The sequence below is a fragment of the Drosophila rhopaloa genome, unplaced genomic scaffold (genome assembly GCF_018152115.1).
Source record: "Drosophila rhopaloa isolate 14029-0021.01 unplaced genomic scaffold, ASM1815211v1 contig_150, whole genome shotgun sequence".
Classification (NCBI taxonomy): domain Eukaryota; kingdom Metazoa; phylum Arthropoda; class Insecta; order Diptera; family Drosophilidae; genus Drosophila; species Drosophila rhopaloa.
Genome location: NW_025335029.1, coordinates 1,790,449 through 2,078,806, shown reverse-complemented (window position 1 = coordinate 2,078,806; position 288,358 = coordinate 1,790,449). Strand labels below are relative to the sequence as shown.

Genomic DNA, 288,358 nt, shown 5'->3' with positions numbered 1-288,358 from the left:
TTGGGGAAGAAAAGTAGTAAGGCGATTGATGTTTGGCCCATCGATTCCATTAGCAATGCAAAACTATGGCAAACATTTTCAATGTCATGGGTCTTCAATCTTTTCCCCATTCAGGAAGTGGTGTTCAATATGCCAAAGTCAACCTTTCCATCAGCCAGCCTCCAATCACCATTGAATAAAATGAATAACTGCGACAACTTGATCCCCAATAAGTGTTTAATGCATTCGAAAATGGAGTGGGGCAGGAAACAGTCGATAAAATAAAAAATACAGGTATAATTGAGTTTAATTTATACCATTCCGGCATTTATTTTATATTCGGACTGATCTCGAATTCACCGGATTGAGCAGCCGTCCTTAAGTTTGATGATAAAATAATCAAAATAAAAGGTTAAAGGGTCTAGGCTATATCATCTAATAATAATATTCAAGTTTCAGGAAGTCATTTTATCAATTAACTTATTTTTTAGGTCAGTGGATGTAGTTATGTAGTTATTGTATTCTTCTACATATATGATATAATTTTTACCGCAAACTAACTATAAAAGTTTGTTATATTTTGTTACTTGATGTTATTTTCACAGTAAAATTTATATATACTCTTTATTGTTTTCCCAAATGTATATTTATAAAAAAAAGTCCACTTTATCTGTAACTCTAGAACATCTGTACTGTTTGTCCAACCCAGTTTAGTTTTGTAGTTATATGGAATTATTAATCATATTATATGTAAATCTCTACAATGACCGTTACTCATATATGAGATATGTATATTTCCTTTAAAGATATTTTTAATGTACTCTTTTCATTTAAATGCTCTTACGCACGACCTTGAAGGCAACTTGGCATAGAACTCACGTATTTGGGCGATCATAAAGTGTCTTCATATATCAAGGCAACAATAGCAAACAAAATCCCCAACCTTCAGATCCAATCATTGATCAGCATCAAAGTATCGGACGTAATAAGAGACTGAGTATCCGAGTGGCGCATTTAAATATTTATCCCGCCAACGTCAGATGAAATGTAATGCCCCCGTTCGATACTTAGTTGTTGTTTACTTGACCGCTCATGAAATGAGATTTTATGCGTAATTTGATTTATTTAACATACCCCGACGGAACATTGCGATTATAGAACTATAATTTCGCATTGTGCCATGTGCCAGATCGGAACTGAGACATGAGTGGCCTTGCATTTGCATAAGTTGCACTGAGGGTCTCTCGCCGGGAGTTTCAAAAATACATTTTAAAATCCATTTTGCATAGCAATCCCTGATCCGATTTCTGCCATCAATGCCAGATGATATGCAGATGATTTGGGGACATCTGAATTGTCTGGTGACTGATTAAACTTTCCTTTTTTTCACCCTTATCAAAACAAGTATCATTTAGCTTCAGAATAATAATACCCAACTAATATCCACTTGCCATTGTGTTTTACTCAAAGATCAGGTTTCTGATTTGGGTCGAGTACCTTTGACTATGCCAGAAATTCAAATTTCCTAAAAGTTGTGCTGCTCTTGTGTTAGTTTGCTTTTTTTATAGCCCTTTTGTCCTAATTTTATACCTCACAAGCAATCTGAAGTCACAACGTCAGTGGATTCTGCGCGTTGTAGTTCTTGAATTTTGGCTTGGGTGCTAAAATACTCTAGGAAGTAACAATAAGAGTTAGTAAAGCTCTAAGACTCCAGCACATTTAAACAAGAAAGGAAAGCTAACTTCGGGCGGAGCCGAAGTTGATATACCCTTGCAGAATACTCTGTAAATTATATTCTCCAAAATTATTCATATGATGCATTCTTAATACTCATAAAAAATCCGAACTTCCTAACTTTAACAACAACAAAGTTATGGCATTTCCAATCGTTCAGTTATATGGCAGCTATAGGATATAGTCGGCCGATCCTTATGAAATTTGGTAGGTCGGATTGATTGGCCAAAAATAAAATCCATAGAAAATCCCAACTTCCTAACTTTACAAACACCAAAGTTATGGCATTTCCAATCGTTCAGTTATATGGCAGCTATAGGATAAGTCGGCCGATCCTTAGAAATGGTAGGTCGGATTGATTGGCCAAAAATAAAATCCATAGAAAATCCCAACTTCCTAACTTTACAAACACCAAAGTTATGGCATTTCCGATCAATCAGTTATATGGCAGCTATAGGATATAGTCGGCCGATCCTTATGAAATTTGGTAGGTCGGATTGATTGGCCAAATATAAAACCCATAGAAAATCCCAACTTTCTAACTTTACAAACACCAAAGTTATGGCATTTCCGATCAATCAGTTATATGGCAGCTATAGGATATAGTCGGCCGATCCCGGCCGTTCCGACTTATATACTGCGTGCAAAGGAAAGAAGGGTGTGTGCAAAGTTTCAATCCGATAGCTTTAAAACTGAGAGACTAGTTTGCGTAGAAACAGACAGACGGACAGACGGACAGACGGACAGACGGACATGGCTATATCAACTCAGGAGGTGATCCTGATCAAGAATATATATACTTTATAGGGTCGGAGATGTCTCCTTCACTGCGTTGCACACTTTTGACCAAAATTATAATACCCTCTGCAAGGGTATAAAAATCCTATTTCCTAAAAGATAATATTTTAAGAAGGTGTTTAATAAATGTATTTTTAATATTTTGCTTCTTTTGATTTTAAATGATATAGGAACATTATAAATACATTAATTTGACGAACAAAATAAAGAATATACTTATTTATTAAAAAAACTGTACCAAATTTTCAAATAAATAATTAAAAATTTTTATACCCTTGCAGAGGGTATTATAATTTCAGTCAAAAGTTTGCAACGCAGTGAAGGAGACATTTCCGACCCTATAAAGTATATATATTCTTGATCAGGATCACCTCCTGAGTTGATATAGCCATGTCCGTCTGTCCGTCTGTCCGTCCGTCTGTCCGTCCGTCTGTCCGTCTGTCCGTCTGTCCGTCCGTTTCTACGCAAACTAGTCCCTCAGTTTTAAAGCTATCTGCTTGAAACTTTCCCAAAAGTTGTCTTTCTATTGCAGGTAGTATATAAGTCGGAACGAGCCGGATCGGGCCACTATATCATATAGCTGCCATATAACTGAACGATCGGAAATGCCATAACTTTGGTGTTTTTTAAGTTTGGAAGTTGGGATTTTCTATGGGTCTTATTTTTGGCTAATCAATCCGACCTACCAAATTTCATAAGATCGGACGACTATATCCTATAGCCGCCATATAACTGATTGATCGGAAATGCAATAGCTTTGGTGTTTGTAAAGTAAGGAAATTGGGATTTTCTATGGGTTTTATTTTTGGCCAATCAATCCGACCTACCAAATTTCATAAGGATCGGCCGACTATATCTTATAGCTGCCATATAACTGAACGATTGGAAATGACATAACTTTGGTGTTTTTAAAGTTGGGAAGTTGGGACTATTTATGAGTATTAAGAATGCATCATATGAATAATTTTGGAGAATATAATTTATAGAATATTCTGCAAGGGTATATCAACTTCGGCTCCGCCCGAAGTTAGCTTTCCTTTCTTGTTTTTGTTTTAATTTTGGTCGTAATTATTTATGCCTTGTTAGAGCATTTGTATATCCCCCTTTGGCCTTCTCCTTTTGGTTTTTCATCATATATGTATGTAAGTACATTATAAATACATTAATATGACGAACAAATTAAAAAATATATTAATTTATTAAAAAAAATTGTACAGTATTTTCAAATAAATAATTTTAAAACATTTTTTTTTAATTTTAGTCTTAATTATGCCTTGTTAGAGCATTTGTATATTCCCCATTTGGCCTTCTCCCTTTGGCTTTTCATCAGCAGCCCGTGTTTTTATGGCCAGCTCTTAGCTTTGACCTTGAATCCCCAAATAAAAAGGGGATTAGGGGCAGTGTGTTGGCCCAGTCCGAGGTCCCTCGCCTAAATGCGTTTCTCGTAAAATTCCCTCCACAAAATTCCCGACGCAATTTCAAATCTAGGGAGGAAAGGAGGGCAAGCGGGCGGAACACTTCGTTGCTGTAATTGTGTAAATAGCAAAACGCTCTAGGTTATTGGCTTGTGTGGGTTTCCGAGGGGTTGGAGCGCGTGTGTTTTGTTGTTTTTCCGTGCGGTTATTTGCTTTGGCACCCCACAACCCGAAAAGAAGCCCCAAAAGAAGGTGGAGTTTGGGCGAATGTTTGCGCGCGGCGCCCATGTTTGCTTAATATTTGTAAAATTAACTGGAATCGCCGCAAGGAGCCGCCGACGGGACTGGCCACTTGGTGTGGAATTCTTATTAACTGGACTCCCGACTGCCATCTGGGATTAAGTGGTTCCTACCTACTCTCAATTTAAGTCAGTTCATTCCTAGTGAAGGCCTTAAAAGTAATCCTAAAAGAAATTATTTCTTACGGTTGGACAAATAAATACAAATAAATAAATAAGACCTAGTCGAGTTTAAGTATGTAATAAAAAATATATAAAATACAAGATATGTGTGCTATCCACATGTATACAATATAATACAGAATAATTTATACCAAGTAGTTCTTTTGTCTTTAATAAATTATTTTTCTGTTCATAGTGTATTTCAGTCATGTGAATTTTAAAATAAATACAATTTCACTGCAATTATTTTTATAATTTGTAATTTTTTGTATTTAAAACTTTAAGAAAGGACCTTATAAACAGTTGTTTCTGTGAGAAAAATGTTTTAAGAATTAATAAATAATCTATAAAATAAAATCCAAAATAAAACTTTAAAATTCTTATACTAACACTAACACTTCGTTGGCTGTTTTACGTTGGTATACTTTACTTGGTTATTCTATTCTGGTAGTTAAATATAATAAAAATGTGGATATTCTATAAACTCAACGGAATTCAACAACGTTTTTCCCATTCCCCAAAATAATGTCAGTGGATGGCAGAGGACCAATTCATAACCGAGGCTTTTACTACGCCATTGTCAAGGGTTCGGAATGCGGCGCAAGGTATTGTTGAATGAGCGTGGGAGTCGAGCCTGCCGAGAACCCAAGAACCCACAAATCGAACGGGGGCCGAGTTTAGGTCTCGAATTCCCGAATGTGCGCCACGTGTAAATAAGCAATCAAGCAAGTCGAGCACCAGCGCCCACTTATCCTCCGCCCACGGGCCACGTGGCAGATAACGGGACAGGAAGGGGATTGGGGAGCGGGAAGCGGGGATCGGGGATGGAGATAAGGATGGTCCCGAATCCAGGGTTCGGGGACTGCCTGGCAGAGCGTCCCCAGCTGAAGCCACCAGGCGTGCAATGTTATTGTCAAGGACATTTCAATACAACACACGCGTCGTCGTCCTCGCTGTCCTCGAACCCCCGAAAACCCTCTTCCCAATACGTTTGCTAAGCTTTGGGCTCCCTCGTATCCTTGCTTCTGCTCTCCCAGGATGCTGCGGCATTGCCTTTGACCTTTCTGAAGGAGATTTCCAGAGCACTCGATGTGGTTGGCTCTGTTGATTGCACAAGGATACAGGAGATATCTGAATGGGGATAAATGTATAAATAACTCGAGTTGTCCCAAGATTCGGGTTCTTAATACATTTAGCAAATGTAGTTAAATGTATTTAACTATGTTTAAATAAATATAATACGACCTTTTTCAACCTTTATTTCATGTTGAAACGGATACTTATGTTCGAATTGGTAAAAACATTTTCCATTGAAAATAAAAGAATTAAATCCTGAAATTTATTAGTGTTTTAATTTCAAATAATTTAAACTTTTTTGATTCAAATATAGCTTTTTTTCACTAACTAAGTTATATAGTATATTTGCATCAGCCCCGTTTTATTTACTTTCCAATATACATATATCTATTCCTAAATTAATTTCAATTATCGGTGTAAGAGAATCTTTCTTTCATTCTTTTGTATTCATCGCACCCAAATGACATTCTTTTCTGGGACTTGTTATAAATTAGAATTTTCGGTTTCCTCCTCAAAGTAATTTAATTCAGAGGAAAATTACCATTCGGTTGACACTGTTGAGCAAACACGTTTGAAAAGGCAAAGGAATCGGAATATCAGGGGGATTCCTAATTCTGTTTGCACTACCCAGCAGGCATGCAAACTAAACAAATCGAGGGAAGTGTCTCCAAATAAATCTGCTTAAAATCAGAAATCACTTAGCCACCACACACGCGCCCCGGGAAATAAATGTGTGTGTATATAAAAAGGAGCGCGTGTCGGTAATCAAGTGCGAAGCAGAATAAGATGAAAAACCGGAGGAAAGATGGAAATAAGGGAGCGAGGGCATGGAAAGTAAATGGAAAAGTTGGCCAAGGCGGGAGGACCTTTGACCCCGTGGGCAGGCGCGTGCAACACTTGTCAGCATGACCTTGGCAGCTGTCAATGCCATTCAGGCTCCACTCGAGCTCCACCCCCTCCCCCGATCCTTTCTGTGTAATTTGCGCGCTTAGCATATTTTTAGGCGCTGCAAAGTTTTTGGCACATTTATTGTGTTTACCATGCCTCCGCTCCTTGATTTTACGACCATCCCCAATGGAACCCATCAAAAGCTGCTCGTTAATGCGGGCAACAAGGGGTTAAAAGGTGGCCTGCTGTCGATGGCAGGCAAGTTTAGGGCTCAAGTGGGTTTGATTCTCGAACAACTTTTCGAGAGGGTGCTAAAAACAGCCAGAGATTTTTTAATAAATATGACCCAAGTAAACATATGATGAATAATATTCTTTTTTATTTAACATATCTTTAAATTTCTATGAATTTTTTGTTTGAATTCTTCAGAATTTTTTGATTCTTGGAACCCACATTTGAGATAATTTTCGGTTTTTCCAACAGATAAAGACAAAATAAAAATACAAAGCGTCGTACTTAAAAATAAATTTAAAAAAATGCTTTACTATTTTGTTTTATGAAAGATAATAGTTTTTTTGTTATTTAAAAAGAAACATTCTAAATTAACCTATACTTCATATTTAAGTTTTTTACTTTTAGTTCCGTTTCAAAAATTATTGAATGTTTTGAGGCATACAATTATTTAAGCACTTTACCTTCGGAACTGGGAACAATTTGTACCATGCAATTTTGTATCAAATAAATCTCATTATTTTCCATTTTCTTGCAAATGAATGGCTCCGATCTGAAAAACCGCATGATATTTTAAGGTCGACTAAATGTGTTTCATACTTTTAATTAAGTCCCTGTGAATCAGTTTATAAGGAAAGCAAATTACTCATACGCCACCGATGGCGCTCTCTCTCTCTCTCTCTGTCTTTCGTTCTCTGTCTGGCTATCCTCTGTCCCGCTTTCCTGGCAATTTGTGTTTGTAATTTCAATTATGGTTTACACGAGTGCCCTTGTTGTTGCTGCCGTCGGTGACGCTGTTACCCCTCCTCCTCTTCCGTCAATATTAAGTATACGCCCGAGTTCGTTCGCCAGCTGCATTTGGCATTGGCGCCCGCTCTCTCTCTCTCTCTCCCACCCACTCTCCCAGCCGGCTGCTATCAGCTCTGCCGACGTCGACGCCGACTGCAGGCCGTCAACTGCAGTTCAAGTTCAATGTCAAGCGCATTTTGCTGTTGTGTTTATATTTTCAAGTGTATTTCGCCGCCGTCGTATTTGCCTTTGTATTCCCATCCGTGTGTTTGCCGAACTCAATCTTCTTCTTTTCCAGCTATAAGCGTACATTATTGTTTATTCTTTTACGATGTATTTCACCATTGTTGTTATTTAACCTTTTCAGATGGAAACCAATTTGATTTATCTGCAAGTTGGTATTTACAGCAAAATTCGGTGAATTTTTAAAATATTTTATTATCCACATTTAAGAAAGTCTAATTATATCTGTTCGTCGAAATCTGTAGTCATAGAGTCCGTAGAGTTTTTCAGGGTAATGACTTTAATATTTAAGATTTATTAAAGCCAAAAGCATTTTTGGAGAACCATTATTTAATTTTAATAGTATTCTTATAATAATTATAATATAATTCTGTAGTTATAAAACAAGTTCTAGAATGAAAGTACCATTAGTAACACATAAAATCCAAAAATTATTCTTTCTTTTTAATTTTCAAAGGTTTTATTGCCTCAAAATGTTATCAACTATAAGGCTGGCTCTCGTTGTAAAGTTTCAAACTATCAGGGTGTGAAGATTAACAAGATAGTATTTAATTGACTTCAACGAGCCATGAAAAGTGAATGAACTCTGGGACTTAAACTGCTAATAGCTTTAGTTGTGGTTTCATATTTCTGACCATTAAACTGTGGCTGCCCACATACGCAACTATAAAGTGTATCTATTATATTACCCCCTTTTCCGGATCGATTCTACCCACTCTAATCTAAGAACCTTTCGCAACGAAATATATACTGTCGCCAGGCTGGGGAATACATAAATCGCCACATTTACGGACCCAGAGCCCAGTCAAAGCAAACACGAACAAAAATCCCCTGGCAAGTTCACAGGCAGGCCCCTCAAGGACAACTCGCGCATAATTCCAAATAAAATGTATAACCATTAGGGGCGATCCGTGGGGGAGGAGAAGGGGGTGGTGCTGAGCACGCGGCACATAAATGAAATTTATTATATGCTGCGCAAAATTTTCTATACATTTGCCATCGAAATTCGTTGGCGGGAATTTTTGCTGCCTTCTTTCTTTCACTGTTGTTGCTGTTGTTGCTATTCGCTATTTAGTCTATTTATTTGGTGCGAGTGTGTCGCCGTCCCTGTCACACGCAGGCTGCTCCTATTGCCCCCCGCCCCCCACGGGAATATAACAGCAAAGGCTTAGAGCCAAAAAAAGGCGTAAAAACAGTAAAAGTGCGTAGATTAGGGCTAACTAAATGAACCTTGGAATACCCTGGATGTTTGCAGAATGCTTTATTTTTTTTTTTTTGAATTATTCTTAAAAAAAACACCCACAAAACTCTGAAAGTTCTTTGACTATAAAACATTTTTTAATTTAATTTTATTTTGAATTAATTTAAACAACATTTTTTTGCTGGCATACAAAAAACAATAATCAGAAATTAAACTTAAGCGAATAAAAAGGATCCAAAGTATTTATATTCTTTTGTTATTTGGGAGATTATATTAATTTTGGTGTGTATGGAAATGAATGGAGTACCTCAGGTAGGGCCCTATATACCCAACATTATGGTATAGAATGAATATCAGCACTCGGCAATAATAGCCGAAAAATGCCTAAAACCAAAGGCCCATGCTGACGACAATGGTTGTAGAAAGAGACGGAGATGGGTTGGGGGTGAGCGAGTGGGGGATAGGGATAGCAATCACATGCGTACGCACGCGTACAGTTCGTCGGGCAGAGAGGGGGTGGTGCGTGGATGGTGGTGGTCGGGGGGCGGAAGGGGGCGGAGCTCCCCACACGCACCGGCCAAACGCGTTGCGTGAGTTTTTTATTTCAGCGCGTGCTCTCATCAGGCGTCGCCCTCTCTCTTTCCCACTCCCTTCGAAGCCGCCGTCTCTTTCCCCCCATTCAATCATCTGCTAGAACTTTTGCTAATTTCGTCTAATCAGCTAACCTTGAATATTTGTTTTATTCCCCGCCACCATCCCGCGGGTGTATTTATTCTCGTTTCATTCTTCTTTTTTTGCCCACGTTGGAATTTGCCCTCTGCCGCTGCTTCTTCTACGCGCGAGTTGTTATTGCCGTTGTTGTTTGTGCCTCAATTTATTTGAGGCTTGTTTTATTTCAAGGTGAAATATGCGCAAATAAAAATTGCCGAAAAATATCGAAAGAAAATTGCCAAAAATATAAGGATAAGGGCAACGAAATGGATACACCCTATAATTTTTTGATTACGAATAGCCGTATACTAATTTTAACAATTGAAAGCGTGGACACGGGAATGATCTATAATATTAAAAATTAATATTTAATCATTTTTTTTCTGGCAATTAAGTGTTCTAATTTTTTGTTAAACGTTTGCATATAATTTTGAAAACCTCTTACTACAGCTTTTTTCAATTGATAGTTTTTAATTTAATTAAAATATTGATTGTTGTCCTAAAATTTTAATTATTTTAAGTGATTTTGATATTTATAAATATTTTTTTGTTGGGTGTTTTCTTTAACAATTTTCCAAATAATCCTTTTTATATCAACATTATATACAATATTATAAAATAAATATTTTTTGTTAAAACTGTAAAATATAATTATTTGGCAATCTGTTTTCCAATGCTTGAAAATAATTTGAATGAAATATATTTAAAAGTACCAATGATCTTCAATGATCATTTGTAGCTTAATTTGTCCTGCACAACCTTAAAACTCTTGCCAAATGAACTTATTTCCACATAAGAAAGCCAAATAAAGTATCAACCATTTGAATGTCAAATCAGTGACCAAGAAGAGCTTCCATTGATTGATTCCCTAGTAACCCAACCCCCGAAAGTGCAGTGCACTGCTGCATTTCCTGCTTGTCACTTGTCGCCTGTCACTCATTACTCATACGCCACCGTGCCCACACTAAGTTAATTTGTTGCGCTCTTCAAGTTTCTTTTTCTGATTCCAATTCCGCCTGTGACCCGCCACCTCCCCCTTTCCCACCTCATCTCACTTGGCTTTGACATTGACTTTGAAGATAACGAAGTGTGTGTGTGTACAAGTGGCTCTCTCTCCTGCACACTTAAAATTAGAATACCCTCACACGTTTTAGCTGCTCTTATCGGTGTTTTTCTGAGTGGTGGGCGGTGGGCGGTGCTGGGGGGTGGGATGAGTATGAGTATGAGTATGAGTGTCTGCCTATCGCTGGCATCGACTATTGTTATCTACACGCGGCACTCACGCTGCCCAGACGCTTTAACCAGTTAGGGCCACCCCGTCCGCTACAACAAAGTTGATTTGATTATTTCGGCAAATTCATTTCGCGACTCTTATCGGCTCAAGGTCACGGGCAAAATTTCAAAACACACACACACAGACACGCCCAAAACCAACAAAAGCTTAGGACAGACAGGCGCGACATTGAAAATAATCGCTATTCTCGGGGCGAAAGAAGAAGCGGCAACCGCAAAGAGTCGAATGTGAGTGCGATAGGCTTTGGGCGTCTATGAATGTGGGGATGTGCGATCGGCAGATGGGGAGGGGCGGAAACGATGAGTAAATAACCAAGGGTTACTTAGAATGGGTGCTACTATTATAAACGTCTACAGTCAAAGAAAAAAAAGAGTACTTCGGTGATTTCAAATTGAGGGGAATGCTTAAATGATCGAACGTCACTTAAGTGCCTTCTGAAAATTTTATGTTAATATATTTTACCCTGTGCAAATAAGCTGCATAAAACCAGTATGAAAGATATATAACAACTTTAGGATATATAGTCATCAGATTTTGAATAAAAATCAACTTGGGTTTCGGTTTTTTTATGAAACCCCTGGTAGATAATTGTCAAATGTTGGAGTGTCATACCCCATTGAGTTCGTTATAACACATCCAATCAATCGGCATAATTAGCTGAAAAATCTAACTTTTTGTAGTTTTCTACCCAGGAGCAGCTGGAAATATTGCTGTCCAAAGCATACAGCTGGTCAAAAGCTTAGAACAAGAAAAGTACTGTCAACAGTACTTTTAATAACCAGAGAGTGTTCCATTTTCCATTTGCTTTTTAAAACCTCCCAAAGTCAAATAAAAACACATGCGATTCTTTTTCATAATTTTTGTTGATATATTTTAAATACTTATTTTCAATATTTTATTCACATATTCCATTCTGGGGGGTTTTTCATTGTGGTTCCATTTAAAACAAACTGTAATATTATGTTATTTCACAAATACAAATTTCTGCTGTTAATTTTTTTTATTTTTATGGAGATTTAATCAATTGTCAAAACATTTTTTCGTTTTCTTGCATACTTCCGCACTTTCTCGCTGTCTCAATTTTCACATTTTTTGTTTTTTACCATTTTTGCCAAATTCTCATGTTTAAAAACTCTTTTTTGCCGCAATTTGTCTTGTGACTTTCCTTGAAAATATATTCATGTGTGTATATATATATTAATAGATATTATTTATACGGTATTTCATATGCCTCAGCTGGAGTTGCCTCAAAGTTGCATTATTCATTTCAATGTTTTAGTTGCTATTACGTTACGTTAAACTCTTACGGCTGTTTACGGATACGTTTTACATATACTTTTACGTTACGTTACGCTTAATTGTCGCAATTTCATTGTTTCAGTTGTCGCTGCCGTCGTTCGGTTGGATTTCCCTATCAGAATCCATCACCATTATCATCATCGTGACCACCATAAACACCCATCTTACTCATCGCCCAATGCTGAGATAGTTTTTACATAAAATATTCACTTTTAGTTACACAATTACAATATTTGGTTGTGGTTTTTTCTGGCTAAAAGTTACGGACAATGTTACATACACCTACATACATACACACAGACACCAAAATCGTTTCATCTACGTACATATGCTTGTGTGTATATATAGAGTCAATTATTGAAGTGTGATATCTTTGTTAATTTTCGTGGTTTTTGGTGGAACCAACGCTTCCTTACGCTGCATAAATTTTAAAAGAATATAATATTTCTTGTAGATTTTCGCTCCTCTTCGAATTTCCTCCGCCAACGTTGAGGATTCTTTTGTTTTACACATTTTCCTTGTGGCTCATTTATACACATAAAATTGTTGTTGATTTAATTCTAATATAAATACTTTAGATATAATTTTGTGAATATTTTTTACAGCACGGTAGTCAAAAAGAAAAATAAACCAACTGAAACAATAAATCTTACCACTCCAAAACAAAGTAACCAAAAACTGAAAATAGGAAAATGGTTGAACTGAAAAAGAAAATTGAAATGAAAAAACTTAAGAGGTTTTTTTTTGAAATTTTTAAACAAATTTTTTATTGATTTGACAATACAAATTTCTGCGCCAGTGTAATTTTTTGTTTGTTTTTTGTTTTTTTTTTTTTTTTTGCATCTTTGTTTTTTGTTGTTGGTTTGTCTAAGCATAAAAATCGTAATTAATTAATCATAATAATTAATAATCATAATAGTACATCATAATTAAAATGTAATTAATATAATAGTTTTGTTGCTACCGCAAGTTTTCTCTTTTTGTTTTTCTGTAATATAAATGTATACTTTACGTTTAAATAATATATCATAATTTCTGTTTGTTTTTTTTTGTATTTTTTGCTTGGTTTTCTAAGACGCCAATCAATCATTGAATCTTTTAAGCATAGGTTTCTTCATTAATAATTATGTGTATTTATATGTACTTTAAATATGTTTTTGTGTTTAATTTAACATTTAACTATGTACACAACAGATATATTTAACGTTGGGTTTTTCTGCTTCATCATCGTCTTACTGCTTTCTGCTAAAACTTTAAGCATTTTGTTTGATTTTCATTCATTTCGTGTTTATTTTAATTGTATTTTTTGTGGTAGTTTTAAAATTAGAAAACAATATTTATTCCACTTGATTCTTTAGCATAGAAAAGAGATTTGTGCCAAAGGAGAAATGAGGAACGCGGATAGTTGACAGATAGGCAGACAGAAAGATCGATAGAAGGGTGGAAAACTATAACAAATTCATAATATTAGTTAAATTCATAAAAAATGAATCGTTATCAACTTAATCGTAGTTAAAATTTGTTGCAAACTGCACTTCAATTCTGCTTGGAGATCGCACAATAAAAAATTTCACACACATTGTTTTGTTTTTTTTTAGGTATTTAAAAATTTAATAATAATAATTTGCAGTTTTTTCAAAAAACATCCAAAAAAAGCAAAGTAGTTTTGCTCCACCTACAACTAAAGCGCTAAACATAGTTACTCATAAACGTAATTAATATGTACAACAAGAGCTTAAAACTTATAAAACAATTAGGGGTCGATAGACGGGTGGCGTGAGGGGTGTTGGGGGGTTTGGGGGGTGTATGGGGGGCTTGTGGGTAGCAGCTGAAGAAAAGTCAATGCAAAATCAGAGCGCTGCCTTGTTTTTGTTTGCCTGCTTGCTACTTTAAAGTTTAACTGCTAAAATATATTTATGTTTTTTTCTGGTTTTCTTTTTTTTTCTTTTGTAATACCATTCAAGCTTGGGTTTTTTTCTTGTTTTGTTTGTTTTAAATTAATAACTTGTAGTTGTTTTGTTTGTTGTTGCTTTAAATATTAGTTTTTTTGTTGTTGTTTTAAATTGCATGCATGTTGGTTTTGCTTTGAAACTTTGTACACGGCTCAATTAAAAGGTAAAATAATTTAATTCAACTCCCGCCGATCCCAGTGATCCTGCTTCCTTCGCTGAACTGCCACTCCCAGTCTCTGTCTCTCGCACTTCTCCTTGTCCTTCTCCTTCTCCTGCTCCTTGTGTAACCACCCTTACGCCTCCAGCTTGACCTTGTGCACGGCGGTGGTCAGTCCGGGATTGGGTGATCCCGATCCCGATACCGATCCCGATCTCACACTCGCCGGCGGACTGCTGCTGGGCGCAGGACTCGCCGCCGCCGATGGCGGACCATTCGAGGCGGTCACCGTGACATCGGCGGACAGTGTGGGATACCGCTGAACGGCATTGGCGGCGGCCACCAGAGCGTGCAGCTTGCTGGGCGGCGGCGTCGGCGATTTCTTGGACAGATTGAGCGGCTGCGCCGAGTCGGCAATGTCCACCTGGAGTTCCAGCATCGGTGCGACGGCACCCGATCCCGAACTGGAGCTCGCCGGGGCACTGGTCCCGTTGCTCGTCGAGTGCGGCGACTGGAAATACTGGCAGCTGCCGGCCGAACTGGAGCTGCAGTTGGAGGATGTGGAGGAGGAGGACGAACTGGAGCTGGAGCTGGAGCTCGAGCTGGAGCTGGAGCCATTGCTGTGCGGCGAGACGGACTGCTGGCGCTGCTGGCAGGTGGTGGTGATCACCGAGCTGCTGCCCCATCGCTGTTGATTCTGGCCCACCGGCGGCGGTGTGGAACTGCTGCTGGGACTGCGGTTGCCCACACCGTTGGTGGTGCTGCTGGCCGCCGTGCTGTTCTCGCGCTTCAAGTAGTTCTGGATGATGTCGCTGCGCTTCATCTGCTCCGGCGTCATGCGGGGCTCGGCCATCAGGGACTTGGCCAACACCGAGTGTGAGCTGGCCATCGAGGCCTTGGGACTGCTGCGTGTCAAATGCATGTGCAGTTGGCTCTGGGCGGGATTTCCTAGGGCGGCGGAGGCGGCGGCGCTGCCCACCACCGAGGGCGGGGGCGTGGCCACACTGTTGGGCACCGGACTCTGCCGCGGACTGCCCGCACTGAGGCTATTCGAACCGGATGTGGAACTGCTGGCATCCGCCTCGGCGGTCTCGAACTCGCGATGCCTCAAAGCCCGGAACTTCTTGTGCGGCTTGTAGGCCTCGTCCATCAGCGAGTTGGTGTCGTAAAGTGGCGGAGCCTGCAGCACGCGCTTCAGCACCGGCATGTCCTCCACAATCTGCCGCTTCAGATGGCCACTGCTCGAGGGTTGGGGCGAGCGGACGGGCGACACGGCCACCACACTCAGCTGGGGATGCTGCACCACTTGGGCCTGATTGCCGGCGGCATCACTGCAGTCCAGGGCATCGTCCACACTGGATCGCGGACTCGAGCAGGAGGAACTGCCTCCCGAACTAACGGCCTTGCATTCGTTCTTCTCGTTGCCCGACTCAATGCCCGAATCCGTGGGTGAATCCAGTTTCCTGTAGCGGGCTGCTCCGGCTGTCAAATGGTGGTGCAATTGTGGGTGCTGCTGGTGGTGCATTTGCTGTTGCTGCTGCTGTTGTTGCTGCTGATGCTGTTGTTGCTGCTGCTGTTGCTGCTGCTGCTGCTGCTGGTGGTGTCGAACAATCGGCGTGATTGTCAGCCCATTCTGGGTGAGATGTGCATGCGAGCCGACAATGTCCATGTCAGCGGCCCCGGAGTCACCACTGGAACCGGAATTGGCCCTGTTCCTCAGGGGGCATCCGCCGGAGAGGGTGGCCGCCAGCAGGGGAGCGGAACTGGCCAGCGCCGAGGGCTGTTGCTGCGGCGGCGAGGGCAGGGACATGCCCTGCGGCTGCGAACTGCTCGGACTGCCGTAGTCCAGATCCGCCGACTCGCTGCTCGACACCGAGCCCAGCGGACTCTTGGCCGCCTCCACGTCCATGGCATCGGCCCAACTGCCCGTGGGCGACTTGTTCTGCTGCCCATCGCTGTTGTTGCCATCCTCCATGGACCACATCTGCTGGCGCAGCAGCTCCTTGTGCTCGGTGCGGAATACGACCAGCTTCTCGGTGTGCAGGGTGCTCAGGGTGCGCAAGTCGGGCATGGTCTCCAGCAGCTTGGCCAGGAACTCCGGCTGATCGGGCCTGTTCTGGGCCACAATGTACTGCAGACAGCCCTTGAGGCGCGAGTACATCTTCTCGATCAGTTCCAGGTTGCGCAGACCCGGACGATCCGGGGTGATCAGTACGATGGCGCAGAACAGACCGATCTCGGCATCTGTCAGGTTCATCGAGTTCATGCGCTCCGCAAAATTGAAGGTGGAGTCCACCAGGAAGCGGGCATTGGCTCCATTCTGGATCGCATCCCGTCGCATCACCTGGCCATTCAGGCAAATGATCGAGTTTATCGACGAATCAAACATGCAGATCAGGCGCACAAACAGCGCATCGAAGAGTCCCGCCTTCAAAAGCGTGAACTTATCATCCTGGGTGAGCAGCTGGAAGCCGGGAATCATGCCGGCAAAGTCGATCACGCCGCGAATCACGTGGGCGAAACGCTGCGAGAACTCCTGCTCCGATTGCAGTTCAGGGGCGGGGTTCAATGGACAGGCCTGCAATGATAGGGAAGAAAGGGGTGAAAGGTTAAAAAGGGTTACTAAGAAAATAGAGATCTTAAATAAGTTATTTAAATAAAAAACTATCTTCCTATCTGGTATAATAATTTATAGTTTTTATTAGGGATTCCAAGACTAGGAAACTTAAATATGTTATCCAAAAAAATACTGTTCCACTATCTGCTATATTATATTTCTAGCGTATTTTAAAGAGTAGTTTTTATTAGGCAATCCAATACCTTTTCCTTATACTACCCTATAAAAATACTATCGAAAAAGTTGCTTTGCATATAAAACTTAAGTCAAATGCTATCGCTGCTGTCAGTCTGAATGGTAAACTTTTCCTGTAACTGTTGCTTGGCCAGTTTTTCCCCGCACCCCCATCACGTCATCGCTTATTTCACACGCGAAGGTCAGCGAACCTCCCCCCACCCCGCTCCTGGCCCACTCATTTAAATCAATAATAATAACTATTTGTACTTCCGCACGCCCACCGCACACCAGCTATCTGCCGTCTCCCTCTACAAATGTCGCATTTCCTTAAACACCGCTGGAAGCTTTTTACAAAACCAAAAAAAAAGAAAAAAAAAAAAAAGGAGGGAAGAACGTTGGGGAAAAGCTTCCACTACGTCAGCTGGCTGTTAGTTTTTCTCTGGTATTAGTTTCTAGGGGCTGCTCACGCTTTCCCCAACCCACCCTCCCCCAAAACTTATAGTATTGTTAAGAGCTTTTGCTGCTGACATTAGCAGCCAAGGTCGACGAACTAGAGTTCAAGGTTCCGGATTGTGTGCTGTTACTATAGTTGCTTCTCTTTTTCCTGCTTACGGCGCGTGTTTTTTTTTGTGCTAGAGGGATGGTTGCAAAAAGGGGGAGCATTTTATTCCGAGTCTAAGCTAAGCGAATGCGAATGTTCATGTTATTTCGCCATTTGGCTTTCCGGGATTTGAGTTACATGAACATGCGCCAAGTGCCCCAGACAGAGAACGTGCCACCCACCGCCCAACCCCCCTTGGCCACCCACCATCAACCACCCATCATCGCAACTACCCACCATTGTTTTCAGCAACTTGATTTTTAATTTACGTTTGATTTCATGTGTGTTTTTGCTTTTTATTTGTTTCGTTCTGTTTCAATAAGCACACGTTGTGCTGTCTGCCGTGGATTCTTCTTTTTTTTTCATCTCCCCCGTTGGGAGCTTCGATTTTCGTCTGATTAACCTTGAAAATGTGTTTTATTTGTGCGCAAAAAAAAAAGAACGAAAAGAAAAGGAAAAAGCTATACAATAGAATGAAATTGGCTCGCATAAAAGAGAGAGGGAAAACTAGCAGCCGGCAACCGGCAAGCAGATTTTCCCCGCACACATTTTCTTTTTGCCGGCGCTTTAAGGTCGTCGTATCATTTGATTTTTCGTTTCGAAAATATTTCTTATTTGCGCAAAAGCGGAAATAGTTTGCGAAAACACTAATGAGTGAGTGTGTGTGTGTACTGGGGCTATTTATGACTGGGCGGTTATCCCCCCGCGAATTTCCTTTCCCGTATCACAAGATCACAAGAAGCGACCTTCAATTGGCGTTAGTAGTGCTTGTGTTTTTGCCAAAAATAATTCCCAGAATTCTTGTACCGGCTGATATGGACAGCGGTATTGAATAATCTCTAGGGCTAATCGTTTGGCTAGAGGAATTTTCTATTTATACCGGTATTCTATTTCTTATGGGCGATCGCAGTCCGAGATCGGTGCGACTTAACCTCACCTTGCACCGCCGTCGAATCTTCCGCCTTCCGTCATAAACTGAATTGCCGACTTTCGCGCATTACGACGCTTCCTAATGAACCACCTGACAATTTTACAGATTGCTCTCGCTGTCGCTTTATATATGGTGTATATTATAGAATATATTGCATTTTTGTGACGCCGTTTGTCTGGCATTCGCTTCCTCATGCTCATGACATTTTATGCATATTTTTTAGTGCCATTATTGTTTACTCATATATAGTGGAAATATCAACTGCAAACAGAGAAAGAGAGGGAAGTGCCGTCGTCGTCGTAGCCGCTCATTTCATTCATTCCAAGGTTAAAAAATAACTCGCCCCAAGGTCGTTGGTCGTCGTCGAGCTAGTCTACAATACACACAAATATGTGTGTATGTGTGTGTGTGTGTTCTTTATGGCACTTCTTGAACTGCCGATCGCATTTGATTTCTTTCTTCTCGAAATCACCAAATCAAATTTTAACTTTTTTAGCCTTGCACTTGACTCTGACTTTGTCCCGCTGTTTTTCCCAATTTCTTTTTTTTTGCTCGCTTGTCGCATTTTGTATGTGCTCATGTTCGCTTTTAAATATTTTAATAATAATTTATTTAAATGGACAACGCATGTGTCTGGCCCACCCTACCCATCTCTTTCTAATCCTGTGCTATCCCTCTCTTTCCCACCCCCCGCGATAGCAGTGTGCTTTCATTAATAATGACGCTACGCTTGACCTTGAGCTTTAGAACTTTGTTTGTGTACTTTGTTGTTGCCGAGAGCCGGGACACGTTTTTTTTTTTATATTTTATAAAGCACTTTTCTTTATCGCATTTGGTTGTGGTATGTGTTTTTTTTTTTGGGTATTTTTTTTCAACGCCCCATCATTACTTCCTATATTTCTGTATAACCCAATCCATTTCCTCTGACCCCAAAAAAAAACACACAGTGACGTCGATTGTAAAATAAACAGTAAATGGAATTTACAAAACTAAATAAACGATAGCTGCTGGCATTCATCATTTGGCTGTCATAAACCTGACATTGACGAGCTTTTCGTCAAGAACTTGACCCCAAACTTGCCACTTCAATGGCCACGTTTGGAGGCCCCACAAGAATCGCCGCAGAGTCGAAGACTCAGCAGACGAACGTGTGGCCCGCGATTTCCTGGTTTAGAATCGTGCAAACAGGTTCACCTTGGCGCATGACTAACGCCGGCAGTAGTAGGCAGTAACCAGTAACCAGTAACCAGTGACTAGCTAGTCTACGTTTGTTATTGCTATTGCCATTGCTTTTGTTATTGCTATTGTTGTCGCTGATCTATGCATGTCAACAGAAGTCGGCGGCCCGGAAATGTGACTTCGCCTACACCGTAACCTTTGGCGGACTATTAATATAGATTGTATTGATAGACATAGGGCTGTTGGCATTTTCATCATTTTATGGCCAATTGTTATTTATGATACTACCCTAAATGGTATTGGAAAAAGTCTGCAACATATGTTTGCTATAATTCAATCCAGATTTTTGTAAATAATTAATTTTAAATTCGGTAATAAATAAATTTATTTGGGAAGTCACTAAAGGTGAATTTACTAGAACATAGATTTATGTACCAATAATATTGTAAGATATTAAAATAAATCGGATCACCTATCTATCTTTGGTTTTCAATGTAAAATACATGTTTTATTTGAAGTTTCTAGCTTGTTTCCTATATTTTTAACTAGTTTCCTATACTCATTAGACTACTTTAGCCTTAATAATTTATAATAAATTCAAAGTACAACTCACCAGAAGTGTGGGCATGGAGTAGGAGGGGCAATCCCGCGCCCGCTGCCGCATCGCCGAGACCTTCTCCTTGGTGAACTCGCAGGTCTCGAGGTGGGCGCGCAGCACGGCGGCGAGGAGGCGTGGCTGGTCGTCCAGCTCGGTGGCTAGGGCTCTTTGCTGGCCGCGATTCTGGGTGCTCTGTTGCATGGCCGCCAAAATACGCGCCTTTTCGCGCTTCGGCACGCGTCCAAAACGCACAGCTGCAATGGGAAAGAAGCGACGGAAATTTCGGTTAGTTTTCGGCCTTGTAAGCGGTGCTTAAACTTAAACTTCAACTTAAACTTGAGCATAAAATTATGGTTCCCCATCAATTACACACTTCATTGCACGCAGAAAACAGGTGCAACAGACATCTGTTGCCGTTGTCCTGTTGTCACGCAGGAAGTTGTCCGTTTTCCCCTGCAATTTACTGCCCTTCGAAGTGGGTCATTGCCTCAGCTGCCGCTGATCTGTCAGTCTACAGTCTTCAGTCTTCGTTCGTTGGTCTTCTCCCCCCTGTTACACTTTCTCTTTTTTTAGATTTTTAATTTCTGCCTTTGGCCGCAACCGAAAAATTTGTATGTGGGTGAACTTTCACATTTCACCAACGAGGGGAACAACAAATCAGGCACGTTTGCGGTCACGTTTTTCGCACTAGGAGTGAAATAAAGAGGAGAGTGCAAGAAACGGGCATCGACAAAAGTCGGTCGAATTGTGGGTGCGCCAATTGAGAAGAAGATTTGCAACAGATCAAAAGACATTTTAAGACCAAACAATTGCAAAAACTAAATGATTTATTTTATATTTTTAAATAGTCAAAAGTACATGATTTATTTATACAACTTATTTATCAGCTCACTTAAAGCTATTTAACCCAATTTCTTTTCTTTTCCAAAGCCTTTTACAGCCCATTCAATATATTTTTAAGCCCATTTAGAGCTATTTATATTATTTTTCTAAAGCCAGAAAGCAATTTGCAACCATCAGACAAAATCTGACAAATGTTTGGCCAACTTTTCAATGTCAAAAGAAATTTCTACTCGCACAATTTCACTCCGGCTCGATCGCAAAAGTGAAACAGGCACTCTATTACTGATTTTTCACTGCTTTTTCCAGCAGCCAGCGAGAGAGTGTGACCCACTTGGCGCGCAGCGAAATTCAGGTCAAACGAAATGGAAAATGAAGTCTGCGCAGGCGCAACGGCGGACTGCGCGTAGAAATTAGAGCGACGCGCCGCATCGTCCAACTTTCCCATGCGGAGAGACTGAAAAAGTTGGTCAAACATGCGATATTGTTGCTCCGCTCTTTCGTTTCGGCTCTTTTTATTTTGCTTTTAGAAAATAGCAAAGCAACGCAACGCAACGCTGCCTTCGCCGCAGTTTCGATTCAAGTTTAAAGCTCTTCCGCGGCAAAGAAAAAAATTATTGTATGTTTATAAACGAGGTCACCACTTCAATGGCGCTCGCTTTTGGTTGTTGCTATTTGTTTGGAGGCATCGACGGGAGAAATATAAAAAAAAAAGGTAAACAAAAAGCGAATCAAAAGTGGAGAATCTCAGAACGCCTGCATTTCTCTGGGAGTTTTTTTTCGCTTTTTTTTTTTTTTTTTGGAAACCGAAAGCTGGGTGTTATTTTAATTTTGTTCAACTCTTTTTTCTAGCCAAATCTGTGTCAGACGGCTTAGGGAAATTGGCTTGGCTCTTTCACTTTCTAACTCTTGTGCGACTTTCGGATCGGTTAACTTACGCGCATTGTGATAGTTGACGTTGCCTTTAAGTATGCCCTTCAATATCGGCAGTTCTTCGCCCATTTTTCTGTTTTCTGTGCTTGTTTTTTGGGTTTATTTTGACGAAATATCTTGACTTGGTCACTTGTTGTTTTCCCTTTGGGGGCACATCAACCACTCAGTTGAGCTCGCTCATTAAATATTTTTTTTGGATAACTCTTCTTGGTTTTTTGGCACACACACAGCTTTTTGGTTGGTACTCAGGTACATGGATATTTGTTTGAGAAACTTGTTGTTATCTTATTTGCACTTAATCTCGTTTAAATATTTTTTTAATTAACTGCTGTTTTGTTGTGAGAGGAACTTTGTTTGCTTGCTTTTCACATTGATTTAATTTTTGGAATATTTAGCAAATAAATTAGTGGTTGGTGTTGGTTTGGTTGGTTATCATTTTAGGCGCGTAATCCAGACAGACGAGTAGTGGGTGTTGAGTGTTTGGGGAGACTTGGTCGACTTTTCTTCAAATTAACAACTGCATTTAACATTGATTGGCTTTAACCAGCATTTTGTTGAATTTAATTAATAATTAATAATTTAAATAATGATTGCCCTTTAAATATTGGTTTAGTTAGTTGGGGCAACTGCGGCACTCGCGTTATTCTTGGCTTATTTCGGATCCCGCGGATCGCTGGCTAATATGACAAAACTCGACAAGGTCTCGAACGCGACTAACTGTAAAAGCCAAAGCGCGTTACGAATATACCCAGAGGTATGGTATATGGTATGTGGTATCGTATCGGGCAAATCGAGGAGAGGAGAGCGAACCTCAACTGCGGCGACTGCGACGGCGACTGAGCTCCAAAACAGAGGCAGAAAACTGAAAACGCCGCACAAAACACACAGGCAAAAAAAAGCCGCTGAGGCAACGACCAACGGAGCGGTCGAAAGAGAGTTTTAGAGCGGACTTAAGAGCGGGAAAAGCTCTTTCCCAATGAGCAACCTTTGTTATTGTGCGGGGGCAACAAACCATTATAAGAGAGCTGAGTCAGTGATAAGGTATGTAATTCGTTTTGATTAAAATTTATAATACTAATAATAATATTTAATTGTATGACAATGAATATAACATTTTGAATACAAATTCTGGATTTTATTTTCAGCCTTTTTTATACTTTTCCAAATAATTTCCCTTTTAACCTTAAATTTGAATACTTAGACCATTTGATCTCATTTAAGCTTAAATATTGTGAAAAAATTTTGCATTCTTTAGTATATATTTTCTTTCCTTTATCCCAATAATACCTTTTGTAATTGTTTTTTAACTTATTGAAACAATGACCCACCCCACAAACAAAGCAAGTTCAAGCACTGATAAGCTTGTCCCAGCTCTTTATTTTTAAGGACGCTTATCTGTGCTTGTATCTCTCTTTTCTTGGATACCATCTTCATCAGCTCGGAAAAGTTCAACAAACTCGGAAGAGAGATATTAAGAGCAATACACTCTCTTTAGAACTCTTAAGCTTAAGAGCTTTTCACCACGGAAGAGCAAATGATGTTGAGTTGTGCAAGCTTTCGGAAAGCTTTGTCCATACTTGTCATTTGGAATTTTTTGCACTAGGCCATTTTTCACGGTGCGTATGAGTGATGTTTGCTGAACATTGCGCATACGTTACGTTGACAGGTGGAAAATCTAGACTGGAGGCTGGGACAAGTAATGAGATTGTTAAATCAAACTTGATGACTTCACGCCTGAGTGGATAATTTACGACACCACTGGCCCCGTCTGCTTGTCGAGGGTTAAGCATTGAGTTTGCATTTAAATGCAGATTTCGCTGCCGCCAGAGCTGACTCACTCCGATCACTACGAACTGACGTGAGTGTTCCAGATAGTTTGTTTATCCAAACTCTGGCTTTGTCATCGAGTCGGTTCGGTTTACCCCAACACCACACCACTGGTCAATGAACCTAGTTGCCCGAATGAGGCCACAAAAACGTAACAAACGACGACGACGGACAACATTTAATAATCATTCCGGCGATGCGACGAAAGTAAAAGTGAAAGTTGTTTGGCTCCGTTTTTTCGGGTAGAAATTTTCGTGCGTGCCATGGAAATGCAAGCGAGTTGATTGGTCAACAGTGTTGGGTAGTAGGCCTATAAAGGTTGCATAACGCCGCGAAGATTGGGGCTAAAGACCGAAAACACAAAAAGGCGGAAAGACAGAGAGACAACTGGATTTAACTGGGGCGAAGGTGGCCCAAAAAACGAAACTATTGCGATGTGATAACAGGCCGGTAATTTAATTGGTTCATATATAATTACTTCCATTATTGTAACTTCTTACTGCTCAAACTCTATTTTTGTTTAAAATATTTGGAATCTCTAATTAAAATCTTTAAATATTAAATCGTAATACATTTTATAATTATTAATTTCTCATCTCTCATTCACAATGCAAAACTTATATAAGACACTTCGGCGGTTCGAGAGGAAACCAGTTCAATAGCATCGCTTCGGTCATAATTGACATTCACAATAATGCCGGCAATTAAAAGCCAATTAACAAGTTTCACTTTCACTGCGACAAGACGAAGTGACGCTAGCCCCATTTTTTACCGTGCCATCCCAAGTGCCTTGTATCAAGTTGCTTTCTAAACTCGAATTGTTTATGATTTCTTGTTATTGTTTGGGCATTAGTGCGCCTGACTTCCTGAATTACGGGGAAATAATAAACGAAAGCCGAAAACCAAACTTGTTGTTTGCGAGACAGCCGAGTTCATTGCACTCCCAAAGCGGAGAAAGGTGGAGAAGAGTGCGGCGAGGTAGGCCTACTTTCGGTTTTGGGGTATAGCAAAGGTGATTCACAGACACCTCTGGATGGCTTTACGTAAAGTCACATAAGCGACACAATTGTTGTTGCTTTGGTTTTTGGTTTCCTTGCGTAAGTTGTTTACAACGCGATCGAAGCGTGTGGAAAGAGCCACACGGACAAATAAAAGGGGGCACACAAAAGAAATGATATGCCAAAGAAAGGGGCCGAAGTGAACCCCAAATAATAATAATAATAATAAAGCCATCATGCGTTTGTTTGGAAGTTTCTTGAAATTTCTCAAGACAAAAGAAAGCCCCCGCATAAGCGAGTATTTTTATATTTATTTTCGGTTTGGAGCCTTCGCCGTCGTTGGCTTTTTGTGGGTCATGAAAAATGCCTCAATGAAAAACGTCGGGGAGGTCGCCGCCGCGCATTTAGCGCACAGCACTTGACATCGCTCTGATCGCTCAGGGTAGAGTAGACCCTGTGCCATATTATTAATTTTACATGAAAAGGTCGTGCCTCGTTTCATTTCTCATCGATGAAGTGTGGAGAACAAAAGGCGAAAATTAAACAAAAGGCATTCAAAGGCAGTCGCATTACAAAATATTGTTGTATGCGTATTTAAAGGCTAATTTGGGAGCACACTGCGTATAAGTAATGTGTAAGGTTACTTAAAAAAGCAGAGTTTTAAAATCTTGTAATATGTTACTTTGCACTTAGATAAAGGTATTACAAAATTAATATTAATATTATTACCAAATCATAATTATAATTTAAATTGAACATAAGCTTTTAACTTTTTCTAGAAAATAAACCTATTATACCAAAAAATATTTAGCACCATCAAAATTCTCTAATATATTTAGAGTAATCGATCTGACAAGCTTCTTCGCCAATCCCTGACCTTTACAACTCTCCTTCGAAAAAATGCCATTAAATAGCCAACTTGTTTACAAGTTCAGAAATTATATTCCCCCTGCAAATGAAAATTGGGTCAAGCTGATCTGCATCTATGCATTCGTATTCGTATTCGCGTTCGCATCGCCAGCGAACGGACTTCAAACGCATACGCGAAAAATAATTCCATTTCGTGTCTAATCATTTTCGAATAAATGCGCGCCAATGCCGTCGCTGTCGTCGCTGCGGCAGAGGCGAATGACCGTGCCTGACCCAAATAGAAGTCGCTGCACTCGGCGACAAACTGCAGGCCCCTCGCTTTAACCCCTTGCTGCCCCCACGGGCAATTCGCATTTTGCTCAGCCTCTGACGTCGTGCAAAAATTGCAGCCGAACGAAACGAAACGAGGCCGAGTGCAATGAACAGCATTCAGCACAGTGCGCGAAAGAGAGGGGGCATAGGCGAGCAGAGAGAGAGATAGAGACGGCATGCAAATGCAGCTTCGAACAAGTTGCGACTGCTCGTTGGATGTTGCAATGCGAAACCTTCGAGAAATTTTACAAGAGTCGTTGAACTCTGCGGCTCGGTCGTTTAACTGTGGCCCAAAACGACGAAGCAGCAACACAAGCAGCAGCAGCAGCAACTGCAACACCAGCCAACGGCAACAGCAACACCAACAGCAATATTGCTGCAATATTGCTCTCGTGCGCTCTCCGTGAGATTTGAGAGCTGGAAAACTAGTTTTTGGCGCCGAGGCATTGAAAAAAGCGAAAGTACATTTTTTATTTCGCCCGCTCCTCCCCGGGAAAAATACAGAAACAACAAAAAAAAGCAGAAATATATATGTATGTATAAACTCGGCTCGTTTGCCAGACGACGAACGAACGCTCTTCGTGGCGAGAGGTAAATGAACCTTTTGAAGGTTCAACTTGCGTAGTAGGCGACGCTGGCGTCGTCTCGTGTAAAACAAGTTTGTTACGTTCGTCGTTGGCTGTGCTGCCACTCTTGTGGCTCTTGCCTTCTTTCTTTTTCGATGCTTTTGGCGCTCTTTTCTTTGCAATTTCACCGTTAACAATTTTTTTGTGGCTGCCTTTTGTGAGGCAGGTGAAGGCAAGGCAGGCCAGGCAGCAACTTTATGTAACCAAAGCGAAGAAAAACAAAATATAATAAAAGAAGCGTCAGCAGGCGGCTAAAAACTCAAGTTGTCAAACAGCTGCCGTTCTTGGAGTATTTTTTCGCAGCTCTCTTTTGGCTGTCTTTTTTCCCTTTTTTCCCATTTTTGTTATTTTTTTTTTTTTGGTTTTGGTGATGGATGACACGCGTGAAATGATTTCACTTATGGACAGTAAGTAATTGTATAAGCGTCAAAGCAGGAGAGTAATTGGGCAAAAAAGTGGCATACCAATCAAACACCAAAAGAAATGAAATTGAATTGGATTTGGTTTGTAAAATTATAAATACAAGCTTTTCAAATAAATGCTAAGCATACGATGTTGTATTATATGTGCTCTGATCTATGCATTTTGTGGAAACAAAAAAAAAAAATAGAAAAATCCAAGAATCTTAATAGTACTAATAAAACTAACCAAAACATTCGAGTTTAAACATGGATATACAATTGGCGAATACTACTGCACTGGCCTGTTCAATCTTTTCGATTGCCTCACATAAACCTTCACCAGCTCTTTAGAACAGCCTCAGTGTATCGTTTGAGTCCCCCACCGACTGACTGTAGAACCTCACCCACATCGTCATCATTAGCATTTTGTACTTGAAGCTGTAAGCTGTGAGCTGTTTCAGCGCCGCCCACTCACGCGCCCACTCTCATGAGCCGATTCGAAGGCTCCTTGAACTGCTCCAAGTGTTCAACTCCTACCAAAGGCCCAACCCCGAAAACCCCAACCCCCAACCCGCAACCCCCGACATCGGCCCCTTGGCCACTATTCTCCTTGTCCGCCTTGTTCTCGTTGTTATTGTAAATTTTGTGTAGCCTCCAATATTATTTTAGTCAACAGCTTGCCATGAGTATCTGTGTGTAGCACTGGCATTTTAATGTATTTGTAATTGACCTGAATAAAGTTCAAAACACTCGCAGCGGCGAGGCAAGGCGAAATCTACATGCATGGTGTTGTTGTTGGTGTTGCTGCTGCTGCTGTTGCTGTTGCTGTTGCTGCTGCTACTGTGTGTGTGTGTAGCCTCAAAATAATAATGATTGCGACAACAACAACGAGCATGTCGTAGTTGCTCGTTTCTATATATTTATGTGTATATATAGAAAAAATGCTGTGCCTTCGATAATTGACAATTGTTTGATTATTTTATGTGCTTTTGGGACACACCAGCAACTAATTGCTACTGTACATGTTGCTTTTAGGTGCGGTTATCTATTTGCCTCACACTTATTTTGATCGGAAGATTAACAAGAGTTTTTAAAAATTGTCCCTTAGATAAATTTAGCAATTAATTTTATCAGAGAATCTTAAAAACCCTATTTTATAAGTGCTTTGTTTGTTAATATTAAAACTAAACGGCAATAACTTTATAGCTGATTATTAATGCTGCAATAAAAATTGAAATTTAAGAAACCAAAATAACCCAAATGTTTGACTAATCTCCAAACATTTTAACCGACCTCCACCCCTTCGCCTTACCCCTTTTTCGCAGGCTTTATCTCGATTCTCGCCTGCGCCTCGTTCGTGTTGCATATTTACTTTCAATTTGCCTAACCTCGCGCTAATTTAAGTTCATTTCAATTAAAAGCCAGCATGTGTGCATGTGCATGTGCCAGCTAGCTAATAAAGAAAAGCACTGCGCGACCACAAATAAATATATAGAAAATAAGCATATATAGCGAGTCCAACGATATATTGTTTCTATTCTTTATTTTATTTAATTTTTTTTGTGGCCAACCCACGGTGAACTAATAAATTTGCAAGTAAATCCGCAAAATCAAATGCAAAATGAGCAGCAAAATTAAGCGACGACGAGTGTTGTGCACATTGTTCGTTGTTTACTATCGGCGCTCACACAGATACGAAGCTACGCACACAGGCGCAAACACCTTCACTGCCGCGCTGCCGCTGCTCTGCCGCTGCGCAGCGGCTGCGCTGTCCATGGTGACCCAGTTTTCCTGCACGTCAGCGACGGTCAATGAACTGAGCTGAGTTGGGACGTATTTTATTTGACTTTTTCGAGGGGGGCGCTTGTGTGCGCTAAATTTCGGTTTCGTTTTCATTTCTTGCGTTATTTTCGTGTCTTTGCAATACCAAAAAAGAAAACCCAATAACAAAAAAAAAGCATCAAAAAACACCAACAAAATGGCGCCTATTACTACTGGCAAAGAAATTATGAAAGCAGACGAAATGTAACGAAACGAAATGAAATGAAAAAGAAAGTGTTTCGAAATGGCCGCCAATTATTTTTTTTTTCATTTTCAAAAAGGGAAAGTAGTCGCTTCTTCGTGATTTTTTATAAACAAAAAATAAATTATGATTTCGTGGCGTTTTCTAGGTCAGTCGCTCTTGTTTTATAACTGTAAATTGTTCATCAGCGGCCCTCTCTGTTTTTTTTTTGTTTTTTTTTTTTCGGCGTGTGCGTTTTATTTTAATTTTCCTTGAAAGATAAGGCAACCCAAGCGGCAGCGCAGTCGCCGTCGCTTAAATAGCACACGGTCATTTTTATTATAAACAATTCGAAATTTGTTGGTTTGCTTTTTTTTCTCTTTGTTTTTCTTTTTATTTATTTCGATTTCATTTCATTGCTGTTGCCGAGTTCGAGTTTGCTGTTTATTTCGTTGACGGTCGAATTTTTGTACGGTTCACATGACTTATTTTTGGCACTAGCTTGGTTTTGCTCTAGGCACAGAACTAGTTCAAGGATTTGCTAAAAAATTATTGCGCTTGGCTCTAGGTTAGTGGCTAATTAATGGTAGGATTTTAATGGTGACAGCATAGAGACCTCATTCATTTTTTGTGTCGGTAAACAACGCCATAAAATTAGTAGTCAGAAATAATTGGGGGTGGTTATTAGGAAAAATAGAAATGTCATGATAAATGTACAAATGATTTTAAAAATATATTAAGCAAATGAAAACTGGCTATGTAAAATCACTTTCCAAAGCCTTGCAAAAATTCCAAGTAATAAACTATCTTAAACAATTTGTTTTAAGCTTTTTATTTCATATCATAAATCCTCTTCCCATCTTATATCTTCATCGAACATTTTTCTAGTTTAATTGTTGTATTTTTTAACCCTACCTAATAATTTTGTAATGCTCTCTTTTCACTTTCCCATTGCAACACCCGCGTGCTCCACATACGAAATAAAATATCAAAATCTAATCCATCAATTACAACATCGAAGGCAACAACAAATACTATTTTACACAAAGGCCGCGTCTGCGTGTTGCCTACAAAACAGCCTCTCCCCGTCTCTATCCCCCTTGTTATCCCCACCTCTTTCTCTCTCACACACACACACACACGCACGACCACTTTCGTTTTCGTTTTCACTGCAAACAGCAAACATGGCCGCCCAGCTAAAAGTCAATGAACGTGGAAAAGAGAGTGCGAGAGAGTTTGAGTGTGTTGGTTGTGTTTGTGTGTTGTGTTTGTGAGTGTGTGTTGTGCTTTCATAATCGCTGGCTATTTCCTGTAAATATTTTCCGGGCTATGAGCTTAATTTAAACAAATTATTACAAAACTCAATAATAACAAATGCAGTCAGCGTAACGAAGAGAGAAAGAGACAGGGAGAGAGAGCACAGAGAGAGACAGGGAGATGGCCTCGCTCTGCTGTCTCCATTATGGATTTGGGTTAAGTGCGTTCATTCAACTTTTAACACCATTTCGAAATGGCGCACACTTCTCGCCGACAGCCTGCTCTCAATTTATCATGCGGGTGTGTTTTTCTGTTGTTGTTGGTCGGGGAATTTGTTTAAACAAAATAGACAACTTTTACTTTGCCGTGAAATCGCGCCAAGCGAAATGTTGCAATACAGGCACACAAGCACACACACTGAGAGCTAAAATTTCGTTCACGGCTGGTCAATGAACTCAACTCTAAAAAGCCGAACTAACTTCGTGTGGCGCCCGAATCGCCTCGTCTTCATGTTGCTGCTGTGTTCTCGGTGTTGCTGCTGCTGTGCCTGGTGTTGCTGCTGAGCTTGATTTAATTTCGTCTGTTCTTTCGGTCTCAATTTTCCTACCCCATTTGATTTTTGCATAATATTTAATATAATAAAAGACTCAAGGTACTCACCATCGCGACTCATGCCCACGGCAATGCACTTTTTCAGGCGGCAATATTGACAGCGATTGCGATTGATGCGCAGAATGCTGCACTGCTGATTTTTGGTGCAGGGGCGATACTGGATCTTTTGCTGGATGGAGCGACGGAAGAAGCCCTGTAATGATAAAGAAATAACACAAATTAGCAAATGATAATCATTAAAATATTTAAAATTATTTAGGAAATTATTAAAATTGATTAAATATATATTTGAAAGTGGCATTAAAAGATCCCTAAAACTGATATCCTCTTGACTATTAAACCTACATCGGCATCTTCGTTTGCTGCCATTGCTGGTGTATTTCTCCCCGTATTGGCATTGCTGTTGCTCAGCGCCGTGTCCAAATTCTCATCGAACTTCTGGCACAGGTAGTTCAGCTGTGAGGAGTCCAGTCGCTGGTGATGCTGCTCGCACAGCTCATCATCGCAGCCCGAATCCTGGGCCTCGTCCATCTCCTCCAGCTGCTGTTCATCGCTGCCGTTGCAGGTGCAACAATTGCCCGCACTGGAGTTGCTCGAGTTGCTCATCAACGAGCAGTTGCTGTCGGAGCTATCCCTTCGTTGTTGTTGCTGCTGTTGCTGCTGGTGTTGCTGTTGCTGCTGATGTTGCACCTGGTGTTGCTGTTGCTGCTGATGGGTTTGTTGTCGCAGGAGATTGGCGATTTCCTTGTGGGTCTGCGCCGAAAAGGGACTATCACAGTGCAGCTGCTTAATGTTGCTGGTGGGTATTGCAGCTGGCTTGGCCTCGAGCTGCTGCTGGTGCTGCGTGTTGCTGCCGCCGGTGGTCTGCTGCTGCTCCAATTCCCGCTGCTTAAGCTCACGCGCATAGCGAATCTTCTTCCAGGGACACTGATATTGCTCGTAGCTGCTGTCCTCGAGCGATGTTGCCGCGGGGTTGGCACTCGGGCAATCCTCGTCGCTGTTGGGGCAGTCCTCATCGATGCCCGACTCGCTGTCATTTTTGGCGCTCAGATCGGCACATGGCTTTGGTGTTGCTGCTGGGGCTACTGCTGTTGCAGGCTGCTGCTGCTGCTGATTCTGATGTTGCAGCAGCAACACAATCTGCTGCTGCTGCTGACTAATACTATTTGTTGTCTGGGTGTTGTTGCTGTTGGTGGTTGTCTTTACTAGTGTTGCAGGTGTTTGTTGTTGCTGTTGTACGATTGCTGCTTCGTTTTTCAGTCTTTTGCGTTGCGGTTGCTGTGGCTGCTGTTGTTGCTGATGCTGTTGCAGGTAAACAATTTGTTTGGGCGTCTGCTGTTGCTTGTTTATGGGCGCAGATTCCAGCAATTTGACCAAAGCCGAGTGTTGCTGCTTTAGCTGTTGGCTCTTGGCCTGCTGTTGATGTTGCTGCGGGTTGTGATGCTGCTGCTGCAGTGGCTGATGTTGCTGCGGTGTCGCGACAATGTGCAGATTACCGCCACCGTTGCCCGTTAACAGCACTATCGTTGTGCCGTGTTGTTGCTGTGTCTGCTGCTGCTGCTGTTGCTGCAGGGGCAACTGGAGTTGCTGTTGCTGCTGCTGCACGGGAGCAACCTCTTGCATTGCACAAACCATATTTGAATTAGAGATTTTTTGCTTTTTGGCTTCAGAATGACACTTGAACTCTCGATTGTTGGTTGCTCTACGATTTGCTAATAAGGAACATTGCACACTTCACTTTGATCTCACTTCACTGGCACCAACAAAAATAATTGATATTATTTGCTATTGAACATTTGTTGCTGTTGGCTCTGCTCTCTATCTCTTTCGCTTGATCCAGCTGTATTTATGATTTTTCGCGCGCTTTTCTTGCTCTGCACAACCGCTGCCGTCGACGAGCAATTTGCGAATGAAAGCAGCGTCCACCAGCAACACAAAACGACCCCAGAGCAACACAAAACTGCCAGCCGAAGTGGCTTTTTTGTGCCTCGTCTTGCTTCGGGTCCGCTCTCTCGTTCTCCCTCTTTCGCCCCGTCCCGCTCCCACTGTTGTTGCTGCTGTCTTTTTGTGTTTTTGTTTTTGTGTGCCAACTGAGGACATTCACTCCAAGCGTCGACAGCGACGCCAGCGTCTAACAATAGATGTTGCTGCGGGGACTGTGTCTCTGGTGTTGCTGCTGGGTATTGCTGTTGCTGTTGCTGTTGCTGGTGTTGCTGTTGCTGCTGCTGCAGTGGGGGCGCCTGGTAAACAATTCTTGGAACACCCACGCGACACTCTGATTTCTCAGGTAGCTCAGGTATCTCAGGTAGTTGCTGCCACTGCCACCTGACTGATCAGCTTTGTTTGATAACAAAACAGAGGCGGGCGGGCAATGCTGTTCGATTGTTCCCCATAGATTCCATACCAAGCGAGTTGTATTGTGTTTGCTCATGTTTTGATAAATGAGTGACAAATAAGATTAATTGATATGGGGGCTGGCTGAGCCATCAAAGCGAGTATGACAGGCCTAAGAGGATCTGAGATCTGGAACGATGTTCCCGAACGCTTTTTGGGGTCAGCTAAACCAAGGGGTTGGAGGTGTATTTCCAGAAAAGTTAGGCATGATTAAGATAAAGTTGCATGATAGCTGCCAAGTGGTTTATATTTCAGGTGCAGTTTCAATAGGAAATATAATAATATATAATCTTGGCTTGGGGCAGACAACTTTCTTACTTCAGCTTGTCATTAAAAAAAGGTAAATTAAAAATTGTTTGCAAATTAAACAATTCTTAATCAAAGTTCTTAACAAAAAAAAACAGAAAATAATAAAGAAAAAAGATAGTGTAATTTTTTTATGGTAGAAAAGTGTTTTTATACTTGTTTTACTAAACAAATGTCTAAGCAGCTGTTTTTATTCACTTCTTTAATACCTTACAAATATGACCCATATTGCATGACAATCCACGCCTAATTAACAAAATGAAAACAATTTGCTTTGGCAAATATTTTTGCCGCATTGAAAATTTGTCAATCGCTGGAGGTTCGATGAACTCCATTTCTCCCAACCAGATGATTTAATAAATGTATTAAATAATATTTTGTGCGCATTGTGATTTTTTGGGGCCAAATAATGCACACAAGTTGTGTGTGTATGGCGACTCTCGCTCACACATAGCTATATAGCCCCCTCTCGCTCACACACAAGCTACGTAACCAAAAAGCCCCAAAACGTTAACGACGTCAGCAGAGGCAGAGGCGGCGGCAGAGGCAGCAGCAGAGGCAGCGACTGCGGCGGTGGTTCAGTTCAACGAACCCCGCCATTGTCGTGACCCACATTTCGGTCAGCCACCTTCGAATGTGGAGCTGCGAAAGAGAGGGCTATATGCGCTTAAAAAGAGACGGGGCTAGAGAGCCGAATGGCAAGCCGAAGACGAACGAACTCGAGCCGAACTGCAAAGAGAGCGATGGAGCGCTGCTCTCAATGCATTTTGCATGCAAATTTGCTTGCAGTTCAGGCAGTTATATATCTACGTACATATATAGATGGTACGTATATATGCAAGTTTTGAGCTCTGGCGGTCGGTCAACGACACAGAAACCTCAGGTGGGCTTGGCTTGGCTTGAAGAGGGTGGGGGGATGAGGAGAGGGGTGGGCGGAGTATCCATACATATAACTGTCGAAATGCGTTCAAGGAAATCTTTGGCAATTAAAAATTTGCACACATTTTTTTGCGAATTTTTAACGAAGCCTGCAATCTAAGCTGCAAAATCTGAGGTCATTGCACTGCAGTGGGGGTGTCGAGAGATTTGCACTCATTTTCGAACACGGCTTTCGGGAACTTTCGGGAACAGCTGTGCCATTTCCCCTCTCTTTCTCTCTTGACACCCCCAACTCCCTCTCTTTCTCTCTCCGCGGCGTGGCCAAATGTGAATGAACTCTGCTCGCAAAGCGAATAACAAGTTTCAAAAGAAAGTGAGAGCACTTCCACACACACACAGCCACACGCATATACAACCTGCTCTCTCTCCCCCAGTATATCCCTCTCTTTCTTAGCCCTCCTCTCGCCCTCTCTTTCTTACCTCCCCCTTTTTCTGATCCGCATCGTCATTTTATAATTCATTCTTTGTTTGTTTGTTAAATAATTTATTTTTTTGCTCTGCGTTGGCACATTTTTTTCTTGTTGTAATTTGTTGTTAATTTGGTTTTTAATTTTTTTTGTGGGGTTGAGTTCTTTTCATGAATGATTCTATGCCGCGGGGTGTTCTCTTGTCTTTTTGTTTATTTTTCTGCCAGTATTTATTTTGCTGAAACCGCCTACCTGTTGGCACGATCGCTACCTCAAAAACTGCTTGACCAAGATTTCTGTTCTGTTTCGGTTCTTTTTATATTCTTTGTTTTGCTTGAGGTGTTTTTTTTTTGGGGAGGGTGCTACCGTCGGAACTTGACATCAATTCGATCGATCGATCGCCCCAGAAGAGCTGTTGAGCAGGTCCAAATATTGCCGGGAACTTGATGGAAGCCAGGAGAAATTGGAGGAAAATGGAGCGAGAGCGTGTCTGGATGGGTGTCGAAATTAGCTCAAGAGATCTTTTTAAATTTAATGGAATTTTAAATTTGAAGTGATATTAAAGTGATATTTCATCGGAAGTTAATATTATATTCCAACACTCTGCGGTTGTTTATTTTTCAGTCATTTATTTTAGTTTATTGCTTAATTTCACACTCAGATAAAATACCTGTCCATTATTATCAATAAAATTTTCCAGACATAAACAAGACATTCCCCACACCTCCCTGAAACCATTTAGAAACTTCCCGACTGATCTTCCATCTACACTTTTTCATTTCCCTTGTTCTTTCTCCCCCTATTCCAGTGTTCATTTCTGCGTCAACCGCCCACACGTATTAAGAAACAACACACACCGTCACATAAACAGACAATACCTAATCTCCTGTCATAACGACGATCGTTTGTTGGGCTTTAAGAATTCCCTCACCCGCTTTTCTCCCAGCCCCTTTCTTCCTGTCCCCCTCTATTCTTTCATTTCTTTTGGGGTGCCATTCGATGCGTCAGCAATTAGCACGTGCCTGGGTTTTGAGACTCAGACTGGGACTTCAAATCCGATCCGGAACTTTATGGCGCTTTACAGTTCATTCAACGCTCGTTCGTCAAGCTCGTCTTGAAGTTTATTCGACAGTTTCTCATAATACCAAGCAAGCAATACAGTCGAACTTCGTTAGTTCAAACGATTTTACGATTCGTAAAGTACTTTTAGTTATAATAACAACGATTTTTGAGTTTAGCTAGCGAATTTTTAGCAAAGCGAATTTTTAGCTAAGCGAATTTTCACACATATCAAATTTAAACCAGTTTTCGTGCTATTAATAATTAATGCTGAGAAACCTCTTGATAAGGTATAAAAAGTATGCAATAACATTTTAATTTTAGACTGGTAAAAAAAGAAGTACAATTTTTCAGAGCCCACTTTTGGAAACATTTTTAAAAGATACCAAATATCTAGAGATTTGAAATTTGAGATTTGTCATAAACCAAATTATAAAAAATTAAAGTTATGAAATTATAACTGTAGGTGATGTGATATGATGTGTAAATAAATTATGTTCGAACTACAACTGTGCGACCTGCGACTGGCCGCCCATTCAGGTCAGAGGTCAACGCTCCCAGCCACCAAGGATAATTCTCCTCTCTCATCTCTCCCTCTTTCTCCCTCTCTTGCTCTGGTTGTAAAAGCAACACGAGGTCAGCCGCACGTAGGCAAAAAAGGGAAGTAGTCCTCTTACCCTCTCGCTCGCACTTGCAATCCTCCCCCACACAACACACAAACACATACAGTCGCACTAAACACACACACACACACACACTGGCAATTTGGCCTCGCGCTCATTGACGTCACTTCTGCAGTCGCTGGCTCTGCTGCTGCGCTGCGACTGCGCTGCTAACGCTCAGTTCGTTCAACCCGCTGCCTTCATGGTCGCCTTGCAATAGTTGTTATTGTGGGGCACGTTGCTGTTGCTTTTGTGTTTGTTCTTGCAACGGGGCTGTTTCTGGGGGTGGTTGGGTGGCCGACTGAGAGGGTGGCTTTGCGTGGCCAGGAAACCGTTAAGTTAATTCTAGAACAAGCTAAGCTAATCGAATACAAGTCCTTATTTATTGAACTAATGGTAAATTATTAGACATGATTTTTATGACCTACAATTTTATCATTATATGACATTAAAATGTCATGTATAATATGTCATGGAGCTTATTGTCAAAAACAGGACGATACTACTTTTTCCATTTCGATCTCTTATTTAAGTAAGATGAATTAGTTATTGTAGTTATTTATTTTTCAACATATAATATTGGTCAGGCACAGCAAACATAAAAATATTTGATTAAAATTGCAACACTTAAATCACAAAGAACTATATTGCAAAATAAAGACTATAAATAAAACATAAGAAGACAGCTCTATAATGTAATTTCATAAGTTTCTCATTAGGTCATATTCCCTGTACACTAAATTATTCAACATAATTAAGGCATTGTGGGTGGCCAAATCTAATCCAGATTAACTTTGATTTCCAGGTAACCACATTTAATGTGTTCCCACACTGGCAAAATAAACCACAAGGCACTAATGATGACAAATCAGAAGTCAACAAAATAAACCAATATTGAACTCCGGAATCGGAGCCACGACAATAAAACGGAAATACCTTTCACATTTCACATTTTGTGCCAGCGAAGGGCAACTGCTGCAGAAAGAGAGGCAGATAGCAGCGTAGAAAGAGATAGAGAGAACGAGTGCAAGGGACATTGCGACAGCATCATCTGAGCTCCCGAAAAAGGCAGCAACAAAAGTAAAGCACCAAGGCGACCGACAATTGAGGACATTGCACTGCAATAACCTTAAAGAAAATGGTATCAACAGAGAAAAAGAGAGAGAGGTGGAGAATCGAAGAAAGAGAACACTCTCTTGACTTGGCGCTCAGCAAAATGGTTTTTTTTGCATAAGCAAAATATGTGGGTGGGGGGTTTCTATTTGTGTGCCTAGGAACAGTTGCCCCGTTAAGAAGAGTGTTCTACGGCGAAGAAGAAGCGGAGAGGAAGTGACCTCAGGAAGGAAATGCATTGCATTTAATTGGTCAAAATGGCCAGGTGCTTTATTCGACCACTTGGTTGCCATAGAAATAGGCTAAAAGAAAGATGAGTCAGAACACAATCATTTTAAAAAGGTTCATAAGACCTAATGGGGATCATAATTCCGTTAGATTCACTGCATTTCTTCGTATTATCTATAGATAAACCATTTGGTAATCAAATAGCAAAGGTATTTTAATAAGCGGGTTGCTATAATAAACAAAACTTTGTGATTACTTTCGACCTAGTTACTGTATTTAATAAAGGAAGGAAAAAAGTTCATACTCCGATTCTAGAATTTACGTATAGGTGCCTATACCAAAGGGTTCGGTGACTGAGCGACTCACTGATTAAAAACTCGACAAAGAATCAAAGCCAAAGGACTCCCATTACAACTCAAAGGCAATGCAGCTCTCTATCAACCCAGCTCATACCCTCCATATACTTCTCTCGTTTTTGCTGTGATTAGTTTTCCACTCAAACACTTTCGTTACGATAGTGAAGAGGAAGAAATGGAGCTCTGTCCTTTAACCAGGCCAATGAACTCAAGGCGCAAAATTGGCGCGCACTCTCAGCAGGGAAAACGGACTGCTGGTTGTATGTTGTGGAATGGCATGGAAAGAAATGGAAGACACCTGTGCCCTGTCAGACGACAGAGATGCCCACATCCCACAGCCCACAATCCCCACCCCACTTTTCACTTTTCCGTGTTTTTCGGGGGTGGTGGGTGGCTGGGTGACTGGGCGTTCGGGTGGTTTCAGCGGTGTCTCGGTTTTGCTTTGACCCACTTTCCGTGCATTCAACTCACATTGCTGGGGCCAAAAAACGAAGCGAGAGCCGAGGCAAAAAAAACCGAACCGGATGCACGGGTTCGGGGGTTGATTGTGGAAATATACGAAAATTTTTAGGGGTTACGCTCTGGGTGCAACGAAAGTGTTTACCTCCACCCCAAAAAGGTGAGGAATGGGGGGGGGGAGTCTGCTATTGGTCATGTGACGATTCTCTGGGTGCTCCCGTAGCTCTGGGGTCTCCGGATTCCAGAGCTGGAGCAATGACCGCAGCTGGCCAAAGTTGAAGGATAAATGCCGCAGAGAGAGAGAGAGGGCGTGTGGAGGGTATAGGATGTTCCCCTGGTCATCTCCACATTTTGTTAAATCAGTGTGGCGACCATTTAGTGCTCCACATTCAATGCGTCTCATATTTATATCCGAATATTTATAACCACACATATGCTGCTTTTCCCCCAGCTAGTTTTGTTGTTTGTTTTTTTTTCACTACTTTGTACTATTTTTTATTTGGGTACTTGTCTCCCATCTTTTTGCCAGTTCTCCCCCTTCAGTCGTGCGTCAGAACGAGCAGTTCAATGAACTCGAGGCAATTATTTCGCAATTACTTTTGTGTGGTTTGGCCTATGATCTATCGATAGATAAGTTCTAAGCATTGAAACACGCCTGGATAAGCTTGAATTCAATTTGGTTTGGGGGAAGTGTCGAATTAGAGACACCATGTTTGGTTAACTACACAAATTATACAAGTATTGTGCATTCCGGTCGATTTAATAACAAAATTATCCTTGTTCCTTAATTCGTCTTTCAATACGAAATAAGCTTTATTATTTCGATAACCCATATTACTTAATTGCTAATACAATAAAGTAATCGATTATTTCGATAATGACATTTAAATAAAACTTAGTTATTCCCATGATAATCATTCCTAAATATGTTTAATTTGACAAACTTTATTATAATTATTATTAAGTTAACCACAAGTCTACCATTTTTGAATTGTTCTCTTGACAAATTGGTTTCGATAATCAGACAACCAAATTAATATATTTGTGTGATGATTATTTTAATGACACTTGAATGACAGCATTATTAAGCACTTTGTAAACAAAATGAATTTAAATTTACCCCAACTAAGCTGCCCTATTACCCAATTTTCGACAAGCCTCTTTCCCCCAATCCTCTGCAATTGACGCAAGTGGTGGAAACACTTTTCGGTGCTCAAAACAATTATGTAGCATTATTGCGCGATTGTTATTTGGGTCTGGTAGGCGAGCAAACAAAGGTAATCATACAAAAAATAATAATGCCAAACAGCTAAAAATCTAATCCAAGACAAGTCAAGCAATTGCGGCAAATATTAAAACAGTTGACCAAACACTCGCAGCACATGGGGCATGAAACTCGTTTCGGAGACCCACGAAAAAAAAAAAAAGAAAAAGAGAGAGGCAAGGTCTTTTGCGTGCGACTGCAACAGCAGCAGCAGTGCGAATCTAACTGCAGTTCTGCGCAGGTCGTTGCCATTTGGCAGAGCGCGAAAGAGATGGGGCTAGGCCGAAAGAGCGAGACGGGGATAGCAGGTGATGACGGCCTCAAGCTGACCAAAGTGCAGTGAACTCTGGACGAAGTCGAAGCTGAAGCCGAAGCCAAAGTCTCTGCCTCTGGTTCTGCCTCTACCCGTCCCTGTCCCCCCACAACTTCCGTCCCACTCCCACACCCACTCCCTCGTAAGCTCCATCTCCCTCTTCGACCACATTAATGGCCGGTATTAATGTAATTTCAATCATTGTTTTCGCCTTTTTCGGCTGCCTTCGCTGTCATATAAATTCTTCACTGCTGTTGGCGGCTCTTTTAATGACTCACCCGAAAGCCAGACTTCCAAAAATGATCAAAACCAGCCAAAACGTAAGCTCACGTGCTGTATTTGGGCGTTCGCCGCTTTTTTTTGCGATTTTTTCGAGTGTGATTTGATTTTGTTTCAGTTGCAACGCATTGAGATCTCTATCGCCATCTCGCTCGGCTAAGTGGGCGCTTTAAATGCTTACACTCGAAGAAAAATTTTGAATTTAGAAAATAATCGACTTTGAGAAAGCCATATCTATTTTTCACACGAATAAAAATGGGCACTGGGTATTAAATTCACAACAGATTAATTTGGTTGTACGATTATTTCAGATACTAAAAAGTATGCAATATTAAAAAAATTTAATTAAATTATTTGGACCAACAATGCGAATTTAACTTAATATATGTATAGCTTTAAATCGATTATATAACTTTCATTTATTGCTAGAAGTTAGAAAAGTTTTCTCTCTGTACACGAGCGCACAGCTGCAGCTTCGAGTCGTATTATGCAACAGCTTTGAACAATTTATGACAAAAGTCATTGCAAATTATTTTCAATATTGAGTCATATATGTGAGAGACTGCCGCAGCCGATGCAAAAAACAAATTCTCACTGCAGGAAGTGGGCGTGGTCCGAGTTGATTACGGTCTATAATTGAAATATTGAGTTCAGAGTTCTAGGCAATCGGGAATATAGTAATTTTGCTACATAGCCATCTATCAAGATTCGATCTTTATCGCCAATATTTCGGTGTTCGAGCAAATTATATGGAATTAATCAAATTTGGCCAGTCGACAAAGAATTTCGGTTGGGAAACAATGGCTAACTAGATATTATTAATTGGAGTATTTAATAAAAATAGTGCAATATTTGATTGCATTAGCCATGTATAATGTATTAAACAACTAAAGAAAATTGTATTCAAAGAAACATTTACTTATACGAGATATTTTGGTCAAATAATTTTGAATTTTTAGGCCAGACGGCGCCACTAAAATTACTCAATGTGCTGAGCAATAAAAAGATTTAGTATTTTGGCCAATACTTGATAACCTCGAGCTGTTTAGAGCTCGAGAAGTGGCCATTAACCAGTCCGCTTTTCGCCCAAAATCAAACAGCTCATAATCCTTTTACGAGTGGGCACAATTGCAAAGTTTTTCAAAAAATTTTGAGAACATTGCGTCACATTATCGAAACTGAACTGAAATGCTTTGTGGCCAACAAGTTTATCACAAGTGCTGACAGCGTTTGTCCAATGGCAATAATTTATTTGATTAATTTATAAATTGCATTTGCCCGACAAGAGCAACAAGAAAATTGCCCAGCAAATCTAATGTGTGTTGTTTTGTGAGTGTGTGTTGGTGTTGGTGTTTGTGGGTCCCTGTGTGTGTGTGTGCGATGCAAAGTGAGGTCGCTGCCGTTCAATAACCTCGAGTGTCTGCGGAGAGCCTCTCTACGCAATGCAATTGCAGCCAACGAAGTCAACGAGCATGGCAACAACTCTGCACATATAGTCTATAGAGTACACTATAGAGTACACTATTTTACACGCACACTAGGATAACGAGGCGCTTGGCAACACACAGATACGCACGCACACTCAAAAAAAAAACACTAATCGGTCGAGTCCGTTCGTCTGTTTTCGTCGCTCGTTTGTCCGCTGCGTGGTAATTGCTTTCGGGGGGATTTCTAATGGAGGGGGTTTACGTATTGGGGGATTTCTAGGGGGTTCTACAAAACTGGGATATCCAAAGGCGGGGGCGCAAAGAATAGTATGTGGGCGGGGCATCCAAAGAATGCATTCTTTGCAATCCCAGTATTCCAATGACTTACTCAGGTGACTTATTTTGCTTGAAATGGGAACACAACGCACAAAAGGAGAGAGAAACATACCTGAAAATAGAGTAAAAGGAAAGGAGAATATTAGAATAAGTTGGATAATATCGGGTTAAAATACTAATACATTTTCAGAGAGCTTTATAAAATTTCATAAAATGAATTTAGAACATATAACCTGAATAATACTACAGCTAACAATATTTTCTGTTTCTACTATTTAAATTCAAAAATGAATAAAAATAAAACTTTAAGATAAGAAGAACATACTATCAATTTTATATGGGATAACAAGAAATGTTATATTTAAATGGTTCCACAAAAGTACCTTTTATCGGATAAATGCATCCCCCTTATTAAAAGCACCCGGAAGTCACTCAAACTCAATTTTACTCCATGTCTTCACCAATTAAACGAAACCGAATTCAAATAAATGCATCCCCAGCAATGCCAGTCAATCTGGAGTTAAACTCACTTCATATGCAAACAGCACAGTTAGGATCTCTTGAAAGAAACATAAACCAAGAGAAAACACGGACCCCAATTAACAGCGGGCAATCTTATCCGCACCATCTCAGGCCATTTCCACCATTTCCACCATTTGTGGCACTCAATCATAGAGACCCAAGCACTTATCAGAGTCCCCATCAAAAGTGAGAAGCCACTGGAACTCCGCACGGAACCCTACAGAGCTCTATGGATAACTGGGAACTCTCGACTGTGGCTCCACTTCACCTGCCCATTTTCCATTTTCCAACTTCAACTTCAACCCCCCGCCCCCTTGGGCAATTAAACCAAATCAAAGACCCACAAAGCAACAAGAACTGCAGCAACAACTTCATATGTTATACGTTCATATGTACGTTCATTCGGTGTTAGTCAGCGTCGTTATCGCATTTCACAATTTTAGAACAAGCACACTCACACTCGCACACACACACAGATACGTGCACTCACACCAGCGGAAAAACGCAGCAGGCAGAGAGTAACTAACCTAACCCAAGCTAACCTACGCTAACCCAATTCGGCGAGTTCAATAAACTCAACCGCAAACGAGAAGGCAAACTGGACGGCGACGGGGGGGTGGGGTCTACGGGTTTTGGGGGGTAAAATGCCTCTTGGATTAGGGTATTCCCCCGCCCCACTGCCCCCTGCCATAATACAATTCTAAAATATAGATTAGCTGTAAATCTTCAAGCCTAATCAGCGGGCATACAAATAGAAATGCACCGAAAGAATCACGTTAAATATTTCGGTACCTTAAACTAACTCGTTTTTCTGATTTAAATAGAAATTAATAAATGGTTTAGATAATTAATATATTTCTGGCATTGTAATTTAAGAAAATGTTAACTAATATGTTAAACAATATTTTATTAGGTTCAAGAATAATAAAGAAAACAATAAAGGCAATTAATCTCTTAGTTTATTTATGACTTATATTTTATTAAATATAAATACATGTTCTGCATAAAAATTCCCTGTGTAATATTCAAATGAGGTATTGTTGCTAAGGGAAAGCACATAATTTAGAAAATCCTTAGATCTATATTCACTCCTATTAATGGTATTCTATAACTTAACCGATCTTTTTTTACCCAAAAAATTAATTTGATTGACTAAAAACAGGCCTTATTATAGTACACAAATGTTTTTAATTGTTTTTCTCAGTGGCCAAACGATATTTCTAGACTTCTATAATGACATGCATGCTCTGCTCCGATCTGGGCCCGAGTTTTCCTCAGTTTTCCTCAGTTCTTCGGTCTTCTGTCTTCGGTGGGCCTCAGTATTGCGGCCTGCCTCAACTAGAACTTGCTTGACTTCGTTGCTTTTGCTTTGCTTTTGCTTTGCTTTGCTTTGCCTTGCTGACTGCTTTGCTTTTCGGTTCTGTTCTTTTCTGTTCTGTCGCTTTTCCATCGCTGTTTTGTCGTCGTTTCTGAGCGGAGCAGCAGAGTTTTCCGCTGGCAGCGGCGCCCACTCGAAGTTCATTGCACTTGGTATAGCGGCATATTTTGCATTCGTCTCCGTCTCTTGCTGATTTTTCTTTTGCTTTTCTTGGGACTGCTGCCTTTTACTTGGCAGTCGTAAGTCGTAATCTTATCTACTTCGGCTGTGTGACCCACAACACAGGCGAAAATGCCTTTTGCCGAAAAAAACCAAAATAAAAACTAAAAAAAAATTCCTTTGCAATTTCCTTGCCTTTTTTTCTAGCACATTTGTGCTGTCGAAATAATTGCATTAACGACACACACTTGCAACTAGAATTATTATGCTTGTCACTTAAAATTTTGTAGGTTCTGTTAATTAAAAGCAATTAAAAATAGTCTTCGCCTCTCAAGTGGATTCCTGACAACGTCGCGTCGTTTGGTTTTTTTATTTTTTATTTTTTTTGGGACTTATTCTGACAGTTCTCTGACGGAAACACGAATTTTAAGCATTTGAAAAACGATTTGTCGCTGCACTCACACTCGCACTCGAACACTTTTATTATTAGATTAAATACATGTTGGAAAACCAGGGAAAACCAGAAAACAAATGAGACAAACTTTTTTTGGCGGAGTATTTTTGTGTGCTTCAAAAAAATGGGTTAGGCGACAAATTGATTGTTCTGTGCGTTAGTCTGAAGGAGAAAAGGGAAAAGGGAATTCGAAATTTTAGAGCGGCGTATTCATAAAACTTTTAATTTTTATGAGCATAAAGACGTCTAGATTTATTTAAAAAAAAATAACATCAAATTACCTTTGTTTGCAGCCAAGTCACTTAGACGAACTTAGCACTCAAAATAGGCAAATAGCTTATGAGTACTTATTCAATTGTTAGAACACCTTAATAACACGACTAGAAGCCGAGTTACTAGAGTCTATGAAATAATTGGAGTGCTTTTGATATGTTGTTTCTGCATCGATTTCAATGAATTAATTGCGCTCAAGTTGAATGACTCGTTGCATCTGTCACCCACTTGAGAGCGCCGCTTGATTTTTCAATTTGTTGTCGAAAAATACAAATTTTCTTGGACCTAATGCCTATGGATTGGTGTCGGCTCGAAATTCAAATATCAAACGTAACTGACGAAGCCCAAGCTCCAGCCAGCGAAATCAATTGCGAATTTGAATTGTAAAGAGCCGAGGAGAAACAACACAACGAGATCTTAATGCCTGGGCAGAATCGACGACGCGGTTCGGTTAGGCTTGCTGGGCCCATTAAATGCAATTCCATCTACTTGACTTGGGTCCGCCATCGAGTCACGTTTTTTTTTAAGTTTTTTTAGTAGTTCTTTTTTTTCTAGAGGGGGCTTTTGGACAACTCTGTTGAGGTGATTGTACGGGCTGGCTAACAAGGTACGTGCTGCGGATTTCTGAAGGCTGCCGAACGAGTTTCGCACAAAGCGGAGTACCGAAAAAAAATCTATCTTAAATTGTCTTACATTCGATTTTTTCAGAGTCAACATAAATTACAAGCGGCTTGATCTTATTCTGCTGAAAACTGCACAGCTCCACTCGGTTTGACATTTTCGTTAGTATTTTTTAGTTTTAGCCGTCTGTTGCATGTTTGAGGTTATGACAACAGCCCCTGACTGACTGACATGAGGCGACTTCAAACCGACTCGATTCGATTCCATTTGATTCGACACGACACGGCACGACACCATTAAATGAGGCAAGGTGTTGTTTTCAGATCGGGCCTTAAGGGTCTCCATGTTAGGAGCTATTTAAGGGGCTAGTAAAAAAGCCAGGAGAATATGTCAAATGTCGCTGGATTATATAATCGTGTGTAAGGACAATAGGGTCTTTTTAAATATAATGAGGGAAAATGTGGGTTATTAAATGACTGGGTTACTTTACAAAAAAGAGTAAGAAAAATTACAATTCGTTCTCAATACGATATGTGTACATATTTATGGTTATACATTAAAAATGTTATATATCAACTTAAAACATACATTTATATATTTATATTTATAAGTTTAAATATTAAATATACTTTTTCAACTTCCTTGCTTATTCAACATGGCTTTCCCTCTCCATTTCATTTTGAACCCAATTATTTAGCTTTACCCGCAATATTACTCATACGCACTGTGTGCGTTAATATTACCCGCCCCCGATTGGCACGCCCATTTGGAGACCCCCTTGGGCCACCCAAAAGCCACATTATGAGCAATGCAAGTCTGCAACAGCGGCAAACGCTAAAATTCTATACGGGGCGGGGCAAATATTAGATTACTCATACGCAGCGTTGACCAGGCCAAAACAGCCTGTTCCACATTAATTGCCATAAAAATAGTGGCACCAGGGGGCGGGGCGACTACACATTCATAGAATTTGTGACGGAAATGAGTTAGTGCCATTTGGCATGCCCCCAACCGCAAATGGAGGAAAAGGGGGAAGGGGAGGGGGGATTGCAATGCACACGCATGCAACGAAAGCGCGTGCAGTGACTACCAAAAACAGAGGCGGTGGGAAAACAGGGGAGGGCGAAGGAGAGAAGGGGGCGGGGCCACTATGCAGACCCGTTGCTGATGTTTTTTTTTTGGCCTGCAGCATTGCCGGGTTGCATAATTATCATGCAACATGCGGCAGTCGACATGGAGTGTCTGAGATTTGTGGCCAAAACAAAACGTTGTTTAACGCCTGAGAGGGTTTTAGTCCCCCAATCCCCCAACCCCACTTTCCCCCCACCAAAATGGGAAATGGGAAAGGGGCTCGGAGATAGGCTTAGTCACGCACTCTACGCACAATTTTCACCGGGGTAAGAGTAAAGAGTTTTCAATGAAATGCAGAAAAGGCGATGGAGTGAAATAATAGCCATGTTGGGTAGTTTGTATCTGATCATATATCAATGGAGATGTCTAATATATTATTAAGGAATTGTGGTGTCGCTATAATGGCTTAATAAATCAAATATTTATTAAGGAAATGTGGAAAGTATAGAAAACTTATGAACAAGAGATTAAGGGATACAGGAAAATGTAAAAAATAAATGCTTGCTTTATTGAAATACCAAAAGGTAATATATCAAGTAGGATTATTATTTCTTCAGCAAATCTTTGAAATTTTTGCCATAAATAAAACAGAGTATTAAATATTCCTATATATATTATAGATCTTTAATTTTGTTTTATGTTGCAGATTTCATTCGTATTAATAAATCAATATATTTTAAGCAACACATTGAAGAAAACATGAAAAGTAAAAAAAAAATCTGTAGTTTCCCAAGACTCCTTAACTATCGAAACCCATTAGAACTCCTCGATCCACCCTCTTTCTCCTTAACTGATTCCCCCTTCACTACCCCTCCCCCTCGGGCCGTTTTGTGGTCTGCCCGTGGGTCTTTAGCTGCCTGGCAACTGGAAACTCACAGCGAAACGTGCGTGGCATGACCATTGCTATCAAAACCTGGCCAAAACAGAGAGTGGGAGCGGAGGGGGGTGGCAGGCCCCAGGGGGCGGGGCGGGGCAGCAGCTGCGCTACTGGGAGGCAGTTGGAGCGGTCTTTGACCGCGGCCAGTAACCGTTAGGTAGCCAGAAGGATTACGAGCTGGGCCACAACGTTTGGCCGCTTGTCCGAGGTTAGTGCACAAGCGGCAAAGAAAAAAATAAATAAAAACCAAAACAAAAACAAAAAGAATGGAAGAAAAAAAGAGGCAGCAGCGAAATCAGTTAAAGCTAAACGCCTGCCGGCCAGTTGCAAGGTTTTTCTTTGTGGTTCTTTTTCGACTACCAAACCAAAGCAATCCAAAGCAAACCGTTCCGAACTTCATTCCCCATTCGCCTCGCGTGCTCAACAAACTTGCATTGTTACTACCGCGGATTGGATTCAATTGGTTGGCTTGACTTGAGGTTGGCTTTTGCGGCTCTGGGGCATATTTCGTGTTGCTTATCGCGCCACAAAATGCGCCGGGCCACATAAATCAATTAGTCGGGGGAAAGAAAGGGCGCCCATTTTGTTTTAGGGATAATTGAACCCCTGTTCAGGGCGGTACTTACAAGGAAAAATTGCCAGTTGGGTGGCGAATTGAGCGGAGCGAATCAAAATCAAAGGCTTACCAGCAATGAGAAGAAGAAATATGTTAGAAAAAATATGCGGAACCACTTGGTATGCAACTTCATTTAGGCTACTCCTACTGGTTAAAGTAATAATGGTGGAAAACCAATCCAAGTAACTCAGTTTTGCATCGTAAATTTGGTAGGCTTTGAATTTTTAAATCACTTAAAAATATATATTGAGATGTTGCACAGAATTTACTTTCTATTTACTATATTTACTATTTGCTTTCTATGTATATGAAACCTAAAGAATGGTTTGTTATTACCATTTTCTAAGAGGTCATCTTAAAAACATTGTATAATATAGAATGGCTTTGATTTATTATTCTTAAGTGTATTTCTTTTAAAAAATTTAATTAGTATTTTTTTTTAAATCAAATCTACTGATAATTTAAATAAAAAGTCACAGGGAGTAAAGAGTCGTATTTAGACCAATTCTAAGCCTTAAATACCAATCATTTTGAGTAAAATTTCCCAAGCCAAAAGTTCAATTAAACAGGCAAATTAACTCGTGGCAACAGTGTGGGGCTCCCTTAAACTTAATTGCAGCCACAAGAACGATTCCCTTGGCAGGCAATTAACGAATCGTGAGCCATTCCCACGCCACACCGACCCGACCCCACAATCCTGGCCAAGATGGCACGCCCCACCGCCGCACAGGCCACATAAATAATTCGCTCTTAATTATTGGCCAAGTCAAGGCGAAAACGGAGCTGGCAACATAAAACTGTCAACGGCAAAATGTCAGACGGTTTTTTGACTTATGACATAAGACAATTATAGCCAAGGTGCAGCCGCCAAACATTGGCGCATTGAACTCTCTAGCTGCGATGTTGCTGCCGTGCTGACGTGCTGCAGTGGCAACATCTGGAGGCGACTTGCAACATGTGATCCGCTCGGCAGTCTGGTTCGAGTCTCGGATAGCTCGGGTTTTTCCTCGCCAAAAGTGCATTCAACCCGGGCTGACGTCAACGTTTTGGCTTGGCAAAGAAAGCAGAGTCAATGCACTTTGTTGCAACTATTCCCCCTTTCTTTCTCTCTCTCTCTCTCTCTCGCACTTTGTTTATCCATCTCGCTCTGTGAGTTGCGGTACTTTCATTGCTCAAACAGCAAGCAAAAATAAAGCAAAGCAACTGAAAAACTCGTTGCGTTTTGTTGCAAGTTCGTTGACGTTCTGTATTTCTGTGTCTCTCTGTGTGTGAGTGTTCTAGAATGTTGCCAGCCAACTGGGAAATTTCCAGCTAGATTGCAGCGGAGAAAGAGAAAGCAACAGCATGTGCAACATGTTGAGCGGACGGAGGAAAAGCCAAATAAAAAATGCTGGCAAACATGTGATGGGAAAAGATTATACAACAGAGGATTTCGCACAATTTGTGAAATTTAAATCTCAAACATTGTCAATTAAAGTTTCAAACTATTCTCTAAAAAAATGTTTAGGAAATACATTTAAAGAGGAATCTTTAACAAGAAACCACTTTTTTAGTTGCACAATACGTTGAATAAATTATAGAACTTTAAATGCAGTCCAGATTTGAATTACGGTGACGATGGAAATAAAAAAAATAATTTTAGTTATTGTTTTCTCTGCCATATTATTTTTATAATATGTAAGCTATCTGCACCATTTTGTATTGTATTTTGAATATTTATTGCCATGATAAATATATGTATGATAAAAGTTTACCTGCAGTATTTTTTGTATTACTATTTTCTTACTATTTATTTGCATTAATACGATTTTCAGCTTAATAAATATTTGAGCGTTCCAAAAATACTAAATAAAAACAACGCAAATCTATTTAAAGCCCTTATCCTTTTTTTGGTTAGACAGGATATTTAAATTAAAAGCAAACAGTAAAAGTCATAAGAACAAGCCATAAATTATGTTATTTAAACTGAAAATATTTCGTTGGATAAATTGTAATATCCCGGAAACTTTTGCCTAATATTTCATCTTTTCAATTAGGCTTAGAATGAGACAACCCTTGAACCCACGCAGCAACCCCTTGCTCAAACCCCTCCCCCTTTTGGCTCCATAAAAAGCAGTCTAAACAAACACAATATTTTGGCCCATCAGCAGCTGCGGAAAAGTGAAACAAGCTAAGCCGCAAGCCAAACAGCACCCTCTGAAAAGGGGTAAGTAACCTCGAATGAAAGCAAAGTCTTTTGCGAGCTGGAGCCAAGAACTCAAGGCGGGGGAAAAATACGGCACGTGGCCCGAGAGTCGAAGCCAATGACTTTTAACTGGGTCAGCAAAAGTGGCTGCTGTCCCTCAGCTTCGGGGGTGGTTCAGGTATATATACATCTATATATCTAAATATCTATACATGTGTTTGCTCAGCCACTCAACCACACACACACACACACTCACACAACCTCGAACAAATTTTACTATCGCTCGTAAAGACAGAAAGGAAAAAAAAATTGCATTCGTAGTAGAGTTGCTGCTGCAGTTGCAGTTGCAGTTGCACGTTCTCTTTGCCAGCAGATAAGGCCAAAATTTAAAGGCCGCCTTGGTGGGCGTGGCACTGCCATTAATTTGCTCGCCATTAGATTCTGCTTACTTTCAGCACTAATTACTCATTCGCTGGAACACATAAACGAATTCGATTTGGCCTTGGCTAAGCAGAGAGCATATTTACTAGTGGAATAATTAATCATTTGCGTTTTTATTGCTATTTTTAGATGAGCTACTTTGTTCTTGAGAGTGTTTTTCAAATTTGTACAGATCCAAATATGTTACGACATTTTATTTAATTTGAAAACTCTGTACTTTAATTTACGTTATAATTGGATCTAAATAATTTCATTTCATAAATAATTTCATTCCTGTTTTTCTTAATTACTTTTTATTAAAAGTATGTGATTTAATTCAGTTAATCTTGATAACTTAATTAACTAATTCCATTTATTGCTTAAATATTAAATTTTTATGTAGTTTTCCTTGAGCTTTTCCTATCAATGCTCTATTAACACACTCTCTCAAAAGCTCGTTGCGCTACAACTGCGAGCAATCTACAATATTTCGTTGCATACTTTTGTGCTTGAAAAAAAGCACACTGCTCGATCGTAAGGAAGACACCTAACGCAAGGTGGCGCCAAAAAGGTTGTGTAGAAAAGCGTGTAAAAATATGTGGGTGTGTCGTGTCAAATACATATTACGGATCTGCAAGCAAATTTTTTGATGCGTTTTTGTAACACAATTAAGATTTAAAATATACTTTTTAACATTTATTATTTATTTATTTGTTTACCTTTTAAAATGTAATTTAATCTAATTTAATCTCCAGTCGCTAATCTGACAATACATATATCTATCTATTTGCAAACGTTATCGCTGTGTTGGCCTGTAACCCAAATAGGCTGAGGTTGTTGACCCAAATTTTGCAAGGTGCATTGAACTTTTTGTGGGCAAAAAAAACCAAACCGGAGCACAAAACGTCACTAGCGATGCGTAAGCAAAAGAGAGAGAAAAAGAGAGTGGGAGAGTGTTTTTGCATCGTGACTTTCCGTGAGTGTGTGAAAAACAAAAATGTGTGAAAAATCTAGACCTAAAAACAAAATAAAAACAAAATGCTTTGAGGATAATACTTGGAAATTCTTCCTTCATATTTTCTTGAATATTAAACAAAATTCTATGTTTACGTGGTTTTTAGTTTTAATCAAAAAAATGAATATCTAGATAGCAATCTTGCTTACAAATTTTAAATTTAGCTAGAATATATTTTTTTTTGGTTAATCATGCACTAAATATGCTCTCATAATTGTATTATAGAAATAATGATACATTCATTTTGTAGTTACTTTTATATTTTTTTTATAACAAAAAGTACAAGGTGAAATGTTGCGCCAATTAACAGGTAATTGATAATCCCTACAACTTTTACTAAAATAAATCTAAGGCGATGTTCATTTCAACCGATTTTTAAGGCAAGTATTTTGTAATATTAGAATATCAATTTACGTATTTTTTTGTTGTATTTAAAAGCAATTTGAAAAGGAAATGCATTTTCTAGAATTTTCTCCTGAGATACACAACCCAAATACGAATGAATTGTTCCTCCCTCCCATTTCCACCCCTCCTCCTTCTCCTCCCCCTCGCTCTACTCACTTTTCTCACCCCTCTGCCACACCTCATGCTCACTCACACACATTCCCACTCACGCCTAGACAATTTCATGCAACGCTGCGTCGCTGCTGGCGTCTCTGCCGACGTCGACGGCGACTGCAGTCAGTCGTTCAAGTGCATTTCAGAGCGTTAACCTTTGTGTAGCTGTGTGAGTGTGTGTCCTAGCCCAACATTTAGTGCTCTCTTTTGGGGCTCTCTCGCGCCCTCTCTCTGGTTTTCCTGGCTTTTCCTCTTGCTTTTCCAATTTGAAGTGCAGGCAAGTGGAAAAACCTCGAAAGCAAAATGAGAATTGGGGTCTCCCATGATAAAAATCTTGGGAATGGCGCAAATATGGGTATGTAGTATTTTCCCCACTGATAAATTCAGCCCAAAATTATTGTTCTGTTTATTTAGGGAGTTTGTTTTCTTTCGTTGTTTTATTTTCTTTGGGATTATCAAGTGCATTTGGTGTTTGTTCGTATAACAATCATTATCTGATTGCTCTAAAATTGATGCAGGTTATGGACTATGAAAGAAATGAGGGATAGATAGCGTTAGAAATATAGGGTGGTGAAAGATAATTAAAGTAAGAACTGGAAACTATAGTAAGAGTTTATTTGTTTGTATTTTTTTGGTATTTTGGAAATCAAGAATAACTTTTGGCCATTTGCTATCACAAGACATTTTCCTGGCTTTTAGTCTCTCTTTCCAAAATGCAATAGGAAATCTCCCAGGGTGCTGAGACAGCCAAAGAGAGCGGGAGAGAGCGCTCTCTTTCTCCGCCTCTCCCTCCGCTGCTTTCTCGTGCCCTATGCTGCGTACGCTGCTTCTGTTTCTGCTTTGACATTGAACGAGTTCATTCACATTTGCTGCACGCACACAACTGCAGCGCCACTCACACAGATACTCGCTCGAAAAACTACACGAAGCATAAACAACAACTGCCGAAGCGAAATGGAAAAGAGAGGAAAAAAGACAGGCACAACGAGCGGCAGAAAAAAGAAAGGAAATAAGAAAAAACAACGTATGCATGAGTATGCGTAAAAAAATAAATATGTTAAATAATGTGAAAAGAATAACAAACGCGTTAGATAATAGTCCCAGAATCTGACATAAAGAAAGCTGACCACAAAGAAAAGTCCCCCGGCATTTTATTGAAAATTAACATCTATTTGACTATTCCTCCTCGTCTCCGCCTCACACGCTCCTTCGTTGTGGTCCGTCCAAAAAAATACAAATAATATCACCTGCCCTCAACAATTTTTTTCTTAGTTACGAAATCGGGAATTGGGTCATTAAGGCAGCAGGCAATAAATGTGTGAAAGGCACCGACTAGTTTGGGTTAAGGATAATGGAATGGGGAATATAGATACAAGTCATGGAAAAACATTTTTATTTTATACCCCTGCATACAAAATTAGTGTTTTATCGGAATGAAGGGATTAAATGTTAGTGGATTTGTACTATCTATTTACCAACCAATTTGTTTTATAATTAGGAAAGTTTGAAAGTTTTACGATTCATTTTAGATATTGTATCATAAAGAATATAAACTGTAACCCAATTAGGTAATGTAAATAAAGTAGTTCAGTTAGATCATGTAAAACTCAGAAGTTACTTACACCATTTAAGGCGCCACCTTGAAACGCACAAAATTGTAGGCTCAAAAGTTCTATAAATATAAACATGTATGTTGTGAAACCTTTTCCGCTATAATTAATCAAAGGAAAGAACCCTTAAGCGGCTCTAAAACTATAAAACACGACTAAGAACAAACGAGTTCCGAATATAGTTTCAGTTTCCAAGTGTCGAAATGAGTCAGTTTTGGTTGCGAATGAAGTCATTCGTCAAGCTCAAAAAGCAAAAAAACATCTAAAACAAAAAACATAAGACCCAAGAATCTGTCTCTAAAATAGAGGTCAATAGACAAGACGAAGGTCCAACGAGCAGATCAGGTAGGCAGGCACTCAGAAATCGTGGCCACAAATGGCCAGGGCGGAAATATCAGCCAAAAATGAGCCACGCGGCGTATGAGCAATCTGCGAAACTCGCTTCCTCAAAAGAGAGTGAGGGGGACGGAAACATAGCCCGTGAGCGGGAGGAAGGGGGATGGCGAACCTGGCCTAACCTTGAACTTCAAAAAAGCGCGAAGGAAACACAAATTTGTAGGCCTACCTATTCGGTTAAACATATATTCACATTCACATAATAAAAATATAAATTAGCACACAACAAAAGACGTTCCAAGAAACCCGAAATAAAACTGGTCCAAAGTCAATGAACTTCTGCTTCTTCCTCTGCAGATCGATTCGAGTTTTTCTTGTGGACAATACAGTGGTCATTAGCAAACTTTTAATCATCTGAAGTTTTAAAATAGTTTTTAAAGTTTCAGCTTTATGCAACATAAATGTATAAATAATAAAAGCTTTCTTTCGCTTAATATGGACTTAATTCCTCTGATTCCTTGTCCAACCGTGACTTCTAGTTTCTTCAAGCTTCAATTTCCGAGCGATCACTGTGTTTATATTTTTGCAACGTTTGAAATTTCAGACGCGCAGACAGTTTAAATGCAAAAACAAATACAAGGACCGCCAAGGGCCAGACAAAAAGAAAGGAACGGGAGATGAAAAGGGGCAGCGAGAACGAGAAAGAACCTCGACTGGCTGTTAACCCAATTCAAGGACGTCATTGAGACATTAAACCCGACTCGCTTCTCGAACTCCGAGTGCCGGCGAATATAAGGGAATAGGGCAAACTACTTTGCCAAGGTTGTGCAGAGTGGCTATAGGGATGATGGCGTGACACGATCCTCTTGCGATCCGCAGGAAAAGCTCGGGTCGAATAAGATTTCATCATGCGAGACACTCATCTCTGGAAAGGGAACAATCACTGGAACGATCACTGGACTCTGTCCAGAGGTTCAGCTCTTTGGGCGAATGAACTTGCCGGCATTTTCAATGTCACAGACGACAAAGGGCGGCAACAGAGGCTTTAAGCAGCAGGAGCCCACGAAATACACTGAGCCAAACACTTAATAAGACTTAAAAATTTCAATAATTTGATTTAGTTTAGTTAAACAATAAGGAAGAATTTTGGAGGTCTTTAGGCTCTCAATCAGAATGTAATAATTTAAGTTTTACTTTACTCGAATGTTTAGAAGGGAAATAATTGTATTTAATATATTATCCTTCAAATACAATCATCATAGCATTGTAATGATCCCCAATTTGATTTTCCAGTGCAGGATGAAAAGAATCATCCACAAAGGCAGCATTGAAGGTTTCGTTCTGGTTTGGTGGTTGCTTTATTTTAATTTTTTTTGTGTCTCATTTGTTTTTGCCCAGGATTGTGTTGTTGTACATTTTGATTTATTTTATTGCGACGCAATTTAATGCAAGGACAATTCGCCAGACGACGTCGCAGGTTTTTGTGAAGGGCAAAGGGCCTGTTGCTGATAGAGAGGGGAATACACAGGACGAGAGAGAGGGAAAAACAACCCTGTTTAAGTAATTCCTGATCCCTTTTTTTCCCTGCCAAGGAGGTCAACAGAGTTCAATGTCAGACCCGAAGTTGGTGGTTGGGCATCAAGTTGCACGTGGCGAGCACACTTTTGCCTCACCACCCCCGCAGTTGCGACAACCCCTCTGCTCCTTAAAGGATATGTGGTGCAATAACTTACCTTGCAACCCTCGCAGGAATGCACGCCGTAATGGAAACCGGAGGCCTTATCTCCGCAAACACGGCACAGCACCGTTGTGCCATCGAATTCTGCAAATAAAAGATGGGAATTTTAAGATTAATAAACAGAAATAGCGTTAAGGGACATTAATGAAATTGTTGAGGGAAAAAATTATCAGCAGTCAAAAAAGGATCGTAGAAATACTTATAAAATATATATTGCATTATTTTTTACTTAATCTTCTATGACAAAATTAATCTGTTAACAGTATAGGTTTTAAAACATACGAATTTGTCTCACATTGCCCTTGAAAAATTTATTTTACGATTATCAAAAATTATGAAAAATGAACTCATCATCCTAACACTTTCATTACAACTTCCATTTCATTGTCAAATACCAAAAACAATCAGAAGAATGTGCCCCGAGGGCGACGTAATACTTTCTTCAAATAAAAGCAGCGCAATGCCAATGCCAAAGACGAAGAAAGCAGCAAAACAAAATGGGCGAGACAACAAAAAACTTGTTGCTGAACTTGAGCTCGTTCTTGGCCGAAGAAATGTTACGTAACTTTCACCGGTACCCAGGTAAACAAAAAAAAAGGCGACCAAACCAGAAGAAAGTAAACAAGAGAGAGAATAAGAACCAAGAAGGAGCGGAAGAGAAAGACTTTCTTTCGGGGCGGAAACAAGTTCTCGCGGCTGAATGAAAGACTTTCTTTAAACAGGTTTTGTTTTGGTTCTTTTTCCACGTTGAGGAAGCTCCAAAGAAAGTCTTTCTCTCGCTGGTAGAAGATCTTCTAGGCCTCTCTCTCCCCCGATTTTTATATCTTTTCTGTACTTCCTCTTTTTCACTGGCAATCAGACACGCCACGCTTTGTAAACAATTGTAAATGGCAAACAATGTTCATGATCTTCACGCTGCCATGGCCATCGTCATCATTACGATCATCACGATCACGAGCAACTTGTATCTGTATCTGCTCTTTGCTATTTCTGTGCCACACACACACACACACAAGCAGCATCTATACGGTTGCAATGCCGCCAAGTTCACTGACATTTCGCACTGCAGATCGTTGCACTTTTGCATTGGACAACAACAAAACAGGCTGCACAGAGGAAAAGGGGTCTTGCACTGATCTCTCGCACGCCACTGACTGAATTCACTTCAAGTTTCCAGACTGCATGATCTTTTTATGCAGATACATAGTAATCGACGGGAGTGTAGGTTAGTAATCTACTTTAAGGTCTGCTAATTAAATAAATTGCATAGGGGGACGTTTTATGGTTTAATTAGGCGAACTAGGTTTCACTGATCATGAAATCTTTTTATTATATAAGGTTTTTTAAAAGAACGCAACCCTTTTAATTTCCATTTTTATTTCTATAAGATGAACTTCTCTTTCTGAACCATATCGTTTGCATTTAATAACGAATCTTATATTCCCAAAGATTTTTTATTCACTTGCATACAATAGATTCACAACTAGGAAGCAAAACACCAAAACATCACATTCATAAACGCCTTCCTCCCGTATAGATACAGATACAAAACTATCTGTAAGACTAGCAAGCGTAATTAAAGTTCTTATCAGAAAAGAAAGCTACAAAAAAAAGGAAAACAATCACAGCTGGCATGTTTATTTGAACTTGAAAAAAAAAACGCAGATATATCTCTTTATTTAATAAAATATTATGGTTGTTGTTCGTATTTCCTTTGTGCTGTTTTTGTATTTGTTTTCGGGGAATTTCGTGGCACACATTTAAAAATATTTTTTGGGGGCGTTGAGAGAATAAAGAACGCCACATTCTGTTCCCATCTCCCTCGGAATCGGTCTCTCTTTCTTTCCTAATTCGGAAACAGATTCGGAATCGTCTGGCTTACGTCATTGGCATTGTGATTTATATAAATATAGGTGTTTTTTTTTTGGCAAGAACTTGCTTTTGTAATAGATTCGCTCATGGATTACCAATTTGTGTTCTATAAACAAAGACAACAAGGTCAGTGGAGAGGCCCCTCCGTCTGCCCCTCCCTATCTCTGTCTGCTTCCTCCCCCCTCTAGCCGTCTCTTTCCCTTCCTCTATCGCTGTCTCATCGCCTTGGGAACTTGGCATTCGCTAATCGGCGACACGTGTAATAGCCTGATAAATGAAATTCCGATTTTTCAGTATAATAATAAAACATATGAGGAGAGCGTTTCGGAGGTGCTTACAGGGAATGGTGATAAAAAAACTTTGGTCAATCGAATTCGAACGCTATTGTTTAGTTACGCTATTAGATAGTTAGGCCGTGAATCAGGCTGTTTAACATTAATTTTTTGGTCAGTTTCTAAACGAACAAATATTTTTCCCTAACAATGTGTTTGGGAATTCTATTCTGAATAATGGGTTTTTTTATTTATACACAATTTATATAAATAAAAAAGAACCGAATTTATATAATGTGGGAATTTTGTTTATCTTCCAATTTGAATATTAGGTTTGGAACGATCATTGTACAACATAAAAAGTTAAATGTTTTTGTTTGTCATACATAATTCTATATTTTTTCTATCAGAAAAGATTTTGACTCACATTTTCAGCAATCAAAATTTCTGCGCTTACTTTATTGAATCTCCTGTTACAAATGTATTCCAAATAATATTTCGCCACAGTCTGTGAAATTTTAGCTTACCGTATAATCTTGCTGCCAAATCTATGGGAATTATCTAATACGCACTGCTCACACACACGAGCACTCGGAGGCGACCTTGAAAGTTTCATTCACTTCACACGCACACAGATACGGAAAGGGGCGGGGGTTTTGGGGGTGTCTGCGAAGAGGTGGAACGGGCACTATCAGAAATACTAGAAATAAGCCAAACAAATGGCAGCTCCCCTAGCACACGCACACACACACCCCAAAAAAAAACGCTCGCAACCAAATTTCGAATACTCAAAATATTTATTAATACGAGAGTGAGCGAGAGGGAGGATCGCTTAAGAGAGAGAGAGGGAGATATGGCCATATTGGCAATGTTCTGTGTGAGAAAAAAAAAAGACCACTAAATTAAAATTTGACATTGAAATTTTTGCTGCTCTCTCTATTTCTCTCTCTTTCTCGCTCAATCAATAAAAATTTTGCGCGTGCAGGAGAGCGAGGGAGAGAGAGAGATGGGGAGAAGCGTTCTCGCTCTGCCTACAAACTTCAATGCGGAAATGTTCGGACAGGTTTTTCTGTTGCTTTATTTTAGCGCCAGTTCAATGTATCGTTTAATCAAGTCAAGAATAAAAAAATTGTATTCAACATTTTCGTCAAGTTCAAAAAACGCAACTAAGGTCAACGGAGCTCGAAATGACACCTTGTAAAGTGGGCGCGATTTTTAGTCACCTTCGCTTGGAGTTCATTGAATTAACAACTGCCGCCTAAAATTCCGATTATGCAATGGGATATTTTTTTGGCGGGAATGAAAATTAATCACCTCCCAACGAAACCGAATTTTTATTTAATTTTTTGGGAAGAATGCTGAGTGCATTGATCTTCGAGTTTGTTTTGTTTTTGAGTGCCTTGCACTTTTATTGGGTTTCATTAATTTATTGAACTTTTCGGAGGTTACTGATCGAGTCGTGGGAACGCATACTTTTGGCAATAAATGTGCTTATGTCGTTCACATATTTTTTAAAAATAACTCAGTACTCGAAAATCAGGCGAACAATTATGGATATTTTCCTTCCAGAAAGAACAAAGACTTCAGAAAAGTTAAAGGCTACTAAACCCAAACGGTATTATCCTAAGATGTTTTTTAAATATTAAGTGTTTGGTATTATACCTACTATATAGCGATAAAAGCCCTTAATAATTCGTTGCCAAGACAATTAACCAAAAGTAAAAGTCCCCAAAAAATGCCCAAACCAAAGTTTACCTTTAAATAAATTGCAATAAGAAACACAAAATTCGTTACTTTCGTTTTGTCGATAGTTTTCACTTTCAGGTCTTTGGCCGCTTAATAAATTTCTAAAATGCACAAATAATTGTGCCAATAAAAATAAACACGATCGTACGAAAATCAAATAAACTGAAAATAAAATAAAATCGAATAGAGTTAACTTTCGAAGTGAGCAAAAGTTCAAGAGCCGCCTACGAAAAGCGAAAAGCGCCTGCGAAAAGCGAAGAAAGAAAATAAAATAAAGCAAAAGACAAATAAATTGCGGAGAGCAATGGCAAGGCGAACTTTTCTTTTGGACAATTGTAGCGTTGCAGCTTGACTTTCACCGACATTTAGCAGAGGGGTGGGCCGTGGGGGGTTGGGTACTGTTCACCTGGAGGAGTCATTAACCCGCTGCTATGTAAAAATGTCAAAGAGGCTTAGACCCGGTTTTTTTTCCCCGTAAATTGGACGCGCATGCGCAGTCGCCTTGGTAAAAAGTGAATTTGTCTCTGACTTTGGCCAAGTCAAGCTGCAGTCAAGCTGCGCTTTTCACTTTCGTTTGGCGGCAATTGAAATGCGAAACTTGGCAAACGGATGCACATCGACCCGGCCGAAACCAAAACAGCAAGAAATTCATTTGCGAATGCGAAAAGAAATCCGCCGATTCGCGATCCGCGATCCACAGGGGTAGCAATGAACTTGGAAACCGACTTTGTCATCGCCCCATCTCTTTCGCCCAGTTTTTCACTTAGTGAAATGCAATGCCAACACACAAACGCATAAATAAATATCGAAGCATGGGGAAAAACACACTTTTGCAAAGTAAAGCAAATAATGGCAACGATAGTGGGTGAGAAACGGTGGTGGGGGGAATGGAAATTGGAGACATAATCGAGACACATATAAATATTATTTTGGTTTTCACTTTCGATTTGACTGTCATGCAGTAGGTGTTAAATTTATTGAGTTAAGAGGTAAAGCGGTATAAGTCGTGAAAAGCATTATTCCAGTAAAATAGTAAGATCATTAATATACCTATCTTTTAATGTGTTACAACTTTCTTAACCGCAATTTAGTCCCCAAATTAGATCTGATAAAATCATTCCTTAAATATAATATAAAAATCTTTTAGATCTTTATCCAATTAATCCCATTCCCATTATCTGTTTCCTGTCGTTATCGTACACACCTTGGAAACACCCAAACCCCAAGACCCCAAAACGACACTTTCTGTTGTCCAAGGTTGCGCTCCCGACGAGTTTTATTGGAATCCACAGATTACCCCCATGCCAGAAATAAAACGACAATCAACCAGTTCCCCTCTATAGGAAGAACTACCTTGACTCATCGCTTGAACTGCGATTGCCCCGATCCGATCCGTAGTCTTGAACCGGTTGTTCATGAAGTGCATTAACTTCCTTTAGTCATAAAACAATAGCCTGACATTGGTACAGTTATAATTTCGGTTAAGTAAAAAAATAAATAAATAAAATGAGAAAAACCAAAATGTGTTGAGCGCTCAAGTTAATTGAACTTACTTGAACTCGAAGCGCTTAAACAAAAAATGATTTCGGATGCGGAACGACCTTGATGACTACTGAAACTGACTGACTAAACGGCGATCATCGCGCTGATAATGATAATAGCGTTGATAATGATGGTCACACGATTGCGGTACCTGTGACGTCACAATAATTATATGAGGCGCCACCTTGCAAATTTCCGCCTTGCCAGGCTAATACGCCTAATGCTAATTGGCGGGGGAAGGTCAAAATCAAATCAGATCGGCAAACACGAGATCGGATTTTCTCTCTCCTACCGCCAATAAGTATATCATTTTTGAGATATAGCGGCGTTTTATGTTTATGTTTTTGGCCTTCAAGGTTTTTATTTTGTCTAAAACGGAAGCAAAGCATCATATTGCTTTATTTTATGAGATCAATACAGTTTTCTGATTGGTTTCTGCCTTTTATTGCTCAAAATAGCTTAAAATATCGATTAAGTAAAAAGTTATTCTAATCTTTATTTGTCTTTATAGTTTCAATCTGTTGTTTTAGAATAATTTTCTACTGATTTTGTTATTATAAGTGGTGCAAATTACGGCTTAATTTATATTCACCACAAGTTAACTTTTATGGCCCACACTAAAATGAATTGGATTAAGTTATAAAATACTACAAATTACAGAATTTAAAATTTTATTGATATGTCAAGTCATATTTTGCAAAAATATTTTAGTTTATTTCAAAATTCATTTTTAAGCAAAGTACGAGCTAAGTCAAATTTAAGGATCCATATTTTGCTAATTACAAAATTAAAATTTAGAATAATTTTTTTTGGCAATTCAGTTTAATGTAGTAATTTAAATTTATCCTATTGATCCTAATCCTCTGATTAATCCTTTATTTTCCTATTCCATAAAACTCACCAATGTTGAGCTCAGGTTCTCCCTTTACCGAACTGGCCACAGTTGTATCCATAACTGGGTAGGACTTGATGTATTCCGGGGTTTGAGGACGCGAATCCGCCGGCACAACCACAATACCACCCGGGTGGTGAAGATTCGCCTGCGGATATCCGTGCGGATACATTGCATGCGGGTGTGGGTGGTGCTGAAGGTGATGCTGTTGCGGCTGTAGCTGTTGCTGTTGTGGCTGGTGCTGGTGCTGTTGTTGTTGTGGGTGGTGGGGCAGGGACTCGAAATGATGGGGCAGTGGTGGCTGCTGCTGTTGTTGCACCACCACAGTGGTGGTGCTGACGGCACTCGATTTGCTCATAAAGATCACACTGCTGTGGGGCAGCTTGACGGAGGAGGAATTGGGAGAATTCGAAGAACTCGCCATGGTCACACCTGTGGGTGGCACAGTATCCAGATCTGTGACAGGTGCTACCAGGCTCCTAAATTCCGGATTGTAATTCTCGCTCATGCCCAGTTTGCTGTTGTGCTGATAGTAGGCCGAAACACTGGTGTTTGGCGGTAGTTTTAATGCGTTCTCCAGGTGAGATCGACCGGTTACACCCAAAATGGGTGGTGCCGTGGTGCTGGGCTGTTCTGGGGCTGGTGGTGCTACCATATTAGCACTCACTGTGCTGCAGATCACAGAGGTCTTGGCGCTATCTGAACTGTCCGCGGACATTAACATTTTGTTGGGGTTTACTTAACACTTTTTCTTAGAATTTTAAATTTAAATTATTTAATTTAAATTTCCAGCCGTAGGCATAGTTTTGGTTTCTGAAGCACTTGTTTGAATATTGCTAAAATATTATTTTATCCTTTGCATTGAATTTTTGGAACCCTACTCGGGCAATGTTGTCATGTTTCCTGAACACTTTTAAAAATTATTGTAAAACTGTGGTAATTCACTATTGGGTTATCCTTTTCACGGAATAATCACTACACTGCTAAAAACTCGCGACTCGAGATGGATTGAAATCGAAATGGAACGGAACGGAACGAGGCGGAGCGATCTGCGCGCTGCGAGCGGCAGTTAGTCAATGAAAGGAAAATCAACATTCGCGTCGGATCTTGTTCAGTTTTTTCGGCCAGCCGACCCTGGGAGCGAGCGTCGACGTCGGCTGCGATAGAGAGAAAGAGTGCGCTCTCCACTTCCCCACTTGAAACATGTGCTGCCGGCTACTAAGCGGGTGCGAGCAGGAGCGTGCGATCCCACAGATACCGCGTTTATGCGGAGCAATCCGTTCATGAAATGGTCGATAGAGGGTTGATCATGAGTGATTACCCAAAAACTAGTTTTTAATTTTTGAACATGTTTCTAATAATCCTTAATTTGTTGCCTAGTTTATTTTCATTGATCTTGCTCTTTTGGTGACAACTAATAATTCAAAATTAAAAGTCAACATACATGGGTGTTGTGGTTTTTGCAGCCACAGTTTCTACTATCACACTATTAAATTCGTGAACTGAACACCGCATAAACTCAGTATAAGCCAGTGAGGGTGAACAACAGCTGTGAGAGCGAAACACATGTCGCTCGAGCGGAGAGTAAAAGAGAACCGCTCTCTGCCTCTTTGGCCATCTCTCCAGCTCCCCCTCCCCCTCGACGGAGTTCAATAAAACTTCGGTGGAGTGAAAATTTATGAAATTACATGCAATTAAAAATTATATCACTCACAATAATGAAAAGTTCGAAGCCGCTGGATAGGATCGTTGACTCTCAGTCGTTGACACTGGGCGGAAAACATGTAAATCAAATATTTACACGGCCAAAAGGCAATAAACCCCCATGAATGCTGAAAAAACATCGCCTAGGTCAATGCTAAATTTATTTCCTGGATCGTTGGGCCACGTGTGGTTAAATTAGGAGCCCCCTCCTAACCAACATATAATCCCCCACCCCACCCTTCTGGCCACCACCCCCACATTTGACCCATTCAAGGCTAGACACCCGCCGTTTCTCTCGGGCGTTCCAAAAATAATCTTTGACTGAGTTTTCCTTGTTTTCATTTTTCAACTTTTCGGCACATTTGTCGAAGGGGAAAAATTCAACAAATTTTCTTCGTTAGGCGGAGGGTTTTGTTTTTCTTTTCGAAATACGACATGTTTTTCTCCAAACAAACACAGAAATATATTTTTATTTTCTTAGTCTTTATGGGGGTATTTTTGTGGGAAGTGTGGAAAATGTTTGGGTAAATTAGCTGTTAATACTCCTGTTTATTGAATGGAATTGACAATGTGTTTAACACTATTTTTATGTAGGGGAGGAAATGGTGTTATAAGGCTCTTTTAAATTGTTGCCTACAAAAAAGAGGAAATAGTTTCGAGATTCGTTTATAATTGGATTCTTAGAAGTGCCTCTAAATTTGTACTACAAATTGAGTCACCCAGAAAGCTTCCACAATTCTGTTTGACAAACCCAAATATGGATAATTCTTTGAGGTATCAAACCACCTCCGTCATCCTTGAATCAAAGCTCTTATTACCTTAATCCCATTGCTCTTCGATCACTTTCACATCGGTTTGCTGACGTTGATCGTCCACCGGACTCCGTAATCAGAAACTCGAGCGGCATAATAACAATAAAAGCACATTTTCCTTCTGCCGCCAGACCCAAACAAAAATAAACATTGAACTTCCTTATTAATGCAATTTCAATAATGACAACAGTCCAAGGCAGCAGCTCAAGAGTCAAGTCCCGGATCCGAGAGTTCGAGTCTGGAGATACGTGTGTCCATATAAACGAGCAGACAAAACGAAAGTGGAACCTCCGAGGAGATCTCATCCCGGGGTTCAAGTGGGGGTCAAGTTCAATGAGGGTGAACTCTCAAAAAATGTATTATTATCGTTATTTGGGAGATGGTATTTTATTTTATTAGTCTTCAAGAGGCCATTAATAATGCCTCGTGAAGTATGACTTGGCTGGATGGCAGCACAAAATGTATATTTTCTTATCAGCATTTTGGGAATACCCGACTGTGTGGATTTACTTTTACATTAATGCTAGGGAAAATAACTTAATTTTAACTAAAGGTATGACAACAGAATTTGTATAGCAATTGGAATTAGACTACTTGGGGTATAAACTAAACCAAATATAATACCTACCTTAAGGTAGGAATCGTAAAGCTGCTATGGAAAAAATTCTCTGAAATACTGGTCTGATTCGAATTTAGAGGATTACTTGCTGCTGCTTTACTTACAACTTTATTTTCTCTGCCAATTTCCAAAGAGTTTCGCCATGTCATGATCTTGTTCGCGATCATGGGGCGAGTGAACGAACTCCTTGGAAATGTCATTGGCTTTCTCCCCCATCATCTCGACCGCTCTCCCGTTTTATGTTGCGAATAACTTCATTCCGTTTATCAGTATATGGTGTATATGGGTCTGGCTGGCTGGTGGTTACTTAGTCACTTAGTCACGACAGCTGGATCAAAGTGCTCCGATAAAGAAGTGTCCCTGACGCAGTCGCCTTCAACTCTCCGGAAAGCGGCGTACGGCGTACAATTGACCGATAAATTGAGAATGAGGGCCGCACGCACATGGCAGAGAAATGGTTCAGTGTGTGGTGTGCTGCGGCATCAAATTTGTATTATTTTACTTATTTTATTGTGGTATAATCATTGACAATTGTTAATCGGTTGACGAGCAGTTGAAGGCTTCCCCTCTCCACCGTACTCTTCGGATCAAGTTGAACGACTCTTTTAAACATTTTTCCTTGTGGATTTAATTTGCCAAAAAATCGGGGGGTAAAGTAAACGAGATCAAAAAAAAAAAAAAAACTTCCCCGATAAGTTGTTAACAATTTGGGCAAGTAGATTTTAGAACTCCGAAACCAGTTTCGGATTGCGTAACTCCCCGTCTGTCTGTCGGTCTGTCTATCGTTTTTTTTTTTGGTTTATCTATGTGTTTGAGTATCTGTATCTATATAATTAACGCACAATGAGAAGGTGCGTGAGTCCGTCGGTCCGTCCGCGTTCATGAACTCGGTCAATTTGAAGGCCAACCATTTTGCGGCTTACGCACTGAAAATGTGTGTATTTCGTCTGTGTTGTTTTTTCTTTTTTTTCGAGGTTTTTTTTGTGATTTTCGTACTCGAGCAATTTAATTTTTTTGCGTGGCTTCTTTTTTCCGGCATTGTTGTTCTGGTAGGATTGTGTCGTTGATTACGCATAATTTTTGGGCCTGTTCATGATGTCATGGCGAAGGGGGCAATCGGTACAAGAACGAAATGTGCCGAAATGTGTATAATACATACATATGTATTCTGAAGGTTGCCCCCACTTGAGACAAGGGAACATTTTGCGATTGAAATCGACGAGGAGAAAAATTAGGCGAGCGAAAATGTATTGAAAACCTTTTTAACTTTTTGAAAAGTAAAGTAAAAAGCTGGATACAAATTTCATAGTTATGTCGTTTTATATAAATATGACCTAAACATAACGCAATGAAAGTATAAGTTGAAGAAACTATAACAAATTCGGATATATAATTATATTAAACCCAAGCCAAAATATCATACAAATTTCGATAAAACGTACAAGCTACAAAAATATATCTCCAAATACATAAAAACATAAAAAAGTTTATAAACATTTAGAGTCAACCGAAAGTTTATATGTATTACTTTTTTCACACACTTTGTGGTTTAGTTTCTAAATTTTGCCCAAGGTTCTTCAAATATCATTAGGTAATAAAAAACCTAATCGCATGGCTCACATAATATTTCACTATTTTTTCGCTTTCACAGACAGTTTTGCTCCTCGAAACCTTTGCGATTACATGGTAAACCCCTTGTAACCCCTGTCAGTACAGTACTTCCCTTGAAGAGCCCCACCCACGTGTGAAACAGATAAAAGTCGTAATGCATAATAGTTTTGGGGCACTGCCCATGCCATAATAACAACTAATCAGATCGCTTGTGTGTGAGAATTACGGGTACAGTGGAACAACATGCGCCTTATCGACGTAACCAGCCAGCAAACTTAAATAATAACAATAAACCCTCACACACACACACTAATGGAGCGGCAGTGACAGTTTGTCTGTTATCAGTAAGCGTTTGTTATCAGCTTCGAAACCAAAATGAAGGTCAGCAGCACAAATTCCGCGGCCCACAGTTCGCTTATCTCTGTTCCTATATGTGCCTCTCTTTTCACCAGTCTATCCCCGTCGCATTCCCTGCGCTTTGTATCCCCGCGTCACTTTTTCGACTGCCCTTTATAAGGAGGGTACCATAAATTTTGGAGTTTTTAAATTTTGTACATACTATGTATATTTATACTATAGGATTGTATTACAAAATTCAATAGCATATAGAAATATATATATAATTGCATACTTTCAGACACCTTTTTAGGGGATTTCAAACCTTTAGAGATTTATAGAATAGATAGTATGATGTCATGAAAGAAGGAAAATAATTGTTTTTTCATAAAAATCTTTAATATGACTTTAAGAGTATTCCCAATACATATAATGCTTCTTGGATCTGGCCCATATTTGTTGCCTCTGTTGTTCCTGATAAAAATAGCTAATAGAACAAGTCGAAGTGTGTGGGTGTGAATGGTGAGGGGGTGAATAGGTGCGCTTATCAGCATTTCATTTCTATTTATTCCGGACTCGCTATATTTTCGTAGTTTTTGCAAAAGGTTAAGATTCGATAAGGGTTTTCAAGGTCCTCAACAGCTGATAGTTCGGGTGCAGTTATATAATCTACGAAAAGCTTTCCCCGCCCACGCTTTTTATTAGCCAAGGTCGTTGGAATTTTCGCCCATGCGTATGTATTCTCTTTTATCGCCTGTTGGGAATTGCCAAATTCTAATTCAAACAGCATTATTTTGGCCATGGCCTCGTCTCAGTGTATTGAACTGCTTTCCTCCATTTCGCTACAATTTCCTCTTGTTTGCTCGAACCCAACAATAGTTATAAGTTTTTGTTTGCTGCATAAACAATTAGTGTGATGTGCAAAAAAATAGCAAAGGAACGAATAGTGTTTGGATACGCAAAACATTCCATAATTGTGAATAGTATGGAAGGTCTAGCGGTTAAGTTTATAAGGATATTGAACTGTAGAAAATAAATCCGAATAGTTATTCTATGAGGAAGGAATTTTTAAGAATTTTTTAGGTAATCTAAGTACATTATAGTTATGCCCAAAAATTTAAGATTTTTTTGGTTTGCCAATTCTATACATGGTGTTTAATTAGATTTATAGTATAATAAAATATCTGAACCAAATTAATTAATCTTGTGAATTAATAAAACATCTTCCTTGTAGCCTGATTTCTTGGTTTTCCCTGATGTTGCTTCAAGGAAATTTCCAGAAAACGCTACACAGCTTGATGCTTCACAGCATTTTCCATTTCCCCATTAAATCCTTTATACTTTTCTCACTCCCTCTCGGTTCTTCTTTCGTTCTGGGATTGTACTTGAACTCGTTTCTAGACCCCGTCTTCAGCTACTTCTTGTGGTTTATCTACTTCTCGAACGACTCGAGTCGGTTGTTTTTGGTTGGTTTTCTAATGCCGCCACGACTCAACTCGACTCGTCTCAGCTTTTCCCATTTTCCATTTCCCATTGTTATTATCTGCTGACATGCAAGGGCAGGAAACGCATTCCCTTATCGGCGAGGGGTGATGGTGGGGCAGGGGGTGCAGTGAGAATTAATCAAAAGTGCCTTGAAGCAGACGCCTCCACTTGAGCGATCCGAATCCGAATGCGACGCGAGGCGATGATCACTCAACTCAAACTCAAACCTCGACTCGCTTCAATCAAGGCGCATTGAACGTTCAATGATCTATCCCAATAGCAACGCTCATGCCCCGCTTTAAAAAGTGAACTCGACATTGAAAAAAAATATAAAACCAACTCACACAAAGCGAGCCACATTGATAGCTAGACTTACCAACAAGACAGGGAAAATTGTATTGCAAAGATTGACAATTGAAATACCCTTGTAAGAGGTGCTGTTGATTAGTAGATAATACCGAAAATTGTTTAATATTTATCACTTGCGTGTGAAATTCGCGACCCGCATTATTATTAAACAAAATATTGTTTTGTTATATATATTATTTTAAACAATGTGATCGCATTCCGTTTATTTTTCTTATTCGAGTTGAAATGCTTATGAGTTTATTGGATTGATATCAGAAAAATTATACTGTTAAGATTGGCGTCAAAGTAAAGTACTCATAAATGTCTAAAAACTGAAATAAAGAAATACTGAGTGTGAGCTATAAACTGAAATAAGAAAAAACACTGACTTCTAAGAAAATTAATTTTTTAACTTAGAATAAGAGAGCTTAGTAGTTATAGTATGTCCTTTAACAAAAATGAGTTCGCAATATACATATCTTGCTAGCCCCATAAAGTAGGCAACATATTTTGTGGCATCCTAAGATTCCAATTTTCGGGACCTGACTAAAGCGAACATTCTTGTTTCGTTCACAGTTCTGGTGAAAACATAAATACTCCATATTTATAGGGTATTATAACAGACATCGGCATCACGAAGACTGCGAGGGAAAGAGATAGAGCATGCTGTGAGCGAAAGAGAGAGCTGAATCTGTGTGAAGTTCAAAGCCACTGCACTGGGGCTGAGATTGCTACGATCCCCCATGCCCCCCTTGTAGCATCCACTTTCCTGCGATGTTGATGTAGGTTCGTTTCGTTTCGTTTTATTTTGTTTTTGTTTTTGTTTTTCTTCTTTTATTTTCTGTCTTTCTATGGGGAGGCTGCACTTTTGCTTTCCCGCTGCACAGATTTTCGCTGGTGTGTGTGTGTGTGTGTGTGGATCTTTGGATTTTTCCACTCGCAGCGGATCGGATCGGATCGCTCATTGAGGGTCTTTAACCCTTCGGGCAGTGCAATGCACTCTCCGTCCGTCTCTTTCTCTCCCCTTCTCTTTTCCCACTGTCTTGTTTGCAATTTTTTTTTTCTTGCACATTCTTCTCTTGTCGTCGTGGCTTTCGCACTTGCATTCGTATCTATGCCTAGTTGCGTGCATTGACTCTACACACAGATACGCACACACACACCGAACGAAAAGGGGGAGAGTGGGTGGGGGGTGGTGGCTTTACGACTGCTTACAGTTTTGTAACTGTTATTGAGGGTTATTCGCACTCCAGTAATGCCAAACTCTAGAGAGCTGCACTTTCAAAAATTCGTGGGATATAAAACAATTTTATTGCAGTTTTTTCTTAAGTGATCACAAATTATATTAAGTCATTTGAGCATTTAATATGGCTGATGAAATTTATGGTACTACTCTTTTGTGTTATTTTTGAACAAAATATTGCAAATTAGATAATGGCATTAAAAATTTGTTATTGGATGTTGTTATCACTCAGTAATAAAAAACTTAGCTTTAGGTTTTATTTTAAGTCAAGAGTGAGTTTAAGGAGCTATAGCAACGAAAGACCTAAGGCCCTCATAGGATATTCCAATAATGTGACTTAATATTTAATTTCTTTTTTTTATAGTTTGCTTTATTAACTTAAATATTAGTTAGTTACATAAATTATTTTGTTGATTAACTTTATAAACAGTGGATAGGTGTTATGGATTTGAAGAAGACTGTTCTTTATGGGGCAAGGGCAGAACATATAGCTAAGGTCGTTGTTTTAATTAAGTGTTATTTCCATTAAAACAAATATGTCTTCTTTTAAAAATAAAAAATATTAACCTCCTTAGTTTTGGTACACAGCCGATTTATCAAAGAGTCAATTTTATTGAGAATAGCCTAAAAATAACTTTTGAAAAACTGCTGGAATCGAACTAAGTGTCAAACTATTTCTTAGATTTTAGCCACGTTTTGGTGGGAAAAGAGCCAGGCTAACAACGCTGGATTCGCACTCCGCAGCTGCAGTTTTAGTTCTGCCCCACTCCCCTTCTCCGATCGTGCTTAGTTTGTCTGATAAGCTCTGCAGTTTATTGACTTGTCTCGCTGCCTCTCGCTCTTTCGCGGGCCACGCATGTGCACAGTTGGCCAAGTTGAATGCACTTTTGGCCATGTTTTGCGAAAATTGGTAATTGCCGCACGTGCTTTCTATGATTATGCCAGAGACACAAAACCTTAACCCGGGCTATCTTTCTTTTTTCTTTCCCTGTCCTCTATCTATCCGCATTTTCCAGTACTCCTGTTTAATTGGCATTTTGCACTTGGACGGATCGGTAATAAGCACTTGAACAGGCCTTGAATTATGGCTTTGCATCCGATAGACAGATAGATTCGAACGGTAGTTGATTGGGATAGATACTTGGGTGCTTAGTAACAGAGATACACAGATGCCTAATGGTCCGCCAGAGGGTTTAAATATGGCCAAAGATGCCTGGAGAATATGATGATTTATGAATGGCTTGGATTCTAATATGGAGGAACGAAGGCTTTTCTGCAAATATCTCGTGCTAAATACTGATCAATTAAATCAATTCCGGTGGAAGTCTTAAGTTTTTTTACAAAATATTATTATTTAATTTGGCTTGGGGATCAAAAAAGTTTTTGCATTCCTTTAAGCATATAATTTCGAAACGCTTCCTTCAATTCTCTGCAGATTGTAAAACATAAAACTAAATGATCTCACCATAGAATTCCTCATTTTATAACAATTCTCTTTTCTTTGGGCGCTAAGCTTTCGCCACTTGACCAAATCGAATCGCTGAAAGCCAACGAGCCGAAAGGAAACCGATCAAACCGCATTATTTGATCAAACCACTTTTTGGTCAATAGGCTGACAGCTGCCGCAGACCACGAATTTATAAAAACAGCACACTCAGATTGATATCTCAGTCGGTAATAAGTGCAGAAAAGCCATAAAAATAACATACAAAAAAAAAAAAGAAAAAGCGAAAAGAAAACAAACCGAAGAACAACGAAAATCAAAAGTCAGGCACACAGAATGTATATAAACCGATGTATATTTGGCAACGTAATAAGATTATGCGATATATGGCGGGTAAGATGAAACTTGGACTTGGACTTGACTCCGCTGGAGAAACAATTCGTGCGAAAGTGAATGACCTCCATTAACCGAAGACTTGTCTTCTGTCTTCTGTCTTCTGTAGAATTGTGCGTTTCTCGCCGCCGCGTCTTCTCACTTCTCGTTTCTTTCGCAAAATTCGCAACCTTTTTGGCTGCTCTCCACTTTTTGGCCTTAGCATAATAATTAGTGAGACAAAAAGAAAAAATATAATAAGAAACTGGGGCCTGGAAGAGAGTACGCCTAAGACCCGAAATTGGTCTGTGGTTCGTCGGGGAATTTGAAACCTGTTTGAGCACAAGCACATACGCTTTTTAAACGTGTTTAGCATAATTTTTTCGTTTTTTTTTTTTTTTGCGCCTGCTGACTGATAATTTATGAATGCGAAGCGATGAGCGCCAGTGCCCCCCTCCCCTCGTAAACACAAGGAAGTGGAGTTTAATGTACGATCTGGCGGTCATAGAACACGGCCGAACGAGATGGCCATAGTGCTATGGTATGTCGAGAATCAGGTGGCAAATCGATCGCTGAGCGCTTCTGGTTTCTGATTAGATTATAGCCAAGCAGGAAGAGTCGAGAGGTCGAGAGACCCTTGGGGCTTTTGAGGTCGAGTAGTTGGAAATCCGACAATTATCACAAACAGTCAAGGCAGTTCAGGGGGTTCGCTGATCGCAGAATGGGAAAGGTGACAAGTTGATCGGCAATCAGTGATTAGTGAGGCAGTGGGTTTAGATCACCAGTGCGAAGAATTCTGATATCTGGTTTTAGCTAGAGGAATGCTTTTGGAGGACTGTTTAGCGGAAATATTGGACTGCAAAAGCTATCACTATTATTTTTAAAAACTCACTAAGCGAGATCTGTCTTAATAAGTATAATTTCATGTAGTATTTAATACAATCGATAGTTGGTGTAGTTATTAACTTTTTTTTTTTTTTTTGGTAATATTATTTATTTGTAAACATAGAACCTTAACAATGTAGTTTTGTATATGGATTTGAACCAAACCTCACATTACCTATTGAGATTTCAAAGAATTATACATTTTAGCTTCAGCCTGACCTATTTGATCCTTAAAAGCCGATCAATTGTATTATTTGGAGCAGAGTTTACAGGCAGACCGAAAAATATTAAGTAGAAAATTATATCTAGCTAAGAGTTTTCAGTAAGATAGACTGTAACATGAATTTTATAGTCAAAACTAAACTTAACTTATAGTCGATCGAAAATATATTAAATATTAGTTAAATTGTGGTTTCAGAAGGATATGTAAATGCTCTTTACAAAGAATGCTGGTGCAAAAGCTCCTTAAATAACAAATTCAGAGAAATCGGATCAACTGGCATACAACTAGCAATTCAAACACTCTGCAAGTGCCTGCGGTCGCCCAATGATCTCTTCTATCCACTAACTGTACACATGAATGGGTGATCTTCCCCGACAATTACCTGGTTAGTCCCCAGGTCGTATTCCCCCGCGACTTTCAATCGGTGTGTGGTGCCAGGCACAGAAGTCAAACACCCCGACGACCAGTGTCGAGATTGTTGGGAGAGTTCGTTATACTATGGCATGGCAGTCGGCAGTGCATTGGCGCTTTCTACCACACATGTGGCACCCCCCTTTGCCCCTTTTTCCACAATTCGGTTTCCCCTTTTCAACCAGCGATCGCATGCAAAATAGCGCGAAAAAAAACTGGTATGCAACTGCAATTCAGTGGGCAAGGGAGGAGGGGAAAAGGGGGAGGTAGACGTCAGCTGATGACGTTGCCAAGTCAAAGAGAAACCCCCTTCCACGATCACCCCACCTGCACCCCCTTTGGCGATTCCCATCCATGATTCAGTATGCGGTGAGTGTTGTTGACTCGGTCGACGATCGCAGGTCGCTGCACTCCCTCCCTCTCTCTCCGTAATAATACACCCCTCTCTCTCTACACTACACAGGAAAAAATAAGATTACAATTCATACGTTTTCTTAATACAATTTTTTAACAATTTGAATTCGATGTTTTGAAATAATCTTATTTTTGTTATATTTGTATTTGACTAAGTTTTCTAATACAATAATAGGTAGTTTTGAAACGTAATATTTTGGAAAAATACATTTTTTAGCAACTGATATTTTATGGCATAAAATTTTTATTGCTTCTGTCTTTCCTGTATTTTTGAATCATTTTTTTTTAGTGTGCTTAAACTCAGTGGAGCATTCGAGTGAGTTTGGTGGGCAACTATGCTAGTGATACACAGCAGCGAATTGCAACTGGGAACTTGCAACTTGCAACGGGCAACTAGCAACCAGCAACATGCAGCATGCAACGACAGCCATGAAAGTTGACTGACACCTCGATGGCAGGACTTTAACCCACAGCAACCCAAACAAAGTGAAATTGTTGTTCAGAGTCGAAGTTGAATTTATCGGGTGGAGGAGGGAGGTGAAGTGAATTTTCCACGTGTTGCACGAACATTGGCACAAAATTGGCTCAGTTAAATTTTTTGTGAAAATTTTTTTTCGGCATTTCTTCGATGGCTTTTTGATAGTAATTTATAGTTTATTAACTTTATGGACCGAGTGCATTGACTGGAAATTCAGGGGGGGTGCAGAAAGTCTGGAAAATCCTACGGCACTCTCTTGCCTTTTTGTTATTTTTTTGGAGGTCATTTAAATGCCGTGGGTGGCAGTGAAAGTCGGCTAAAAAGCTGGAAAGGAATTGATGGGTTGACTGACTTGTCGAGAGCGAGAGAGGAATGCAGCTGGGGTGGCATCCTAAAAGGGAGAGGAAATTGGGAAAATTTCAAGTGGGTGGTAGCTAGAGTGGGTGTGGAAAGGAAAGCGAGATCTGCACTCACTGATTACAAGAGAAATTTACATTGTATCGGCGTATAAGTTGGGTTGAACACTAGTTACAAAATTGATTAAAAGGATTTCAGTTAGACTAAATGAACTACAATTTCATAGCTAAAGAATTAAATGAATAAGATATCAATAACAATCCTAACTAAGAACATTCAATTATGTAGTTAATTTATTGCCAGCACAGTTCTACATTTTTAATATATTTTGATCTTTTACAATATAATGCCAATCTAAAACCTCTTTATGGATCGCATTCAACAATGAGAATTCGATGAATAACTGAGAATTTATATAGCTGAAATAGTTTCTGGTAACTTTCCTACCTTTTTCACGATCACTTAATGCGAGTAATATTTCATTAGGTACTTCACATTTGTGAGCGGTCACTGGTGAAGTGACTCAATCTGGTCAAAGAACTTGTTGAACTTAAAATTCTAGGAAAATCATATGACAATAACATAAACTCCGAATTTCCCCCCAAAAAGCCCACAAAAAAACCCCTCACTTTTTAAGCCATTCCCATTGACATCGACACCTTTTTTGGCGTATAAACAACGAGAACAACAAGAGAATGAAAACTACGCAATACGAAAATGGCGGAGCGAAGAAAGGGTGAAGAAAGGGGGAGAAAGGTAGAATGAAGGAAAGGGGGAGAGGTGGAGAGGTACAAACATGGTTACACAACCGATTTTAGACCGTTTGGAATTTTGTTTATTTGGGACAAGTTCACTGGCGTCCAGAAGATTCCAGAAGAATCATGGAGAAAGGGGGTCTGGAAGATGGGGTGGGGTGCGGTACCCCTTTTACATCATCTCCCTTCTTGATTTTCGTTTTCTTTTACGCTCATATTTGTTTACAACTTTTGATTTTTTTTCGTTCTTTCTTTTTTTTCCGGTTTCTGTTTCTCTTTTCGCGGCACTTTGCTTACTTAATGACTTTCTACTTTTTTTTTGGGAATAGTTTTGGGAATGGGGCTTATGTAATGGTCTATTCCCTTATTGTTGTTTTGACTGCCGCTGTCTTCGGCATTTGGGAATTATTATGCCTGTTGGTTCTTGACTGTTGACTGTTGTTGTTCCACGCTCGATTCTTTCGTAAACAAAATTTGGCCAAAGAGGAGAAGCATGAAAATAAATTGTCCATTAACGGTATTTAGCTAGAGAGGCTTACAAAAAACTGCGCAAAATATTTAGAGGGAAACTTTTGCCCTCAGGTGAGTAATTAAGTATATTGTTTTTGTCTGCAAATTATGTTAGTGCTCTGCATTTAAAATTGGGAATTTTAAAAAGCGGAATAATACTAATATCATGAAATCCATCTTTAAAATATTGATAACCAAGGAAAAATAAAAAAAAATAAATTAAAGGAAAATACATATTACTAGTAAAACACAAGCCCTTGCTTTCTTGTACATATAAGCCAACAGACAAATATTAGGAAAGTATATTACCAAAAACTTACAAAAATTAATAGGAAAGCTTGTGTTTCGATTTCTTTTATAAATATGGAACCAACAAACCAATCTTTGAGATGTATAATAATGAATATATCTAGTAAGTACAGTGACAAACTTAATTATTGGCACAGCAAGCATGTTAAACTTTGAGGCTATTTTTCTTCTTATAATATGCTGATATTAAAATAAAACAAAATATTTTTAGATAGAATCATTAATTTTTTGTTAAATACAAGTGACTCATTAATTTATCTTTTATAAATAATTTATTAAAAATAAAAACCAAAGAATGGACCAAATTCCTGAACAAAATTATTGGCACACTTGGGTTTTAATTAACTATTTTATTAAAACTTTATCGATTTGCCCACTTTTTTTAATTATCACATTTGCCTCTATAATCTTAATGGTATAATGATTAATTTTATAGCTAAAATGGTTTTAGTGCCTTAAAATAAAGGAAAAGTTGTTTGACTTTACAAGGTAAAAATAAAATCAACCGCATGTGTCCAAAAATTAAAATTTAATAAGCAGGATCAATGCAAATCGAAAGTCAACATTGGGAAAGGATGCCCGAACCATTTTCCCATTCGGAGTCCTTGCCGCATTTAAAGGACCCACGCAGTTGCAAAATGCAGGGCACACTGGCTAATCCATGGCTTTGAGGCCAGGAAAGCGTTAGGATCGTATAAAGGACAATGTCAACCTCCAGATCTCCTCAACACGTATCGAAGTTGATGATAAGAAGGACTTTGGTAAGGATATCACCCAACAGCCTTTATTTAGGCCCTGCAGATGGTTTCTACAAACGAATTGCTCCTAGAAAAATCCATCGGCTTGAAAAGGGTTCTAACATAAGCCTTCTTGGGAAAGGATAATTAAATCATACGAGAAGGTTGAAAGGACCCAAAAGTCGATTGGCATACTCAGATATAAATTTTGCTGCACTAAAAGGTTGTTTTGACTTTTAAAATCTATTGATTTTTCTAGGTTCAATTCGTTTGTAGAAACCATCATGCAGGGCCTGAAAAAGGCTGTTGGGTGAATATCCTTAGCAAAGTCCTTCTTATCATCAACTTCGATACGTGTTGAGGAGATCTGGGGTTGACATTGTCCTTTATACGATCCACGCTTCCGGCCTCTCAAAGCCATGGATTAGCCAGTGTGCCCGCATTTGCAACTGCGTGGGTCCTTTAAATGCGGCAAAGGACTCCGAATGAAAAGGCTTCGGGCATCCTTTCCCCAATGTTTACTTTCGATTTGCATTGATCCTGCTTATTAAATTTTAATTTTTGGACACATGCGGTTGATTTTATTTTACCTTGTAAAGTCAAACAACTTTTCCTTTATTTTAAGGCACTAAAACAATGTTTGCTATAAAATTAATCATTATACCATTAAGATTATAGAGGCAAATGTATAATTAAAAAAAGTGGGCAAATCGATAAAGTTTTAATAAAATAGTTAATTAAAACCCAAGTGTGCCAATAATTTTGTTCAGGCAAATTGGTCCATTCTTTGGTTTTTATTTGTAATAAATTATTTATAAAAGATAAATTAATGAAGTCACTTGTATTTAACAAAAAATTAATGATTCTATCTAAAAATATTTTGTTTTATTTTAATATCAGCATATTATAAGAAGAAAAATAGCCTCAAAGTTTAACATGCTTGCTGTGCCAATAATTAAGTTTGTCACTGTATCCAGGAAATAAAATCTTAGGTTATTGAAACACTTTAAGACTGAAAACCATTCCAGAAATATTCCCTTTGAAATAAAAGTAATTTAAAGAACCTCCAAGTTTTCTTTTAAGATACTTCTATAGAACTTTTAGGGGATCCATTAATTGTCAATTATTTTAAGCTTGTGCACTTATTCTGTCAGGCTTAAAAGGACAGCTGCAGTTTTTGGATAATATATATATAAACGGATGCAATTTCGATCTTATCGCATTCGCAGCGCTTTTGGCAACCCAATTAAAGACTCGTGTTTGCCCCTCCCAAGCAGAAAGAACCTTCTTCAACAACAAACGAGGCCAGGAGTAACAAACAAACAAAAAGCCCAAGTTAATTCCCAAAATATTGCTTCCTTTATATGCTTTATATATCATTATCATCAACGCAAAAAGACGCAAAAAACAATGATCTCCAAAGGCGACGCAACAAGTTCAAAAGAATCTTTTGTTTCTTTTTCGGACGCCTTTTTTATCCCTCTCCCGCACTTTTTTTTTTTGCATTCAGAACAACACGGAAAGCGTTTAAGTAACCGACAAAATTTGTATTGCAAAACGTCACAGCTAAAAAAGTGACGAATCCAGCAGATAAAGCGAAAGAGTGAGAGAAATGCAGTATCATGGGGTTTTGAGTATCAGGGGTGTTGTGAAAGATTTCCTAAGGAATTTATATTAGCAAGACTGGAATGTATTTTTAAATTTGTATATATGTTCGGCATGACTTTTATTAAGTAATATAACATATTAATAAATATTTAAAAATAAATGATGAAATGAATGGGAGATTCCAAATGGTTTTCCTCAATTAACTGCAACCATTAGAACAAAAAATAAGATTACGCAGTTATAAGAATTAACTAACAATAGCTTGATAGGTATGGTGTGTACCTTTAAAAATTTATGTAATTTAAAATATTAATATTAATTAAATGGAGTGTTTGTTTTGCAATTTTGACACAATTTTATATTTTTTTTTGTCTCTATTTTTCGTCTCTATTTACCTTTAGAATAATTATTATTTGCTTTTATTCCCTTTTTATTTTCCCCACAAAAAAATAAATTATTGTAATAGATTTTTCATTCGTTTTAATGTATCTTTTATGTATTTTTATGAAGAATTATTCCCTTCTTATTCTCCCGATAAAAAATCTCCGCCCATGGACTTTCTCTGTTTGTTTTCGAATTGCATTCGGCGATTGTTGTTTGCTTTTTAGCACTGCTCTCTTTCGCCTTTTTTTTTTTTTGCACATGTTGCGGATTCGTAAACGGGGTGAATGTCATCAGGATTGTGATTGTATATTTTCCCGGCCCGGGTCAATTGCCTCTTGGGTAACTCATGAAATTGTATTCGTCAGTTGGAACTGCTGACGAATTCCGATGCAAATACAGACTATATAGTGGGTAATGACATATAGCTGATTGTATAATCGTGACGGGCCAACATTTAAATCGAGTACGAATGTAAGCCAAGAACGATAATTACATTTCTGGGGGGTATTCTGATCTGATTAATGTTCGATTGAATTTCGCAGTCCAATTTTGATTCTGGGAATATCTTGTGAAATGTTTGGCAAGTTCAGTGACAACTTGAGTGAGTAAAATGAATCGATCGACACAGTTTATGTCTGGAGAAGTTCACGAACCGATCTCGCATTGAGTCACAATGGGAAGTCGAGCAGGTTGTTGACATTTTTCGAGTTCAGCCTAAACTGAAAGTGTTTCCAGAGATGAGTGTACATCTGTTAATTAAATTCCCTTACTAATATTATATGCAATATGTTTTATTATTGGATATAATAATGTCAATTTGGTGGGAAATTAAGTTAACTATTAGAGATCAGTACCTAAAAAAGGCACTCAATTACGTTGACCATTTAAAATTATTATTTAAAATTTGACTTTTTTAAAGTACTTGTGCCAAACAGTCAAAATCACCTTACTTCAAGTTTGGCAACACAATTTCTTCAAGAGGTAGTTAACCTCTATGATCAGTTTTATTTTCTGCATAATTGAAACCGATTTCCAAATTGTAAATGTTTTTGGTTACCTAAAATTAAAAACTTTTTAGCTTATTTTTGCAATTATCCTCCTTACTTTAGCCATTTCCAAATTTCCCTTGCGGCTAAAACTGTGTTTTCTCTACGCCGAACAAAAATAAAAAACAAAAACACAAAAACAAACAGCTAACTGCAATCAACAACTCACAAGCCACAATAACAACTCGCCATTTGTAAGTCAACGAACCAAGAGGATAGGCCATAAGCAACAATTCAAACTCCAACTCCATGGAGTATTTATCTATCGTTTAGTCATCTCATTTTATTTTATTTGATTTTCTTTTCGCACATGGGCGATTGTGCGAGTGAATGGCCCAGCGGCATACTATATATAGTATATATATATATCTGTATATATATGGTCTAGGCTATCGCACACCAGTAAAAAACAACACCAACACCCATGCTTTTTCGCCGACGACAACGTCCTTGCTTCAGTTAACAAGATGCCAGCCGAACAACGACAACAACGTTGTTGGCAAAATGACGCTGCAAAAGTTGTTGCTGTTGCTGTTTGTTTTGTCAGATGATATTGCCATGGTGTGGTATGCCTCGTTGCTGGGTTAGTTACCCCAGCGCAATGGCAATGAACCAGAGAACCATTGACCGACCAGAGAAAGACAGACGATGCCGATCCGCTGCCGATCCACTGCAACTTGCAACACGAAGATCGGCTCCACGATCGTTTCCAGTTTGGCGAGTTAAAAACTGCAGAGAAACTGGTTTTCATTCGCAGTCAACACAACGCAATACAACACAACAACAAACAATTTGCAACACGACGACCGCAGACGCAAAGTGCAATGATCGCAACGAGGCTGCAGATCGAGTGGTTTTGCAAAGTGGAGGCGGTGATCAGTTTTAAGGGGTTTTCAGGGGTGTTTCATGGGTGTTTCAGGGGGGTTTCATGGGGGTCTAAGGGGATCCCAGGGGCTCCAAAGTGAATGCCGGATTCGGTGGGCAGTGGCGATGACGTTGGTGGGACAAACAAACAAACAGGCGGGTGCACAAAACCAAAAAAAAAAGTAAAGGAGATATAATATGCGTCACTCGAGGCGTGGGATTCTGTGTGTTTTTAACAGCCAGACAAGCCTTTAAATAGTCAAATATGGGAAAAGGAGATCGCCACAGGCAGTTCGCAGTGTTAAACGAGAGAAAGGAAGTGAAAATTGAAATTAAAAGAGGAAAGTGTGGGAGAAATATCGTATCAATTGATGATCCTTGATTAGTGATTAATGACAAGCATAAAAACACAAAACATGTTTTTATCTTTTTGAGGTACTAAAAGTAATGTCTATCATGTATTTACCCAATAAATAAGCTTTGTTTTAGGTCTTAAAAAAGGTTGAAATTGAATTTTCTATAGACACAATCAAATTATAATTTAAAATGGCAAGCAATCTTTTCAAACTTAAGCTGTTCAAAATTTAAATCCGTAGAATAACATTCACATTAAAATGTATATATATTTCATTGTCATTTTTTAGACCATATTCATACAAATTCAAAACTAAAGTTAAAAACACTCAAAATAAAAGTTTTGACCCTGGCAAAAAAACAGTAAGCTCAAATTGAAAATCCGCTTTTAAAATTAGGCCGAGAAGCAGTATTTTATGAAGTAAAGACTATAAATTTTCTAATTCTCTAAATTGGTATCCAATAACAAAAGTATCCCATATAAATAATTTATTAAATTTTAAATTCATTTGAAGTTACCAAAGATTCTTCGGTATATCGAAACTGAACTCGTTACAAATCTTAGATCTTCTGCTCGACTTACAGATATTGCCTAACCCAATCGTTTTTGTCTTGGAGCTGCGACCAATTCTTAGACTGCCAAATCTACATAAACCAACTGATGGTGAAAGACATATTTATGTATCTTCTTGCCAGATCGGCAGTTTCCATAGCTCGGTCAGTCAGTCAGTCAGTCCCGGAGACCAGAAAATGCTTTTGGCCAACTCAGCTCGCCGGAATTATAAGCCAAACCAGAAAAGCGAAAACCGGGCAGAGAAGAAACCGCCAACAGAAATGTCTGTACCAAATGCCACATATATCGCCCTCTCTATATTTCACACTGTAGCTGTCTCTTTCTGGCCGCTACCCGTGGTCGTGCCGAAATTTGGCAATGAACTTGAAACACGTGTAAGGGGTATGAATAATTTGGCCAAGACAAAGACGAGGCAGCCAAGAAAGCGTTGGCCAAGAAGGCGGGCTAACCGCAGGGGGAAGAACTTCTTTTGTAATATTTTTGCATGATTTACGAAATTTCAGGGAGTCTCTTTCGGCCCCCTTTTCGTTCTTCATTTTTTTGCTTCAGCCAGAGGGTTTATTGTATTTTTAATTATTTTCGGCGTAATAACCTAGATTCGTGGCATCGACCGAAACCAAGTCCAAGTCCGAGTCCAATTCCAAGTCACTTGGTAATATAATTTCTACCTTTTCCCCATAATGGTTGTTTTTCTTCAGTGTTCACCTTTTTCTTTTTCTGGTTGATTCTATCTGTTTTTTGCGTTTCTGATTTTTTGCCCAACGCCATTTTTTCTCTTTTCTTTGTTCTTTTCCAGTTGATTTTTTACCATTTTTAAATTACTGAGGAATGGAATGTTAAATTTTGCACTTAAACTTCGTTTTAAAGTTGTTGATATTAACAATATTTTCTTATGTTTTAAACGAATTTTCAGCTGCCTTTTTTGTATGCTACCCTTGATTCTATTGGACTATCAATTTCCGTTGATAATTCCATAACATATATAAATTCAACTCAGAATACTTTTATATTCTATGGAGCAATAAGACTTTTTCCAGTCATACAACAGGTACCAATAAAAATAAAAAATAAGGCACAAGGGTAAATTACGACATACTATCGACTGACAGTTCATTCATCAACCAAGCCCATGGAGAACCTTTTGAGGGCTACGCCTACAGTCTTCTACCTGCCTCAAAACTCAAGAACCATAACCTAACGCACTTAGAAAAACAGGCTCACACAGATCCCAGACATTTCCAATCAGAATAGAACGGTAAGTGGCTAAAAGGCACCTGTGGCAAAAGAAATTAATGATTCCTCCGGCCACTCCTTACATACATACGTTGGCATACCAAATGAGTTCCTCGATTCACATTCACCACTAAAAAGGTTTGTGTTCAGTTTCGGGGTTTGTATTACTCACCTGGAAAGGTAAGAAGTGGTAAACAAAATGATCAGCCAAATAAGTCAACTAATATTGCTTTTAAACAATGTAAGGGTAATAAAAAACACGCTCTAATCAAACATTTCCGAAGGGCTAACCCCCCACTCCCTCATTTGGATCACTTCCTCGTTTTATTTCGGGTGTAGGTTTTTGCGTTTGATTTACTTTGAGTTTATAACCGCCCCAGGGCCAAAAAAAAAATAGTCAAGTGCGCAAAAAGCCCTTGCTAGAGTTCAGCGAGCCCAGTTAACATCCAACAGGTAAAATAGACGGAACCTAATCTAATCATTGAAATGCACGTGAACGAAATGGGTAAACATAATCGTTAGCATAAGAGCCAATATCGGGCAGCATTTAGGAAAATGGTTAGGGGAATTATTTTTAAGTTAAAAAAATTACAATTCATTGTTTTATGTTGCTATTGCTATTTATTTTACATCAATATTCATAACATAACAAAATAATATTGTAACACAAAACAAAGTTTGTGGGTTATTGGGTTATATATGGGTATTCTATTGATATTATATGTATTGCCCATTAATAAAATTCTGATCCATAAAATATAAATTAAAAAATCAGATTTACTATTCATAGTAGCTTAGATTTTATCACTTTTTTTTTTAATTTTATAAAAATTATTCTTTTTACTTGTTTAAAGATATTTTGCTCAGTTATTTTTAAGATAAAGAACATACTTCTAGTTAAATGTGGTGATTTATGTGGTGGTATAAAGAAAGCTTATACAGATCATTAAAAATTAAGTGATTCTATTGGCAATGAAGGTCAACTGAAATCGGCTTTGAATAATAGCGAACGGGCTCCGACAGATGGCGCTGCGGGGGCAAATGGTTAATCGTGTACCCATGAGATACATTTGCTTATTTTTAGCTACTGAGATACAAATGGCGTGTGTGCGTTTGCCGAGTTCATTTCACCAGAAAAACAATGAAAATTTTCAGACGGACAAAGTTCTGTTTTTAAGTGCGAGTACAACAATTGTTTCGAGCAGGCCAAAAAACATTTAGATCTCTATTTTAAACTGCGTGTTCGAGTATTTTTTTGGGTGCATACATATGTAAGTGTGTGTGTGTGCGGGCTGGTCTCATTTTCGGTGTACATACACATAAAATTATTTCGAAGTTCAAGGTCAGTAAACTTGCTACGCACACGCACAATACAATGTGAAACGAAATAAAAAGATACAAAAAACGAATCGAAATACGAAGTGCGGGCAGCGACGCGGCAGAGAACCCGAACACTAATACACTTGCACGACTGCTAAAAGATCTCTCTCACACTCACACACACACGCATTAGCAGCGATCGCTCTCTCGCTCGCTCTCTTTATGTTGGGTTTAAATGAAACTAGAACGATTTTGGATTGAGCTACTCTGAGGAAGCGAGATGGAAGATAAAAAGAGAGGGAAATAGGGATCGAGCCCAAGAAGGGGATCAAATGGAAATGAAGGTAAGATACTCGCAGTTCCCAAAAGATCTAGATTTAGATCGTTCACATGCCGAAACTCAAATACTCTTTAGGATATATCGATTATTTTAGAGCTGTATTTTATTTTTATTCAATTCAAAATCTTTTAAAGATATTAACCACCTCTTGAAGCTTATCAGAATCCTACATTTTTAAATTGAACTTAAGTCAATTACGAAGTATTAAAACATCGGTCTTCGTTTTTCAAACTGAAAAATAAACTTTGTGGCCATTGTAAGGTCTATAATATAAGGTCTATAAATATCTTTCTGCACAATTTATACTGGTCAAATAACACAAAAAAAAAAGCAATAATTAAAGTAAATTAACAAATAAATCTATCTTTAATTCTTTATCCTTTACATCGCCTAATTCGTTATACCTCTGCAAGGGTATTTCCTTCGCTTGAGTATAGGAAATAGTTGAAAACGATTTCAAACTTTTGCGGGTGTAAAAACGATATCAACTTGATTTGTTTGAGGCTTGAAATGATCTCTGATGATCTTATGCTCGAAGAACCAGTTTCGACTCTCGTTAATTAACGAAAAAATCTGCTGGAAACTTGTTCAAACAAAACTTCTGTCGATGATCGAGGCGGAGAGGCAAAGGCCAAATCATAATTTGGCAACGGCAAGGGTCAAAACTCGCTGGGAAGGTCAAAGTTAAATGGTGGCTGGAATCATTTCCTATCACGATCTCTTTTCCAGTTTGAAGTCACATTCTTTTTCAATTCCAATTTGAATTATGTTTATTGTGTTTACTGGCACACAAAAAAACGGAAAGTTGTTGATCAACTTTTTCTTTTTTTTTTGTCAGTTCTTATTTGGTTACCTCATCCCCCTACTGCCATCTCCTTTACTCTTCAGAAAAACAGAAGTAACACCTTAAAACTATACAAATAACAAAGCAAATACACTATGCGTTCTTCTTAGCTGATGCTGAAATCAAAAGTTGAGATCCCCAGGTAAGTGCTTTCTTTCCCTCCACAAACTCTCTGTTTTCTTTCTCCATTATTTCTCACGTTCTTTCTCTTTGCTACTTTCTTCGTCATTCTTGTTGTTATGTAACGTGGCCATGGCCTGCTTTCTTTATTTGGCCAGCGTCTTGGTCAAGTGAAATGGGTTAATGGGCATCGGCATTTCACTGAGAATGTTTGTTTTGGTTTTTGAAGGAATTCAGGTGGAAAAGAATGTTATCAAGTGCAAAGGGCAGGTATTTCTTAAGTAGTTCTTATTTGTTTGTTGTGGAGATGTTCTTTTATATGGTTTACGGATTTTGGCATATCATTGTTCAAGAAAAAGGACTGTTTTTTTTTGTGATAACATTCCAGTTGTGTTTGATTCACATTTATTATTTATACTACCATATCTTTCTGAGACCTACTTTGCCCTATTACATTTTAAAAGCATTTTATAAATTATTTAACCAACTGTGATCTTAGGTTTTCAAACAAAAATGTAATGATTAAAGATACTCTTATTTAAAAATAAATCCATTTCATGCGAATTTGGAAGTCCCTTTCATAAAACCGCCAAAAAAATGCTGGCGGATCTCGTTTAGGCTTTACGTTCTAATGATAGTTGTTAGTTTTTTTAATTTTTTTTATTGCTAATTATGCGAGTGCGTGTGTTTTGCCATGATTAATATGATTAAGAGAATCTAAGCTGATGACTGGTGATGTCATTTGGCCAACGCAGCTTTGAAGTTTTAAAAGTTCCAAACTGGCAAAAGCCTATTAAAAATTATGAGAATTTTCGCAGAGTCATATTTGTGGCTCGGTTCAGTCGAAGTTAGACAATCGTAATTCGCGTAATTAGGCGAGTTCAAGTAACTTTAGGTTTAGTGCTTAGATTTGGCCATGTCATGGCTCAGTTGCCAAGCGGCCAAAAGCGCCCCCCAACACCCCTCTTTCACGCTCAGCTGTACGTCTGGCCCGGCATATTCAAGTGTCAATTACAATTGCCTCAGGGGCGCAAATACAAGCCAAATAAAAAAAAAACAAAACGAGAGAATTTAAATTATTAAACACGCCGCGAACGTAGGCAGCATTTAAAATGCGTGAAACGAACTTGAACTTCAGTTTGAAAGAAGAAGGAAGTCGGCTTGAAGTATCTACGAAATATCTACCCAAGCAAAACCCATACCCTAAACCCCAAAACCAAAACTAAAACCAAAACCGAACCCAACCCAACTCGATTTCAAAGTCAAGGGCTAGGGAGCGAACGTGTTCAAAATGCCGAATTACCCTACATATGTAGATAAGTCCCCTAGAAATAGTGCCCTAGAAAATAAGAAGGGGTTTTTCGGGGGTGTTACGTGGCTCGTGGCACGTTGGGCGCCATTTTGTAGGAAGCTCCGAAAAAACGAAAGAGAAATGAAAGACCACTGAACAAACCGCTTTGGATCAACTCAAATTTTATGCGGGCAACATTAACAAAATAAAAAAAAAAAAAATAATACAAAAAAAGAATACAAAGAACCAGAAGAAGAAGAAGAAGCGTAGGGAGAACACACGCACCAAAAAGCGAAGAAGAAGAAGACACTGCAAAATCGAGAACCAAACTTTTTTGGCAGAAAAAAAAAAGAACACACACCAAATAATGAAAATGTCAATGTCCGAACAACCTTGAAAGAAGCCAAAGGAGAAAAGCTGCCACACGAAAAAAGAGAGATATTCAGAGAAGGGTGGAAGGAGAGCCAAAGGTAAAGCGTATTCGCATTGAGAATCACTTAAGTGTAAGGGCCCAAACCACACTGAATTTGCAATGCGCATAAAGTTCTCATCCAACCCTAAAAAATAAATTGAAAAAATCCAATCCAAATAAAGGGCTTTGATCACAGCAATTAGAATTTGAGATCACTTGGATTGATTGCTGCGCAGTTGAATAGAAAAGTTAATTCAAATAGAGATTTGAAAAATGCAGGAAAGAAACTTTCTTGTTGAAGTTTTCTTGACATTTTTTTCTTTACGACCGATCTCGAAATCAATAAATTCAGAAAAAAGAGCATTCTACATAAAATTATTTAAGCCAAACCTTTCGAAAGTCGATTTACCTTAATGGGCAATAGAGAATATATATACACATGTTAACTCAGTGTCCATTAACTGCCTATATCTCAAACTATCTTAGTGACAAGAAGTGGTTCCTGTTCGACTAAATATTGATTTTATGCACGTCTAAAATACGCATTACCAAAGAATTTTAATATATCAGTATCTACAACTTATTAATGAAAATTTTTATATATATATATTTATTTTATAAACTGATTTAATTAATCAAAAGGAATAATTAAAGTGCATTAACATTTGAATACACCAATTAACGGACGTTTCAAAAGCTAAAAACAATACCACTGGCGCCCAAGTGGTCAGCATAAGCAACTGAGAGCTTTCCTTAGTCACGATGTTGCAGCCAACATCCGCCAGGTGGCGCGTGCAGATAATCAAACATTTTCGTTAATTTCAAATGGCAATTTATTTTTGTTCAATGCGAAGTTAAAAAACAACGAAAATTGTTAAAAGTTAGAATGTTCAAGCAGACAATTAATTACTGCAGCTTTCGGTTAACTAAAATATAGGCTAGCGCAAAAGCTCGTGTTCAAATTTACAGTTGCTCTTTGACGTCATTGCAGTATTTGAAGGAAAACCGAAATTGAGTTCATGAACGTTTGTCGACTTCAATTTGTGCGCTAGGCTAGGCGAACAAAAAAATATATATAATATGCACATGGGGGAAGGGGGAGAGAGCGGTGGAGGGAGGGGGCGAACAGTCGCCACATGCAACGAGGTCACGTGCAGTTGGCTTGGCAATATGGCGCTCTACACTAACACAAACTCACGACGCGATAGCAAGCGGCTCTATGAAAATGCACTGCAAGGTTGCACCCCCCCCTGCCACCCTCCTCGGACCCCCCGCCACCCCCTTTCGACGCCTCATTGTGAGACAGGGCGAACGAACTGAACAGACCCGCTTCGCAGTAACCTCTAAAAATTCTCTCTGCGTATTTGTGCGACTTTTTTGTCTACTATTTTTGAGATTCTATTGAAAGAGACGTTCGCTGGATGTGGGCGGTTGGCTTTTGTTTGCCGAGTTTGATGTGCAGTAATTAAAATTATTATTGATATATGTTTTAACACTTTTGAAAATTTGAACATTATTAGTTGGGCTTGCCTTTGATTTTATTTGTCGGATACTTAAGTTTGATGAAATACCTTTCAATTCTTTTATGTTGAGATTACTAAAATTGGATATTCCTTTCCTTATCTTTATCCGTCCTCGTTGGAATACATATCTAACCTTTCTAAATTCTTATAAATTATTATTCATTCTTATTTTCTTCAGGCAACTAACAGCTTTACGAATTACAAAATTTGTTTATAAAAGTTTGGAAATTTTTTTTTCAATTTTTGTATAATGAAGTTTTTCAAACTTATTAGAAATTTATTAAATTGTTTTTTGTTTAAATCTGTCATACTGCCATTTAAAAGTAATTCCATTAAATATTCAGTAATAAAGCCTTTACGAAAAATATTAAAAATCTTCTCTTTCTTTACTGATTATTCCCATAATTTAAAATCTTTAATTTGTTAATCACTAATACCATAACTGTATAATTATTATTTTTGCATAATTATAGAACATCTGTATTTAGAATAACTATCAATCGTCATAATACAAAGAGTATTTTTTTAACAGTGGTAAGGTGGAAAAAAAAATATATGAGAACTTTACATATCTCAAGCTTAAACAAATTGTAAGTATAAAATAGTGACTTTCCTTTTTGAAAAACTTTCTTCTGTGTTAAGGAATTTCTAAGGTCTGTTAGAAAGATGGAGAGAGGAACAGGCAGTCGGAGCTGTGCTCTCGCTCGCTCTTTTGCTGCCATTTCCGTTCGCCATTGCCTAACTATAAGCTTTCCGCTCGAAGCTTTGCCCCATGAGTATGTGTGTGTGTGAGCGAGTGGCACACAAATTGAGTGCAAGTTCATCACACAGACGCTCACACGCGCAAAACTATGACAAAATCCGTAAATGCAGCTGCTGCTGCTGTGTGCGTGTGTATCTGTGTGTAAATTTAGATCGAGGCTATTGCTTCACAATGCTGCTGGTGCATTCAACTCGGAGTTCAGATCGCACAAAGCAAAAGTCGACGGCAGAGAGGAAAAAATGACATTAAGAAAAATTATGTTGAATTTATTTATTGCATAGAACACAGCGTTAGTATCAGCCTCTCTCTCTTTCGATTCAATTGCAAAATGCAAATCGTGTGGGTCTGAGGCTCCAACGAACACACAAATCGGACACGGCACACAAGACCATATTCCGTAGCCGCGCACATTTATTTTTATGAGTTATTTGACTCAGTTTCAGCGGTGGCAAGGTTGTGGCCCACTAGAAATAGTGGGGCCAGGTGAAGAACCTCTAATGACATTCGACTCGACTCTAACGATCGAGCCGATACTGCGAGCTTGAGCATCGTTTTCGCTTAGCTAATTTGCTACAACTTACGTGGCGGGATTGGAGGGATTAGACGCGTGATTGATCGATCGCAATTGACTTACCTGAAAGTAGAATAAATATTTGATAAGTAATTGAAAATTGTTCAAAGATATTGCAAAGGTCAACATAAAGCTTCATAATTAAATAGGTGTAATAGTTGTAGAGGTATATGTTTTGTAAATCCTTTTTTCTCAAATTTATTTATTTGAAGTTTTTTCTTTGGGAACATATTTCACAAATTTATTTATTTGATAATCAATAAATAATTCCTCTTAATATTATCTATAAAAAACTTTATTTTAAGAAAGCTCCTTGCTAAAACACATTGTCTATCACAGGATTAAAACTCTCCCTTAAATAAATTTAACTTAATTAGTAAACGATCATTTTCTAAAGAATGAAAACTAATTTTAGGAGTCAGGCTGATCCTTAAAAAAAACAAACGCCTTCACTGATCAAAATCAGCTGAATGTGGAACCAAAAAAACTTTTCCAATCCAATTAATCTATAATCTACAATGCAACCGCCGCATAAATCAAGCATTTCCCAACATTTTCAGCCTTCGCTGCGGCAAGCTGCAAACTTTTAAGCCATCCACTCACTCTTGGCCAGCGATAAAAACAGTTAAGCAAATTTTCGTTCGGGGGCAATTGTGTGCTCGCACAATAGGAGCACAGCGAGTGGAGCAGGAGCGGAGCAAGGTGAGGCGGTGGCAGCATCCATGCAGCGGTGGAGCCCCCAACTGGGCGCCAGAACCGGGCCAAATTGAAGGTCGGGCATTGGCCCAAAGCGACTGATGCATTTACCCCAGAAAACTGCAGTCGGAGAGCAAAAGTACGGGGCGTTCTCTTAGTCTCTCTCTCTATCTTTCTCTCTGTGCGGTGGCCACGTTGCGTATGAGTAATACGTGTTTCTTGTCCCACTCCTCCAATATCTATCTCTCTCACTCGCTCTCTGTCTGTGTCAGCGGCAAATGTTGATATGTCTGCTGCAGTTGACAGGCAAATGCGATTTCTCAGACGAAGTATGCATTTGCACATTGGAAGGATATTAAATAAAAACCTTAAGCAATTTGTATTTAAAACCATGCAGCCTTCATATTTTTGCAATCTGACATTTTGGTATAAGTTTACTTTAAATGATTTTTAGAAGTCATCCCAAAAAAAAGGACACAAAAATTAAGTTTACGGTTTCTGCACAAAATAGAGATTGGAAATCCCATCAATCAAGTATACGCCCTGTGTTTTGCAATAATATAGGCAATCTTACCCAGAAAATTAATTAGACAGTAAAAATCGGGAAAACATCAGATTTGATCTATTTACCCGAAAATAAGATAAACAAGAAAAAATCTGATCTAGATTAAGTATACGCACTGTTTACAAAACGAATCCTATAAAGCAGTGCCGAATAGAGTACCGAATTGAAATTGGAACCGCCTTGCACCCTAGACACCCCTCGTCACCCCTCCCCACTCCTCTGATCCCCCCAGCAAACGCAAATGTTAGCAGAGTGAAAAATAAAGCAAAACAAAAAAAAATTTATTAGGTCATATGGCTGGCATCATATCGCCGCGTACATCGACTGTGGCGATAATAGAAATAAACATACAGGCGCACAACAATCACACACACACACACACACACACACACAAGCCAACATAGTTACAGATAGGGGCAGCAATGAAAAAACAAACCCGAGCTGAGGCAGGTCAATGAACGTTGTGGCAATTCCAAGGCCAAAGCCACAAACTGCCTAGAACCCCAGAGAGAAATCATAGAGAGGGAGTGCGATAAGCGAAAAATCGGAGAGAAACACAGAGGAAATGAGAGAGGAAGTTTGGGGAAAATAGGGGAAAAACGCGAAAAATGTTTACCTGTTTTCCCCACTTTAGTCAACATGACAAAGTAAGTTGTAAGGCTTTCAATAATTAGACCCAAAATATAAAATTTAAATCATAAACTCTCTCATTTTTGCAACACTTTCAAGTAGTTTGCAGAGTAAAGACAGTTTTATATGGAGGGCGAATAAACTGCGTCGCTATCGTGTTCTTTCATAATGCCGGCGACTGTCGGTTCGCTTATCTAATCGCCTGCCAGTCGGTTCAGCAAAAAAAAAAGTTAGACAAATTGCAAAAAGAAATATAAATAAATGTTAAATAAACTTTTTTAAAAGGAACTAAAAATCGTAGTATTGTAAGAACTATCACAACTGAAAGTAAGTGTGAGTAAGATTGATAAGTATTAAATGACAACAGTTTATTGATGCCACATTATTGAAATCGTAATGGATTGGCATAACTTTGTACTCGATTTTTAAATTAAATTAAGAATATTATAACAAAAATTTTAAAACAGATGTTTTATTCTGATTAGTAAACATTAACGACTAATAAAAATGGTAGCTTTCTATAATGATTAAAATTAATTTAAATAGGTTTCAAAATTAAAAAGAGAACTTACAATTATTTTATATAGATCTCATTAAAATAAATCATTTATTAGTACATGCTATATTTATTTTCCAAAGTCTGCATATTTACAGAGAATTAAACAAAGACCAGACATCAAAAGACAATCCCATTTGTTCACCAAAAAAATGTCACCCAAGCGTTTTGTTCGAACGCAAAAACCTAATATTGTCAGTCATAAATCTCTAACTGGCGACAGACAAAAAAAACAACAAAAAATATACGTGTATGAATTCAATAGAATAAATGCCACAAATTGTCAGCAAATGGCCCAAATACTTGTGGCACGTGCATGTGTCGGTTGTAAGAGACCGTAGCCATTCACTTGCAGCAGTTGCAAATGAGACAAGCAACATCCATGAGGTTAAAAACTAAATTCCAGCCGCAATCTTCGTCCAATCTATGAACGCTATCAATTGAAAGCGAAATTCACTTTCATGGCTCCCCGCCCGTTTCCCTTTCGCCGCGCAACATTCCCGCACATTTGGCCAAGTTCAACGACCGCACGAGTCCCTGGCCTAGATTTTCCATCAGAAACGCCAGCAACAGCAACAGACATCGCTGATACCGCCGTCGTGCTTTTACTTTCGTTCCCCATCGGCAGTGCTCGGATTTTGGGGCTGCTTTCGGCTTCAGTTTGATTGGTGCTTCTCGAGTCGGCTCCCTCTCCTAGGAACGTTCATGCTTTGGAATTTAAGATAATAGGAACTGATCAAATATGGTTAATAATGGTAACAAAGAAATAATAATAAAGGAATAGGAGCAGGCTCCCTATAATACAACGTTCATGCTTTAGAATTTAAAATAATACGAATTGAGCAAAATTAAAAAACAATGATAACATTTTGGAAAATAATTCATTCTTAACACACAGAAATAATAATGAATACAAATAAATTACAACAACTCAAAAATTTAATTTTTAAGTACGAAAATAGAAAAAAATATTCTTTTACTATTTTTTTTTGCTTTGGAATTTATAATAAAAGCTGCTAAAAAATGGAACTTAATAAAAAAACGATTTATAAGAGAAACCATTTATATTTTTATAATTTTTTTCAAATTTTATACATATATAAACCAGGAATTCTAAAAAATGTATTCTGACCAAATTCAAAAGGAATTGAACCATACAACCAATAAAATTCAGGAGTACCCCCGATAAGGACAATTTACAGATCTAAAATCTTTTGTATATCCCAGCTATTGACAAAAGAAGAAAGGGTTTTCAATAATGTTTTGAAGTAAAATAACAAAACTAAAATGGATTGTTACAAAATGGCTACAGGCATTGAACCAATAATCTAAATACCTTTTTATTATTCAGCAGGGAATACTTTTAATTTAAACAAAGGTTTTAAGATAATTAATTAAAATATAAATTATTAATTTAAAAAACAAATGTATAAATGTATGTATTTTCTAAATTAAATACTTTAATTCGAGTATTACATAAACGACGATCATAAATTTCCTCCGTTACGCATTATGAATATTAAATTTCAATACGTATGCGGCAAGTATTAATCTTAATTTTCACATCCATAAAATATTCTGCTAAGGATGTGGGTATTAAATATGCCAATAAAATTCTTATTGCCCCAAAGCAGCAGCTGAATTCAATCCCTCAGCAGAGATAACAAAACACAAAAGGCGAGCAAATGCGATTTGCTATCGTCACGACTTGCCCCCCTTTTCCCCTCGCCTACCTTGTTGCGTTTGTTTTTTGTTTTTGCGCAAAAAGGAAAAATTTAGGTTAATGAGTTCAACGACCGCAGAGGAAGCGCCAAAAATATACACAGTACATGGAGGCAATAGAAAGATAGAAAGAAAGTGAAATCATTTTGGTTGAGACGGGGAAATTCGCTGGCGATTGTGGATGTGAAAAAAACTTAAGCGTGGGTGTGGATAGGGCAAGTGTACAAAAATTGGGGAATTCACCATAAAGAAGGAGCCAGATAAATGAGTGCCTAGATATTTGTAAAATTGTGATTGATATTATAATTTTTTACTCACTAACTAATTTACTTACTTTTCTAGTTCCTTAATTAAAATATATTTATACTATTAAAAATATTATAGATGTATAAGAACATATTTAAAATTATTGTAGTAAATTGAAAAAGTTTAAAACTTCCTTAAAATGTTTTTATACACAATTTTTAAAATATATAAGTAAATAAATATTAGGATAATTATACGGATAAATCAATAAGATTTGATTATTCGTTAGAGACATGGTTTTTTAATATAATTTGGTAATAATAATAAATCTTATCTTAATAAATAAACAGTCGAAATACTTGGTAATAGTTCCCCTTGTTTTCCTGCCAAACCCAAAGTTCTAAACAAATACTCGATCTAATTTGCTTTACAAACAACAGCATATAATCTAAAAAAAGAAATTAATTTTGGAGTCCCATTTAATAGCAATATTAACCCAATCTATTAACTAATACCATAAAGCTCTGAAACTATGTATATATGTATATGTATTAGGCTGATTCATCCACTTACCAGCTAAAACACGTCCAATCAGACGTTCGGTATCGTCTATATGTTTCGCCTGGGCAAAGAGATCCTCCCGACTGCCCACTGTCATTATGTTTGATTACCGTTAAAAGGGGGCGTGGTTCGAGGTAGTTAATTAACTGAATCGCTCGGTATGAAGATTTTATTTGATTTGATTTAATTAGGTTTGATTGATTGATCTATAAATTTGCTAGTATTCGTACTAGTTAATGTTTTTAATAATTTATTTAAGGCTTTTTTATGGCACCTCCGTGAGTGTTCAATTTGTTTTGCTAACTAGGCTAGTTTTTGCTTAGAATGTTTGTTTTGTTTTATTTGTTTTAAAATAATTTGATTTGATTTCTTATTAAATATTTGTGTGCACAGATATATCACAAAGTAGCAACCAGAGCAGCGATGATGTAGGATTTTTTACGTGTTTTATTTTTGGCCAAGTCTTTATGCATTTTCATCTAATAAATGCCACCATTTGTTTATGCATTGCTTAACTATTTAACATTTAGAAAGACTTATCACTCTCTCTTTATGACACTTGAGGAAATCTCAAAAAATATAAATAAATATTTTTGATTTGTGCTTTGGCCGTTAGAATTCACGTGGAAATGCCGAAAAGGTTTGGGAAAGATTTTTTGAGCGCCGGGCACAGTCTGAGTGTTCAGAATTCAGTATTCGCGCAGCGAGCGAAGAACGCAGAATAATAAGCAAAACAACAAACGCGGGGCGCCAAAGCCGAAATGCAGAAGCAGAAAATCGCAAGTTTCAGTCAGCTGTTTCGGTTGTTTTTGCTTTTTTTGGCGCCGGCCAATGGGGCTATTTTAAGGTGAACTGCTTGCTGGGAGCTTTTCACTGCTTGCAAGCGGTTTGCGGAAGCTTTTTTGTGATAGCGCGTGAATTTAAAATTTTTTTTTTTACTTTAGAAAGGAGGGCATTTTGGATGCAGTAAACGAATACAAACCAAGGAATTATCTATAAAGATTGTGTTATTTGTAATGACTGGAATAAAATACCGATTTTGAAACATAAAAACACTTATTCAGAAGTTTAAAACTAATTGTGCTATTTAAAACTGTCTGAAACTTAATCATTTACGTTTTGTCTGGAAAATAACAAAAATATACAAAATTTGTGTACACTTATTTATGACTTGTAGTTGTGATTTTATTAAGGTCTTAATTAGCCCCTCATAGTGCTGTATACGGGACATATACTCTTGAAAAATAAAATTAACCTGAAACTTATTAGAATATCCTTGGATGAACATTTTCAAAGATTATGCAAAAAACTAAAAAAAACTTTCTTTTTCACAAATATGTTGACTTTTTAACTAAGATTCAAAGTATTATATCAATTACTGGATTATAGAAAAATAAAAGAATGGCGAATAAATAACATTTGCTACAAAATTTTCTGTTCTATAAGTTAATTTATTTAAAACAATTCTAAGTTCCAATCAAGAAAATTAATCTTTTTACCATCTCAAATTAAAGCGAATTTCTATCGTTATTGGCCCAGACAGAAGTAATTGGCTCGAGTTTATGAGAGACATTTAACCAAATGGGAAACTATCAGATTGTGGCCGCCAAAAACCAACAACCGAATTGGAGACCGCAGCTTAAAAAGTGCTCAGCCAAATTCTGATTGCCAGTCCGGTTGGCAACAGAAGCTCCAAAAGCGATGTCCTGCCAGCCGAGGGCCAAAAAGCAGAAACAGCAACAAAAGCGGAGCGGGCCAAAGTTAAATGAACTGTGAAAATGCCAATGACAGAAGAATTATTCAAGGCCGCACTGACGAACAGCGAGACGAATGAAAAACGAGGCGTGAGAAAGGCTTCGGCGATGGCCAGTAGCAACAAAAACAGCAACAAAGGCAACTAGAGCTACAGCAGAAACCACTCAAAAAGTTTTCAAAGAGCCGCAACATAAATCCCAGAAACAAAACCACCAAAGGAATCCCAATTAAAAATAGAAAAACCTTTTATCAATAAACAATTAAGATTTTAGCTATACTAAAACACATAAGAGATGAGACATTCTAGGTACAAGCAATTTATTATTATTTAAATTGTTGTTAAAAACAAATAAAGTATTTTTAAAGATCTCAAAAAGACAGCCAACAATATTTGTAGTAAAAAGAGAAAAGAGCATTATAAATAATAAACAAATTTTTTTAATGTCCAATCAATAGCAGAATGGACATATTTTTAAGCCAAACAAACTTTTCAAGGATATATTAGTATATATATGTAATATATAGCAAAATTTACTAAAGGGTTTTAAAAGGATATTTTAGGAAGAACCAGCAATTAAAAATGCTTAGCCAAATCAACTACCTTCAGCAACTATGAAATAAACGAGGCACATCAGCAACATGAGCTGCATTTAAGAGAAATCAAAAGTCCAAAGCTAAATGTTTGGGTTAGGTAAGTCAAAGTCTGTGGCTTGTGCAACGCGAATGGGACAGAATCCTTGAGCTACATAGGGATTGTCCTAGCCAGCAGCTAAGTCACCACCATTTCCCGCAATCCCCTCGTTTCCCTGGATTTTCCAGCCACCCAAGAGCGACATTGAGAACTGTAGCAAAATGTCAGCGAACGCATTTGAACTTTTCATTGCTATTGCTGCAACTCCCCACGTAAATCGGGGGATTGTGAGGGGGGCCATTATCTCCGCCCACCGAGGCCGTGCCTCTGGGTCTGCCCTCAATTCGGATTCGGCTGCCATGTTGCACAATCCCGGCCAGCCAGCAATAGCAGCCAGCAGTCGCAGCGATTCTGTGTCGTTGCACGGGTTCAGGGTCACTTCGCGTTGCACTCAGCGCCCAGCAGCCACATCTGGGTGTGGGTTGAAGTTGAACCACTTGGGCTGCTGAACACTGAGAAAAACGTTTTTTCTAACCAACAATCATACTATTAAGAGTTTTGTACATCATTAGTTTAATATAATGAAATGAATTCAAGCAAGAAAAGAAGCAAGCTTCAGCAATTCTATGTTTATATACCTTTGCATCTGTTAAAAAATTTAAATTAAATTAAAATCGATATTTCAAGATGTATGTTTTTGTGCTATTTTTATTTTTCCGATTTTTCCTACGGGAGCTACGAGTAAATAGTTAAATAGAGACGGACATGCGGAGATGGCTAGATCAACTCTCCTGGTGATAATAATCAAGAATATATATTCTTAAAAAAAATTAAATTAAAATATTTGTTGCGCGTTATTTAAAAACACTTTAAAATCTCTGTCTTGAAAGTATGCTAAGAAATATAAAGGCAGGAAACAATATAGCATACTTAAAAAAATTAAAACAAATTGTTTTAATAATATGAAACTCTCATTTTCAGAAAACGAAGAAACTAAATTTTTGTATATTTTATAAACATTTGGCTCTGTGCAAAATGGCTTTTGTTGCTGCCACTAGTGCTCCATTAAACGTGTTAGGCGCCAAACGGTGTGAAAATAAAAAGCACTTAACCCACCAGCAATTCGCTATTGATTCGATTAGGCAAACACGGCTGAGAACTGAAAATTGAGTGGCAAAGGGGTTTACTTAATGGAGGAAACCACTGTTTTATTAGAGAATGGAAGGTTGCAGCCGGTGTAAAATGACCACTGATAATTGTAGAGCAGGGAAATGACATTTTAAAATTAAAATGTTTGCAAATATTCATTATAAACATTCATTAAATAAAAGATAACATAAGTTTTCTGATTTTAGTAAATGCATTTCCCCATAACTTTCAGTTAATGTCCAGATCCAATTAATTAACCTCGACAGCAAATAAAATCGTTTGATCCACTGACGTTGTATAGTAATGCGCACTCTCTCACTAAACTAACATAAACATGCATATACATTTATAGTGCGGATAACCTTCAATGTCTATTCAACTCTCGGGAAAATTCGTCCAAGGACATGAACTGTGCTCACCCCTAAGATATTCGGCTCCATGCAAATGGAGCTGAAGACGCCAATAGATGGTTACCCATTTCCCCACCCTTCAATCGCTCTTCCACAATCATGGGCATCCATTAATTACAAAATAAAACAAAAAACACTAAAAATTTTAATTAAAACCGAAAGTAAAACCAACCCAATTCAAATGCCTCGAAAAATGCCATCTGACGCGGTACTTTCCATATGTGTGCAAGGACTTTCTTTTGTTTTTGTTGTGTGTGTCTCAGTGTTTCTGTAGTATGTGTGCGCCATGTCATTGTCCTGGATAAAGTGCAACGACATTGGCCCTTCAAAACGTAACGAAAAGTGCGTGAAAAGCTTGGAAAAGTTTCGAGATGGGCTTTCAAGAGTGAAAAGCTAACTTATTCTCTCAGATAAATCTTTCCAGGACTTCAATTTTGTAGAAATAATGAGTTACAAAATGTAATAGTTATTAATAAAAATGTAATTCCAATTAAATAAAATTTAAACTCTGAATAAAAGAATAAGTTTTTATTAATAAAATTATAAGTATCCAAAAATGTCAAGCTGGTTGAATAAATGCTATTAAAACATTTGAAAAATATAGGCAAATATATATAATATTAATTTTTGTATTTCAGATTTCTAATTTAATAATTTTATATCTGTGTTTTTTTTTAATATCTTTGTTTTCAATTTACTATTTAAATTTCTACATTAATATATATTCCACTCCATCAATTACACATAAACGAAAGATAAAATAAATCATATCACATTCCGCCTTATCGTAAATATTACTTTGGTTAAATATAATGTATGGGAAAGTATTCATGGCGAAAATTGTGATAGGAAGCGCATAAATATAATTTCTATTCTCCAATCAGCAGACAACAAAAGCGGACGACAAAAGTTATTCACAAAAAACAAACAGAGACAGAGAGAGGGAAAGAGAGCAAATAGAATCGGAATGATGGTGATTTAGGGGGTGGCTGCGGGAGAGAGTGTGAGTGAGAGTGCGTGAATGTTCGGCACTCTCTGATACAGATACAGATGCATATACAGATACACACGGACACACATATACCACCGCACACTGGGACAGCACTTGGCCCAGATTATTTTGAAGGTCGCGTATTATCGACGGTCGTTCACCTATTTACTCGGCAAACAACAAAAGCAACAAATACAACACCGACGGCGACGCTAACGTCGACGCCTACGCCGACTGCGGGTGGGCTTGCTTTTCTGCGTCTGTTTCTTCGGTATGTATTATGTTTGTAGGAATGTGAAATAATAAATATTATAATATATACAGTAAATACTTTTGAAAAAATTCAACATGTTTCGTTGTTAGGATTATTTCAAACTAAATTACCAAATTAGGACGTGTAAAAAATATATATTATATGTACATATAATATTTGGAATAATTTTGTATTTTACAAAAGACAATTATTTTAAAATATTTGAATTATTAAAAAAAAATTGATCAGGACTTATAGATTTTGTATACGCTATTTACTTGTTTGTTTTTATAATAATGGTTTTAATTCTTTAATTGTTAATCAACTCTTTTTCAAATTAGATAAAATTGTAAAAATTGAATACTAAATTTTTTTGCAAATTACATAAGTTTGAAGCCACATTAAAAGAAGATTCATTAGTATTGATTTTTAAAATCTTGTTTCATATTTGATGAACAAATCTGTATTCATTACATTTGATTATTACATTTTCGAGCGATTACTGTAAATATTTTGGTGTGGCTTATGTGTTTCAGCTCATCTGTACATACATATTTTTTTGACGCCACTGTTTTGACATTATGTATATGTTTAATCAGCAGTTATCAAGGATATGGTTGCTTTTATTGTAGCTGCAGCGCGTGCGACATTTGTTGCTGTGTTTATTTGGGAAAGCTCTCAAAAAAGAAAGCAGGAAAATTATGCGGAAAAGCTTTTGGAGGAAGTATTGAGGCAGTCCGCAAACATTACCACACACACGAAGATTGTTCTCCTTATTTTCGTGTGTATTTTTTACTGTTAATGCGCATTAGGTGAGCTAACGAAAAAATAAACAAAACGGCTTACAAATACCAATACACTTAAGAGGTTAATAAACACGGGCGGGCAGGTAAAAAAAAAGGGCGTCATGGTTTTCAATAAGCTAAAACATATGTGGCACCCTAAATTTTGAGTGTATTTCTTAAGGTGGGGGAAAACTTGTGGGTGGCTGAAATACAACAGTGAGGGAGGTTATGTATCTTTCATTTGCAAAGTAGGCCGACGAAAGCTTGTATACAGTTAGGTCATTAGGTCACGACTGTGTGAGAGAGATGGGAGGTTTACTCAACGGGAGATTTGGAAACAGGATGGTAAATAATCAGGAAGTATCGCATTAAACACAAATATAACAAGTATTACATTTTAATCCAGCTTGAATATATTTTCGAAAATAAAAACTATTCTAATGGTCGATACGCCTTTAAACCAGTTATTTAAGTTATTAGTGATAGAAATTTCTACTTCTTTCACAAATTTCTGAAATCATGAATGGTTAAATCAAAAAAAGTAACATCAAATTTAATGAGCACTTACGGAACATATATTTTTAAATTGTTAGAGAAGGCGAAAGTTGATTTTCCGACTTTAAAATGTATTGAAGAAATAATTTTAAAAAATCTTTAAAAACTCATACAGCGCTTGACCCAAAATTACAACGCAAATACTTATAAAAACATGTTTAAATATAAATGAACAATATCCCAAAGGACAAGAACACACATTCCAGGAAACTTGAAGCCTAGGCAACTTTAAACACCCCCACAGTATTCAGCAATAAATATGAAACCAACTTTTCCATCAGAGACAAAATAATAAGGACCCTACAAATACTTCTTAAGAAGAAAAGCCCCAGTGCTTTTGTTTTAGAGAGCGCGAGAGGAAAGTAAAATAAATGCGAAAAAAAAGTCTCAATGGGCCAATGGGGCGTATGGGTTATTTTTAGCACAAGCCAAAAGAGAAACCTAGCACAACAGGCTCAAACTTGAGGCTGCAAAAGGAAGGGGGGATTTTAGTGGGTGATTGTGGGTGGTTATCACAGGGTTTGGGTTGACAGGCCTGCGTACAAAGCGGCTTATGTAGGGGGTTTCGACTTCGCCTGATGGGGTTTGACACATTGACCATGAATTTGCTTTTACCAGCTGGAAAAATGATATCAAAAGGGTGGAAAGTGGGAGATAAGACACTCTGACAAAAATATATCTTAATACAAGAAGATGGAACATAAGATATTAAATTGAAGTTATGTATAATAAAATTGAAAAAGATTTTACATTTACAGCATACTGTGACTAATAAAGTTGAAATGGATTAATAAAAAAAAAGGAATTATCTGGTTCGTAATAGAAAATTCATAAATAATATATTTAAAGCTTAAACAATATAGAAGTGTTGTTCTAAAAAACACTTTATTTAATTGAATCTGAATAAATACAGAAATTCTTCAACATTTTTATCTCAGTGCAAATCTAGTGCAAATCTAGATCATTTATCATAATTATGAAGCAGGAAAACGGCTTTAAGACTTGTCAATACGACCAGTAAATTCAATTAAGACATGAAATATAAACACCAACAATGATAGAGAGAGAAAACCGAGGTGAAAAGAGAAAGAGCACTGCGAGCAATTTCCACGAATTGCTCCATTAATAACACTAGAATTAACCGAAAGGTTACTAAAAGTCAAGGCCACCAACGAAATTCGACACATGCACGGTCGAAAGGCAACAAAAGCGAAAGAAAAGCAAAGAAAGAGAAAGGCTGATGGATTTGGCACTGCGAGAGCGATAGAGATGGCAAGCTGGCACATTGACAAAGTGCTAATGCGTGTGAGAGTTATGTGCCAAATTTATAGGCCTCCTTCTATTGGAGGTGGTAACAATCAACTCGGTTAACAGCCCACTACGCCTGCCAACATCCAAACCGAACTTAATGGCTGAAAGGAAACATTTGGGTTCGCAAAGGAAAGGAAAAGCCCGAGGAATAACGAGCAAAGTTCATGTGAAATATTTCGAGTTTTTTTCTCTGCTGGATGAAACGCTTAATTAAATTTGTTGCTGCCCGCAAATTCTCAAAAAAAAACACGAGAAAAGCCGAAAAATAAACAACAAAAGAAACTAATGGTTTCGTTTGCTCAAGGTTAAGGTCGCTTTTGCTATTAAATGAGTGTGCCTGTGAATTCATGTGATTACGGCGCTATTTGTTTAGGATTATGTTGGATTAATAAAAACATAAAAGAGGGCTAAAATGGTAGGCAATCTAAGGACAAATCATTCAAAAGGTAAGAGGTAAGAAATGTTGTTAGGTATTATAAACAGTACCGTCATATTGTATCATTTTACGATTAGTTAAGAAATGCTGAGACTAAAAACAACAACACTACCAGAAAAACAAACCAAATAAAAATGAATTTTAAAATCATTCTCTAATCAGCAGAATGACTTCCAAGTAGTTCTGCAATCAGAATAGGTTTAATTGATATTTTCTAAGTGATAAAAAAACACAAACACAATTATTCACGACTAGAAAATTTTGGAGAGTAGATAAATCCAAACTAATAAATAAAAGACTAAATGAGGTTCTACACTAAATAATATTATGTTTAAATATAATATTTTTTTCAAGTGCAACAGGTTCAACTAGAATAATTTTTTAAGTCAGAATGGCTCTCGCCATCTATTGTCAGGTGGAGGAACTTCAACGCAATTGCATAAAGTGCATCGCGGAAAAGCTTTCACACAAATTTTCCAGTTGCATTAGTAAAAAGTTTTCCCGGCAGGAAAAACTGAAAAGCGACTAAAAGCTTTGCCATATGCACTTGGGTTGCATTCACAGCTATAAGTTTGGGCTGAAAGCTGTGCAATATTAGTGCCACTGTTAAATTGTTAAATGGAAAACTACACACTACTCTGCAGTTGAATAGAGTGCACTCTGAGAAATTGAGAAGAGAGGAGAGAGCTTTCTGCATTCATGTGCAGATGAAAACCCAATCCACAAGTTGCCGCCAGGAAGTGCAACAGTTGCAAGGGCAAGGAGAAACTGATGAACAGCTGTTCGGAAAAGTGGTGGAAACACACGGAAAAAAGTTAGAGAGATTACGGAAAAGCATATGTAATACGATGAGATTTAAATTTAAAATGTGATATCTGTAATGTGATATTGCCATTTATTTTTAATTATTAACGACTTATAATAAACTTTTAACCGTAAGAAAATTTATAAAAATTTGAATTTGTTATATTAAATAGAAAGTATTCTTTAAAAGGACAATTCAGCATTATTAGCTGAAAGTTTTAACAAGAATTTCCGCCTTTTTTAACAACATAGTGTCAAATAAAATTAAAACACTATAAGCATTTCGGTATAAACTATCAACCTATGCATTGCTATGAGTATAGTTTTATGTAAACATACTTAAGATTCGTGGATACATGTTAAAAATTTAATTAACATGTTCTTGCTTTTTTCAGAAGATTGTTTCAGTGTATTACTTCACCCCCATTAGTCTACTCGTGTAGTGCAGCCGCATCCTGCACCAAGGATCCGACATTGAGCTGCCCTTGATCGCAAGTAACCTTCAGCGCAGAGCTTTCGCCCTCCGAGCGCAAAACTGGAAAATGCGAAAAAAAATGTGTGTGTGTGGGAGGGGGCGACAAGGACATGGACACAGAGTCCTCGCCCGGGGTGTAATAATTGGCTGGGGGCCCAACGGCAAAGGTAAACCCTGGCTTAATTGCCAGTTAATTGACGTTGAGTGGCATTAACCGACATCCTAGAGAGTGACTTACATTTAATTGGATCTGACAGCCGAAACAAGGGCAATTCGGTACATACCTGCAATGACATAAGAATAAGAAGGCGAGATTAATTATAAATATTAAATGTGGGTCAGTTTTTGGGGCGTCAGTTCGGTCTATTAAGATTTGCAGACATGGCGTCGAGAGTTCCCCAACTTTTATCCGCTTGTTTGTTTTGCACACATTTTCTCAGTTCTGTGCCCGGTTTTTGTGTTTTTATTGCGCAAAGCGCACATGCCAACGACCTTGACCATCACAATTTATTTTCATTTTACTTTTTGCCTCCCTCTCTGACGCCAGTGTGTGAGTGAGAGTGTGGAGCAAGTGACACACATTACGTAGGTCCCCATTTAGTCGCTTACACAAGACCTCGGGCAAGGCCAGCCTCTCTCCCCCTTCCTTTCACCACCCCCCTCCACTGCACACTATACATTTCCCTATCTTTCTCTTTCAGCCCCTTTTTGTGGCTGTTTTGTTATTATTATTATTTTTTATTATACCCTCAAGTGTGTCGCAAGTTGGCAATAAGTTAAATGCCATTTTCCATTGTGCAAATAATTATCAAGATTATTAAAGTTGATTGCTAACAAATATTTTAAGAAGGCAAATATTTAAAATGTAAACAATAGCTTGAAAAAATTGTTTAAATTATAATAAGGCCATAGGTTACAAAAATGTAATATTTGAGTGCAACTTTATATTTTTTATAATATTTTAGTAATATAAATGTTTCGAATAAAATAAATATATTGTACTTTATATTGTACTAATATTAAAAAATAAAAAATGTTACTATTATTAATAACAATTAATAGTTAGAAAGTAAAACATATCTGATAAAATGATCAAGTATTACAATTATAAAGCGAGGCACTTAGCTAAAAACCGCTTGCTGACTTAAATAAATATAACATATATAACACAATAAAAATAATATATATAAATCTGATAAATTTAAATGCACTTATAATATTGAATATTTCCTCATTGTATGTCGATTCGTATCATTAAACTTCTGTCAAGGAAACATTTAAATAGCATTCGGATTCTATTAAGATGTTGCTTCCTCTAAACGTGCACCTGTAATTCCACCTGTCCGTCTTTCCCCTTTCCCCAAGTCGTCCAAGTTTATTAGAAATCTTAATGCGCAAACTGGCGGTCGACTAACCGACATCGAAACGTTCAATATTGCACCGCACTCAGACACAAAAATATATATTTTCAATGTCACAAAACGGACGAGTGGGGAAATCTATATAAATACATATGAAATAGAGTAATGTGGGTGAGGTCAATACAGACCCATAAGCTACGTCAAAGCACAATTGAAGATTGAATGAGTGAATTTGCGGTGGCAACTCTGGCAGCACAGTGGGCAAAATGCCAAGGAAATTACTCAAGGCAAGGAAGTGAGCCAAGGCTTCTCATCGAATATTTCCCCATAGCAAAATTTCGCCATAATAAATAATAACGATGGGGAGAGAAGTTATGAAACAGCCAAATATAGTAGGAAACAAATTGAGAAGGATTGAATGTCAAAAGGCGTGGGAAATTGGGTTAGTATACCAGAGAAAATCCCAAAAAATCAATGGCTAAAATCAAAGTTTATTACTTTAAGTGTTGGTAATTGAAGAAAAAATTACAAAATGACAATTATAAGTTGACATTGACATTGCTTATCACACCAGGAACACACAGGCAAGAATTAAAGGGAGGTTGGTAATTTTGCGAGAGTGGGAGCCCGTCTTTTTCGTCCTTATCCTTGTCCTTGTGCGTTCATTATACAATCCAAAGAGCACGCGCCCAGACTGTTGTTGCTGCCGTTGTAGTTGTCAACGCATGCACATTTCATTGCCATCTTGCAGTCCACACAAACACAGATCCCAGCCCCGTCCCCCACGCATGTGTACACACACAGACACAGCCCACAACACGACCCTGACCATGAACAAGGACTTGTCAATTTCAGCAGCCACAGAAGCAATATACACGGCAAAATATAAAAGCCAAATGCTGACAAATTCTAACTTACTTTGGTGATATTTCATTTTTTTGTAATTTTTTTTGCTAAACAATAAGAGTATTTTTTAGGTTTTGATTCGTTTATAAATTTGTCGTCCTCGATTCGACGAAGTAAGTTCAGAAAGTAATTTAAAAAAATTAATTAAATATTGCCATCATTAGTCCATCATTACTTTAATGAAACCACAATTGACATGAACAACGAACCAATTCATAAATTTATGAATTTTTAAATATTATTGCCTTTGAATATTTTAAATTTATGGTTAATGTTAAGGGAGATTTTAACAATTTTGTGTGTATTAATTAATATCCAATTAAATGCAAAACGCGACATACCTAAAAACAATTTAAATTTATTTTTAGCTTAAATAAAAAATCTATTAATTTTAATGTAATTAGAGACAACATTGCGTATAAGTAATAAATTAACAATGTTATTAAACCAAATATTTAAAAACCCATGAACATACGTGAACTTTTTTATAGAATGGAAAATTATAAATGTTTTAAAAGAAGGTAAATAAAATATTTAACAAATATGTAAATAGCGCAATATTTTTTCAGTTCAAGTAAGGAGAGGTAGAGTCAACACGCTCTTGCAAAACTGCTGAAGAGCGAGCGAGAAGCGAAGGGAAAATCAGCAGGAACTTTTCTGTTACGTGAGAGTTGCCTTCGTAATTTAATTTTGTGTTATGAACACAATTTGTATTGCTTTTCCCCATCACTTTCCGAGCTGTTCACTTTTTTGAAAGTTAGTTAACCCAATTGTATTAGGAAAAACTAAAGTTTTCCTGTCACTTGACCGAGTTTATTAACTATGCAAAGCGTTTACATCTAAGTTAACTCATCGATAATCGCTCAATTAGTCTAAATCACCAAAATAGGAAAAGTCATAATGGGTCTGTTCAACCCTTCTTAATTGTGTTTAATTTTATGACATGGATGGAGGTGAAATACAAAATAGTTGTAATTTAAAATGTTAACAAGAAATGAGTAATTGGACACTGCTGTTAATTGGAAATGGAAATTTAAATAGGGCCAGGAAGACTAATGTTAAACGTATATCATCTAACATATATGTATATTAAAGTTAATAAACTTATTTCTATACATACATATATTTTCAAATGTGTATTAGATGACATAATATCCCATATTTACCATTAACAACCTGATATGCAAGGCACAGACAAATATTATTGTTCCACCTTATAACTAAGCAAATATCGAATTATTCCCCAGAAACCCTGTTGTAATCAAATCAGACTAATTGAAAAACATTTGATAAATGTTTACTTTCCGCTTGTGGGTCAATGACATCAGGTAGTGTCGGTATCAACCGATCCGATGTTGTCTATAAGAAATAGGCAATCAAACTTTTGCCTGACACACTAACCCATATATGTGGGTAAAAGTCTAGGGAACTGGAATATTTATGAGTTCGGTGGCAGGGGGAGAAATGTCAAGTGCTTTGGCCCTGACCTGACCTCAGCTACAACGTCGGGTGCCCACGCTATAACCCCTATAGCCCAGCCCCTAACTATTCCGAACTGAGTGCCCGGCAAAGCAACAATGTAAAGTAGTAGAACGCCATCAAAAATGTTAGCCCCCATTTACCTGGGTGATGGGGGGTGGGGGGAGGTTAGGTTGGTTTAAGTTTTAACTTTTCTTCCCTTTCCCACAAAACCCCCTCACTTGCTCTCTCTCTCTTTCTCTCTCGCTCTCGGAAGTGGGTAAGAAAATTTCATTGCCATCACGTTCAATGTCAGGTTCATGCGCATCGCCATCGCCTCCAAATTCAAGGCAAAGGTTATGCAGCTGCAGCCCAATGAAGGGCAAAAGGGGGTCGAATTGGGGGTGGTGGTGGTGGTGCAGTGGTGCAGACCACGGGGTGGTGCCACGTTCGGCGGTTGTAAGGTCACTGTCAAGTGGCAATGGCATGTCCAAGGATGAGGCATTCGAGTGGCGACGTGTGCGGATACTTTCGGTATTTGTTTGGGTTAATAAAGTCCTCGCTGACCGGTTATCTCTGGGTTTCGAAAGTGGCCTGCATATTAAGTCAATCGATACTAGTTCGCTTCTAAACCTAATTTCAGTCAATTCCACTGAGTATTCGTTTTTTTTACTGACCATTTCAATAATATGCAAATAGCTCTTAATACCAGTCCGGTTCATAGATAATTCATGTCAACAAAAGTTATTGTGATGAAATACAGATTCTTGTTAAGAATTAGCAGACTTCGTCGAACTTCTCTGAGCTTGTTTGTTTAATTAAGACCGAGAAATTGGGGAAATAAAACTAAAAACTTACTTACTTAACAAGCAAGTTAGTTAGTTTCAAAAGTTGACCCCCAACTGCACCCACAATTAAAATATTTATAGAGAAAACTTCCAGTTCGGAATTAGTTTGTACTGTCCATATCTACAACTTGACATATTTATAGAAGTTATCTTTTATATTTATTAAAATTACAACTATAATATAATAATATTATAGCAAAAATCATAAACAAAATGATGCCTTTTACCTAGTTAATAGCTGCGGACAAAAACGTAATCCAAATGCTAGTTAAAGTATCTGAACAACGTCAACAAATCGTGTTATTGACCTAAGTCAAGGGCACTGCACTTGAGCTATATCTCAAAGGAGGGAAAGGGATGGCAATAGCATATAGACGGGAATGCAGATTGCAGATTGGAGTACAGCCGCGATTCGAATCGCAGCGAGTTGGTTGAAGTTTTGGGGCAAAAGGGGAGATCAGTGGGAATGAACAGAATCTGTGAACGTTTTTAGGCGCGCAAATAAACAAAAAGCAGATCACAAGAGGAAAATGTATAAATAGCGCCCCCAAGTCCCAAGCGTGACGCTCTATCGCCCTCTCTTTCCCTTTCCTTCGGGGCATCTCCCTCTTTTGATATTGTTGTATTTTTACATTTTTTGCAGTCGGTGATGTTGTTTTTGTTGTTCGGGTGAAGTCATGTCGTTGACAATATCAAGGCCAGCCCACCTACCAAACCAAAGTTCCTCTGCACAGAAAAAAAAAAAAATTTGTTTTAATTTGTTTTAAAGTTAATGTGTAGTTTTGATATTTTAGTACAAGTATATCAAAACTTTAATTAACTATAGGATCATACATAACATATAAAAGAATTCTAAAATGAGTAAAATATTATTGCTCATGATCATCCAATGATGTGGCTCTTATACGCTTAAGTTCAACTTATTTACATCAAAAGATCATTAGCTCCCTGCGATATGGTAGTTCAGTTTAAGTTTTGGCTAAGTTTAATGTTAATCCATAAAGCTAGGTTTTTACTTTAAACCCCAATAATATATATTTAAGGTATTGCTCAAGTTAAATTTATAATCAATGCAAACTGACCTTTTATATCGATTTCCAAAACTATTAGTTTTCTCTGTGCACTACCTCTTTTCCCCTTCCTGACTCTCTTGCCGTCTCTTTCCGCACCCCTATTCCCCTCTCTTTCTCTCTCTCTGGGCTGCGTTCTTAGCGATCCACAAGAAGCCAACGACTTTTGCTTGTAGGTCAATGGCACTTGCCTGACAAACTGGGAAGGAGGTTCTTTATGAGCTCCCTCTGCAACCAGTTTTATTATTCGCCGATCCTGCTAATAACCAGACGTACTCGCTCCCTATTCCCATCTCTTTCCACTGTTGTTGCCGTCCTTCTCTGTCTGCCCTACATTGGACCTTTGGTCTGGTTGATTTAATGCTGGTACTGTTGCCACTTCTTCCTCTCGGTTTTGATTTTTTCCAGGCTCATTTCTTCGCCGCTTGAACTGCTCTGCATGCTTTTGTTGTTACCAAAGTTCAAGGTCTTCGATGTATCGTCCCTGCCTCTGTTCTTGTTTTTGAGATACTTATTCTTAATACAGTGCTGATTCGAAAGTAGCAGATCATTTTTTTTTAGGTTTTTGTGGGATATTAAACCATAAAATGTACCTTAAGAATATAAAAAAGATTTAATTTTGAGGTATTTGCTAACTTTTTGACAAAGGATATCGATATCATATCATCATATTTAGCTTGCTTCAACTTGAAAGCGATTTTGTATTCATGTTTAAATCATATATTTGTCAGATTTTAAGATATGTATATAGAAGCTTACATTGATTAAATACTGCTCAATATTTGATATTTCCTAAAAAAAGTTAGTTGACAGTAGTATTTCTCTTTTTATTTGGATTTTATTGTGCGGAACTGCACACAGAATGGTAAATCTTTATGTTGTATTTAAATATCATTTTTTAGTTATTTATTAAATGGTATAGTGTATGTAATTTTTAACATATTATCCATTTTCATAGTTTTCGATTGGTTTATTCTCTTTAAAAGGTTTGTTATCAGTTGGGTTAGAAGGTGAATATTTGGATAACACATTTATATTTACAAGTTAAAGAACAAAAAAGGTTTTTTTTTTATAAAAATGATTTATTTATAAAGAAATGAATAAATTCAGCATTTTGGTCGAAAATTTCCAACTAAAATTGGTAAGCTACATTTTTGGGCGACTGTTGTCTGCGTTTGTCTGCAGGGATTTCATTCCGATTTGTTTTTTAGTTATTTTTGAGGAGTCCAGCCAGGCCCTTTGTTAGCCGATTCCCTCTCTCTTTCACTCCCGCTTTTCTGTCTCTTTTTTCCCTTCCTGTTGTTCTGCTTTGCTGGCCAGCTTAATTATTTAACTTGATTCGAGTTTTTTATGTATGCAATTCTCTGCTGTCTGCGCCTCTTTTTCCTCCTTTTTTTTGCACTTTTGATTTTCTTACTCATTCTGCATTTTTCACTTTTGTGGTGCATTTAAATTGACTTTGAGCTTCACTTATTTCATGTAATTAAGACGTTTCCGGTTCATGACCTAAATGTGCAATTTAGGGCAACCACGGAGTGGCTCATGGGATTCAGAGGGGTTTTTTGACTGTCTGGTGTTGATATTTACATAAACATTGGAGATGGAAAGTCATTGTATCCGAATATGACTCAAGAGGAATTAAAAGTTCCCATTAAGCTCACAAATTAATTAAACAAGCTCGGTATGATCCCATTGCTGCGCTTACTTTTAATAAGTCTTTTAATATTTAAAAAGACTAAAAGGTTTTGACTAAAATAGTTTCGTTCTTTGTATCGGACTTTGGTTAATTATTTTCTTTACAAAAAATGATTCACGCTAAAAATATATTTCCAAGAAACTCAAACGAATACGACCTTCACATTGATGTTACCTTGAAAGAATACTCGAATTTATATTTATGTCTGAGAATTTTCGTGCTCATAGGGCTTTCCATCAAATCGTCATCTAAGCTAAGCCAAGATGATTCAGTTCGGTGCCAGTTAAAAGAAATTCAAAGCTTTCCTCCAACTGACTCAGACTTTTGAAATCATCGCTATCAGATCGGCACGTGTCTATGTAAAAATATATCACAACAGATATAATAATGCCAGAGTTACATTTCAAGAGCAGGGCCAGCAGTAGAGTGGAAAATAGTTAACTGTTTAAGAGCGATTTGAAATATTTTTTGGTATATCAACCAAAGAAATATAATTTTATGTATATATGTATGTATAATATAAAGGTATATCAACTCAAAGAATTTTAAATAATGGAAGACCTAAACTTATTAGTATTTCGCCTTAAAAAATTATACTCTTATATATACAATAAAAGGATATATAATTTAAAGTAAAATAAATATGTAAAAAGCGGTTGAGATATTATTATAAAGTGAGATTATTAAATAGATGCCATTACCTGAGATTCTGCTTCTTAAAAGAAATTGCTAGATCATAGTTCACCATGATTTTTTAATAATACATATTAATACAATTTTCTTAAAAAATATATTTAAAAATTTTGGCGAATGTGTCGGTCTTGTGAAAAAATTACAGCATCCAGCTGGTCGAAGTACTACTCAATATGGTGCATGCTAATTGGTACCTGCGGTGTTGGTTACGCGATGTATTTTATAATTGATATGTCCAATTATATGAAAATGTTAATGAGCTTAGCCAGTTATACAAATACTTCAATTAATTCCCCAGAATATGATAAAGTGCTGTTGTTTGCGTGGGTTGATGTCTCTTTTATAATGTTTTTTTCCATACTGTATATTTTGGCAGGGATTTCTATGCTGCTGGGAATGAGAATAGTAAGTTATGTTTATACAAGCATTTTAATAATATTTGTATTTACCCTAATGCAGAACTCAAAGATGCTTTTTATATATGGAAAAGTCCTAAGCTATTTCTTTCCAATATATACCTGGCATTTTATCTTAACGACAGGTGAGTTGAAAAAAAACAGTGATGTTTTGAAAACAACTCTTTTGTATTGGAAATAAAGTAACTCTTGAAAACTCAATTTTCTCCATTTAGTTGTACATTGTGTCTGCGCAGTGAAATTATGCAGATATGTAAGAGAAACCTGGCCCAAAATGTAATTGGAAGAGAATTGACCAAATTGACAGTGTTTTATGAAGCCTACATATAATTTAAGATAAATTGTGTACAAAATCAAAAGGAAAAAATGGATTACGGCAGTAAAAGCTGTGATCTGAGAATTTGAATACTTTGTACTTTCAAACTCTAAAATGCTATAATAAATTAATTTTCAATATATTGTGTACATTTTTGCAATGTGAAAGTCGCGTTATGAACAACCAGTTATATTCACTTTGGATAGTATTCGGTTTCTCTGTCATTTTTTCAGGTTTTCCGAATTCTAGTTCTATTTAATGTTGTAGATAATCCAGTAGTTAATAGTTTAAAACTAACGGTGAAATGAAACTATTAAGAATTTTCTATAATAAACTTAATAATCTTAGAAAATATTTCCACTTAATTTTATTAAAAACATTTAATTTTATAAAATTAAATTATATAAGTGGACTGTGGGAGGAAACCTCTACACATATTATAAATTTTAAAAAAAATTTCCTACAGTATCTTTAATTGTCGTTACTCAAATCGTAGAATGTAAACACATATTTATAACAGTATCTTTAATGGCCGTTATTCGAATCGGGGAATGCAATATTAGTTGGAAATCATGGAAACATCGCTGGGAGGACATATCGCTTGGGTTTGGGATTACCAGTGTGACCTTGTAATTTGGCCTAGTGCGATACCGTTACGCAGCCTCAGTCTCAATGCGATTGTAACGGTGTTGGCGAGGGCGACGGCGCGAGTGCGAGTGGGAGTGGGAGGGAGATAGCTAAATGGCAGGCGGCGCTCAAGTACGTCACTCATACGCCCCGTTGCAACTGTAATCAAATTCACTTTTCGCTAATTGTTTACGCCGTCTCGCTCGCTCATTCAGGAAGTGTTCTAGATTTACGTTACGCCTGCACTTGTCTACAATACCCCCACCCCCCCTCTCCCCACAATCTCCCCCTCCGCCTTCCACCCCCCTCCTACTTAAACACCCATACATCTGTTTGTATAATTATTGTATTCTCGCTTTCAGTGTGTCACATTTTTTGTTTGTGCTTTTGCTTTGCTTTTGTTTCTATTGCTTTTTGCCTTTTGTTTTTCTCTTCCGCTTCTAATGACCTTGTGTTTTTTTCTAACATTTTTATTGCGCTCGCCCACTTGTAATTCGCATTTTTATACAATTGCACATTGTATATTATTTTTATTTTATTTGCCTTTGCTTTTTGCTGATTTTGTTTTGTTTCGATTTTTTGTTGCTACTAGAACAGGTTTGGTTTTGCTTCGTGTCGCATTTTTATCCGCTAGATACTTTTGTTAACTGTTTTTTTTTATTATTGTCGTAGCCCGTTTATCTGTATTCGGTTAAGTAACAGAGAAATTGTCATAACCAGACTGGACTTGGCGTGACTTTGTGTCACTGTTTATTCGATTTAGAATTGAATTATAGTGAAAATAGGTTGGGGGATTGTAGTTAAATTAAACATAGTTCAGTTAATACAACAGTTATAAATCAATCAACTGTTGGGTAATTATGCTAAAACCATTGAACGTAATTCAGGGCCGTCGAGTTGGACTTAAGGAATTTCATTTGGAAAGGGACCTCTAGAGTATTACACCACATTTAGCCTACTCCTCATTCTTTAGATTAAATATAGTATTTTAAATACAGTATTTTAAACCAAAGTTTAGTTTAAGAAATCATTGAGAAATTAAATAAATATATACTTTATAGGAATTCTAGATAATAATAAGATTTCTAATAAATACAAAAATGTACTAAAAATATTATTTAAATAAAATTTTAAAATTATTTTTTTATTATTTTAATTTACTTTTAAATGTCTTTTTCAAAATCAAAATAAATGAATCTATCAAACAATAACCCAAAGTAAAATCTGGGTTAACACTAAGCGGAATGAAAACTTATTCATACACTTAAATCTTAAATCTTTTCAAGATTCTACTGCCACACTTTGATCTTCACACATTGATACATTGTCTAATAACTGTGTATTGTAATTTTAATCAATATTCAGTTCGGTTATAAAACATTTGCACATTATAGACTCGGTATAGAAGGGAAATTAGCAACAAGTACGTATATTTATTAATAGTTTGTATAACGTCAAGGTCGAAAAACCCCCAACCCATTCCCTCCCCCAAAACCCGCCCACTCTTACCATTCTCTTACTCTCTCGACTCTCTCCGTCGATCGTTGATCGGTTTTTATAGGCCATAATCTATTTATTTATTCAATTGCACATAGTACAACAAAATCCTTAACAATTTACGCGTTTACCTTTTATTCTATTGAATAATGTAAGTGCTGGTTGTGCGCAAAAATCAGCATTTAGTTTTGCTATGGGTTATGTAAGCATTTTCACTGGCAAGGTCGTCGGATGCCTGGGACTAGGCCAGGCAATCCGGAAAAAAAAGTCAAAACGCTGCTAATGACTCAATTGAAAGTTGGCCAGAACGCAATAAGGCAAATGCGTTTGCCTCAGTATATGGCAAACATTTCATCAGCTAATCAAATTATAGCCGCTAAAATATATTTACGAGACTTTGAGCGTGATTCAGCCATTTTAATCGGTTCAATTAAAAGTATATAAAAGCAAATAGAATAAAATTGGATTATACATATTAGATTTTGGTTTAAAATGTATACTTTTACTTAAGTAAATTTAGTAATGGAAATGAAACGAATTTTTTGTAGCACATTTTATTGTTGGTTTTTAAAATGAAAATAGTTTCCTTAAACAAAGTATATTTTCCAAAAGTTGGTATAGAGCTTGGTGTCGGTAGATAATTTATCGCAATGTTGAGATTGGCGTTTTAAATAAGTGTTTGCATAACACTATATACAAGTTAATAGAACCGTTTGCACAACAGTTGGCTAACTCGTACGAATGAGAAATATATCTCACTACCAAGACAAGCTTGTCGAAGTGAACTGGTTGGGGTAACAAATTTAAATAAGTAAACAATTCATAATCGCCCTCAACGAAGCTTAGGTTATTTGTTTTGTAATCTCTATCTCAGGGAGGATGATCGGAAATTGTTCGAGCTGGAAAATTGAGATATTTGCGCCAAGCATTATTTAAAAATACTTATACTTTAATTTATAAAAAATATATTTAAAACGATAATAGTATGTCTATATGTTAAATATATATATTTAAATTATATAAAAGTTATTACAGATGGGCAAAATATTCTACAAAAATTGTTTACAACTTTTAAAGAGATAAAGTAAAAATGAAAATATATCTTATTTTAAATAGGAAAATATTATACAATGATTTAATTACGCCATTGATATTATTTTATACCATTAAAATGGAAAACAAATATTGTAGTTAATTAAACATAAAATTTGTATAATTTTAAAACCATTTTCTCATGTATTTTACTGCTGTGTTTTCTTTCGTTATTCCTTGTGTGCTCATGTGCGGCAATTGCGGCCTGTCACTTGCGCAAAATGATAACAATGGAGTAAAAATACATTTCATGGGGAATATGGACGTTTATGAGTGCTCTACATACACACACAAGCACTCAGTGTTGACCCATTGCTGATATGTGTGATGCGAGGAGCTTAAGGTCTCGAATTGGGTTTGGCATTGACATTGAAAACGCTGGTGCTCTACAATCGAGCATATCCGACACGGGGGACAACAGAGAAAAATCAAAAACAGGTAGTGAATCGGGAACATATCTGCAATCACTTTCACAACCGATTGCTTGGCGTGGAAAAAGGCAAATAAATCTATCGAGTCGGCCCCGTTGGCCTTGACTTTTATTTGCTCAACTCGCAGACTCGTTTATTTATTAGCCAAGCAACAAAGGAGAACGGCAAGAACAACAAGCCGTAGTCCAAGAATTCAGCTCGCCCGACTCTCCATATAAGCACACACGCTCGTACATATATATTGTATAACTAAGCGTATCTTGAGACATGTGCAAAAAAAAAAAAAAATAAATAAAAAAATCAAATCGAAAAAAAAACACACAACTCAGCCAAATGAAATCATTAGAATACCAAGAGTTCTCAGCCCCAAAAATCATTCTCAACTGTCACTTTCATCCGTATCTCTTTCGCATTCGTGGAACAGGTTCCCCGCTTAGCTGGAAATCCCGATCCAAACATATTATTTAACCTGTATTAAAAAAAATGCTGGTCACATAATCAACGCACTACGCTTGATCGTTTAAGGGGAAAAATAAACAAAATTGTGATTAATTAAAACTTTGAGGGAAGCCAAGCACAAAACAAAATTGAAAGTGAATAATTTATGGAAACAATCGCAACAGAATTCTCATAAATATCAAAAAACGAATAATGTTATAAGAAAATTCCAACAGAGTGTGGAAGTTAGAAGCAAAAAAAAGTAATTATTTATTATTAGGTGACAATAACAGTAATTAGTAATGGTTATTTTGCATATAAATGGACTTTAAACGTAAGAGGTGATACATCAAATAAAACGATTGCATAATAGATTATTTTTAACAATTATAAATTTCTTACGAAAAAAAGATAGGTTTTGTTTCAATTGATCTTCCTTCCAATAAAAATTAAATGCAATTACATTTATGTTAAATTGGCTTTATTTTGAACCTTAAAATAAATTTGGATCAGAAAAAAACGGAAGCGGAAAAGAATAATCAGCAATGCAAATGCAACTATAAATAAGAAATAGCACAATTTAAAATCAGTTGTGGGCAAACAATGCAAATTTTGTATATATTTTTTATTTATACGCAATTTCTTCCATATAGATTTAATTCCAATTTGGATACGAAACCAACAAAAGTCAGACACCACGTCAGAGGAAAGCAGAAAAGCAGACAGAGCGGCAAGTTTATTCCAGTTGAAGTTCAAGGTGAAAGAACGAGAGAAGCAATTGTTGAATACACACAAAAAATTAACACAAATATATATAGGAATATATAACATATATCTCGCAGCCTTGGCAATGCTGAAAGTGTGTCGAGAATTGGAAATGGGAGGGGGGAGATTGTTGACCAACCCCCGAAAACAATTTCAATTTAAATTGATAATTAAATTAAAACAAAAATTCTGATTTGAGGTGCAGCAGTTGATTTTATTGGACTGTATATGTATGAATATATAAGTGAGTTTATGTATCATTCCCAAAAAACAATCCTAAATTATGAGGTAATGCAATGATGAATTGAAATTATTTCGGATGAAATGTTTATCCAGAGCCATAAACACTTTTTATCCGAAATAATTTCAATTCAACACACAAATCTTATATCAGACTACTCCCATATGTCATCCATTAAATACACACCTTGTCTAACATTTTCATACATTATAAACCTTTTAAAAGTTTAAAACCCATTGACCCAATCCCCAATTGCATTCCACTTTCAAAACGTGCTTCAGTCATTATTCTATTCTAGATTTTTTTTGCAGCGCTGGTGTAGAAAGTAAAATTACTCATATTTAGTTTGACCTTTTGGTGGTAGCAGCATTACCGTTATTTCTATTTATTCCATAGATATATATGAATAAGTGTCTCATGTGCAACGACTAACTGTACAAACAGCTCTATTAACCGCTGACTCACAAGTGAATATATTTTGATTTCCTACATGCCAAGTTTTACACTTATCAGCAGATTTTAAGGGGAGATTCACTTTTTTAAGCATTAAAACTAAGTTCTCAGGGTGAAAAATATTGTAATATGTGACAACAATGGTTAATTAGATTCAGAGATTCCCCATTAGATTTTAACTACATTTGGGTTTGAGAAATTTGTTAAGTATTAGTTGGAACTTCAAAAAAATGTATTTTGCTGTCAATTGGTAAAACCAAATTAATATGATGTGAAGTCAACAAATAAATTATATTCTGAGGTTTGTCATTAGATATTAAAAACATTTGGCTTTGGAAGTTTGGGTAAGTATCCTTAAAGAATGCCTTATAATAATGGAAATAAGATTAATAATGATTAGATATTTAGAAATATTTAAATTGGGTCCAATTATAAATTTCCAATTACTTTGGCAATGTATATATTTAAACGGCAAGTGCTTAATACCCTTAATTTATAATTTTCTTTTGTATTGTCTCTAATTGCAATCTTTTGGCAATCTTAAAAATCAACTATTGCTGTGTAGTCCAGTGCCCCTATGTATTTTTGTATTGTAGGAACCTGCCAACTGCTTGTCCGACCATAAAGCGATCGACAAGTGCCGTCAGGGTCAACGGGTGGCTGGTTTAACAGTTCGAGTGGCTTGTCTTGGGGCAGGCACTTACCTAGATCAGGAATCGAGCTAGACGGCTCCTCGCCGTTGCTGTTGTTGTTGCTGCTGCTGCTGCTGCTCAAGTTGTTGTTGTTGGAGCTGGAGGCGTGTTTGACCTTGGGCGGAGGCGGCGGCGGTGGTGGCCGCATCACCGAGTTGCCCAGGTTCGATTGCTGCTGTTGCTGTTGCTGCTGGTGAAGCATGTTGCTGCTGTGCGCCATGTTGCTGTTGCCGCTGCTGTTGCTGCTGCTGCTTGATACCACGGGCGTGCGAAATATGTGCGAAGAAGAAGAGCCACTAGAGCTGCTACTAGAACTAACGCTAGCAATCACATGCTGCTGATGTTGCTGATGCGACTGATGTTGCTGCTGCGCCTGATGTTGCTGCTGGAAATGATTGGCCGCAATCACGTTCACGTGTCGCGTGCTGGTGCTAACCACAAACTTGCGAGCCGCTGCCGTGGGTGGTGCAACACCACTGGAGATGTATTGTTGCTGCTGCTGTTGTTGTTGCTGTTGTGGTGGTGGTGGTGGAGGCGGGGGTGGAGGAGGCGGCGGCGGTGGTGCCAGCGGTGGCGTCTGCCTTTGCTGATACTGCTGATCCATATAGGCAGCAGCACCACCACGCCTAGCAATCACCGGCGATACAGGCGCCGATCGGGAGTGATGGTGCAGTGGTGGTGGCGACACCGAATGCCGACGGGTAGCCACCACCACAGTGGTTTCATCGTACAGGCGGCCATCGCGGATCACACGGACATGTTGCTGCTGTTGGTGGTGCAACGGTGGTGGCGATTGCTGTTGCCGCTGTGGTTGCTGCTGTTGCTGTTGCTGCTGGTAGTGGTGCAGGGCCGAGGGACTGGCCGAATGGCGACGCGACAAGTGCTGATTGGAGGGTAGGGTTCGGGTGATGATGATCTGCGGAGTGCCCGAGGAGGTGGTCAGCAGAGCCGTGGCCTCCGGTGGTGCAGATCGCGACGCACCACCACCCACCTGTTGCTGGCTGTATATGTGCTTGATCCCGCCACTCGTGGAACTGGTGGCTCGCTGCTGCACATACTCCACGCGCGGGGTCAGGATGACCTTCTGGGTGCCACCGGGCGTGGTCAGACCCGTAGGCTGGCGGGGTGGCACGGTCTGCACCTGCACGTGGGTGTATCGCTGGGGGGTCAAGCTGTTGTTGCTGTTGCTGTTGCTGCTGCTGGGCTCCCTTTCCCGCTCCCGCTCCAAGTCGCGCTGCCTCTCGCTCTCCTCCAGATGCAGCATCTCAAAGTCAATGGGTTCGGTCTTGATCAGCTTCGATGCGGAAGTGGTGGCACTTCCGGATCCGGATGCTGCAGCCGCTGCTGCCTGGACCGCCTCCATGCACTTGAGTTTCTTCAACATGATATATCAAAATAGGGATAATCGCACAAAAATATCAATCTGTCTTAGATATAATATAAATATGTTTTATGGAAAGTTGCTTTTGTTGCTTGTTTGTTTTTTTTATTTTTTTGGATTTGATCCTTAATCACTTTTGCCTCACTTTTGCTGCTTTTTGTCCTTTCCGCTGCTTGCTCCTTTATTTATAAAATCAGTCTCTTCTTCTTTACGCTTTTTGTTGTTGCTGTTTTTGTTTGTGGTAATTTGTAATTTGTAATTTGTTTGTTCGCTTCTGTTTTTGGATTATCAAAAAATTAGTTTTGTCAGCCTTCAAAGTTGCATGAAAAAGTTGTCCTTTTCTTCTGTTTTTTTGTTTTTTCTTGTGTTTTCTTGTATTCTATTGTATCCTAGAGAATTTGTTGTTGTCCTTAGTCCTTACGTTTAGCTTAGCGTTGTTCCTATACCTGCCCACAGTTGCTTGATCATTACCATATATGTCTAAATATATACTTTTATCTGTTGTATTCTGGTTGAGGCTACTTCCGTTGACGATGAGATGAGTTCGACTGAGTTGCGTTGAGTTAAGTTTGATGATCTCGTGCTGAGAGTTCTGAGGCTGATTCCGAGTCTGAGTTCGTTTTAGTTGCTAATAATACTTGATGGTTTATTGTTTGCTGATTTATGCTTCGCCCGATCCACAGCAGCGTCTGAGTATGTTGTAGGTATTTCTTTGAAGTAGCTGCGAAGGTAAAAGCATTTTATAACTATTTTATTTTTATAGTAACAAGCAGAATATAGTAACAAGCAGAATGATAATTAATATTTCAGACCCAAAATACAGTTTTTAAACCCATAAACCCATGATTTAATGCAAAAATTGTATTACTTACTTTTTTTGCAAATTGAAGTATATCGCTCGATTGATTGTTAAATTGATTGATGTATTGATTGATTAAAATCGTTGAATAATATGTATAAGAATATATATTTTATGATCGTATTTAGGTGTGTATAAGGTTTAATCTTTTATTTGTATGTTTACAAATTGATTTTATAGTTATATATTCACTGCCTATTCTATTTTATATTTTATACAAGTTACACGATTCACAAGATTTATTATTAATTATATTCCAAAAATATATGAGTTTATTTGTATAGATATTTCTTAAGATTTTGCACATGAAACACAACGCTTAAGTTGCTTTTATTTTCTTTGTTATAAACTTTTAAACCTGAGCAGTAATTTTTGTTCACTTTGTTTTTTTTATTTAGATTCGCGACTTTATACTTCCGTGGAGTAGTTTGGTTACTTTATTTTTAAACACCTCTAGAAAAATATAGATGAATTGGTTTTTTTAGGTAATTTTTTTTTTTCGCTGGCGAGCGTTGTGTGAGCTTTGATAGATTTTAAAGTGCCACCTTTATTAATTAAACTGCATTAAGCTCTTTTAATGGGAGTTTTCACTTTGATTTTAATTTGATTTCCTTGTTTTGTTTGTTTTTTTTTCTTGTCGTTTAAGGCTCTTACACTTGTCTCTGCTGACTTTTGACCTTTGTGCCTGGCAAACGCTGGGCGAATTTGTTTATTAGGAACAATTTATTGAAGCACATTGCGACGAGATGACGAATATAATTGTTACGCCGGAATTCCACAGCTGTTTTAGCGATAGCTACGATTTTCTACCATTTTTTTTCTTTTCCCGTTTATATCGTATATGGCCAACAGCTGAGGGTCGAATTCGAGTGGGTGGTCGGTAGCAACAGCTGGGCCTGGGCGCCCGGGAAGGTCGGTTTTCAGGGCGGAGTAGTGACAGCAGCAGGAGCAGCAGATATTTTTGGAGGATGGTATACGTACGGTTCAAGAACAAGGACGAATGGGCGGTCGGGGAAAGAGGACCCAAGCAGCTGTTCGGCCTGCACAAGGACAAGGACGCTCACGATACGATACGATACGAAAGCGATACACGGACACGGTTACGGCCACGGCCACGAATACGGCTCAATGTGGCCAACACTTGGCGCCCTTGACAATGGGCTCTCGCTTATATAAGGGACCTTGTTGTGATCCCATAATTATTGCACATTTCCCCTTATTTTTATTTACACTTGCTTTCCCTTAATTATTTTCTTCTATTGTGAAAATTTGTTACAAATTCATTCACTCTCTTGCTCGGCTGGTTGGGTTTTGTTTATTTGCTAAAATCGCGGCTGGTTTGGGATATATATATTCGCAACGCAACCGTTGCGTTGGCCGTACTTTCTCTGACTGAAACTGCAAAAGCTCAGAAAGCCAGAACAGAACAGAACCAGAAAAGAGCGGAACAAATTGTGAGTCGGCTCTCGCGTACAAAGCTGCACAATGAAAGTGAAAACCATATGAAAAATGAGAGGAAAAACAGGCGGAGAATCAGGCTGCAAAGGTGGTCAGAATGGAATGGAATCGAGAGATAGATCCCGAGAGAGATCCGGAGAGAGAGAGAGAGAGCGACTGCGTACGAGGAAGCTGAGGCGAAGAATACAAGCAAAACATAAATAAACAAAAATAAATGCGAATGAGCCAGGGAAAAGCGAATAACGCATAGCTTTTTTGTTTTCGCATGGGGGGGTTAACAAAGTCTGGACTGGGGCAGTTCGAGGGGGAGTTTTTTGGAGTTTTTTGTGGCATAAGGGTTGCTGCTTTTTCGGGGGTTGCTGGCGCTTTATTTGGGGTTTCGCTTGTCGGCCCTCAACTTCCGTGTTTCGGGTGCGTATGAGTAATATGCGTGCGGAGAGTTTTCCATGGGGTTGCGTTTTTCAGTTGGTTTGGGCTATTTTGGGTTATTTTCTCTGGGTTAGGGCAGGGTTACGCATTGAGGTAGGTTCAGGGTCTGGCTGTAATTGATAAATGGAGCTGGAGTGGCAAAAGCAAAAATCTGCTAAAGCTATACAAAGTAAGAAAACTTAAAAAATATTAACAATTTTTAGAGCCTTTTATATTGAATTGCTTGGGAAACACATTCCAATTAGGTTAAAGTTATTAAGCATGGGTTAGTGCAAAATAAAAATTATCCAAAATGTAACTAAGGAAAATTTTCAAACTTATGAGAAGCAGCATTTTCAAGCTAACCCCTAGTATTATAATTCCAAGTACAATAATATCAAAGTCATCCATACTTGTAACTGAGACATTTTAAATAGCATTCTTAATCCCGTTAACAAATTCCATAACAAATCAATTTCGCTTACTTTCACCTGTCCATTAAAAGCAAAACCAGAGCAATCATGTGACATTGTCAAAAGAAATGCACATTTTTTGATGCCCCATGAGATGATGATGCATCATGCCCCACAATTCCTCGACGATTCGATGGCGGCCACATAGCGGAAGCTTCCGCAAACGTCAGTGGGGGAGACCTCCAAAAAAATATATACAAAAGCTAGGCACCAAATAAACCGCTATTTACAAATCGAGCAAAGGCGATGACATTCAGTGTGCGAATGTGTGCACCCGCGTGTGCATGGCAACATTCAATAGCAGACTAATCAACAAACAAAAACGCAACCTCACGAGCTGCAACCATGTGGAAATCCACAGAGGGAAATATGGATTAACATATTTAAATTGATGTTTTGCATATATCAAAAGAATAAAATGTTAACATACAATTAAAAGATTTCCTATGGGTACTTCTTTTGCATTCCAAGTTTCATAAATATATAAGAAATTTCAACTTGAAATAAGGAAAAGCCACAAAATAATCAAAGGCAAAAACAAAAAATAATAATAATTCAAAGGCAACAGTACGTATGAGTGATAAAATGGTGTTACTTCTGATTTTTCTTATTTTATAAGATGGCAAACTATTATATTATTCCTCGTTATTCAATTTTTCAATGATTCAAATATTTGAAAGAAAGTTAGTTTTTATCGTTAGAAAATTCATTTTTTGAAAATATAACACTTATTTAATGTTTCTCCAAGTGCAAACACACACATAGGGGGCAAAAAAAACACACATGTATGCAAAGGCGGCAATGTATTGACCTTAACACTGAACGACATCGCACACACTTGCATTGCAAAATAAGAACTTGAAATAGAATAAATCGAGCGAGAGAGCAGTGCAAATAAAAAGAGAGCGAGAGCACTGAGAGAAATATAACATTAGCATGTGTGTGTTCAAGTTCACCCACACCATGGCAAGGCTAACAGAGCGTCTACAGTTGAGCAAGCAGCGCACTGTTATCGCCCTGTATATTTCCCCCTCCTTTTTTTGGGGTTTCTGCATTTCTGCGGAGTTGCAGGGGGCGTTGGGCGGTGGGTGGTGCTGGGCACTATTTGCAGGGGGTGTGGCACGCCTCTAATGAGGGTTGCAACTCCAGACGGAGTTTCGGGCAAGTGGAATGAGTCAGACAGTCGTGGACTGGGGCCCAAAAAGGAGATTATTCAGCCAGAAGGATAAGTACTTTTGGGTTCGATTGGTATTTAAGTAGTCAATAGACTTAATCATCTAATTGAGGGCTTAGTTGCACGCAGATTCCGAGAGTGAAAGGTCAAGAGGGCTGTCTTTTTATCAGGGATTCTTGAAAATAACTCTTTGAAAACCACATATCTTTTGGTATTTCCGTATAAACTGGTTCAATCTTACACTTTTTTTTATCTTTAAATACATTGGTCTTTTAAACACTTTTTAAACAAGGTTTGACTTCGTTAAACTTGTATCCTTGCACTTAATGTTGTTTAACCATTTTCTGACACTTTTTTTGTCATTTCTAAATTTTTAGCACTTTATTTTCTAATTTGTTTATTTCACTTGCACTTTGGTTCTTTAATGCCTCATTTTATACATATGTCACTGTCTCTAAATCATGGATAAAATGTATACTTTTTTAGGCTTAATTTTAGCATTGTGATTTAATCCAATTTTTTTTTAATTTCAATCTTTTATTTGAATTTATCACTAAGCTTTCCGATTTTGATTCGTATTAAATTTGTTTATTTGTTTATTATCACAAAATTCCAATTTATTTTTCCCAAAACTTCTCTTAGTATTAATCTGTATTTGTTATGGCCAAGGATCTACAATTTTTCACAAAACTACCTAATATATTTACGCTAGATCATAATGTTTTGTGGCCTTATAAGTTTTTAATTTTGGTTCCAGTTTGTTATAATGCGCAGATTGTTTAGATTGTTTTGAAAAAATCATTCGGCATGTAATTTATAATTTTATAATTTATCCTTTTATAATTGTAAACAATTGTTTGCACTTTTTTGCAAATGTTTACAAGGTCTATCCTTGATCTCTCCTCGCTGTCATATTTATTTTTCCTTAAATTGGCACACAAAGCTCTCACAACACTGCACTTAATCCAAACAATTTCCACGTACAAAGAGTCCACTTAATACATATGCATCCCGCAGATACTTTTCGCATCCGCATCCAGGGGATTGCACGTTGGCCCGATCGAATTGTAGTGTTAACAAACGAAAGTTAACCGCCGATTGGTAAGACGATTGCGCAGAAGAGGAAGAGCGCGACAGAGGACGGAACGCGACGGTGCGTTCCACATGACGTATTCAAAATGACTGAGACTGAGTCTGAGACCGCGACAGAACTGCAAATTTTCGCAAAAGTGAAAAATTCTACTTTCAATATGAAAACGAGCTGCGCTGCCGCCGTTGACGTCGACGCCGACTGCGCCGTCCGGGCGGGAGTTGTGCAGCAGCAGCGCACTGTGGGTGTGGGTAAGGTAGGTCGTGGTATGGGAATGCACAGTACAGTGGGCAAGGAGAGCCCAGTAAGAGAGTGCTTGCCCGAAAGAGAGCGAGAGCACGGAAGAACTTGCAGCGAATGCAGAAAACAAAGCGGAGCAGAGAAGTCAATGTACAAAGCAGATTGGGGGTGCAATGGACGTGGCACATGGAACTCAGACGCGGACATAGACGCCGCTACAGTGGGTGCTCCATAAAAAAGAAATTGCATTTTTTTATTTTTTAAAAGAAGACTTTGAGTTCAGTTACAATAATCTAACAATGCTTTTTTACCGTTAAGTACGACCTTATCATTTCGCCTTTGCATTATAATAAGTAACCCAAAAACGCATCAGCCTTAGCTGGAAAAGGGTTAATGTATTAACCTTAAACAAGTCCAAGCCATCTTTTAAAAGCAAAAATTTAGACTTAATTGTTAAGCCCTTAGCTGATCTTATTGTTAAACAAACATTTATAAAACTAAAAGTTGGTAAAAATGTATTTAGTGAGGTTCGATTGTAGTTCTTAGGCCTAGTATTATTTTATTTTATTATTTGAATAATAATTTATTTGGCTTTGCGATACAGAACAATCGAAACTACCGATAGTTTTCTAATTTTCTATTAAAGCTTATTCCAGAGTACAAAGAATCTGTTTATAAAATAATTTAGTTTAAAGTATTAATCGAAGATCTATCTTAATTGTCCTATACAACCACATGCGATGAAGTTTACTGTACTGGGCTTTCGAATCGAATATCTATGTTTTGGGTCTGTTCTGCAGATATCGTGGTTCGGTTCCCGCCTGGAGTGACTTGCCCCTTTTTGCGTGCTTTCTTTGGGGTTGCAAAGTTTTTGGCATTCCGGGAGTTGTCGTAGCACAGAAATTAAAAATAATTGCAAAAAGTCGACGAGTGGGTGGATTTCTCCGCTTCTATAGCTCTTGGTCTCAGTCTGTCTGGAATTGCAACCCCTCGGGCAACGAAATGAAAGCAAACTTCAGACTCTGCCACATGGGGTGTGGAAAGCAAGTGGTAACGAAAGGAGTACGAGGTGGAAAATGCGGAAAAGGAGTACGAGGACAGGCGGTTTCCTAGACACTCGCTGGGCTACATTTTGTTTGGTAAGGTCGCTTCGAGGCAGAGATACTTCCTTCATGAGCTTCGATTTAAGCCAAATCCGGGGGTTGCACTCAAATGGAGTTGGCTTCCTTTGTCTTTCGAGTTTTGTGGGGGAAGTTTTAAGGGAAAAACACCTTGTAACCTTGATTTTCTTATTTGCCATTCTTGTTCTATAACGTGTTATACTAGATTTGATCGAAATTGCGTCGTAAATATTAATTGAGTGTATATTATCTTTGTTAAGTTACTTTTCAATGGAACCATAAAAGTACAAGCCTCTAGTACTTTTTGATAACTGAGTTCTTGCCAATTACCTTAATAAATTAATTTAAATCCTAATCTGTATTATATATTTATACCCTTGCAGAGGGTATTATAATTTTGGTGAAAAGTGTGCAACGCAGTGAAGGAGACGTCTCCGACCCTATAAAGTATATATATTCTTGATCAGGATCACCTCCTGAGTTGATATAGCCATGTCCGTCTGTCCGTCTGTCCGTCTGTCCGTCTGTCCGTCTGTCCGTCTGTCCGTCTGTCTGTTTCTACGCAAACTAGTCTCTCAGTTTTAAAGCTATCGAATTGAAACTTTGCACACACCCTTCTTTCCTTTGCACGCAGTATATAAGTCAGAACGGCCGGGATCGGCCGACTATATCCTATAGCTGCCATATAACTGATTGATCGGAAATGCCATAACTTTCGTGTTTGTAAAGTTAGGAAGTTGAGATTTTCTATGGGTTTTATATTTGGCCAATCAATCCGACTCACCAAATTTCATAAGGATCGGCCGACTATATCCTATAGCTGCCATATAACTGATTGATCGGAAATGCCATAACTTTCGTGTTTGTAAAGTTAGGAAGTTGGGATTTTCTATGGGTTTTATATTTGGCCAATCAATCCGACTCACCAAATTTCATAAGGATCGGCCGACTATATCCTATAGCTGCCATATAACTGATTGATCGGAAATGCCATAACTTTCGTGTTTGTAAAGTTAGGAAGTTGAGATTTTCTATGGGTTTTATATTTGGCCAATCAATCCGACCTACCAAATTTCATAAGGATCGGCGACTATATCCTATAGCTGCCATATAACTGATTGATCGGAAATGCCATAACTTTCGTGTTTGTAAAGTTAGGAAGTTGGGATTTTCTATGGGTTTTATATTTGGCCAATCAGTCCGACCTACCAAATTTCAAAAGGATCGGCCGACTATATCCTATAGCTGCCATATAACTGATTGATCGGAAATGCCATAACTTTCGTGTTTGTAAAGTTAGGAAGTTGGGATTTTTTATGAGTATTAAGAATGCATTATATGAATAATTTTGGAGAATATAATTTACAGAGTATTCTGCAAGGGTATATCAACTTCGGCTCCGCCCGAAGTTAGCTTTCCTTTCTTGTTTTTATTAAAAGGATATAAACCATAAGTTGAAATAACGCGGCCAAGTTTCTAATAATTTTCTTCACTAGATTTCTGTTTTGATTTTAAGGATCTCTTAAGTTTAGTATGAAATAATTTATTTTAGCCTTGCAAAACCTTACCGCTGCCCTTTGCCAAATCGGATTTCATGCCGCGTTCTGGAGCCGAATTTCCCCCATTGAGGACCTCCAAATGCAACGAGGGCATCGCATTGAGACGCCGGCCCTGGCAGTCACAATGTGATAGTGGCCAAATATCATGGTCAATGACAGCGTCGTGAAATTTGCAACTGGCGACACGTGGCAGGGGCATCCAGACAACACCACCCTTTGATCCTTGGGAGGGGATGCCGATGCCACCTCCGACCCAACCTAAATTCAGCAACATTTCTCTGCCTCTCTCTCTGTTATTTTTCTGCAAAGAGCCGAGGTGCAAAAGCGCATGTTTGGCAGCTGCAACGTTGCACTTGCCACACGGCTGCACGAAGGTTAAAAGAGTTTTCAGGGGCACTACGGGTCTTACAACTGCTCCGCCCGGCAACGACCAAGGACCAAGGGCAAGGACACGCAGGCATGCGCATTTCCGCATCCGCTGTCGGGTCCTTGGCTCTGGTTCGGTTTCGTGTTCGGATCCTTGGCTAGGAGTGCCTCATTGCCAAGGTCCTGGACGTGGGGTAGTCGGTGCTGCCAACTACAGGCTACAAAATTGGCTAGCTTGGACATTAGAGATAAGGTTTCAGATAAAAAAGCTAAATTATAATAACAACTGTGAGCTGAAACACGATTGAGTATTGATTTATAAAACTATGCAAAAATAAATTTTGGAACCGCTACTAATACCTGTAAGAACAATTGATCATTTTGGGATAAACTTGCTGATTGTTTTCAAAACATTTGTACTGATTTGTTGGATTGATTTTAAAAGTATGAGTTCCGGTCGGTAACGGTTATAAAAAAACAGTTTCAAGTAAATTTGTTATTATTTAAACCTAATTTTGCAGTTTAAAGCCAATAAATAAATGTATTACATTTTACTTAAAAAACTATGTATTGGACGATTTTTAGCTTTTAATGTTTGATTTTAAATAGATACGGACCCTTAGTAGGTTCAATTAATTCAAATTTGTATTGATATTTTTAAATTGAAAATAAATGGAAAATAATATTACTTAAAATAGCTGTAGTGGTTTCACTGGGTAGTGAATTCTCTTCGATGATGCAGCCGCCAAACTCCTGCAAATGACATTGGGTGGTTGACAGACAGAAGGAGAAAAAGAATGTAGGTAGTGCGAGGGGGAGGTAGATTAATTTCAGGGCTACCCATTGCAGTTGTTTTGCATTTCCTTGACAAATTGTTAACTTAATTCACCCGTGGCAGTGCAAGGATATATGGCACACACGTGTCACCCACACTCACGCGACCACTAAAAATTCGACATTGCCCCGATGGCCATTAAAAAGGTCAGCACACACAAAGTCCTTGTCCAGATATGGATTAAGATGTGGCATATGCATTAAATGCATTCAGTTAAAAATATGACAATTTTGAAACAGAACTAAGTTGATAGTCTTCTTTGTCATTTTGAAAGGTTGATGCATTTTTAAAATAACAAGTTACAATATTAAATTTGGTTTTAATTTTTTAAACACTGGTGAACACGGTACAAGAGTTAAAATGTTGCCAACAATAATATGTGGCAGATAATCGAAAAGCATATTCTTCCTTACTTTTTTTTAACAATTTCGAGATTACAGCTGGAAAATAAAAGCTATGAGAAAGCCTCCAAAAAGTCTTTTACTCATTAAAATATTTCACACAGAAACCTTTTGGAAAATAAAAAAAAAAAACTTTTTAGCCCCTTATCCTTTTATCGACAAAAGTCAAACTGTTATAAAAATCAGATAGAATAAGTTCGAAGACCAAAACCCAATTGTCTGTCCCAATCATCAGAGCTCCAGACTTAGGCAAATTAGACAAGTGAAAAGTTGCAAGGCCCAACCCCTAACTAAAGAAATTTCAATATCAGACCCATGTCAATTATTGGGTCAATGTGCGTGCAGTGAACTGATTTCGGCCAGAAAGCCAAGTCAAAGCGTAAAGTGGCCAAAAGTGTGTTATAAGTCAGTCGCCTCCAGAGAGTTCACTGCGACTAATATTCATCGGGACCCGAAGAGCCGGAGACAAGGCGTTCCAGAGGGTGCGTATTTTGTTTTATTTATGGCAGAGGAGCAGCCATCGGGTCGATGACTCAGTCGCATTATTTGGGTTCTCCCTCGATTCCAGTTGGCCAAAAGTTCGTCCTCTTTTCCTCCTCAGTGCTCATCCTGTTGGCACCACTTCATTCTACATTCGAAAAAAGTCTATTGCGTTTTAACATTTAAAAAAGAAGATCAACGATTTTATCATTAAAAGCCAATAAACAGCGTGCTTAAAGAAATATTTAAGATAAGTTTAGTTTAAAAATATTATAACAATATATTCAGATAGTTAGGTTACAGGAAAAATATTGAGTGTTTATGTCAAATTAAATTTTCAAGCACTTTTACTTTGATGTCATATTATTTATTTTTTAACTATAAATAAACTATATTTAAAGTATATGTTATACAGACAAATTCCGGAATATAATTTGTTTACTACTTTCGCATACGTTTTTTTAGTACAATTTTGTTTTCAATATATAATTTTAATTCGTTTTTAGCTCCTTATAAAACTTGTTGTTTTAACTGCTCATGTTCCAACATACAAAATTTTTTTATGATATTCTATGCGTTTGAGTCCTCCTCATTGCGGCTTATCCTGTTTGGTTATTCCGACCTGCAGCCGACAAAGGTGAATCATTGCTCCATAAACTCCCTCTATTAGGCCCCTTAATCCCCGACCACCTGATGAGTAAGTCAATGTTATTGAACCGCCACGGGGCGTGTGTCCATTGCACCTGACACGCACTCCTGGTTGGATAAAGGAATAAATCCTAATTGTTGGGTACGGTAAGCAGGTTCAGGCGCAAGTTCAAAGTTCGTGTGTGATTTGGTTTTGCTCGGTCATTACTCATATTTTTAAGCCATTTGCCCCTGTGCGTGTAGCATTGCAATGTTCTTTGTGGTCAGGATTCCAAAACTATTTATCAGACAAAACATGCCAATTGGCTTCACTACTTTGTTTCCAAAAACCACAGTATTGAACTTTTAGAGTTCCTAAAGTTACTAAATTTAAGCCGAGTTCAAAGTGAGTAACAAGTGATTATAACTCAAAAGGAAAAATAAAGTGTCCTAATCTCCAAGACTCTCCCCATCCTAAAAATGGAAGTTCATTAAAATATATATTTGCTGAAAAAATCATAAAAAATATTTTGTTCAAGTTGGGACAGTGCCGCTTAGTCACCTTAGCCAATAGATCATTCCATTTTGTGTTCTATACTTTATTGCTGGGAAACTCCTTAATAGTCGACGTATTCCAAAAAAAAGGATATGAACACTTTTTACGAGCCTGGGCCAGTTACAATTTGTCTTGTAGTTCCTTGAATATCAGATCGAGGACATCGAATTGGTTATTGACGGCTAATTTTTAATTGTAGAGCGTTTCCCTCGAGAACGAAATGCGAATTGAGAAATTTGTAAAGAGTAGGTAAATATCAACTTAAATTTTAATTTACAATTTAGTTTTGGTATAATATTAATTAGTTTACTGTACAATTTCATTCACATTAAATTTATCATTTTATTTCCTTAAACCATTAAACATGAAGCTAAAATAGGTTTTTAATTGATCAAAAATGATTTATAAAATTCTTATAGACACAATTTTTAAACTATCAGAACTTATACAGATAAAGCGTATGGATCACTTGAGGATAAGAAGTCCGATGTAGCTGAAAAGCAGAAATGAAAAAAACGAAAGCCGTATGTAATGCAAATAAGACATTTCCACTCACAAATCGGCGAATCCATCTTAGCTTGTCTCGGCAGTACAATATTAGTTCGAAGGGTTCCTTTCGCGCCATTTCATTTTCCTTCAGAATATCCACCAAAGACGAAACGAGTGCTTGGTATATTTTGATACCACCCATGGGAGTGGAAAATAATTGCAATTTCCGACAATTTCGAATCACTTCAAGAAAACTGTGACCATCGAATGGTGCGGGCTCACAGCTCTCATCGATTTCCTCGATATTCTTGCCGTTCTTCAGAATAAAGCTACAGACATAGCCTCTGATTCTACACTTGCAAAATTTCAAACAAACGGTTTTGAGCTTCGGACAATCGGGTATCACTGAGGAGATTTCGCAATTCTGCATTTTTAAGTCTTTCAAGTTTGGCCATATCATGGAGTGAAACCCTTCTGCCGGAAATATACATATATTGGTCACAGTCAAACAGCGGAGATTCGTCATTGGTCCACAAATCTGGAGCAAGTTAACCGATCTACATCTGTATCCCCTTCCTTGATAGTCGAGTCTTAGCTCCTCCATAGCAACTAGTTTGTGTAGCTGGTTAACTAAAAGGCAAGGAATTCACTTCGTTTTTTATTAAAATACATTTAATTTTCTTAAAATAATAATAATTTTTCAAAATAAAAAAATTGCTTGCATATTTTATTTTCTATGGCGATTTAAAGGTAAAATTTGTCAATAAATACATTTTTTTAATGATTTCTATAAATGTATATTTTTAAATATTTTTTTTTATTGGTCTTCAAAATCTAGAATTAATAAAATTGAACTCAAAGCTACATATCACCTTATATGAAAGTAAAAAAAAAATTGAAGAAGTTTTCATTACAATATGAAACAAGAAGAAAAGGAGTCAAAACAGAAATGACAAACATTTAGTTTTGAGCACCGAAAGGTGATTATCAAATTTACAGTTTGATATCGGCCGAAGAGAAACATAAACAACCGCTTATCACATTACACTTTTTGCTATGTTCTTTTAACCCATTAACTATCAGTGGCGAAAATCAACCCATTAGACCAACAAATAATTAACTTTACACCTTTCCAAGCAAATCCTTATTAAGTGATTATTTGTTGTATTATTTTTTAGCAACTGTTTAAAAGTAGTAATTTAGTTATTGGTTTAACTTGAAAAAAATTCAAATGCCGACCAACAAAGATAATTATATTGGTCATTAAATAAGGTTAATTGCTCACCTCCTCTGTCCATGTATCCTTCATACAACAGTTTTCTCAAGTTTTTTAGTTCTGCCACTGCATTAAGGATCCTCGGCGATTGGCAATTATCGTTGAGTTTTATTTCAACCGAAATTAGTGAATTTGCCATATTGAGCAGAAATGTTTGCACACTCATACTGTTCCTCAATGAAACACTAATGTTCACCGATTCCAGGTTGGGGCAGTGCTTCGCAATTGACTTGGCCAACAGATCGCTCCAGGTATCAGATCCACAGGTGAACTCCACAATTGAGGGGCCGCATTCCGCCAGAAGAACGCGATATAGCCGCACCGGAAAATATATTTTTGGGCAGAACCTCTTGTAATCATTGCGGCTGTGGTAGGCAAATCCTTTTCCCAGGTGTTCATGAACTTGTGCCAGTCGAAGTTTGTCCCTCAGGTTTCGCAAGTTCTTGAATATTAGATCGAGGACTTCGAGAGGTAAATCGGTTATTGTCCGTTGATTTCTCATCGCGGGTACCCATACCCTCAGAAGCGAAGGGCAAACTAAGAACTGATGCAAATTCGAAGAGGAGAAACAAAAGACAGGGGGTAGAGGAGAACAGCGAGAAAGCTTTGTATACCCTTTACTCAAGAACTTAATGAGTATATTCGTGATTAAGTGTATACTGCGGTGAAGAAAGACCTTTAAATTGATTATCGGGTCGAAATGTGCATATTTTTTGTTCTTTTTTCATTAAAAACTTTAATATATACCAAAAGGAATTTGTCTTGAAAAAAAAGCAGATCACTCATACGCACTGTTGCCTTTGATTACATAATTTATTTTCATCCAGGCGACATAAACTTAATTTTTTTTAACAAACACCATGTTTTTTTGTCAAGTTTTAAAATTACTTGCATGAAGTATAAGCAATTTTTATGCAAGGGATTATTTTTGTACCACCCTAACATATAATACATGAAAAAATCTATAAAAATATGCTTAAAGCTTAAATTCGAACTAGAATTTATAATTCCGACCGGAGAAAAAATATTTAGCTTTAAATTACTTACCGTTTGCATCCACATATCCGATGATTGATAATTATTTTTTAATGATTGATAATTTTGGATCTTTTCACTTACTTTTTTCACATACTCAAGTTGATACCGATTTCAGATTGAGACAGTCCTTCAAAATCGCCTGAATTTTTAAGGTCGTTCCAGAATAAGCCTGAACTCATTCCATCATAAAATATTTCCTAAATTGTGGTCCTTTACAACAAACACCCACAGCTCCGATGTTAGCCTTGAATGTCGAAAGCCTCCGGAACTCATTGCGACTGTGGTAGGCAAAAACTTTTCCCAGCTTTTCATAAAGTACTGAATATCAGATCGAGGACTTCCAAGGGAAAATCAGTAAAACTCCGCGGGTTTTCCATGACTAGCTTTTGCCTCAAGTTAGAAATGCGAACTGAGAACGCAGAATGTATTTGCGAACTCTGAGAGGGGAACATCAGAAAAGCTTTTGATTTCTCTCTGCCCAGAGTTCAGTTACATTACCCACGCCAAGTAATACGTTTGTGATAATAAGTAGTTTCATTTTGTAAAATAATTCTTTGTTGCTGGGCGTCCTGAGAAGAATTTAGTTTTATTTACTTTACATCTTATGTTAACTAAACCGTTTTAATAGGTATATTTTAGTACAAAATATAATAAATATTTAATTCTAATTGCATAGTCCTAGATTTATTTCAACAGACAAATCTTAAAACAATGTACGTCATATATAATTTCTTTATCCAGTACCCTCATATAACTCGATCAAGTCAGAATTTGGGATTTGAAGAAGCTACAAAGAAAACATAAAGCAATATATGAAAAAATTCAGTTTTAAGCAACTTACTAATCTTCGGATCCATTTCCACTTAATACGCCTACATACAACCAGTTCCAATGGGTCCTCTGAAGTGACTCCGTTTTGCCTTAGTATTTTGATCATATCATTCACGTAGGCCAAATAAAGCTTTATATACTCCATTGGCGTGTAAAGAAATCGCAATTTTGGGCAGCCCCGAAGAAGTTGGAGAAAGCCGTCGGCATCAATTGAAGGGTGGCATCTTTCGTAAAGTGTGTGGATATTTTTTCCATTTTTCAGAATAAATTTCAGCATATAGTCCTCCAAATGACATCTGGCATAATGAATATCTAAATACTTAAGCTTCGGACAGTCTGGCAGATCAACAGAAACTATGCACTGATTCAAAGTCAACGATTCCAAACCAGCCCACACTGTAGATTCATGCTCCTCAAATGGCATTATTTTTATTTTGATCACACTCAACTCGCGGAGGTTCCTTTGTGAAGCACAAATCTGTAGTAAATTAATAGCCGGCTTGTCTAGATAATTAATATGTTCGATTGCTAGTTTCTCCAGGGTGATCAATTTCTGTAAATAGTAAACTAAACAAAGGACCTGTAAGAAATACAAAGCTAATGGTATATAAGCATTTTTACTAAACGCTTATTAAAAGTGACCTGAGTATAGAACACTGGACACTCAGCTCGCAAGATGCTTCACATTTTATTTGAGGCCAAATTATTTCTGTAATCAAAATAATTCAACTGCAGTTTTGGCAAATAAAAGCTTATTTTATGAGAGTCTTTAAAAAATATTGTTAAATTTCATTTATTATTCGCATTTTTATACCCTTGCAGAGGGTATTATAATTTTGGTCAAAAGTGTGCAACGCAGTGAAGGAGCCATCTCCGACCCTATAAAGAATATATATTCTTGATCAGGATCACCTCCTGAGTTGATATAGCCATGTCCGTCTGTCCGTGTGTCTGTTTCTACGCAAACGTAGTCTCTCAGTTTTAAAGCTATCGAGTTGAAACTTTGCACACAGCCTTCTTTCCTTTGCACGCAGTATATATGTCGGAACGGCCGGGATCGGCCGACTATATCCTATAGCTGCCATATAACTGATTGATCGGAAATGCCATAACTTTGGTGTTTGTAAAGTTAGGAAGTTGGGATTTTTTATGAGTATTAAGAATGCATCATATGAATAATTTTGGAGAATATAATTTACAGAGTATTCTGCAAGGGTATATCAACTTCGGCTCCGCCCGAAGTTAGCTTTCCTTTCTTGTTTTAATGAATTTCTGACCAAATTTAATTTAATTATTAATTCATAAAATTAGTTTAGTTCGAGTTTGAAAATGATATTAAAGAAACATATTTCAATTGACCCTTGAATGTTTCGACCTTTTGGCGAAATAGTGCGCCTGCGTACAGGTAACCCTTTTTTTGCATTTTTCCTTTTGCTTGAAAAGACTCACCGTTTTCGTCCACATATCCCAAAAATGAGAAATTCTTTAATTTCGTCATTTCAGCCACCGCGCTCAAGATCGTAGCTGGAAAATGGTCTCGTTGGTCAATTGTAACCGATACCAGCGAGTCTTTCATCTTAATAAGAAAAGCCTCGGCGCTGACACGACCTGACCTATATAGGCAAATTGACACCGATTTCAGATTGGGACAGTGGTTCACAACAGCCTGGGCCATAAGATCGTTCCAGGCTAAACCCCTTCTATCGCACACAAGCTCCTCAATTGTGGGACCACATTCCTTCACAACAAACACCCACAATTCAGGTGTAAGCCTTGAATCTGGCGAGAGCAAACGGAACTCGTTGCGGCTGTGGAAGGCAAAAGCTTTTCCCAGCTTTTCATCAATCTGAGCGAACCTCACTTTGGCTGATAGATAACTAAGATTACTGAATATCAGATCGAGGACTTCCAATGGCAAATCGGTAATACTCCGCCGGTTTTCCATCACGAGCTTTTCCCTCCAGAGCGAAATGCGAACTGAGAGCTGCGGCAAAACTCATTGTGTGGAGAGGACCAGAATGCATTTGCGAACTCTGAGAGAGGAAAATCGGAAGAGCTTTTAATTTCTCTCCGCTTGCAATTTATGAACGCACCTTAGAAATAGAATATTCCAAGAAATATGTTTATGTTCATTATAACCGACCCTGGAAGACTAAAAAAATGTATTCTTGATCGGGATCATCCGCCGAGTTTGTATTTATTTGGTCGTTTTCAAATACCAATGCTTGTTCTTGATACACTCGATTGACCACAACCTTTAAAATTATTATTACTTCTTAAATTAATATTATTATTAAAATAAATCGCAATTCAGAAAATAAAAGCACATTTTTAGTAGCATTCTTATTCATTATTATTATTACAAATTAATTTCTCTAAAAATTATTTCTCAAGACTCACCTAGTTCGGTTGTTCGAGGACTGAGACCGGAAACAATTAAATACTTATTTAAAATTTGGCAAAGAAATCAGCCTTATCGTCATAATGGAATGAAATAAATTTATGAAATTAGCCAGACTCAATTATTTTATTTAACTTTCTAAGATGGTTAAGTATCACATCGATCACAAAGAATGGCAAATTGGGTATAGTCCGGTATGTTTAGATTGTGGATCTTTTTCTTCGAGAGCGCGTTGCAAACTGAAAGTTTTAATTTTCAAAGTTTCTGATAAATGGTAAACTATTTCTTTCGATTCCTTACAAGGAAATGAATTATTAAATACTCTATTATTTCAATAAATTTTTAAAAAACTTTACAAGCATTGAAAATTTCACTGATCTCTTACAAGAATAACCTTCATTTATGGAAAATTGTTTAATCATAAATAGGTAAAGAGGAGCAGGTTTCAAGCTTCAAATAATGGGCAAGCCAATGGTAATAATGGTAAAAGAAACCAAATTTGTACTTATTTACACATTGTCTTAAACACTGTTTTTTTTCGATACCTCTAGAGATTTTAAAGTCCAACACCTTCCAACACCTCCTTTACGCCAATCCAACTGCGGTTTGCCCTGGAAGTTGACTGCGTTTTATGGCCACTAACTTCGCCAAAACATCAAGCAAACTCTGCAATATGATATAGATTACAGTAATTATACCGTCGTTATGCAACAACCCCTTGTGACAAAACCCAACCCCTACTTTCAACTCCCAAACCCCGTGCATTATAACAACAAACGATGTCTGGGCCCAGACAGTTGGCCTCCTTCTCCAACCAAAACTTTCGCTAATTTGTAATGTTGCTGCAGTAAACAGAAAACTGAACAGGGTTAAGGGAGGAGACAAGGGTTAAGGTGCACAGAAAAAATTAGACAATTTCCATGTTACATTTTAGATGAGTATTTATCTACAAGGGGTGACTATATAAATTATGGTATTAAACAAAACGAAAAAAGTTAAAATTTTAAAACAAACAAGAGAACTATAGTCGGGGCCCGACTATCAATACCGTTACTCAAGTAAAGGGGCGAGGAGATGGAGATAGAAACTTGATCACGCATAACTTTTTAACGAATGGTCCGATTTGAAAAATTTCTTCTACATTTCGAAAGGTATTGATAAACACAATAAAACTGCATTTTTACTTTTCCGAAATATTTAAATTTTTAAAATCGTATATAAGCGATTGTGGGCGTTAAAGGGGGCGTGGCACCTTTTTGAAATAAACTTGCGCTGCGTAGGAACTCCTAAAATCTGCATGCAAAATGTCAATCTTCTAGCTTTTATAGTTTCCGAGATCTCAGCGTTCATACGGACAGACAGACAGACAGGCAGACGGACAGACAGACGGACAGACGGACAGACGGACATGGCTATATCGACTCGGCTAGTGACCCTGATTAAGAATATATATACTTTATAGGGTCGGAAACGCTTCCTTCTAGCTGTTACATACTTTTGCACGAATACAATATACCCTTTTACTCTACGAGTAACGGGAATAAAAATACGTTTAATTGAAAATTAATATTAACAAAAAAGGCGCAATTTGTTTCTGTGTAGGGCTATGGCTGACACTTTTGATGCCAGTTGCGTGATAAGAGACGACCAGATGAGCCGGTGACGCAATGCAGTGTTATAATGTTAAAATATTTGGAAAGAAATATTAAATAGACATATAAAATCACTTGTTAAATAACAATTACCCGTTTGTCTATAATTGAGTTTCAAAAACAATGTATAAAAAAAATCACTAGTAAGTTACTCACTTGAATTGAATGTATAATCAATATAATAATTCTTTAGAATAACATTCGGATAAAATAGAAAACCTTTTTAAGAATGAATAAAAATATTGAGTATTTATTTTCTTTTATGAAATAAGTTTTTATAGGAGAAAGTAACACCTGTTCTTAGTCGTTTTTATTTGCCCGGTTTAGTTTGTCAAAAGCGAGTCCTGTTGACTGGTTTCGCCAAAGGATAATTTGTCATTCGAGGGCAAACCACCCACCTTCAGGGGAATTACAAAAAGCATAAAAAGGGGTTGATACATGCATATTGCAACTGGCAACTGTGACTCACCTCACCTAGTTTCCACTGTGGAAATGGAGTGGAAGTGCGGGAAGTTGCACAATAGGCTGGCTGAAGTGTCTTTTGCCACTTGCAACTTTCTCCATTTCTCCGGTATTAGCGCATACTCTCTCCCTCCAGAACTTTCCCTGTGACGAAGTCAGGATGAAGAAAACTCGCCCAGCCGGTTCTTGGGTATTCTGTCTAAGCAAATATTGCGCGCCCAGGTGAGTGCAACTAGTTTTTCCAGCACTGGGAAAAACTTGCAATGGCAATGACCCAACAGGCTTAGCCTTGAATCTGCTGCAAGTGGAAAACCAGTTGATGGCATCAGAAAAATAACAAGAAGTTTTCCACTTGCTAAGGGGAAAATAAAATACAGCAAATTTATTCTGTCCTGCTCAATCGTGATCCCTCCTAGCATTGAATAATGATTTAAATAACAACCAGAAGACGATTTCTTGGTTATTGGTGAATGAGCTTAATCAAAACTGTCAAAAATACCATAAAAACAATTTTAAAAAAATATGATTTGGCTTCAAAGAAAACCCTTCCATCTTTTACCTTTCAATTTTTAAACTTTTTCCTTTTTTTCCAGACATACTTATCAGAAGTTTTAATAAAATAAACAGTAAGAGGTTATTTACTTTTGAAAATACATCGTTAATAAATAATATATTTAAATCTTTAAGATAGATTTCGGAATACATACTAACAGAATATTTTAAATAACCTTTCTGTGCAATTAATTTGTATCTTTTTTCAAAACGCTATGCTAGTAAAAGCAGTAAAATTAATTGAAATCCGGGCTGTTAGTTAGGTCATTAGTAACCATTTATATGCTTAGTAAGTCTTTAATTAGTTTTTATTCTTCGATCACCGGAATCTTTCGAAGACAGGATTAGCAATCGTTTTCAATTCCATCATTTTTTACATTTACATTTCAAATAACTTATAAAATCGTTAACCATTATTAAATCTATTAATAGGTATTTTCAAAAAAAGCTGGGCTAATCAGAACCAAAAAGGTTTGCAGGATTTCTTCCCAAATTTTAAATTTCTTGCAAGATTTTTTTTGATAATGCTTCAACATCCTCCTCCCGTTGACGATAATAACCATGCCCTTGGTCAAGTCCAAAGCGATTGATGCCAGACGAGTTTCGAAATATCTATTAAGCTATGCAATATCTAGTTCGCATCTTTATGAGGTCCTTGTCTCGGCGCAATGACGCCAAATGAGCTGTCGGCAACGAACCGCCACCCACCGTGCAAAAGCTCCGGCGCATTGATAAGACAACTTTTACTTTAGTGAGCAGTGAGCAGCAGAATTTTCTAGTTTTCACTTGTCACACAGACGAGGTGGGAGTTTGAGTTTCATTCCCTCTCTTTATTTTTTATTCTATTTTATTTTATTTCTGGGTGCGGCACTTTCTAATACCCAAGCAGTTGCTGAACAAGCAGTTGCAATGAGTCAACAAGCGAGAAGAGAAGGAGCGAGAAGGAAGGAGCAGAGTGCAGCAGGAGCTGAGCACCGAGACTCCTGGGAAAAAATAGTGGTATGGGTAGGTCAACCACCAGACATTGAACCCAGCACTCACACACACTGGCGCACGCCAACTTCCGTTGAGAGCCAAAAGAGAACTGGTGAGAGCCAGAGAGAGGAGGCGTAGGAATGAGGATGGGGGGATCGCAGGGGCTGGGCAACTTGCACGCGAAAAGCGCGCAGCACGTGAATGGAGCAACATGCACAGTAGAAGATGACAAAGAGGGGGAAAGGAAGAGAGAGAGAGAGAAATAAGCAGGGCAATGTCTGCCTTGGGGGGCGAAAGAGAGGGCCAGAACGAAAGCTTAAAAGACCGACTTCAAGAATACCCTTAAAACACGATGCAGAATATGTAGCAGGTGGAAGAAGACATATCCAACCCTATATAGTAAGGGTATTGGAGGTTTTTCTAATGTAAATGTAGTTATGTGTAGTAATAAAAACGTGTGCTACAAAACATTTCTGAAACCCATTCACAACAAGTCCCCACTAAAAACAATATGCAGTACGAATTTAAGTATTATTAAAATATATTTTATTTAACAGTTCACATGGTAAAAAATTTTCATATCACATTCAGTATTTCATATGATCCCCAAAATTGCTTACTACATCTTTAGATTTAAATTTAAGTCCAAATAACTTGCAGGCTGGCATTTGCTTAGTTAGGCCAAGTTTCTCTCATATATCTGCACAATTTTATAGCAAACACACAATGAACAACTAGATCAAGAAGACAGGAGCATGAGAAAAATAAACAAAGGTTCAATCGAGTTCTCGTTTGTGAATAATAAAATATAAGTTTTTAATATTACAACTTGAACAAAAAGTTTCTTCCAAACAGCATATTTTTATCCTTTTCTTGTAAAGGAACTTTAGCCAACTTATATTTTATGAGAACAAAAATAAATATTTATAAGCTTACTTGGTGGAAATATAAATGTCACGGTCACAACTGGAAAGAAGTAGGTTAAAATTTTTCCACATTTAAAGAGCTTTTTTGAACCCTGCATTGAGATCAGTATTAGTTAAACGTTTTTAATTTCAATTTGTCACAATTTCTTACCCTTTTTACTGCCTGCATCAGGAGAACGCCAGCACAAATATACATTATGCTGAAAATCAAATACCATGTTAAGAATATATAAAGGAAAATTTTATTTTTGGCCTTATCATCACTTGCAACGCTGATAAATAACAATAAAGAGTGAATAATGCCCAAGGAACCAAGAACCATGCACCATATCGAATAGAACCTCACGCAGCATTCGGTTGACAGTTCATTACACCCCTGACACATTGCGAAAAATCTGTAAAACGCTCGCCTATATGTATATTTTGGATTGGAGTTATAATTTGTTATGGGAGGTATAAATGAAATGTTGAGAGATATTATACGTAGTGAACTACGATCACAAAATTTGTTTCAAGCAATGACATTGTGATACAAATTATTTGTATATAATTCTTCGATAATAAACGATGGTTGTAAAGAATCTTTAAAGTAAAATAAAATTAATAAGTACTAATTAATAAATAGCTTAAAAAAATTAATATTTTTCCAAGTTTCTCGATTCTTCGACGCTTTAATTCCCAACGGGTTCTAAGTTGCACAGTGCTGGTAGCCTAGTCGATTGTAAAGACTGATTAGTGAAACAATCTGTCACTGAAGTCCGCTCCTTGAATTAAGTTGACATTCATATAATATTATCTTGCGTACAGTAATAACTTTATAAAACATAACACCACCCGAAAGAGTATACGAAGAACTGGGGGAACTCAACAACATCGTTCGTTGCCTGGCATCGTCGTCATCGTCGCATTTCGCAATTCGCATTGTGCGCTAGTTTAGTGGGTTGAGTGACACAGACACAGTTTGCGGACAGAGCGAGACGGGTGGTGGTGTGAGAGGGAGAGGAGAGAGGGCAACGAACAAGTTTTCAATTGCGGAGTTGGAGGTGCTGTTGGGATTTTGTAATCGCAAGCCAAGTGGCGTTACAGTTGCCAGATGATTAAAATTCTATTTTCTATTCTAACTAATTAACTAATTTTAAAAACATTTATTTAACAAATTTAAGATCAAATTTGTATAGTAAATACAAATATTTAAAAATTTTTTTTCGTTATTCAAATTTTTATTTAAATTATCCATTTAAGCTAATACAAAAATGAATGCATAAGTTATTAAACAAGCATAATCATAAAAATCGTTATAAACACTTTATTATTATTATTATTAACAATAGTAGCTAATAAAATTAACAATAATAATATAAAAATAAATTGTACATCTTTGTGAAACGGAGTTTTAGTTAGTACATATAGTTTCAATTAAAATTTGTTTTAACTTTAAAACTGGCAAGCCAACATCTTTTGATTTATTTTTTATTTTTTAATATTAGACATAGCTTTCTTTGAGATCTTTACCATCTGGCAACTGCTTTACCCATTTAACCCACGCCTTATAAAAAATTGACGAAAGGGGAAGACTGGCGAAAAACGTGCACGTAGAAAACCAAAATGCCAAGCGAAAAAGAAAAACTCCCCAAACGAGGACTGCAGTTCTCCAGCTCGCTCTCTTTCTGTCTCTTTCTTTCTCCCATTGCCGTCTCTTTCCATCGCTGTCTCCATTTTCATCGCCCATTCCAGAACCAAGCTTCCAACTCCCCGTTCAAGTTATGTTTCGGGATGTGGAGTATACCACTAGGATGGATGGATAGCTCACACAGATACATGGCTTTTCCTGTCTGTGAGTGTGTGTGTGTGAGTGTGTCTCTGTGTGAGTGGGTATCTCTGTGTGTGTGTGTGAGACGAAGCGAATCGCGTCGAGAGTAGAGTAGGACAAAAGGGAGACACAATTTTGGTAGCAATGACCTTCACCGCGTTGTTCAAGTTGTCGTCGTTGTTGTTGTTGCTGCAGCTCCAACACATATATATATATATATATATATGCACACTCAGCTGCAGATAAAGAGAGCGATAGAGAGGAAGGCAAAATGAATGATGCATGAGTGCAGATGGTTGTGGATTGTTTTGATGGGCGAAAAAGAGGGAGGTGGGTGGCTCGGTGTTTTGACCGCTAGGTGCCGCATTCGCTTTTCTCCCTCTTTAAAACACTTAAAAAAAAACACGTAACATTATGTTAAAATTTGAGATTTTTCAATAGAAAATAAAAGTAAAAGCTGTTTTTGATACATGGTCAATTTTATCTTTAATTTCGGTCCATATATTAGCAATTTAATAATATATTGATATTTCTTAACAATTAATTCTAAATTAAATATAAATCTTAAAAATATGATTTGAGAAGCATGCCCTGATCCACGTAAGGTATTAGATATTGATACTCAAAAAGTATGCTACAAAAAATTTGTTCTAAAAACCTCCCCAAAACCAAATTATGGATTCGCCATAGACTAGATCTTCTATTTTCTTGTCCATCTGACAACTTTTGGCAACCATTACTAAAAATTATTTTCATACCGAAATAAGTCGATTTAAAAAATGTTTTGAAATTAAATTTAAAAAGATTTTGAGATTTTAATTATATTTAACGATGATTAAATATTTTAATCGAAAGTATATATATTTAAGGACTAAATTTGCTTTTAAAAATTTTCCTGTCTAATAACCAAAAAAAATCTTTTTACTTTGAATTGAAATGTTTTCCCGTGCACTTTGACCCCCTGACCCCGCCGCTTGGTGCCTTTCCCGATCGCTTTTCACTGCACAAATTAAACGTACAAAAGATAAAAGTGCTTTTGTGCTGCCATTGAAAATGGAGTTGTGTGTGGAAAAAGGCAAGTCGGCGAAGGGGGTGGTGGGTGATTTGGGGACTGGGGGCTGAAGGTGGTGGACCTAGCGTAAACTTGACACTGACGTTGTATGCACTCCACCCGCCCTCTCCATTTTCCCCACTCTTTTGGCCCCAGGGTGCGGCCCGTCGCTTTTTGTTTTCATACTCTCCTTTTAGTCGAGTCTTTCCTCTATTATTTTTTTTCTGTATTTTTGTATTTTTATTTTTTTTTGTGAAAATTGCTCAAGTGCGACGCAGACATGGGGGGTGGCGAGGGGGAGGTGGGGGCAGGGAGTTTGTGGGTTGGCTGGGTGTTTAACTTTTGGTATCATTGACCTGGAGTTCTGGAGTTCCACGAGCAGACAAAAGGAACCTCCCCAACTTTTCTTTCTGGATGGTAGGGGCGGAAAATTGGGGAAAGGGGTGGAGTTGAAGTCGTACGGTTAGTCATTGTCGACGCCATTTTGGAAAATTTGTCGCAAGTGCATACAAATGCATAAACACACAGACACATGACCAAAAGGGATGTATATATATATCTTTATGTAAACATACATATTTGCCGTTGAGCTTTATATTTCCCCCACTTTACAATAGGTTAGTCTGTTATTGTTCTGTCTGCGAGGATTAAAATATGTCCGAGTGTGCTGCTCGTATATATCTCCACACACATATGAAAGCACAAAGAGTATGTAATACAAAAAGTTTTCGCTTTTCGTTGATTTTCATTTTAATTGTGGTGTCCCTGTTTATTTTAATTTACTCTTTTTTTAGTTTACTCATCGGTTAGTTAAACTGTCACATGGGTGAAAAGTGCTGAAGTGAAAAACTGGATGGGAATACCCGAAGACAAATTAAGGACAATGGGAAAGTGGGGTGAAAATTGCGAATAAAAAAAGCTCATTGGACGTAGGACGATAATCAAATCAAAAACATACTTTTAAACTGTAATTTGTAGGTAAGGTAATATTGAGTACGGAAATTAAAAAAATTTAAATACAAATTATAAATATATTTATGTTTTCATTATGTCTCATCATAGTGTTTATTTTATATATTTATTTTATATTATTAAAAAGTTTTATACAAATTGTATTCATATTTGGTAAAATTCCTTTTAGTTTTATTTTGTTTTCAAGTTTAATTTTCCACTTCTGAAACATTTCCCAATTAATCATCCGAGAATCTTCAGAGAGAAGTCTTTCACCAATATTAAACAATCAAGGTTTCCTCGTGAAGACCTTCACACTGCGTAAAGTCCATTTAGTTCTTCAAATAGCAATTGGAAAATTCCCAGTTCATCTGCAATTCACTCATTTGCAATTCAAACTTGTTTCCACAGTTACTGCTATCCGAGTGCAAATCTCAGCTGTCCATTATCGTTGGCCATCTGTCCTCCATGTCGCCCCACTCGCACCTCGGCCTACAGATATCAGATGGGTGCACAAGTGGGGTGCCAGCAAATGGAGCACTCAATGGACTAGGCCAATTAAAAATCCAGTTCAAGCTCAGCCAGTGCAGCGTCATCATCACGGACTCGGAGTCCTGGGGCTTCTGATGCGAGGGGTCTGCAAACAGAAAGGTTACCGATGGGTCTTCGCCGCACAATAGAAGCCTGTCAATGCATAACGCAAATCACAAAAGGTTTTTTGTGTTGGCCTACAGTAAAAACATTACCAAGACATCTTACAATTTTTTTTAATTTCGTGGATATATACATATATACGTTATAGTTAAATATCATTTAGTTTTGAATGCCTTACAATTATTAGTAATTCAGACCATAAATGCTGACTTAGTGGAAAGAAAGGAATGAAAGCATTGCCTAAGTAAATAATAAAAATACTTCCATTCATTATTAATTAAAATCTTTTCTCTTCTCTTTTCAATCATTCATTTTGTGTCATATTTCTATAAAACTTGTATTTCCTTATTTTAACACGGAATTATTTAAGTTGTTTCGAATATTTTTCTTTTCAAAACCCAATGAGCTTATTTAAAATGATACTGCTTAGTAACCTATTTACCTTTATGTTTATATATCTTTTTTCTTAGCTTTAGTTTAGCTTATGTAGTGCTTTATTTAACTATCTAAATCATTATAAAACAAAGTTTAACTGTTGTAATATAAAAGACTTTTCCGACTAATCGAGATATTAAATAAAATGAACTAGTTTCGCAAGAATCTAATATTTTCTCTTTCTATTGATGCTTATTAAAACTATTTATAATAAATTCGAATTCTGCAAAAAAAAATGGCTAAGTATAAACCATTTTAAATGCTTCTAAAGGTAACGATTTCAGAGTTTTAATATTCCTTTTTTAAATATATAAATAATTTAATACGAGTTTCTCCAGTCATTGCCACTTGCTAATCTCCCCTGTACTTTGTACACCCAGTGCCAGGTACCTCCCTCCACTCCCACTCCCCCTGAAACCAAGGTTGATGAATGCCAGACCAGTTTGGACCAGGGGGAGGTGAATAGGGAGTGGGTTCTGGGGGGGAGGGGGTTCCAAGGTGGCGGTGCAGGAAGCCGCTGCAAGAAGCACCGGGAATGCCATGGCCAATGCCATCGTGGCGCAGTGTCAGTGTCAATGCCAGCAGACCCGAGACCTGAAACTGGGTGAGAGTGTGGGCGGGGAAGGTGCACGAACCGGAGAACCGGGGAGCTGGAGAACTGGAGAATCGGAGAAAAGGAGGAGCGGAGGAGCAGAGGAGCGGAGAAACCACCTCGACGCTATGGAATGCAAACAAAAGCTGCAGCCACGATTCCAGCGATTATAACATCGGCTAGCGACTGCGGAGGCCATTAGCCCGAGTGCTAGGCCCATGGATGTGGATGGGTGTCCAAGAGGAGAAGTCTTCCCAGCCAGAGAGAACTCTACGGTACATCTCCCTCTCTCTTTCGAGAGAGAGATAGAGAGAGAGCGATTTCCCCGTATCCAAATCTAGCCCTTTCTCCACTAACGACGCCTGCGCTCAACGTTCTTTGGGTGGCTAAACTCTACTGGTGCCGTGCATTTCCAATGACCGCGAAGTTTCCGAGATGCACTATCTTAGGTTAAGATACAGGTGAGATTTGAGACCGGGAAAGTGAATTTTGAATGGCAATAACTGAGCAAAAGGGAGTTTATAATAAAACTTTAAAATTACCATTAATTTCTGTTGTAAATATTTAAGTCCTCCCAACATTTTAAAGAAAATAATATATACCTGAATGTTTAATATTAATTTAAGAGTTATTTTTCCTATAAATACTAATATTTTGGATACAAAATTTCTTATAATATTATTTTTGATCACTTCTTATATTTTTTTATCTACCTTTCGGATTACTAGAAAAGCTGTTTTTCTTAATGATCATAAATAACATTTTTCAAACTTTAAAACAATTAAATATTTATAAAAAATTCAATATTTTGAGTAATTTAGGGCTTTTGTTTACTATAATTAATACATTTTTAAATTTTCCAGTTTTTTCGATTTATTACAATATTTTTAAGAAAATTATAATTTTAAAAATTTGTAATCTGAATTAGAATAAAATAGTTTATAAATTTATTTTTGATTGCTTGTAAAATGTATTCTACTTGTGGGATTAAAGGGTTTTAAACTCTTTACAAAATACCTATTTATTAAAAATCATAAATTGGATTAACTTAAAGATTTTATTTAACTAAACTTTATTTTCAAGTTGATACAGTTTTGATTGTCGATGTTTTTAAAATCCCCTCAGGGTATTTGAAATTCCACCAAAAGACTATTCCTTCACATGTCGAGAATGCATGTCCCTAATAAAACTGCAAGACTACCCCACCGTAAAAAATGGGTGAGATTCTGGAGTGCCCGAAGTGAGAATCCAATGCCCAATGCCAGGGTTAAGCCAATTAGTTTGATGTGAAAGTGGGCATTGCATTCCAGAACTATTGAACCAAGTTGGAACAAAAATAGAAGGAAAAGAAACCGAAGCATTTGGCTTGAAGATTGTTGATTGAAAACTTACCCACAAATTATGCGCTAGCGAAAAACGTGTTTGGCTCACCGAACTGGGCATTAAGTCAACTGGACTGACTTGGGCCTAGGAATCCAGGAACTGGGAACTAAGAACTGAGAACTGGGATTGGGAAACCGCACTCAACGTTCGTCGACCTTGCAACTCGTTCTGCACATTATGCTTATTTATTTTTGTTTTTCCAGCGATAGGTAAAGGCAAGACCCATTAGCAAATGTGGGAAGGAGCGGTCGTTGGTCGCTGGTCGTTGGTCGATGGCAATATACTTTGTTCAGATAGCATCGTCGCCGGTCGGCTGGATGGTCATTGAACCACCAACCGGACAAGTACTTTTTATTTAACCCCCGAACAAAACCGGAGGCGGAAAACTGCAAATGCCCGAAAATACATATCCTGGTGCCAAGAGTCGCAGTAGATTTCCCTTTCTACTGCTGTCTGGAATCTACGTTCTCGATACTTCGGTACAGTTTGCCCCGGACAGTCTGTTTGTGACTTCCTACTCCATCCCAAACTCTTACTTAGAATATATATCTCCGGTTTCTGCTGCTCCACTACCCCAAAGCTTTTAAAAGGAAATATTTTTCACAGTAGCTGTGTTGGTTGGAAAAAAGGAAGAGCTGCTTTGTACAGTTTTTCCAGCTTGAAATCGGAATACAGCAAGGTCTTGCCATGATGAAGAAACTTTTTGAGGGTGATCTGCATATACAAGTTAAGTAATTTCTATGGTCTGGGGCGCCCTCTATTGTACACTAATTATTTGTTGCCTACTTTTGTGCTGCGACAAGGAATATAAAACTTAAGTTAAACTTGGTTTGAAATTTGTATAATTAAGCTTTAAACTTTTCTAAATATGTTTTTAAGTAATTGATTTTTTTAATGTCTGTATACCTTTTAGCTTTTAGCTTTAAAGGTCCTCTAAACTAGATGAAATCTAAACATTTGTAGTGAAAGGCAAATAAATAAAAAACTTTTACTTTAGTATTAAAACAATTTTTTTAGTTTTAATTATACCCGTTACTCGTAGAGTAAAAGGGTATATTGTATTCGTGCAAAAGTATGTAACAGCTAGAAGGAAGCGTTTCCGACCCTATAAAGTATATATATTCTTGATCAGGGTCACTAGCCGAGTCGATATAGCCATGTCCGTCTGTCCGTCTGTTTGTCTTGTCCGTCTGTCTGTCCGTCTGACGGTCCGTCTGTCTGTCCGTATGAACGCTGAGTTCTCGGAAACTATAAAAGCTAGAAGATTGGCATTTTGCATGCAGATTCTAGGAGTTCCTACGCAGCGCAAGTTTGTTTCAAAAAGGTGCCACGCCTCCTTTAACGCCCACAATCGCTTATATACGATTTTAAAAATTTAAATATTTCGGAAAAGTAAAAATGCAGTTTTATTGTGTTTATCAATACCTATCGAAATGTAGAAGAAATTTTTTAAATCGGACCATTCGTTAAAAAGTTATGCGTGATCAAAGTTTCTTTCTCCATCTCCCTCGCACTCCCTTTACCTGAGTAACGGGTATCTGATAGTCGGGGCACCCGACTATAGCGTTCTCTCTTGTTTTGTTTATATATATAACTTATAGTACTTAGACTCGTTTTTAGTTTATTAAAATTATTAAATTTTCTTTCCTTTTCCTAAATATGAAACTATATAATATGAATTCATTTATTTGTGCCTCAATAATAATAGAGTTTATAAATGAATAAAACCAAAAATTTGTATATAGAATTATTTTTCAAAAGACAGAATATTAATGTTTTAAGAAAAATGTTTTGCTTGTTTAATCACCACCGATCATATCGGATTTCAGGAATTCGAGAAAAGTGTTACTAAGCCAGCCTCAACATGTCCAAACTTAGCCCCTACTGGTTCCACAAACAAATTCAGCTAAATTAGCTGACACAAAATTGGTTTATCAAAACGAAATCAGATTTATGGCGCTGTTTACTGGAAACCCAGAAGCCTGGTGAAACGCTGACTACCCATAAAACTCCAAAAAAGCCAGACGATGAATTGCACTCCACAGCTGCTGTCCTGCCCCAACTCCCACGAAGGAGCAAGAGAGAGGGCGGGAAAGGATAGAAAGAGAGAGAGAGAGAGAGAGCGAAAAAACCGAAAAAGCATTTCGTCGTTTTTAGCTGGCACGAACAGATCAATGACCTGCATTTCACAGCCGGAGACACAATTCAATCGATAAAAGTGAAGAGTTGGGGCACCGGCTCACACAGACATTGCACACAGGGGCACACACTGCATACACACACACTGGCACACACACACACCGAGGAAAAAACAACATGGCGAACGTGAAATATGCAAGCTTCCTGCAGGAAAAGCCAAAATGGCAGACAGCATGCGGCGAACGTGACGCAGTGCAGAATGTTTGGGAATTGGGGTTCAAAGGGGGTCAGAGGGGGGTCAAAGGGGGTTCAATAGTGGGCAAAAGGGGTGCAAAAGGGGGTGGCAAAGTGGGTTACTAATAGGGTCTGAGGTGGTGGCGCTCCAGGGGTGGCTGCAGCCGCAATGGAACTTTCTAAAATTTCTAGAACAGCAGAAAACAGGAAGGACGGAAAAAAATGGAGCGAGAGTGAAGCTCGAATATTTTATTCCATTCAATCAAATCGAGGAAGCCACGGGCCAAAAAGGCTGATTAAAAATTCAGCTAAAAGGGGGCGAAACAACTAGCCTGGCCAACATCCAGCCGAGTTCCCAGACAGACAGAAAGGGAATGCATTGAAGCGGTAAATAAAATAGCAACAAACATATTCATATTAGCAACAACCCCACAACAAACACTTAATCCATTGACTGTTGTCTGAGCCACCGTTTCCATACACCCCCTCCCCCAAAATTCCCATCAAACTGACCAAAATGTAGACAAAGGTAATGCACAAAAGTTTTTGACAACTTTTCTTGGGGGTTTACCGGGAAACTTACCGCCTGTCTGAGAGCTTTTCGGGGTTGTTGATGGCAAAATAATATGATGGAAATTAATGGTATTTCTGGAGATGTACTTGACTTGCTTTTTGATTTTTCTGACGCCTTAAATCTGGAACATACCAAAAATCCAGGGCTATAAAACATTTCATTAATTATTTTTGGTTATAATTGAATAATTCAAAATGTTACTTACCACAATTAAAAATGTTTTCTAAAAAAAATAAGGGCCTTAGTCGTCGATCGGATTGTAGCCAAAGAAAACAGACAAGAATATCACAACACAAAGACATATTAAATACACAATTAGGAATCCAAAAGTTAAATAAAAACAGGCAGCCAAAAGAACTAACATTTTCACTGATACGATGTAATTTGCATTGAGAAGACTTAATGGGCAATTTGAAAAACACCTATAACGACGGTGAATCTTGTTACAAAAGAAATATCCGCAGCTACAAGAAATTTAATTTGTATACAGGCACGACATTTTTTTTTACACAATTTTCATAATAATATTTGACAGTTAGACATCGATATCGATAACCAATAACCATTTAGGAACAAAAGTAAGAAATAGTAACAAGTAACAAAATATGAAATTAAAGCATTTTATCTTCCATTGTAACCATAATAATGTGTAAAAACATTTAACTTCCATAATGTGTTGCGAAAATAATTGATAACTACTCTACCATCGTTTTGATTCTCGGGGTATAATGTAAAAATAACCGTGAATTTGATTTCTTTAATTTACCCTGGAGTAACAAACAGAAAAGAGGTAATTTCTAATCGAAAAAAAATTTCAAAATTTTGCGAAATAGTTCCAATGCATTTTTATTAAAACCTGACTAGATTGAAGAATAATATTATGCCTAAACAAATGTAAGATGTTTATGACGAATTGTAGAATATTAATAAAAAATATTAATATTATTGAAACGTTTGTATCAAGCGTTTTTAACCCATAAATCTATTTATATATAGAAACAACTGATGAAAACTAGCCAAAGTATGTTAATTTAAAGATAATTGCATAATGTGAGGTATTCATATTGATGCACACATCATTAATGGATATTTCGGAAAATTCATCATACCACCCGTGGACCCAGGAGGAATGGCAAGTCAATTAGCCTTACTAACACACTCCCACGCCACATTTTTTTCGGGTTCTGTTTTCGGCTGTGATGTTGTTGGTTTCGTTGTTGCTTTTTGAGTTGCGCTCTGGAATGAAAACTGCAGCGAAAGTCAGGGCATGGAAAAAAGCGAAATTTTTTGCAGTCATCCCGAAAAGTGCAGCCCTGCAAAATTGGAGTCATCCTGGCTCTCTCTCTCTCTCTTTCTGTTTGTCTCACTCCATCCCGATTGCTCCATCTCTGTCAGTTGCAGACACAGACAGTGGGGGAATGGGATTGGATTTTCAAGGGGAGTTCAGTTCAGTTTTGGGGAGTTGGCCTGGAGTTTGGGATTCTACTGTCTGGGCAACACCCGACAACCCAGACCCAAAAACTCCATTTCGAACTCCACCCGCAGAGTTGCCATGACAACCAACCGATATTCCAGAGTCCAGACTGGGTGTTGCCAAATCCCGGCACTGAAAATACGAGCAAAATATCCCACTTCTCCCCCGAAGCGCAATGGGTCAGTGTACAATTATTTTGACAAATAAAAAAATCAGTAGAGAATGGGTTGTGGTGGGAGTTATAGGCTATAAACATTGGAGTGCTTAAATGTTATTTAATTTATTACTGAATTTATGAGTTCCAAATGAAATTTTTAATAACCAGATTTTAGAAAGGATTCGTGTTTGTAATTTCGACTGATATATTTTTCTATCAGAAGGAATCCACAAAACTTAGATTAGTAATCTACAAAATGTTCAAAATGTACCAGCATCTTCGAGCAAAATTTAAGCATTTGAAATATATAAATTTCTAATAAAATATTGAAAGTGTGGAAATCTTAATCCGTATCTTTTTTTATACCCGTTACTCGTAGAGTAAAAGGGTATATTGTATTCGTGCAAAAGTATGTAACAGCTAGAAGGAAGCGTTTCCGACCCTATAAAGTATATATATTTTGGATCACTAGCCGAGTCGATCTAGCCATGTCCGTCTGTCCGTCTCTCCGTCTGTCCGTCTGTCTGTCCGTCTGTCTGTCCGTCTGTCCGTCCGTATGAACGCTGAGATCTCGGAAACTATAAAAGCTAGAAGATTGGCATTTTGCATGTAGATTTTAGGAGTTCCTACGCAGCTCAAGTTTGTTTCAAAAAGGTGCCACGCCCCCTTTAACGCCCACAATCGCTTATATACGATTTTAAAAATTTAAATATTTCGGAAAAGTAAAAATGCAGTTTTATTGTGTTTATCAATACCTATCGAAATGTAGAAGAAATTTTTCAAATCGGACCATTCGTTAAAAAGTTATGCGTGATCAAAGTTTCTATCTCCATCTCCCTCGCACTCCCTTTACCTGAGTAACGGGTATCTGATAGTCGGGGCACCCGACTATAGCGTTCTCTCTTGTTTTATGTTGCTATGGTCGATATTCAATGTAGGAGTCACTTTTAATTCCGTTCTTAAAACGGAAGAAGATTACCAAGAATTCAGCTGTTTTCCATACTAAATACTTTTAAAAAATCAGTAAAACACTCATTTAATTTTTCGTGAATAAATAAAAAGTAATTTTTGGTTTATTGCCTTTGTTGTGTGCGTGCTACTGGCGGTATAACTCCAAAGTAGCCATTACCCATGAAGATTTGCGGTTGACTAGGGCCACTGCCATCCGGATTGGTCTTCCAAGTGATCGTGAGACAGGGCTCCCCCGCTTTGGGGGACTTGGGAATTGTAATGTGGTAGTTCTTGGCATCTTCCGGCCTTACATTATGTTTAATTAAGAAAAATGGTCGCTGAACTGGTTGCACTTGTTGATAAGTTGGTTGTTGTTGCGTTGAGTTCACTAAAAAAGTGGGCGTGGTATATCAAAAAAATATATATTGTCAATTTGCATATATTTAAACATTTTTATTATTAAAATGCCTTTAGGATATGTATGATTTGTTGTTGTAATCACAATTTATTTATGAAAAAGTATCTTTAATTAACTCTTTTCTCACTAAAGTAAATATCGTTAAAAAGTTCAATTTTAAAATCAAAAAATACTGAATAAATCTTAAAAGTATATCCAATTTAAAAATAGCCTATAGATTCCGCATTGAATTTCAACTTACATGGCTGGCTCCACGCGCAGGCAATCAGCAGCGGATAGAAAGCCAGAAACTTGTGCAACGTCTCTGATTTCATAATTTATTTATATGTGGGGCTATGTGGAAATATAAACAAATACTGTTGTTGTCTGGCTTCCTATACTAGATGCAGCAGTTCTCTATTATCTCCCGATGGCGACTACGTCCTCATTCCAAGCAGTCTCAGCTCAAACTGTTCGATCGTCTGAGAAACTCGGGAGCAATACGCTATTCCCGCCTCTTTACACTCGGGCACTATCTACCTGATATTCGCTTACTTATCAACTTTGCTGAATGAACAAAATCTATTTGTAAACAAAGCTGAGCGCAGTGGCATCGATCCCAGATTGTGAATCGGAAACTGATAATGAATTTATTAAGTCTCTGAGAACAAAGGAAGAGTCTCTGCATCGGCTTTTTATATGAGCATTGAGACGATTGGAAGATAGGCTTAAAATGTTTTTAAAAATTAAGAACAAAAGTTCGTCATGAAAAATATCTTTTTAATTAATTTTTTTTTTATTTTTTTAGCCGACTTAAAAATACTCTTACAAGGCACTATCTATATATTGCCTTAAGTTCTTGTAGTAGTTGTAGTTCTTGTAGTTCTTATAGTTGCGATTTTATGAGAAGGTATTAATGTATTCTTTTAAATATTTGTATTACTTCCTTTATATTTTTGCTTAAATTGTTGTTTAAAATACATATTTGTTAAGCATTACATTTCTGCTAACATTTATTGAAAGTAAGCCGCTTTACTGTAAACGACTTTACTGTACACTGCTTGCTTTTCTGCACCCAAGAAAAATACTATGTTAAATAAAATACTATGAGAACCAGCTAACACATCCAAGTTTCGAACCACTTCGGAGAACCGTTACTGTAGTCTCAGACTTTCGACTGGTTACACCGAAATAAATTGAAGAGAATTTAAACGTGCAAAAAAGCTAATCAAAAATTGTACTTTGTTGCTGAAATATTAGTATTAAAATCATAAAACACTTAACACTCTTTGATAAACCACTACATAGTGATAGCAACATTTACTGAGAATCGACCAATTTGTGTAATAAATTCTTAAGATCCCTTTATTATTTTAATTGAATCCTGTTTTATGCAAAATGAAACTTCAATAAATTAATTTATAAAATATAAATATAGTTGTACAAGAGTGCATATATTAGTCCGAAATAAGAATAGACTAAATACAATAAATAAATAACCTCATATGTGGTTTCCCCAATGTATAGGAACTGCTTGTAAAAATATAGGTTAATAAAAAACACTAATGTTCCCCAATAAACAAACTCTAAACTAATATTAATTTGTTGCTTTTATTTAGTATTTTCTTAGCTTACAGAGAAAAACATGAAACACATTTTTCAATTTAATTACAAAAAAACTAATCAAACAAGCTTAGCAATTAATCTAAGTGTCTTTAATAGTGAAATCTTAGCGCAACAATTATTATTTTCCGTTTAGGTTGATTAACGCTTTCAATTTAAAGTACTGCTAACAATAACATACAATTATTGAATCTATTTGAAACTTGCTCATTTTCGCCTTGACTTAAACTTAATTATAAATAACAATTTGTGTCGTGTTGATTTTTATGTATTTTACAAATGTTGCTTTATAATGCTTACGTTTAGTTTGTTTCTGTTAAATATGAATATTGCAAATTAATTATATATTGGTTGGTATTTCAGTGTTACACGTTTCCGTGTATAATTCTTTCCAATGTGCAGGGGACTGGGCGGGGTCTTAAGGGCACTTGGGGAGGTATATAGAAAATCAAATACTTCTGGGGAATTCAATTCGAATTAAATACTCTTGCCTTGCCGTGGACGGAAACCGTTGCTTACAGAAATGTTGGCCTGGGCCAAATGAATAATATGCATCTTTCTTGGAAGACAAATGAAAATGAATTTTCAATTTGCAGTTGGGAGTTATCAATTAATTAATGATGGACACTTCAAAAAGTTTCACATCCTTACTTTTCATTGTGTCTTTTTTTCGCTACTGTACACAGTCTTTGTATATATTTTTTTTTTGTTTTTTTCCGTTTGCTGCTTGTTGAAGGACTTAAGTCTATGTGGTTGAAACCATCTTACACCTCGGTGCTGTGCGTCTGAATGCGGACCTTCTTCACACTTCCATTGCGTCGCATCGGTGGCGAACTTCCGGATCCGGAATAGCCGGGATTTTGAATACCCAACGTTGGATCCGGCCGTGGTCTCGGCTTCTTCAGGCTCGACCGCAGTGGCGATCGCGTCACCGAGTCGAGGGTGGAGCCATTGGAGACGCTGGTCACCGTGGTGCTCATGGAGGCCACACTGCCCGCCGTTCCCGCTCCGTTCCGGATACCGCTGTACGGCTTTCCAGAGGCGTCCGTCACCGAGACGCCGTTGCGACTGCGCGGCTCCTTGAAGCCCGGATTGTTGAACGTGGTGGCACTGCCCGGAGATGCGGCATCCAGCGCCATCGTAGGATCTCCGCCTGGACTGCGCGAATAGATCACATCGTACAGGGCGGCAACGAACAGAGCGATGGTCAAAACAATCGCCACGATCTGTAAAATTAAAGTTTAAAAAATTAGTATAGGAATTGACTAACTTAAAATACAGCTAGCAATCATAAAACGAACTAAAGACATCAGTGAACAAGACACATACTACATCAAATTAACTTAAAATGTTTTTAATTGTTTGTTAAAAGCATTTAAAGGCTATTAAACAATAAGTTTTGTTTGTATCATATTTTAATAGATACCAAAATATTATATATGGCATATTTTGATTTTGGCTCAGTTTTTAAAAAGTGACAAAAAAGATTGCCAAGAATAAAAAGCTTACTGAATAGCTTAACTGCAAATTTCAATATTTATTTTTTTGATTTTTAATCAGTTTTTAAATAATTAAATTATGTTTATGAAAAATAAATAAATAAATAAATAATTATATATAAATCCAGTTTTATATATTTGCATTTTGTTAATATATGCACAATTATGTGTAATCTACATAAAAAGCTTTAGCTTTAATTATTGTTAGTTTATTGCAAAAAAGAAGGCCTCCTGGATGAAAGAATTTGTAATTATATACCATAAGAGAGTACATCTGTAATTTCGCCTGATTGCTGCTCACGCAACTGCATGAGTAATTAACCATTAATCACCTGTATATAGAAGGAAATGCCCCGCGATATCTTGAAGCCATAGCGCTCCTGCTCATCAATTTGCAGAGCAAACAAAATCGTCGCTATGATGGCCAGTACACCTGGAAAAATTGCAATTAAATACGTTTCTTTATCGCTCCTTGCTGAACTCATTAGAACTCACCTCCAAGCAGCGCCAACATTAACTTCACTATCACTAGAGTTGTATAGGGCATTACCACCTTCTCCCTGGATGAGATCATCGCGTGTTGAATGACCGACAGAATGCAGAATATGCCCAGCACAGCTGAGCTGCCAATGGCCAAGAGTCCACTGACGAAAACTGCATCTGAAATGGAAAGAGCGGAAATTAATATTTACTTCAAAAATATAATAGTACTAAAGATCCAGAACATAAAATAAAAATAAATAATAATATGAATAAAAAAATAAACTGCTTGAATAAACAAACTATTTATTACAAACAAACAATTGATTACCCTTTAATAATTGCTTTACTACTTAAACTTACTTTAAACATGTTTTTATTTGGGGCAATTATTTAATTCCAGTTTATCGTAAGAATAAATTTGAAGTTTTCTAGTTGTTGTCCCTTTGTACAATAATTAGGCACTTTAGTTATTTGGGCTACTTTTTCATTTGGTTAACTATAACACAATCGGAACAACATTCAAAATTAAATAGTCAATATATCCAATCCACAATAAATATTCATAATAAATATATATTACAGTCTTTAAAAAAATACGTTGGTTTACGCAGCAGAATAATTAAGTGCTTACTCTTAATTAAACAGTTGTAATAATTTAAAATACTTACTGCTTAACCTAAACTTGGATACATCGTTGCCGCATTTCTCGCGATTGTACGTCAATTGCTTGCAGACCTTAAACGGTCCGAAATAACCTCGATCGAAGTCATAGCCGCCTGTTAAGTGAAAATCAAATTAGATTGATCAAATCGAGGGTATTATGCAGTGGGCACTCACCCGATGGACTATCGTAGTACCCCCAGATGGGTATGCCAATGGCCACAGATGCCAAGGCGAAGCATACAAAGCCGAGACAGGTCACCCCAGCAGCATAAAGTGTCGACTTTGCCATGTTTTACTGTACAGCATAACGATAACAATGCAATTGAGATCCAAACGAGCTAAAAAAAGAAGAACATACATTAGCATTAGCATTCTCTCCAAGCACTTGTGTAAATAATGAAGAAATCATTTGGTCAAATGATGTCAAATGGCTATTGACTTTGAGCTACATTTGCCAATCCAAACGGAAAAAAAAGTCATTGTCAAGCGCATTTGAAATGCGAACACGATAATAAAGAAGCTTAGCTCTTACCCGAAAATCTTCTTACATGCATTCGCAAATGTACTTACAGAGGACCCACCCACATGACATACTTGTATTTCGGAACCCACTTTGTCATCCTCGCATCGAGCCGTGTGTTCTCATCACGAACAATTAGATCCCATTCATACATAAAGAGCTACTTGCCGTTGACCTTGAGGTTGCATAAAAAAAAAGACCAAGAACAAAAATTGCTTACGCAGAGAAAAATCCGACTTTGTGTGGGTCGCTTACGTATCTGTATCCAAAAGATACACAAAAGTTTTTCTCTGTTTGCGTTTTTTCTGTAAGCTGATTTCAGCCATAAACCGATTTCCTCTTACATGTAATTAAATGGGATTTTATAAAAAAAATGTTCGAGTATATATATTGCTACCCTTAACGACAAGCTCAATGCGAGGAATGCCAGTTATTTTTTGACAGCTCTCGGCTAATTGATGAGCTATTAAAGAGTGCGGTGCAAAAATAGCATTTAGTGGGTAATTGGCATAACGATATCACAGGGCGTATACGTATTTTGAAAAGTAAACGTTAAGTATACTCGTAGGTGATGTGTTGGTATTGTGAGAAATATCAGAGTATTGTTTGTTAATTAGCTGGTTAAACTCTGATTGTTAATTTTAATTTACGTAATTATGATAAGAAAATTCTTTAAATAATTGTAATGCACTTGAAAATATATACACAGATGTATATTAAACAAATTCTTATGAAAATCATTTAAGTAAATCATAAAAAAAACACTATGAACAAATTTGATTTTCATAAAATTATTATTTATTAAAAAAAAATGTAAAACCAAATCTATTGCTCAACAATGAGTATTGGCAAAAACTTTAGAGGAAAATTAGTTAAAACACAAGTCAAGCTCATCTTTTAGGTCATTGTTTCTTAAATCTAGGTCACTTTGTTTTTTGGATGTTTGATTATAGGGTTTGTTTTATTTAGTTTAATTTAACATTTACGCTTTATGGATTCTTCAATAACTCACTATTCTGGCCATTTTTTGCTCTAACCATTTTTTAGGGCTTTGCATTCATAATTTGTCTTGTGGAATCGTTTCACCGCATCAACTGTAGAACCCCACGGTGAATGTCTACTACCTTCATGCTAATAAACTTAACAACCTTCTCAATAAGCCACTCAACTCCCCCCTTCTCCACACGTAAAAGCACAAATAGTATCACATGCAAGTAAGATGAGAGTCCTCGATGACAGCGAGAGATCGCAGCGAGCATTGAAATGCCAGAAACCAGAAACTGGAGACACAAACTCTGTCTCTGCCCGAGAAATCCAAATGAATCCGAGACGAGGTTGCCTCATCTTGGCATCTGAATATCTGAATTGGAGTGGAGTACTCCGATTTTGACGATGTTTGCCAGACGCTGTTTGTTGCTCTTAGCGGTAAATAGATGGTCGAGAGAATGCAAAGGCGAATCTGGGGGCGGGGAATATGTGCCGCCCGTCTTAAATTACCCCAATGAATGCCGCTGATGGTTCTGCTTCTTAACTTGAAAGTTGGCCAAGAGGAAGGCTCGACTTTGCCAGCTGAAGTGGAACGGAGATTTCGAAAAGCCTCACAGAAGAGTTATTCATAATCAAAAATATATTTTCATGAAGTCCACGGTATTTTCTCTTTACTGAAAGATCTCGAGAAATTAGAGTTAATATACTAATTGTCTCAACTAATAAATACAATTTTTATCTAAAGTGCTTCAAAATATTTAAGCTAAATTAATGAAATATTTTTAAATTGATAGTAGTTACCATAGACACAATCGAATAGTAAGCAAATTCTTCAGATTACTTCCAATGACTTGAACGTGTCTTTATTAATTAAAAAAGAAATGGCCATTATAAATAACTTTCTGAGATATTTCGAAAATTTGCAATTGTTTTTCATTCATAAGTACTCGCATCAGTAAGTTAATAAGTTTCAAATAGATTTTTATGGGTTTTAGATATATATAACTTTAAAGAGTTTTAGGTGTATTGCTGGTTTGAATTTTCTTCTAGCTTCATTAACGGGTTCTTTGTTATATCTATGCTCTATTCTTTATGCGCCTCCCAATTCATTCCGCAACTTTGTTGTGTGGCTAACAAATGGCAGCCTAACCTCCGAGTCGAAGCTCAAGCCAAAGTCAAAGTAAGAGCCAAATCAACAGCCAAAGCCAGGCCAAAGCCAAGTCAAAGTCAACGGAATGAACTTTTCTCAATTGTGTCACGATTTTCAACTTGCATAAATTTCCAATGAGATACTCCTCTTTCAATTTTTTCTTCCACTTCACCACAAACTAAACTCTCGTCGCGTGGCTTTTTTTTTGTTTTCCTTCATACTCTTTTCTGGCCTACACATCGGTGATCGTGTGTAGGTGGTCGAAAAGACCAAGAGAAGGCCCAAAGCGGGGATTGGGGGTTGGGTACTGGGTTACAGAGCTTTGGGCCATTTTGATTGCCCGGCTTAGAGCGTGATTCAGAGGTGATGTGCATATGTTTTTATGATTTACACGCCGTGCGTTGGTGTCAAGCGGGAATTTACAGTGGAAATTGTTTGAAACCATTATTTAACTATCTTTAAATATGACACTTAAAAAGTTTTAAAGAAATGGCACTTACACAAAATAATTTATAATATTCAAAACTTAAATCGAGTCCATGTCTTGTTTTTGGGATTTTACCGACTACAACTTGGCATAAAAGTGTAGAATTCAATTTCGTCTAAATTAGTGTGGTTTGCAATATAGAAGTTCTATTGTTGATGTCAGAAGTCTGGGGTGCCTCTTATTGAGTGGCCAACACGACTGGCCAAGCAAAAGCTACCAAAGTGTAATTGTCAGCGGGCCGTCCAAGCCAAGTCCCCTCACTAGGTATTGCCACATCGTGTGGCAGCCACTTCATGTGGGTTTCTCGGGTCTTTCGATCTTCCAACCTAAAGCCATAACCATAAATCAAACGAGAGAAGAGATATTTTGATCTGCGTTTGATCAGTTTTATTATCAAGTTTGCCCAACTAAAATATAGTTATTGCTTTAGAATTTTGGTTTAGAAAACTAAAACTCAAAATATTTACTCAAAAAAAAATGAAGAATTCATTGAAACATCGCAAATATTAATTGGTTAAAATAAAAAAACGTATTTCTTTAAATTGGTTAACGTATTTTCCAAATCATTATTGATTTTAACATTCAGAAAGTTATAAATTTAAGATTCTTGACTCAATTTACATTTTTAACAAACGATTACATGGCATGTTTCCATAAATAGAGCAAGTGCATTAATACATTCTTTTAACTATTTTTTTTGTGTATGTATGTATATATCAACCTCGAAAATCCTGAAAAACACTCATTGTCAATTGTCGTGCTTGTAGACCATTAATACCGACTTAGTCACCTCGATTCGACTTATCTCTGACAGCACTCCAAACTTAAAGTTCAACTCGTACTTCCATTAGCATTTGAAAGCCGTCCGCAGTAACAAAACCAAATCAATTAACTTGGGAAACGAAAGCCAGCCGAATAAAGCAATTTAACGCAGATCACAGTAAAAAAAAAAGAAAAAATAATGAAAGAAGGGCCAACAACCTTCTGAGGACTGTCCAGACCAAACCAATTCACTCCAGACCCATTAGCCTCACTCACTTAATCAACAGAATGCGCAAATTTTTACCAACGAAGGGCCAACCTAGCGCAACCCAAATAAAAGGGAACTTAGACTAATGAAAAGTCGCTTTTCCGCGGAAATTGGGTCACCAGTGGGAGCGAGTCAGCCGGACCAGGAACCCAGACGGGAAATTTACTTCAATTTGTCGACCGGATCGACTGGGATCGACTCGCACGCCTGCAAATCAAATGGAAAAACGTGCCGCGGACTCTCTAATAGTGCCCCTCCACCTTTCCACCCCTCGGCTCACATTTCCTCACCTTCATTCCCCACCTTTCTGCTATTGATTTTCACCCGAATCGTGGTTGGCATTATTGTTTGATTTTCATACCCTGGAATCCAAAGGTTACATATTTTGATCCTAGGAAGAATTGTACTTATATGTAAATTTAATTAATTTTTAAAAACTTACTTTTTTTGATATTCAAATATTTGTATACATTTTAAACAACATATTCAACTGGCAACTTTCTTTAGCAAGGGATAACATTTTGTTCTCCAACTTTATAATATTTATTAAATATTTTTGTTTTAGACATTGTTATAGTTTAACTTTTTGGACTCTAGACATTTTTTTAAAAATTTAGAAATTTTACAATTAATGGTATTAAAAGATCCAAACAGATTATCAAATAAGAAGTAATGCCATTTAAATATATATATACATCTCTTATGGATATCTCTTAGTCTGTAGATCTAAAAAGACGTGATAAATCGTAGTTAGTTGGCAACGCGAGTTAAGAGTTTTCAGTGCTGTATTTTCTTTGCTTTGTTTATGTTTGGCCGCACTTGTTGCCATGGCAAAGTGCAAAACAGGCCACAACAGCTGAGGAAAAGTTTGTGCTGTTTCTGCCGTTGCCGTTGCCTTGGAAAACTGTGCAAAATTGGGCACAGCAGAAATGCAATTTGCTCCTTCATTTTTTTGGGAAGTAAACACACACTTTGCAAGCCAGAGTCAAGTGAGGTTACAACTTGTCTTAATTGAGTGACAGAGCCAGCAACTAACGAAATTTGAATTTATTCTGTTGGATAAATTTGGGATTGGTTGAGTTTTCTAAATGGTTAATGAAATGGAACACACAACATGTCACCTACATTATTTGGTTGAACAAAAATAGCAAATTACTTTTATTACATTTTTCTTAGACTTATACATTTCCTTAGACTTATCAGCTAAATATACATTAATGTGCATTGAAGAAATATTAAAATTTTAAGCCTTGGACCAACTTAATAGCTACAAATTACAAATTAATACAATTAATATTTACATTTAATAAATAAAATTTTAATTGGTTTTTTTATTAAAGTGATTGTATTATTTTAAAATTTTCCCACAAAACAAGTTACTTAAATATCCATCAAGAACAGTCAAGAGATATCCGTTAGGAAGCGAAATAGAAAGCAAAAAAATAGCTTCCGCTAGATCAGAAGATCTAAGAGCTATTTATGAAGCTCCACTTTCTGGAGAGCAGACAGATTCCCAGGCTCCCGAGCACAAAGAACTAACAAGCTAATCTCTCTTCAAATACAGTTTATATCTTGGGGCTTAAGAAAAACACTCTGGTGGGTCGAATAGACTTGGAAATGGGTCAAAATTGTTTTAAGAAAAAGAAATATGTTAGTTCAAGCTGTGTTCATCATCTTTGTAGGCATCTTTTCTGCTGGGCTTATAATTGATGTTCTTGTTTGATATGTGGTTAACACATTTCACTTCAGGTTGCCAGCGGAAGCTCCCGTCTACTGTCTCTGTCTCGATCCCTATTTTCCCCTAGCTTTTGTGGAAGATTTTCACGTTTCGTTGAATTGTGAAAAACTTTTACTTTGTTGCCGCTTCTTTAAACACTTATTTTTTTTTTTTTGGGTGAAAGTTTTCGCTTGACAAAGGCCCTAGACACTATCTATGTGGTAGTTGCGATCTCATTCGCTCCCACTCAGCCATAAGTAGTTCAGTAAACTGTCAGCGTTTTTCTTCTTTTTCTATACTTTTCAGTTAGTATTTATCTATCGTTATGACAAGCGTGCAACATGGTGCAAGTGCGACAAGTTGTGCAAACAACAATCAAACTGCCAACGCCCTCAAAAACATGTTTAGCCATCCCTACACTGAAAAAATACTAAATTACTAATACAAAATTGTGTTTGTGCAAACTATTTTTTTAATGCAATTTTTTTTAAGTACCTTAAAAATTAAAAGTAGCGGCTATTAAATCGAAAGCCACTTAGGCCAGAACAAAACAAGCGAAACAACCTAGAGGTCGTTTTTACCCCACCTCGTCTTAATATTCTTTGCATTATCCATTCCAATCAAAATTTCTGAACAAAAATTTGAGCTAACTAAGGTTTTATTAAAATATATTGTTATTAAAATGTTAACCGATTGTTTGTATTTTCAAAAGTTAAAACAACTATTTTTAGGTGTAGGCATCCCACAAAGTCCTACTGTTTCCCAACCCCTTTTCATATGTGTGTCAGACATTGTCATTAAGAAAAGGGGAGGAAAAGTGGAAGAGCGTCTCTCGTCCTGCTGCTAAAAACAGTTTGTTCTGTGACCAGCTGTTGGTGTCCCACTTAGTGCTTCTGTTCCATCTTTTCCACCATCTCAACCCCCATCACATTTAACTGCCCCCCCACCCATGTTATGGTTGTTATGTTGTTCCATAGCCAAAACCGTTATTTACATAACATGTGCTGCATTTTACATGAAACGGTTAACCATCTTCTTTGGCCAAGTCAAACAATTAAGCATAATTGCCATGAGGCAGGCAGCAAAAAAGATGTGTAGAATGGGCACGAAGGAACATAACTTTGAGAATGTTTAGTATTACGTCTTAAGTATTAAGTCTTAGGTCTGGGTAAACTTGAATGTTTATAGTCTAAACAGCCTTGTTCCAACGTTTTACGCATTAACTCAACTTAGTTACAAGTGAAATTAGTCAGGTTTTCGAAATCTCGCTGTAAAACAAACAATTTAATGATTTTTATGCTTACCCACGTAAGCCTACTTTTTATAAAGTGTTTAGTAAATTTATTCATAGGAATTCAAAACCTTTTGCAGCAGGTTTTCTAATTATTGATAACCAATCATAAACAAATTAAATTTTTTAAAATACAAAATCATTTAAAAAACGAATATTTTAGCTAATAATACGTATACAGCCATACAAAATTAGCAGGTTAAATACGCTTTATTTGAACTAATCCTAGAGTATACTTGAATTAAGCGTATGTTATGAAGTGTAACCCAGTTTGATCTGCTTCAATTGCCACCCAAGGCGATACTAACACGTTCTGCATAATGATGATGGCCCATTGTCGGCTATTCATTTAATTTGCTTGTGCTAATTTCTCGCTGGATACGGCAAAAGTCACACGAAGAGTCAACAGAAGCGGACGGATGGAGGGATAGAGGAACAGATCGGGTCGGGGATATGACTCGGTCGATTCAATAAAGTCATTAGCTAAAGTAGCCAAACCATCGGGGACGTTCGCCAGTCCAAGATGAGAGCAGAATGGAGCGGGTTGCGGCTCACTGACTTGGCAAATGGAAAGTGCAACGAGGCAGCGACTGATGCTGCACCAGCACTGGAAACAATATGTGGATGTAAATGGTAGAACAAATTGTTTTAATTATTAATTTCAAAATGTTTGAATCAAATTTAAGATCTTATCTGTGAGCTCAAGTAGTGAATATTTTTAAAAAGCTGTAAACAATATAAACCAAACACAATGATTGCCTAATAGTTAGTTAAATCTTTTAAGTGTATTTATAAAATACTTTTATAATACAACAAGAAAGAAAGCTAACTTCGGGCGGAGCCGAAGTTGATATACCCTTGCAGAATATTCTGTAAATTATATTCTCCAAACCGGATGGGTTATTCATATGATGCATTCTTAATACTCATAAAAAATCCCAACTTCCTAACTTTAAAAACACCAAAGTTATGTCATTTCCAATTGTTCAGTTATATGGCAGTTATAGGATATAGTCGGCCGATCCTTATTAAATTTGGTAGGTCAGACTGATCGGCCAAAAATAAAACCCATAGAAAATCCCAACTTTCTGACTTTAAAAACATCAAAGTTATGGCATTTCCGATCGTTCAGTTATATGGCAGCTATATGATATAGTGGCCCGATCCGGCTCGTTCCGACTTATATACTACCTGCAATAGAAAGACAACTTTTGGGAAAGTTTCAAGCAGATAGCTTTAAAACTGAGGGACTAGTTTGCGTAGAAACGGACGGACTTGGTCTGTCCGGACAGACAGACGGACAGACGGACGGACAGACGGACGGACAGACGGACGGAAGACGGACGGACAGACGGACGGACAGACGGACGGACAGACGGACGGACTCTCCTGGAGATGCTGATCAAGAATATATATACTTTATAGGGTCGGAAATGTCTCCTTCACTGCGTTGCAAACTTTTGACTGAAATTATAATACCCTCTGCAAGGGTATAAAATAATAATAAATAATAATGCAATTTTTGTTTTCTCAACTTTATAAAAATAAATTATGAAAAACAAAATAAGTTTTTCTTCAGTTTTAAAGAATGTTGATGCTTAAAATAGCCTTTTGGTATTGTACCAAAATGTGCGAAATGTGTGATATATTTTTTTAGTGTTGCCGCAATTGCTGATGTTGCTTCTGCTCATGTTGCTGATGTTGCAAGAACGACTTATGTGCATGTGAGTGCGCATTGTTAATGGCTGCCGCTGTCAGTTAATAATTCTGCGTGCCGCTCTCCACGCCCCAAGGCGTTGCCAACTAACTAACTAGCCAACCAACTCCCAAAGATGGTCCGTTATCTGGCTGAAAGGCGATTTATAGCCCAGAAAAGGCGGAAGCGCGGGGATTTAAATGGCTTCTGAAAAAAACAAGGAGGTTCCTAGGAGATAACAGGCATTTATCTAGTTAAACTTGGTTATAAACAAAGTTATTTGCTAAAATATGAAAGCTAGAGTTAAATGTTGATATAAAATGTGCAAGTAAATTTAAAACAACATAATAAAAAACCTATACATACATATGTATTAAAAAATCAAACTGCGAAAGTAACTACAGCCAGTTTTTGCGCTTTCTTCACAAATATTTTAAAGAATTAAGTGATTTTTAACTGTGAACACGCGATTAAGAGATTTATTACTTTCAATTAAGAAATTATTACCCAAAGTGATTAATAAATTAACTAAATGTATTGAAATGTTTGGAGCTAGTTGAATTAAATGCAATATATATTTGTTTAGACATATTTCTAGTAAGAAATGTAAGAAGATCAGTTCTAGTTTTGTATGTCGTTTCGTTTGAAAACTAACGAACCCAATCTTAGCTTTTAAGCTTTATCAGATTTATTCGACACTTGCAACTTTACACCAATAAATAAATAAACAGAACAGAACATAAATGCCTGGTACGAGCAGGTCCCAGAGGCTCCACAAACTGCTCAGATGGATGGAATGGCCAACTGGCACTCAAGTGTGTCTGGATTTGGCTTTTGGTTTGGGTTTTCAGGGGGAAACTGCTCACCGATGCAGTCGATAAATCACGTGCGCTGCTCATCTCAAAACGGCGATTCTGATTGTGTCAGCCGTGGCAACGGCAAAATTAAAATGCGGTTGCCATGACTCGGACTTTTTGGTTGGCTAATTAAATAGGCGAATGTTTTCCTTGGGGCCTTTCTTTTAGCCACCTAATTAACCATTAAAATCACGTCAAACATTGCAAGTACTTCCGTAAGACCAAGTGCCATAAAGCAGGGGTCAACAAACTTATTGGATGAGTAAAAAGAAGGCTTTCTATACTAATTGCAAAAAGGTTTTCTTCCCAAGAAACTTGAATCCAAAAATAAATAAATATTTTTCAATTTTATTTTAAAGGCTAAAGGTTGATAGACGCATAACTGAAAGTGGCAGAGTCTTAAAAATAACTTCAATGTAAACTATTCATGAATTTCCCCAAGCATCCCACTCAACAATTGTCTAGCAGACAAGTTTCTCTCATATCTGTCATATGCAGATAAATATATACCTCCGTGAACTCCCACATCAAAATGGAATTACCATTATGTTAATCAGTCGCAGATATTGTTGGAAAACAAGTTTTCATTGTCTGTAATAAAGGGGAAGCCAAAGGTTAGCAAAAAGAAAAGCCTCTAATGAGGCGGCCGCAAATACTTCAAACGTAATTTGAGAATTTCTAGCTCGATTAAATAGGCATTGTATAAGCATGTTAAAAATGTATCTTTCAGTTGAGTCATGCGAATATTGTTGATCGTCTTTTGGCCGCTGCCCTTTTAATGTAATTTAATTTGTGCCTCATTCCAGTTGTCAGTTATTGAACCGGTTGCTGTTGTCTTTTCCCCAACGCTTTGCCCTCTCCATTCATTCATTTATTTATGATTGTTTTACCCAGTACTTTAGAGATCAAGGGTGTATTGTATCAATAATAAATTATTCAAAATAGGTAGTTGGTAGAAAAAACTGGTCATAACTAAAGAAAATAAAAAACAAAATCAGACAGACAAAAACAAAAAATTAAGAAAGAAAAATAAATCAACAGAACATAGGTATCTTGTAGTCGCAATATCAGCTTATATTCTTAATCGCCGTTCCTTATACATTTTTTTTGCGTATTTTAATTTTATTTATGCACAAGTAGAGCTTCTTCTTTTAACTTTTGTTGTTTGAGGTCCACGCGGCGTATACATAATGTCATAATTTAATTATGTAGCATAACAAGTTACATCTCTTTCGGCTCTTGCGCATAAAAGTGCGTAAAAATTAAAATGAATGAGAATTGAAAAATATTCCGAAAAAAGAAGACAGGAGAAGGCGTTGTTCAGGTTAACAACCTTGACCGCGAATTTTTATGAGACAGAAGAGTGGGGAACATTCTTTTATTTGACTTTTCTTGGTGTGGAATTCAAGCTGAGTCGGCAAATATTTTGTTTTCTCAGTAAAGAAAACGATAAAAATATTTTGGGTTGCTTATTATTCATATGAAAAGCTTTAAAATTATGCATATCAGGATGAATAAAAATACCCCAAAATCGTGTTTTAAAAATACTTACTTCAAACTAATTTTATAAATCCATTTCACTTAGGCAAACTTTTATTTTTCTTCTGCTACAATCCATGACTTAAGGACTATCTGAAAAATGCAACAAATACAAATAAAAGATTAGAATAAAGTTGTTCGCAATATTTAAACTCAATGAATCAGAAAAATTTGTCAGAAATGTTGACTTTTATGTGGGAGTGTGTACTACCAATGGGTATTTACCTGGCTAAAAGGCGACGTGTATTTCAAAAATTATACCAACAAAAGCTACAAAAGCTAATATATATTTGTACCTGAAATAAGATTAAGATTGCATTATCCCCACAATAAATAAACAACATTAATTATTAGCTATTATCATCTCAAACTTCATTATTTTCCACTAAGATTATATTTTTGCCTGCAATCGAAGGTCGTTAATCACTTCCCTTAATTAAAAGATAAACTCATAACGCAACTTAACTAACAACCATTGCAACAATTACTGAAACTCTTATCAAAAAGGGGGAAAAAGGGGAAAAGCAATCGTGCCTTGAATCGCCGAGTTAAAATTGCATGACAATTACCCCAGAGACCCGGAGAGTCGAGCAAAGAAAATTTCAACAAAATTTGTATGCCAGTTGCGCAGCAATGACAATGGTTAATGGAACCCCCTCGCAACCATCCGCCTCACCGCCCCTGCCATAAAATTGCGTGAATCACGTTAGTCAGCGGCGTGACAATGGGTGAAAAGCAATCAAAAGTACTTAAAAACCTAACTGAAAGTTGACAAGCATCCAAACGATTCGAAACAGCTTCGTTGATGGCTTTCTAATTTCCTCATGTTTCTTCTGCTTTTGGGTTGGGCAAAAAAAAAACACACACTTTAATTAGAGACTTGCAGTGCATATGTATTATAATTGACCCCCAAACAAAAGTTGAAAACCAGGCGAGCAAATTGTTGTCTCTTTTTGTGTTTTCTTTGTGTGAGTTTTGTGTTATGCAAGTTGGAGCATTTAGTCATGACCTCTTCAAGTATTTTTGTTGATTGAGCAACTGGAAGCCACCCAAAAAGAGAATTCAGAATATTTTGTTCAATTTCAGTTAGAGAATTTCGTTATCGGAGTACCATAAATTAAATCAAAATTGATTGGCTAATAAATGAACAAAGAGATTTATGGACTTTTTCAAATTTAATAAAAATCTGATAAATCTATTTATTTAACAAACTCAATTGTGTTCTTAAAGATGAAGTTATTTATTTTATTGTTGCTATGGAGAGTTTGAATCAATTAACTTAAATATTTGAAATTAAAGAACAATTGTTTCTCTTCTCACTGCATTGCATGTTTAAAAGTTATAAAGGAAGCATTCAAGTTAATGCAGCTCCTCCCAAATCACATAGAAAATTTACATGGGGGTAAAAAGAATGATAATATATTATTAAAAGAAGAAGACGGGAAGTGTAATTTAGAAAGAGGGATTTTAATTGTTGTAGGTCCTCATAAAAATCATTAAAAACAAGTTACATTTTAACGATGTACAATAAATAAACATATCATTTAAGTTTTATTAACATTTCCTGATTGAATCGAAAAATGAATTGTAATCTACTTTGACCGACATTGGCAAAAAAAACTTGTAAGTGGTTTGAAATGACACTAGCGCCACCGGATTTCCATCCATTTTCCTCTTCATATTAAGAGCTATTTTTCGATCTAAACTTTTTTGAAATGTGTCCAAACAAAACCCAATAGTTTGGCAGTCCATTAAGTTGAGTTAACAATAATTTGGACCAAGTTGAGTGCTGCACTTTCGTTGAAAGCCCCACCCTGTTTAATTGGAACCAAAAGCTTCCGTCTAGGGGCAGCTCGCTTTTTCATCTAATTTCCTGTTCGACAATGGGCAAAAGCAGTTTCAATTTCGAATCAATGCAGCGGGAACTCCCCCTCTTAAACACTAAAAAAAACATAATGTAGAACAATAAATGGATACACGTAATCAAAGTTGAAGCAAAACTTGTACAAAAGAATCGCTGAACCGCATCCTCCCTCTCAAAACGAGAAGGCGAGCAGTGCACTTAAATAGCTGCATAAATTTCAATTAAAATGCAGCAAAATAAGAAAAAATAACAAGAAGATATAAAACCGCTTTGGGCTTACTCCTAGGGAATGGACCCTATAAAAGATGAAGCAAACCATTCCAAACTCAATTAAAAGGGCACTTAATTACGCAGTCAAAGTGTGCAAATGTGAGAGCCAGAGATATAGAAGGAGGAGCCATAGAACACTTGTAAGAGAGAATGCCATAAGTAAATTTGCATAAGACAAGCTAAAGTTTGGATTGACCATGAAGCTGACTGCGCTGCCATTGCAATTTTACAGTGGCACTACTACTAAATTTAAAACCAATTTAATCACAAATAAACATAACTAAACTATGTATATGCGTATTTTTAAAAAGCCATATTGAATAGCTAAAAGAAAACCAAAAAAAAATGTGTCATATTAAATTTCATAATGAACAAATAATAAAATGTTTTTATATATTTTATTTTTTACCATATTTAATAGGAGCTAAGCAATATGAAAAACATCAGATGGGAATATTTATTTGAAAATTTATTATTTCCCATATTATAATATGATGTTTATGTGGAAGAAGGTATGTATAATTTAAGATCTGTAACCAGATCCAGATCCACTGTTTTATCGACAAGGCCTGTTGCATGCGACCCATGTGTTAGCCCTGTCTCACTTTAACCGTGTTGCCCTCTCGCTCTTGGCAATCCACAAAATGCTGACCACGCAAGTGTAACGTCGCCAGTTGTTGTTGCGTCTGCGCTGTTGCAGTCTTTTTTCCAATGTTATTTGGCCACTCAACCAAAGCTCCCCACTTCCATCTGCCTCTCCCATTCGCCCCTTTTTACCGCTCAACGCAATGCCGTCGACCTGCCCACATTATGTAAAATTGAAAAATCCGATGGGCGTGGTCACCAAACAACACACGAAAATTCTTTTACACGCATGCAATCTGCAAAATGTTTACTTTTTTGTTTGGTAACAAAATGTGTAGAAGACAAGAAGAGCATAACGAACTACGTTTTGACCCGGTTATTTAGGGCCAATAAAAAATATTAAATGTACTACTATTTAAAATTGTTTCAAATATATGTAATTTAACTGGAATTTAAAGTTTTTTTAATTCTTCACTTTTGTATACATATTTTAATGCATTTTAAATATAAACAATATTTTTTTCTGTGCATCAACAAAAACAATAATAGAACAATAACAACGACCAGTTTTATGGCCTAACGGTGCTTAACGTCACCTACTTTTCATTTTGGATTTTGGTTTCTGTTTTTTTGGTAGATAAAATAACTTTTCTTATAAGTATGTGTGCGTATTTGCTCCTCTAACTGTTAAAACCGGTTTTCATGTTGTTTTTCTTAACGTTTTTGGGCATTGAAAACGAAATTTATTTTCAAATTGAGTTAAGAAAGGAAATTGAGAAGAGGAAAGGTAGACCCGTGGAGTTTTGACCGAGTTTTCATTTCTTTACCACTTGAGAAAAAGTTGTTCTAATTTTTTAATATATTATATCGTTTCTTTATAAAGATTTTTATTACAAATTTAAGTTATTCTTTAGTAGATAAAAACATTAGTCTATTAAATAAATAATTAATTATTTGAAAAATTAATCAGCAATGCCAAAAATTTACAATCCTTATATTGAGTTTACATTTACGAATTTTACTGTATTATACCGATAGGTCAACATAGTATTTTATTTGAATTAATCATTCCTTATAAAATTATAGGAATACATACAAAGTATTCTCTTTATACTTTAAAAATTTCGAAAGCATTGATTAAAGGTTGAAATTTTACTCCGACTTCAACTTTACCTTTAATCCGTTTTTATTTAAGCAGTTACTCGTACCACTCCCCGAAACTTGAATAGTAACTTGAGAGATAAGACATGCAAACGTGACCATCACGAATGGAGAAAAAAAAGATGAAGGGAAAAAGAACACAAATATTGGAAACCAAAACATTTAAAAGTCGTCGTCGGTTAAAAACGCGTGCCAGGGCTAACTCAAGTCATGTCTTGTAATAAGCCTGATACAAAACTTTGTGGAATATGTAAAAGACTTTATCACATGTATGAGGTAAAAGGTTCTTTCACACCATGCCTTTTTTTCATGAGCTTATGGAAATCTATCGACATAAATCTAAGATTTTTCTTTGAAATTTTGTTGACCAACGCATGTATAGAGAGAAAGAGCTTAGTTAAACTGTTCCTAGTTTAGACTTATTCTTAATTTAAAACCGATACAACTTAGATAACTCTTAATAAAATTCTAAATTCATCTTGTAATTACTTAATAGTTATTATTTTTAAGTGAGCTAGCCGTTCAAATATTCAGTAGGCACTTGCAATTTTTGTTTGCTTTTTCATTTATCCCTTATTGGGGTCGCTATACATAAAACGAAGCTCCGAAAATAGACTCAAAGGCGAAAACTTGGCGTGCCTAAGGAACTTTTTATTATCCCAGTTTTATGAGCCCGTAAAACGCTTCATCGGCTGGCTGGCAACTGTTCCCTTGGCTAAGAATAAAACGTTCATTGAGCAGGCCAACACTTTCGCTTACTTGGGCTTCGGCTAATTTTACGTAAGCATACTCCACCTCAAATGTCCTAATTTCCTTGCCCTAACTTGACTTTTCCTCCCTTTAATAGGACAACTCGGTCAGGATTAGGTCACATGGGCTGCACCCACTTTCCGTTGGCCAAAAAGGTTAAGTTGGTAATTAAATTTGAGGTCAGTTCTTTAGACAGCTATCTAAATGTGGCAGGTTCCTGCCTTTGTTGTCGAGTTTGCTAAAAGTTTTTATCTGCGTGAACAAAATGTAATGAATTCCCTTGCGTGTCAGATTGTCATCATTTGCCTGAGATCATCAGAAGGGAGTCGTAAATATAGTTTGTCAATCTTTCGCTTGGCTGAGTGCTTTGATGGAAGGTTAAGATGGTTAAAAAAAATCATGACAGTAACCAGGAAAAAAAACTTCTAATGAAGGGATTTTCTTAAGTGCTTCCCGGACCAATTTTCTTTGTTGCCTTTGGACCTTAAATTGTGATTTGGTTTTGACGTTCCCCTGATACTTGATTACCGGTTTTTGGGGTTGATTTTTAGCTTTATGATGTCAGCACTTGGAGCTGTTGACTTTATTTGTTTAACCTTTGATAATATTTAGGCCAATTGCAACGTGTTCGGGAATTTTTAATGAACATTTCAAAATTAGAACAAAGTTTATATGCCTTTTTTTTGATCATATATATGCGATTTAAAGGTTTAAAAAAATCAAAACATGTGTTAAAAGGTTAAAATTTGTATCACATTTTTGCGAACTTTAATTTCCAATTTCATGCCTCACGATTCGCCTGCCTCAAAATGTTAATTAAGTGCAAAAGTGCACTGCGACATTTTAAGACAATTAATTTGTTTTCCAACTTACAACGAGAGTAAGAAGAAGAGGTGTAGTTTTTAATTGCTTCTCAACATTTGCTAATTAGGTTTTACAGTTGGGGAAACTCTTATCAGAATTTGCGAATATTCCCAAAGCACGGTGAAAAAGTTTGCATATTTAAGTTGAAGTCAAAGCCCCTCCCCCGGATTTCCCCTATCGCCAACACCTGCTGAGCTGCCGTGACTGAAAGTCATTTGAAATGTTTCACTTGCTGATGTTGTTGCTGCTACTGGCATAATTATTTTTATACATTTTTTTGTTTAGGTTCCAAGAGAGTTGAGTTGAAGCAAGGTAAATAAATTTTCAAACAGATTTTACACTTGCAGAGTCGTTCAAGGCAAGACTTTCGACTTTTGCGTTGTGTAGTGCAGTGCCCTGAAGTTGTAAATCTTTTTTGGAATTTGAAATGAGCTGTGATAAGCCAAACGGGGTTATGTTGGTGGGAAAACTGTTAGCTGTTGGCAAAGAAAATTGCAGGTTTTGAAGGAGTCTCAATGAGACTTGGATTTTACTTATCGTTTGAATGAGTTCAGCAGTAGTTACAAATTTAACTCGACTTTTAACTAACTTTATATGTAGTCATTTTTTATTTTGGTGATGTAGTTGTGACTTTAAGATATTAACTTTTAGTACAAGTTAAAGTAACGAACACTATCCATAATAAAAAAAAGTATGCGTACTTTTTAATTTTTCCATTCTTGTATCTTGTGTATCCGACTCCCTCTGAATCACGTTCCCAGATATCAAATATCATTCCTTATTAAAAAGATTAATATCTAAGCAAACAATTCTGTGAAGAATGTGGAAGTAAACAGATCGAATCATTGGATAAGCAGGATAAGATCGTTTACCTTATCGCCACACTGAGCGAAATATAACTTCTTCAAACGTATTTAAGTCTACCAAAAATACTAAATATGCATTATACTTGAATTATTTATTAAATATGCAAAATTATTTGTATTTATAATATAGTTATGCTCCGATTGCGCACTGCATATGAGACAATATTTACAGTCTAGCCAGCGCGAATTCCCATTCCAATCAGAGGTAAACAAAAATCAAAAGCGACAATATCAAAAAAATGCCAACAAACCTGTACGAGTTGTTCGCTGCTGCTGCACTGCCGCTGCCTCTGCCGACGTCGGCGTCGACGCCAAGAACTTCGACTTGAAAGCTCTTAGACGGAGTTGTTATTGTTGCTGCTGCTGCCTTTTTGCATGTGCAAAATGTGAGAGCAAGTGAGAGGGAGATATGGAGCCCACTAATACACGCGCGATTTGACAGGTAAGCGAAACACGTCGCAAAGAGAAGAAGAAGAAGAATCAGTAATGAATGATCGTCGCTTTAACTTTTCGTTTGCGTTGGTATGCGTGTGTGCATTTCTGGGAGTTAACTTGTAACACTTTTTAGCCTTGGAATTTCTAAATTAATAATGCACTTTCCACTTCGGTTTTAACTTATTTTTCTTTTGAATATTCCAAACTATTCACACACACACACTTGGAAAGCGCGCCGGCTGCGCAGGCGACTTTTGGTTTAAATTAACCCACGTACAACTTAACCCACGGAAATGTGGATTTCGTATCACGGATTTTAATGCGACCAGCGCGGCGATATATCGGCGACTGAGTGAGCAGTTACTTTTCGTACCTTCCGTCAAGTTTACCTGGCCGGAAAAGCTTTTAAGCCAGAGCTCAGCGCAGCGCAAGTGTGAGAAACGCAGTAGTGCGTTGAATATCTGGGTATTTTCAAGCCAATTCTGTCGGATTCAGAATCACTTATTGAAGTTAATTTATACACCAAGCTAAACTTACTTTATTTAGCTATTAAAGGCATTTAATAGAATTTAAAGCAACAACAATGATCAAATATTGATTTGTATATAAATGATTGTTTATTGCCTAATGGTTAAAACAATTGTTGGTATATTAAAAACTATAGATATAGAAAACAATTAGCAGTACAATACATATACTCTTTTTTATTATTTATAATTAATTTTACTTGTGTAATTTTAAGTCATTTTGGTCTGTAGCTACATTTACTCTTTATAGATTCTTTGCCCACCACTAATGGACTTCATGGAACTAGTTCATCGCTAACAGAGTTGCACAACAGTTCAGCAACTGAAAAGTAAAAATTAATATTTGTTAACTAAACTACTTTAATAATGCTGCGAGCAGGCTGCCAACTGCTTACGCAGTCCGCCCTGCCCGCCGGAAAGACGGGAGGCAACAGTTTCGCCCTGGAGTTCGTCCGCTGGCGCCGAAAACCGCGTTGGCTGCCGGTGGCCAAGAGCAAGATGTTCCGCGTGCCCGAGCGCACGAAGCAAACGGAGGAGGAGCGCACGGAGCTGATGAGGCTCCACAACCAGTACAAGTAAGTGGAGGAACTGCTGATCTTGTCTCCAGGTTCCCATATTAATTAAACCACAAGTTTTTTACCCGGAGAAGTTACCCTGCAATCCCTTCTAGAATTTCTTGAATGGGTTAGCAGAGACACCATCTCCATCCCACCAACAGATCCCATAACCAAAATTTCATAAAGTATCTATGCAAAAGACGCACGAAAGACCCTTTAGCTTAAAAAAGACCAAGTTTCCAAACCTTTTTTTTAAATATTATATTTGCATTCCAGAACCCAGCTCCGCTCAGTGCGTCAGTTTCTAAGGGAAGAGGTCGTCCGTCATGAGGAGACCTCCACCGCTGACCACATCGTGCTTACACCTGAACAGGAGGAGGCCGAGTTTCAAAAGTGCATGGACGCCAACGCTGCCTGGAACGCGACCATTGCCAAGGAACGGGATCAGCGTTTGGCCAAGGAGCGAGAGGAGAAGGTGGCCTATGTTCAGGAGCGATTGGACGCAAGACAGGTGCGCGAGGAAGAGCGCAGGGAGCAAGCCAATCAGCGGGTTCTGCTCGAGATCGAGCTCTCCAAGTCGTACATCACCAAGGAAAACTTGGACGCAGCCATCGAGACGGCCTTGGCCAATCCCGTGGATCACAACTTCGCCATCGACCTGGCCGGAAATCTTTACCAGGGACGCAGTACCTCTCAGCTCCCAGATGCCACTCCCGAAACGAACCAGCAGGTCCTGAGTAATTAATCGATTGTCATAGTTTGTTGTTACATTAAAAATGCTTTTTAACTAAAATGTTTTTTAGGGATAGTATTTTTAAAAAAAACTAAGATAATTTCAAAATTGGGTTATCTAAATAGTGAAGTTTACAGTTTTGCTAGGTTTCTGAGAGCCACAACTATCTATAAATAAATTTCATTATCTAAGTATTAAATTCTACTATAGTACAAAAAGTCCAAAAGCTGAGTAGCTTAAATATTATCATTTAACATTGATTTCTTCAATTGTTTCCAATTTATATATGCTAATTATCTTAAATATTTACGTAATTTTTTAACTGTCATTGGTGCACAAGAATTTTTAAATCCCATTATCCCCTTAGAAAACCAAACCTCTCGTATTACAAATTTCTATATTTTACGTTTATATACGGCATTTAGAGTAGGAATAACTTAGACTTAGGCGCAGCCTATTTACAATATTACATATCTACCTAGTGGGAAGTAAATGCAGGTTGTGCTACGTGTTCGGTGCCTGGTTCGTTCGTTTAGCTGCCGCCTCCTGCTGCTCAAAGAGGTGCACCCAATCCGGAGTGGCTTTGAGTTTTGCCTGTATCGGTCCCAAATTTATCATGTTTCCGCTGCGTTGCTCGCGGTTTGCTGTAACAGACATTAGCTCCTGCAGGAAACCTGGATCAAGGCCCATATCCAAATCAAAGCGGGTGTCTCCTAACTGCAGTTTAACGCGACCGGATTTGTACCGCAGGATCTTTCCGATTTGTCCTTCTTCCAGCTGTCGTAGTACACTCCCCTTGGCTCCGCTGGCGGATTTCGCTGCAGGACTTGAGGGTTCCGATTCACTGGTTGCTAGGGAATCTGGCTTGGAAGGCTCTGGATCCTCCGAATCATCGCTCACACATGGCAGCACATCAGGCAGTTGCATCAGAAATATCTGCGATTGGCTGGAGTCCAGAAAATTGCCAATGCTGCGCGGATAGCGACCGTATTGAAGTGGTAGTTCCTCCAAAGTTGCAGCTTGGACGGCCACATGCAGCTGCTGCAGATGCTGAGCCACTGCCAAGGTGTCTAAAAGCAAAAATATTGGTTAGAATAGAACAAATCGCAAGTCCAGATATCTTACCCTTCTGTGTTGAGGTTGAACTAGTATCCTCCGCCTTCACAATCGGTGTCTTCTGGGTCGCCCAAAGTCCTGGAGTTAAAAAAGTAATAATTTATGTTCATCAGGGCAAATTACGGAAACTAAAATTCAGGATTCAACACCTACCTTCCTTCAGAAGGATTGGCTTAAGGGCCATCTCAGTCTTATTAGCCTCCTCTTCACTGAGCTCCGCATCGCTGGCCTCCGACTCGCCCAGGAGTTCCTTGATCCTCTCGCCCTGGCCCTTGTCGTCCTTGCGATCTATCCGTTTCCTTGCCACGGCTACCTCCTCGCCGGCCCTAGCATATGCCGTTCCATTTCCAGTGGACCTCCGCATATGGACATCGCCAGCTCCCTCGGAGAAGAGTCCTTGCGTTTGGATGAGGGTGGAATTGCCCCCACCAGCGGAATTTCCACCGCGACCACGTGTTGCTCCCGTCCCATTGCCACGCCCACCCCTGCGGCCTCCCCTAGGTTGGGTGGTGTCCTTGGAGGTCTTGACATTGCTGGAATTTTAATGAGATGATGAAATAAACGATTTATTGGGATATCCCACTACTCACGCATTTTTGTTCCGCACTGCATTCAAATTGGGAGCAAAGACCTTTTTGCTGGCTGCTCCAGCGCCACGCCCACCAAGTGTCAGGTCGCGGGCGGGGGTCAACCTGGACATCCCATTGAGTGTTTCCAGAGGGCGGGTCCCGCCTCCAGTCGAACTATTATTATTCGTGGAGGACCCACTGGCTCCACTGATGGACGAAAGTGTTGCTGCTGTGGTGGCCGTCATCCGCTTCGCTGGCATGGCGTCCCATTCGCGCCGCCCGTCCTCCGGAAAAGTCGCAACAAGAAGCTATGCCTTATTTCACCTGAAAATCCGCTTGTTTTCCGTTGAAATTTGCGTCGAATCCGTTGGTTTTCCTTTGAGGTTAATAGGAGACCAGTGTTGAGAATTGCGCGATCAAGTGCCCACATGCCGATACACCGATTTGCCGATAGGAGTCTTCGAAAAATCATTGGTAGTTTATGCGATAGGTAAATTCGAAAATCATCGTAAATCCTACTTTATGCGATAGGTGATTTCGAAAATGAAAATTTTTAAAACTGTGGTAATAGAAATTATAGGTATTATTAAATATAACGGAATGAAGTTATGTATAATTAAATATGGAAAACGCGTTTATGGAATGTTGGACGAGAACTTTTCCCGAAATTGTTGGAGAAGTCTTAAGTGCGGTAATTTTTAAGGGGTTCACTTCAATTTTCTGAAAGCGGGAAAAATGATTTAACCAAATCAATGATAATACACCAATATAGAGTTTTCAAATTGTATATAGTATACCATCGATATTATCAATAGTGCCATCGCTGATTTGGCGCCGGGCATTATTTATAAACAAACCGGCCGATCACATTTATGATAGGGAAGTAATTTAACATAAATATAAAAATTATTCCGACGGAATCATGGCCTCCAAGCGATTTGGCCCCATGAAGGACTTCGCGCGGGCCAAGAAACCGCGCCTGGACGTCAGCGTAACCCGCGGATCGACTCGCCCCAGTCCGCCAAGGAATAATTTCGAGGGGATTTTCTGGGACGACGATGACGACGACGTGATCTTAATGGCCACCCAGCTGGCGGAAGCTGAATTGGAGGCGGAGGAGCGCAAGAAGAAGACGGAGCCGGAGATGAACATCGCACACAGCGATTTGACCTTTAGTGAATTTGCACCCATGAGCCATGCCTCCACCAGCACCCAACAAATGTTTCCGCCACCAGCGCCGCCCCCTTCCAAGAAGTCCACATCTATAGACATGGATGCGATCTTTGGGGACGATGACGACTTTGACTTCTTGGCCGTAACCCTCATCGATACCGAGCCACAAAAGCCGCCAGAGTGCAAACCCAGTACGAGTAGATCCGCTAGCACCACCATCAGTGTTCAGCAAAAAACCATGACGACGACGACTATAAATGCCACGCAATCCCGACAGCAGGAGCACCAGATCAAGTTCCTCATGGACCGGATCGAGGCCCTCAAGCGGGACAAGTCGCAGCTGGAGAAGAATCTGGGCGACAGCAACGAGCGAAACGAGATTAAATCGGGAGAGGTAGGTCAACGGACAAAGGGTGTTAGAGAAATCTCCAAAGTGATGTAACCAATTATGTTTACTTCCGCAGGTGTCCCTGCTCCGTGACGAGCTAAAGCACGTACGCCAACAGCTGCAGGCCAGCAAGATGGAGAAGCTAGCTTTGGCCGATGAAGCAAATCGGGATTGCAACAAGAAAGTGGCCGAGGCGGCAAAACAAATAGCGGCCAAGGATATCGAGTTGAAGATGAAGAACGCGGAGTACTCCAAATTGAAGACACAACAAAGGGCCCATGAAAAAAGTATGAATTCAAGCATGAGCATTGTTCAGGCTGCTCCAGATCACTTTGAAAAGCGGGGTTCTCTCCGTCTAAATAGGCTTAACATACACAGAACTGTGCCTAAATTAAGAACCGATAATGCTATTATGTTTGATTATACTGAGGATGAGGCTCAGGGTAAGAAACGGAGAAACCCCTTCGAACTAGAGCTTAAGCAACTGCTGCTCCATTACGCTCAGTTGCAGGCGCAGCCGAAATCTCTGGATAATCTCATCCCAAGAGTACTGTCTTCCGTCGGAAGGGTGTTTACGGAGTTTGCCTCGTACGTCCAAAGCTTGGACTTCCCGCACAACTGCATGTTATATCCATACCATCCCCACAGTTTCGAGGATGAAGATCATCGCATATCCCTTTCCCAGCAGGGCGCATTATACGAAAACGAAAAGGCTGTGTCATTGCGTCGCTATATAGCCACCTTGGCCTCGATTTGCCAGTCAGAGGAAAGGATTTCCAGCGCTATTTTGGAGTGGAAACAAGAAGATCTCGGTATACTACAGGTGGCTATTGAAGCTGTCATAAAAGTGGGATTTTCATACGAAGTGAGCAAACATTTTGGTTTGCTGGAAGCTTTGGCTTCACTCCTGAATAGTCTCCTACAAGGAAAGGATTTGGTTCAACAGAATGCGGATCTTCTCTTTAATTTGCTTAAACAGCTAGTTTTTACTCGTCCAAACCCATGGGTTTTTTCAGAACTGAGCTCCTGCCTTCTAAGGTGCCTTCAACACACGCAACTGATGGTTAAGATGTGTGTAAATAGTCACAAGGACTGCTTTGTGTCGGATCGCGTTCGCTCTGTATATCGATTTGGTCCCGACTCCTGTTTACTTCAGGTCTATTCGGGACTACTCGAGTTATGTTTCTTTAGTGAAACTCCTCTGAGAAAAAATCACTTCCAATTATTGCTTCAAATCGGAGTTAATCACGTGAGATTTGCTTTCGAATGCTTCCAAAATCCTCCGGATTTTATATTGGAAATGCTGCCGTATTTTGCGGATGATGGCGAGGAGGAATCTGGCGAAGGCACTCTGATGAAAACGGGAAGCAACTTGAGTTGCAACACGACGGGAGCAGTGCAGGGATCGATCTCCAATGGTTCCACATTAGCTTCCGCATCTAACTTGAATCTAAACTCAAATTCAAACTCAAGTTCATCGCAGCGCAGCAAAGAATGCGAGTGTTACGTGAAGTTATGTCTCAGTGCGGTCACTATTGTCTTCCAGGTGATGCACCAGTGGATGCTGCACGAAAGGAAACAAGGTTCGTTTGTTTTGTAGTTTAGTCTTAATTAAATAACTTTGATATGTAAATTTTAAATGTTTTCCCGTTTCAGGCACTGAAGAGGTAGGCGAGATTTCCCGAATCGCAGTGCACCTGCTGACCCTCGTCTTCCATGAGTATTACCTCACTTGCCTTTTCCGTGACTCCGAGGAAACGACAAAACATTACCTCAGCCTCATTTGCAACTGGTGGAGCGAGCATGCAGATTTACTTGGATTTCAGCCAATACAATGTAACTCAAAACACAGTTTTTTTAAATTTTATCCAATTCTAATTTCTTCAAATTCTGCTTTCACATAAGTGCGTTTGCTAAACCAGCTGGTAAAATCCCATTTCATGCTGAAACCTCTCCATCAGGATGCCAATCGCAATAATCCGGGCAACGACCTCTCCGAATGGAACCGCATTGTCAAGAATGCGGATGCCCAAAAGACGATGAAGTCAGCACACAAATCCGACCCCAGTAAACTGCTCGACATCGACTTCTTTAGTGCCCTTAATAGGGAAGAGTCCACTTTTGAATAGTTATCCTTTGTTATGTTTATATATATTTTAGCATTAGTTTTTAAAAAATGATAAGTGGGGTATTAAACAAATTGTACAATTTAAAGTCTGTTAATGAAATACTAAAAGTTTTAAATGTCGAAAATAATCTAGCATTTTTTTTTTTACTTCAATTTTTAAGATAATGGTAGCCTTTTAATATTTTTCATAACACAATTTTTTAATGTAGAGCATTTAAATTGGCCGCCAACAAATTGTATTTTGTTTTATTTCGATAAATAGATCAGTCTGTGGTGGTTCCATTTATCGCTCAGCAGGAACTGGTTTAATCAGCTGCTATTTGCTCATTTTAACCGGTTCGGTTCGCTTGGAACTAGTCGAAAAGCGCGATGTTCTCTGTTATTTTAGAATTATAATGCTTAATTAATTATTTAAGAACTATTTGATCGATATACATTTCGTTTCAAAGTTCGCGTGTATAATTTACAATTTCATGTGCTGAGCTTGGTTCAATTCATAACCTTATCATTCCTGTTTCTGCCCGCTTTGTTGACAATCGCAATTGCAAAGGTTGGTGAAAATAAACAATAACAATATATATGTATGAACAAATAGCTTTAATAGTAATATGTAGAACATTTGAAGTGATATCAACACAATAGCAATGAAAAGCTACAATTACAATCGCATACATGCCTACACAGTTCGATCTGTATTTAATTTGGGCTTTCTCTGACTAACTTGATTGATTTATTTGGTTTTTAATTCGTTTAATCTTCCAGGGGTCATAGACCTTAAAATGTTAATATTTTCACATTATAATACAACAAAAAAATCTTACTTTTAGCACTAATAAGAAAGAAAGTAAATAAAAACAGAGATGCCACAACATCTGCGACCTTATAAGGCGGGGATGATCTTAAGGAGGCACACACTAAGTGGTTGCTGTAATTTATTTTTCGGGAATGGTTTCCAAAAGATACATCCAATTTTATAAGGTTTCTTAAACCTATCCCTAAATCCCTTTTTAAACATATTAAAGAATCCTAAATCACATCTATATCTAAATCTAAAATCGCGTTCTTGAAGAAATTACAAGGTTTCAAAAAAAAAAAATGTTCGGTTTCGTTTCATATATAAAATATGCATTAAAAATATTATTTTTTTATTGACTTTATTTCGTTTTTAAATATCTTAGAAGGTAAAGCAGTGAAATAAATCCTATTGAAAATTTACAGGCATGCCCGTCTATTTCGACTCGCCTGGTTATGCTGATCAATATACATATATTTATAAATTTTTTATAAATAGATTATGTATTTTTTTCACAAATATCATATTCCAAATATGGCAAACGAAACTCTTTCTTGAAATGTTTCCAATTTTTGACATGATTAAAATTAAGCCTCTGATGGTTTTCTTGGCCAGATTGGACTTCAATACCCTTAAATTTAAGCTAATAGAAGGTTTAATTATAATTTTTATAAACTTCAAAGCTAATTTTATCTTACAATTAGACGGATAAACGGGTCTTTTAAAATTTGATGTTAAATATAAAGCTTGAATTATTATAATCTTTTTAATTATATAAACTTTACCATAACATCCGATGTCCAGTACCGAAAAAATAATTTAGCAGGAAACATTTTATAACACGCTTTCATGGGATGATACATTACAGACTTAATGGAATGTGTCTTAGAACTTTTAAAGTTATAATCATATCTTTATTATTATAATAAAATACGAGACCTGATAAAATATATTTTTTTTATACATAACTGATAAAAATTTTGTATTTGAAATTCTTCATCTTCATTCATTGCAAACAACCTTCAATCAGGTGTCATTTAGAGGCCCCATTCAACCCATTATTATTAACAATTTGATCTCGTGATTTAGTTGTATTCCGCTTTGTTTGGGGTGTGCTCAACGATAAACACGTTTTATTTTTTGATCCCACGAATTAGAGCTTCCACACAGAACAAAATCAGTTATAGACTTACAAATATTTAAATTAAAAAAAAAAACATATATTTTATAAATACAATTGTTATCCGCAACATTTCATAACCTAGAGTAAAGGATTATAAAATAAAATTCAAAATTCGTTCTTCATAGAATGGTATTCCTTGGGCAGACTCATCCCAAATCTAATTTCATAGTACCCATATTTTATGTATTTCTATTACATGTACATTTTGAAGTAAAAAAAAGTTAATTAAGTGTTATCCTACTATACAATTGCGACGTAACTATTAAAACCGTGAGATCATTTCGTAATTGTTGAAATATAAAAGATTAAAAGATACTTAGTGCGAAATAGTTTTATTTTATGTGTTGATCATAAAGTGACAAAGCCAAAGCTTCCAAATATACTAGTACAAATTAAAGGGGAAGGCCGTAGTGAATTTCATAACTAGTGCACCACACATTTGTTTAGTCGACTGGCGAGGTTTGTTCAGAACGGACGCGATATGGAACCGGAAAACTATAGTGCGGCATATTTCGAGAGAGCTTTGGCGAAAACTTATAGTTGCGAAAAGCTACGCGTGGAAAACTTTCACATCGAAGTGGTAAGCCAAACAGGCGAGAACTTTTGCAGCGTCATCTACCGGATTGCTTTGGACTTTCGCCGGTCCCCCGATGGGGCTCTTGAATCGGGAAAATATATTCTCAAGGATCTGCTGCCCATCGCTGCTGAAGTAGGCTCAAATGAAAAGGATATGTTCGAGCAACTACTGCCAGCATTGTCAGCTATTCTCGACAAAGCTCCAACGGAATTTGGCGAGCACAAATTAAGTGCAGAGTAAGTCAGCAAAAAAAAGAGAAACAAAACTGTTATTGCATTTATTTTTAATTTAAAGATATATTTTTTCGATGTTACTAGTATAATAAATCTTTATAAAAATGGTTTTGCAATTTGTTAATTAAAACCCTTTTTGCTCTTTTATTTGTTTTAACCATGAAAAAAGATAATTACACATTTTGAAATTGAAATAAATAATCATGAATAAAATATGTTCAACTAAATAGTTAAAATAATTTTGCATAAGTTTTGGCACTAATATACAATGTACAAAATGAAATGTAATGTTAATTTGAAAGCCGATTGATACGTTTTCTTTGGGTTTTTAGTTGCCTGCTGGCTGAGGCATCAGCTGGGAAGGAGATCTACATCTTGGAGGATCTGGGTGCTCTCGGTTACGGATCTTTTGATCGATTCCAGGGCCTTAACTTGGAAGATGCAAAAATCTGCCTGAGAAAGATGGCTCAGTTCCACGGCGCTTCCATGATATTGTTTCAGAATCAACCCGAGTTGATAGCAAAGCTTTCCCCTTCGCATTATGGCAATGGACTATCGGATCCCTTCGCCAAGGTCATCGTCCTAGATGGCACTGAATTCGCGGCAGAAGTGTTTGCCGACGAACTACCAGAAATATCTAAGAAAATGAAGGCTCAAATACCAGACGCATATTCCAAAAGAATTGCCAAAGTGGTCGATCCAAAAAAGTCGTCCTTTAATGCGGTTGTCCATGGTGATCTCTGGGTAAATAATATGATGTTTGATAAAGCTAATAAGAAGGCAATACTCGTGAGTGAAAATGTATACTTTTAAGCTTCCGAATTTTAGTTATAAATGTTGTACCCATTTTAGGTGGATTTCCAGAATTGTTTTTGGGGCAGCCCGGCCATAGACCTTCAATTCTTTTTTTACACCAGCATCAGACAAGAAGTATTACTGAATCAGCAGGATGAGCTTCTGACCCAGTATTATCACAGCCTTCAGGAGACTTTAATACATTGTGGGTTTAGAGAACCTCTGCCCACTTTTGATCAATTGAAGAATGAGATGCAACGTTGTTTGTTTTATGCATACTATGCCGTTTCCTGTGAGCTTCCTATTTGCTGTGCTTCACCTGAGACAAGTGCCGATTTCAGTGTACACACTTTTGGGGATCCAGAAGCTATGGTAAAAAAACGTCACCAATTATTTGCCAGCGAGCGAGTGCGCCAAACAGTAAAGGCATGTCTTCCGCAGTTTGATCAACAGGGTATTTTGGATACCCCTTGATTTCGGCACAAATCAGTTGTTTTGCTTGGTTTTTACAGTTTATTTTTAATTTTAAGTGTGTATTATTATTTTATACAAATAAAACTGTTTCATGTATTTTAACTCTGTTATATTATATAATATATATATGAGAAAGTTTAATATCTTCAACAATTATTTTATAATATTTTAAAAACAATTATTGGTCGTTGCTAAACACAATAGGAGAACTGGAAAATCGTATTTTTCGTTGTAACCATTAATAACGAAGAATACGTTTTTTTGATATTACACATCTATTCAAATTTAACTATTTAAAATATTTCTGAATTTTAAGCCTTTTCTCTTCTCAATTATTTATTTAAGTTTCTCTTTATTATTGATTCATTAACCTCTTGCCCATTTCCAGAAAATCAGTTCTTATAAAGGGGTAAAAACCCAACTCAAGTGTTACTTCTTGTGTTTATAAATAAATTTGTTGTCTGCCAAAGTTTTCAGCCAAGATTTACGAGTGTGAGTGTGTGATGCATGTGCCTTGGCTGGCTGCATTAAAAGCGATAAAGTTCTCATCTCACCTCCTTGCAGCTAAATATGCAAATCGCTTTGCAGTTATTCTTAGAAAGTTGTCAGCTGCCAAGTGTAAGCCAATTTGGCTTCAAACGTAAGCCAAGCGAAGCGAATCGGTGAGCATATAGGAGCAGAATGCAGAATCGACGAGGAACATCCTGCAGGAGCGTGGGAGCCAAATGCATTTGACTTCGAACTCGCTTGTCCTTCTTCTAAGTGTTTAAAAAGCAATTTATTGTTCTTGTTCGAGGGCAGTCACTTAACCCATTCAAAGATGTAGTTTGGAAAAGGTAAAAGGTGGCAAAACTCTTGAGGAATTTATTTATCGTGACTTCTTATTCTGTTGGAATTCATAACCAGACAAGGTGATGATGCTTATAACCACAAATAAAATTATTTATTTGGCTTAATTATAAATAACCCCTTAACTGGAAAATATCATCTTTATAATATCCATACATACATATATTTGTTTTTGGTCTCCTAATCCTTATATATTTAAAAAAATCACCCGTTGAAGTTTAAAATGCAATGTATTCTCGTGAAATCACACAAATCGTTTCAACTGTCGGTCAATTACCATTTCCCCCTACTTTTTACCACTTTCTAGCCCCCTTGGGTAATTGTAAACCTTAATTAACATTGAAAACAAACACGAAGACCCAAAGCAAACAGAAATGTGTCTAAGGCTGCCAACCAGTCGAAAGAAACTCATAAATCAATTTTGAAATGCATTAGAGACAGGTAGCCAGCCGCCGTATTTCCCCATGCCCCAAAATTGTTAAGGAAATGGCTTGAAGCAAAGTGACTGCAGAGTTGCTGCAACTCGAAGGGGTCAACTTTCTGGAGCTGGTCAGTGGCCAAAAGTTGCAACAGAGTCAACCCCTAAGACCCAAATCCCCCTCTTCCTTCGTCACCTTTCAATTAATGCGTATTTCTCCAGTGTCATGGTGGAGAAGTAGCTTCCTTTGCTTTCATCTGGGGTTGCATTTACTTAACGCCTCGCCTCAGCACTTAACTTCCGTTTCCTGTTACCAGGGGAAGGAGCTCCGGTTCAGAGTCCCCGACTTTCGGGCAAGGCATTTGCAACTAATTGAAAGTGCAATGCGATGCTGCAGAATGCAATTAATGCCTTGAGGCCCTGGAAGGCCAAAACTCCCACCTTCGAACGTCTGCAAACGAGAAGTTGCATTCGAAACCGAAATGCACAGAAAAATTGTACGAATTTAGGTTTAATTGGGGGTAGTCAAAGTCTACTCAGGAAGTTTGAGGATGTGGTTGGTGAATAATTGCTTTTTTGATCCAAACTTCTATTTTGAACAGAAACAAATAATGGAAAACTAATCATTTCTGAAATTCATATATGCAGGAGAAAATGGTTTGTTAAATTTAAAATTATATTGAAAAAGATGTTTACAAAATGTTTCTTAATAAAATAATAATTGCTCGATGAAGTAAATATTGAAAAGAGAATATATGTAGGTATTCATTTGATCACATCATTTCTTCGATTTTAATATTTGTATTGATACGCTATTGCGTATTACGTATACTTTTAAAAATATATCGAAATCTGGGACCTATGGGCCTATTTCTTCAACACTCTTTAATAATTAAAAAAATATATCTACAAACTAACCAATAAACTCTAAGTTTCCTTAATCTACGATTATTTGGCACTATTTCCTGTTTCAATTCTAGAATAACTCAAGAAACTTTTATCAATTAGCTGCCAACTACTCAGCGTATGGCTGATGTTTAGGAAATGAAGGTCCAAGTCCGAATCCGAATCCTGTGGGGCATACAATTAAAAGCAATAAATTTGCCCAGGCAACCATAAATCAAAGTCCGATCATAATCTAAGCTAAACAAATAGAGAGAAAAAGCCAAAAACGAAACACTCGCTTCCGTTCAGAATGTTCTCCTCCTTTTCCTAAAAGTTCCAATCCAAGGAAGTTCACCACAATCCGGGGCAACAGTCGCTTCGCTTCGTTTATTAATTGTACAACTGTCTCCAATCATAATTAATGAACTTTCGGCACATCCTCGTCCGCAAACTCCACATATCCCCTTATTTCGAGGAGAAGTGGAGGACCAACACTGAAATATAAACACAAATGTTTTCCTTGGCACACCATAAATCTTTCATTTGGCAAATCTCTGTTGGGCCTTTCCGTTCAAATTCTTTTCCCTTCTCCACACTGTTTTTCTTTGTTTTATTTGCTTTAATGGTTGGCAGTATCAATTAGACACATTAAAGGATTTACTGGGCTTAGTTTTATTGTCTTTGAAGAGATTATGTTTAAGCCTGAAGAATAAAAATTCTTGTATTATAATCGTTATTTTATATTCCCTACTCGTATAGCTGAAGGTATGGTCTTTTAAAATATATCTAAACACATGGATCTCAGAAAGTATATATATACTTAATATACAAAAATCTCTATTAGGTTATTTCATTTCTATTTTACAATATTTCCTGGGATTGCTCATAACAATTTTAGAAACTTCTAGTTTAACTAATTTTTTATTGTAACATAAATAAACATTTGAAAAAATTATAAGTATAAATACAGAGAAACCATTTCTAATTGTAAAAGCACCAAAAGAAAAAAAAGTCTTAGAAAAATGGAATGACTTTCGCAAACACTGGTAAAGATTTAATGACGTGGTAATTTCAGTCCGGGAAAGCGGAAAATTACATATGCAAATCCCTTATAATTATCAGCGAAAATCTTTGGAGGAACACATCCCCCATTCGCATTCGGAAAAGCTTAAAAGCAAACACCTAAATTGCAATAATTTTTCATACAGTTTGGGCTTTTCTTCAACGCCACTCATCAGTGGCTCATTTATCAACGTTGTCTGAGCGATTGCGATTAGTCAGTTAGTCATTTCAGAGCCAAATTTAAATAATTTTAAAATGATGACAAAAGCTTTTCAAGGAATCCAAGTAATTATGCGCACATGGCATCCAGAGAAAGGTTATGTGGGGACTACAGGCATTAACACTTTCACGGCAAACAATCTAAAGATAAATGAAAGCATCATTAGTCATTGGCCAACCCCACAAACCGGGTAATCACATGTGTCCTCTGCAATTTTTCACATTCCCTGCCAGAAGGGTGCGATTATTTGTGTTTAAATCCTTCACAGAGCCAAGTATTCATATGCAAATTCTTTGCGGCAGGGTGTGGCAGGTCTCTAGTCCTGCAACTAAGTACTTTGAGGCCTTTCGGTCCATTGTCATTGTGGCAAATTATTTATTGGCTATCATTACTTTGATTGCAGACTACTTACGTTAACGTTTTTAAGTTCTAATCTTAAAACGGAAATTCGAGTCAGGTTTTTGTATCTTATAAATAGAATATATAATATATATTCTGTTGACCAACCTGTTGTCTACCTCAGGATCAATATTAAATTGACAATATGGAAGGGCGCCGATTTCTCAAGAAGCACCAGGATTCCACCCTCTTCTCCATAAATGTTTGTAATGAAGTTACCTATGTGAAACATAACAATGTCGTTTCTTAATCTTCTGTGAATTTAAATAAAGTTACAAGATGCGCGAAAAAGACTTACAAACTCACTTTTACAAAGCATTCTTTGTATGACGTGTTTGTAAAACAAAGGGTAATCAAAACAAAGGCAATCCTGAATTATTTTTGATAAATTTCTTATGGCATTCTCTGTTTACTAGTCGATGCCACCTAAGTTTTATGAGCTCAGCTAGACATGGGTTAAAAAACTAATTACCTCAACCAGAGTTTTTCCAAACTGACGAAACTTTTATGGTCGGTGCGAATTCAGCACTTTCAATATAATTTTTAATGTCATTTTGCATAGGATTTGAATAGTGCAATCGATAAAATTATCTCCTCCCGTCCAAATATCCACATTGCCGTTAAAGATTTTATGACATTTTTGGTCTGTGCGAGTTAAGGCGGAAAATTTGTTGGTCCATAAAAGCGCAGCGTCGTCACTCAGAATGGGTAACACAATTTATTCATAGTGCACATACCCCAGAATCTCAATCCACTAATTCATATTTAAGTGATATGGGCAGTGTTGTGATGTGTATAGGTGGGGACTTTTGCTTCTAATTTTGAATTTATTTCGAGAAAGTTACAGCATAAAAAACTAAAATTGTACAACCTTAAAATATTAATTTTGAGTCTTAGAAAATAAAACCGTAAAATGTTTTTACAATTTGTCTCCATTTAAATTTGTAAATGATAAAATCAAAATGGTTCGATGTGTAGGATTATTTTACTTAATACTCACTTCTTGTTCTGTAAAATATATATAAAATATTTTATTTAGCTTGTTTAAAACTGATTTTTAAAATTCATTGTCAAGAAAACAAAGGCAACTCTGAACCTTAATTTCATGTTAAACTAAGTAAATCGATTTGATTGTTTTCATAAATATGAATGTCAATTTCTTTAACAAATACTTATTATTAAAGTAAATTCACGAGTGTCTTTTACTTACAGCGCATTCCTGAATTGACTTATACACAATGCGGCCAAAGGATCACCCCGATCTGCGTTTTGATGTGATCCCAAAGTTGTTCGATGCACACTTTAAGGTGTTTGTAACGAACCTGGTCCATGTGGAGGAACAGCTTCATCTGCTGCCCCGCCAATTCTGCCGGATGTACACCACTCGTCCGCTGGCCAACCAGTTGCAACAGTATCTTAAATTGCGCAAAGCGAACATTAAGGAGCAGGATTTCAAGGTGGTGGAGGAGGGCCAGCCCTTCCCGCTGGTCCTTAGCGATGGAAAGCGCCTGGAGGCGATGCTCTGCTCCGGGAGTCATTTGGGCCACAGCCTCATCCTGCTCATCCGGCGGCCACAGGATGGCAGATTGCTATACTGCTACTCGGCAGTGAGGCTGGATAATCTCGGTCGTCTGCTGGGCAACTCCATCTTCAACTCATGGATCGTCAAGGGCACCGAGCATCTGTATCTTAATCTCACCTCAGTGAACGAGCAGTTTGAACCAGTGGATTTCGATAGGATGGCAATCACTATCGAGGAATATGGAAATCAAAACAATGGTGTAGAGGTGTGTCTAGTTTTGCCACTTTTTGGCTATGAGGAGATGCTCTGGAAATTGGCACATACGCAACTCAATGGACATATCCGACTTGGTGACGTTCTTAAGGACAGCTATAAGTGCCTCAGTTCCGATCTAGAGCGTTTCCAGGGTTTCCATTGCCTTGGGCAATGGCTTTATGTCTGCTCTTCTCTGGAGCACAGTCAACAGGGTAATCAACAGGAAAACGTAGTTTTCCTTAATATAGAACACCTTAAGTGGTCGCCACCGCCGACGAGGATGCATCTCCGTCAGCTTTGCAGCCTGATGAGACCGCAACACATCCAGGGTATTGTGCACTTCCATTCGAATGGCATTGTCCCGCCCATTCCGACATACCTAAAAAGGTTCAAGGCAAACTATTCTCCGCAGAAGGAGGGCCTAACATTGTCAAGGGTCCAGGTGGAACCACAGGAAAAAGTAGCAAGTAAAGGACACTATCGTGCTTTATTAAACAGAAAGGCCTTCGAATATCTAAACGATTTAGATAGCACTGATTCGGATTAGAAAGAAGGAATCATCTCTTTAATAACGATTTATCAGGCTGTGTTCCTATAAATGTTCAAATAAAATGTTCAGCAAAATAAAGTAAATATTGAAATTTATCAATAAAGCAGAATAAGAGAAATGTACTAATCATCACAAGTTTTTTTTTAACTTTTATATTTAAAACCAAAGAAATATAGTATGCTAATACTATTTTCCAAAGTATTTATTTGGCTTCACTGTTGGATAATACACCCACAAACTAAATTTCTTCCATCGCATTAAAATATATAGAACGAATTTTTGGTGGATCAATAGGTTTTCTTCTGATTTTTTCCAATCTATCATTCCGTTTCTTCTTCCATCGAGGAATACCCAAGACGCTCAAACTCCTCAATCGCTTCTTTCATTTCAAAAGTTGTAGAATTTTTGCCCTCGGCGTAATATTCTTGCTTAATATCTGAATCCGACTTCTTTAAGGAGTTTATATCTAGTTCCTCCAGGGTTGGGGACTGAGATCTCAGCTGGATGGCTTTTCCTGTAACGTTATAGTTACCAAGCTTTAGAAATTTCATTAGCGGTAGATTCCACGTACAAATCTTGGGCATTGTGAAGAGCAATACCAACCCTGGATAAAAGTTTATCTATAAAACTTATTTGTTTTTTAAAAGTATACTTACCCAAATGAACTATATAGCTTATGTAAATAATCTCACCAAGTAGATACATTCCAGTTAAGATTACCATCCACCTGAGGGACGTCCAAAGATTCTTTACAAAAAAAATCGATTGCAGCTTGATGAGGAATTCAAAGATTTTGGATGACACCAAATATATAATCTGTTTTGATGGCTCCTTGGCAATATTCATGTCCACGTCAAGATATTTTTGGTAGGGATTTCCCTGAATATTCGTCTTATTAAAGCACTGAAGGCATCGCACATAGAAGCGGTAGCCGACGGTTATCCAAAGTCCAAACAGACCCCATACGCCAATCACACTTATGGCCGACTCATTAGTGAGATCGAAAACTATAGCCTGCAGGACTATGAATACCAGAACCGACTTTCGCCAGTCGCGCCACAGGATCAGATGGGTTATCTTTTCACCAATACAGCTTAAAATATTCTTATCCAACTCCGCGTTGGGTACAAAAACTGGAAATGAGCCCGAATCGGAGGCCATTTTTTTTGTATAAGATTTTTATGAAATTCTCGCCGATGTCGACTTGTAAATATATAGAAAAGACTGACTACTCGGATACTATTTCAATGGCAGTTAAAAACTAAGTTGTTCAGTTTGTTTTTCGATGAATAACTTGTTAATCCAAATATTTTTGCGAATTTAAAATGAGTAACTTAAATTTGATTTCTTGTATATAACGCGCTACCTACCCAATCACAAACGTTCCCCAAATTTCAACTGCCAAGAGCACGTGTTACCAAGTGGCGTCACCTGCTCCCAGTTCTGTTTGCTAAAGGGGACTAAAATCAGAATTCCCACAAAACATTATCCCCAGTGAATTATGCACAATAAATTGATACCCACTTTATTTAATCTGTAGAAAGGGTTTTCCGCGCATACAAAATGTGGTTTCCCCTTTTGGTTGTCAATTTCTTTGCATAAAATTGATTTTGAATTTGGTTAAAGCTTATAATTAAAAAAATATTGGTTCTTATTTCAAATGCAAAGTCAAAATAGTAGCATGCTAGTATGCTGATTTAAAGTAAGTTTAATAACCTTGAAATTGAGCAAACTGATATTATATTCAGGTAAACAACTTTGGAACTACATATTTAACAATTAGTAATTTGCATGTTTAATAATGATTGCCTTAGGTGTCATATATTTTCTGCAGATTGCTAACTTAAGAAATTTCTAAAGAACTTTTATGGCGGAGAATATTATTTTCTAATTAAATTTTTTTCAACTTCAAGAAATGTAAATCAATCAGAATGATTTTCAAGACCTCTTCGTCACAGCTTCCTCCGCGTTTGATCCGAACCGTCAACAACCTCTTTTGTCCCAATTCTCCTCGCAATCTGGGCAAATAATTTGGGCACAAGGTGTGACCAACGCTTATTGAGGGTTTGGTCGATGACACTCAGCCTTCTGTCTCCCAAGTCAATCGCTTGCCGATTGATTTGTCAAAGGCATTACGCTAATATTTTGGGCAAATACTGGCAAAAGTCACTTGCTGGTTGGCGTCAAAATGACATCGAGTGGTTTAACTTTTCCACCCTGAATATTATGAAAAAAAATATAAAAAAAATGGGGAGGGTGAAATAAAAAGAGAATGATTTAATTGAGTTGTTCAAGTGTCAAAAGGCTTTTAGGATCAAACCGCGCATCAAGGGTCGATTTTAGATTTTTAGTATAATCAAGATGGGCTTAATTTTTGTTTAGAATAAATCATATGATAAAATAAAATTAAATGTTTAATTGCTAAGAGTTAAAAATTGTTTTAAAATGCTTAAGCTATTCTAAAATTGCAAACCCTTACTTTTGATTAATAACATTGAAAACACAATCCCGCATAGTTTTCTATTGAAAAATGAAGAAATTATTACTTATATTATAAACAAAGAGAAATGTACAATAAAAATTTCTGCACTAGCTTAATTAATTTTTATATAATTGTATGAATTGTATTTTATGTTTGTATGTTTATGTATGTTCCCTTCCAAATTACATTTCTTCATTGCCAGTTTCAGATTACTTCACAAAATATTCTCAATTTCTGTCACCTTCAATTAGAATTACAGGAAATTAATATGCAAACAGTAAAATCATTGTATTTGCGTTCAAACATGGGCAGTTTAATTAAACTAAATTCCCCCTTGGAGCTCACATCTCGACGTTTAGCACACAAACTCGAACAGGATATTAGAATGTTTGACAAGTTGTCAATGCATCAAGACAGAAAGGACAAGGCAGAAAATTGCCAAAGAAAATCTTATCGTTCATTTCGAATGTAAATTAAAACAAATACACATAAAATTACTTAAAATTGCAATGATTTCCTTTTGGCCCTGTCAAAAAATGAAAGTCGTCGCATGGTGTGCAAATACCTAAAATATGCAAGGCTCATATAACACTGGTTTTAATGTAGATCAAAGTTAAAATTGGTTTAGATACAAATAGGAAAAATAATTAATAAATAATATTTTCTATATTTTGTAATCTTTTCACATTTAATTTTATTTTGTAAAGATTTAAAGAAGTAAGAAATGTAATTATTTGGCAATCATTTTACTTTTGATTTTTAAGGTCTAGTCAAGTAAACCAAATTTATAGAAAAGTAAGTAAATAAAAGCCTAAAGAAATTAAAGTTTACTTTTAGTATAGTGTCATACATGCATAAGATGTAAGTGTCAAAAGCAACCTGAAAATCTCAGCAAATATTCTTCTTTCGAGCCGATAAAGTTGTCATATGAGTTCGGCTCCTTTAACGCATTCGCTTCGACTTCTTTATGGCCAGGCGACAATGCCAGGAATTTGTTGTATTAAATTCGAAATTGTCTGGGGGCAGGAATCCACCCCAGACATGGACAATGGTATCCCTGTGGCATGGAGGGGAGTAAATATTTCGGCTGCCCCCTGAGTTCAGGCCGTGTCCTTACAGCTGTCAGCATGTTTAATTGAAACTGACACTCAGTGTCATTTTATGGACATTGCCATGCGTTACCGTTACCAAAACTGTAGCTGTAATTCGACTTGCCTTAGTCCTGCTTGATTATTGCAGGACATTCCGAAAGGGGAAGTATCTTCTCTACTTCAAGTATATTCCCTTCTTTTGAGGTTTGCGTAATGCATTGCGAAGTACGTTTCTTTCTTGTTTGGTATATTAGTTAAATTTATGTCCTTGGAATTCCATGTCTTGCATATACTTTGGTTTTTTTTTTAGTTTTAAAAATGGTGGTCTAAGATAAAGTTAATCCATTAGGTTTGCTATCATTAAAGTTATCTACTTTATAGTAATGTTAATCCACTAGGATAACTATCATTAAAGTTATCTACTTTATAGTAAAGTTAATCCATTTGGATTATTAGTTCTTCTCGATCAAGAACTTAATTTATACAATATGTTTTGTAAATACAATAAAATCTCATCCTTAAAAACAGGAATTACAAATTTAATACGGTCTTCAAGTAATCCACACTGCCACTTCTGAGCTTTGACTTGACTGATGCCTGAATATCCATGTTGAATCTCCCATTTTACCATTACCCTTCCTTATCCGACTCTGCAGAACTTTAGCCCCAGCAACACTTAAACAAAAACCCCCCAAACTCACCCAAACTGTAATTATTATTGCTAAGCTCAGTCACCTCGTTTCCTTTCTGGAAACAGGAGAAACGAGCCCTCATTTAATTGCAGACTAGCAAATACTCAAGATATTTTTATGCAGGCAATTCGTATTTTTTCCGTTCAGCGTTTTTCCGACTTTTCGATAGGGGAAAAGACAGCGGCCTCTTTTGTTTTCGTCACGGGCGAGTGGCGAAAAGCAATCACGGCAGCTTCTTGCCAGGAAAAGCAGAAATATCTTTCGCCACATTTCTTTATTTATTTTTTTTTGCTTGCGCATTTTTCCAGGATGTCTTTTGTGTTATTGGTGAAATTAGAATTTCTCATTAAAATAAGTGTTGGCCGAGGGAGTCGCTTGACTTGAGACATTCAAATGTCTCCCAGGGCAAGGTGCTCGTCCATGGCAATGGACTTAAGTCCAAATTCCTATTTTCCCCCTCATTTTTTGTTTATGCTTGGTCACTCATTAGTTGAGCTTGAAATCTGACTGACGGAGTCTGGCATTTATATTTGTATCTTTATTTGTTTGTCTGGGAGTACGAGTTGTTTTCAGCCCTAATGGTTTTTCTATCCAATTGTATAAGGTTCTTTGTGAGTAATTAAAATGCAACTCTTTAACATTTTATATTCAACTTCTTAAGGTTTAAGTTTCTTATCTTGTTCATCTTCAAACGGTGGTGTATTAGTGGTCTAATAGGTTTAAAAACTGAAACACTTAGTGGTATTTTAAGGGTTACGGTATGGATACATTAAACATAATAAAATAACGTTCGGTCTGTTAGACTGATTAAATCCTTTTATAATTTACAATTAGTAACCGTCTGGGTATGATGCTCTTTTGAGTTTTTCACCCTTTTACGAAGAGAAAAATTACAAACATTTTCTTCATTGATAGGGAAATGATAAAAAAACTCTAATAAAACATAAAAAACAGATTTTTCCGTAAAAACACTGGAACAAGATATACAAATATATTCCCAATAATAAAACGTAAGCTACAAAGCTAAATGATTTATTTTATTTTGAAGAACGCTTAAATATTTACTTAAAAAATGTATTCATACTAAATAAAAATTTCCCAATTTTATGTATGTTTGTTTTGAAAATATTTTAGTATGTGTTCTGAGGTTTATTTTAAATGCCTTTCTTAATACTTAATTTAAATAAAAATGTTTCTTTCTAACCAATATAAAACTATACAAAAGTTTTATTCGATTGAAGTTATTTACACGTTGTTGGTTCTTCTGGTTAAAGAATACATTTTTTCTGTGCATTCTAGGGAATAGAACTAGCACCTCCGCCTTTGTATAAGCCAAACTTTCCGTTTTGGCCAACTTGTTCCATCCTGACCACTCTCATTGCACCACATGCATCCGCAGACATTTGATATGGGGCACAACATTGTTGCTACTTCGTTGTTTGAAGTGTGGGCAAAAGTTTGAGCTTTGAACTTCGGCTTGTTACATTCAAGTGGCTGCCATGTATAAATGTTTGCCTTTTAGATCCACAAAACTTTATGCAAAACACACGAAACTTTACTGAATATGGGCGAACTGTTTGCCGGTTTCAGTTTTCTGTTTTCTGTTATTGTTCTGTGGCTGTTTCTATTTCTGCATCATGTGCTCCTGACAAGCTGCGTAATTTCCACCGTCCCCGGATCTGCAATAATATAGATAAAATACAATTTCCTTAAGCAATTTTTGTTTTAATTAATTCTGTATTACTATTTTTTGTGACTTCTACGTGCCTGGAATTTCTCGCTTTGGCTTCTGTTTAATGTCTTCACCAAAAAAAATTTCGCCCCCTTAGGACTGCATTTAATTTTTCCCTTCCATTTGCTTTTTTTCTGCTTCATTTCTTTGTTTTGCTGTGCAGTGTAATTAGCCACCTTCTGACCAAGACAGCTGCTGATGCTCCTTATATTTTTGTACATTTTTTTCAATTCCCTGTTGTGCATAAAAAGTTTAGGTTGACATTTTGTAGCAACAGTTTGTAATTTTCTTACCCCTTTTTTCGAAGCATTACCATTTTTCCTTCACTCTATTTTCTTACTAATTTCTTGCTTTGTGCATTTTACTTGCAGACTGGTTAATTACATTAGGAAAACGGTTGAGTTTCTGTTTTGCATTTCAGTTTGTTATCCCTTCCGGAATTTGCAGTTGACATTATGGAAAGGTAAGACGTTCTTTAATATTTTTTCTTAAATCAATTTAAAAGTTTGCCATCGACATAAAAATACAAATGTTCAATTGAAACTTTCAGGTTTAAGTTTACAAAGTACTTAAGACTGACAATTACTATAATACTCATATTCTTAGAAATAATAAAGAAGATTTAAATAACCATACCTTTTTTCCTTATTATTAGTTAAATTCATCCTCGTTTAAGCTTATTTCATTGAAACCTTTAAATCTCTTCCACATCAAGGACTTTAAAATACTTTTACAAAATCTCGTCACTTGAGACAATTTAATCGATTTAAATTTAATGGTAACTTTATTACTTCTCCACATGCTCGATGTAACTGGATGCGGAATATTGTAACACGTGATTCAATTTCGTTCATCAATTTTAATTGATTGCTTCAATTGGTTTCTGTGCAAAAGCCTCTCATCCTTTCACCAACTGCAATCCCATCAAGATTTTTATGTCCATAGATACTTTATTTGCAGCTATTTCATCCTGTTTCGGCTGCTGTACTGTTTTATTTTGACGATTTTTATGCGTTTTTAATGTGTGTAGAGCAGCTACTCCTTTTATTTCCTTTCCTTTTTTTTTGCGATTCGGTTGTAATTCGATTCCTAAATGTATCCCAATTTTTATGTGTTTCTACAGTAAGTTTATAGCGGTATTGTTCGCATATGGGCGTTGGTATTCGCCCTCTTTGGATCGTAAAGTTTTCCGATTTAATGCATTTCGCGGAGCCTTAAAGTATGCCACACTAATTAGCATATGAGCTGCGGCTAGCTGAGCCGCAAACTTACAGCTTATCGCAAATATTCTCAAACCCCGATCCGATCCAGAACCAAATGGGCACCATCCATTAGCCATTAGCCGTGGGCCCGTCGTAAACCTAGGACAATATTGACGTAATCGACTTTCAGCTGCCGCCCGGCGACACAATTTAACCACAAATGAGGCCTAGCCGTGGGGCAATGTCACCGTCGCCGATTACTTCAAAGTCGCCTTTGACTCACCCCTCCACTGATTTTCCTATCGGAATTCCCATTCCCTAAAATCCCTCTCCAAATCCCATCACACATCACTTGGCCACAGCGCACCTCAAACAACCACAATTCGCAGGCGGATTGCATTTGTTTTCACATTTTGGGGTGAGACAATGGTTTACTTAACTTGAAACAATGAGAAATGTGAATTGACCGGAATGCGGTGGGGAAAACCACATTTGGTCGTAACAATCCTCTTTAGACTTCGGTTTACAAGTTAAAATTGATACTGTGCTTTAAAAAGTTAACTTCGTTTTGGAAAAATGCAGTAATAAATATTTAAGTATGCAAATCACATATAAATAATTTAATAAAATTTCTTAAAAATTATTTTTACAGTTTGATAGTTAAGTGATATATATTCTCCCCTTTTAAAAAAAAACTTCGACTTTTTAATCAGTATATAAAACCATCGAATAGAACAGTAAAAACAATAACCAATACAAATACCCTTACTTTTAATAGATTTTAGGTTATTTTTGACATTATTTTTTTTTCACACCAAACTGATTGTTATTGATTTTTATTTTTGGAATTAAATTTAATATGCAGATCTTATCAAAACTAGTCGCCCCTTAAGATAGCCTTGTATTTTGATTGCATACTTATTTTATTTTAATGTGGATAACTAAAAAAAATGTAAATAAATTTCGAAGACATTTTTAACTAATATCCAAAAAAAAGGGCTTTTTCCAACAAATTATTGGGCACTAAATTGGGCGCTAAATCCCAAAACAGTGCACTCATTTCTAAACCCTCCTACCCCTCGTTTCCATTATAATTAAGAACCCTCGCCTTGGGCCTTTTGAAGTATTAAACAGTGACGAGGCCAACGCCGTGAATTATGTTTCACCATAAACTTATGCACGATATACAGATGCTGGACATAAAAATTGTGTAAATGAAAATTGAGGCCAGTCAGCAGCAATAAAACATTGCGTCAAGTCTGGACCGGGATTAGGATATGGACCTGGATTTCATATCGTTCTAATGGAGGACGACACCCCAAGAAAACCACCGTGAAGATCTGTGTATTTAGATAAATAAAAATATGACAGCTGACACTAAAAAGGAGAGACGCACCAAGTACTCATCATAATTAATGCCGCGGGGTTGGGTCGCAATAAAACCCTGGAAGGATTCATATGGATAATTAAGTTATGGCGGGTGCCAACAGAAGGGTTAAGGTCTCCCCGCGAATGCAAACCCAATAAAATGATCGTAAAACTTTGGCCGAGCACTCAAAATTTTAGGAACATGTTTTTAAGGCGCATATTTTAATTTCAAGATGGATTTGGAAAGGACTTTAGGGGGTAGGGTTGGTCATAAAACAAAATACCGAGTGGACATTAAAAAATTTTCATCTTAATTTGTTTATTAAATGCACTTATTTTTTTACAGCTTTAAAATGTTTTAATCCAGTTACCAATTTTTTTTAATTTAGCAATAAACATAACTTTATATTTTGTTTTTAAAAAGCTAAAAGGTCAAAACGGAAAACTGGTTGGACAAAAATAATAAGCAAGGAATATGTGCTTTGCCCTAATATTTATTTCTTTTATTTGTTATTTTAATGTTATTATTTATCAAGACGAAACCGTCCATTAAATACATACATATCTGATTAATAAGATATATTTGATATCAGGTATTCTATTGGCTTTAATTACTTTTTTTTCCTCATTACTTGAAATTGATTTCGAGTGCTTGGAAATTGACTTGAATCGTTTCCTTCCCCAATGTCCCAATCTACCATAAATAAAAATCAACCCACCCCAATATCCACCACCAATCACTGGGTTCAACAATCTTCGAACCCCTTCTTCCAGTTCCAATACCAACAAGAAAGGAAAGCTAACTTCGGGCGGAGCCGAAGTTGATATACCCTTGCAGAATACTCTGTAAATTATATTCTCCAAAATTATTCATATGATGCATTCTTAATACTCATAAAAAATCCCAACTTCCTAACTTGACAAACACCAAAGTTATGGCATTTCCGATCAATCAGTTATATGGCAGCTATAGGATATAGCCGGCCGATCCCGGCCGTTCCGACTTATATACTGCGTGCAAAGGAAAGAAGGGTGTGCAAAGTTTGAATTCGATATCTTTAAAACTGAGAGACTAGTTCGCGTAGAAACAGACAGACGGACAGACAGACGGACAGACGGACAGACGGACATGGCTATATCAACTCAGGAGGTGATCCTGATCAAGAATATATATACTTTATAGGGTCGGAGATGTCTCCTTCACTGCGTTGCACACTTTTGACCAAAATTATAATACCCTCTGCAAGGGTATAAAAACCATATCAGTTGGCTGATAGAACAAACTTTTATGCGCTTGTTAACAAAAGCGTGAAATTCAATGCCCGGGACGAGCTGAAGAGTATAAAAAATAAGAGTAAAATTTACGACACTCCGAATTAAACTTGATTTTTATTTAAATAAATTGCATTTTATATTCCACCCCCCTCCGTGCCTGGCACAATAATAAGCAGGCAACGCTCATAATTTGCACCGGAATCCGATGATGATGCCGGCGGATAATGGTGATACGGGAGTGTATGTATTTTCCTCAGGATAAGACTGACTGGCGACGGTTTGGTTGCTGGTTGCTGGTTTCTGGCTGCTTTATGCATTTTTATTTATTACAGCGCCAGGAAATGTTTGTTGATTTTCCGCTGCTCGGCTGGCACAAAAAAAATCAACTCCAGCCAGAAATTATTTTCTAGACGAACGCGCCCCAAAAAACATAAAAATGAGCAGGCAGAAAATACTCCAAATTGTACAGAAATCTTTTTTTATATATCATTAAAAACGGAAATGTTATGCGTCGCAAAGCAGCGCATCCGTTTTAAAAAGAACCAAGTGAAACGAATTGATAAAATTGTGTTCAAATATTTCTGAGATGGAATGAAAGGAAGCACACTCCGGCAAGCCGAAATGTATATACCCTTGCAGTTATTGCAAAACGACAACATATTACTAAAATCAATGAAGCTATGCCGATTTTGAGCTGTATATACTTTATAGGGTCGGAAATGTCTTCTTCGCTGCACTGCAAACTTTGGCTAAAATTAAATTACCCTTTGCAAGGGTATACAAACTTCAGTCATAAAATACGAAAAATATAAAAGAGGTTAAAGACACGTCGGTAATCTTAAACAAATTAATTGAAGGAATTAATTAATAACGAACAAAAAAAAATATATAAATAATATAATAAATAAATATATGCGTATATGCTTGTAAAAAAAGGGGGAAAGAAACAAGCTGATGTTTATATCCCCATGCTGTCATAAATAAATTTGATTAATTAATTTGTTTATTTGTCCAAAACTTCATTAATTTTAATAAATATTAGATAACTTTTTAAAATTATTCTCTTTGCTTCTCTTTAAGATATGGATATGGTTTCCCGAAAAGAAAATAATGGCGTAAAGTAGTATATAAATAATTAGTAACTTTATTGAACAAGTTAACAGACTCTTAGCTATCGATATTCTTCACTCTACAAAGATAGGGTTCCACGGTGTGCAGGGTGATCACGAAGTTGAGCTTCATTTTCACCTGTCGTTCGCCGAGGGGCTCAAACAGGAAGTTCCTCAGCAGGTGGGCCAGAACCATTTTGAGCATCACCATCGCATATCGCTGGCCCAAACAACTCCGTGCCCCCGTCATAAAGGGTATGAAAGTGGTGGCCTCAATCTTGGGCTCCGCTCCACTGGACCAGCGATCCGGCTTGAAAACCAAAGGATCCGGAAAGAAATCCTTGCAACGTCCCATGTAAAGAGGGGAAATGATCACATCGCTCCCCTTGGGTATGAAAAACTCATCTGAAAGTGCCAAACATTCAAGTCATAATAAATATTTGTTTGCTGGGAATTTTACGTAGTGTGTATTAATGTTATTTAGACATTTATATTTATCTTTAAATTAATATTTTTTAAATGACTACAAATATTCAATAAAATTAAATTTTTGTATTTAATTATATAAAAACCTAATTTAAAGTCCTTTAATAAACCAAATATTTTCAATGAACTTGACACACAATTGTTGAAAATGAAACAATTATATCAATTTTAGAATGGTAAAGACAGTTTGCGGTATAAAATAAATTTCTATTAAATTTAGTTGTAATAGTGATATAAAATTAAAGTACAAGTGTACTTACTGATTTGGCAGTTGGCTGTGGCTCTTCTTGCTGTAAGTGGACCCGAAGGATACATGCGCAGTGTTTCCTTAACGCAGGCTTCGAGGAACTCCAGTTGACGCACCTGCTCCATGGAGATGGGTTCGCTTCTGTCTGTGCCACACACCGACAGCACCTCCTCTCGACAACGCTCCTGGTATTCCGGATGAAGGGTCATGTTGTACATGAAGAACTTGAGGGTGGTGGCCGTGAGATCAAAGCCACCGAAGATAATGGTATCCACTTCCTCGCGAATGTCCTTGACCGACAGGGGTTGACCATCAGGTCCCTTTGCAAGGAGCAGGCTATCCAGGAAGCAATGTGTTGTCCTACCTTCCTCATTTTCCGCATTCTTAGTGCTCTGCGAGTTGCGATTCTCCGCATCCTGGCTAATCTCATCCATTCGCTTCTGGATAATGCCCTCCGTAAAACCATGAAGTGTTTTCAATAACTCCTGTTCTCGTTTAAAATGCAATGTTCGCCGGAAAATAAACGGACTGCGATATAAGATGTTTTTTAGTTTCGTATCGATGATCAGAAGGATTCTGAAAAAAAATATAAAATTAGTTATATTAGTTGTTTTCTACAAAAAAAGTTTATTTTATATGCTTTAAATTTGTAAAAATGGTTCAAATAATACCAAATTTTTTTTATTGCATACTATATCATAAATTATTTATGGTTGCAGAATTGCACCACTTGGCAATATGTAGGTGTGACCCAAATGTGAAATATGACACATTAAATATTTATAATCTACACGAGGTAACTACATTTTATGGGATAAAAGGGTAAACTGGTAATTCTATGTATGAACAAATGTTTGTTTTCTTTCACTAATGTGTGAATTATCTAATAACTTATCTCATTTGCTGAGTTGTAAAAAACTAGATGCAAGTTTTGGGGTGCAGGTTTTTCGGCATAAATAAAAATAACTTACTCGTTTACAGCATCGAGGTAGTCCGACTTTGCATTCGATTGGGAACCCACAGAGACCCCGAGGGCCGTTTCACAAATAGTGTCCAAGGTGAAGCAACTGATCAGCTTAAGGAAATCCATTGGCTCCCCGGACTCAGCAAACTCAGAAACTCTGGACAAAAGAATCCGTGACTGCTTCTCGAAGACATCGACAAACAACTTGACCATCGCATAATTAAAGGCTGGCATGATGATCTTCCGGCGATGGGACCACTTCTCGAAACCACTGGTGAAGAGTCCTTCGCAGAGCCAATTCTCGAATACGGCATAGTCGGCGGTCTTCTGCAAAAGCTGTTGGGCACTACACAGCGCCTGGATGTCCTTGGGATTGCAGTCCAGTAGGTAGAGCTTGGTGCCCATCCACAGCTTTCCGCGATGATCCTTCAGATGGTTGGTCACCATTTCCGTGGCACGGCGAAACGGATGTGGCCCCACCAATTTGGCCAGGATGTGGAGATGGCCAATGATCGGAAGGGCCGGTGGACCTGGCCAATTGTGGGTGAGCCGGTCAATCCTGCTCTGGCGCTCGAAGACATATAGCAGGTATAGGGTAAATGCGATTAGGAGGAGACCGAATCCTAGCCAGAACATCGCGGCGGAGGTTCTAGATAGTAACTGCCTCGTAACGACGTCGCATCGAGCGTTTTAAGCGGAACACGGACGCAGAGTTAAGATTGTTACTATAGGGTCACCGGACCCAAAGGTCACAAAAGTTGGCTGTAAAGCGGATTTACACTCGGAAAAAAAAATAATGATCGCAGCACAATCTAAAATTCGCATAGTTCACGCTTAGACATTTTTTAATTTGATAGTTATTAATTCATTTTCTTAAAACAATACAAATGTTTAAATGTTTAACTTCTTAACAGTAAATGTTTTAACTATTGTTTATTTTTTATTTTATATACTATTTATGTATCATGTATTATAATTATTTAACATCTGTCTTTGGCTTAAATGGTTAACTATAATTATTTGCTAAATATTTAATTTTGAGAAAATACAATTAAAAAAAGTTATTCGGTAAAAACTATTTGCACTGTCAAACCATTTTTGCGTTTCAACTGAATAATTCTCAGAGCACACATGGATCATTTTGTTCTTATAAATAAACAATAACTATTTTAATGAAGATCCATGAAATATTTTTTTATTGTCACTAGCAATTTAAAATCACAATTTAAGAGCTTTGATTTTTTACAAGTGCAAGAACTAAACGATCTTTAAGTTTTGCGCTTGGTTTTATATTGTGAAATGCACCGATTAAGAGCAACTGTCAGGTCGACAGCGGTATTAACACTGCGCATATTTATTTATACGAAATTCGTACACCCCAATATGTATATTATAAGCGTATTCAAATCGATGCGGCTGCGAAATTGAAGTGACTCTTTTTGCTCGCCCCCAGCCATTTAAGTACTTAACATCAGCCAACGGAGATGTAAACAAAACATTATGAATCAGAACCTAGGATTTCTTAGTCGTATTCGAAATGCTCTAGGACAAAAGAATAGCCAACATGGGGTTTTACCAAAATTTAGAAAATATAAGTCCTATAAGTAAATATTTTTCAAGATATGTTTTAAAAAAGATTAGCTTTTTAAGTTTCTAACCATCTACTTAACACAAAAAAAGGAAGATTTTTTGTTAGTTTCTTGTAAATTAAATGTAAATTGAAACCTTGATAAATATTTTTAAGTCCGAAAAATAGAAGAAAACTTACACTAATTTAGTATGCCCCAATGGTTTGAGACTATTTTTACGTCGAAATCCCACTATAGTGTTTTATTTTTTTGTTACGTCTAACTACGTTTCATCTCTCAACTCAAGATTCGTCAGGCCAAAAATTAATAAACAAACCCTCTTCAATTTTGTCGATGCTTTTTTGTTATTTGATTAATTTTAATTTCGATTGTTCTTCTGTCGATTGCATACAAATTTCATAGAGCTCATAAAACTTGACGGGTGGTTGGGATGGGGCCACCCAGCTACGGATATACGTGGAGAGAAATTGTGATTTTAATTAACTGAGATTGTGTTTCCTTGTGAGAATATTGAAAACAACAAATATGGCTAAAAATGGGAAATAATTAAAAAAATTATAAATTCTGAATTCTTTAAATCTGGAAATAAAAATTGTATTAGTAAATACCTAAAAAAAAGTAAGCGAAGCTATGTAATCAAGCCAATGCAGTTAATATTCTCTGAAAAAAATTAACACAAATTTACAATTATCTGATTCATCAGTTAAGAACAAACAAAACTATGCAAATACTTTAGCTACACACATTAATAATAAAACAGTGCGTCATATTTGTCAATTATATAATGTCTGCTTTATTTTCATTTATTACGCATAGAATAAACATTCATTTAAATTGGCTCTCCAGCCATAGGAACTCTATTATGATTGTCATTTAATACACTCTTCAGGAGTTTGTGTTGTTGGTTTTCCTCTCGACCAACTGCCATTCAATTCATTTTTATTTTTTTCAAATAGTGACAAGTACAACAACCAAGGCAATTCCCCTTCGCCATATTTACACTAATTAACACGAAAAGTTATCAGACGACAAAAAATACAATAAGAGGACAAGAATAATTGTAATTAAACCGGAAGGGACTGGGTTGAAAATAATATTTGCTGGTCAACAATTCATACAAAAATAATTAATCCTTCACTCTTATACTCGTAAATATCCGTTCCTCTCTCTTCCGTCATTACAGAAAATATTTATTAAAATGAAGGGACAAATGAATGGCATAAGAGTCAGCTTAATTAAAGATATTTTAGTGAGTTCAGGTTTCAGATTTTCAAAAACAAAAACTGTTATAATAAATAGGTAAACTATTACATGTTCACCTAATACATGCTTATTGAGAATTTATGAATGAATTGTACAACCCAAATTCGATTAAAGTTAATTAAAGAGAAATATAAAATAAATTCATGGGGAATAAAATTCCTTGATTGGAAGGAAGGAATGATAAAATTGTATTTTTTGGCCTAGCAATGAAACATATCGTATTAACCAAAGAATGGCACAAAAAACTGTATAAAACCTTTAAAAGAAAAAATGTATTTTTAGTAAAACTTAATTAATGGAAGTTAAGCACAAAAAGGCAAAAATAAAGTGGATTTTGTATGTAAAATAATATCTCTTACTACTTAAAACGGCAATTGAAACACAACAGAATTTTACTGAATTAAATCATTTGTTAATCCTAATTTTTAAAAATATTTCAATTTGCCAAACAATGCCTCTATACAAATTCAATTCAATGGCATTGGATGCCACTAATCAGAACTAACTGGACAAAGCACGACAATAACCCTTTGAAGTCGAGGCGAAGCCAAACAATTGCTTTCGCGTAAATTCCCCTATCTAATGGATGCCAATAAACAGCGATCAGCACTCGCACACGAACACTAACACGAACATCCTGCGTGGCATATAAGGAAATAATACAGTTATGCACCTGACAGGACCAAGAACATTGTCTCGGTTGGAAAATTAAAAGTGATGCGTGGTTGGCCGAGGAGGTGGGGCTCTTAAAGGGGGGGAGTGCGGAGAAGGGCTTCATCGGGTTGATTTTGACTGGGTGGAAGTGGGGATAAGGCAGTTCAAACTAATTTGAATTTATGCAGCAAAATGTTGACCACCCCACCGAGTACACTTTACCTTGCTCTGGGCATAGATGGTTTTATGTCAACGATTTTTATGGTTACAAATCTGTATTATAATGTTGTATTGGAAAAAACTGTGACTCTTTATTTGTATGTTTGATTCGATAGGAGCTAGAATAATAGTTTTGGTAGCATACTTTTTGTTTCACCCACAGTTTAAAATATCTTAAGACAATACTTTTGTTTGTATACAAGTGTCACCTTTCATATCGGATAAATGTTTATTAGATTTTCATTAACTTCTCTAATATTTGCCAAGTAGAAAGTATAAATAAATGGATATGAATATATATATAAGAAAAAATTTCCCACCTTCCCCAACCCACTACAATGCAATTTAAATATAATATATAAACATAAACAAATTTTAATAGTATTTAAGTGTTGTAAGTTTATTAATTTTGGGACTTTAAAACTAATCAATCTTTTTACCAGAACAAGTTATTTGGTAAGAGTATTTAGTCATCGAATTCTTAATAACCCGATCATCCCCTCATTATGGTTGTTTGTGGGCATTGGTGTTCTGTAATTAAACTGCATATTATCGGCCACGGCACACTTACACACACATGCACGAGCACTCAACCACTCAGAGCCACCCACCCACACACCCACCCACCACATGTACCACATAATTATGCAGAAATTTCCAAGTCGTGGGCGAGGGGATTGGATGGGTCAGGGGGTCGTGGAAAGATACGCCCAGCTGTCACTTTGAGCTCTGCTTTTGTGTAAAATTTAATTTGGCTACATTTAATTATTGTTTATGTAAGGCTTGTCGCTGTCGCTGTCGCTGCCATTGAATATTGTCATATTATAAACAATGATAATTTGCCAAATGCGAAGCGATTGGCTAATAGATATCTGCTAGTATCTCCGTCTCTTAGCCAAAGCAAATTGAGCCAAGCCCAAAGGGCAAACCGCAAGTGGACAAAGTATAAGTACACACTAAAAAAAGTAAAATAATTTATTAAATAGTAATAGCCCAAATAACATAAATATTCAGTGAATAAACTTTTAAAGGTATGTTTAAGTTATTACTTTGTTTTATCAATAAAAAAAAGCTTTGATCATAAAAATTGTCGGTTGTTTTTTTTGTTGCAGAGTGTAGATAATAATTTCTTTTAATTTTTTAATTAAATAATAAAATAGTTAATTTATTTAATTTTTGTCAATCTAAATTTTTGATAAAATCTGAAAAATATTTCTATATATAAGGAAACATATTTTAATTGTCTAACTTATATCCCTTACTTAGTTTTTTTATTTAAAACAGTCATACCCAAAAAAAAAAAACATTTTGAAAGAATTAAGAAACCAAAATTTATTTTCTCGCAGTGCATAACTCGTGCACTAATCGCATGTTGTGTCAACATTAATCGCATCAAATTTAATTTTACAATTAAATGCAAAGACGCGATGCGTTTAGCATAAATTAAGCAGGCTGTAAATGGAAGCCGCGGGCGGTGTCTTTCACTTTGGCTCCTGCTCCTGCGGTCTTTGCTATTTTCCTGAGGTGTTGGAGGTGGTTTTGGTTTGGGCCGAACATCGCCCTTCCTAATGAAAAAATTCAAACACCATTAAAGACTCCGCTGTTGCTTCCGTTTCCGTTTCTCAGACAGAGTGTGAGTTCAATCGGCTGGCGAAACACGCGTATTTATTGCTTCAACTTAATTTAATTGACAACCCAATCTAAGGATTCATTAAGCCTGGGGAATTAAATGTCTTTAATTAGCGAATGTTGATTCAATTAGTTCAATTCTGCCTCTTAAAACTCATTATAATTATCATGGTTTTGGGCAAGGCTTATAACAAATGTTTAAAATATCTTTGATTTTCAGATAGTTTTTTCTAATAAGGGCTTTTAGCATTAGACAAGTTCAGTTTTAAAGATAACAAACTAATAAAGGTTAATCTCTATAAACATATTTTCATTTGCAATGTTATTGCTCTATTGAAATCAATAAATTTATTCTTAAAATAGTTTCAAAAGGCTTACAATAAGATTATATTGTGACCGTTTTCCCAAGATTACAATTTGCCAACTCATTATGCCTTTGTGTGTACTAAATGGGTGTCAAATCTAGATATAAATAAATATGAAATTGAAGGTCCAATGGCATTAGTTGTTAAATTCAATTGGCTCTCATAAAAAGCTATTGTTAAATCTTCTCTTCCATCAATAGTAAAGAACCAGTTTATTTGACCCACTAATTCAGCTAACAATTAGTTCATAACACTTTATTGTATTCAACTTCATGTGAATTTACCATCTTTAGGAGCAAATTGTTATTAAGACTAAATTTATAGAAGGCAATTAGGTTCATAATTAATTTAATTAAAGAAAATACCAGTTTGATATACAACAAATTTTCAGCTGCTCGTGCAATTTTTTATGATATCTGAATACTGCAAAGAGGAAAAATTTTAATTCGAAAACCAATTTAGCATAAATAATCTTAACAATCTAAACTTACCTTTCAGTATGACTTTTTTGTCCTTATTAAAACCTCTAAGTTTTCAATCATGTCATTTATCCCGATCAAAATAATGTGCTAACATTTTGAAGAAACCTTAAACTTAATCAGCCCCATCTAGCCCCAAAGGTTTTAAGCGGCATTTATAAAGTAAAAATAATAATTTTAAATTACCTTTTTTGAGCCTCATGCTTGGTTGCCCCTACAGTAATGAAGTCTTTTTTCTCTTTTTCTACATCGCGTTTTTGTTGGGTTTTCGCTGCTTAACCTTCGAGGCGCAAAATGTTTTGTATAAACGAGCACTTACATATTTCTTTTCACATACTCTTCTTGATACTGGAGTCACGTAATTATGGAAGAGAATTAAATCTCTAAAATAGTTAATATATACTTTATTAATTCTGGAAATTATGCAAGCAAACACTACAAATTTCCAAGAATATATTTTGACATGCAATACAAATTGGTATTTTAATTATATTTTATGTTTATTTTGAATCCAATACTTTAAGCTATAGCATTTTTCAATAAATTAGTTTATAAAGTTTATTTATTTGCTAGTCCCAACTCATAAGTTTTTTCTTAATTTAAGTTCCAGAAGTTATACATTTTGTAGAGTATACAAAATTCGTCGTTAGTTAATGTATTTAATAGTGTTGTTTTTTGGACAGGGCGTTGTTGCAACTGAAGGACAGCGGCAACTGCAATTTGAAGGCAAGCAAACAAATGAATTCTGGGAGGCGAAGTCAGAGCGGTGTGAATATTTTTTGCAGCTGTTCTGAGCGGAGTTTCCAGTGGCACAGACAACTCTCAATTACCCCTTACTTATAACCCCAACTTGTTGGCTCCATTTCTTGGGGCTGCACTTAAAATAAAAAGTGATCCATATATTCAGCACGGGACAAAATATAAATAACATTTTTATTTATTATTAAATTAGAATTTGTTGTCGTTAAATTAATCAAATTATAATGCAATATAATTTGTCTATTTTAAAATGCATAGTCATTTCATTTTAGCAATTTCTTTGGTTTATGGTAATTATGGCTAGAAGTCTTAAAATATTACATTTTTGACTCGCAATCTTTCCTTGCTTGGAAAAAGTGTATATTATGTTTGTCACTTTGACATAGTTTTAAGGTTATTTTCCTGTCTTCGTTGTCATGAAAAAATCTCAGAAATTAATAAATATTTTGACTAATTCGTAATTTCCCGTTTCTTGTTATATTTTTGGCCAGTGCCTAGTGGAATATCTAACTTGGCCGTTAGTATTGGCTCGCTGGTCAACCTCAAGATTGCAGTTAGCAGTGGCAATTGCCTCGACTTCTCGACGGTTGCACTTCGCTTGACTGCAATTTGGCCAAGTTAAGCACGGGAAAAAGTTGTCTCTGTTCTTGTTGTTACCTTTAATTTGAGTACGTTTTGGTGTTGCTTTTATCTTGTTTTTGTTTTTTTGGGTGATTGTTGGCCACGGCTAAGTCACGTTCCGATTGCGCATTTATTGCACTCAACTTGCCGTCCGGTTGGTTAAGTTTCTTGGCCAAAAAGTCCCCCTCCAATTGCTGGCTCCTTTTTTTGGCCATTGCAACATTTGGCTGCCCGCAGTTGGCAGGGTCAGACGGGCTTTTATTTTTTAACCGCGTTGCACTGTGGGCCTCTTTGGTGCAATCATAAATCTGTCAGCGGTGAACCGATGACCTTTCTACCTGCTCGATAAGCGCTCAATTTGCAGCTGTCATGAGGATCGTAAATACATAAATATTGAGGAAGTCGCTTAAATATTTACTGTGCCACTAAGTGGCCTACGTGACGGGCACGCGTCTTACCTTTCTGGTGTAAAAGTAAAAATTTGGCTTTCTTTTAGAAAATAAAAGTAATCATTTTAAAGCAGAAAGATCTCTACATGTTTTTTTTACATTATACATAAGTACTTTCTATATAAGACTAAAAATGTATGTTGGACACTTGACCGTTCTGAAAAATATACGACTATTGAAAGGGGCGTAGAAACCCTATATAAACACTAGTTTTACACACATGCTGCACATCCTTTTCGGTGGAAATATGACAAGAAACAGGGCTCTAGAAAATAATTTCAAAGAAGTAAATAGGCATGTTTCATTAAAATATTATATTATGTACATATAATTGTTAAAAAAAAACAAATTTGTATTACACCAAATAAAATAGAAAAAAAATTTGGCCCAATTTAAAAAAAAGTTTTGTTTGATAATTTATATATGTGTTATCAAATGCGTAAGAAACTATAAATTATTTTTCTTGTTTTTTTTTTGTATTGAATGTTAAAAAAAATCTTTCTCATATGTAAATATTTATTGGCAAAGTATTTTCGTGGATATAATAGATACTAACATTCAATCTATTCACTCTATTTACTCAGAGAATATTAGTTCACAATGTGCCACACTAAGTTGGCAACCATTCCCTATCTCAGGTCATTAGCCCCTTCGGGTAATCGAACCTGTAAGTCGTCCAGTTTAACTCAGTATAAATGACTACGATCTTACGTGTGTAAGTAAGTGACTTGTGCTCAGTGTTCGCTTTAATCAAACCTTTTTATACCCGTTACTCGTAGAGTAAAAGGGTATATTGTATTCGTGCAAAAGTATGTAACAGCTAGAAGGAAGCGTTTCCGACCCTATAAAGTATATATATTCTTGATCAGGGTCACTAGCCGAGTCGATATAGCCATGTCCGTCTGTCCGTCTGTCCGTCTGTCCGTCTGTCTGTCCGTCTGTCTGTCCGTATGAACGCTGAGATCTCGGAAACTATAAAAGCTAGAAGATTGGCATTTTGCATGCAGATTCTAGGAGTTCCTACGCAGCGCAAGTTTGTTTCAAAAAGGTGCCACGCCCCCTTTAACGCCCACAATCGCTTATATACGATACATTTAAATATTTCGGAAAAGTAAAAATGCAGTTTTATTGTGTTTATCAATACCTATCGAAATGTAGAAGAAATTTTTCAAATCGGACCATTCGTTTAAAAGTTATGCGTGATCAAAGTTTCTATCTCCATCTCCCTCGCACTCCCTTTACCTGAGTAACGGGTATCTGATAGTCGGGGCACCCGACTATAGCGTTCTCTCTTGTTTTAAAACGAGTGGATGGACAGTTGTGGTTGCGACTGGCCGCAAACAATTAGCACCAGCAAACGTAGTACAGTGGGTGCTAAAAGGCTGGGAACAGGTACGTTTCTACCGATCTCTCTGATAAACCCAGATCTCTCGGGAAATTTGGAGAGCCTCTCCGAAACAGCTGTACCTGGGTTTTTTCTACCTAAAAACCTCTCTCTAAAATCCCCCTCTCTAAAAATCTCTCTTTTCAAAAACCCTCTCCCGATCAGCTGATCGAGCGGGCCTAGCTTTAATGCTATATCTTAAAACCGCTTCAGTTCAGTGGCACTGCAACTTTTGGACGCTTCGGACGTATTCGTTGCTCTTGGGAAAATTATTACCTGTGGCATTCGCGTGTGTTACCTGTACCTGTATTTTGGATTTACAGTTACTAACAAGTTATGTGCGCTTGAATGCCAAATTTAATTGCCGCTCTTTGCATGTTGGCCAGCTGTAATTTGAAAACGTTTTCGAAAAGCGAGTAAAAAAACGACTTTCTGTTTTCACCCCCCTTAACTTTCATTTTTCTTGCTCGTCGTCGGCTTGCCATTGAAAAAAGTGTCAAAATCCAGGTGCTAACCAGCCATAAAATACAATAAAATATCTGAAAAAAAAATATATTAAGTTGTGAAACGCGTGTGTGACTTGGTCAATTTTTGGATTATGGCTCTCATGGACACCGCCTGGCGCTGCCGCCTCATGATCTTCGCCATCGTCTCCCTGCTGCTAGTGGGCGATCTCTTCGGATATGGCGGCGGCATGAAGTCCAACCACCCCGATCCGCACTCGGTGAGGTCGGGGGGCGGAGCGGGGGCGGGTGGTGCCCCAACGGGTCCGGCGGCTGCGGCGGCCAGCAAGTTCCAATCGAAGAATGCTGAAATCGATATAACTGAAGGTTAGTTTTGCCATCCCAAATTGCTTTTTGTATCCATTTTGCCATTTTTCATTGACAAAATTTTTTACTCGCATGTGTTGACAAATTTTGCAATTTTTATTTCGAATTTCGGAAATACAGGTAGATCCACATAATTGGAAACTTGAATCTTCTTAGTGTATTTCTTTTCTGTACAATTTAAAAATTACCTATCGCTAAACATTTGTACCTACTAATTATATAAATGTATATTTAAAAGAAAAATCATTCTTGCAAAATAATCACAGAGTCAAAAATATAATTTTCTTTTTCATTTTTGTCGTCGTTAAATTTAATTTCGTATATCATTTTTCAATGTCTTGGTCCATAGAAATTTTAATATTAAATAAGATTTAATTAAATAACTTTTAAATAATCTATGATTTCTTAAGATGGGTTTCTGTTACGAAATTGGGTTGCAAAAAAAAGTGTTTGCATTCTTTTATTAATGATAAACCATAATCAATTTGAATGATATTAACACTGTTAAAATCAATACACTCCTTATTTCGCCCACTGAAATCATGTTTTGGAAATTTTTTGTTTAAATTTGTTGTTATACATACAGCTTGCGTTTGTATTTGGTCTTATCAAGGTTAATTTCGTTTTATAAATGGAGGTTTATAAGTATAAAGCGCTGAGGGCACGTGTAAGCTTCAATTCGGGTTTAAATGCTTAATTATTTTTTTTTGTTGGTGGCTTGGTAGGTGAAAACCGGAACTGAGCCCGGGGAGACTAATGTACGATTGTTTATTACGCACGTGTAGCTCAACTTAAAAAAGTTAATGTTGTCGATTTGGCAAATACATTAAGGGTACGAGAGGTTATAATTTATTTAAAAAAAATGTGTACTTGGACATACCTACTTTTATTAAGTTTTTTAAAGCGAAATGTAAGTACTTTGTTTAGGTAGTAAACATTTAAATGCTTTTGACCTAATGGGGTGGGTATTACTAATAGTACAGAGTGGAATTTCTAATATATTAAAAACACATTTTGTGTTAAGGGGTTCGAGCAAATACACGATAAATCCGCGAATGCTTTTAAAACTTTTCCCAAAGCCAATTTCGTAGGTCTAGGAAATGTTTTGGAAATTTAAGTACCTTAACTTTAACGTTGTCTGGCATATCAAACAGATACTCCAGACAGCAAAAGTTTCCATTAACAACAGAGTCATTAAGTTTTTTATGATCTAGCTTTTGAGGAAAGTGACTTTATTTCTTGAGTACTTTATTTGAATTGTTAGCGTTGATAAGTATTTATTATTTGAAAACAAGTAACCATGCTAGACTTTAACGAATGAACTGCCAATTTTATTAAAAAATATAATTATAAATTCATGAAATTCTTACTGGAACTAAGTTGAATAAATAAATTAAAATTAGAACATTCTTAAAACCTTACATGTATTCCTATTTATCCAAACCAAATGCACAACAGTCGGTAATTTATTCAAATGATTATTCAACGCAATCGAAGTTCATGTCCAAAACGATCGTTCAAGAGCTTTCAAAGGCGATTCGAATACACTTCTTCGTCGCCACTTTCTCGTTGATTTGCATACACAATATCGAACCCTATCGTATGACATAACATTGGGCATTGCACAACAAATGTCGTGGGTATGGGCCAAACCGGAAAAAACACTCAATCAAATGTGTGTAGAGACAATAAAACTTTAATGAAGTCAAAGGAAAGTCGAGGGCTTACTGGATAGGAGGTAGTTTTTGTTTCATGCTAACTAGGAAATGGAACTCATAAAAATACAGCAGTCTCAGGGAATTAAGTCAACTATTAAGTCTTCCGATTTTTCTATTCTTTCTTGCATATCTTTTGACCTTACTTTCAAGGTACTACTTTACAGTATCAATTAAAATAATTGTAATACATTTTTAAATAATAATTTAAGACCTTAATAATATTTTTATATATTTTTGTTTATGTTAAATTAATAAATAAACATGTGAGAGCTGAGAAATTAAAGTATATTGACTTTGAAGTTTTGCTTATTATTTAAGACCAACAAAGAAAAATTTGTTTAGTCAATTTTTTTTTCGCTGGTCTTAACTTCTTTAAATAATGAGGTAAATACCCGAAAAAAGTAACGTTTTTCTGTGAAACCACCCAAGTTTCTGTATCATGACTGAGAGCAATATCACCCAAACCATTTCACAGTTCATTAAGATGGCTGAAACCATCTCCAAGCCATTGGAAGTTGGTATTTCTTTTGTGTTTCTCGAGGTGAAAGTGGAAAAATGCCAAGCAAATAAACTTGACGTAATAAAACTCCAAGCGCACAACAAGTATTCGCTTTGCATGTTGAGAGGGGGTCTTAAATTGCATCGCAACTTTCCCAGAGAGTAGCAGTTCATTAGCGTGGGCCAAGTGTAAAAGCCAAGGGAAAATAGGGTTTTCCTCTCAATATTCCAGTTTCGTCAGTGGCGTCTAGACAGATTCGCTGCTGCCACTATATAAACTCAAAGTTTATCATTCTAAGTTGCTTGCTCAAACAGGAAGTGATGAAAAACTTGACTTGATTTGTGACATTTAATTTATCGAACTAAGCCAAGACACCGGCTTGAGTTTGGGCTTGGGCTTGGGAAACATTCAGCCATATGTTCGACTGTAACCGGTTCCGCTTCCAGACGTAATCCGTTCCAACTGAAGAAGTTGTCTGGTCTAGAAACGAGCTCAACGGAAATCGAGAGTAAAGTCGTCTCACAAACGTTGATAATCTCGGTGTTTGAATATTCACATTAATCGCTTGTAAATGCCACTCACTTCCACAAAGAAGTAGCACGTGCCCTTTTCAAAGCCGGTGAAAATAATCTGAATTGACAATTTTAATATCTCTCCACGTCTTTCTGTTTTGTCCAAAAATGAATAAAAATGAGGGAACACTTTGCCGCAACCTTTAGCTGATAAATGCAGTGCGTGACAAACATGCCGAGCTTGCACTTTGTATTTATTTCCATTCAATTACGTGCACTTGAGAAGCAAATTGATTTCAGCAATGGAGTCGCCTTAATTGACTCGAAATTTGTTGTATCGCTTAAAGAAGTGAATTGTTAGCAGTTTGAAAGAGTCAAGTTCAATGGATAAAGCCATTTACAAGAACAGGAAAATGGTTCCTGCTTCTCAATTAAATTAAGTACTGTATTAATTTAATGGGTATAGCGCGAAATAAACCTAAAATTATTTTCAATAACAATATAGTTTTGATCAAAATAGATAAAATAAAATATCAAATTATGAATTCATTTAAATTGAATCAAACTTTAACTTTAACTTGAATATGAGAAACTTAACTTTAAACCTGAATTAGAGAAATAATATTTCTCGTCAACTAATTAACTATTTTATTCGGTTCATAAAAAATGGGTCGCTGCTTTTAAATTGTTTTAAATAGAAACCAGTTAACTGATATTCCCAAAAAAACAGTGATCAATTTTATTTTATTTCTTAAAATTTAACAATTTATTCAGCTGAGTCATGCCTGACTGCAATTCTAGTCAAATAAACTTTCGAGTGGGAAAGAACCATAAATTGAAAACTTGTTATCAGTAACGAATAAATTGAACTTTGTATTTTCACACCGCGATAGGGATTTTGCATTCTAAGTTCCGCATTTAAAGTTAAAAGAAACGACAAAACCAGATGCCTTAGTTGGCGGTAACATAATGAATATTCGACTGGATACCATAATTAATAAAACTGAGCGTTGAATGACTGAACAAATATTCAAAGTAAAGTTCAACGCATCGACTTGGCCTTGTTCGGGGCATGAGAGTCGTTGAAAAAAGTGTTGGAAACATTCGCAACAGCTGATCGACCGAATATAGCCAACCAAATATTTGGCTTACTCACCGCAAATATGCACTCGAAAAAAATAAACAGAAATACGCTTTCCACACTCTCAATTTCTACCTATATTTGCACATTTGTTCAATTGTTCACAATGTATCTTGCCTTTTGTTGACATTTTGTTCTAAGCATCTATTAGTTATTAGTCATTGTTTTGTTTAATTTTAGCTTTAGATTTGGCAACCTTGAGATTGCATCTCTCCTAATATATTTTTTTAACGATCTGCGCAGTTCCCGAAATCTTAATTCGAAAGCAGTTAGTTATGCAAATGAACGCCAGCGAGTAAAAAAAAACGAAACGAAATGCCAAAATCTAATGGGGCCGGCCCCCTAATTAATACCCGCATACCTGACTTTATTGTATTTTGTATTTTCAGAGCACGATTTTAATGAGCTCACGGCAGCGGCTCAATCCCTCAAGCCGGGAATGGCAGTGGTTACGGGGGCGAGTCTGAAGACCAAGTCCCAGTTGACGGACACCATCAAGGAATCGTGTCTTCCCAAGATGCTCTGCGAACTGGCCTCCAAACCGGAGTACCAACTCAGCGAAAAAGAGCGGGAATTGCTGAGACTGATCCGGTAAGTGACAGGTGCACTTGGCCAAAAACCAAATATATCTACATAAAAAGCATTAACTAAATTCACAAGAAACAAATCAAGGGAAATCTTAGGAAAAGAGGTTTATAGAATGGATATTCTAAATGTGTACATGATAATATAATATATAAAATACATAGTTAGCAACATTAGTAAAGAGTCGTGTAAATTTTAAAAGTGTACTTCTTAACCAGTTTTAAAAACAGTTCATGGCTTATGTTTGAGATTTTCACGAAGACCAAGAACTCATAGTTCAAATAACTTTAACTCCCTGCTGGTGGATAATTATCTTAATGGTTGCATAAGAAAATATAAAACTTAATCAGTGAATAAAATATATATGAATGGTGGCAATTTATTTTTTAATAAGTTAATAAGTTGCGGTAGACAGATAAGTTCAAGTAAATAAACCGTTTTTTAAAATAAATAAGCTAAAATAACAAATTGAATATAAATGTCAGCACATACTGCAAATACAAGAATTTATGGATTCTTTATATTCTTGAAACTGGTTAGCAATGACTTGCATAAATAATCGTATAGCATCAGCATTAACTAGTATAAGTTTTCGATGAGAAAGACAATCAATTTATAATATATCTGACAGAAAGACCTTAAACTGTTCAGGTTAAACATGATTTACAGAATTTTTTAAAGATTTTTTATAAAATAAATAATTGGTTTGGTAATTAAATTTTAGAAAAAACTTGTTTTTTAAATATTCTCAAAGTATAAAACCTAAACTGTTATTTCTAAATGGGGGGGGGGTAAATTCAATGTTTGAAATTCTAAACGAAAGTTAATCTTTATGTTACAGAAAGGCAAAACAATTTTGAAAATAGGCAATAGGAAAATTTTAATTTGTAAGAGTATATTTATTTATTTTATTATCGACGACTGTTTGCTCGTAAAGTGCAACAAGTAGAACCAGTTCTGAACTGATCTGTCAAACATTTGCATACTCAGCAGTTGCGAAAGGTTTCAAACAGGTTTCATAGGGTTCGAGTGCATTTTTTCTTGAATTGCGATCCATTAAATTTCTAATCTACCAGAATTAATTATATAGAAGGTGAATCACAGGGGTTTGAACAATCCAAAGTGCAGCCACTTAGGGAAACTAAACCACAAATATTTAAGCTCGGCTTTAACCCATGGATCAGCAGTCGTAACCTACCTCAACTTCAGCTGTAACCTCGCACTTGAGGCGAAGGTGAGCCGAAGCTAATGTAAAAGCTCGGCCAGTCTATAGAGTCGACTAAGTCAAACAGCAAGGTGAATGGCTCTGGCATTCTAGAATCTAGACATATTCGAAAAACTACTGAAAGCGAAACTTGAACAAACTCCAGCGAAAAAGCAGGCGAAGCGTGAAATGATAATGGCTTATTATAATATTTAACATTTGTTCAGTTGTTCGGCTGTTCGGCTGTAGAGAAACTTCCGTCTAATGTGCCCATTATTTGCAGATCTCCAACAATGCCCTGGATGATGAACATGCCGCCGAGCAAATGGTATTTCGCGGCTCACATGGGCGAACTAATGCGCCACACGGGCGACAATCTCAGTGGACCGATGGGATGTGCCAATCTCTGGCCAAATTGCCCGATCAGTTCCAAGAAGCTAATGAAACTCAGCTACAAGGTGAGGGTCTAACCCTGCTAGACCCCCGGGATCTGTATCTGTATCTTAAGTTTCACCTCAACTTTTGTACCATATGTCTTCACCGTTGGATTACCTTACCTTGTAAACTACCTTATATTTAGATTAGACCTTAGTCCCGACATGACTGAAGTGACTGTAGAACTGTAGTACTGTAGAGCTGTATCCACTTGTATCCACCTTTGGCTACGAGTCCTAGGTAGTTTGTAACTAATAAGTGTGACTAGTCACGACCCGATTTAGCATTACGCCTAGCCTAAGTTCGATGCTCCTGTAATTGTTAATAAATTACACTCTTTTGTGCATACTCCCTAATGATCTGCCTTAATCCATCCTTATTTGTTGCCATGTCACCTTCGGGTGATTTGTGAAATGGCTTTGATAAAAAACACACTTTTTTTCAGGCGGCCAAGTTCATGTGTGTACGGGTATGTAATTGCTAGGAAGCGATCGACCCGCTGGCAATGAAATCGTATTTTTAGAAATTGTTATGCAACGGAAGGTTGCCTCCGACATCAAATGTGGCAATCTATTAAACGGATTTTGCGATGAATCATTCGAGATTTTCTCGCTTGACTGGGTGAAGTTTAATTGGTCTAGTATAATTGCATTTAAAGTGGTGTATTGCATGCTATGTTTGATAGGAAATACACATTGGCTAAGCCGATTAGCCAATTTAATTTAGCCGAAGGTAAATATTGGTTGTGTGCACTTTTTATGTGACGAAATATAAATGCATTAGTCTCTAAAATAATTCTAATATTTGTTGGAGTTGGTGATAGGACAATAAATCAATGTATATATATGTTGGGGGAGGCCTTTTTTTCAGAAATACAATGAAGACATCTGAATTTGATCCAACTCCAACGGGTGTATATTAGTATTACACGCTCTGGTAAATAGTATTATACGGAATTCCTAATTAAAAATAAAATAATTAAGCAATCAGTACAAAAAGTTCTAAAGATCTTATAAATAATAAAAAACGAGATTTTGTATTGGAAATTTTATTAAACCCTATCATAAAATATGAAAGATGAATGCAAAATGAATTGGGAAGTGCTTTAATTTAAAATTATGAAGATTAAAAGCTACACCTTACCAATTAATCTTTTCAAACTAATTTGTTTATTACTGTTAAAATAGTTTTAAGCGCATACTTTCAGGCGCACTTTCAAAACTACATATACCACACACCTTGAACGAAGAATAAAGAAAAAACAAAACAGCCAATTTTAGTGCTCACTTTATATGCAAATTCGATTGGCTCAAAGACATTGTGCAAAAAAAATTAGAATAAGTTTCGCTTTGTTTACAATTGTTTATCAGATCGATCGAGTATTCCGAGCACAGATGTTAGAAAAAAACGAATGGACATTCGGGTGAAATTGTTGGATTATGACAGACATATTGATGGCTGAATTAAAAAAAACTCTGGAAAGTAAACAAAAACAAGAAATTATTTTTAGATTTTTCGATAATGCATAAATCAGTCAGTGACACGAGGCAATAAATGAAATAAATCACCGATGCGAAAATCGAATCCTAATTGAAATTCCAGTTACAGACATGTTCAATTTGGCAACAAATTTAGCCTGGAATTGCACAAAGCGTACAAAACAATAAAAGTCAACAAATTCGTAATAACCAACAGAAATTGGGTCAGATTTGTTTAACTGTTTCAGCATTTTTGTTGTTTGTTACGCTAGTTGCGTGTTTCAGTGCGCAACTTTCATTGTTTGGTATGGCTCTGGCCCAAATTTCATGTTTGGCTTGGACCCGGCTCAATTTCTGCTTTTGGGCTGACGTTTGACAAGTTGTTTGGCTTATGCAATTTGGGGGGCGGAGTGGGAGGAGCAGGTGCCCCAGGTGCAGTTGCATTGTCTTAGACTTCTGTCAGCGGCTTGTTTCTTTCTTTCTTTTAATAATTTCCGCATATTTGGCACGCCGAAAATGAAAGCGAAGTTTTGGCAACAGTTTTGAAATAACGAAACTGCAATACTCTGAAAATGGAACATTCTATCGAATATAAATAAATTAAATATATTCGCTTATTTGCAGGTAAAAATCAAAAACTATAAGCTTACCAAATGGTTAAAAACTTTAATGGCTATAACTTAAAAACAGAAACATGGAATTTTTTATTGCATCCTTTAGGCATTTCATGGTATTAAAAAGGGTTTCCTTAAAAATCGAAATTTTGTTAACAATAGTTTTATTATAAATTTAATTTCTTACCAAAATTGGCAAAGCTAATTTTGACTTAAAAAATTACATTCCAAAATGTCTAAAATTTTCAAAAATGTATGATGTATATGAAATTTAAGCCAAAAAAAATGTATATTAATGGATTTTCACTGACAAAAAAATGTAAAATAAATATTATATAATTTTCAATACAAAATGGAAGGGTGTAAATACTAAAAACCTTTACCATATGAGGAAAACTGGAAAAACACGAAAATTTTCCACTACAAAAGTTGCATTTCCCAACCTACTTTCCTGCTGCACATCAAGAAAAAATCATAGTCGAGGTGAAAATCAGTGTACGGTTGATGTGCATAAAATGTAAGGCAAACTTAAATCAGCGACGAGAGAAAAGCGAATTTCCCATAGCGGTAGTTGGAGCGTTTACAATTTGAGTGCCGCTCGCGAGTCTCCACTGTGGATTGCGTAACTCCGGCGGTGTCTACGTGAGCTTATCGAGGTGTTTTCAAACGGGTCCCGGCGACTTGGCCAACTGACTGATTGAACCACTCTTTGATGGACGATTGCCTCCAGTAAATTATTCTTATTACTGACGCCTCATTGCATCTGCACAGTTATTAAAAGCGGACTTCCTCGATATTGATTTGATTTCCTTACTTTACTTTCCTCCGATTGTTAACCTGGCCAACGACACGTGCTCCATGGTTTCGTTTGCTAACTAATTTGGCAAACATAAGCATAAGCAATCGGTTAACTTCAATGGTGATAATTAACTGAGCTAACAAAGTAAATGCTGAATGGTGGGATTGGCCGTATTGCGTTAGATATGACCATTACTTTGGAACTAGTTCAATAAATTATTTTGCATTACTATTGTTTTTTAAAAATAATCAGAAAAATAATTAATTTAACCTTTTCAAAAATAAACGATGTACACCCAAAAGAATAAAATATTATCCCATTTTGAAAATATTTTTGAATAAAAGTTGTTTTTTGGGTCTGTTAAATTCTAAAAATGTTATCTAGAAAGTCATCTTAAAAGATCAGTATCATTGCAGTATACAAAAAATAATAATAAGTAAAATATTATTGTTAACGATAAGTCAAATACAATAATCTGCTTTGTCAAAAAATCTTACATTTAGCAACAAGCGTATTGCCAATTTTGTTTAGAACCTGTTATCTAAAAAGTTCAGTTCCATAAATAAACTACCCAAAGTTAGTTAGAAGAAAGCTTTAAGCTAAATCTATTTTCAATAGGTTTCACCTGTTGATAGTGGAGCAACTTAGCCGTTTGACCCCCAAACCAAGCTGAAACAAATTGCTCAAATCACCAGCTCGCCCAAGTAGGAAATCTTGCACTTCGTCCACGAGACACTCGGTAACACCTAACGGAAATGAGGTAATTGATATGCAAGCCAAACACCAAGACCAAAATAAAACCACAGAAAATAAAGAGCAAGAAAGGAAACCCCGCCGAATCAAGTGCGAATACCCAGACATTTGACTGGCAAGATTTCATAACTTTTAATAATTGCACTCGGAGAGAAAGATACACCAATGTGTATCCACGATGTGGACTTGGGGACTTCAGAGAGCGTAGAGCCTAGGCTGCGCCCTCCGGTTAGTGGGCCTCACTTTCACTTGCTGCTCTTGTCTCTGGCTTCCGCACGAAACTTGGTCAAAATGCAAAACAAACTTGGCCCGCAAAAAACTCAAGCAAGCAGTGGCGTCCAAAAGGGGATTAAAACTATAAAATAACTAATTTTAGAGAAATACAAATCTCACCTGATAATAAATATTATGCACTTTGCTGTATTTAAGGCATTTCAGAACGATTTTGTTAAAAAAAAATAGTTTTAGGGACTGCACATTGAATTTTAAGTATATCACTCATACGCACCGTTGCCTTTTATACGAAAATGTATTTTAACTGACTTCACGTGTCGTATGAGTAATTTTTATACAAATTTTAGACCATTTAGCATCTCCTAAAACTTAAAAAAAAGGTTTTGGACATTTAAATTAATTTGTTGAACACCAAAATCTACTTAAATAAACTAAAATATCATGCTACAATACATTATAATCCGATACTAAGCCAGTTTTATTTTTCAACGTTAAACTTGAATTCCATTTGAGTTTGGATAAGTTTCTTATGAAATTTAGCAAACTTTTAGGCCATATTGTTATATCATCTGAACGGTTATATAAATACTTTTCTCTAGAAATGAATACATGACAAATCCAATATAAAGTTATATCAAATATGGGCAAAGGTAAGACATCCCCCCGAATTTTTCCTCGACGTCCCTGGACCCGAAAACCCACACATGGGAGTGTAAGCTTTACACAACAAGTGATTTCTTGGGGCCTACACTTGGGTTTCGGCCAGCGACTCTCGGTCTCCGCTTCTCTTTGTTTACGTTTACGTTTAAGTTAACGTTTGGTTTATTTTTTTATGCGGCACTGTGGCGGCTTAAAGCGGCCGCAGGTCGCTTCAGTCAGTTAAAAGACTTCAAGCGCACCAAGTCGCCTGCCGCTCCACTCCAAAACTCGAATTCGAATATATTGTAGTGGTATTACGATATTACCCAATAGTCGCCGGCCATGAATCTGCGGTACATCTGCACTGTGACTGCGGTGCCAACGCTCTGCGTTTTGCTGGTGCTTCTTCTGGAATTCGTGGAGGAGGGCCTGGCCCAAAGTTCCGATCCCCTTTTCGAACTTCCCGTCCAGCTGGTCGGATTCCCCGTGATCGTGCTCTCCGTCCGCCTGTCCCAGTTCGCCAAGAAGCTGGCCTACTCCCTCAGTCCCAGTAAGTCTTACTCTACCGCCCATCGCACTCGGTTTTTAATTTCTTTTTGGAATTCAGTGAAAGTTGAAAATATGTTGTGCATAAATTAAGTGTTTTGCATTGTTCAAATCAGTGCAGGAATTCGATGAGGAAATTTCCAAATTAATAAATTTAGGCAGCGATTTCGTTGGGCGAAATTTTTGGTTTCACCCGTTAAGTGAGCGTTTTATTAAGTATAATAACAGATATAGATAAAATTTTAAAACGTTACAAAAGGTATAAAACTTCATTACCCCCTCTTGATTAACATTACAACAGTTTTAAATGTATTGTTTTTCATGGCTAGTTAGTTAGCTTTTATATGATTCCCCTTTCACTGGATGGTAAAAAATCGTGGAGTTATGAAATAGCATAAGCTCGTTTTCTTCTAACTTGTTATTACCAGAAAATATATTTTTGTATGTAAATTAATTAGTTTGAAAATCGATATCCGCTGATATAAAATGTGTATATACTTTTTTATACTTTTCTCAACAAGCACTAAGCAAAAGTAAAAAGTTTTACATTTCAATAATTCATTTAAATCGGAATTATCTTTCGGACATAATAAGATATGTGAAGGATATTATAACTATCATATTTAAATATTCAAAATAACTCGTATACTATTATACTACCTAATTTTTTAATGTTAAAGAATACTAACCTTTTAAATAAAATTATCTCAAGCTTTAAAAATTTGTTCATTCATTAATACGCATAGACAGAAAAATATATTTTAATATTAGCTTTTAGAAGCCGGCCAGTTTTTCTGTAATTTACACCTAATATAAATTAATTCACCCTATGACTTTATAAAATGTAAAATGCAAATAGCGGTTTTTGACTAATTTGCATTGAAGGCACTCCAACTCACTTTGTGAGTGCGTGTCTATTGCCGATTGTTGTGACTTGTTACTCATTGCGTTGGACCGTAAAAACCTGATCTGCAAGTGCGATGACAAAAGCGGCTGCCAACTATCGTGCTCGTCCACTTAGCCGACAAAATGTGAAAATGGGGTCAAGGCTGCCGGCGAGCCAGTGGCTTCAACCATAACAACTGCCACCACTCCGTGCAGCCGGAAATTAAATATAAAAGAGAGGGAGCTGAGTTTGATGATGTTGACAGTAGAGTTGTTAAGCTTTTGGCATGAGTAATCTGGGAAATACCTTAAAATCCATATAATTATCCGAACTTTTAAGCTATACTGCAGAAAGAAAGCAGAGAAGGAAAATATAATTAATAGAGAAGAAATAGTAGTAGTTCAATTGAATAGTTTTTAAAAATTAAAATACAGAAATTAATTGTTTTGTGAAATTTTTTTTTTTAGGCAGTTTTTTAATGTGGTTATTTAAATATTTTATTATTATTAAATATTTCATTTCCAACTTGTTGGCTTAAAGTTGAAAAGTCAAAAACCTTAAAACATTAAAAACTTCTGTAATATATTTTTAGCTCACAATCCATGATTTTCTCCTCAATTAAGAATACATTTTTTTATGTTTCTCAGGATTCAAGATATAAACAAAACTTACCCAGCTCAAAAAAAATTTCTGGGGCGCAGTTTTAAAATTGTATTTCGAATTAAGCATCTTTGATCGAACCAATTACAATTGGAATTGATTACTCTTTCACAGGTACATATAGATCTCGCAGCAGAAGGGACACCGCTCACCCACTATCCCTTGATGCTGAGCTGGCCCAAAAGCAGATCCAGTTCGAGTTCGGACCTCAGGCCTGCATCCTCGAGGAGCCATGCCGCGTTCATGCTTCCCGCAATCTGGGTTCCAGTGACCGCCGATTTCCCGGCAATGGAAATGCAAAGCCACATGCTGCCTGGTCGGAGGTCTTGAGGTAGGTCAAAAATGGGTAACAGTGTAGTAACTAATATATAGTTACTTAAGGCTTAAAGGTTAATCGAATAATATGCATGATTGGTACTGGTGTAATTTTGGTTTAATTGAGTTCTAAGTTTTAACGATAGACTCCACTCAGTTCTACAAGTAAAAATTTGTATGGAAGTAGTAAAAAATGTTCTTCAAAAGTTAATTTGTGAAAAAATTTTTTTGTAACTCAATGAGGTTTGTTTTAATAACATATTTTTTTTAAATTTACCGAATTTAATATTACGCTTTGTTGTACATAGAATTGCAATTGAATTTTACATTGAATATAGTTTAATATTTCAGAAATAGGATTTAAAGATGAGTTTAGTTTCTGAAATATTATTGAAACTCCGATATATACCTTTAAAACTAAATATCTGAATTCTTTAGTTACATATTGTTTCCTTAGTATATTTTTGCTTCATCATATTTCCCGTCCTCTTGTATTTGGGGCAATCTAAGATAGGATGTAATCAGCGTTTTCGAGTGCCTTTGCCCCGTTTTTCGCTCAAGTGCAGCAGTGCTGACTTTATGGCAACTCACTCAACTCAAACTGGCAGTAACAACTTGAACTTCGGTTGGTTCTGGTTCTATTTCAGTTTCTGTTTCTGTTCTGCGATTGCATTTGTTATGGCTACGTTTGCAGTTTGGCGCTGCTGCTGTTGTCATTTGGCAAATGAATGGCTTGTTTTTAGCTAAAGCAAAATGTTTTCCAATCAATTTTTATATCTCCTTGTTGTCGCTGTCTCATCCTGGAGTTCGCAGTTCGCCCATTGTCATTGGCATTGCTAACTCATCTGTGCATAATTTAATGTATCCCTGGGGTCCCCAGTTTAAAAGTGCATGTCACGACTCCAACTTCGACTGCGACTTTGCCTTTGGATTTCAATTTGTAAGTTTACATAAATTTAGTTGGGTTTGCCAGTTCCTGATGAGTTGGTTGCCCTCGCAGCTCCCTATTATACCATTGTCATGGTAATGTTACGAGGCAGCAAGTTATACTTCTCACCCGTCAAAAGCCCCCAGCTAAACTCAGCTAACTGCTGTGATTCATAATTAATGCGCTTGTCTCGGCAGCATCTTCCTTGATTTTTTTATTGACGTTTTTATGCAATAAAAGAAAGGAAGCTTGGCTGGTCAGTGGTAGTAAAACATTTTTATTGTTGCCACCAGTTTCCATTTTGAAATACTCGTATTTAAAAGGGGACAGGACAAACAAAGGGCAGCTTAAAGGAAAGCTTCTTAGGGAAGTCCTTCGGCAGACGTGTCGTATGCGTAACATTTTCTTGTTTGGCCACTCTCCATTTATTCTATTTAATATCTTGTGATATCGCAAAAAGGTTTTCCACATGCATCTGACACTTTCACACTTAATGTGCAAAATTGTTCACCCTTCACACCGCCCCCCAAAAATTGTGCAAAAGTTGTTGTTTGGCCAATGTGTCAAGAGCAAATATTCAAAATTATTTTTGAAATGTTCGTCTGTCTGAGGAGCCCTCACCTTCATTCCGAACCTGACCCGACCTAAGTCTCAGTTTGAGTCTGGCTGTGATGTTTTCGTTCGGTTTTTGTTTAGTTTTCGTTGCGCTGCAAATGTAATTGGCATTAGGAGAAGTTTTCTGCAACTCGACGTGTTTTGTAATAATAAAATATGATTAAAGTTTTTGATTAAATTTATGCAAGTGCACAGTGGGGAATGGCATACCAAAGCTGGCTTTTCTCCAGGTTTTGGTCAGTTTTTCCCTCCGCTTTTCCGGAGGGTAGTTGCAGATGTGTTTGTTACCGAGTTGATTAAATTATGCCATTGCAGACGTGTGAAATTTGAACTGTCCGTAGGTCCAAAGGTGTGAAAGCAAAGGGTTTGAATGGCAGAAGGGAAGGTGGCTATCACAAAGTAATCAGCAGGGTCCAGTCCAAAAAGGACACTTTTGCAATTTGCTTTACAATCAGTAAGGGATGTTAAGGGGTTTCTATACCATTAACAACTAAGTTAGTTTAAAAGGTGGTTCGGTTTGATAAAGACATAAGTAAAGTTTAACATTGTTATTTCATTTGGCTTGAGTTTAGAGAATACAAATGAAGGGTTTATTAAAATCTTAAAGGAATATATTTCACAACTTTAAAGGAGAGCTCTTAATTATTTACTTAATATTTTGTTAGCTGATGAACAGTTGACTGTATACATATTGGTCATATACAGACCCTAAGAAAAGGTTTGATTTGTTGGTAATAAGACGATCAAATAACTTTAATTGGTATCTTTTATCGTGGCATTTCTTATAAATTTAAAGTATACTAAATTATGATTAAATCTTTTATTTTCGGTTCCGCGATATTTGTTTAAGGTAAAACCCAGTATAATTGCTATGTAGCAGTGTAATCAATGTAAAAATATTTATGTATTTCTGCCTTTCTTAATACATATTGCTTCCACACACCAGCCCTTTATACATAAGTAGCATCCCGGCACAACCATTACACAAATAACCCAAGTGAAACCCACTCCCCACCAAACATGATATTCTGCATTATGGTGGAATACTCTTCCTTTTGGACTGCTGCTTTTGTTTTTAAATCGGGGATGGAGCCTCTGTTGTTATGTGTGCATATTACCCACTTACTTATGAGTAATTATTTCTGTAATCCGCTTTCCAATTCCCCGCCTGCGTCATGCAACGTGCAACATGGTGCTCCAACGACCAACAGGAACTACAAAGTGCAATCGGGCGTCAGTGGGATGAAGCAATGGTACCTGCTATCCCTGTTCATCGGCGATGCTGTGCGGGATGTGCCGCTCTGCAAGCACCTGGCCAAAAGGATGCCCTGTCCAGGAGTCGGACCCTTACCCCCGCCCCAACCGCGTTGAAGATCTGCTCGATTCCACCTCTTCAAATTAGCGGAGGAGGAGCATCCGGATGGAGTCCACTTAGTCAGTCGCATCGGACATCTTTGTTAATCATCCATCTTTCGGCACTCGCATCCAGCATCCGGCATCCATGTGCTGTCCTCGTGCACCCCATCATTTCGTTGTACTTTTAGTTGCTTTTAAGGGTTTTAATTTAAACGAACGCCCGCCAACAGACGTAGGCGCTTAGATTTATGAGTAAGCAAATAAATAAACAAACCAGCTGGAAAAAATCAACCAAAATTTGTGTGTTCCTATGCTGGGACATGTCTGGACTCCCTCAATTTTCCGTTCGGACAATGCATTTCCCTTTCCCCATTTTCATGGCGAGGCAAGAAGCGAAAAATTGATACGCCAAAGAGCATGCAGCAAAAAATTCGGCCCGGTTGCAATGCCACTCGCAATTTGTTGACGCAAGGCATTAAGATGCAAGGGAATGGGTTGCCAAATACCCTGAAATAGCTTTAGTTGGGTATGCTTACGGGGTAATAAGAATCCCTTATACTGATTTAAGTTAATGTCATACACAAATATTGATTGAACACAGATTATTTTTCTATTTAAAATGGCAAGACATTTAATTTATGTTTTATATAGAGGTATGTAAAGAAAATTTTATTAAAAATATATATTTTTCCACCAAGGAACCATTTTAAAATTTAATTTCTCTTTAATCACAAATTAATATAAAATTTAATACTATTTCAAGTTGAGTCACCTTTGTTTTTGGTTTTAAAGAATTGTTTTTACGTTGGCGATTTCTAACAAATTAATACTACATAGTTATTATTACAAAAAAAATTACAGTCGTATCATACTATTATGTTCTTTCATTTTAAATAACTAAACCAAAAAATATAAAAGGGATTTAATAAATAGTTGGAATAAGTTTTCGATTAAATATCAACTACCAGTCGGTTCGATTCCTTTTTTAGGTCTCAACTTTTCTTTTTCTTACTCCCCCTATGAATTTCCACATAGAACACAAGTTGCGACCAGCCAAAAAAACAAAACCAACTGTCGGTTCTCAGTCGCTAGCCCCAAACCCCGACTTTGAGCCCTGGGTTTCCCATTTATTAACTCGTTGCATATGGTTTGCATACAAACGGTGGCTGCTGTCGTCGTCCAGAGTGCTGTAAATAAAATAAGACGACAGCAACTGCAGCAGCAAATGTCGCTGGGAGCTTTTCCTTTGCCATGGCAACCCTGACAACCCTGGTCGCCCTGCCGCACAAAAGTATGCTGCACTTTTTGCGCACTTTTGCATTTCTGTGTGATTTTCCCGCTGACAAACGCTCGGCCATTTGGGAAAACGCTGGCGGGAAAAAAAGTATAAATTAAATTCTTGATGCTCCTGGGGATTTCGACAAGCTTTGCCTCTGCATTTTTTGTTGTACCCCGTATCAGCAGAAAGAATAATTATAAGATTAAGTAAGCGGGAAAAAAACAATTTATCACTTGCTCTACAATTTTTTTATTTAAGCAATATAAAATAATTATCGTCAAAATATGATAATTAGTATTAATTATTTTTTGGAGAACTATTTTATGAGAATAATACTTAAAATAAATTGCTGTTGTTTTGTGGATGGGAATTTAAAAAGTAGATTCCTCTTTAAACTAATGCAAACATTCTTAGTTTAATCTTTCCATTTAAAAATCTTCTGACTGGACATTGATTCTATTCAATTGAATACTAAGCAGAGGGTATTTTGTATTTCACCTAAAATATTCGTGTGTTTTTTCTTTGTTTATTTTTGCATTTCCATTATTGTCCGGGTTTATCACATTTAATTTTTCAAACGTATTCCCTGGATGAGGCCGTTTGCCGCTAGATTTATGCGACAATTTCACTGGCAGCTTGTTTCACTTGTTGAAACAATGGAAGCCGAGGAAGAAAGTTTATCTTTTTGCACACTTTCGGTTGATTGAATTGTGTTTTATTAATAAATATATGTTTAAAGCGTTAAATATTTACAGACTTATGTGACTAAGTGGTGGCCTGCCTCTGTGCGGGTCTTTGTAGTTAACCCTTAATAGGTTTGAATTTGCAAGGATTAATTATTTTTGCATTTAATTCTAATACAAATTATAAATTATTTCAAAGACACATATTGAGAAATTTGAAGACAAGATGCTTAGCCTACTTAAACTGCAGATATTCATTTTTGTAAATGCGAAAGAATTGCATTGGAGAGTAGGCTTATTCGATTTTTCAATATTATTTACAATTCCATAAGAATGGTGTAGGATTTAAAGCCAATCTGTTTTAAAAGCAAAGCAAAAACTAATTTTCTTAAGCATCTATACAAACTGACCTATTTCAATGTTCTTAATCCTAACCTGTTTTTAGATAGACCTTACCGCCATCAGGACGAATGTAGTACTCGTTGACTCCCTGCGAGTTGGTCACATATATATTTTTATCGTCTTCGTAATGCGGTTTTTGATTTTGACTGCTTCCATACCGATTATCACTGATGTAGTTTGCATTCGGGTAGTTATAGTGGGGTCTTTCACTCGTTGTCTCTCCAAAACGAACCGTATTACCGGGCATATATTCGCCGTGGTTTAGGGAATTGAATCCGCCCTCCAATCGGTAGTGATTCTGGGCTCTGTGTTCATCACTCACCACCAGGCGATCCTCCTTGGGCTGTCCAACCTCATTGTACTCGTAGGTGGGTGCGTAGGTGGGTCTATTGAGGATCTTGCCCTTCCGAATGTGCTGTTCGTAGTGATCGGGGAAAATGACGCGGGCTCCTCGTTGCGGAGGAGCTGCATCTTCGTAAACGGCATTTGGAGGAGGAGGGGTTTCGTCCTTAAAGGACTGTTGGTTATTCTGTGCCTCTCGAATGCGCTGGATCTGGAGTCGTTCCCTTTGGATTCTGTCTTCTCGGATCTGCTCTTCTTGGATCTCTCGTAGTTCTTCTTCCCGGAGTTGTTGCTCCCTGATTTGTTCTTCTTCCCGGAGCTGTTGCTCCCTGATTTGTTCTTCTCGGAATAGTTCCTCTCTAGCTTTTTGTTCCCGGATTTCCTCCTCTAACATCCTTTCTTCCCTCAATTCCGCTTCTCTGAACAGCTCCTCCTCCCTGATCCTTTCCTCTTGCAATCGCTGCTCATCCAGATGTTCGTTGGTATCCCTAAACACAATCCGTTTTCCCCTCCGCTTATCCACTCCCAAATCAGATTGGGAAAGTCCATTTGGCAATACGACTTTCCAACCCTCCATGAATGATAACTCCTTGGCTTTCCTCACATTTTCCGATGGTTCATCCTGATCCTGGGGAAATCTCAGCTTTCGTTGAGCCGCATTGCGATTAAAAAGCCGGATAACATCCGCTGGTGTGGCATCCGGAAAACGGACTGCTCCTTCCTCGTGCTGTTCCTCGCTTTGAATGTCCTTGAAGTTTATCACCCGACCTTCACCTTCTTCTTCGGGAAATTGCAGGACACCTATGAGTTCAGTGTGAGCCTTGGCCGCCTCCTCCTCCTCATCATCCTGAAACTTCACTAGCTGACTGGTTTGGGTGTCCAGGTTGTCCTCCTCGTCATGGAAGTCATCATCCAGGTTGAGACTCCTTCTCCTCCTCCTTCGTTGGTACTCCACTCCATTCAGATATTCAGATAGCACCTGGGTGAAGAAGCTACCGATTCCACTGGCAATGTCCGTGGAGGGTCGCTGGGTGGGACGTGGTGGAGGTCTCGGAGTGGTGTAACTTTGACTTCCGCCTCCTCCCCCTCCTCCGCCTGTCAAGGCTGAAAGGATGCTGAACAGGGATCCTGTACCGCCATCTCCTTGTTGCGAGGCCACTGGTGTTTCCTCGGGCTCACTGAAGAACTTGAAGAATCCGCCGCGGTGATTGTTCAAATAGTGAATGATTTCCATCTAAATATAAAGATGTTTTATTAATAAATAATTTTACATAATACGAAATAATTAAATTGAAGGCAATATGTATTGTTGTAAAGGAGGTATAAAACTAAGTTATGACTAAGACTTTGTTTTTTGTGACTTTTATTATTTAAATCATATTAATTGTGAATATTATTTGTTTATATACATTTTTTCTAATTTTTGTCTAAAACGAGAAGGGAAAATCTCTTTAATTGCCAAAATGAATATTTCTGCACTAATTGGATATATTTTTGTGTGTGCTCCTATTAGTACATGCTTTTTAAACCTCTTTTGCATAGTGTAATTACTTACATCATTTTTAGGACATTTCTCGTAGGTCTGGATGCAGCTCCGCTCTCCACCACTCAACCCAAGAAGAGCAGCTCTTCCATAAATGAGGGCAGGTGATGCCACAGGGAATCCAGCGAGGAAACTGTAAAGACAAGTAAAGGGGTTAGTATTTATATCTTAACGAAAATTTGTGACCGTCTGCTCAACGAGGCTGTCTGGAAAAATATATTCAAATCGTAGTAGAACTTCTGTTATAAATCTTTATGTTTAAGAACTTTAACTAAAAATATAAAAATTTCGAAAGGTTATAGATATAGAAGGTAAAGCTTATCATTTATTAATGTATACTTGCTTTATCAGAAGCTTATTGAAATCGAAATGAAATCCTTTTTCTAAAGTTGGCTGCAATATGTTCCCATCAATATCTGTATCTATCAGTATAGGGTAATTTTTCAGAGCTAAGCTAGATTTTGAGAAACGGCCACGACATTAAGCTTAGAAACGTTCGACCTGCAGGACGATTTCACCCAATAAGCTTCCCATTTAGTTACACAAGTATAGCAACTCCATCTTCCTTTTAGGCTATCTCTAGGCGGCTTATAAAACTTAATTGACTCGAAGCCAAGAATTTGCCAAAGCCAAAACAATTTCAATTTACAATGGGTGCTATCGCAACCCCTTTTCCCATTCCCATTCCTATTTCCACTTCCCGAAGAAAATCCCCCACCAGACGTAGCTCATTTAATAGAACAATCAATATGGTCTGCAAGGCAGTAATGAAGTCTAATCCCAGTTAACGCTGCACCACAGAAACAAGATGCCCCCATCTGCCTCAAAATGCAAATTTAATAATATTTACTCACAACTAAGCCCCTGCATAATGGGGACCAGCCCATGCCTTAACACTGAAAACAACTTTTGTTATTTGTTATAAAAGGAATTACTGTAATATGTATTGTTCAATCTCTTGGTTTTTAAAGGAATAGTTTTCACAGCATAGAAAGCATATCAAAAGAAAAAATATTTTGGAAATAATTCAGACTTAGTATATTATATCTGAATTTCCTTGAGCTGTTTACTTACGAACTGCAAAAAATCGTGTGATACCATTAAAGACTAGAAGGGCTAATCAATTAACACCCATAAAAAAATAGCTAGTGAGGAATGTGTTGTAAAATTTAGACTAATTTAAAAATAATACGAAAAAGAAACACTTAAAATAAAGTACAGTTAAACTAATGGTAACACGTATTCACACGTATTATTTATTAAAGATATTGATAGGTATGTTTAAAATATTATCAAAACCATAAAAAGTTAAAAAAAAAAGATTATTTTTAATGTTGGCTTGACCTTAAGTCTATGTAATAAATTAAATGTTTTACCTATTTCCCTTTTTTAACCCTGTAATTTAACTTGTTTTTTATTTAAATATCTGTGTCTATGCCCGGTTTCGTTCAGTGCAAGCCGATCCCCTAGTCCCTTCCTGCCCCCTTTGGAGTACTCACTTGGTTATGGCCGGGGAGGTAACGAATCCGGGCAATTGGCCACGTAACGTTTGACCGGCAATCATCTGGCAGAGCACCTTGGGCACGCACTGCAAATCGTCGTTGCGAGCGATGTTCTCCAGTGCCCTAATGAGTTGTGTGTTGGGCGGTCGTCCGCCCTGACCCCCACTTTGGTGTCCTGCTCCTTGTGTCCCGGCGAAAGCGCCGAGGAGACTGCCTAATGGGCTGGCCGACTGGGAGGATGAGGAGGGGGAGCCACCGCCCCCCAGGAGGAGATTCGTAAATTGTGGTGCATACAGCGAGGCCAGGGTGGCCAAACCATTGCCCACTACTCCTCCTCCTCCGACTCCTCCTCCACCTCCTCCTCCTCCTAATCCTGGACCTCCACCCGGTGACTGAGTGGCAGGACGATAGTTGAACTGCTGCTGCTGCGGCTGCTGGAAGTGCTGCGACTGCGGTGGCGGTATCTCGCCAATCTGATACTCGTAGTAATTGTGTCCCGGTCTGGGCCGCTGGGGCTGTCCAGATCCTGGTCTGCCTCCTGCTGGACCTCCTGCTACTCCATTCTGGGGGTTGTATTGATACTGATAGTTTCCAAACTGCGGCTGTACCTGCACAGAACAAAATTACAAGATATAGTAAATAAATATTAATTCACAAATATTTTTGTAAACCTAAATTAAATTCAACTTTTCGAATTGTGAATGTTTTATCCGAATTTTCTATAAATCAAAAAATCTAGATTATATCGCTTCCGATCTCTTTTATTAAATAAAAATAATTATATATATTCTTATTATTATTCTTTTAAACTGACTAATTTTTAATAATAATAATGTAAAATTCTGTTAAATAATTTCGCTGAACGTTGTGCAGAGCTATATAACATTTGAAAAAAAATATTTAAATTAATCTATGAAAAATGTTAAATATACCTTGCACATATGTATTATTTCCACAATATTTAGTTGAATGTTGTACATAACTTTAACCATTTAAGAAATAATTGGTTTTTAATAAAATTTGATAAATTCCAAGTGGACCCTAAGCTTATAGTCTTATTTCCATATATTCTTTTCGTTATCATTGTATAAATTTAATTGAATATGGCATAAGTTAACGTTATAAAAAAATCATCATTTAAAGCTTATAAATAAAACTATCCACCGTTAGGTTTTTAACCTAAGATTAATTAATTTTTCTTTGTGTACCTGGCTTGGGTTCTGGATCTGAGTCTGCTGTGTATTCGGCCGCTGCGAATAATTATCAAAGTTGTTTGCATAATTAGACGAGCCAGGAGGTGGTGGTCCACCTACTCCACCCACTCCACCTGCTCCACCCCCTCCCCCTCCCCCTCGATTCGCATTGATGTCTTGGCGCTGGTACAGTGGTCGCTGCTTTGGCTGCTGGGGCACAAAATTGGATGTCTGCTCGGCCGCATAGCTGGGCGGTGGGTAGTCATGGCTATCATAGGATATTTTCTGCGAGGCGGTGGTGGGTGGGGCTGGCAGCGAAGGCGGCGGCCTTGTGGGCCTTCGATACGAGGGGGCGGGGCTCTCATCGAAGACGTAGCCGGGTCGCTTTAGATACACATCCTCCACGTGGCCAGGACGCTGGTTCTGATGGTTCTGCTGGTGACTGCCCACCAGGAGGGATGACTGTACGGTATAGACCTGATCATCCTGAGCTGGCTGCTCCCGTTGGTATTGAATTATGGAAGGCGGTGTGGGTGTATACCGATAGTTCTGCTGGGTGTACGGATCCAGGTAGCTAACCACCGGCGTTGTGGGGAGCGGAGTGCTCTGGAAGACCGAGTGCGATCCCTCGGGAAAGGAGAACTGTTTGTCCAGTGCCGTCTGCTGCTGACCTACTGAGTTGGGCACTTCACGCTTGTAGTTCGGCTCCAAATAGCTGGGGGGATAGCGATTGAAACCAGCCTGCGGCATCACATCAGAGGGCGTAAAGTCCAGCATTTGGGAGGGTCTGAATCCTCCGCCGGAAGTCACTCGTGCTGAGGTTTCAGTGGGATTCTGACCCCCTGAAACCTCCTCCGAGGGAAAGAAGTTTTTCAGCTTAACCGAAATCTGCTTTTCATCACTGAAAAAAAGAATAAATGTTAAAATACCATAAGAAAAATATCTCACAAATTAATGACTTAAAAGGTTTCTTAATACACAAATGTAAGCTATAAAATGCTTAATTTTTTTTATTTTGAGCAATAGAAATTGGGATTTACTTTTCATTTAAAAACACAAATTTAAGAATCTAAAAACAATATTACGAATTTTAATTTTTCAAATAATTATATAACTTTAAGGTCAGAAAAATATTAATTTTTGTTTTAAGTAGCAAATAAAATGAAAAGCAAGGACATTGAGCATATTAATTTTTGTTTTAAGTAGCAAAAAAAAGGAAAAAGCAAGAACATTGACTATAAAATTAGCAACACAGGCTCGAGGAAATTTGCATAATTTAAGGAAGCTCAATCAACTCACCCGTTGCCATTTCTTATGCACGACACGTCGAGGACTAATGCGATAATTAGAATTGCAATTTTCCATTGCACACTTCGCGGCTCCCATAGCAATTGCATTTTGGGGGATGGTGGGGTGGTGACGATGGGGGGAAAATGTGGAAATCCCGCTGCTCACGTCAGCGATTCATAAGCTCAAGCCGAACTGTCTTCGCACGTCGCCTAAAGTGAGGAAAATGGAATGGTGGAAAACATCATAAAAACTTGCTGTCAACTCAAACTACAAAAGAATTTCGCGCAATTTCCGACGACTTGTGCTCGACATTTTCTTGCTACATTTGCACATAAATTTATAGATTTACCACCCACCGCCCTCGGGGGATGCACATTTGCATTCATATTAATGCAATTCTCACGTGCTATTCGGGAAAAGGAGTTTTAGTTTTCCCTGCCGACGACGACATTTGTTTAATTCCGTTTTTTATGATTGCGCCGTGTTTATGCAACCGCACGACTGCCAGAAATAATCGGATCCCATCATCTTCAGTCCCGGCAAACCATGCAAAATTATTCGGATTATTGTCAAGTTTTATTTGGCGGGACGCTGACAGGCCTTAAAAGTTTAATGCCCAGAGCGATTTGGATTCTTTTTATGCTTGTTTATATTAGGACAAGTGTCTAGAGTGCATATATCTGAATTCTAACTGGTCTGGAGTTGTGAATAAACTCTTTAGCTTGATTGTTCTTTGTTCTGAGTTAAACTTGGTTTGGAAATTTTTTATTATTTTACTCACGAGTGATAAAGGGTTTAATTTAAAAAATTGTCATCAAATAACTTTTCAATAAATGGTTTCGAAAATGGAACCTCTAAAAGTCCATAATTTAAGCAAAGAAATTGGCTAAACATTTTGATTATAAGGCAAGAAGTACATTATTTTTCTTTAGACTTCGAAGTTAAGTTTAATTATTTACTAATTACATTTAATTTATTTAAGCGATTTTACTAACAAGTGTTTTTAGACAATGGATAAAAAGACTTAATAAAATTATTTTTTTTCTTTAAAACCACATTCATTTTTAATGTCCATTAATTTCCAAGTCTTTTCTTAAACAAATCGTATCTTTATTGACTTTCATTCTCATCATTTCTATTGTGCTTTTTACAGATCATATTTTATGAATCAGTGAAAGTGTGTTTTATGTTCTTAGGCAAAACTCTTTTCGCCCCATCATCTTTCTCTTATTGGTTTATTGATTTCTATAGTTTTTAGCACACACACAGTTCATTCATTGGAGTCTTAACAAATTTAACTCTTTTCGTCTTCTGCGAACCATAAATTTTACCATAAAATATGCACAGTTTGTCGCCTTGTTTAGTGCGTCATTTAGCGCTCTTCGATTTGCATTTGCATTTAAATGGAGTCAAGGTTGTCATAAGAGACAGAGTGTGTGGAAAAAATGTTAAACCCTTTTTAAAGATGACGCACAGAAAATTTCGAAATTATCAGGTTAAAGTCTCACTCCGTTTGCAGCATCTGTGCAGTGTTAAAAATATATTATTTATGTTTGTGCAATTCTTGTGCAATATAAAAACAACTCCTATGCCAAATGTCTTGTTGAATATAAAATTTAAATTCCATGCAATTGCGAACGGAGACGGGCAACAGACTTTGCCAGCTGTAATTGCACCCAAAAATTTTATGATCCCCATCCGAGGGGTAAAAGATATAGGGGGGGATATTCGGGGAAGTACCAGAAAACTGCATTTGCCGCTGGCTGGCACCAGAGGGCGCTGCACTAAACCGAAAGACACCAGACGGCAATGGAAGTTTACAACAAGAAATGGCAGCTAATTTTAGAAGTGTGGGGGGTTTGGTTTGCAGCAGGTGCAAGGATCACAAAATGCACATTGAGTGGGGGAGGGGTGTATGTCAAAATGGGAGAAGGACACCGAACGAGGAGGCGGTGACACGAAAGGACACTTTACGCTCGAGATGCGTTCCAAATTGTGCGGGCAAAGACGAACACGGATACGGATGCGGATGCGGATACGGCGTACGTGTTGTGAATTCTTTGGGAAAGTATCCTCTGCTTGTCAAATTACATAATCCACTCAACACGCCCCCGCCTTCGCCCCGCCCACCAATTAGCTTTAATGTCCAAGGCGTGCTGAGGTTCGATCTGAGTCTTATTGCTGGACTCGCACAGAAAAAAATTGGAATTTAATGGTTTCAAGATATTCAGCTACTCAATTGAACATTTTAGTATTTTTGTAATTATGTACAACTTTTTTATGTATTCTCTTGCAAAAGTTTTCTTTAATTTAAGATTTTTAAATAATTTAAACAAAACTGGAATGAATGATAAAAAATTCTTTGGATAAATTTATAATTTATTTATTTGTGGTTAATCAATGATTTCAATCTGGGTTATATTTTGTCTTTATGTTTTTCAAATACATTTAAACATTTTTTATAAATATATCTTGTACACTATTTAAATCAACAATTTTTGCTAATCCCCGAGTTTTGTAAGATATTTGAATCTGTATTTTTCGAATCACACATTTTTTTCTTGTACACCAAATGAGTCACTCGAGTCACCGATTTTTGTAATGCCATTTTTGCGCAATTCTCTACTGTTGTTTCCACTTCTTTCCACAACTTTCTTTTCGTCTTCCTGGCTGGTTGAACTCGAAAATTGCCCGGGCGCGTTTCTAGACACAATTGCCATGCATTGTTTGGTTTTTGAATTGCTACATTTGAACAACTATTTAAGGGGCCCGGCTTTTGATTTTGATTTGCACACTTTCGGTTTCAATTTCGCCGTGGGTTTTTTCCCCAGCTAACTACTCACTACTCACTGCAACTTTTGTGTGGCCGCCGTTGCTTCTTTATCTTCGCGTATCGCAAACGAAACTGAAAGCGAATTTCGAATCGAAACTGGTTAAGTTTTGAGCTCAAGCGACGCAACCGGCAGACGTAAGCGGTGTAAAACTAAAAGCAAAACACAGACGATTCGACGACGACAACGTCTTTCCGGCTTTAAGTTCGGCGATCGTTTGACACGCGACGCCGGCGCAGAAAAGCCACAAAGCCATTTCTCTGGAGATATTGCCGAGGTCTACAGGTACGGCCAAGAGAGAGCTCCACTACCAACTCGGCTTGGCCAGGTGGATTAGCGTTAACAGAGAGCTGCCCGACTTGGTAAAAGAGAGGAGGAGAGGCTTTCAGCTTGGAGAAAAAGGCCCCGCATCTCTGAAGGTCAATAGTTGAAAGTTTAAACTATAAAAGAGAGGGGGACTATTTTTTTTAATTTTTGTACGTATACTCATATAATTAAACAAATTTATATTATTCAAGAAACTACAAGAACTTGTAACATCTTTTATTACAATTTTATACACAATATAGCTAAAGCTGTATCTTCTTTCAAATTCAAACTTATTTAGAAAATAAATATTAATAAAATAATCCCACACAAGTCAATCTTTAATAAAGATGTAACAAATTCAAAAAAAAAAAACAAATTCTAAAGTTTTGTAAATTTTGTTTCGCTTTTTTTATTGCTTAAAAAAATGGCACGCTTTTATGATTTATTAGTTATCATAAAATATTGATAATTTTAAATCAGATTTATTGCTTGTTACTTGGCTTCACAATATATGTAGAAAAAGGCTTGTGACATTTTTAAGTCCGCTTTAATTTTAGGTCCATTATTAACAATCATGGCAGCAAGTAATCCGATTTTTCAACACTTAGCTCTTAGCTGATCATTCAACTCGGTTACACACGACGTTGTCAATCACAATTACATCTGCATTGCGCCGATTAATTGGCGCATTTGTTACACTTTTCAGGTGAGAAATGATTGTCCAGCGAGACAGTTGACCAGCCAAATGGCTTTATTATAATGGGCCAACAGCCAGTGGGGCCAGCAAATTGGACGTCTGAGTGAAAGTTTAGGCCCCAAAGAGCAGGCCAGCTAAATGGCTAAATAGCTAACAAGTCCCAACAACCAAACTGAACCCAACTGAAACCGAAACCGAAACTGACTCGAGTTGAGTAATTTTCTGCTCTAGTCGCCCATCTCCGCCCCTCCAAGCGGCTTTCTTTTCCCATCCCAGCTGTTGGTAATAATAATTTTTATTGCCTCTGAGGTAACCTCATGGGCTGATATTGGTACGGATTTGGCGGTCAACAGAAAGCAAAACCGCATATCTTCCAAAGATCGTGGGCTGTTCCCCGAACTCGGTTCAAGACTGAGTCCCAATCCAAAAACTGTGCCAATGTCTGTCATTCAACCCGCTTTACTTTTTGCTTTTGGCCAGTCTCGCAATTTGTTTACATTCGGTTGAGTTATGCAAAGATCGAATTGCCGTCTTCGGGTCATGATTGATGAATGGCAAGTCGGTGGATTTTTATATCCGCCTGTGGGAGTAACTAGGTGTGTTGTGCGGCCATGAAAGGTCGTCGATGAGTCGCCGATTTGTTACCCGTTGTGGCACTTTGGGAAAGCCCAAATAAGTTAGATTATTGCGTGAGCGTTCAAAAGAGCGAACTTTGTAATAACATTTTTGAAATACATAGGCAGTTTATTGCTTGCATGATTTCCCATTAAAAATGACGTATACGTACGTTAAGTCTGAACAAATAGACAAACATCCTTGAAATAAACTTGAAAATATAACTGCATACTGGCACAATACAATGTATGTTGTTACTTATGTAGACAGCTATAAAAACTAGAGATATTACTCTAAATTTCGATATTGATGCCTAAAAACAATGAAGTTTGGCCGATTTTCCAAAAATTTTTTCGATCAGCTATATTGTTCGATTTGTATAAAAGTAAAACTGAAATTCTGAAATCGTTGAAAATTACTATGTATCTGAGTACTTGAATATATGTTAAGAAACAAAGAATTTATATTTGTAATTCCCTTTTCCCGATTTTTCCTATGGGGGCTATATTTTATAGTAAGCCGATCTGGGCCGTTCCGACTTATATACTACATGCAACAGAAAGAAGACTTTCGCAAAGTTTCATCCAAAAAACTTTAAAACTGAAGTTTTGCGTAGAAACGGACATGAATTGTCTGCTGATGCTGATCAAGAATATATATAATTTATAGGGTCGAAAATATGACCTTCCCTGTTGTGTAAGCTTTTGACTGAAATATTAATACCGTCTGCAAAAAATGTGGAATAAGTTATATTATTAATATTTTAGATCTAAAATATCTTTATATTTTATTAAAACGAGATGTTTAAATCAAAATGGCAATTCTATATAAGACTATTTTTTCAAGCACCTGGGTTATGGATACTTAAATTTACCAGTGGTAAATGCAAGCAGGCGTAAAATCGTGCAAAAATTAATAATTATGTGGACGACCCACCATTTCATATGAGCTAACTCAGAGCCATGTTTCCTGAGCGGATGAAGGGATTTAAATGCAAAGTCAGACCACCAGATATCCGTGTGTTTCGTATTTAATCAAAGGGGTCCTTCTGGCTGCAGGTTTGCGTAAAAAGGTTGTTAAAATTATTATGAAATGCCTGTTGGCATGCAGGAAACCAACTTCCCTCGGAGTTTCAGCCATTTTCCGACCATGTTTGGATCCCGGGACAAATGACCACTTATCAACGTGTAATGAAATATGGTACATCTGCTGCCATAAAAGACAGCCCAGCCCCAGTTGGCGTCTTTGTCCTTGGATGGTCAGCCTTTTGTCCTGCTATGGCATGTCGTATGAATTATGTTGATGGGCCCCCCTCCCCCGACATCCCCCCACCCCTCTGGCGTGCGGGTCTCATTTATTACATTTTGGCTTTTTGACAGATTGCTAAGCGTAGTAAGCGTTTCCGCACTAATTTCCGTGTCCTGCAACTATTTGTTGTCTGGTTTGGCTAATGCAGTTGAAAAAATAATGTATATTTAGTAAACACTTTTCGAAAAAATAAACTAAAATCAGGTAACAAAACAAAAATTTATATTTCAAGCTTGGTATATTTTTGTATTTTGATATTAAAAATGTATAAAAATTCCTTTTTAATATTAAACGTGTATTATTTGGTAAAAGTGTAACTGGACAGCATTAAAAGCCAAAAGCAAATTACTCATCACATCAACGGTCAGCAAGGGTCTCCTGTTCTGTTGGCTTTTTATTATGTATGCCATGTACAGGGATTTTAATAAATCGTTTCCTACCATCTACGAGTATCTATTCGTCTCCCGTTGGACATCCTTTCAGCTTGGATTTTCTGTCTCTTTGGGTTTTTATTAGTTTGTCAATAAAGTGCCAAAAGACGTTGATTATGATCGCCATATATTGCTGCCTCTCTTATGAGTTATCCAGCTGATGGCCTGCAGGCCAGGAAAATTTATGAGTCGTGCTCAAACCATTTTCCAGATATGAGATTGTTTATTTCCTTCCGTTTGCCGTACTTCTTAACCATTTCCTCTGAAGTCTTGAGAGGCTTGTCCGTGTCTTTTCTGCTTTCCTATTCCTGCAGTTGACATAGGTTTATCAGTTAGCAGAGATGAGCAAAGTTGGAGCTGAGTCAATACTATAACGCCTAAGGCAAACAAAGTAAACAGCCCTTTTTAGAAAGCAAATCAAATTTTGGTTTCTCTCAAAGAAATATCATACAAATTTACTAACTACCTCTTAATATTAAATTGAACAAAACTTTCCCATTACAGTTTCTAATAAAATCTTTTAGTAGATGTATATTTGTAAAATATATTGTAAATTGGCAATAGGCCCTTGGTTTCATTTAAACAAACTATTGATAAGTATAAAATATCGAGATATGTATTTAGCCCTTGGATTAATTTAAACAAATTATTGATAAGTATAAAATATAGATATATGTATTTAATTTCTCATCCCAACATCAAGTAAGCAATCTGTGAAAATATCTGTGGTAAAATTCCCATGTATCCTGCGGATTCAAATGGAATGGGAATTACATGGCAGACAAACGAGACAAGTTTCTTACATTTGTGTGCATGTTTCAGGAGCCACTTATCTACGTTCATACCTGTAGCTCCTTGCGAGAAAGGGAAGGATTTGTCCTGTGTGTGCACTTTGTTATAAATTTTTAATGCATTTTTCCTACCCGTGCATTTCACACAACCCGCTTTTTGAAGTCGGGGGGTTTCTCCTTTAATGAAATTAACTTTTTCTTCCTTCCACTTTAGCTTAAAACTGAAATAAGCAGATGCGTTACACTCTCAATGAGTTTTATTTATAATTGAATTACTTTTAAGTGGCTTTCAAGTGGCGAATAGTTAAGCAGTACACAATCTAATTAGAACATAGAAAAACATTATGCTAGGGTAAGGATATGTGGATTGGGTAACGCTCAAGTATGGGATGTATCTGTTTAATAAGATATTTTTAATTAAATGACAAGAGTTTTAATTTTTTTCGAAATTACAAATATTAATTGTAAAGATGACATTTACGAATTTTTAAAATTAAAATTTAATATAAGGGTATGCATATGTGGATTGGGTAACGCTCAATAATGATGTTAAATGAGCTATTTTTAATTAAATGACAACTGTTTTAAATTTTTTGCAAAATAGGTAACACTAAGAACTTTAAAAATTAATATATAATATAAAATGGTATAAATACAAGGGAATGTAAATTCTTTCAACTCTCATTACATCCAACCTCTCTAAAAACCGCAGGCAGTTAATTACGTCTAATTCGCGGCAAATTGCCAAATGCAAAGGACGAATGTTGTTTGGCCTGAAATAATTTTAATAATCGGGCTGGTTTGCGGTGAGGTTTTCGGGAGGCACATTCCTTCCAATGAACTTTGCCAATATGTGACACAATGTCCTGCTTCCTTTTGTTTATTGCTGTTGGCAGGTGTCGAACCAATAAGTAATTACCATAAACCAATGGAATGGGAATGCGGCGTTTGATTAGTTTTGTTTAAAATTTAATTGAAAACTTGTAAGATTTCAAGGGTCCGATTAGCAGTCGCTATTTGATATCCACTGAGGCGTTTCGGACACGCGTCCAAATTCAATGAATAAAGCAGTTTCAGATTTAATATGCCGTTTTGATTGACACTTGCATGTGGCCGTGATTGAAGGCGGAAACGGATGTCATGACCGCTAAGCCTGAGGTTTTCGGGTGGCCAGGTTAACATAATTGCCCAGCCTGAGCTGCGTTTCATTATAATCGTCATCGCCTGCTTAAACCGTTAATAACACATCATTTTTGTGACACGACCAATGTGGCCTAGTATCCAGTTACCAAGTCGCGTGGCGCGTCTGCAGGAGCAGCAATTATTGGCCACTTAATCCGCAACCACAAAAGAAATAGAAACTACAAATTGGTTTAGGCATTCGCCTGGTTATTTGCCGCTCAAGTGGCCAGCATTCGCCATTTAAATCGGGAAAAACTCTCTCGCACGCACACTTCACCCCTTAAAAAGCATGAAAAGGTGGTTTTTTTCTGGGGAGGAGGAAAAACCCAAACCTAAACGCAATACTTCAGTGGTTGTAGTTTCCATAGCTGCCTGAAAGTATGCCTCTAAAAATTCCTTGTGGTTTGATTAGTGTACAACTCATGTAGAATTGTATATGGTGTATAGGTAAAGATAAATCTTGTCCAAACTTTAAATTCTAATTGCATTCAGAGAACATATATTTTAAATTCACCCATCCATTAAAATTTCGAACTTTTTTGTTTTCAAATATTTTTTTCTTTTATTTTCGTTTGTAAATCTTACATAATATTTATGCGCATTTATTTCATTTACACATACACATAGATGTATTCATATATATAATTTTTTTTGTCTTATGAACATATTCATGAGATCAGTAATGATATTTATGTATAATAAAATATTACAGCATAATATAAAATGTACAAGTAAACAAGTGATTTTTGCTTTCGAACTAAACTAAACTAAAACAGAAATGTTTTCTTAAATTGAATTGACAAAATTGCTGAATCAAACTTATGATTGAAGTTACGATATATGTATATATATAATATGTGAAATACACGTGTTCATAGACAATTATTTGTCACTGTTTTGGCACCAAACAAAATCCTATACAAAAAATGGCATTTGATTCTATAATTCGAACTGTGCTATATACAAGGTCGAGTAAAGATACTTAAATTTAAAAACGGATTAAGTCGCATTGGGTCAAAAATATAAATTTCTTGTGTTTCATTCTGATTATTTTTTCCATTTGCTTCGTTTTTTTGTTTTAAACTTTTTGTTTGAGTATTTATGGCAAACCAAAAATCTTGTCGACTTCTGGGCGCAAGGCCACAAAACTTTACCGAGATCATTGTGAAAACTAATTAGCAATAAACCGAGGAAGGATATGGGATGAATCCCACAACTCGCATCCCGGTTCATTTGATGCAAAAAATTTACAAAAATAATTTTTCATTGGGTATAGATGTAGTTTTTTTTTTGTTTTGTGGTAATTCAAATTAAGATTGATACATTTGTACGATAAAAATGTTCTATTGTTTTGCTGGGAATTGTCTGGGGACTGGGTGTTGGATTGGATTGGATTCGATTGGGGCTGTCACTTAGGCTACACAAATAATATTGCTTTATATACATATAAACTCGTGTCCGAAGACAGCTTAATAAACTCACTAAATCGACTTAAACATTCTAGAACGTAAAACTAAAACGCTTGGCGAACTTAATGCTAAACTTTTCGTTAATTTTTGTTTCTGTTTCTCTGTTTCACTTCTGCTTTTTATAACATTTCTCATTGTAAAAAACGGTTGATGTATTTGTATTGTATAAATCCATGAGATCAATGCGATTTTTGGGAATTGTTTTTTCTTTCTTTTTGATTGATTTTTTCTTATTATTTTCGCTATGTTTGCTTTCATGTCACGGTATTCGATTAGCATTGAAACGCCCTGGAAATTCTAAGCAAATAGTGAAAATTGCTATTAAACATGTTATCCTCTTCATCTCTTTTTTTACTTTGGCTAGCTGTGGAGATCAATTTTCATTAATTTCCATTGTGAGAGATCATTTATGTGCATTCCAAAAAAAGACTGTGTAAGAATGGGAAAACCATCTCTCTCCTGGCCAAATTTCAATCGTATTGCCATCAACTTCCTGGGCGTGGAGCTTAAAACTACTATATTGTGAGACCAATTTGAATATGATGATGAACAAACAATGACAAAAAATTACAAGTAAACATAAATCATAAGAAATTTAACTAAAATAACATGACATAAAACGTAGACACAAAACATCACAAAAATGGCATTAAAACTATATACAAAATTAATTTAATTTTTTTTTCATTCATTTTTTTGTTGCGTTTTTCTCTGCTTTTGTTTTAACAATTAAAGCTAGGCGTGTGATTTTTTTGTGGGCTTACATTTAAAAATTCTACTAGTTAAACATATTTAAAATATATATAATTTTTGTTTTGCTTGCAATTCGGAATTACAAATGCGAAGACATTGAAATTGCTGTTTACTTTGTTCTACAATAGAAATAATTTTGTTGTTGCTTAAGAAAATGCACGTGTGGAAATGATTAAATGCAAATCAAAGATTTTCAAAAGTATCTCAAAAAGTGGCAGTTTTTTTTTGCTTATCTCCGTTTTTTTTGTACTTGTGTAATTTGTAAATATCTCTCAAAAGGTTGTACAAAAATATGCATCAGCAAAAAAATAAGTGTGATTTGAGTCTCTTGCCAGTCTAAGAGTTTTCATTACTTTGAGCAGTTTAAATTGTTCACTTTGAGGAAAGTTCTGTTTCGTTCGATTTAGAAATACAAATGCAGTTACCATAGACAGATAGAATATATTGTTCTTGTGTCCCGTCAACCTTCTTAATCTTAGGCATACACATATTTCGGTTTATGCATGTATGTTGGCTGTGTATATTTATATAACAATTCGTTTACGAATTAATGACTTTCTGCTTGCGGCCTTGCAGTTCAATAAATTCGTTGCACTTATTTACGTTTTCGCTATGTCTATGTATAGATCGGCATATATATCTTAAGCGCTAGATGATTTCACTATAGATCATTCGGTTACACGTCTCCCGCGGTTTCATCGCGCTGCAAAGAAGCCACAGCCCATGGCCAAAACGAAAACGGTCACAACAGTTGGCCAAGTGAAGCTATGTGGTTTCTGAAAGCATAAAGGAATATAGAAATTTACTTATTGTTGTTAAATTGCATAGTAAATATAATATTTAAACAGGAAACAACAAGTTCCTTAAATACAACATTAATTCAATATTTTATGTCCCTCTACAAATTGCTTAAATACAACATTAATTCAATATTTGAATCAATAGATGGCCCTCTTATCACACTCCCCAAATAAGAAATCGACTCATTTCAACCAATAGCTCCCCTGTGTGGCATAAAATATCTAAAACCACACACGTGACCGAACCACCCCTCTCAAAAGCAACGATCCCCGCCCCTCAATCAGTTTGAACCGTAAATCAAGCGAAACTATTGACTGTCCAGCGGATGAACTTCATGTGGCCTGACCCAAATGGGCGGTCAACTTCTGTCCGGTCACTGTTGTAATTATTTTTCTATATAACGCACTTGACTCTCCCCGCAGCCCGCAACAATGGTTATATAATTTACACCATTTATTTGTCCAATAGTCCACGCTTCAATGGTTGCAGTGTGGCACGTGTGAATGATGAGGTGGTGGAACTACAACCACCAAAAATCCATTTGACCCATACATTTATTATGCAAATTTTGCCCGAATTTTAGGCTATATTTTGATAGGACTTTTGTGGCTTTGACTTTGCGTTTAATGGTATGAAAGGCCATCGAACATGTGGCCATATTTTGATTTGATATTTGGTATGAGTAAGCAACGAAATTGTTATGAAATGAACACCATCAGTAGTTTATATGTTTATAAAATGTACTGCTGGTATATCTGTACTTGTTATTATTAATTTAAAATATGGTTTATTTAATTAGTTTCTTTGTGTTCAGATAATTAATAGGTGTTATTTAATAATATTTAATAATATTTAATAAACCCTTTATAATTTTGTTATTTACCCAAGCTCATTTCAATTAACTCATTAACATACGTGTTTATGTGTTTACCTGCTCTACTTGGAAAACATCTCGTAGGTACTTAAATGAAATTTAATACAGATTAACAGAATCTGTACTCCCTTTCATTCTCCTAATTAGTCAGCTTTTACGCTTAGCTAGTATAGAATATTCCGAATGTATTTAATTCTGCAAGTGAGAGTATGTGCGCCTGTTCATTTTAGATTACGGAATTTCTCACGCTCTCATTTAGCAGCTGACAGAGTCTCGGATAAGGTCAAATCCCAGCGCGCTGAGTGAGCTGCTATATAGCTTCCCGATCAGCACGCAGCTTCCCCAAGGATGAGCCCCCAACAAAGCGATGGGCGATAAGAAAAGAACACCCAGACCAGACCCAACATGAATTACAATAAAAACTAATCGAAGTGAATTGGAATAATAAAATATAGGACTGAACTGAACTGGAAATGGTATCAGTGGTCTGAGTCAGTGTGTGTGTCATGCGATTGCGATTGAATTTCTTCCACTTTGCACTTCTTTCAATTGCGCAGGCAAAAGCGCAAGAAACTAAACTAAAACTCAAAAACGCAACGCGTAAAAAAGTGAGGGTCAATGAGGGCCGACACAAAGGCCCGACTTAAGGGGTATGAATATATATATATATATATATATACATATATGGTTATATTGGAGGCGCCTGCCTTGATTAGCATAAAGCCGAGACGAGCAGCGGAGACAAGTGACAAGAGCGACTCTTTCTCTCCGCACTGCGCAATTAATTTTTATCACACATTTTAACAAGTGCAAAAAGTGTTATACACACTCTACTAAATACAGATACATTTGCGAGCGTATCTCCACATCTGTATCTGCGAATGCGACTCCTTTTGCGTGTGGCAATTTGTCATTCCTTGGCGCGTATTTTTAGCACTTTTCGCTAGTTGAGCCTTTGAAAAATGTTTGCCACGTGCCACGGCTTTTGAGGGAATAGCATCATACATTGCCAGCAGATGTTCCATACACCGAGTTAATGAACTCCCCAACTTATCTCCTCTTGTTATTCTAATTGCTGAATAGGTGGAGGGAATGAAAATGCTGACAGCGATTTCAGCATAGAACGGGCCCGTCAGTTTGAAATATTTTTCTAAATATACCAACTAGATTTAGATACGGATTTCGAGAATTCATTTGCCTATTATGTGTTAAACTATGTATTTAATAATTTGCAAATTAACTACATTTCATTTACTGTTTTTGAGTAAATTTGTATCTTTATAAATAGAAAGTTATGGAGTTATAAAATTTGTACCCCTGAAAAGACTTCGAGTTAGCTAAATTTACTAAGAAGAGTATTTAAAGTCAATCTTTTTTCTAAGATATTTAGAGTTTGCTTTAATCATTTTTTAATTTAAAATTCAATGATTTAACTCAAAATTAGTTGTCTACGAATTTTTAAGGTGTGACTAAAATGTAATGTGGTGTAATGAATGACTAAACAATGTATTTTAAAAAGAAACCCTACGTCAATATAAAGAATTTTATAAATAATATGAACTGTGGAGTTTGTTTTTCGAATTAAAAAATGATTTAAGTGGGTGAGAGATTCTTACCTTCTTCTCGGCCTTCGACTTTTGCCGTTCCCGCTCCACCTGTCGCTGCTGACTGATGCTGTTGATGGTGGCATTGCTCTCCGCATGGGAAGTGCTACTGGGCTGGCTGTTGTTTTGGCAAATGGGATTCTTATTGCTGCTGCAATAGCCACTATTGGAGTTCTTCTTCTTTCGGGGCGGAATTCGTCCATTGAACTCCTGCAGGCGCTCCCGTCCGGCCGTAAAGTTGTCGTAGCGATCGTCGAACTCATCCCAACTGGTCTCATGATCGCTCTGGTACTCGCGCTCATCCTCGCCCGTCGAGGTCAATCGCTTGCTGTGGGAAGAGACGCATAATGGGCACTATAAATATCGCTGCCATATAGACGAGTGACTTGGGAACGTCATGAGCAATTATCAGTTCGGGTTTGTATAGCACTATACTCCTACTAGTGTGTGTGCGCATAATCCAGCGACAACTTTGCGATTTCATTAATTAAAAACTTATCGTTGTGTCATGGGAATTAAAATAGGAAACGGGGTGGGACGTAAGGTGCTGGGATTACGTTGAATAATCTTGCTATTACACCATGGTTCTTCACTTGTAATCAATTTTAAAGCTTGTGCATAGCTATTCTAGTCTCTGTTCTCTTGTAAATTAGTTTATTCAGAAAATTATTTATCGTCTTTTCTATGATAGAATAATATAGGCATCAAAATACTACTAATTCTTAGTCTACTCTACAAGCGGAATATGTTTACCCTATATATTTAATACTAAATATACTACAGAGTATTTAATAACATCAAAGAAGGGATTTTAGAACCTATTGAAAAGTGTTAATTATGTAGGATTTTATTGAATTTGAATTTAACTTTTGTTCTTATGGTAGAATTATCGAATTTTAACTTTATATTAAATAAATTCTCAGCAAGCCTAATTGAACACCCTGATTAATTAGTTTTCAATAAATCAATTTTATATCTGTTCTTTTAATTTGGATCTTTTTAACCCTGATTTACTACCCTTCCAAACTTTCTATTTAAATAATTTCCAATTGGGCCTAAGTGTAAACATGTCATGGTCATCTAAAATGTGTCAAATTTCTGGAAGCTCATCGCTCCAAATCTGAATCTGAATCTGTACCCCCCAGGCACTGAGTCCAAAGGCACCCTGCATCGCTGCATACTCACCGTCTGGCCGCATCCGACTGGCTGCGCTGCAGGCGCATCTTGGGCGCCAGTGGCGCCGACAGGGGCGTCGACGAGAGGGGGCTGTGGATGGGGCCGTGCCAGCCGAAGGCCGCCGAGGAGGAGGACGAGGAGGTCGAGGTGCCCGCACTGGCCGTGTTCGGTGTGGGTGGCGGCGTGTAGGCGGCGTAGTAGTGACCGCCCATCCCGAAGTGGTGCGACATCAGGTGGGGCGACTGCTGTGGATAGCTGTGGCTGCAGTGCATCGGCGGCGCTGACTGCGGTGGCATTGGCTGCGGTGTCGATGGCGCCGGATACGGCGGATGTGGATGCGGCTGCTGCTGCCGGAAGAAGTACTCCTCGTCGGAGGAGCGGGAGCGGGGGGTGCGCGGGAGCGGAGTCGGATTCGGATTTGGGTGGCCGTGGGGAAAGAACACATCGCCGCCACTGTAATTGCAAGAGGGGCTCGGCGGTGGCGGATACTGGAAGATTTGCGGGGCTGCAACGAAAGCATAATATAATTTACGATTAAAATACAGTAGGCACTCGGTAAGAAATCTTAAAAGTTAAGAATAAAAATCGCAGTAGGTTTTTAAGCAACAAAAAAAATAATTTATAAATAAAAAATAAATTTATTAAATAAAATATGGTTTGGCATTCACTCAATAACTTTCATGCAAACTTTATACTGTGGTTCAGATATTAAAAAATAGGTTTTCCATTAAAAATTAAATGAAATTAAAATTAGTCCAACACTTTGATCGTTCCCTGTGTACTTATTTATACCCGTAATAAAGATCACCCAACAATGGATGAGGTAAACAAAGGCGGCATTGGCCGGGTCTGGAATCAAGTCGACTTGACTCAGTGACAATGTAGGGAAGTGTCTAAGGTCGGGGCTCTGGCGAATGTATTGTCTTGCCAACAACTGCCACTTAGCCGACTGACTGTAAAACCTGCCGTAATTATGGCAAGTCCTCTGATCATAAAACCAGCCCATAAAATGATCAGGTAGCCCCACCAGTTACAGGCTTCAGTGCACAATAAAATGGAATATCTTCATATGCCGGTGCTCCAGGAAGCCACAAAATGGTGTTTTTAAGATAAATGTTCGAATAAGATGTTATGTGAAACGTTGAAAATATTTAATGGTTATTGGACACCTTAATTAAGCAATATGGCGTGTCTACCAATAAAAAAGAATAATATTAAGTTAAGAGGTTTCCCTGATAAATTGATATTGAATATTTTCAAAGTGAAACCAAAAGCAATTTAAAAATAATTCTAGCTCTCTGTTAATATATTTTTATCGACATATTCCCCTCTGAAATACATATCCATGAACAATGGCAAATAATATTCCACTTATCCCCAGCGTTAAGTATCTTACAAGTCGCCAGAAGATACATTTGTATCCAAGTTGTTTACACGCCATTGCCGATTCTCGGGCTCACTTGCCCCAAAGTATTTTTGCTTTTTTTTGTATCTTTGGCAAACACTGCCAAGAGCATCTACTTGAGTGGCCCAACTTGAAAAGTATCTGTATCTGCCAATGAGATATCCCAAGTTAGCATCATTTATGCATGTAACGAGAAGCGTATCTGTATCTTCTGTTTGTCTTCCAGTTGTATTGCAATTTTTGTTCGCCTCTTTTTTTATTTTACTTGCAATTTCATGCAAATCGACAACAAAAGCGTTGATAGGTAAATGCGCTGCTAAGCTGGGCACTTGATATGCGCATAAATTGTGAGCTCCTCCATTAGTTGGGTGTACATTTTCATCTATATGATTTCTTAATGTTTATTTACTTAAAAAGCCATTGCCCAGCGACAAATGATTGATTGTAATGCAAAATTTATACAAATCGCCAGCAGCCGGCGGCAGAAGTATCTTAACGATTACCGAGAGCACCAAGAACAATAATAATTGAGCGACCGCAGGGAATGTCCGACAATCTAGTCGATAGATCCATCTGTCTGCCTCTTTGGCGGTGGTCAGCGTGCAGATATACAATAATGTCACTCACTGTCAACCTGCAGGCGACTAATTTGCAATTTGACCCAATAGCCTTGAACTCGAATCGAATCGAAACGAGCCCACAGCTGTTGCGTTTTGCAGTTGCATTTGCAGTTGCAAGAGCGCAAAAAATCTGTATTTAATTGCAGGCCAAGCCGATCCGATCCGAACCGAAGCGAAGCGAGCCAACAGCCAAGAGCCACTCCTTGCCGCAGCCTTAGCATGTGTATCTGCAAGATACTGGCAGGCATTTGAAACTAGTTTGCCAGTTTGCGAACTAGCAGCTGAGCCAACTCACGTGCGCTCACCGCGCGCCATCGTCGCTTTTAACCTTGAAAATCTGCCAGCTTTAGCTTCAGCTTCAGAAGCGAAGCGAAGCCAACGGCAGGGATCATTACTGCCTGGCCAACTTATATAACTAGCCATGCCATGCCGATGCTGGTACACAGAGAACAAATACCAGCGAGATTGGTCATCGATTCGGTACTTTTTTGTCTTAAAAATCTCTATCTCGTAACACATTAAAGGTTCATTTGATAACACCAAAAGGATATATGATCTTATTTAATCTAACTATTATAATAATAACTCAAGACATCTCAAAACTTTATTTTTAAGAGGTAGAAAATGTATATATTTTAATGAAAACTCCTAATTTTAAAATATACTTCATCTTTTGTTTTTACTTTTTTAAGATCCTTTATAATATTTAAAAATTAATACAATTTTAAAATTGATATAAAATTTGATCTTCAATAATCTGTTTACATTATAGAACTTTTTTATTTCAAGTGTTTTTCCATGTGCATTACCTTTATGATGAAATTGACGAGCTATGGCCAAAGCAAAAGGCAGATACAAATTTTATTACTAATTGTAAATTGTGTGGAAAATTATTTACCTACACATTTCGTTTGCTTTCCCATTTACATATGAGATACATTTTCATTCGGTGCTGGCAGCGTCAATTCAAATTATCCAACTGATCGGATAGCGAATAAATTGCCATGGGTTACTAAACTGTGATTTAATCTGAGATCGGCAAAATACGTAAGCAAACTATCTGTGTAAAGTGAGATTTAATCTTCGACTAAGTGAGCATGTTTTAAATTCTCTATTTAAACGGTGACGTGGTTTAACAATCTTATCTGTTTTTAGCTGAAATCTTAGAACATAATTGTGAAAAAGTTGAAAACTGTAATTAAGCTATGCTGTGTGCCAATTTAAAAAGCTAAATAATGTTTAATTTAACTTGAGCTAATGTCAATTAGGGTTTATACTTTGTGTTATCTATTTCACACTTTAAATAGGTGATAATGAAGGGTCAGTTAATCCTTCTTTTGTTTGTTCTAATTTGGATTTAAAATTCTTATGTAGTTTATTAGGGAAAGAAGAGTGCTAATTGTCTAACATTCCTCAATTAATTAAGGCATTTCAAAGGAAAGTTTTCTTTCTTGTCAGTAGTTTTCCATTCAAGTAGTGATGTCAATAAACTAATTGTATGTTTATGTTTAGATTTTAAAAACTCCTTCCTTAATATTTTTTCGTACTTAGTTTAAGTTTTTGAAAACTCGTGTCCATCTTTATAAGGTGGATAATTCGATTAAGTTCCTATCGTTTACGACACCTCAGCAATTTTTATGATCACAATTCAATGCGGGCGATGCATTTCATTGTTAATACTGTAGTTGTTGGTGACGAAACGTGACCAATTGTTGGGAGCATTGTTTTTTATTCGAACTGCTGCATTCGCCGTGAAAATCCACGGGCGACAATATGTGCAAAATGTTTAATTGAATTACGAGTACCAGCAGTCGCATCTGGACAGAACAACGGAGAGTGAAAAAAATGCAATTATGTGTATAATTCACTTTAATTCACCATCGGTTCTAGGCGATTTTGCAACAATTTCTAAGGCCGCTGGGCAGCAGCTGACAAACATCAATCAGGCAAAAGTTTAACTAAGCAGAACGCCTCAGAAAAAGCTCAAGAACAGCTCGGAGGCAGCGGAAAAACGTGAAAAATGCCTCGCTTTAGTTGCCACACAAAAGAACAAATCGTCGTCGGCAACGTTGAAATGCATTTTTAGTTGTGCCTTTGCAGTTGATTGCATTTGCAGTTGCAGTTTTGCTGGTGTACCCGCAGCATATGTTGCTCATTATAACCTTGAAGTGCTAGCTAAATGCAAAAAAAAAAAAAAAATAATAAGAAAACTACACATAAAAATATACTAGAGTCACCGCTGCACGGGCAAGTATGAATAAATACGAGTACGGGTTCGAGTACTCGTATCACTGGTAGCCCAACTCGAACAATTGCGTCGCACTTCGGAATCGGCGGCGAAACGAGTTTGCAAAGTGCGAGTTCCATAAGTTGGTCAGTGGAACGGAATGGGAAATGCCATACGGATTGGCCAGATATCGGGGAAGGAAGCTATAGACCAACTGAGATATAGGAAGGAAGTTGTGGCCGGCAATGATTTGAGATCGCAGAGTTCTGACAACAACTTCAAGATCTATGCAAAGATAATTTCCCTCATGAGGAACTAATTTAATTATTTTTAATATATCATTATATAAATATTAATATAACAAAATAATCTTAAAAATTCGATTTTAAAGATCTTCAAATAAATAGAAATTGTTATATTATAAAGTCATGTTTGGAATATAGCGAAGCTTAAACTGGCACCGAAAACATTGAAGAAAGAAGTTATATCTTTGATCAGTTGCCAGTAAAGTAAACAACATCGAAAAACAACATGGAGAATAAATCCCCCATGGATTCACCCAACAATCTCATGTTTCATTTTTTCCATCAAAACTCCAATCCGTTGAATCTTTCAGCAAACTGCAATCTCTTCTTCCAAAATCTCAAGACCCCTCAAACGAAGCGGCAACTTCACTTGACATTGACATTTATTGATGAATATTTAATTTAAAATCCAAAAAAAAAAAAAAATACAGGACCGAAACAAGCTCAAGATGACAGAACAAAGGAACACTTAACACCGAGCTCAGACTTGAGGTTAAGCAAAGCTCAAGATTACAACATGAAATACATGTCTCGGAGGCCTGAATAACTTGGCCAAAAAATACAAAACTCAATTTACAGTTAACACAAAAACGCCCACACACGAAGAGGAAGCACAATAAGCTATAATAACAACAAGCCAAAACAGTGAATAAAAATCCCACAAAAATTACATTTGAAGTCGTTCATTTAAGGCGATTTGTCGACTGTCACGATGCGAGATTACTAATTTGGTTGGTCAACTCGCATTTCAGTTGATCGTCTGTCACCTCGATTTAATTAGGCAACAGCTGCCGCTGTTTCTCCACAGATGAACGGTAAAATTGCCAAGGCAAGTGACTAATTAATGGCTCTTCAGGAAATTGGTAGAGAATTCGGGAAACAATGCTAACTCCTGATTAAGAATTTCTGTGTTCTGGCTTTTCTATATATGACAAAAGATTGTTTTCTGAATGCCTTTTTGGGGTTTGCGCAATTCGATCAAGTTTTTGTCCCGCGCTTTATGTCAATCAGGTGTCGATCTATGTACGATTCTCAATCTATAGATCGATTTTATGGTCATTTATCCCGCTGTTAATTACCAATTTTGGTAAGCCGCTAATTAACCTTTTGTGGAATGCGAGAAGTTTGTAACAAAATATAAATAACCAAAAGAGAACGGTGAGAATATGCGGAAGCGGTTGACAAATTTGGGAAAGTCACATGATTCATGTAAAAAACAGAAGAAGGAGAAAGTTCTTTTGAGATGTTATAAGGATGATTCTTTGATACACAGCAATTTAATTAACTTGCGTAATGCCACAAAAACAAAGAGAAAGTTTCTTTGTTGGGGATTAAACAAACTCGGTTCCTATCAACTTCACGCAATAATTTTAAGGGAATCCAAATAATACAATTATGAAATACACTCATGCATCAGCTGAAATTCTTGATAATAAAGCCGGAGGTCAAGTGTATAAAGAAATTAAATCCCATATCGTCGGCAATTCTAGTTCTAGGCTTTGATGATCCAGTTAAGTTTGCATCGCAAGTATGTTAAGAATATTTTTAATCTTCTCAATGCAAGGTTAATAACAAAACGGGTCCAGCAAACACGCAAGCAATTAATGCATGCATAAAGCCAACATGCGGGAATTTAATTAAATATTTCAGAAATTAAATGCCGTTGCAAAACGGCTTTAAAGAATGAGGAAAACCTTTTTGAGGGACAGCTGAATGGAATTCCGAAATACTCCCACCCATTTGGCATTTTCATTCTTTGCCAATCTCCATGAGAGCATTTTCTGGAAATAGCTCAAACGCTTATCACGACAGCCCAGCTAAAACCAGGGAGCTATAGAATGTGCAAGCTGCTCAATATTTTATCAGCGACAGACAAATGCAATTTTTCAATTTCCTCTCTTCACTCCACACAACAAAAGGAAAACAGCTTAAAAGGCTATAAAAAGCCAAAGGAAAATCAGGCATAAGACGACGTTCCCAAGGAACTTATACGATGCACATCGATTGACAGGAAACTGAGCGAAACACAAGTCTTTGGTCTTTGCAGTTGTTTGCATATTTTCCGGGGATCCAAAGGATTTTCCGGAGTAGTGGAGAAATGGTGAGCATGTGTTTTGTGTGCAAGAGGAACATATAAAAATGGCTGGGGAAAACAGTAAAATATAACTGGCTGAATCAGCTTGAAATAAGATCAAACAAATATAAAAATGTCTTAAAGAAAATGCTTAAAATACTGAATAGAAATCTCATATCGTTTTAAGAGTGGGGATGGGTTATGTTACTAGTAAAATCTTACAGGTAATCTAAGCCTTTTCAGAGAACAAAACTAGGTTATTACACTTTAATAGTGTTGCTGGGTTTTTAGTTATAGCCATTTGAAACTTCCGCACTAAACTATGGCCATAAAAGTTCCCATCGACACTTAACCAAATTTTATTTCCTTGCAATCGGGCAAAAAGCATTTAGCAGTTGATTAAACCGAATCTCCTCCCAACTCACCACGCTGCAATTAACAACGTAAATGCGAAAATTACAATTAAACAATAAATAAAACTGTACGCCAGCATTCGATCAGATGAAACGCAATTAAAATAATTAAAAAGAGAAAAAAAAACGAAACTGCAGCCGCAAAACGGCAAACTGCACGTCTCAACAGCCGCGGCAAAAAAGTTATTAATAAATGAATGGGAATTGCATATGCGACTGGGCCAGACTGGCTGTCTTCGCTGCGTCATCCACAACCACTCGGAGCTGGCGTGCCCGAAGGGTTATCTATACTCGATCCACCAATGCGCCCCTCCAACCCACTGGAAAAACTGAATCGCTGAAACACCCACCCACCGACTGACTGCCTTTGGCGTACACAATTACACGAGCTTATTTGTTGATTTAATTGTCGCTTGGCACTTTGTTTGCACGTTTAGTAAGCGCATTTGATTTGTTTACCAAAGAAGTTGATATCGATACTCTAGAAGCAGGGAAATTGGAGGGGGTTATGAATTGGAACTCGTATCGATTTTCCATAATATGTTTTGTTTATTTTGTATATTCAAATTCTGTTATTAGAATGATAATATATTAAACCATAGAATCTTAAGAACATATCCAATATACTATGAATTGATTTTGCTATTTAGTGATAATAAATATGTTTCTCAATTCAAACGTGTTCATTAATTTAATCCCTGAAAAACGCATCCCAGTGCGCTCATTAAAACTTGCTAGCCGCGAAAACACTTCCCCTTTGGGAATAGGAGAACACCTTCAACGAATGTTCCTTTAAGAGAACTCATCGCGAGGAAAATTCGAAAGTTAACTGGTGTCTGGAGCGTTCGCCAGCTTGCCAATTATAACAAGTAGCCAGCTATGCTGTCTGCCGTCTGTTTTTTGTGCCAGGATGAGTATATCCTGTTCTTAGTTTTCCGCCTTTTGATACATATCCTTTTCCACTTCTGCCTTGAGCGTGTCGCACAAGTTCCATTGTCCTTAGTTGGCTGAAAAGGAGTCGAGTTGTCAGTGGAGAGAGGGTGTTGGCTTGGCTTGTCTAGGCTCAATTTCATAACAAAAACTTGAGCACGTTCTATCCTTAACCCCCCACCGCCCCCAACTTAACCCGAACGCCTCAGTGCAAACAATTTAGCACGGCCTCAGCGGAGACTTAATCAAAAGCCAACTTAGGGATCCTGGCAGACTGTCTGAACCTGATTCAACTGAGTTCTGACGCTTATAGTGCCTCAAAAGTGTCAAGTTTATACTCGCGCATTCAGGTAATATTTTTTTTCTTATTAGGCAAAGTGCCTGGCGGGCATTTAAACTTGAAAAATGTGTAAAGTTCATTGCGCTGAATGTTTTGAAATGTAAACAAACAATTTGAATAGTGGGAAGACATCTTTAGACTTGCATAGCAATTAAAATATATCATTTAATATAAAAAAGATTTTACAAATTATGATAAAACTCTGACAAGAAAAAATTTGCCTAAGTCGGGAAATAAATAAATTTCTAAAGAAATCTTCTCTATTGATTTGCAATCCCCAGATGAAAAATATGATTCACAGCTGGTTTCCCAAGTTTTCGGGCATCGAACTACTTTCAACTTTTATGAGCAAATAATATTTGAGTGAAGAGTTCCGATTCAATTTGTCGCAGCTGTTTCGGGCAGATCATCAAAAAATGTTTATGCCAAATTTATGAAGGCAGTAAGCTCATAAAAAACTATGCTACAAAAAAAAACCTTAAAAGCGGCGAGCAAAAAACTTTAATGAAATGAAACAATTACAAAAGACGCAGCTCAATTTGTAAATGAAAAATAAAGAAAAACGAAACAAAAGTAGAGGGAAACAAACATTCACGGTCAATGTAAAAGCAAAGGCATAACAACAACGAAAAAATGCGAAAAGAAAAATAAAGAAGGCAACAGAAAAGGCAAAATAAAAAGCCAAGTACAAAAATGTAAAAAAGCTTCGTACATATAAATCAGCTTGGCAACAGGCCAAACAAATCGAGATGCAAATGATGATGATGAAAGCGGAGGCAACTACCTATCCTTCTTCCGGTTTCCCGCCCCCTTTTGGGGTAGGCTGTACAATAAAAAAAAGAAGAGTTCAAAAACTTGCGGTTAATCGGAGTCCTTGTAGGGCCTCTCTTTCTACCGGCACAAACATATCTCCCTCTCTCTCTGCGCAGCAGTCAGCTGTGTTTTGTTGCCAGGCAGGATGTGCGGCAGGAGTCGCCATTTTTGCCGCCATTATGCCGCCTCTTTACCGTTAGCTTCGGCTAGGCATCCACGAAGTTGCCGAGCAAAACAAAATGGTTGAAAATGTCAAGTGCGGCAGAGACGCCGGCAGCGAAAAACAACGCCTAGCAGCAAAACAGCTGTTGGCAACAGCAAAAATAAAGCCAAGCCAAGCGAATGATGCGAATTTGCATGCCAAAACGGATTGACCAAAAATTGGGGTTAGGTGAGGTGGGTTCAGTGATAACAAGTATCGGGTTAAAGCTGCTTTACGGTACTTACTTTAAGTACCTCAGCTAGGTACTTACTACAAACTTAAATGAGAACCAATTAAATGTCATTTAAAGTTTTATCCTTTTGATAAAATAATGTTAATCATTGAATTTGTAGTGGAATACATAACTACATTTACATAGTTTCACGAGACTTCTAAGAACCTTTTAAAATTTTAAAATGTTATACATTAACATTGTTCCAAAATACTCTACCAATATATACCTAGCTAGCTACAAATAAATTGTACCGTTTCCCATCTCTGTTTAAGAACCACTGCTGTCATTGCACCTTTTGTTGGGCGCCATTCGGAATGGGATATAGGGTGGGGGTTGGGATGTTTGAACGTTGGGATCCTGGATGCTTAATCCTCTCCCAAAACAAAAGGCTCCCTCCTGCGTTTTCTGCTTTTTGGTAGGGAAAAGCTCTGTTGGTATTTAGGAATTTTTGTCGGGGTTGTTTGCGCCTCGCATTTTTTAGGCTTTTAGGGTTGATAGCTGGCTGATGACTAAGCGCGTTTGTGGCTAAAAGTATTCTGTGATTCTGGCTTATATAAACGAGCTGGGGGAAACCAGTAAAAGGGTGCTCGCATCTTGGTTAACTACAGTTTATCCCGTTCTTGTTTCAAGTGCTTTAAGCATTGTTCACTAGTTTCGGGATGTGTCACTATTAGATAAATTATCCACTCAAGTGGCTTACTGAAGCATATGATCTTAGTGGGGAGCAATGTTTGCGATAAGGAAAGTATGGTGGGCATTTAAAGGTATGAGGGGAAAATAAAATAATTTGCATACTTGACTCTTGAAGGATACTTTTTATGAAGATACCTAGGGTTGATGACACTAGTCATCATAAATAATATAAACTAAACGACAAATTAATTTGGTTATCTGAACTCTAAGATTTGGAAGCAAAGATTCGCCAAGTAACAAATAATTTTAAAATATGATATGAAATATGGAAAAAATGTAAACGCCCAAAAGTGAGTCACGTCGAAACCAAGAAGGGAACTATCTTGTTTTTTTGGCTTGACCAACTGTTGCTGACAGCCGCGAAAAAGGTAACAAACCAAATAAAACAGCGAAAATAATAAAACAACAATTCAGTTGTTGGTGGGGCTAGACCGCAGCTGGCAATCATCGACAGCGACAAAATCTATTATGCAAAGGCAACACAAAATTAAGGAACGCGAATAAAAAACCGCAAAGCAAACATAAAAAGCGCGCAAAAAAGAAAAAACAATAAAAAAAAAACGAAACGAAACAAAAAAACTGACCGCACTCAACGTGGCCGAGCACAAAAGCTACTTAAACAACCGTTAAGTCAAACACTTTGCAAATGGCCCGCACCCTCAACCCGATTGGCCCCCTTGGAAAATCGGAAAACTAGTTGCCTAAGGTCAAATGGCGTTTAATAATTTGGGTTAGCCGAACTGTAACAGATACGGGCACTGCGATTGAGATACATATCTAGCAGATACCCAGATACACAGCCACACACTCAAAAGTAAGACATTCGACTCGAGTTTGGCGCGTGCCAATTAAACGTGCTTAGCTCTTTGCTCCCAGCTCTGTTTTACCTCATTTCTGTTCCCCTGGTTATGACCAGGTCTTTATTTTCTCACTCTTTGCTGGTCCAGCAGCACACGCCCAATTTTTTGTTGCCAAGAAATACGGGCAATATCGCATGACAACCAAGTTGGCAGTTGTCTTGCATCTGTCTCCCTGTTTGTGTAGAGCTTACCACACTAACAGATTTTGGTCGGCAGATTTATGAGCCTATTTAAGGAGATTTTTACCCGGTTTTTATGTTTGGTATTGATTTTTTTTGTGGTCGGAGATACGTCAATTTATGCTGGTAAAATAGTATCAATATTCTTTTATTACTAAAGTTTAGAATATATCAGCCAATTCTATCTTATCTTGTATTGAGTAAGACGTATCTTATAAATTATATAACATCTTACATAGAATTCTTAACAAATTTTGTATTGTCTGTAAAAAGATGTTCAGATTGTAACTTTCCTACTTTTATCTGAATAACTGGGTTTATATACCAAGTTACCGACCTGTTTAAAACTGTTTACAAATTCATTGTAACTCAATACCGTCCCCCAGTAATTCCCAGTATGTTTGTGTTTTCGCATTTTTGAGTCTTCCAGTTTGTTTGGTCAGCTCCCTCCCCCAATCGAAACTTCTCAATTACTTCTCAATTTTCCCCTTTTTGAACTTGTACGATTAATTTTTATTGAATTACCATTTTCGGTTGCGGCTTCCTTTCGAGTGTGGCCCAGTAATTTAATGCAAATTTCATGTTGCCTTCCGCTCTCCCTTTTTTTTCTCATAAGCGGACGAAGTGCTGACCTGACCATACACAAAAAATAAAAAAACAACTGGGAAAAAGAAAAAAACAACCTAAAGGCAGTTGACGCAGTGCACGGATCGCTGGATGAGTCAACAACCTTGAAAAGTGAAACTTGCACAAGGGGAACTGAAGCAGTTAACAAATAAAGTCTCAACAACAACTTGGCTAATTGCTGACCTATTTAAAAATGAGAAAAACTTTCTTGAATGTCAAGAAATGTTGTAGTGAACTCGGAAACAGTTCGAATGTGATAATGTATCGACAGTGAATTAAAAATAAAATACTCAAAAATAAAATAAGTGTTTTAATTTTTTAAATATAAATACAACTTGCCAGAAAATTATTTAAATAAATTTGAGAGATACTCATTATTTTAAAATATAAATTAAGTTATTATCAGTAAAAACAAAAATTACTTCAAGATCACTTAATTGAGAACTGTCTAGAAAGACTTTTTAAACTCTTTTTATATTAATCTATTGCAACAAATCATAAAATCAAGTTGGACTCTTAAAATCTAGTGATCTACAGTCGAATTCGTAAGATCTTTTAAGCAGTAGAATCTACTAAATTAATCTTTTGAAACAATCTGCCACTCCACAATTCAAGAATCTTATTTATTTATTATTATTCTTGTTAATAATTTTTTGAAGCAACATTTTAAATAACTAAAAACTGCTAGTCCCTGCATATAAATAAATTTTGATTTGTCGCGATCAGCTTTTTATATATTCATTTTTTATTAGACACCATATGGCCATGACTTTGGGGTATAAATTAAATTGCGACTTGACCACTAAAATTATTTTTGTATTTATCTCTTAAAGTTCAGTTGCCTTTTGATAGAACTGCACAGATTTTTTTGTTTGGCTACTTATTCCTTCAGAAAATTTAAATTTTACTAGTTTTTGATATTTTATTAAAATAATTTAATTTCACATTTAATGGTACTTGTAACAGAACCCTAAATACCGATTGTAATATTTCTGTTTTAGAACCGTTTAGGAATACTTGATTTGACTTTATTTTTCGGTTATAAGGGTTGTAAAAAGATCTAATAAACAAAGATGTTTCCATTAAATTGGTATATTTAATATCTTAGCTAACCATTCTACTGTTTTAAGAGTTAATGTGGAAGAAGTATATTTTGGCTATTTTCCTAGAATCTTTGTAGACTTACCGCTCTGCTGGCTCTGGTAGATCCTGACCCACTCGCAGAGGGCGTAGAGGACCTGGTCGGTGGGCAATGGCGACTGCATCGGCGTCTGCGTGGCCGACGAGGTGGTGGTGTTCGGCGATTGCGAGGCGGCGCTGCTGGTGCCGTCCGAGGACGAGGAGCCGGAGGAGGAGGAACCCGAAGCGGAGGACACTCCCGAGGAGGTGGAGGATGCGCTGGGGGAGTGCGCAGAGAGGGGCGGATGTGGAAGGGGGTGGTTGTGGGGGGAGGAGTTGCCCGAGGCTCCCGATGAACTCGAGGCTACGTCATCGGCGCCGCCCTCGGGCAAATAAAAGGGCACGGCCATTGTGTGGGTGTGTGTGTGCGTGCTGGCTTCCTTTTTGTCCTTATCCGTTTCCTTCCTTCCTGCTCTTTGTTAGCGTTTCGCTCTTCTTCTGATTGTTCTTCGCTGGTTTATTTTGTTTATTTTTTTTTTAACTTTCGGTTAGAGTTCACTTTAATTGATTTTGTATTTCTTGTGCAAGATTTTGAATATTAGAAACTCTCGCATTTTTTGTGCAGTTTTTTGTTATGATTTGTTTTTCCTTGATTTGTCAAGCAACACTCAAGTCAGGGTTTGTTTAGTTTAGTTGGTTAGTTTTTCGGATTCTTTTGCGTTTTTCATCAAGCCTTTTCGTGTTTAGAACTGATTTAAAAACACAAACAATTTTTTTCACGATGGATTTATGTTTTTGGTTGGATTCTGATTTTTGCTGTTGTTGTCAATGGGGGAAGAGCACTTAAAACGTGTCGCAGACTCAAAGAAAGAGGGCAGAAAACACGTCTTACTGGCTCCGCGTCAAAAAAAGAACTGTTCGCTTCGCAGTGGAGCCTCAAACTACGGCGGCAGCGCTCGGCAGCGACGCCGGCAGAGGGGTGGCGTAGGCGCAACGTAGGCCGCAGCCAGTGCAATCCCTCTTTCTCTCTCTTTTTTGCTCTCACTCGCTCCTGCACATGCACATGCATGCAGGTAGTTGGGGAAGGGGGAGGGGATGGAAAGGGGGGAAGTGGAGAGGCAAGAGAAAAAAATTTAAAAAACCTCGCTCTTTGTACACCCATTAATTTCAGTGTGAGCGGGTATATTCGGAGTCCTGGAAATTAATTGTTTATGAATAATAAATTTTATAAAACAATACAAATTTTACAGATATTTAAGTTTTGTTTAGTTTACTATTTCCCAACTAGAGCATAAACATATTAAAGGGCAAACAAGTACAGAGTACGCCAAAGTCGGTACTCCTAAAAGAAGGTTCTTTCTTTTTAAACTGAGAGTGAGTGGGCAGGCTGTGTGCGTGTGTGTGGGTACACAAAGATCTTGTTTAGCAGGTAAATGCAGAAGAAGAATACAAGGCAGCGACGCTTACTGCGCTGCCTAGCGAACGTCAAAGCAAAACAAAAACTGCGATTGTACAATGCTCTCTGCCAGTTGTTTTTGCTATTGCATGTTGCTCTTGCCTTTTGATTTTTTATTAAAAAAAAGAGCGGACAGAGAACGGAGGCAGAGCTAGCGTTTTTAAGAGGCCTAAAAGTGCAGTAGAAAGATTATGAGAAAAAAGGGAGTAGATTTTGGGAGCGAGTCAGATGATGTATAAAAAAGGCAGTAGAAAAAGGGAGTCGATTTGAAGAAAATTACTAAAACACTATTTTGTACAGATTCAAAATATTAAAAAAAAAACAATGTATGAAAATAAAACTTTGGTATTTACAAATATTTTTACGTAGTTTAAATATTGATTATTTTTAACTCGTAAATGTATAATGTTGAAATAAAGCAACCATTTTGTGAATAAGATACAAATTTTGTTTTAATTGTTGCGGGTAATTTATGTGCTAAAAATATGATTGTTTCCACGATATTTTAAAGTATTTTGATTTAAAAATAAATTGAAAAACTTTGTTAATTTATTGGGTTTTGTGTATTTTGTGATTTCTTAAAAGAAAAACAACAAAAAATCGTGAGGCGGTGTAAAGTTTTGGCTGAATTTCAATATTTCTGATTTCGATATTGGTTATTTTTTAATCAATTTCACCATATATCAAAAAATTGACTGTCCAACATGAAAAACAAGTTTTTGCTCTTACTGCTCCCTTGCTCTGCATCTTCCCGTCTCCCTCCCACACATAAACAGGCTTTTTTTCTCTCTCTTTCTCTCTCTTAGCTCCATCTCTGTCTTCCACAACTTTGCGCGCGAAAATGCTTGAAAAATATTACGAAATAGGCGTAACATAGTAAAACACTTTTATGCTTTTTATTTAAATTTGATGGCACACTTAATTGTCATAACTGCCATTGATTTTAATCAAATATTAATAGCGTTTGAAATTAACACAGTTTTTGTAACCGATTCAGGATTATGATTATAGCAAACACGTTTGTCTTGCTTGTTTTCACAATTGAATAATAACACGATATTGATATTATACATCTACATATCTAGCATAGATAGTTTATGAATTAACTGCTATTGCTATAATTTAATTTCTTAAGTAATTATTATTCTTACTACAGTGACGAATTTGATTATTGACACCGCAAGAATTTTTTTCTTTTTCTAATATGCTGATATTTAAATGAAACAAACTATTTTTATATAGAATCACTAATTAAAAAAAAACAAAAAAATTTACCAACGTTCCTTGAAAACAATTATTGGCACACTTGGGGTTTAATTAACTATTTTCTTAAAACTTTATCAATTTGGACCCTATTCAACTTAATACCATTGGCCTCTATACTCTAAATAAAATAATGATAAATTGTGAAGCTAAAATCGTTTTAGTGCCTTAAATTAAATGGAAAGTTGCTTGACTTTACAAAGAAAAAAAATCAACTGTAAAGGTAAAATTTCATAAGCAGGATCAAGGAAAATCTTATACTGAGATTGGGGAAAGGATGCTTAGAAGCAGATTTTACCATTTCAAGCCATTTGCGGCATTTTAAAGGACCTCACCGTGGCTAAATGCTTTGAGTGGATAATGTCAACCCAAATTTTCTAAACATATGTATGTACATATGTAAATCAAAGTTATGGATAAGAAGAACTTTGGTAAGGATATTAACCAAACAGCCTGCAAAAAGGCACTGTTGCTGCTTTGATCCACTTGTTTTACATTTTATTATTATCTTCTTATTTGTTTAATACAGAAATCAATTTGATACATTTTAAGGTTAATTGAGGTCAAAAATGTGCTGATAAAGTGCGATAAAGTTAAGCTTGCGACTCAAGATACATTATGCAAGGATTTCCCAAGATGATGAAATTCAAGCACACACATTAATACCACAAAAAAAAAAAACATGAACATGAGCGAGCATGCAACAAGCGAAGAAGTCCAAAGCAAAGAGAACAAAAGGAGGAGGGGGAGAGAGGCAAACAGGGATTAAGCAGAAAAAGGGGCTCGATTTTTGTGCTTTATTCTTTGTTTTTCCTTAACTTTGCTTATGTTTTTGAAATGCTTTTTCATTTTATTTTTATATTTTTGTCGTTTGCAACTCCAATTACTTGGGCCAGTGGAAAATAAATAAGAAATATCCAAATTAAACTGATTAAGCGTAATATGAGTGCAATGTGTCGTCGAATTGGCTGCCAGGGTCCATAAAAAAACAAACAACAAATTTTGTGAATTGCGAAGTGGAGGGGTGGGATTGTTTTGCATTTATCATATTTGTGCTGCCCAGCTAAAAAATGGGAGGGGTACTAATAATCTGAACGGTGGTGATGAAATTAACAAAATAAACCATTGACATGTTATGGTAAAACACAGCCTTAAATAAACTTAATAAATTTACTTACTTTCTTTATTTGTTAATTGGAAATGAAATTAAAGTGATCTTATTTAATACAACGATTTAAATTAAATACTGTAAGTAAGTTAAGTCAAGAAAACAGAACTATAAAAAAATGTTTGAGGAATCTGAAAAGTCAACAGAAAAAATATTAATGAAGTAATTACTTAACGACTAAAAAATTTCTAAATAAAGCCAATTTTTAGTACAAACCTATTGTGTAATATGTATAAGCGATACTAAACGTACTATTAAAACACATTATTCCAGAAATCTTAAGTCAAATAACCAAAATAAATAATAGCAATAATACAAAATAAGCGAAAAACAAACGTTTATCAAAACTGGTAAATACTAAAAGAGCAACAAGAATATAATCTAGGGATTCTGGTTTACAACGTATTCTCAAAGCAAAGTTCAAATGGGTAAATTAACAGACTGAGAACACTTAAAAAATCTCCAGTCCTATCAAAACCGAAGTACCACAAATCAACTCACCACGCGATAGAGGCAAAACAAATGGAGTATGGAAAAATAAAAATTAAAAGACTTCCCTGTTTGACATTTCTGGGTCAGCGACCCAAACAAGCTCCACACTGCCGTCTCCCTCGCACCCGCTGCCCGTCTCTTTTCCTCCGATATGCAACCCTCTTAACTGGGGCCCAGCCCATTTTGTTGTTGCTTTTATTATTATTGAATATGATTATGTGGCACGCTGCAAAAGCGAGCGTAAATTATTTATTACACAATTTCTGCAGCCCAACAACAACAACAACAACGGCAACAATGAAAACAAATAAATTTCTGCATTCAACTTGAGTTTACTATTATTTCTGGCTGGCTACGCAAAAAATTGTGACGAAAATGCCGCAGCTCGCTTCAATAAAAATAAATAATAATTCATATTTGCAATAAGTAGCGGCCGGCAGCAACAACAATGGCAAAAATAACAATAACAACGGGAGCAATCAATTAGGCGGAGGCTAAACAACAGTAAATTGTGCGCCTGCGCAGCGGCCCCACAAGAGCGGGACGGCAGGAAGTGGGAGCGAGAGGGGGGATGGAGCAGCGGTAGACTGTTCTACACAAATTACCGTTAAATTAAGCGCTATCCGTTCGTCACTTAAACGGCAAAGTTAACGCACAGACTTGGCGAACCAAGGAGTAAAATATTAATGTAATTCAAAATATATGTAATATTTAAGGAATTTAATTAATTGTTATGAAATTATTGAAATAATTGAAAATGGCCATTGCTTCTTTGCCAATTTATCCACTAAAGTTCAATTCCTGAATACCATGTTTAATTTTTTATACTAATTAATATACCTAATATAATAAAACTCTTGACTAAAACATGGTTTTAGTTGAAATGTTTCGATTGGCAGAATAAAAAATACGATGTAAACAAATAATTTAAATTCATATTAACTTTCTGTGACATTTCTATCTGTCTATTTTTTTTTATATTTATATAATTTCTACACCTATTAATTTGTGCTGCGATATTGAAAACATAAAGATGATTGCAGAGGTTTTTAAATCAGTATAATCTGTATAATGTGTTTAATCTGCATTAAATTTTCTTCAAGTATTAACTTTTACTTTATCCCATCGCCCGTTATTTTACGGTTTATTAAACGATTAGGAACCATTTTAATTGAGGGAACATACGCTTGTGCCTTTAGATCTGGCCCCAAGCCCATCGTAGATGTGCAATGGCGTATCTCCAGGATGTGGATGTCACTCCCCTATCAATTTATTGATTTAGAGCCCTAGTTCCCCTTAAACTCCCTATTCCAACAGCATAAATATTATTCCCTTGAAGGAGTTACACTTTCTATGGCCACCCATTTTTCATTTCTTTTGCAAAGCCCCCCGCCTGCAATCAGCATCTGCCATCTCCCGATGACCTGCTCTTGATAAGGGCAGAAGCAGCACGCCCCCCTTCCACGCCCTTACGCCCCGATCCCCCCTTCACACCGCCCATGCCAATTGCAATTGCAACTGCAGTGGCTGCAAATGAAGCGAGCAGCAGAAGTTGCATGCACTGAAAACAATTTATTAACATATGACTAAAAATACTAATTTTAAATAATAAGAAATAATAAAAATAACTTAAAGAACAACGTTTATTTAACATTACCAAGACTATTTAAAATTATTTTGAAAATAAAATAACTACTAAGAAAGAACTAATAACTTTAGTAAGAAACAAATATATAAAAACTTATGATTTGAGATTTCTATTGACTTTGGTACCATCTTGAATGAGATGGGTTTGAAAGGTATACAAAATTAGAAAATATTCTATTACATTTGGGAAAACCAGTGTAAAAACGTCCTTTGCAAATATTTTACGAAATAGGTGTATTTAATTCAAGACATTAAGTTGTAAGACATTTAAATTTCTGTATAAAGGGTAAACCGGACTATGTTTTTTTAAACAGAATATTACAAATTTAGCACTAAAAATTTTTTTAGAGTGTAGTGGGCCCTGTAGATGATGGAAGTGAAAAAGAAGAGGAACCAGTAGAAGCAGATGAGGAGCGAAAGGCAGCACGCGACCAAAGCGTCACATGTGCCGCAATCTTGGCCAGCTCCAAGCACACACAGATTCACACCCATACACACACCCCCAGCAGCATAGGCTGTCCCATTCCCTCCCAACCCATCCCCCACTCCCCATCTCTTTCCCCCCTCAGGGGCAATGGCAAAGCGAAGCAGCTGCGAAAACGCCAAGAACGTTGACTTTGTGGAAAAGGCAAAAAAAAATTATACAAAAAAAAAGAATCGGGGAAAAGAACACGATGATGATGATGTGGGGAACTTGATGCTGTGCTGAAAAGGGGGCGGCGGTGAAAGAGGGCGCAACCGCAGGCCCAAAAGGGGCGGGGCAGAGGGGCTACAGTGAGCCACACCTTTGAGTTTGAGTATTTATTTCTACAGAAGTGAACATTCGAAAAGGTTACCTAAATGGGGTTCGATTTATTCCCAATTTGTGGAAATATCAAACACTTAAGTAACTCTTATAATATTTAAGGCTGATTAATAATAATATTTTCTTAAGTGAAAAGCTAGAAATCCAAAGAGATATAACAAACCTGTGTTTCTCAAAAATTAAGTTAAGTCCAATTAGTTGAATATTATGACAAAAGTGTTTTTATTTTGAAGTCTTTATTCGCTAAAGTATTTAACCATATATTAAAATCTGCTGTTATATAAGAAACATAAATTCGTAACATATACATTTAAAGTTACAAAATAATAAATTATTTTTAAAATATTTGAAAAAATGTGTGTTTGTAGAAAACCAATACCTATGACATTGTATTTTATACTATGTATGCATATCAAAATTATTATAATGATCTGAATATATTACGGTTTCAGTTTGTAATAAGAAACAAATAAAAATTTTTTAAAATTTGTCTTTGTTGCTCTTCTTTTTTTTTAATTATTATTTTTGAATTTCCTGATTTAAATAAAATAAAAAAATGTTTAAAATCCAACACAGTCAATGTTAACTCTTCTACTCCTGCGTTCCAAGCATCATCATCATTCGGAGCTATATCCCAACATCATTATTATCAGAAACAAGCTGATGATGATGCTGATGATGGTGAATAACAACAACGCATCCAAGTGGGTCACTGACCTATCAAGCGCAAGACCTATTGAGCATTGAGCCAACTGGGAGGCCAGAGAGTGGGCGGAAAAGTCGGGGGTGCCAGCAAATGTTGCCTGTTGTCTGCAGGAAAATCCGAAACAGAAAATCCCTCTTTTTCGCTCTCTGAAAAACGATTTTTGTTCGCCTGGAACAAAAAATTAAAATAAACGAACAGGGGCGCCGCATCAAGGGCAGCTCGTGGGAAGGGGTCGGAAAATGCGGGGTGGGGGAGTGGATATGGGGGGCTCCTCTTATAAAGGGGGTATGCGCGCACACTTTAGGTGTCAAAGTGAAACTTCGCCGCGGGCAAAATATATTTTTTCGTCCCTTTTCCCCTTTTTGTGGCCATTTTATTTACATTTTGTTTCAGTTCCCCCTAAGACGAGAAAAGGGGTTACCCGTAGCACCTGAATTGGGGTAATTTGTGTACCAAAAGGCTAGGGTCCGCCAAGTAGTTCAAAGAGTTTAAATAGCTCAAGTAATGCCGAGAGAAAAGCCATTTAGAGGGGTTCCAATTGGGCATGAATAATCCCCTATAATGAGGGTAAACTACGATGAGATAGAGATAACATCCATCGATGTCCAAAAATAATATTATACCTGGGAATATATTATTGTTTAAGTCTTCGGATTCTTAAATCTTAATAAAGAAAGAACAGTTCACTATTAATTTGTTCCTTTTAAAAGATCCTAAGATTTTACTTCACAAGCACGTTATTTCAAAATAAAGTTATAAATATATTATAATATATTTTCAATAAAGAATATTGAATTCTTTTAGGAGACTAAATTAACAATATAGTCTTCTCCTACAGATTGCACACAAGTTAGATTATTAGTTTTAAAGGATGATTACGAAAAAACATGACAATCTAAATTTATCAAAAGTCTATTTAAATATGTTTTCTTCAACCTCAAATAATTTATACAAATTATGAGAATTCTGATTAATATAAAATAAATAAAACAAAAAGTCATGAACATTTGTAAAACTAAATCTCTAAAAATACCTTTAAGAGTGTCCTTTCTAGCTGCTTGCTTACCCATAATTTTTTGAGATAGTAATATTGCATAGTATTCGTAATCCGCCCCGTGGGTTCCGTACTCAATCCTTCCATCAGTCCATCTGTCCGTTTACCAGTCGCAAATCAAACACTGCGTAACAGTCGAAACGGTAGCCAGAAAACTGACAACTTGCCGGGCCAGAAAGCAACAAAATGTCATGATTTACAATAAGAAATCATATATCTCTGGCAGTTTGTTCACTTCTCGTTTTTTCGCTTTTTATCTGGTTTCGTTAAAAAAAAAACACAAAAAAAAACAGAATCGAAGAACCTGAGCTGACAATGAGCGCCTAAAGGGTTTCCAAACTGGAAACAAACAGAGAGGCAAGAAAAAAATTATGTTACAAAGACAGAGAAAACATTAAAAACTCTGAAGGGAAGTGCAGAGAGAAAAAAAATGTATACATGTCCACTCCACTTAATCATCATTATATTTGATTGTTTAATGTACTAATGTATATAATTCTTTTTCTTAACTTGAAATCAATAAATATTTATTTGTATGATTACATTAAATACCTTTATAATTAAATTCTATCTTAAAACAAAACGCATAATAAAGTGATTATTTCTGGTGTTCATTTTAATTGATTCAGGTCGGTTTCGCCCCACTCCTGCCTTTTTAGTAACATAGGATCTGTTTTGCTGCGATCTATTTTTATTCTGAGAATATTTAGTAGTACATAATTCTGTTTTAAGAAAAAGTTAATAGTTTCAACGTAAAAACAAAAAATATTTGTAGATATCCCCTATTTATTTATGTGTAGGAGAGGGGGATGGGCAGAGACCTGGTGCGTTTATTTTGTGTAAGACAGGTAGCGAGTCACCGCTCGTCTCGGCCATTGTGTCTCCCCACCTCCATTTCTCCCCACCCTCCCCCTCCGACGGTCCAGTAAAAGTGCGCAGTTAAACAAAAAAAATCAGTGGATAGAAAGAGACAGGGCAGAACTAGGGAGACAGAGATGGACAGTGAGACGGACAGCGAAATGAAACGCTACAAAAAAAAGATCAACATAATCGATGATGTGGTGGTTGCCCCCTCCCCCCACCTGCCACCCCTCGGCCCTTTCCCAAACAACTCCTTAAATGTGTTAAAAACGCGCAGCGAGATTAAATGAGCATAAAATACAGCGCAGCCAAGAACTGCCAGGCAAAAAAATCAAATCAAACCAAGCCAAACAAACAGAACAACTCCGAAGAATGAAGATCGCAAAAAAAAAAGATCTCATAAAAATGCACCCTTTAACTATAGGTCTTAACAAAAGATGAATATAAATAAATAAATAATAAAATAAATAATAAATAAATATATATACAATTTTTGCCGAAGTATATTGAAAAAATTGGTTTAAAAATGTTTAGTTATACAAAGGATCTAAAATAAAAAAACATTACTATTAAGAAAATGTTGACCAACATTAAGGTATTTTCAAAAATGATATTATTGTTAAATAAACAATGAAATTATAACAATTTTGAAAGAAGGATATAAATTACCGATATTTTTAAAAAACTAATGCAATATATTTTTTTCACATGGTATTCGTAGAGAAATGGTAATGTTGTAATACTGCAAAGTAAAAGAAAATATATTTCTTTACATAATCTTGAATAATGCAACCAACCGATCCAATCTTCTGAATTCTATATCTCAGAAACAATTATTAGTGAATTTAACATACCCAAATATCCCTTTGCGAGTGCAGGGTACAAAAAGGCAACCTTAAGATGCCAGACACGAAACGACGTTCATCAGCGCCCCATGTCCATGACAGACAAGACCAATACCAGTCCCAGTTCGAGTCCCAGACCCAGGCCCCACTCGCAATCGGTATCCCTAACCCAATCCTCACCCTACCCATCAGACTACACATAAAAGAATAAAATATGTTTTTAAAATAAACGTGGACTTAATATATCCACTGTACAGTCAAACTTGCTCAGTTCACACTCTCCATTGCGTCTTAAAAATGTTTCATTAAATAAACTTCGAGATAGTGAATTTTTAAATTATGAAACTCTATTTTTTTTAATACCTATCCAAAATATAAATATATCTTTCCGTGGACGACGTACCTCAGCTGGATCCCTCCAACTTTTTCTTTCGCCAAATAAAATATTCATGCTGAGTCCGACATTTGAGGCCCGAGGGGCGTTCGCTGTCGCTTCAACCGCCGCTGCTCCTGTGGTGCCCGAGGTTACGAAAAGGGGTTTTGGGTTCTGCGGAGAGAACTTCATAAAGTGAAAATGTGTAGCATATTTCCTGATCATATGCAAGGCAATAAGCAAATGCGCACTATCCACTAAAAACGATTGAGAAGTGGCCTGGAGTTAAGGCTGATGCGCATGGAGGGCGTTTAGCATTCGCACAGAATGTGGAGCAAGTGGTTCGACTAAGCCGACAGTCAATACCCTTTACTCACTTGAAGAGAATTTAATAATGGAAGTGGTTAAATACAATTGTATTTGGGAAAGTGCATCTACTTAACTTAATTAAATAAATATTTAATTTGATGGCATTTTTAATATATATTTATATAACCATATAAATTTAATCACTTATTCAAAAGTGTGAAAATACTACAGTACAATATTTAACATTCTTAATTAAAACTAGTGAAAAGTAACAACAAAAAACCGCTTTTATATTTTAGATTTAGTAAACTTTTACATACTAGTATAGACATTTTGATAACCAAACGACCTTATTTATATAGAGGTACCGCCATATCTCTTTTGGCTTTTGGGTTCCAAAGAAGCAGACAAAAGCCCATCAAAAATTATGCCCCGCAGGCAAATGATGCCAATGAAGAAGCGAAACTCAAAAAAATAAAAACACAAAAAAGATACAGAAACGAAAAAAAGAATTATACGCAATCGAGCGGAGTGGAGCAGCTTCTGTGCAAAAGGGGCGGACAGGAAAGGACCGAGAAGGCATGGCCCCCAGATTCAGATCCAGATCCAGATCCACCATCCAGCATCCTCGGACCACTCGGCCAGGCCCGTCCAGGCCAGGCTAACAAATTATGCCGGGCTCGGTCGGGACTGGTCATAAAACATTCGCGCTGCACTCGGTCAGCGTATCACGATCGAACTGAGGGGGGCGGGGTGGAACCGGGCGCACGCATTGGTTGGGCCCCACTCCCGGCACTCAGAAAAATTATGCAATCTTTTCCTATACTTTTTCTAAGTATAACAAAATTTAACTTTTTTCAGACAAATGCTCCATAAGGTAAATATTATAAATATATTAATACTAATTAAGTATGAAAAACACAACGTTATCTAAAGCAGCTTCTTTAATCTTTAGGTTATAATTTTTTATTATTCATATAATGAAAATAAGTGTAGTTCTAAAAATATATCTTAAACTATAAGATTACTATTAGCTTGTAGTTTTAACTATAAGATAGCATTAAATAATATTAAAAATAATTTAGTCTTCAATTAGATTTGAAGTAGTATATACTATATACTATATAATAATACAAAAAAAAAAAAAATCTAAGACTACTGTGGTGCTTTAATTCGAGAACAACATTTCATGAATTTTGTGAAGTGCAGAAAGTATCTTGAGCTTCGCATCAACGCCTCAGAATGCGGACCCCATCATGGATCCGGCAGCCCTCATCCCATCCCATCCCATCCCGCCCTGCCCCCTCTCCCCACATCTTTGCCAAAGTTTTAATCATGCGTTCGTGTTCGCCAAGTTTTCGTTGCTCTGCTGTGGCTGTGTTTCTTATAATGATTGCATTTATCATTTATTCTGCGCGTCAACGAAATTATATGCCTGAGCTTGGCCAGGTTAGTGGGGCAGGGGAAGGGGAAGGGGCAGGGTAAAGGGCAGGGGCAGGGGCAGGGGAAGGATGGGCCCACGTATGGGGATGCTGTCGCAGTCCCGATTTCGAAACCGATCGCAATTCGAGGCCAAGAGCACAACCCATATTTAAGTGGGCTCCATCGATTTGGCCAAGTGCATTGATTTTGGGTACGGTTCACCGAAGGGTTCTGCTAAAAGATGCGTAGATTTTTGTATTGAATATTCAGCGCGAAGGAAAAAAACCATTTATTATGATTTATTACTAAGTGAGTAATAATCATTTAGTTCTAATTCAGAATCCTACATGGGGTAAACTAAAGCCCTCATATATAATATTATTGGAAATACATAAACGATATGAATACTGCGCCCGCTGCATCTTTTATAGTCACTAAACAAATAGGTTTGGAATAGTATACGGTTATATTCTAATTGTATGAAAACAATCAGAATTTTTTTTATCGTTTTTTTATAAACATAGTAGTGTGGACTTGGACAAAATATATATATCTTTTATTTTGGTATCATTTTTCCTAGCCCCTTGATTACATAACAGGGTTTGAAACAATATCAATGTCTTTAATGAGTTTTTCTTGTAAATTATTGCATAGTTTACGACAGAATAAAATTGCTCTAATCCCTAGAAACAACAGTTAGATCGTTTGATAATTTTGAATATGAGCAGTGCAACCCAGTGCCAGAAAATGGTAAGTGCAGATGGTAAGTGCCTGGATTGCCCTCATCAGAGCATCGCCTGCAGTTAGTTAGAATTGTGCGATAAAAGTCTTAGAACGACTGGTATATATGAAATACACTGATGCAGTTAGCGTGTCTGCAGCCACAGATACAAAGTTGGAGTAGTTGCTGATGCCGATTTCCCCTTTGGGGCAATTATTGTGGCCAACTCTGCGGGCTGGCTGCCATTTATAATTGCGGGTCCGAGACTTTCAGCTACTGGCCGCTTGTCCGACTCCGAACTGCAACTGCAGAGATTGATCAAAGACAAATAGATGGCCAATAATAAGTGTGCCTCAGATACAGGTACTGATACGATACTGGGCTGCATGCAGCACGCGCCACATCTGTGGGATCTCGCATCGAAACGAGCCGAAGGAAAGCGATCAACTGCCACGTATTAATTGGAATTACTGTAATTGCTCACCAGCATTGGCCCAAAAAAAAGACAAACTAAAAACGTGTGATCCTCTGTGGAATCGAGGCTGTGTAATCATGCGCCTTCCTCCGCTGAAATCGAACCGCAAAACGAAAGCGAATCTCATCCATGCTCTAGTAAGTTTGCCTATTTCCTCGCCCTCTGTAAATGGGATCAAAGAGCCGCCCTAGGGATGGGATCTGCATCTGGCTGGATGGCTGGATGGTCAGTGGCTCTCTGGAGCAACCGATCCGCTTGGCTGGGAGGCACTTCTGGGTCGATGGAGTCACCTCTGAAGTGGGTTAAAAACTTGTCTTTGTGGGAGACAAGCTCTCTTTAAATGAAATAGTAATATATTCAAAAGAGATATTATATGGAATGCACTTGTGTTAATATTTAAATCGAAGTCTTAACTTTGCAAACAATAATCGTTGATTTTTAATAAAGTACTAATATAAATTGAACTAAAAAGGCAGGAGATATTTAATAAAATATAAGTCGGTGGACTTAAAAAAACTAAATAAGTAGATGTTTACCTATAAAATCATTACAGCTAGTGAATTAAATTAAGCAAAAGAGATTTAATTAAATTAAATTGGCTGATATTGACAGTACTAAGTGAGCCGCGACTGCAAATTCCATTTGAAGGTGATCTACCCTTCTGATTTCTTTACTTTCAAGAGGACCCTATTCCTTTCATCCAAAGTGGGGAAAATAGCATGACACTGAGATCTCAGAATATTCAAAATATATGCGGCTGAGTTTCAGCTTTGCGTATTGTAGATTAAAAATAAATTGTCAACTTTGACAATTGCGCGGTAGTTGTATTTATAAACCGAAAGAATTCTATGCGCGAAAGGGGAATGACAATTTTGTTTACCATATTTTATCTCTTTTTTGTTTGTTATTTTTAGATTTCTGCTGTGGCAGACAGCAGGGAGACTTGGATCGGATTTTTGCACTCAAAGCAAAGGGGGAGAAGAATTTCATTAAATTGGGGGCCTCCTTAGAATCCCCTCTAGATAAAAACAGCATGATAAAAAGAAACCCCTTCACCATACTTTTTAGATGTCCTCCTTTGAGGTAGGCAGTGATTAAGCATTTCCAAAAAATTATTAAAATGCAATTTACGAAAGTCACTCACCGTAAATTTGTCACACGCAGAAAAGGCCACTGACACAGAACAAATCACGTTAAACGATGGGAACTTTTTAGGTGGGTTGTATTTATAATATTCCACAGTGACTCCGGTCGATTGGTGTTAATCCTCGCGATGATTTGGCGCTTTCAACTCTTTTGGTTTAACTGTGCAGCTGATGAGGTGACGGTGATTCTGGATTGAGGGCACAAAATGAATTTTAAATTAACCAAGGAACCATTAAATCAGAAAATTATTAATAAGTACGTTACTAATATGATATATGTTACGGATATCTTGGGATATATTAGGTTTATATTAAAAAAAAATGAAACATTCATATGTATAAAAACCCCTACAAGCTTTTAATTTCACATTTATTTTAAATATCAAATCAATTAATACAAATTGTACATTTCTATAAAGTCATGCATTTTCCATTAAAAATGTTAAATAAAACTGTTATATTTTCAAGTCTTTTAGTAAACTACAATTTCCTCGCTCTCAAACCTTCATAAATATTTCTCGCATTTAACTACCAAATAACCAAAAAATCCATTCCCATGCACATATCGCGTCAATTAAGCAATATTCAAGACTTCGTTCTCATAGATGTCAACAAAAGGAGAACTAATGTACGATATTTGTTAAGCTTTTGGCGTATTAAAATGGTTTCCAACACCTAGGAGTTCCAGCGAGAAAGATCAAAAAACCCATTGGGATAACCAATTGAAAACTCATCAAATCGAAATTATCGCCGACAATTGTGGGACTTTGAATGCATATACCTCGACTTATGGCGACCGTTATTTGACTTTCCCAACATATAATAATCATAACTTGAATTGAAAATCACCACGGCACAAGGGAACGCACCGAAGTCCAATAAGGGCAATCAAACAAGGCAGAACCAAAGCGCACACAGCATAATAAACTAAATGGTAAACAAATATTGGAGCTTACAAAAAATGAAGAGGGGGAGATGGGGATGTGAGGTGTTGGTAAGTTGGTAAGTTGGTAAGGGGTCAACCGAGGGTTCTGTGTTTACCAAAATTGTCGCGCAAGTGCACAGCGAATTGGGTCATCGCCTCTACCTGATGCATCCACTCCGATCGGTGTCGTATTTCAATAATTCCCCCCTTCCAAATATCGGATATTTAATTTGTTTAACGCTTAAGACGGCCGGCATGCGTGGGCGTTTCCTGATGTTCCAACGATAGATAGCCAGATAGCCATCGACTCGCTTAATTGTCGTGACAAGTTGACAGTTCGCATGAAAGCCCTGCCATTGTTCGGGACTCCTTTCCCTTCCCATATCCATCAGTGTATTAAATTTCGGGCAAGGAGAACTCCCGAAATCAGCTCCATTTATGTGCACTGCAAAAAATAACAAAAATTAAATGACGATGGAATCAAAAAGTTGTAAGAATATAAATAATTCATGATTGGTATATTTATAAATAAAACGGGCATTAAAGCACATTTTTATAATATATCATTTTATTTATATTTTTACAATCTTAAAAAAATTCTTTCAAGGCTTAGAGAAAGTTTATTTTTGAAATTAAAGGAAATAATTCCTAAACAAAATAGGGAATCTATTTTAAAGTACAAAGTTTTTGTTTATTAATTCAAATTCAACGATTTATAATAAACCTAACTAATTTTATGAATATTATATATAGATCCTAGATTTTGCTAGATTAATTAGCTTTCAAATAATTGCGGAACTATCAAAGAAATTCAAGAGTGTTATTAAAATAAATCATTTATTGAGTAACTTGAGTATTATTTAATTTAATTAAATAATTCCCAAAGTGTATGTTTAAACAACACTTACTTGTATTTATCTCGGTTGACCCAATTTCTGGTTGTTTGTCGCTTGCCTTATTAAAAACATCTGACTACCGATCGGGGCCCTGCGG

The 288,358-nt window shown here is 37.2% G+C and overlaps 17 protein-coding genes and 1 long non-coding RNA gene across 24 annotated transcripts; 7 read left to right on the top strand and 11 right to left on the bottom strand.

Moving 5' to 3' along the window:
• Positions 1–14,315: 14,315 nt before the first annotated feature.
• LOC108052568 (ecdysone-induced protein 75B, isoforms C/D) lies at positions 14,316–124,212 on the bottom strand. 5 transcript variants are annotated; one of them, XM_044456787.1, is made up of 6 exons: positions 122,854–124,212; positions 120,613–122,702; positions 56,441–56,529; positions 31,059–31,203; positions 20,348–20,586; positions 14,316–16,807 (listed from the first exon to the last, which is right to left on the bottom strand). In XM_044456787.1, exons 2-6 carry the CDS (start codon positions 121,982–121,984, stop codon positions 14,366–14,368), a joined length of 4,287 nt encoding a protein of 1,428 aa, XP_044312722.1. In that variant the 5' UTR covers positions 121,985–122,702; positions 122,854–124,212; the 3' UTR covers positions 14,316–14,365. The 5 variants fall into 5 exon arrangements, with proteins under 5 accessions (XP_044312722.1, XP_044312723.1, XP_016990468.1 ...); XM_044456788.1 differs by lacking the exons at positions 120,613–122,702; positions 122,854–124,212 and adding an exon at positions 96,058–96,346; XM_017134979.2 differs by lacking the exons at positions 120,613–122,702; positions 122,854–124,212 and adding an exon at positions 62,779–63,847.
• LOC108047456 lies at positions 113,754–114,623 on the top strand. Its single transcript, XR_006417388.1, has 3 exons — positions 113,754–114,037; positions 114,092–114,173; positions 114,264–114,623. It is a non-coding gene; the product is annotated as an uncharacterized LOC108047456 (long non-coding RNA).
• A 9,675-nt stretch (positions 124,213–133,887) lies between the features above and the next one.
• On the bottom strand, positions 133,888–135,906 carry LOC108047455. Its single transcript, XM_044456727.1, has 3 exons — positions 135,403–135,906; positions 134,185–134,747; positions 133,888–134,121 (listed from the first exon to the last, which is right to left on the bottom strand). The coding sequence occupies exons 1-3, from the start codon at positions 135,893–135,895 to the stop codon at positions 134,065–134,067; spliced, it is 1,113 nt and encodes a 370-aa protein (XP_044312662.1). The 5' UTR covers positions 135,896–135,906; the 3' UTR covers positions 133,888–134,064.
• Positions 135,907–137,110: 1,204 nt separating this feature from the next.
• LOC108043863 lies at positions 137,111–139,207 on the bottom strand. The gene is made up of 3 exons (XM_044456742.1): positions 138,712–139,207; positions 137,273–137,829; positions 137,111–137,218 (listed from the first exon to the last, which is right to left on the bottom strand). The coding sequence occupies exons 1-3, from the start codon at positions 139,205–139,207 to the stop codon at positions 137,165–137,167; spliced, it is 1,107 nt and encodes a 368-aa protein (XP_044312677.1). The 3' UTR covers positions 137,111–137,164.
• Positions 139,208–148,236: 9,029 nt separating this feature from the next.
• On the bottom strand, positions 148,237–155,439 carry LOC108047478. The gene is made up of 3 exons (XM_017127675.1): positions 155,421–155,439; positions 154,063–154,167; positions 148,237–148,679 (listed from the first exon to the last, which is right to left on the bottom strand). Exons 1-3 carry the CDS (start codon positions 155,437–155,439, stop codon positions 148,477–148,479), a joined length of 327 nt encoding a protein of 108 aa, XP_016983164.1. The 3' UTR covers positions 148,237–148,476.
• A 1,280-nt stretch (positions 155,440–156,719) lies between these two features.
• Positions 156,720–157,506, bottom strand: LOC108047482. Its single transcript, XM_017127680.1, has 2 exons — positions 157,295–157,506; positions 156,720–157,023 (listed from the first exon to the last, which is right to left on the bottom strand). The coding sequence occupies exons 1-2, from the start codon at positions 157,365–157,367 to the stop codon at positions 156,758–156,760; spliced, it is 339 nt and encodes a 112-aa protein (XP_016983169.1). The 5' UTR covers positions 157,368–157,506; the 3' UTR covers positions 156,720–156,757.
• A 1,118-nt stretch (positions 157,507–158,624) lies between these two features.
• Positions 158,625–179,730, bottom strand: LOC108047486. Its single transcript, XM_017127684.2, has 7 exons — positions 179,186–179,730; positions 172,588–172,667; positions 161,475–161,638; positions 161,306–161,413; positions 160,650–160,814; positions 160,487–160,587; positions 158,625–159,881 (listed from the first exon to the last, which is right to left on the bottom strand). The coding sequence occupies exons 3-7, from the start codon at positions 161,587–161,589 to the stop codon at positions 159,420–159,422; spliced, it is 951 nt and encodes a 316-aa protein (XP_016983173.1). The 5' UTR covers positions 161,590–161,638; positions 172,588–172,667; positions 179,186–179,730; the 3' UTR covers positions 158,625–159,419.
• Positions 179,731–180,176: 446 nt separating this feature from the next.
• On the top strand, positions 180,177–181,246 carry LOC108047485 (probable 28S ribosomal protein S26, mitochondrial). Its single transcript, XM_017127683.2, has 2 exons — positions 180,177–180,471; positions 180,730–181,246. The coding sequence occupies exons 1-2, from the start codon at positions 180,263–180,265 to the stop codon at positions 181,196–181,198; spliced, it is 678 nt and encodes a 225-aa protein (XP_016983172.1). The 5' UTR covers positions 180,177–180,262; the 3' UTR covers positions 181,199–181,246.
• A 320-nt stretch (positions 181,247–181,566) lies between these two features.
• Positions 181,567–183,300, bottom strand: LOC108047484 (DNA-directed RNA polymerase III subunit RPC4). The gene is made up of 4 exons (XM_017127682.1): positions 182,893–183,300; positions 182,456–182,835; positions 182,312–182,380; positions 181,567–182,256 (listed from the first exon to the last, which is right to left on the bottom strand). The coding sequence occupies exons 1-4, from the start codon at positions 183,129–183,131 to the stop codon at positions 181,691–181,693; spliced, it is 1,254 nt and encodes a 417-aa protein (XP_016983171.1). The 5' UTR covers positions 183,132–183,300; the 3' UTR covers positions 181,567–181,690.
• Positions 183,301–183,629: 329 nt separating this feature from the next.
• LOC108047490 (ATR-interacting protein mus304) lies at positions 183,630–186,684 on the top strand. The gene is made up of 4 exons (XM_017127688.2): positions 183,630–184,438; positions 184,509–186,015; positions 186,089–186,268; positions 186,338–186,684. The coding sequence occupies exons 1-4, from the start codon at positions 183,794–183,796 to the stop codon at positions 186,559–186,561; spliced, it is 2,556 nt and encodes an 851-aa protein (XP_016983177.1). The 5' UTR covers positions 183,630–183,793; the 3' UTR covers positions 186,562–186,684.
• Positions 186,685–186,996: 312 nt separating this feature from the next.
• LOC108047489 lies at positions 186,997–196,891 on the top strand. Of its 2 annotated transcripts, none has more exons than XM_017127686.2 (2): positions 186,997–187,110; positions 195,661–196,891. In XM_017127686.2, exon 2 carries the CDS (start codon positions 195,687–195,689, stop codon positions 196,770–196,772), a length of 1,086 nt encoding a protein of 361 aa, XP_016983175.1. In that variant the 5' UTR covers positions 186,997–187,110; positions 195,661–195,686; the 3' UTR covers positions 196,773–196,891. The 2 variants fall into 2 exon arrangements, with proteins under 2 accessions (XP_016983175.1, XP_016983176.1); XM_017127687.2 differs by lacking the exon at positions 186,997–187,110 and adding an exon at positions 195,500–195,565.
• On the top strand, positions 187,075–190,675 carry LOC108047488. The gene is made up of 4 exons (XM_017127685.2): positions 187,075–187,110; positions 188,893–189,349; positions 189,679–190,135; positions 190,199–190,675. Exons 2-4 carry the CDS (start codon positions 189,018–189,020, stop codon positions 190,613–190,615), a joined length of 1,206 nt encoding a protein of 401 aa, XP_016983174.1. The 5' UTR covers positions 187,075–187,110; positions 188,893–189,017; the 3' UTR covers positions 190,616–190,675.
• Positions 196,892–196,948: 57 nt separating the features above from the next.
• Positions 196,949–197,978, bottom strand: LOC108047483 (reticulon-2). Its single transcript, XM_017127681.2, has 2 exons — positions 197,432–197,978; positions 196,949–197,379 (listed from the first exon to the last, which is right to left on the bottom strand). Exons 1-2 carry the CDS (start codon positions 197,934–197,936, stop codon positions 197,096–197,098), a joined length of 789 nt encoding a protein of 262 aa, XP_016983170.1. The 5' UTR covers positions 197,937–197,978; the 3' UTR covers positions 196,949–197,095.
• Positions 197,979–207,733: 9,755 nt separating this feature from the next.
• On the bottom strand, positions 207,734–210,246 carry LOC108047481 (probable cytochrome P450 312a1). The gene is made up of 3 exons (XM_017127679.2): positions 209,431–210,246; positions 208,473–209,035; positions 207,734–208,131 (listed from the first exon to the last, which is right to left on the bottom strand). Exons 1-3 carry the CDS (start codon positions 210,057–210,059, stop codon positions 207,785–207,787), a joined length of 1,539 nt encoding a protein of 512 aa, XP_016983168.1. The 5' UTR covers positions 210,060–210,246; the 3' UTR covers positions 207,734–207,784.
• Positions 210,247–219,062: 8,816 nt separating this feature from the next.
• LOC108047491 lies at positions 219,063–226,114 on the top strand. Its single transcript, XM_017127690.2, has 3 exons — positions 219,063–219,664; positions 223,924–224,125; positions 225,607–226,114. Exons 1-3 carry the CDS (start codon positions 219,433–219,435, stop codon positions 225,791–225,793), a joined length of 621 nt encoding a protein of 206 aa, XP_016983179.1. The 5' UTR covers positions 219,063–219,432; the 3' UTR covers positions 225,794–226,114.
• A 4,408-nt stretch (positions 226,115–230,522) lies between these two features.
• Positions 230,523–235,878, top strand: LOC108047492. The gene is made up of 3 exons (XM_017127691.2): positions 230,523–230,825; positions 232,482–232,698; positions 235,437–235,878. Exons 1-3 carry the CDS (start codon positions 230,618–230,620, stop codon positions 235,594–235,596), a joined length of 585 nt encoding a protein of 194 aa, XP_016983180.1. The 5' UTR covers positions 230,523–230,617; the 3' UTR covers positions 235,597–235,878.
• A 1,424-nt stretch (positions 235,879–237,302) lies between these two features.
• Positions 237,303–246,850, bottom strand: LOC108047479. 2 transcript variants are annotated; one of them, XM_044456700.1, is made up of 6 exons: positions 246,659–246,850; positions 243,825–244,024; positions 242,541–243,426; positions 241,330–241,940; positions 239,843–239,963; positions 237,303–239,521 (listed from the first exon to the last, which is right to left on the bottom strand). In XM_044456700.1, the coding sequence occupies exons 2-6, from the start codon at positions 243,920–243,922 to the stop codon at positions 237,974–237,976; spliced, it is 3,264 nt and encodes a 1,087-aa protein (XP_044312635.1). In that variant the 5' UTR covers positions 243,923–244,024; positions 246,659–246,850; the 3' UTR covers positions 237,303–237,973. The 2 variants fall into 2 exon arrangements, with proteins under 2 accessions (XP_044312635.1, XP_044312634.1); XM_044456699.1 differs by having other exon boundaries at positions 246,666–246,850.
• A 5,664-nt stretch (positions 246,851–252,514) lies between these two features.
• Positions 252,515–272,614, bottom strand: LOC108047480 (cell death protein hid). Its single transcript, XM_044456750.1, has 4 exons — positions 271,766–272,614; positions 258,666–259,161; positions 257,493–257,808; positions 252,515–254,977 (listed from the first exon to the last, which is right to left on the bottom strand). The coding sequence occupies exons 1-4, from the start codon at positions 272,106–272,108 to the stop codon at positions 254,897–254,899; spliced, it is 1,236 nt and encodes a 411-aa protein (XP_044312685.1). The 5' UTR covers positions 272,109–272,614; the 3' UTR covers positions 252,515–254,896.
• Positions 272,615–288,358: the final 15,744 nt, after the last annotated feature.

Bases quoted from the DNA above. Each gene is read 5' to 3' on its own strand.
- LOC108047492 (XM_017127691.2), top strand. From the start codon at position 230,618: ATGAATCTGCGGTACATCTGCACTGTGACTGCGGTGCCAACGCTCTGC. The intron at 230,826-232,481 runs GTAAGTCTTACT...ACTCTTTCACAG, and splicing joins GGCCTACTCCCTCAGTCCCA to GTACATATAGATCTCGCAGC. The intron at 232,699-235,436 runs GTAGGTCAAAAA...AACGACCAACAG, and splicing joins GCCTGGTCGGAGGTCTTGAG to GAACTACAAAGTGCAATCGG.
- LOC108047480 (XM_044456750.1), bottom strand. From the start codon at position 272,108: ATGGCCGTGCCCTTTTATTTGCCCGAGGGCGGCGCCGATGACGTAGCC. The intron at 259,162-271,765 runs GTAAGTCTACAA...CTTTCGTTGCAG, and splicing joins CTACCAGAGCCAGCAGAGCG to CCCCGCAAATCTTCCAGTAT. The intron at 254,978-257,492 runs GTAAGAATCTCT...TTATGCTTTCAG, and splicing joins AGTCGAAGGCCGAGAAGAAG to AAACCACATAGCTTCACTTG.
- LOC108047490 (XM_017127688.2), top strand. From the start codon at position 183,794: ATGGCCTCCAAGCGATTTGGCCCCATGAAGGACTTCGCGCGGGCCAAG. The intron at 186,016-186,088 runs GTTCGTTTGTTT...TTCCCGTTTCAG, and splicing joins GCTGCACGAAAGGAAACAAG to GCACTGAAGAGGTAGGCGAG. The intron at 186,269-186,337 runs GTAACTCAAAAC...CTTTCACATAAG, and splicing joins TGGATTTCAGCCAATACAAT to TGCGTTTGCTAAACCAGCTG.
- LOC108047485 (XM_017127683.2), top strand. From the start codon at position 180,263: ATGCTGCGAGCAGGCTGCCAACTGCTTACGCAGTCCGCCCTGCCCGCC. The intron at 180,472-180,729 runs GTAAGTGGAGGA...TTTGCATTCCAG, and splicing joins AGGCTCCACAACCAGTACAA to AACCCAGCTCCGCTCAGTGC.
- LOC108052568 (XM_044456787.1), bottom strand. From the start codon at position 121,984: ATGTTGAAGAAACTCAAGTGCATGGAGGCGGTCCAGGCAGCAGCGGCT. The intron at 31,204-56,440 runs GTAAGTTATTGC...TTATCATTACAG, and splicing joins ATTCCTGCGAGGGTTGCAAG to GGCTTCTTCCGTCGCTCCAT. The intron at 20,587-31,058 runs GTGAGTACCTTG...TTCCCATTGCAG, and splicing joins CGTGGGCATGAGTCGCGATG to CTGTGCGTTTTGGACGCGTG.
- LOC108047488 (XM_017127685.2), top strand. From the start codon at position 189,018: ATGGAACCGGAAAACTATAGTGCGGCATATTTCGAGAGAGCTTTGGCG. The intron at 189,350-189,678 runs GTAAGTCAGCAA...TTGGGTTTTTAG, and splicing joins GAGCACAAATTAAGTGCAGA to TTGCCTGCTGGCTGAGGCAT. The intron at 190,136-190,198 runs GTGAGTGAAAAT...TACCCATTTTAG, and splicing joins CTAATAAGAAGGCAATACTC to GTGGATTTCCAGAATTGTTT.
- LOC108047486 (XM_017127684.2), bottom strand. From the start codon at position 161,589: ATGGCAAAGTCGACACTTTATGCTGCTGGGGTGACCTGTCTCGGCTTT. The intron at 161,414-161,474 runs GTGAGTGCCCAC...TTCACTTAACAG, and splicing joins GTACTACGATAGTCCATCGG to GCGGCTATGACTTCGATCGA. The intron at 160,588-160,649 runs GTGAGTTCTAAT...CAATTTTTCCAG, and splicing joins AATGTTGGCGCTGCTTGGAG to GTGTACTGGCCATCATAGCG.
- LOC108047478 (XM_017127675.1), bottom strand. The intron at 148,680-154,062 runs GTAAGTTTCCCG...TTCTGTTTGCAG, and splicing joins GAAAAGCTCTCAGACAGGCG to ACCCCTCGCATCAGAAGCCC.
- LOC108047489 (XM_017127686.2), top strand. From the start codon at position 195,687: ATGCGGCCAAAGGATCACCCCGATCTGCGTTTTGATGTGATCCCAAAG.
- LOC108047482 (XM_017127680.1), bottom strand. From the start codon at position 157,367: ATGAAATCAGAGACGTTGCACAAGTTTCTGGCTTTCTATCCGCTGCTG. The intron at 157,024-157,294 runs GTAAGTTGAAAT...CCACTTTTTTAG, and splicing joins CTGCGCGTGGAGCCAGCCAT to TGAACTCAACGCAACAACAA.
- LOC108043863 (XM_044456742.1), bottom strand. From the start codon at position 139,207: ATGGAAAACCGGCGGAGTATTACCGATTTGCCATTGGAAGTCCTCGAT. The intron at 137,830-138,711 runs GTGAGTCTTTTC...TCCTTTGTTTAG, and splicing joins GGGATATGTGGACGAAAACG to TTTACTATTTACAGAAATTG. The intron at 137,219-137,272 runs GTAAGTTGCTTA...TTTTCTTTGTAG, and splicing joins GGAAATGGATCCGAAGATTA to CTTCTTCAAATCCCAAATTC.
- LOC108047455 (XM_044456727.1), bottom strand. From the start codon at position 135,895: ATGAGAAATCAACGGACAATAACCGATTTACCTCTCGAAGTCCTCGAT. The intron at 134,748-135,402 runs GTGAGCAATTAA...CTTGCCTTTTAG, and splicing joins AGGATACATGGACAGAGGAG to TTAACCAGCTACACAAACTA. The intron at 134,122-134,184 runs GTGAGTGGAAAT...TCTGCTTTTCAG, and splicing joins TAAGATGGATTCGCCGATTT to CTACATCGGACTTCTTATCC.
- LOC108047483 (XM_017127681.2), bottom strand. From the start codon at position 197,936: ATGGCCTCCGATTCGGGCTCATTTCCAGTTTTTGTACCCAACGCGGAG. The intron at 197,380-197,431 runs GTAAGTATACTT...ACTTTTATCCAG, and splicing joins AAGCTATATAGTTCATTTGG to GGTTGGTATTGCTCTTCACA.
- LOC108047491 (XM_017127690.2), top strand. From the start codon at position 219,433: ATGGCTCTCATGGACACCGCCTGGCGCTGCCGCCTCATGATCTTCGCC. The intron at 219,665-223,923 runs GTTAGTTTTGCC...TTGTATTTTCAG, and splicing joins TGAAATCGATATAACTGAAG to AGCACGATTTTAATGAGCTC. The intron at 224,126-225,606 runs GTAAGTGACAGG...CATTATTTGCAG, and splicing joins GAATTGCTGAGACTGATCCG to ATCTCCAACAATGCCCTGGA.
- LOC108047484 (XM_017127682.1), bottom strand. From the start codon at position 183,131: ATGCCAGCGAAGCGGATGACGGCCACCACAGCAGCAACACTTTCGTCC. The intron at 182,381-182,455 runs GTAGGTGTTGAA...TTTTAACTCCAG, and splicing joins GCCAATCCTTCTGAAGGAAG to GACTTTGGGCGACCCAGAAG. The intron at 182,257-182,311 runs GTAAGATATCTG...TTTTGCTTTTAG, and splicing joins TTCAACCTCAACACAGAAGG to ACACCTTGGCAGTGGCTCAG.
- LOC108047481 (XM_017127679.2), bottom strand. From the start codon at position 210,059: ATGTTCTGGCTAGGATTCGGTCTCCTCCTAATCGCATTTACCCTATAC. The intron at 209,036-209,430 runs GTAAGTTATTTT...ATTTTTTTTCAG, and splicing joins TACCTCGATGCTGTAAACGA to AATCCTTCTGATCATCGATA. The intron at 208,132-208,472 runs GTAAGTACACTT...TGGCACTTTCAG, and splicing joins CACAGCCAACTGCCAAATCA to ATGAGTTTTTCATACCCAAG.
- LOC108047479 (XM_044456700.1), bottom strand. From the start codon at position 243,922: ATGCAATTGCTATGGGAGCCGCGAAGTGTGCAATGGAAAATTGCAATT. The intron at 243,427-243,824 runs GTGAGTTGATTG...TCTTTTTTTCAG, and splicing joins TGCATAAGAAATGGCAACGG to TGATGAAAAGCAGATTTCGG. The intron at 239,964-241,329 runs GTGAGTACTCCA...TTGTCTTTACAG, and splicing joins ACCTCCCCGGCCATAACCAA to TTTCCTCGCTGGATTCCCTG.